This window comes from Brachyistius frenatus, unplaced genomic scaffold (assembly GCF_029030835.1).
Source record: "Brachyistius frenatus isolate BFR_SWC_R1_liver_20210118 unplaced genomic scaffold, ASM2903083v1 Contig_18, whole genome shotgun sequence".
NCBI lineage: Eukaryota > Metazoa > Chordata > Actinopteri > Embiotocidae > Brachyistius > Brachyistius frenatus.
The window spans coordinates 1,431,678-1,686,047 of NW_027210617.1; the positions used below are offsets into that span (position 1 = coordinate 1,431,678).

Genomic DNA, 254,370 nt, shown 5'->3' on the forward strand with positions numbered 1-254,370 from the left:
CATAGACTGCGTGACACAGGGCAACAGTTTACAAAGAAATCAGAGAAATGTGGGCAATTAACATGAACCAATATTTCTCCTGCAAATGAACAAGCCTCCAGCGCGATGAATCCTGCAGTGTGGGGATATGGACACAAAAAGGCTTGAAACAGATTGTTACAGAATATATGATACTGAGATGCGCGCAAATATGTTAAAGAGGCAACACACAAATAAAAAGAAAATATGTCACTGCCACCATATTTGTTTTAGGTGATTATGTAACATCGCCTAAATGTTTCTCTTAAGGTATTTATCAACAACTAACTAGAGATATATTCAATATCGGAGGTAAAATCTGATCTCAAAGCACATTTAAACTGTTTTAAACTGGAGCACTGTTAAAACCATTTACAGCAGCGGTTGATCTTGAATGGGAACAAAATGACAAATCATTTCTCTGCAGGAACATGTAAGCCTTCCGTCAAGGTTAATTATGTGCTTAAACATTTTTTCCTAAATCTTCGCCTGAAGTCAGCTCTGTAGAGTATCAAAAGCACGCCCTCAACACATTCAGAGCAGATACAAATTAAAAATAAATAAATAAACAATCCACGAAAATACCTGTCCTCTCCCATGTCGTATGCAGAGGAGATACAGACATAAAGCGAGACAGAAACCGCCACATGTGAACATGAGCCAGTGGTGCTCTTCCCACCTCCATGATCTTCAAAGTACTCCTCCTCAAATTTGGACTCCAGCTGCTTCTGTCTCCTCTTCTCTTCTTTCATCTCCTTCTCCTGCAGCTTACGAGCGATGGCCTACAAAACAAACAAACAAACAAACAAGGCCACAGTAAACATGCTGTCCCACACGAACCAAAAAGCCTCTGTTTGGGCCAATCTGGAACAAATATGTCATACATTTGTGACAGATTTATTCCTTGATGTTTTAGAAAAACCTGACAAGCAAGCGTTGCAGTTCCCTACTCAGGCCACCCAGTGTGTTTTTCACAGAACTATGGAGTACTGAGACCCATCACTCCACCAAGTTAGAGGCAAGAAATAAATCAGCAGCATCTGACATAGTTTGAGAGACAATATTTGTAATACCAGAAAAGTCAAAATATAACAGCAATGGATGGACAGAAGCTCTGATTTTTTTGTGTGTGTGTGTGTGTGTGTGTGTGTGGGGGGGGGGGGGCAGACGCTTATCTCTGACCTGTCCTGTTTATCAGGCTAAGTCACTGAGGTCATTGATGCACTACAACAATCAGGAAGTGCTAACGGGGAGATGATTCAAGTGCATTGACCCACCAATTACAGGACATTGATACTCGAAGTCAAGTCATTTATAAGTAGCTGTAACCAACATCCCTGAATGGGGCAGAAATGTGTGCGTTTCTTACCGCGTCTTTCTCTTCCTGCTGTCGCTGTTGTTCTGCCTGTCGGACCAGTTCTTCCTGAATCTCCTGGGCGATTTCATTATCCTGCCGCTCACTGAGGTCCCCAGGAGTTCAAGAGCGTTAATATGTAGATAAGGAGGGGTTGGACAACATTAATAACAGATACTTAAGGAAGGGATCTGGATAATAACAATGTCCAAGATTGTTATATTGATTTGAAATCCTGATCTGAATTTTTTTTTTTACAAAAAAACATTTCACATGTAGTTATTCTTCCTTCATATTTGTTACACATGTTGTTGAATATGTTCTAAGCACTTTCAGCTGATGCTCCTGTTGCTATTGTGATGTTATGTCACATTATTTTAGCACATTTCAAACTCTTATGTTGAAATAGTATTTGTCAGACCAGACTGACCCTTTTAAAAGGTTATAAAAATACACTTCAACAGTGCTACAATTGTACAGTTACTAGCCACTTTATGTTGATAACAATTAAATAAATGTTTAAGTAATCCTGTTACGTAAGGAAAGTGAACACAGCAGGAGCCCGGCTTTGAAGTTAGCATATTGTGAGAGATAGCGGCTGTGCTTCAAGCAGGAGCAGGAATATCCCCGCCTGTCGTGATGTTGATCTCAATATCTCGCCTTGGCTCACTCTCTTCTTTGACAACAACACCATCTGCCTGGAGGGCTGGTGTGCAGAGATACACGAGTGCAATGCTTAGCTGACAGCCGGAGAACAGCAGCAGCTTATCTACCGTGTTCTGTTCCTGTATTTGACCTGAGCGGCAACAGCTCAGGTGAACTTGAGCTGGGAAAAGTAAACAAAGTTTAGTACCTCACTATGCCTTCAACAGTATTTACTGAGAAGCAAGGGATGCTGTATTCCCCTGTGTGTGTATGTGTACATGAAGTGGCCCTGGCAGGGCCCTGGATGGCAGTGTGAGCTCCCAGCAAGAGGTGCAGCCCTGGCCTGCCTGCCTCGATGGTGGAGCATCTGGCCTCTCCCCAGGGGTGCAATCCTACTACTCGAGCACTCCGTGGCTGTGTGTGTGTTTGTAACCGTGACCTCGCTGAGCTGTGAGTCAGCAATTTAATGTTGATGAACAAGCTGCAGAGCAGCTAGAAGGACTCCACGTGACTTTATGCGTGCTTCTGTTGCAGCTCTCAGTCTGGACTGAGACAGAGGCAGCAGGACACTTTGCTATGTTTAGGAGCCGTCGCAGAGGCTGGATTTATGTTTCCGCACCAGGCCATTGTGGTTAGTACGCGTGGATGCTGCATAGCTTTGGACATGCAGCTGGAGCAAATCCAAACCCCTTCACTCACTTTGTATATGTGCATCTATAGATAGAATATAACAATATGCATGTTGTGATCAAATAAAGCCTTTACCAGCTTATACTGTATATTCTCTGCACAACTGTAGTTGCTCTTTATGACAAAGTGAGTGGAGCAAAGTTAAGTCAGTTATATATTTTGTGTAACGGCCATTTCAAAACCTTCATATCATCAGCAAAAATTAAAGAACCCGAACACACTTACTTCTAGTAATGAAACTAAGAAATGACCTACTAATTTACAACAATAAAAGGGTTAAACCTACACTGAGCGATGAATCAGTAGGAGTAAACTACAGGCAGAGGGCTGGATCACCTCACTGCTGAAGCAGAAATCTGTCTTCGGTCCAGGGTTTGAGAGTAATTACACTAATCCCAAACAGATGCCATCATCAAAGCAACAAATACTGTACACGGTAATTATTGAAGGGGATTCTGATGACTTTTAGACCTCTTTTTTGGCAACAGGCATTTCATTTCACAAATTAGAAGAAACTTAACCAATATAGATTCAATATTCTGCACTATGAAAGAAGCGCAATGAAGTAGTTCAGTCAATAACGTTAATGATTTAATTATTTCTTTAAATTATTAGTCAGCCATGTCTACAGTAAATCTTGCTCCTCCTACATCGATGTATCTTGTGTATGGGGTGTGAGTGTGTTGATATATTAAAAGACACCCACATGTCAACGTGTTGTTTCTGGCACTGGATCTTGGCCCTCTCATCCTCCTCCTCTTGCAGCTTTTTGGCGACCTGAAGGTCCTTCTGCACCAGACGGCTCTTATGGACGTTGGACGCTAAGTGGCTCTCAACTGTAGATACAAACACACACACAAGCACTGCTCTTAAAACTGTGTAGGTACAAACCGAGTAGGTCAGCTGGCTGGACCGCACCATTGATGAGGAATAAGATAAAATGATGAAGAGCAGGGTACTCTCTGCTTTTTGGATGTTTTCCTCTCTGAGGAGCAGAAGTGTTGTTTAGATGGTCTGCAGAGGACAAGATAAACGTTGAGGACACAGACGTTTCAGTCTCTGGTAATGAACAGAGCTCTCTTAGTCACTGAGAAATGAGTGTTCGCAGCTGAGGCGTCGTTCCAAGGTTGTGTGTCGGCACGTTGTGGGCCATAACAGATGATAAATCCTGCTTGCTGACGCACTTCGCAAGCATGGAGCGCATCACTCACTCGCTCAGCTCTGTTTCACCTGGCTATTGATCTGTTCCCTGCTCTCATGTGAAAAGGACTAAATTACATTTGGCAATTTAGTTGAGAAACTCCATAAAGTTTCTGCTTCTGACTGCTGCGCCAGCTTGTTAAAAAGTCAAGAGCTTGGAATTGATTTTTTGGGATGACGCTATGATCAACTGTTTATGACACCTCGCAAAAAATATTTGAAGGCATGACTTATGTCAAAACCCAAGATAAAGCTATCATTTATCCACTGCCATGTTTTTCCAACAGGAAAATGTATTCCTCTTTAAAAGTAAAAGAAAAAACATGACCAAACACTCGGACATTCGTTGATTCAATAAATTCACCCTTGACAAGGTCTCACGTCATTCAGGAAAAGGGGGAGTTAGGGTGAGGAAGCCAAACTATCTGAGCCTCAGACATATCAGTGGGGAGCTCTACTCAAATGGAGAAAACACATTCCAGAAACAAAAGACACCAAGTGCTGACACAGCCAGAAAGAAATGTTTTCCATGTAACATTTGGATGCTTCAGTGTTTTGCAGGCTCAAGAATTTGAATGAAAATAAAAGCCAGCTGTTACTCCACATCAACTTGAAATGAACGTGGTAAAAGGCCCCTTTTGGGATGGCCATCTGTTGGTGCGATGCAGGAAAACAAAAAGGGGACACTGCACATTTAGAGCACCATCAAGATCCATCAGCCAGCATTCTCCACGGTGACCTCCAGGGTCAAAGGTGAAACGAACATTTTTACAGCACAAACCAGATCAGTTATTGTGGCAGCAAAGGAGCAAAGGGAAATGAGCCTTGGTTATAGATCACAAAGGGTTAGTGACAACACAAGGGCAGGCCTAGCAAAACCAAATTAACTACAGCTAATCTGCACTTAGGGTATGGCTGGGTGACGTCCGGCTTTTGTTCTTGCAGATCTTGTTGCACACTTTACCCTTTTATTAAACAAAATAGTGTCCAGTGCAGTGAAGTAACATTGGTAATGTTTCCACTATAATCCCTCTGAACCAAAAGCTTTTCAAAGAAACCGGAACAGTAACCGACTGATTTTCTGCACAGCAGCCTCTTTCTTTTGATTTCGGTCATTTCCTTCTGAATGAGTGCAGACAAAGAATGAGAAGGTGTAGTAGTTGTTAGTCATCGGCAGATATTCGTTTTTTGGACGATAAAAAGAAGGCCTCGTTATGTCTGGGTCAGTGTTTTTCCACAGCCTCTTGGCAGAAAATGTCCTTTCAACCTAACTCAGCAGGAGACAACTGAACCTGCAGAAAAGAAAGCCTCTGATGAGATGGAAAAAAGATTTAAAGCAATAATCATCGTTATGAGATTTCAACATTTTGTCTTAATGCAATTGCTGTAAAAAAAAAAAAAAAAAAAAAAAAAAACTCCCACAGAGGAACACACCCTCTATAGTGAGTCTCCAAAGGGCCTTTTTAAATCATGTGAAAAAGATGCAGCCAATTACTCACACATGATCTCACATGAAAAAAAAGCAGCTAATGTGACAGGGCAGGTAGAGACAAACACAAAGCTAACTAAAAAATGTACACATCTAAAGATGCGCAAACACGCGCACACAAAGTTAGAGACAACCGTGTGTCTCACAGTGTGCTGCAGCTGCACCACCCAAACATTTTTATGTGATCCAGATAAATCTCATGCAGCAGTCCACTGTAGTCTCCCACTGCCCTGCCCTCACACAGTACTGTTGTGGCATCCTGCGCCATTCACTCAGTTAATTGTGTGGCTGAAGCAGGGTTTACACAGGCTTAATCAGGCTGCAGCCACCGACGCTGCAGTTTATCTTTAAACTTGACACATTTTCCAAAAGGCCACGGCGGAGCATTGTGAGCTGCATTAATGTTGCACTCTGAAAACATCTTTCACAGCTTCCTTCTTTTGCACAGTAAGCATTAAGTATTCCAGGAATGTAGCATGCCTGCTTGACAAAAACAATGACGCAACGGGCCTAATGTAGAAAAAATTACAACAGTAAAAATATTTAGACAGATTGTGGAGATAAAGGGAACAGACCCATCTGTATGAACTCGGATTCTTTTTCCCACTAAGGGCAGCTCAGTCTGACTCTCGTGCCACTGGCCGACCATTTAACTTGTTTTTTCTTCTGCCCTTTTCATTTCCCCAAATGCAAATGTTTCACCAAAACAAGTTTCCCCCTGACAGAAAGTGCACTGTTGCTGATTCCTCCCAAGATAATTGTGATTGGTTTGAAGAAATACAAACAATCCAAAGCGGGTTTCCCCCCCCATATAGCAGACTGATATGTGGGTGCAGCCAGAGCATTCAGCTTTTATCTGACTGAAAGCTGACCACAGGTCAGGCTGAAAAGCAAACATTACTGGTTTAAAGTAAATAGGAGTTATTCATCCTTTAATGTGAAATTATGGGGATTAGGAGGAAGAAATAACACACAGCTAAACTGTAGTCTCTTACTTTCTTGTTCCTGGAGGTTGTAGGCCAGGCAGCTGTCCTCTCGCACAGCAAAGTCCCGGCAAACTGGAAAGAGACAAAAAAAACAGAGGGCGGCTTGAATTGAAAATGAGTACTAAGAAAATCTTAATAAAAAGGTAACATTCAAAATGAGCTTCAATTGGATGCTTATTCACTGAAACCCTGAGCTAAGTAACTATTACAAGTCAAATTTAAGCCAGATGAAATGTCTAATCCTCACATATTTAACAACCAGCCCGCCTTCCTACGCAGTCTCCAGCGGTAAAATCCTTGATGAATAAAACACTGCAACAGATTATTCTTATAAAGATGAATACTATTCTCAGTTTACAATGTGATGTATGGATTCACCTTGAGCTCAAAGAAAAAAAAACCTGAAGCAAAATCAAAAGATGTGATCTAATCATTGCATTTGTCTGTACTTTTCACGGTGTCTCAACTAGGCCAAACAGCGTTTCTCAGTCTCATAAAGACTTCGGCCATCTATCATGGGTTAGGTTATTTTTGTCGGCATGACAGTGAAACTGTGAATGGGAAACCACCATTTGTTCTCAGATTAAAAAAAAGCCGCAGTAAATGAGTGACTAAAGATGTTGTAGAATTTGTGTTATTTCTTTAAATGTTATTCAGAAGGAAGAAGGTACCACAGATGTGAGAAATAGTCTTTTTTACTGACAAGCTTTTGCTTTAAATCTCTGAACTTGCTGACAAAATGCAAGAAAGTAAAGCTCTCCTTATGCAAACACAATGTGCTTCCATCACCATAGTACAGACAGAAAATGTGTTCATGTATATTCTAATCATGTATCTTGAATGTTGATGTAATAAAATAAAAATAAAAGGTTAATCAGCCACAAAAAAATGAATGCCTAACGAAAATACTACTAATTAGGCATCAGATCTAAAAATCCTCTGAACCAACATTATCTATTACTGACTCACATCAACAGCAGCTGAGTTTTTATGACAGAGACCTGATTATTTTTTTGGCCAAAGCTCAAGGACTAAAGCTCCATCATTCTAGCTACAGTCAGGATCTCAACAATCTGTATAAAAATGTGATCATTTTTGAGGGGAAAAATCAATATTCTACTTCTCATTTTGCTTCTTAAACAGACATCCTCATAGCAAATCTAAACCACAGCAGTCTTTCCATTTCTGGTTTCAATATTACTTGTGCTCTAAAAATGCTATGAACTTTCATCTGGAAAACAATTGTGCTGATTGTTGTAGGAGGAGAGCCAAAACCATCACCACATAGCCAACTGAACTCCAACATGCGGCAGAAAAGCTTTTCTCCCTTTGAATATTTGAGATCTACCAGTCTTCAAACGCAGAGTTTCCTGTTTAGGAGAGCTAAGGGGACCTTTCTCACAACCTCAGCTAATTATGGATGGACTACCAACCTGATTTACAGCAATACTGTAGAAATTCTACAGTAGGACTTTTTTCATCTTGTATAAAGATCACAGCCTCAAATATAGCGATACAAAAATAAGCCATGATTTCATCACACAGGAAGTCAAATACAAAAATAAGCCATGATTTCATCACACAGGAAGTCAAATACCGCTGACAGTAGATGTCTGAAGACTAAAAAAAAATATGCATAACAAGCTATCCCTGTTTCATGACATATGACATGAGATTTATTCAGACATGTCAATCCTAATCTTGTATTTAGAGCTCTCCACCTCCCAGCTTTCATTACATGCACTGAGTTACCGCACACTGCCAAGCTTACAGCTCATCATCTACTCTCACAAAGATTACTTCATCCACATAAGAAACTAATAACCAGTAACTGACACATTCAGCGGGCATTAGAGAAAGCTGTGAGGAAATTATTTGCTCGTATTAATGCCAAGCGCAAACGCACTGCTGATAGGTCCAGATGATTTGGTTGTAGTAGATGGCAGATGACTGGGTGAGGGGCCGGGACATATAGATGCTGAGAAGAGGAGGGTGAGACCTCCACAAAGCCCTGCACTGACCCAGGCCAGTTCAGGATCTAATTAAACATGAGAGCATTTTCCAACCACATGCTTTAATCTTCTTACCCAAGAAAACCTGAGATTAATTGTGGCTGGTGAAGCTTTCCGCATCACTAGTTTTAAGTCATCAAACTATTAGGGTTGGTGCGACAGTTGCTGTTTAGGGTTGTAAATAGCAACAATTTGCAAGATGCAGATTTACACCAAGCAACAAGTGACAGAAGGATTACAGCCGCAAGCGATTTTCTCACACCGTCATCCAGTCACTTGGGAGGAGAAAAAAAAAGGCCTAACGTGAAAGCACCGCACACAATGTCAACAATAGGCCAGTTTTTGGTGTTTTATATGCGGTGGGATAAGCAAAATAAAAGTTGTGGGTTAAAGGGCAGTAAAACTGGACCGCTCACAATATTTACGATTTTTTTTTTTTTTTAACTTGTCAGGGATGAGGCTTAAACTTTCCCAGCAGCACTCTCAGTCTCTCCCTCTGCAGACGAGACAAGCAGTGGAAATGCAGGTTTCTTCTCTCTCTGACCAGAATAACAAGCATCCTGCTGAGCAGCTGCTTCCCACTAACAGGACGGGGTCCTTCCCACCAGCACAGCATCCCAACCATAATCTGCTTCAGTGTAAAACCTCTGCTCCTTCGCAAACATCAGAGACAGCAGCAGGCGAAGTTTTGAATGTTTGTAAAAAAAAAAAAAAAAAAAAAAAGTTATGCGACAGGCGGCTGGTCTTTTATGATTATGTTTCAGAGCAGGAACAGATTTCCAAGTCTCACAGGATTACGACAAATACGACATGAAAAACTAACCTTGTCTTCAGAGCTCTGGCCCGAAAAACACACACACACACACACACACACACACACACACACACACACACACACACACACACACACACACACACATTAAAACAGGTAAACACATCCATGTGATCAACGCTAGAAGTCACCTGACTCCCCAAACACTGCTTCTTCTAATGCTGGTGCCAGATTAAAACGGAGCATATTTCCCCACAAAAACCATTTCACAGTAACTTAATTCAAACACGAACAGGAAAGAGGGACACGATCGTGTCAGCACACATAATACGCACACGTTCATATTTCCTTGACGGAAAACAAAAGATTTCTGGGGGGGGGGGGCTGGGACACAAAATCAGGCGCGACACCTTGCAGCCTTGTCTGAGAAGTGTAATCGCTCCCCGACTCCAGCCTTTTAGGTCGATTAATGGCAGCATCCACTAGCAGGCTGCGCTAAAGCCATCACAGCCGTAACGAGGGAGAGCGAACAGAAAACACCTGTGTTAGCTTTAGCCTCGCTACCGTCAACCTTTACCGGAGAAGCTCGCTTTCACATTTAGCCGGCAAAATACGTTTATGGACGTTACCCTCTTTCACTCCAGGTAGTTTTTTCTGGTCGATGCTAACGTTACATTCAGCCATGTTGTCACCGATAATAAGTCAACAACAACAACAACAACAAAATAAAAAAAATTAAAATGAAAAAAAAGAAGAAGCCGTTGACGTTGAATTACACTTCCGCGTTTCTTCCGAAGGTTAACGGCTTGTCTGATTGATCGCCTTCACTCATAAACCCGATTGATGGTTCAGGTGCTGGACGGCCCTTTTGATTAGTTTCGGTCGCCACCCTCTCTCGATACGTCGCTGCTGTAATTGCCTGACTTGCTGAAGCTTAGCGTGTCAGATTTTCTACGAGCGTCCCTCCCTCCCTCCCCGGACCTTCCTACAGTCAGAGGCCGCAAACACAAACACACACACACTTCCGGTCTACGAATGTCAAAATAAAAGACTTATATAAAATATATTATTGTAAAGTTAATGACAAACCGAACCAAAGAACATGGCAAATTGCATTATATGGCTTACATATATGTTTTTTTTTCTTCCTTGTGTGAGATAAGTTGGCTATAACGTAAAGTATAAGCTTGGACTATTGCACTTTTATTATCCAATCCACTACTGTCCACTATTACAGCTAACTTTAAAATCATAAACTGTGAAATAATCCAATAACTAATTAATGTCAGGAAACTAGTAGATGAAATTCGACCAAACTACGGAAACTCTGAAAGCAAGACGGAAACTGCCTGAAAGTTATCGCCACTTAACACGCAACGTGGTAGGCCTATAACAAGACAGACGTGACATCTTACATCTGTACATTGCAAATAAAAACTATTAAGAGAAGTTCATAATATTTTTGCACAAAATATTTGTGGGTTTAACGAAACACACAGCATCACTCGATTTAATAACATGCACAAAGTGCTGCAGTTTCTGAGACTTATTTTCACCGAAGGCTCAGGAGGCATCATGCAGCTTTAGCAGTATCAACAGCATACGAAATATCAAGTCTACAATCATAATTCAGATCATACAGCTGCCGCATTTAATCACACTACTGTAAAATCCAAGCGGACTAAAAACAATTATACAGCCCTTCAGCATTTAAGTTAGAAGGCTGAGTTACCAACTTCCGGTATAAATATAGCTCCGTCGGCTTAACTTGATCCTCGAGATTTGGTGACTGTAGACTTCTGCAGCTGCAGCTCCAGTCTGCACCCAGGAGTCAACCTGGGCCAAAACTATGGTCCAAATGAATAAAGATGCTTCTGGCACTGTATTGGTTCGATTTAGAGGAAATATCAAAAATAGTATAGGTAAACTGACACCTTTTTGTTTGTTTTTTTTACTGAAGAGGACACACATTATTATGTTGTTAGATGTTTTCTGTGTGATTTTCTTTTTCTCGTGATTCACAAGAATCAACGCTCATGTGTCATGTGATCTCACAGCAGTCTGATTTTGATAATGAGGTGTCAAAACGATTCAGCCAACTTCACTGCGCACCTGCTACACCTAAATACGCCTTCAAAAGTAAGCGTTTGCACCAAAAGACTGGTATGCGCGTACAGTCCTATACGTGTAACCGTGTACTTAGGCGAGCTGCAGCACAAAAAAAAAAAAAACACATCTACAATACAACACAGTTTCATAGATAATTTACAAGATAAATTCTAAGTTAGGCGTGTAGGCGTTTGCTGTAGCAATGACGTTACAGTTGCAAGCAGATGTGGTGTTTGTGTGCAATAAATCAGGTGTAGCGTAGGCCTGCGTTACGCGCATGCGCCCTATCAATTTATGTGGCCTAAAGCCCCAGCGCGACACATGCGAGTAACGCATTTGTCTCCATTATTGTTGGTAGTGAGGCGTTTGACTATAGTTGGCTGGATCGGTTGTGACCTTATAATGTTAATGTTACTGCTCCCTCTAGTGTTCAGCAGTTTAACTTGCAAGTAGGCTATCTGCCACACCTGCCTCATTATTTTCACTTAATGCAGTACATCAATTATAGCCTAATGAATCCATAGTATCGGTCCATTTACAGGCCAATCAATAACCCAATTAGTAGACCCAAACAGACTGTGTCCATGCTTAATGCTAGATTAGTCCTAATGTTTATTCTTCAATGAAGTGCTATGAAGTCAACATTACCCTGACCTCTTTCATTAGTGATGCAGTGGACTGGTTAGGAACAGAAGCAGGATTGATGGCTGCAGGGTTATGCTCACACATTACACTCATTTCTTACACCAACAAAAACCAAGAGCTGCATGTATTGTTTGAGTTTAGCATAGAGTAGCTATCCCTAAATTATAAAGCTATTTTAAGGCATTGTTATTGTCTTTGCTCATTTATCTGAATTTGAGACATAATTGTTTCAATTGCTCTAATTTATACATTTAAAACTACAAATTAATGATTGAACCCCCAAAACCCTCCGGCAGACATCTCCTGAGTCTTTCTGTTGTTCCACTTTGCCTCTTCACTGAGTCCTTGAGCTATTGTGTATCTAACAGTTGATTGACTAAAGGAATAGGTTTGAGAAAGGTTACTGGATGCGAGGCTCCTAAGTTACGTGGGAAGGGCCTTATCCCTCACCAGCCAAATTCAGCAGGTGCTAGGCAGCTCATTTCCATAACACCAGACACACACAGTGCCTACTCCTCTGCAGTGACCTGGGAGGTGTTATGTGTTTGGCTTGGTCTCAGTGATGGATGTTCGTTCAGCTCCAAATCAGTCCTGAAGCCAAGACTGAGGAGCTCATCTCTGGCTATGGTACACTTAGAGACTGAATCAATTTACTTCCGTCTCTTTCTCCAGGTCAACACACACCCATGCACCTATTTAAAGAAGGAGGCAATTAATGTAAAAGAAAAACACTTGCAAGTGCCAAGAACATCTAATACTGGTCTCTCATAACCAACGGGCAGATTGATAACTTCCTCTCTGTTTGATTTGCCCATGTCAGAGTGATGTAGGGTTACTGGCCAGCCCTGCTACGTCGGATCACCGTATTTCATTCAGACGCTTCATGGTCCAAGTAAAGGTGGCCTATTGACGAAGCCCACGATGACTTACTGTTGATTTAGTACCTAAGAGACTGGCCCCTCCTCCCAGCCTGTGAAAGTATAAATATATTGACGGGATGGACTCAAGGGAGTGGATTGCTTGCCTTGCTTGAAGGAGGGCTCTTAGTGCAGAGTTCACTTTGGACCTTACATTGAGTGCAATGGACAGGGTTACAGTTTTGAACTACTATTTAGGACTCCTGGGTTTGCTACTACTGCAGGGAGTGCTCAATGTAGAGGGGAGGAGCAAATTCAACCCTGGTGAGTGTGCAAAAGGAGTATTTATTTCAGTCTGTATGCAATAAAAATGCTTACTTATGTTGTCTACAGAATTTTGTGGATGCTGCATGCAATCAGTGCATCCTTTAAACACATGCTATTATTGGTACAGCTTCGCCAAAATGCAACAGGTTAAGACGTAATGCACGGATAAGATTACCTAATTTGATGTTTGTTTGTTGTACTTAAAGTTGTATTTTTATGTGTTGTGTACATGCAGGAAACCATGTTTTTAATCCCAAAGAAGACACAGATCCTGAGAACAAGATTCTAGCACTGTTACTGCACAAAAACTTAGTTCCTGTTGAAAAGGACGATCCTCTGGGTGAGATATAGAGACAACAACAAAAAAGAAGCTTAACCTATCATGAATAACCCAAATACAATTTTGATTATGTTAACTTGATTTCCTATTGGCAGGTGTTGAGATGGCCAATAAAGTAGCCGAGCTAAAGGAGGTAAGGCCTTTTTTTTTTTTAACTGATCTTGAAAAAACTTTGGAAAACATGTGAATTAGAAATCTTATCAATATATTTGTGTATAAATAGAACCTGGGCATCTTGTTTCAATTTCTAAAAAAATGTGTATCAATTAGAAGAAAACACAAGGAACTAAATGCGAACCTTTATCGATACATCATTAAAAAGACCTCAGAATAGTTGGTGCATTGATACTGATGAATGTCTTGATGTGTTTAATCACAATGATCTCTGTTTCTATAGCTGCGGGCGCTGAGGGAGGACCTGGAGCTGGAGAGGAAGATTACAGCTAATATGGCAGAGGGCATATCCATCACAAGGAAGCGGGGCGAACGTAAGTTGAATAAGAATTATAGCCACCGATTAATATTTGGATTTGATTATCATCATTGCACCATTAATATTCTCAATCAAAGATGTTAGTCTACAAATATTTTTCTCTGTTTGTCGACAGCCTGTTTCTGGAAGTACTGTGTCTGAGACAGATGCAAGAGGAGGAGGACCTCTAAAAAAAATCTTGCTGCAAAGCCCAACATAGCCTTAAAAACTCACAACACCAGTAATATAATCACACTGTATTTATTCCAGCAATATAAAGTTGTACCATAAGCAGTATCATCAATAAATGTTTTATTTCCTGTGCCCCGAGTTGCTGTCATGAGAGATCTAAGCACTGTGGCTGTACGTCTTGAACCTGTAAATAATCAGCTGATCACTGGAAATACTTGAGGATTAGATGTGACAAAATGTACTTGATTGCAAAGACGTGTAGTCTATTCTTACTTTACCAGAGATTTATTTTGCCTGCTTGCTTGTGTTTTTGTTGCTCTCGTGTGGCAGAATTGGGAATAACATGTTTTTATACCACTGCTGACGAATCATCTCATCTGTCACTGCTTTTAGAAATTCACCGCTGTTAATTTTGCTGTGTAAATAAAATTAAAATGTGAATCTGTACTTTTTGTTTTGTTTTGAATTTTTTTTTAAATATATCTAAAAAGAAAATGACAAGGGATGTCTTGATCACTGAGGAAACTTTTTTTCAGTGGTTTTAAAATGACAGCCTTTGCATTAGTTTCCAATCAAAAAAGGACATTGACTATAGCAATAAGATTATATCAAAATTCTTCATCTTTATAAGTGTACATTTATTCTACTCATGAAACGGTTGTCTCATATTGACTATGGTATTAAGCATGAAGGAATGTGGCACATTGTGCACATCTGCAGTGATGGGTGATTTGCTGTACAATGAAGTTGATTTGACTGGATCTTTTGGAGGAGGGTAACAAAGCTGAGTCATAAGCTTAGTCCAAACAAAAGCCGTGCTGCAGTGAAAAGGCATTTATCATACAGAGCACGATGAACACAGGAGGTTTCAGGGAAACCACTGAATATGACGCAGAGTTGCATTCACAGTTTAAAACAACAGCATCAAATAAAGTGATGACTTTTGCTTTGAATTAGCTGTGGTTCCAGATATTATTAGCCACATGCACACACATACACAAACACTAGATCTTGTTCAGTATTTATGCACACAATATACATAACGTCATGTAAATATCTTTGGTACAATGGAGATTTAAGAAGGCAGAATTTTGGAGGGTGCGGCCAGAGTAAATGTCCTCAAGTTTCTTCCTTAATTTTAATTATTGAAAGGAAAACACTTCTATAATACAATAAATCAAATAACTTTCCCTTTTTTTTTTTATGCTGTCATTCAATATGACCCGACATAGAGTAATCACTTAGCATTCCGGCTCTGGCACTGTGTCCTATCCAGTGGAACATGTTGTACTAAAAATGTCTAAATGTCTAAAATAATGTAAAATTCTTTTACTTGTAAAATTTCATATCAAATAATTATAACTGGCATTTAAGTACAAACTTATTGTTCCCATCACTATCAGCTCTCAGAACTTTAAAGTGGCAAAAGAAAACTTACAAGAAAATTCAGCATGATAAAACTAATCAGCAATCTGCTGCAATTTGTTTTAAGACTTTAAAAAGCTGTCCCAAGTTAAAAACAAAGGCAGATTGTTTTTGCACAATAATGATGTCATGTTTTATTTTTTGTTTAACGGGATTTATGTTGACCCTTAACGTGCATCATGCATCCATAACTTTGGACAACGTGATGAGGGACCCACCTTGTGACCAGTATTGTAAACCTGCTGGGATCGAAGAGTGTCTGTTGGTAAAAATAAGAAAGAAACACTACTTTAAGTGTGGCTGTCAGTGAAAGGCAGGAGAATCACAAGCGCCATAAAAACATGGTATCATTCTCAAAAGAAGAAATGCAAGTGGGCTAAATCCTTATGAATGTAAATATACAGTAAGTTTCTTTTCTACACTAACATGTATCAGAAACTAGGCAAATACAACCATCCAAGTGCTCTGTCACATTACAGTCATCAGGCACAAAACTCACTGACTCACTTCGGAAATGAGTAATCTGTTTCACTTCAGTCCATGAACTGGAAGTATAGGGCTGAGACCGTCCTGGCAAGATAAGTCCACAGGAAATGAGTCAGAATCCTCCACGTCACTCAAAACAGTGGTAAAACATAAAGCAATATGTCAATTATTTTTTTATAACATTACATACAATAGGCACTACAATGTCTGTATAGCTCATTTCCAGGATTAAGATGTGCAATAAAAATAAATCCTTGATATAAGCTTAATGAAATAAGTCATCTGACAAGTCATTATATTGTCACATTTTTGTAAATTGGGTTTAAGGATTAGTGTCAATGATTGGGAAGCATGCAGGATGTGTGTGATGGATGGCTTGTGGGCAGGAAAACTTGATAAACAGAGGGTGCCCATCTCTTCAAGACAGCACAAGAGAAAGGAGCAGCACAGAGAACAGCAGCAAACAACAATGGCATCTTACTTCAGAGGTTAGTAAAATAATTGTATTGTTTTGGGGTTTGCTGTGATTTATAAGAAAAAGTTATCCTGGTTTATTTTGTATAATTATTCTTTGGCTCCAAAATAAATGAATGCTAGATGTGCATTACTCATACTTACAAACGTGTATGTATTCTAACTGCACAGGCGCCTTGTGGATGATACTCATCCTCTTCACACTCCCTCACCTTACCTGCAAGATGTTGTGCCCCAGCGGCTGCCTGTGCAACTTTATCGGTGCTGTAAGATGCATTGGCTACAACATTACAGATATACCACAGCAGCTGCCTCTCCACACATACATGCTGCAGCTCAATGACACAAACATGAATGTCATAAATGAGCAGAGTCTGGTAAACCACAGTCTCCTGTTGCGTTTCAGTCTGACCCACAGCCATCTGCACACTATTCACCCCCGGGCCTTCCATACAGCTCCTCAGCTCATGTCGGTCAAGCTGTCGTCCAATAATCTCTCCATCCTTCCTGCTCGAGTGTTCAGTCCGCTCAACACTTTGGAGCAGCTGCACTTAGATGGGAACCAATTGGAGACCATTGCTGCAGATATGCTCCAGGGACTTGTTGGGTTGCAGGATCTGGACCTGAGCCGCAACAAACTCAGTAGCCCTGCTTCAGACGTTTTTGATGGACTGACCAACCTCACCTTTCTGAACCTCGGTAGGAACTCCATAAAGAAGCTTCCACCTACCATCTTTCACTCCTGTACTAAACTTCTCAAGCTCATGATCTACAACAACGAGCTAGAGGGGCTAGACGCTGGGATCTTTGATACGCTGGTCAACCTTGAGGAGCTAAAAATCCATCATAATCAAATTGCCAGCCTTCCACCTCAAATGTTCTGGTCACTGAGGAACCTGAAGATCCTGACCCTGTCCTCTAACCGACTTCATGCTGTCCCTGAAAAGAGCTTCTACAACATGCCCAAGCTGAACAAACTCACCCTTTACAACAACCCCCTATTATCGCTCCCAGACGAGCTGATGGGTCACATGCCAGACATGAGAGAATTTTATCTGTTTGCCACCAACCTCACCACTGTTCCTGGAAATTTGTTCGCTAATATGTCTGGGCTGATGAGGCTTAACTTCCATTTAAATGACAAGCTGAGGGAGCTGCCATCTGACCTTTTCTGCTGTGTCCCCAACCTTCAGAAGCTCTCGCTAAAATCCAACAACCTGCATTATCTACATCCTCAGCTGTTTTCCAAACTATCCACTCTGGACATACTGCTGCTCAATGACAATAAGTTAGAGAGCATACCAAAAAACATCTTTCAGGCTCTCGGGGAGCTTCTGGCCATTGATTTGAAGAATAACGACCTCAAGACTCTTCCAGGAGATATTTTCTTGTCAAATACAGATTTGAGGGCTCTTACTCTGAGTGGGAACCCCTGGGAGTGTACATGTCCTATCAGAGATATTGCAAGATGGATAAGAAATAATGAGCATGTTGTTTTTGACAGAGACGATGTGATGTGTCTGAGTCCAGTCCACCAGCTGCGCCGTACTCTTGGCTCTCTGCGCGATGAAGAGTTCAACTTTTGCAATGCTAGAAGAGTCACAAGTTATTCTCTGATAGATAATCACTCGCCAACACAACCATTCCACATCTTTTCTACCCGTAGACAAACATTACTTATACCTGCCACAACCAACCTACCCACAACAACATCAAGCACCACCCAGGAAATCACCCAATCAGTCACCTTCCTCACAACCACTCCATCTGGGAAATTAACCATCTCAGATGCTTCAACACTCTCAGCATACCTTCACACCGCAACCACTGCTCAACCGACGGAAGTTCATAACAGGTCGCCTGTTTTTTATGACAAATTGGTAATTGAACAGGTGCCTGACTTTGTTCACCACAACCTCCACAAAGGCTGGATGTACGTTTGGTTTCTGCCTTCGAATATCACCTTAACTGGGTTCCTCATGTTTTGTCACATCCTTCTCGTCGCTACAGGCTTGTTGCTCATTCTAGCTGCCATGTATTGTATGTATCGCTTCGACAAGACCATGGATAAGCTAAAGGCTGAGTCCGCACATAATGAGGGGTGACGCACTGTTATCAACCATGATGTACAAGAAGAAAAATGTTCCTTTTCCAGAGGTTTCATTTTCTAAAGGATTGCTGTTGTTTGTTCCTTTTCTCGATATTGTGTTGGGTTGTATTGTTAAATGTTTCTTTAGGAAGGTCAGACTTGTACAGGAGTCTAGGATTTAAAATACTACAACACATTTAAACCTGGGGGTATTTTAAGATTACAGAAAAACATGACAGTGAGATTATATATATTAAAAGCTGAGCTATATTGAGTTAAGTCATCACTTTTTACCAAATGTTTGTTTATAATTGGATATAATTCATGTAAAGCTGTATTGGTTGATTGGTAACTTAATTTGAAGAAAATTAATCAGCACGTCTTTGACAGTTGATCAATTAAATGTGAAGTTCTGATGTTTTTTTTGTCATATATAAAAGTAAGTTGAATATACTTGGATTTTGAACTAATTCTTTTGAAGATGGGGCAGTTGTGGGTTTTTGCTTTTTACTACTTTTGACATTTTGTCAACCAAGCAGTTAATTGATTAGTAAGGACAATATTTGGAAAATAATTATATTTTAAATACTCATTAATTGCAACCCTTTTTCTTTCTCCTTGTATTGAGGTTGCTTGCTAAAAATTCATACACACTAATATCTGTGGAGTATATGTACATTTAAAATTCTTTATTTAACTGCTTTTAGTTATGGCAGTAACACTTAGGAAGAGAGAAATGTTAAGCTTCATGAAGCAAATTCAAGCCACTGTAAATCATAACAAGTGATTTGTTTCCCTCTAGTGGTGGATACTTCCAACTGCATGATGAAACATCACAGCTTTCAAATATGTATCACTGTAATTGTTAAGTAATTAACTAATACATTTCTAAGTGAATCACATCATGTGTTGTTGTCTTTCTTTCACTATGTTTAAAGGATAGGTTTGTTTGTGAAGATTTGATTTCCTGCCATTTAGAAAAGTAAATGCCACCAAAAACATGTCATGCTAATGTCATTCCTGCCTCTCCCATCACTAACTATGTATGGGTTTAAAAAAAAAAAAAGTTTTTACATCTGTTATCTGTTTTCATCTGACTAGGGACACACTCTGAAACATTTAAATTGTAGTATTGACAACTAATTTTGTTATTATTTTATCATTCTGATTCAGACATATTCTCATATTCTACTTAGTACAATTACTTTATCAGAGTATATTTAATAAACCTGTCTAGTGAGAAGCCTGTTGCAGCAATGTTCTGTGTTTTCTAGCCCACTTCACAGCGAAATATTTGCGACAATAATGAAGACTTCTCCATAGGGCAGCGGATGGAGAACTGCTCCTAAAAACATCTGTCATTTCTTATCTAAAGAGATCTGGATTTCCTTGAACAAGAACAAAAGAGAAATGTGCTTTGTGAATGAATCACAAGGAATGTTGGAAAATAGACCGTTATCTTTGTGATATCCTTCAAAACATGGCATTTAGACATGGAACAAGTTCGGTGAGCAATATGCTTGTTTTGAGATGACACTTTTTTTTTTGCAAAACAGGCCCCTGTAATTTCACAAGCCTCCATTGTGAAACAAAACCACAACAATGTCCACATATATCCACCATAGTGATTACCAAAACATAACTAACAATATAACAGAGAAAAGGTATCTAAAAAGATACTGTTGATGTTGTAAATTAACACTTTGGAAAGGATAACTGGATGAAGTTCACACAAATAAAGCTACATTTGTAACTAACCGATAATCCCAATTCACATTGATTTTTGGAAGCAAAATGACAGAGAATGTTTGACTGCTGGTCAAAAGATCTATTAGACCTTTTAAACACTCACAAAATGATGGCAGATGCCACAAATTCCATGAGAAGTGATTAGACTTTAAAGCAAACACCAAACAAAAGAGGATGAATTAGTGAACAGCATCCAAGTTCATTGCTATGACAACAAGTGATTAGGCCTTTCCAGTACATTGAGCTCACACAACAGTGAGCTCACAACAGCACACACACACACACACACACACACACACACACACACACACACACACACACACACACACACACACACACACACACACACACACACACACACACACACACACACACACACACACACACACACACAGTGACAGAGGGTGAGCATGGGGAGACGAAATGCCTACTGCAGGGGCACAAGGAATACTTGACCACAGTAAAAAAAAAAAAACAAGTGGAAAGATATTTAAAAATAACTTTGAGTCATACATCTGAGATGAAAGCTTTATTTTTCTGTGATGAATTTACGGTAACCTGGTGTTCTGAGGGATTTTCCAAAGCACAAACTCCAAAGTAACTCTGGTCTTACCGGACTGTTGGCTGGGTACAATGATAATCCTCCAATCTGTTAAACAGCAGTTTTCATAATAATTACACCTGGTTCAGCCGAACATTTTGCCAGAGACAGCTACAATAACAACAATATTAATGTTTCTTTTGGTCTCCAATTGGCTCCAATCTAAATGTTTTCTCATAAAACCAGGTTTTAAGTTTAGTAATGCTAAATTCAGCTGTGTAAATATTCATCCCCAAATCCTTTGAAGGAAATACACACTCATTGCATCACCATGTCGGACTCCTGAACAGTTGTTACTGTAACTCAGGCTTTATTCTCTGCCAGCTCTGCAACAGTCTACTACTGTTGCCAACTTTTTTTGTGCGAGTCTGGTCTATCTAGTTGCAACACTTCTGCTGCACAGTTAGCATTTTTACGTATCAAAAACATAAAGGTACAGGTGAAATACAAAATTTCAAAAAGATACGTCAAAATATGAGCACAGATAATCCAAAAACTGTCATTTGTGACGGCGGTTTTGCTGTTAGACTAGGACACATCAAATAACGTGTAAAGCTCCAATAGGCGATAATAGAATCTAATAGAGAGAGAAATACAGTCCCACCTGTCATAATTTGATGGATGGTGACTTTTAACCTGATTCTACAGACATGAGGGGGGCCTAAGGATAATCATACACACCAACTTCCAGATCCCTGACACCTTTATTCTGGAAGTTAGTTAGAGACCATCACTTATGGTTAAGGTTAGGGTTAAGGTCAAAGGTCACCATACATAACATTTTGACAAGTGGTACTGCATTTCACTCTCTTCTAATGTTACCTGGTTGGACCGACAATTTATTAGCGAACACTTCACAGGCTAATGCAAAATGGAGCCAATGTAAAAATGACCACAAAACATGGCCAAACTCCCGCTCAACTCCTTTAATTTTTAGTCAACTAATAAAAACACAGAAGTTCCTCTAACTCTCAATCTACAGTTATGCTATCTCAAACATGTGCGAGGAGTTTTTGACATGACATGACCACATGTTTACTCAGGAAAGTGATGAAGCACTAAAACAGTTTTCTTTATCCTTAAATCTTTAACTGAAATAGTGTGAGGGTAACTTTATTTTTCCCTTGGCTTGGGGCCTTTCTGTGTTGGCATGTTTTCCCGATGCATGTGGATTTTAAAGATGCTGTAAAGTAGAAATGAAAATGAGTTTTAAGTTCATCACACCACAGAAGTATGGGTTGTTAACTACCCATCCAAATTTGAATGGAAAAAAAACACAGCCTAGTATGTTAAATTAGGCTTTGAAATAGTGAAAAAATCATCAGTCTTCTCTGCTTTGAGGGAAGGACCTGAAGGACCTGAAGGACCTGAAGCTCTGCCCACTCGGTGGAAGGTGTTCAGTGCTCTGTATGACAGTCCTGTGGCTGCAGTTCTTTTCCCCACTAAGTCTGACATCCAACCTCTCGGGTGACTTTATGCACGATGTCCCACTGGCACTCTGTCTCTCTGGAGGTTGGAGCAGCCTGCTTTGGGAAAACACAATAGAATTAGAATTTTTTTTGTCCAATGAGTGAAACATACAGATGCATATAAATGAAGCTTGTCCCCCTCAGCTGTAACACAGGAGTAAAACTGGACACCAGAGACAGCAGACAGCGAGCTCTCCGACTACTTCTAACGCACCTGCATTACAATAGTGGAGATAATAAGAGAGGACGAGTTGATTTAGTTCTGTAACGACTGCAACATGCACAACGCTGCATCACATCGCATCAATTCATTATATCACGTCAATTCAAACTTTGAACCTGCTCAGGTCGAGCCGAAAGTCTTTTCTCTTTCACTGATGTCCCTCCACCTCCTCCTCCACCTGCTCTCTGCAGCCTCCTGCACATGTAGGTGGGCTCGTTTATCAGGACCGGTATCGGTACATGTAACCGAGATTAATCGGGAGGACAAGATCTCCTCTGGTCCATGTTTACCATCACCCCGACATGTAAAATACAGAGTTACATATATTATAGTTCCTTATCGTAGCTATATTGAGACGCATAAAACAATCCGCGGTTATCGGAGCATTTTCCTCTGAACTCTGCTCTGCTACGAGCTCAATAGAAGCTAATGAGCACATTAGCTCCCATTTCATGAAAATAAAGTTATTCTACACCGAGTAAAATCACATTAGTGGTTTGCACCACGGGCTAAATATAGCAGAGTTACTGTGGAAAAGTTGTCTGGTATAATTATAACAAGTGCACAGAACTTACGCTGAGTGGTGAACTGCTGGCGGTAGCGGGGGACCCTGCCGGCGGTGGCGGCGGCGGCGGGGGACAAGGTCGGCGGCGGCGGCAGCGGGGGACAAGGTCGGCGGCGGCGGTGTCCACCGCTACTGGCGCCAGAAGTAAAGTTTCGACACTATGATGTGGAGAGTATAATTGGGATAAAGAGGTGGAAGGTTTAACTATAATGTGAATAGCAATTGAGTCAGATGATGATATTGTCTGTTGAATAGAAGTCCTGGTGGCTAAGGTAAATTTAGTCAATTATAAAACCATGGTATGACCATTGTAATTAGTTTAATCTACAGTATGTTTGCTGTCATGTCATGAAAACACCATGTTTCCAGAGTAGTTTTGTGCGCCGCAGCAACATCTGTCTATACGTTAACTCCACCCTCACTATCTGTTTTCCTGTGGTTTCCTGCAGAAGGGAGTTTCAATGTTATATGTTAAAAGCAGAATAACACTCACAACTCGACTTTAGTTTTCTGCTGATTTATCAGTGAACAAAACATGTTTTAGCACCAAAGCTAAATCACACTGAATTTACTTGAACACGTTAATAAAAACCAAACTGTCAAAAATCTTTCAGAAAGGATTCAGTCTGAACATTTATGTTTCAGTCAGGCTCATACTCTCACATAATGTATATTCACATATCTACACAAACCACAGCAGAGACAGCAGGAAAAGCCGCATTGAATAATTTAATCCAGAATTATACAATACTGAAAACTGTTCCTGATTGCATACGGGTTTATTGTGCACATAAGTGAGAGTGAACACAAGATTGCTGGCTGTGCAGTTGTGTTTGTTGGATCATCAGTAATCTGTAATCCCCTAAAAAGGTGATTTATAAACATGTCCAAGACAAGTGCAGATATCATCAGTTTACAAGCATACCAGGGATCTGATACCAAAGATTTATGCAGCTGATATTTTGGACACCCAAACAAGAAGGCCCATAGACACACACACACACACACACACACACACACACACACACACACACACACACACACACACACACACACACACACACACACACACACACACACACACACACATATACACATGCATACACACGCACACGACAGTATCAAAATCACAAAAACATCCCTTTTGTTTTTTTTTAACCAAATCAAATTGTCACCTTGCGACACAAACATACATATTTTTCCTGGAACAAGATGGAAAAAAACACGCAGAGACGTACTGAAAAAATAATGTGGTTCCCCTAAAATGAATCACAGATCACTCATCCTCTTATAAGCATTCAAATGACCACATAAACAAAAAAATCAGTTCAGGCACACAGTTGCACCATGGGGTGGGGCTTCCCTTGGCTTCATCCCCCTCCACCACATTTAGTAAAAAATGTGTGTGTGAGAGGGTGAGAGGCACAGAGGGGGCGGGAGGACAGCCGGGAAGCTGAACAGTGATACTGAAGCCTTTAAAAGAAAACCTACAATAGTAATAATAATTTAAAAAAAATGCTGATTAATGAGAAGAATCAAGAGATGACAAAGAGCAGGAAAATGTGATAGTGTGAGAGTTCAGACAGTGCTGGAAACTTTCAGAGGATTAGTGAAGCGGAGGAGGAAGGGAGGACGTACATAAAAGACAAGCCCACCAACTCACGTTGTTCACTAATCGTCAGCCACTACTGGAGGTAAGTTCTGCAAAACGGCACGCTGTCCTGGTTAACTGAGTGCTGACTGATATTTTTTTAAACAAGCTTATAAAGAAAAATGTGGCAGGAATATTGCAGAGGCCAAATTAATCAGAAAGAACATAAGATAAGGAAATAAGTTTGTGACAGGACTGTAAAGAAAATTATTTAGTGTAATCTATCGTATTTCTCTTAAAAGTATTACATTCTGTACACAATTCAGCTGTTTACTTTAATAAATAATGTGCCATTTAATGTGTAAACTACAATGCTGAAAACAGAATTTTTTTTATTTGACCCTTAATTGAGTTTCGTGAGTTTTCTGTTAAAAATATTGATTATTTTTGATACGTCGAGCACAACTACTACATCAGGTTAGGTGGTCATCAAAAACCTTTTCTATAAAACAGGAATTAACTTGTGGTTTGAGTACTGCTCTCAGGGAGGACAGTTTGCTGGTTCAGTCTTTTCATAGTGCTGATGGAAGGAGGAGAAAAAAATCCAAGCAATTATTGGTGAACTGGAAATGCTTTAGCCATTACACTGTGCTGAAGATCATTCCAAGTTGTTCCAGCAGAGAGCAGACAGTGGTTTTGGTTGGACTGCCATGATATATACCAGAGAGGACACATGGCTGTGTGGTCAGCTGAAAAGGAAGATTATTAAAGTAATACTTTAGAGGACTCACAAGAGGCTTAAGAGCAGCACTGTTCTCATTGATTTTGTAGCAAAGAGAAGTGACGCTATGTGTGTCATGTGTCTGAAAAAGGGGAAGTGTGTTCAGATAACATATTGCCAGTACTCCATGTGTATCTGACTTTTAGTTCTCTGGATGTTGGGGAAGTGGAAAACCGTCCCTGCCCTCAGTCTCAACTCTGACCTGGCACTGTCACTGCAGTAAGAAAATTGAAGTGTGGGTGGTAATATAACTATTGGGTGTTGAAATACAGGCTCTCAAATAAGGAAAGTTATAACTTCTAAGGATTCGGGTTATTGATGGTATATTAAAAGTAGGGAGTACTATTTTCTTTGCTTCCTTCTCACAGCAAAGACCCAGTACCCCACCCTTTGAATGAAAGCAGACAAGAGTACAAAATGTATAAAAAAAAAAAAAAAAAAAAAGAATGGGAACAGCTGTAATGCACCAGGATGGATTTTATGGCCTTCTATCATTGATGTGGAAAAAGAAGAAAGACCAACAGAAATGTGATACCTCTGTAGTTGAGCTCATTTGAGGGACACACTGGCCTCTTTAGAAAGTTACTTCCTTGGAAAGACTCTTTCTGCACCCTAATACAACTCAGACACTAAGAAACGACTCATGCTTGCCAACCTCAAGTTGCAGAACTTTAAATGGATTTGTATGGAGAAGCAGGTCATTACATTGGCACGCTTTGTGTTCGGAGCCTCCTTTGCCATTTAAAACAGTAAGAACAGCCTCTGCCTCGAACATGTGCAGGCAGTCTGTCATGGTGAAGTGTAGTCACAGGAATCCTACTGCTTGTGGCAGCAAACTAAACACCATTTTCACATGAAATAATGATACACTCTGCAGTTTAGAGAGACACATTTCTGCAGCAAATCTTTCAAGCATGTGTTTCAAATATGTGTGAGCTCCAAAACTACTGTTGAGCACAGATCCTGAGTAAATGGTCTTATTTATCAAAGGCCTGCAAAACATTAATTTAGTAGTCAATCCTGCTGGCAATGTTGGCAGTCAATGCTTCTTGCTACAGGAAACACTGGATCAATTCATGCCTCCTCCTCGGATAAAAGAAGAGTGCTGAGGCTGCAACATGAAGATACTGTTGCTAATTAGAGTTGCCTTCGGTATAACTGCTTATTATGGTGGTGATTTAATGTGCAGAGAATCCCTTTGTGGCAGAGAAGGGAGAAAAACAGACCACAGTTTTGTACTTTACTCTACTGGAAACTAACAACTATTGTGCCAATGTATTTAATCTCACAGTACTGTCCAATGAAAATGCTCCCCATCTCCCTAATGAAAGTTTGGAGCAGAGCAGTTCAGTTACCTTCATTAACAAAAAACAACAGTATATCAAACTTAAATAGGAATTACTTGTTTTTATGTTTCATTTGTTTTGTGTTCCTGTCAGTAAACCTGTGCAAAAGTTAGCACTGACTTGTGGGATACACCACAGATGTAGTATTGCACATAGAGATTTAAAAAAGAATGGACAAAACTAAAACATCTCAGGCCAACTAGCTGTCTAGTCACTAGTATGGGTCAAGCTCCAAAAATGCTGAACTTATCAGGATTGTTTGCTGTCCTTCCCTGCATGGTAAACACACACATCTTTCAAAGAGCACACCACAGTTTACAGTTAAAAACGTGGCACTTCAGTATCTTTCTTAGTTTTGACAAACACAACTGGGTCATATGAAAGTACTATCAGTGAGATGTTAATTGACTTTTAGGTGTAAAATGGGTGGACTGCCCATTTGAAGAGAAAACAGGATATCTGGTGGTTAATGACCATGACATATTCACAAAGTCATTTGTCATTTCTTGGATATAAATCTGACGCAAGACTCATTACCACCCCTTGCTGTAACATGTCTGTTCCTTCTTTCCTAAGGTAATAATGGATCTGCCACTGACCCTTCGTGTGCTCCTACTTCTCTGTTCCTTCACCGCGGTTGTTCGGGCGTGTCCAAATGGATGCAAATGTCTAGGAAACAGGGTCCACTGCACTGACCTCTCAGACTTCCCCACGGCTGTGCCCTCCTCTACCACATCCCTCTTCTTCTCTGTATGCAATTTCTACTCTCTGAAACCAGAGGACCTGACTGATTTTTCAAATGCCCTTAGCATCTTTGTGATTAAAGACACTGTTTTGAGGGAAGTGCGCCCTGGCACATTTGATTCCACTCCAAACATCGGTGCCTTGGGGTTTACTGGCACTGAACTGCAAGATCTCCCTGAGGCCTTGTTCCATAATCTTCAGAAACTCGAGTCTCTGACTCTGAAGATCAGCAAGCTCTTGGTACTCCGCCCTCAGTGGTTTTCCCAGCTGACAGATCTGAGACAACTTGACCTCAGTAAGAACCTTTTCACTTCTGTACCTGTGGAAACTTTTCACCCTCTGACTAAACTGCAGTACCTTTCACTTTCTGGAAACAATATCAGTCAACTATCCAGAGAGACATTCAAGGGTGTTTCTCAGATGAAAATCTTGCGCCTTAACAAGAACATGCTACTGGAACTTCCTGCTGGCAGTTTAGATGACCTTGTAAACCTGGAGGAACTGTCCCTACATGACAATCTTATCACTCACCTTCACCATGACCTGTTCTCCAACACTCTGAAACTCCAGAAGCTGTTCCTCTCCAACAACAGGCTCACATCTCTTCCAGAAGGGGTCTTCTTAAATCTGCCCCTCCTTTCTCATATGTCCCTGTATGAAAACCAGCTGAAGAGTCTGGGTCCTGGTGTGTTTGGGCCGATGGCCCTGCAGGAGTTGTGGCTGTATGACAACAAGCTGAGCCGTGTGGAAGATGACACATTCAGGAACCTGACTCAGTTACGTCTCCTGGTGCTGAGTCGGAACCAGATCAGCTATGTATCCACCGGTGCATTCAGAGGGTTGGAGCAGCTAGGAGAGGTCTCGCTGCACACCAATCTGCTCACAACTCTGCAAGTGGGGACTTTTCAAGGACTACCCAGTCTGGTCAACATTTCCTTGGAGCACAACTTTATCGACTCCCTTCCTGTGGGGTTCCTCCAGGGCTTGAGCCACCCAGGACAGATAGACCTGCGAAACAATTCGTTTCCAAACCTGCCACAGTCGAGTCTAGATGACCTCACTGCAGCAAAGGAAATACTCCTGCAGCAGAACCCCTGGAGGTGTGACAAGGATATTCTGCCTCTTCGGGGCTGGCTGAAACAGCACCCATCCAAGGTCAACCAAACCCTTGTGGTGTGTGAAACTCCTTTCAGTCAGAGTGGTGAGGTGATTGCTTCACTGAAAGATGAGAACCTGATGCCTCTCAGCTCTACTGAAGAGCCTGTGCTGACCTCAACAGAGAAGAGGAGGAAACCCCACACACCTCCAGCCAGAAGAAGCACTTCGTCACCTGCTGTCGAGACCACACACACCTCAGAGCACGATAGGGTCACCAGCAGTGGACAAAATGATAATGAAACGGTTTCTAATTATACTTCAGTCATCCTGATTGCCATCGCAGTGGTGTCCACTTTCATCATCAGCACTGTCATCATCAGCTGTGTGTGCTGGAGGAGGAACAGGAGTGGCAAGGGAAATATAGGTCGCAGAAATAAGAACTCTGTGTTGTAGACCAGACCAACCAACATCAGCAGGCCAAGAACTTCTAAAGCCAAGAGAAACTGCTTACTTATTACTGTGGTTTAGTTGGAAAATGTGGAGCATAGAGTTTATTGAAAAGCCTCAAAGGCAAAAGAAAGAACCACTGCAGCTCCATTCAGAAGTAACAAAGAAGGAAACAGATTTACTTTTGAATTCATTAGCTTTCAGTTTTAATGATCAGACTGACCAGTCAGTATTCCTCTTCAATTGTGCTGTAAAAAGAGAAAGTACATTTTCCACACTAACCGTAAAAAGTCATTCCTTACCATGTCTTGGCAAAGAGATGGTAACTTTACTGAAACAGCATATTTCTTTTAGCAGATCCAGTGTTTTTTCAAACTATTTTCTGTTTTTCAGTTTTAATTAATGCAGTTTGAAAATAACTTCTGTGCTAACAACAATACATTTAGCAAACAGCTTAACTTTGTTGCAAGAGGGCTATCCATACAAAATCAAAGATGTAATTTTGAGTACACTATGAATACAATTCAATGCATAATGCTTCTATACATTGAATAAATGCACAGCTTTTAGTTGGGCCAATCTTACATTGTGTTTATTATTGAACTTCACCCTTCATGGTATGAATGCAGACATGCAAACTTCACCCCCCTGTACCTGATAGAAAGTTATCCATTATGAAAACATTATAGAAGGTCTATATGCATGAGAAAATATTTTTTACCAACAAATTCACCTCATTACCTGAAGTATCTGTAGCCCAGGTAAAAAACAACAACAACAACAACAACAACAACAACAACAACAACAACATATAAATCCAGGGTTAATAAATAGTTTTAATTAATAAATAAATGAAAAGTTTATTAAAAAGTAAGGTTAAACTACATATTTCATTTGTGTGTGACAAAATGTAAGGTTCAAGGATAAGAATGTTAAAAGTGCATTGATATATTTTATGTTTTCCTTTTTTGATAGAAGCAGTTAATATTATTTCTGTCGCTAGAGGTGTATGTGGTCGCATGATTGTGCTGAGGTGTGTGGACATAAGGAGAGAGAGGAGGAGAGAGGGTTTAATGAGCAAAGCGGTGGCTTTTGCCAAAGTGGTAAGGAAAAGTATGGTATTTCCTTAAGTCGTGAATTAGCAGCAAGATAATTTGTAGGACCACCTGTTTGAGAAGTGTTGAGCAGTAAACTTCCACACGAAGTTTGATATGCTGCGACCTGATTCTGCTCGTTAAATCAGCGAGTGGCTAATTAGGAACGTGGACGGACTGTAGGCTGCTGCTGTTTAACCCAGCTCGACTCAGTGGCTTCGTCTGGACTGTTTGGGACGGTGAACCGAGAGAGGACCACCAGATAGCGCTCTGAGCTACCCGGGGATGATCACAGTTCCTCTGGCGACGCTGGATTACCACCCCGCTCCGTGAACATGCCCCCACCCCCTGCATCGTCCTGCTCCTGGACTGAGGCCTGTGGACCGGTAACCCTGTCTGCTGGACTGCATTACTTCAGAGGAAAGGTGCGGCTCAGTCATTTGTTTTTGCTCAGTTGAGTGAAGCGACCGTGACGTTTTTGGTTTCCACTATCCCGAGCATCGAACCAGGCCTGCAACGTTTGTTATTTAAAGGTTAATTTGCCTGCTTAGTTAAGTGTTTATTACCGGGGTGTGTATTTGTGTATCACAGTCATAGTGAACAGTGTGTAAAGAGAAAGTTATTTGGTTTAACGCTGCATGGTGTAACAAAAAGTCAAGAACACACTTATTTTCCTGTTTTTTTTTATTTTGATTAATTTGCGTTCGATTAAAGTGGGACACTATTGCAATTAATTTTAAAACGGTTTCTGGGTGTGTTTATTATTTTCAAAGGGGTTAGTACATGCATTTAGTAGTTACATTAGTATAGCAGTCTGTTAAGTTATATCTGTGAGGTACCAGGTTTCTTTATTGATCCAAGACTAATAATATAGAGATAATTAGTTATAAGAACACGATTGAATTAAATAAAGAACTCAGGGCCCTATCTACCGATTTGGATAGTAGACGGGCTACATATCAACATTTTTTAATTCATACATCATGTTATGACGTATGTTTTGTAGACTTTACATGCATTGTTATTACGTTTTCAAGTATGTGCCAATTCAATCTGTGAAAAATAAGAACAAAGATCCAGAGGTTTAAAAGTGCAAACATTCCATGAAAACAGGAAAAGGTAGAATAAACTCTTCCATTAGACTGCCATCTAATGGAAGGAAGTCAGAATAATGTCGAAAATATTTTTGTTTTAGAACAAAACCCCCACCCCAGCTTTGTCTGCAATTACAAAGACCGGACAAAAAAAACAAGTTTCAGATGTTTTCATATATGATGCCTGACAAAAACAATGTTGTAGAGAGGAATTAACCCTTTTAATGTATAGAGGTCACTACAGTAGACAGCTATTCAAATGTTGTTTTCTTGTATATGCATGGGTTTTGATGGCATAGTTGCACATCAGCCACTACAGTGAATGCTATTGCATCATCCCATATGAGGCTGATGTGCAACTATGCCATCAAAACCCATGCACATACAAGAAAACAACATTAATAGCTGTCCACTGTAGTGACCTCTATACATGAAAGGGTTAAAAGAAAAATTAAGTATATTTAAAGTTGTTTTTTGTTTCTGCTTATCCTTCGGTGGGAACAAGTGCACGCTATCAAAAGATAAAAATGTTTACATACCATAGATTTGTGAATGAATTATAAATACTCAAGCTTTAACTGTTTACACTACTGTCAGAGGTGCATAACTTAACATGTCTAACACATCAGGTGGTAGGCACAGTCGTCATTTCTATAGAGTCAGTGGTGAAAACTTAAACACCCATCCAGTTTAGGTTTAACATTTAATTCATGTAAATAATCCTTCACCACTTTATTAGGTACACCTATATTATAATGTAATACCTGACTGCATTATACTGAAACTCACTCAAAAATACTACTACACTATTTTGCAGCCCAGTTCAACGCCATTGCAAATTACAATAATAAACACATAACTAAAACAACCATTCTCTCTCATTTTAAAACTGAAATTTATTGGCTTTGTGAAAGCAGATTTTATCAGCTCGTATTAAATTGCATCAGACTTTATAGGTGTACCTAATAAAGTGGCCACTGAGTTTATGCAATGATGGAGGAAAACATTGTTTTGAAATCTAGGCTACTTTTAATTTACTTTTATAACTAGAATAATTTAGGAATACTTTGTGGGTGCTGTGAAATGTCAGTGAAGAAATAAGAAAAATTACATTATTTTGGAGCCATGCTGCAGAGGCGTGCAGTTACTATGAAACTTACATCCCCGCTCTTATCTCAAGCTGCAGAAGCTGCACCACGCCTCACATGGGATGCAACACACTCATGGCCTCCTGGACGATCTGATAAGAAGATAAGTAATGAGACGGCGTTTATTTGTATTTCCTTACGGCTTCATCCTGGAACAGGAAATAATCGGGTAGGCAAATGTTTTTTTGTTTTGCATTAAACAGCACAGAGATTTAATGATAACTTGACATTACAAAGCTTTTCATAATGTGGCTGATAACATTTTGTTATACATGATTGCAAAATTTGTTTTCTTTTTACAGTGAACAACAATGTCAAGAGGAGAAATCATCGTTCTTATTCTGTCTTCACTGCTGGAGTTTTCATTGACTCAAAACAAACCATGGTTACAGAAGACGGACTGCCCCGAGAACCAGATGGTTTTTAGTTCAACTACGACAGAAATCCCACGCATTCTGGGCACTGGTGTGACGCAAGTTTTTTTTGTGAAAAGCCAGATTAAAGAAATCCCAAAAGCAGCCTTTTCTGAAAACCCCCTGCTTGAAAAGGTGGAGTTCATAGACACTAAAACGAAATCTATTGAGCTAGGAGCTTTTGAAGGTTTGGCAGGCCTCAAGCATGTTGAGATCTCCAACACACCACTAGCATCAGTCCCAGTGGGAGTCTTTAAAGACTCCAGCAACCTGGAGATAATTATACTAAAGTTTAACAAGCTCCGTAGACTTGAAAAAGGCCTGTTTGAAGGCCTTACAAAATTGAGTGAGCTCCTGTTACATAAGAATGAGATCGAATCGATTGAAGACGAAACGTTTGATGGTCTTGACAACCTTTTAACTCTCAATTTAGGTCAAAATAATCTCTCCTCTGTATCAACTGACTGGTTCTCAAACCTAAATAAACTGCAGATACTACGGCTTCATGAAAATCAGCTGACCACCATCCCTGAGGACATTTTTCAAAATTTAACAAACTTGAAGGAAATTGGCTTGTATGGAAACAAAATAGCAGAATTATCACCTAATCTGTTTCCACATAAAGACAAACTAAGTAAACTGCTTTTAGAAAATAATCTTCTGACTACTTTCCCTCAAGAATATTTCGTTGGCTTCCCCCAGCTTAAAATGCTGACACTTAAGAAGAACAAGCTTTCAAGTCTGCCACCAGTGCTTTTTGGAGATATGCCTAAACTGACCGAGTTAAGCCTCAGTCAAAACAATCTATCCACTCTTCCTGAAGGAATATTCAGCCCTCTGAAGAAAGTCAAGAAGCTGGATCTGTCTAAAAACCAGTTGGTCTCCTTGTCCGCTGAGAACTTTAACGGCCCTGAAAAGCTCACACAGGTGAATCTACAGAACAACATGATAAATTCGCTGGATTCAGATGTGTTTGAGAAGCTACAATCTGTGACCACACTCATGCTCGCTCACAACAACCTCCAGACACTTCCAGGGGATATTTTTTTGCCATTAACAAAACTAAAAAAACTTGACCTCAGTGACAACCCATGGCTCTGTGACTGTTCTCTGATACATCTTTACATCTGGATGAGGGCGAACTCTGACAAGTTTCCGTCTCATGTGTTCTGTGAGCATCCAGACCATCTAAAAGGGAAGGAAATCATATCATTGACAGAGGATCAATTTATTTGTCCCACCCATCCTCCCACAACCACCCTCCTAACCACCACCACAACGCCCCCGACTACCACGACACTCCCAACGACAGAACCAACAACCACCATCCTTACGACCCCAACACCAACTACCACTGTGCCCACTACAAGCACCACTGTTGCCACCACACCTCAAGCCACAACAATACCAACAACCACAACCACTATGACCACCACTATGGCCACCACACCTGAAATCACTACGACAACAACTCTGCCCACAACCACCACAACTGCACCAACAACTACCGCAACAACAACTGCACCTACAACAACAACTGCTCCCACCACCACTATGACAACAGTTCCACCAACAACCACCACAACTGCACCAACAACTACCGCAACAACAACTGCACCTACAACAACAACTGCTCCCACCACCACTATGACAACAGTTCCACCAACAACCACCACAACTGCACCAACAACTACTGCAACAACAACTGCACCTACAACAACAACTGCTCCCACCACCACTATGACAACAGTTCCACCAACAACCACCACAACTACACCCACAACTACCGCAACAACAATTGCACCTACAACCACTATGACAACAATTCTACCCACCACAACAACAACTGCCCTAACAACCACTTTACTCACCACAACAACAGGCAGACCCACTACAACTAAAACGACAACTACAGCCAAGACCACCACACTCAGGACTACACGACCAACAACTGCCCAAACAATGACACCTCCTCCACCAACCACACCAGTGATCTTCAATTGTCCTTTTGGACCAGTACAACAGGAGCCACAAACTTCCTCCATGTATCAGGACAGAAATAAGATTCAGCAGTGCAAATCTCAGATAATGATTTACCTCACAGTGCTGGTGGTGATGATCATCTGCACACTGGCACTGGCTAAGTTAACCATGTCTCTTTACTGCCTGCTGCAGCACAGAGAAAGGATGTACCACAAGGTCAAACTCACCCGATTCTCCTACCGGAAAGAGGTCATCCTGAGGCCTGTACGAGAGGCAGAGATTCAAGGACTTTATACCACAACTTCGTTTCACTAAATTGGCCAGGGGAAGTCATTTGACCTGACTCTTTACTTTTTTACTGAGAAACCTGTAATAACATATTTTTGGCTGTTTGAGGGCAGTGGAAATACACACAAGTAGTGATTTGATTCGTTGTTAGTATTAAAGCATTGCGAACTCTAGCTTTAGACATTTTTTTTAATAAATGTTGTTCTATGCAGCCCTAATGAAATCATGCTGCTGACCATATGCATTGGGTTGTATATGCCCTGCAGAAATATTTTTGCACGCATAATAAATGTGATGAACATAATGCAATGTCCAGTGAGTAAAAAACATCTCCCTAAAAATCTGTTTACTCATTACTGAAATTTTATTTAACATACTTTTACAGCAGGGGGTGCCAAAGATTCACAATGAGACTTCCTCTTCTGTCTTGTTCATAGAAAATGAGATGAGTTAGGAAACATTATTTTAACACATTTTGCAACTGGCAAATTCATCTCTACCATTTGCCCTGTTTCATCTGCCGACACTACAGCTGTATTTTTCTATTATGCTTAGGGCTCCCATGTTAGAATGTACTAATCAAAAACAGGAATAAGAGCCCTTTTTCCACAAGGTTGAAATTGATTTTTACAGCAAAACAAATTAATACCACAGCTGATAAATTCATAAAGTGTCAGAGAGGAAAACACTGAGTACTAGTCTAAGACTAGGATTTGTGTTTGGTAGGTTTGTGTGCCTGACAGCTAAAGGTTAAATACATTAATTAAGCCTTGTATTGGACAGTAGCACTGGAACAGAGCAGTAGGTCAGATTCATCAACCCAGTCTGTGAACACGTGTGTAAATTTGTGCATGTGTGTGTGAGAAATCATTAATTCATCTTTGTACAAACCTTTTTTTCCACTGTCTGTTTCTATAATTAAGATTTAGATTTTTTTTCTGAGAAGATAGCAGAATAATTATCATGAAAATATAGTATCAAGTTAAATCTAATTAGAGAGTGTTTACGTTTACATCCAATCAACCACGTAAACCTTTTGTTCTTTTCATGAAACTCCCTAAAACTAAAAGGGAATATTAATTCCTTCACTGTCTACAACCCAACCCTAAAACTCAAAGCTAGCAGTTTAATCTCATAGTTACAAAACAGAACCAAAACATGAAAATCTTCTCTGTCCTTATACTTATGGACTGGACTGTGTATAAAAATGTATAAATAAATCAGTCATTTGATGTTGGAGACAATAAGTAACACCAAAACATCTACTGCAGAGCAGCTACTGTACAAATGTTAAACCAATCTATATGACTGTTTAAAAAATATGTGCAACAGCATGTGCATATTATCTATAACTGCCAAATGCTAAAGGAATCCAAGCAGGCTGTATCCACTGACATATTTACATGCATTAACAGCTACTGTGGCCGAGTCAAATTTCTCACATGCATAAATATATTTAGCCAAACAAAGTTTTTTTCTTTTTATCTGATCCTAATATCACAGTCTGTTTAACTTTAAGGTCATTTACCTAAAAACGTTCCTTTGTATTTTACTCACACCATAACCATTACTAACATTTACAGGATCTTTGTAGTGACTGATTCGGGCTTTGTTCAAGGAAGGAGAAATACATTTCATAGATTAATTATTGTATATTCGTATTGCTATGTTTTATTGTTATATACAGTAGTCTGTTTTTAAAATAAAAACATATAATTAAAATATTTATGGTCTTTGACTCTATCTTTTTGATTTATAATATTGTTTATTTTAATTTGTTTTAGGTGAAGTCACAAGTTTGTGTTTTTAAACTTCTTGTAAATCAATTATTTAACTACACATAGTATACAGTGTTGGCAAAAATGTTCTTCCCTACTAACTACCACTTGTCGGTCATGCACATAGTTTTCTATAAGTATTTTTCAGCAATATGGAGATGCAGTTATGGATCTATTCCACAAGAGAGCACTTCTGCATTGGCTAAAACAGAAAACACAAACACTACAACACTGCAGAAAATAATTAATTTATCTATTTTACTCCTTAAATTGTTCTCCGAGGTTATTCCCCCACAATTCAACCGCTGTATTGAATTACAGAGTAGATTCCCACTTGAAATCAAGCGACACAGACCAGAGATTCATGTAAAATAAAATGTCTTCATATTTAATCAGATGGGATCCAAACTAAAATTACTCCAAACACGGCAACTTACATAAATCCCTCTGGGGTTACACTAGACTCTTCTGTAAGGGGAAAAACATGTTATGAAGTTTTACCAGACAGCTTGAACAATGAATGAAAAGACTGAATGAGGGTAACATAACTTTGCTTTACCAGGTTTACCTCAAACTGTATGGAAAAACCAATACAGAGAGATGACTTTAATCCATCAGATGTGGGTGTTCTGATGATGAGGAAGATGATGAATAAGAGGCTATATCCCAACGGACATACAGTAATGTAAACTTAAATAAACAAAAATGAAATGCATGTGTTGATATGATTTCCTAATCATATAACAAGTCTTGATTAACTACTGCAAGGGTTAAGTGATAATTTCCCCCCAAACTGACTGGAAGACAGATGTCTGGTGCTTGTGAGACGCAAAACAACAAGAAACCCAAAGAGTTGTGTCTCTAAATATTTCATCCCTCTCGAAATTGCTTGTAAGTGTAATGCACAGTTAAGCTTTTGTTAAGTGCTCGCCTGTGATGTTGCATCACAAAGTTATTCTGGTCTCCACAGCAGCCTGATGTCTTCATTATTTATCGAGACTTGAGTGACTGGTGTATTTTGGTCCACTCTACACTTGCCTCCCTGTGTCTCTGTGATCGCAGATAAAGTAGCTGCAGCTTTGGGTCTTTTTGATTTGTCTGAAAATACCAACCAAACAAAACATAGTTGAAAGGTTCAAATATTTATTTATTTGTTGGCCTCAAGCAGTAGAGCATAAAAATACGAGAACATTCTGGACTTTCTGGTCCAAGTTAAACTGGTTAAATCTCACATCTCTAATTTCTTAGGTTAAGAACAGGTTTTGTCACAATATGGCATTCCACAAGGATTTGTCCTCAGCTTCACCCTATTCATTGAATGGCATTTTGTCTTTTCATTATAATTTTTCTTTTGGAACCTAACGAAACAAGAAAAGGAAAAGATAACTCTTTGTTTGAACTGCTCATAACTCATGTCCACACTAACCTGTACTGAGAGATCAAACGTAGCTTCATTTCAGGGATCACAAGCCAAAAAGTCTGAGAGCGTCGCTTCTCGGGAGACTTCAAAGGTATATGTTACAGTAATGGCACTGCCACATGAATGTAAATACATTACTATGAAGCTTTGGGGAGCATTGAATGCTGAGGATTTCCTCCCACACATGCTGCCTTTATTCCTTTGAGTGAATACTACTCCCTGCTGTTCTAATCTTCTCCCTTACCTCTGCTTTCAAAATCCCTGCATTCACTTTTTCAACATTTACATACCTGACCAGTGAAATTTCAGCCCAAATTCCTTGAGCCAGGATGCTGGATGCTGGATGCTGTTCTTTAAAATATCGTTGCAATTTTTTCTGCACAACCCACCCTATCATTAACATAAATGTTCAAGGAAATTCAACTGATGAGAGTTTCCATCAACCACCTGCTGACTTTGGGGGAATATCGTGTCCTGTCTCTTATCTTTACATGGGACAACGCTTAATGAAAATGTTTCACAATGGAGTCTAAACACTGAGGTCTTTTTGTGTTGCTAAAGTCAATAAACATCCTCATATGCCTCCAATTAATCTCTCCTTATTGAACTGGCTTTAGTGTAGCGGCAGCTCTAGTTGACATTTCAGTGCATCCTTAGAAATGCCCAACGTTACCTTCCAATGTAACAACTCATATCCTCAGGTCAAGCAATATCCTGGTCAGCCGTGCCCCCCTGGAAGAAGCTTATTATGAAATCCCAAACGACTTCAAATTTTAAAATATTCCTGTGGCACACCGTGATTTTCTTGCAATGATATAAAACGCAGGATTATTATTCCTATTACATTTCTTTCTCAAACCTCAAGTGCAAAAACAACACAGTTTACTTGTAAATTGTACAACACAGCTGACAATATAACATCAGTTATATCCAACACAATGACAGCGGACCTCGCCATTGGGCAATGTGACTGTAAAGACTAACTGGACCTGTTTGCTGACAATGGAGTTTTACGCACTGATCTAAAGGTTATCTGGGTTTAGATGTTTCTAAAGCAGTGCAATTTAGCCTTGACGACAAGCAGCTGATACTCATTTATCCATAGAAACGTATGAGGCAGAGGATTTGACTCTTAAACACAACCTGTTTGGGATTTATCTCACCACTTCTGAGTGATTTAGAATAAATATGGAGGAATCGGCAACAGAAATCTTTAAAGTTTGAGTAGCCAAATCGATAAAATGATCAAGTTAGCTGACAAACTCCCAAGTCAAACTCGCATTTATCTTGCTTCAGCGACCCTTTCTATTACCACACAGGTCCACCATGAAGACAAATTCAGCTAGCTTCAAGATCGCATTCTGAATAAAAGGGATTCTACATTTGTACAGTTTTAGATGAGCTAAACGGTCCTCTTCCAGAGAAAATTGTCATATCCCTTGAAGCGTCTGCTTTTAGGGAAGAATAAGCCTGCAAGGTCTGCTAATGAGCCTGAAAGGGAGTTGGGGAAGTAATTGCGTGTGAAAAGGGCAATGCGCTAAAGAATATAAGAGGCCATAAAATAAGGAGGAGCCCATTATAGACAAACTAAGATATTTCAACCGGAAAACAGTTTGCTGATAGCGGACAGATTTTCGGCTGGGATGGTACAGCTGATTACCTGGGGTTAATGACCAACACAGGCCTATTATGGAGTCTATGTGGAACATATGATAGAGATGTGGCTGACTGATTTTTGGGAACTCTAACTCCCATTCTTCACTGTATTTCCTTATTTTATGAAGCCATAAGAAAAGCTGAGGGAAAGCTCTTGAGAGGGATTCTGTTTTCGGTTGACAGAGAATAGAAATTAAAAGTTAATTTAAGGCTAGAATTAGTCTCATTAGTCAAATTGCAGTTTAGAACAGAAGCTCTATACAATCACCACAGTTTCAAGGTTGACACCCAAAGTTAGTGTAACCAGTTCAGTATCTGACCAAATGTGTTATGTGGTATGAGTGTCCCCTTCTTTTCCTGTCATGGCATACCTTTCATAAAAATGGGATGAACATGACATAACAGTGACCCTGAACCTTTTTCACCAAAATTTTAATCAGCTCATCCTTGAGTCCAAGTAAATATTGGTGCCACATTTGAAAAAGTTTCCTCAAGATGTTTCTAAGGCCATGGAGCTCGCAATAATGGGACGGATGAGAGGTCTCAGTGACCTTTGACCTTTGACAATCAAAATATAATTATTTAATCCTTGAGTCTCATGTGTGCCACAATTGAAGAAGATCCATCAAGGCATTCCTGAGATATCACATTCACGACAATGGGACAAATGAGAGGTCACTGAGACCTTTGACCATCCACTGAATTAGTTCATCCTTTGGACCAAGTGAACATTAGTGCCAAATTTGACAGAATTGCATCAAGGCGTTTTTGAAATATCGCATTTACGAGAATGGGTGGATGGACATAGAACTCCGAGACATAATGCCTCGGGCTATGGCTGTTGACGTAGCAGAGGCATAAAAACATTCACAGTGATAATTGTTCCTTCCTTTTGCTGTTAGTGGTTGTTCTTATATCCGCAGTATAGCAAAACTATCTTCCTGAGAGAATCCAAAGTAAAGATAAAGTCAAACAGTTTTATTGTAGACCACTGGTCTCCAACCATGTAGCTCTTGGACACTGTAACATTCACATAGTTGGGCTACACCAAAGAATAAGCTTTTTTATGTGCTCAAAAGTTTTTACAAGGCAATATGTTCACATCCACTGTAGTAGCTTTTCAAAAGATAAAAAAAAGTGTGTAAATGCTGGACTCACATTTTAAGGTTAGTGAGGTAGAGGACTTTCACAAGAAGCCCATGTTTGAAAACTGTTGAGGCCAATTCCATGAGTTTAACCTTGGAGTATAATTTAAACCCCAAAGTTATCGTTAACCACTACATCAAGTATAGGTACATAGATAATGCAATGGGGAGGTCAAACCTGCAAAGATTTTCTCTGCTGTTCACAAAAAACTATGGCTGCTTTGCATTAAAATGTTCCTTTTTCTATTTGCTGCAATCACTTAGTACATATTTTAGCAGATTAATTGTATTAACATTCCTGCCTTAAGCCTCCAGTGATTTATCTTTTGGTGTTTTTCATGTTCATTTTTGTTTTGAGGTAGATGTCTTCATACAGAGAATCAACAGTATGTATGCACAAGATGTCTCACACTTGCAGAAAATGCTGAGGGGCAGCCCCGGCCTCTGGCACTGGAAAACACAGCCACCTTGGCTCTGGTGTCTCACGCATCGCAATCCCCCCCAGCCCCCCAACCTCAGCCTCCCACCCGAGGAGTCTCCAGCAGTGCCAGCTGAGCCCAATCTCTGCCTGCCAGCTGCACCCCCGCCAGGCAGGCTGCAGCACCATGGAGCTGAGGTCACCATGACACCTTCTCATGCACTGCTAAAGAAGGAATCTGCCAGGTACCAAAACTCTGTAAGTGTTTTTAATAGCAGCTGTTTCAATGAAATGATTAGCCAAAGTCAATCTCCATAAATGCTGAAGTCCCTCTGGGAATGAGGGGATTATTAAATTGCTTCCAGAGATGTAGACTTTTACATCTACAGATTTCAGCACACAAGTCTTTTATATGAAAAATATCATGACGCATGGTTTACATACAAAAGTTTGATCAAGAAAATTAAATCTTGTACTTAATGATCATTGTGTTTGCAAACTTCACTGAAAATACAAGTCAGAGGACACCACCTGCAGCAAAAATCTAGAACTGATTAAACTTCCACAGTTTGGTTGCTCATTGGGCACAACAAAACATCTCACTGAGAAACAGACTACCAGATGGAAGGAAAAAAATCTTGAGCTACATTAACATGTTTTATTAATCAGGCACGATTACTGCTAAATAAGACAGATTGCTTTTCATAAACATATTGCCATTAATACAAAATAAGTATAAATAAAGAAGAGCTGAAATAATTATCATCGCATGTGTACATATGCATTTAAATCTCATTACTGACTCCTCAGATGTTTTCTTTACTCAGAGTCCAATATGCTGGAGTCAGTTACAAAAAAAGTGTCACCAAAGCTTCTTATTGACTTACTGACTAAAAAGTTGAGCTTTTTAGTGGTAAATGTTAGAGAGGCAAAAGAGTGGCAACATTTAGGGGAAGCCTGGAAATAAAAACACTATCTGGCTTGATATGTCAGTCAAAAATAATCAGCTTGTGACAGTATGGGGTAAACACAAAAAAACTGTGGTGGTGCTGTGATGCTCAAAAGTCTACATGTGTGTAATTATGTGGCAATCCAGCAGGATGCCAAATATATGCTCAGTCAACAGTCAGGATCTCTGCCTGTCCCTGTCTGTCATTCCATCTGTTTTCCCCTATCACCCTTTTCCTCATGTTTCTTGTCTTCTCTCCTGTTTATTTTGGTCTGTGTCTGGAGGGTGTGGATCCTATACCCGCCTCCAGTCACCTCCCACTACCACACCTCAATCAGCTGGCACAGCTGGTTCTCATTCCAGTAATCACCACCTGACAGTATATGAACCCTGGTCCTGCACTCCACCAATCCGTCTGATCATCTCACCTGGTACCACGCTGCAGTTCAGTAAGTCTGTTTGCTTGTTCATCAGTTCTGGTTCTGACCCCTGTCTGTCTCCTGCCTGCTACAGTCCTACCAGTGTGCCTGCCGTCCACTGTCGATCCACGAAGATCTCCTGCATAAAGAGACCATCCTGTGTCGGTTCACGGTAAACCACACAGTCGAACCTGCCCGCTGTCCTGCGTCAGACCACGGAGATCACCAGGTATCCTGCCCCCTGCTCAGCGTCGGTCCTCGGAGACCCCCTGTCAGCCGGCCTGTCGCCTGTCCCGGCCCTGCTGAGAATATGAGGACACCCTCACCTGCTTACACGGGTCTCGCTGACTCTCTCGCTTTCCGGACTAGCGCAAGTACCTGCCCCGACTCAGGGAGGATCCTGACTCAGGGAGGATCCTGACTCAGGGAGGATCCTGAGTCGGGAAAGAGGCGATTATTGGCTTTCAGCCATCCTGGACTATTTCTGCACTTTGTTTATTTTCCCCCTGCTCTATTGGAAAATAAAACTACCTGTTTTCAAGTCACCTGTTCTGTGTTTGCATTTGGGGCCATTCACCAATAAGTCAACCGTCTCTGAACAAATCAAGGTTTAAAAAAAGTGTGCCAGTGGTGCAGCAGTAATTAAAGGGCTGTCAATCTGCTTTCTCAGGCCCTGTTTTGTTGTGATTGTTGTAAATCAATGACAATGATAGGGTTCTCTTGCAAGAGGGATTATGGATCTCAAGAGGGATTCTGGTTAGAAAAATAAAATTGAGTAATATTCCCAATAAAGAGAGATAGGAAAATGAGCTTCTGTTGCCCCAAAGGCTGCTTCAGAAAGACAAACAGTGATATAGTAGTAGGAGCTTCAGGAGCCTGAACCACCAAGAATAATCCTGAGTTAAGAAAAATAATGAAAAGACAAACAGCTAATGGGTGATGTAAAATCATTGTATATAAACAATTAAGGTTACAAAAGGTTTAAATTTTCCCCCACAATGATGTCTGCTTTAGTAAGAACTACATATATTAATAGTACCTGAAGAAAAATCACAAAAGAAAAGAAGCGAACAATGTTCAAGGACGTGAGCTGATGAGAAGATGAATCTTGGATGATACTTTGAATAGCGATGCCAACGACCCAGCTGCCAAAACAAGAAGAAATAATGGCTTCAAATAATGACATGTCAGAATTTTTATGAAGAAATGAGATAGAAATAGCTCTGCTTGAATAATAATAAAAAAAAAAAGACGTGTCTATTTTTACCCTGTCCTCTTCTCCTTTGTCTAATTTTAGTTAAGAATTACTCTTGCTGGGTGTCCGTGTGGCAGCCTCATCCATCTGAACAAGGGTGTTACAAATATTACAGGAACAACTTTGAGAGTAGTTTCTCTGCCACCCACCTTTAAACAGCTGCACTCACGCAAAAATGCACAGTTCTCAAAGATGCATCGTTTGTTCATTTAGAGGTCGATTTGAGTCGTTAGATTAGAGGGAAGCTTTAGATATTTTGGGAGTGTTTGGACCGCCATTCTAAAACACACCAGAGATAATGGTGTCATTGACTTAATGAGATGTTTCACCTTCGCTATACCGCCAGTAGATAGTGAGGCGCTAGCTCAGCGTACAGGACACAAGAGAACGCTTCTGCCATTTCACCATTATGGGCAAAGCGTTTGGCTCTTAATTGGCCTTGTGCAATTAGAGCAAATCTTTTTGTTCGGTTGGCCGACCCCACAGGACTGCCCCGTGGGTCAAGAAATGAGTGAGGGTTTAAGGTTTAATTAGAAGAAAAGTAAGTATATTGCAGTTTTCAACTTGACCTACAGATATGCAGCCATTCAGCAAACCAATACAGTGTTTCACTCACACTGGCAGCAACTCACTTTTAATGATAAAGAATTAGCAGCTCAAAGAGTGGTGGGGCTCTTGGTATACAAATATGAAACTCAATGGAAAACTGATTGCAGTTTTTATTTTTATTTTGGTATATCGTTTTATTCATACTATTTGTGGTGTGAAATGATAAAGAGAAAAACTCAGCCATCGATATCTAAGTGTTTATTAATATATCTTTAAAAATGAATAGATACTGCATTAAACTCACAATTAATTCAATACATCTTACATTTTTAAATGTTCTTCTGTAGGACTATTTTAATTTTTAAAACTGCTATTTTAAGACAATTGCACAATCACTCTAACATTTCTTAACTACCAATTTCAAACCTGAACAATATGATGCTTGGATATTAGCTTTAAATTCTATGTGATAGAAGGTCTTCATAAAAAAATTATTTCTTTACAAAGGTTTTTACTTGATTTTAACTCACAGTTTTGATTTTACAGCTTCATTTGCTTTTCGGGTGTATCTGATGTGCTTTCAATTCCAAAACCAGCTTTGATGAAGTCATTCAAAAGCTACAGAGTGAATGATTTACACAGTGGTTAGTGGAGAGCAAAAGGACAAGTAGATATTGGACTTATATTGGTCAGGTGGACATACATAACTGAATGTTTTTCTGTCCCTTGGTGAAGAAAACACAGTTACTGCAGCTAAATTTGTGTGCTCTTGGTTGTAATTTGTGTCATTTTAATCAAAACAGGGATTGAAACTGCATGATTGTGAAAAAAAAAAACTATCTGGTCCATTGCAACTGATTTCTTCTTGCATTATTACAGTTGAACTATTTTACATAACCTAAATGGCCTTGAAAAAAAGGCTCATACTTTATTATATTTTAAGACAACAATGATATGACCGCATGTATTTTGGGATCGTTACACATCTTGTAGTGAGTTTATAGTCCTGTGAAGGTTTCCAGTGACACATCCAGCATTACACACATCATGAGTATTTTTATTAAGAGAGGCTCGAAGATCATACAAGTTTCTGCCTGCAGTGTAATGAATCACCCTGACAACCACACTGATGTTAGCCTATTAAATACAGTATCAGATAAATATGAGAGATGGTCACTAGATATATACATAATTATACATGCACAGATTTTAATATTTTCTTCTTAAAAAAAATAAATAATTCAGCTGTGATTTAGGAGAGGCTCCTAAAGTGATTAACACGCTCTCTCTGTTTTCCCCTATTTAACCTGCCTCACATTCAAACTGAGAGCTGGTTATTTTTAGATAAGAGTATCACCATTCTGTCAATTTAGACTCAAACATTAAGAGACAGCCAGTGAAATCTTCCAAACAATCCAACAACAAACTTATCGTCAGCTGAACTGCCTAGGATCGGACAGCCAGTGTAGCTGATTATATCCCAGAGATACAAACACATATACACACACGCACACGCACGCACAAACACACACACACACACACACACACACACACACACACACACACACACACACACACACACACACACACACACACACACACACACACACACACACACACACACACACACACACACACACACACACACACACACACACACACACACACACATTCCTTTCCAACTGAGGACCTATATTCGTCACCAGCCATGAGTGGACTAATTTTAATGGTCCACTCTTGTTTAAAGAAATAAAAAAGATTGTTATGCCTCTTCACTGTGAAAGCCACAGCCAGAGGAAACAGTTATGAGATTTTTTTAGCATCTTGCCTTTTTCACATGTTTAAGTATCCAATATAGTTTAACCCTGTACTCTGGACAAGCAGCCTTTTATAGCCAGTTAATAGTATCAGTGTGAGTAAGCTATTGGTTGAAATTTATCAACAATTAAAGGGTCCAAACACAGTAATGCCTTACTGCACGAAGAAGCTTCAGATGTTTGCTTATTTTTCTTTCAAAATAAAAATACATGACAATAGAGGAGTCATGACTTCATTTTCAACTGTAAAATGAAACAGCAAAGAAAATACTGAATCCTATTTGTTTGCAGGAACAAGAGGTTGTTACACTACTCAAAATGTAGCAAAATAAAACTCAACTCCACAGAGTGAATCACCTGTCACACCAACATGTTGCTGGTGATACTCTGACCTCTCTATGTCACAGTTCAACAAGAGATGGGACGCAAACCTTCGACACAGAGGAAGGAGGGGGAATCAACCTGTAAGTTTTACTTCTGAACTGTACCTAAATCCGACAAAACCTCAAAGAGCAGGGGAGAATCAGGAAAAAGCAATCCCCAAGGAAAAAGAACAAGAAACGAATTCAGCTAGAAAGCGAATAACTTTCAATGATGAACACAGAACAAAAGAGAACGCAGAGTCCCAAGTCCAGGCAGCGCTCCAAGAAGACTAGATGTTGGCAACGAAACAGCAGTCCAGGAAAACTGAAGCAAAGATTTGAGCAAAAAAAAAGTTGTGACAAAACCATTTCATGAAGACTTAAGACAAAGGCTTATTATCCGGAAACTAGTGGTGACAGACTGGAAGAAGATACAGTAATATATATGCTGCCTTAAAATAGGGTCATGTTTATAATTTTTATGAGTCGAGTCTAACGCTTCCGTCTTGTAGTATTCAGAGACTCAAAATATTCTATTTATCTATATCTATCTATTCTATTTAACTCAGGATTCGATGTGATATAATAAAATTACACGCTTCGTCAGACCAACATTTCAACACAAGATGGGAATCTCATTGATCTTCAATTCATCACTTAATTGACTGATCAGGTAATCCAACTCTCGCCATCTATATGAACAACTCAGAGCAAATATAATCTTGGATATACTGGACAAAAGTAAGGAGCAGTATAGACCTCGATGACACGGCAGCCTGGGTCACAACACTCTCACTGAGAATGCACCAGTGGAGATGTGTCACCTCGGCCTGAAATCAATTGCAATCTCCTGCCATTCTTCTCCCAGGAACTGGCTGTTCCTCTGCTCTGCAGCCCCACTCGCCCGGGCAGCACCGAGGATAATACCTGACACCTTGTAACTCCCCTCTAGAGCCTTTAGTGGTTCTCTGCCTGCATATAATATAATTTACTATGAATATTCATCACATAATATGATATCAAGGTACAGAGGCTTAACAGAAAGTTTTGCTGACAACACAACTATATCTACCGGACACACTTATGACTCTTGACAACTGATTGGCGGTGTGTAGCTCACAGAGCCACTCGGTCATTGTGAAGCAACGCTGCAGGGAGAGATGACACAGCGGGTGGTTTGGGCCACCATGATCAGACAGAATTACACTTTACACAATAACAGCAACCGCATGATTTGTTTCGACACACAAAATTGTCCTTCAAGGTCCTGATAAATCAAGTCCGATTGTCCGATTGTCTGAGCTCTGTCTGAGGAAAAAGTTGTTTCATTTCAGGCGTCATCTTAAAACTGAGAGCAATATTACAATTCTGCCAACTTTCAAGGTAACAAAACAACAAGCAGTATTAGTGTACTGTATTCGTTCTAGTGAGGGCCATCAAGGGCAATGCAGGACACCTCTTATTCAGTGAATTTATTGTATAACTAAAGACGTGTCAAAAAAGTGATGGTAAGTTTCTGGTCCTAGTTTCAGTACGTGGAAACATTTACTCAAATTGCAAAGAATCTGGCAAACTAACAAATGTTTCATTGCTCACTGACTTTTGGTGCCAAATGTCAGTTCCTCAGGAAACTGTGAAGATGTCTGATAATAAGTGTCACCGCTGATGTAATGTGCTTTGAGAACTTGTCCCCCTGAACTTGAAAACCTGAGAACAAACAGGAAAGAGCCTGAGCAGGAGTCTGTTGTTTTGGGTTTTTTAGATGCAGTTTCACGAGTTTGTTTAGTTCTCATACATTCAGTGAGTAACAATTAGATCAATAAGTATGATATTTATTGATTACTGGATATATTATGGTGTACAAGTATTTTGCTTCCTTTGACTTTGAAAAGAAAAACAGTGCGTTGTGTTTCTGATTTGATTAGAATTATAAATATAAGCAGTGGGCCTGTCCAAATGAGCATGTTCACTAAGTTTTCTGTTTTTGGTTTTATGAATGAAACTCCTGAGATTGTTGTTTCATGCAGTGGTGGAAAAACACCAGTTCCACATTTTAATCAACGAACTTTACCAACAAATAAAAATATATATTTTACCACCATGTCTACAAACATTACTCTGGTAAACAAACACTTCACAGCATCAAGAACCTTTAAAAACGTCATTTCATTACTGACTAATAATTTGTGTATCAATAACTTAGGATCAATAAATATGAGTTTCCAGTTTTGGTGGTGGAGGCAATTTTTTTTTCTACATTTATATTTTAATCTAGTTTGAATTTTACTCTATTTTATGACTTGCAGTTATTATGGCTTTCACATCTATTAAATATCATCTCTATTTTCTTGCATGCATTGGTCTCAAATACACGCAAAAAAAAATAAAAATTGAGGTGGTATGTAATGTTTTCATTGTTTTTCTCTGTGTTGTTTTTAGAGTCTACACCTGTCTGTTATTATGGGCCTCTCAATCATCTGTGAAGAACTTGGACCCACACTAACCTATATGAAAGGTGCTCTATAAATAATGCTTGATTGATTAATTACATTTATAGGGAAAAATGTGCAGTAATGTGTTGTTTTATGGGCTATACGTTTTATAAAGACAGTAACTATCATGTTGTAAAATTTGTGGGATTTTTATTGTCATTCTTCAGCTAAGTAGGAAGACAATAGTATACACCTCAGTGCAACAATAGGCACCATAAAGTCTGACATTTTAAGATCAACTGCCTTTCAGCATGGTTCCAAGAGTCACCTGTGTCAATAAACTACACATTAAATATGAAACTTTTACATCATTTCTCTCTTTGTCCACCTTTAAACACACACTCATGCTCACAGGCTCTTACCCTCTACTTGACTCGACCTTCTCACTGACATTCAGTTGACCCCCGAGGAGTCATCTGTGTACACATGTCAGCAGTGTTGGCCCAGCAAGGGGCCTGTCTGCTGTGTTAGGGTGCTCCCTGAGTTCACCTCACCATGGGCGACCGTGAGCATTAAGTAGCAATACAAATTGAAATTAGGCCTTCCAATGAAGAGAAGACGAAGTACAAGGAAACAATATATGTTTCCAGAAAAGTAATAATGATAAACATAACGTGGATATGACAGTCTGAATCAATTGTGTGTCGTGAGGGCCAAAGCCTCAGTGAATGTTTCATTTATTACTTGATTTATATGTCTGTTGTTAAAATCTATTCTATAATTCTGTGCTCCATCCACACTGAGTACGAGTGATAAATATTTTCCACCTGAAGTTGCTACAAACTCAAACATGCAACAGTAACTTACGGGCGCCTGGTAATAATGATTAGTTACATAAACAATTTCAATTTGGTCACAATTTCAATCAAAGTTTGTGAGAGAAAAAAAGGTTATTTTTAAATGCGTTGAATTAGATGTTCTTTTAACTGGATATCAGCAAAATATATAATTTAAACCTTCTTTAATCCTAAAATACCTGGAAAAGTGTTTGGGTTTATTCACTGACTGTCAAATGCAGACTAGGCTAGGTGAAGTCCAGTCACTTACAAAGTGACAGTTTAATGCTTATAGCTCCCATCAGTCAGGAATCTGTCAGGATCCGGGCTTTTATGAAAAAGTGAAGAGACCTAGAGACCAGGCAGAGAGGGAGAACAGCTTTAAATTTCTCAATCAACATAACAAAGCCATGATGTTTGGTTGAGTGGGTGGTAGCTGTCAATTGTTGTCTGTGTTTTTTTTTATCCAAACTGGAGGCTAGTGACGAATACAGTTTAACCCACAATCTGTGTGGATGTCTGTATAAATCCAGACTAAAGTTGTAATGTGTCTTTATTTGTTTCATTTCCATGTGTTTTATTTTTTTCTGTGATGTAAATCCATGGCAAAAGGGTTAATTTAAACAAAAATAAATAAATCTGATGTGTACTGAAGACACCGGTTTCAATGGCTTATTTTTTGAATGCATTCATTTTAACAACTCATATTTCTTTAAGAATCATTTGTCCCCTCTTACTGTTCATCATTTCCCAAGAAAATATAAATAAAAAGCTTTTGCGTCTATGAATGTTGTCATTTGGAATAATTTGCCTGAATATATTCCCTCGCTGTCTTCATTTATCTTTTTTTCTCAAAACATTTTATTCATTCATCTTAATGGAAATTGTGTTTCCTCAGGAATATTTTAACAACTGTTTCAATATAGTTTGATCAGTTTTCCTATGATGTTGATCCTGACATTACCAGTGTCTTTCATTTTTGTTATTCATCTTGTTTTATTGTTTACCTTTTATAGTGTTATGTGTCTTGTCTTGTTTTGTTTTCTGTTTGTTCTTGTGACTACATGATTCAGAACCCCCTTGAAACAAAGATAACAACTCATTTTAAGAGAGTTAAGTTTGTCTAAATAAAATAAATTAGACTTTTCAGAAATGTTATCAGTTGCTGATGACAGATGTTAGAGTTGCAGGAAATACTATAAAGGAGCTTTAATGGTGTTAAATGCAGATGAAGTTTTTCTGCTGGACTTTTTGTCAATATTAAGCGCATACATTTACCAGGATCAATAAACTGCCCTGGAAAAAAAGGGCATACGATTACATGATTTATGATAATGAGTGACCTTTTTTTGCCCCTGGGTGTGAATGTTTCATCCAGTGAAAGACTGCCGGCCTGCCAAGGTTGAAACTTGCCTCTCACCCAGTGTGTGCTAGAATATGCAGTAACCCTGTGTGACTCTCAGCTGGATAAAGCAGGCATAGAAAATGGATAGATGGATGTTTGCTGTTGTTTGTGGGTGAGGGAGCATGACTCAGAGGTCAGATACGGGGACTGGGACCGGCAGGTTAGAACAGACTGTTTTCTCGTAGCTCTCAAACATCACATAACAATCTCACATCTCCTGGACCTGTTACATTTCGTTTCATGTTAGTGTCTCAGACTGGGGTCAGACACCTCCTCCTCCTCCTCAATCAAAATAAAAGACTTGTACTTTCCAAGACAAGATACTTTGAACAATACGTAGCTGCAACAAATCTTTGCAGTTCAACAAAAGGAAACATGCAAATGCTGCTAGAGGATATATACAAAGAATTGATCGCAGCAAGACCCAGGGACAAGGCCAGAAGATAAACAGAGGCATATAAATAAAACGAGTGCGAATAGACTGAGAGGTTTACATCAAAATAAAGGAAATTGACGAACTGATGAAGTGACACTCATAACAAAAGTCCAGCACCAAAAGTAAACTGGTCATCATTTCACCTACTGAAACTCCACTCCATGATTGATAAATGATGGGGAAAAAAATAATACAGTGTATTAAAGACAATTAAATTCATGAGCACTCTGTTCTCTAGTGTGCCTCTGTGTTGACACAACACTTTTTGTTAGTTGTTGATGTATTGCAAGACTAATACATCTCCTCTACACTGACATATCGCAGTGCTGTCTTACTATATTAGAAACTTCATCAGCAAATAAACCTCTCCACCATACTCATACTATCTTTCCCCTTGCCACTTTCACTGACGATAATACTGATGTCATCAGAAAACATCTGGCCTGACTGTGAGGTGAGAACTAAAGGTGTAAAGAAAAGAGACCCGTAAAGTTACTTGATGACATCTGTTCAGCCATTCCTGGTGCATAAACATGAATTAAATCTTCAATTGCAAAGGTAGCAATAAGCCCATCAGGATCTGCAATCTCTCTGTTGTTTATATAAAACTCTGTGAAAAGAAGCAATTATGAAGCAGATTTTAGGTTGTAGCCACATGCTAGCTTTTCATTCTCCACCCTGCCCTCACTCATTTTTCCCACATGTCTGTTACATTTTTGTCTTAACAATTCCCCAGTGGGACTAATTACTCAAAATGATTAAACTACAGGCTGTTGTCAGCCTGCTCAGTAATAAGTTGCACAGTTGGCAGGGGAGTGATGCAAAAGTGACAGAGGAGTCTTAAACTGTTAGGTGAGAAGTATTTAAATTTTGATTTATGCTGATGCCGGAGACTACAGCAAAGAACAGCCTGACTGGATTAGAATTCAGTCTGAAACCCTCATACATTAAACTCAGTGTCCACCATCAACCTGCAACACAAGTTCTGTGGGTCGTGCTCATGATAAATTCATACAGAATACCAAACTTAACATTTGAAGCCACTTAATCGTAACTATTTTATAAGGGTCTCTGATTGAGACACTTGCATCGCAGCTTCACAAGTGTTCACAGTTTTTTATGGGGTTCTTTCATTTCGCAGAGGAAAGAAATTGTTAATGAAATGCAGGAAACATCTTGAGTCCTCTCAAGCATGGTCACACCTTCCAATGGCCTCCTAGAATTTCATGAAGTGAACACACAACTGATGCTTTAGCACTTCGTCACATGACCTCCTTTTTCTAACCTGCTCATCCATGAACCTTACACACCGAGGTGAGTCAAAATGTGACACTGGATCGTTATACTCTGGTGGACTGACGGGTGTATTACACATTGTGGCGGGAGACTCGGCTGGTATGGTATTGGCAATAATCAAAACCAGCCAGAGAGACAACTTCCCAACTACAGTTCATTGTGCTTTTTCATTTTTTCTTTCATAACTAGCCTCCTATTAGACACTAAGGCCTAAGGTCTATGCTCATCTTTTTAACATTTTATACATCTTGAAACGCCATGTCTGTTGTCTGTAAAATGTATCATATATGTGAATCCAGTGGCAGAAATGAGATCTGTTTGTGCCCATATCAACCATTTTTTATCTGCATAGTTGAGGATTTGTGACATGTTTGTTGTTGTTTACACTCAGGAGATTTGTTGGAAATGAAGAGAGAAGAACTGTGAACTCCCTTGGAGGCAATATAACGGTCTTGCCAGTGTTACGTAAGGCAACGATTGCTCCTTTTACAGACACTGGCACCTCTGTGCTTTTCTCAACTCCTGGCTCTGTTTTTCTATACTGGCAAAGATAGGATGTAATACAAGCTAAAATGTCAGCAGTTTGTCTCTCACTTGAAAATATTCTAAAACAATGGATGGAGTAAGCCAAATTTATCTCAGATTTTTCTCAGTTATTATAGAAAGAAGGACATTTGCTTTCAATCTCTAAGAGGCTTACCCCCCTTACTGTGAGAGGAAGTAATGTTTATAATCCCTACAGATACAAGTTTATCAAAGTTGTGGATGAACCATCCGATGAGTATCATTTCGTGACCTGCAAAATAAAACCATGCAAGCCTGACTCAGCCTGGCAGTGGAACTGTAGACTGTAATTACTGTTTGTGTCAGAGTACGTCACTGTTTGAACAATTCATTCAGGTGAACAGAAGCAGTACAGTCCTTGCTCATCTCATTACAGCCTGCAGATATTTGCAGAGGCATACTGCTGGTTGTTAATTTTGGTGTAAATAATTTAATTAGTCCCAAGCCTATTTGTCCTTCTGATACAATATAAAATATAGAACAAAACAAAAGAACAATATATGTAAAACAAATAAATTAAACAAAATTAAACCAATGAATTAAATATCTGCTACATCCATCGTGTTTATTCTCCGCCCTCAACAGGCCTAACACACCTGCTGCTCTTAATAAACTGCCTAAAGACTCAGACTCATAATTCATGTACAATAATAATGATTTATTTTCTTATTGCATTTTGCAGCAGCTTTCTGCACTACTTTTTCCTGTAGCTGTTATGGAACATAGTAGTAAAAAAGACAAATCCGATTTGTTCCTTTAAAAACTGAGGACATAAATATGAGAAAAAAGAACATCAACATCCTTTACTTGTCATATATCTGGTTCTCCGCTCTAACTCAACTGTACTGTTGACTGTAAGCTATTAAACAGAGTAGTTGGTTCACTGAATGTCAATGTAATTCAAGATAAAAAACAGCTACATTTTCATTTGTAATGACTCATTTAACTTACTGAAGCTACACAGAGGATTAAGCAATTTAAGTGTGAGACCGCCATACAATCTCTTAAAGCCTCACTTCATTGTGCGAGGCAAAGGGCAAAGTCTCTGTACTAAAGATTCCTCTGAAGTCAAGTTCAGAGGTCACTGAAGTTCACAAGTAATTGGTCACAAATGAATTAGGTGTTTTCAGACCGGCACAGGCACGACTAATCAACATGCAGTGTGTGTGTTTGGGCTTGCTCGAGGAAGCAATCTAATTTTCGGACTGTGCAACAGTGGAAGAAGATATTGTTCCTGACTTTGGTGGCATATTAATAAGCCCCTGAAATGGTGAGTCACCTGGGGGGCAGACAATACAATGAATAATGACTAAAACTCACACAAATATTGCCAGGCTATTGCTGAACACAAGATAATGTCCTAAAGGAACAGCTCACCGTAATTTGTGCATCTTGCATTTTGTGAGAAGAATGAATCTTTTAAGTATTGTCAGCTATTTAGTGGTCTGCCCAGTAAATGTGTTAGTGTTTGTAGCAGGAGGTTTCCACGCTTATGTTTGAGTCAGTGAAGAAGAAATAGAGAAGATGAAGTAAATATGACTATAAAACTGTGGGAGGAGAGAAAAATATGTCCCTTTCCCTTTTGACTGGCACCTCATATGTTCCCTAAAAGCAGTGAGCACAACAAATATTTATACCTGTATACCTTCTGCTTTTCCTTCTGCTCAGCTGTCATGATGGTGACAAGACTGGGCTCAGAGAGAAAGAGACAGCAGAGAGGATGAGCGTAATAGGCGGGGTGGAGGGGGGGGTTCTTTGCTGCATTGCCGGGTTTTTGCGCCATCATTTCTCCATCTCATTTAATTTATCAGATATAGCCTGGTGGAATCACCCAACCTTGGCAGTGATTATGCTCACCTTGTCAGTCATTCTCTTCTCCAGGATGTGTTTCAGGAATTATGACAGTTAAAGCAAAGCTAGGAGTGATACACTGCAGAGACACACAAACTGATCTACATAAAGTATTTTGGTTTGCTGTGGTGGGGGTTCATTTGCAGCTGAAAATGATAAAGTCAAAGTAATGTTTCAGAAAAAGAGCATTTTCTGCTGTTTTAAGTCAGGTGTTTCAGGGAATGAAAAGGTGAACAGTTACACAAACGTTTAGGTTAAACTGAGCAATTTTGTGTAATATGACTGCAAAGTAGTTCAGACAACCAAACATGTTCAGTTTTTAATTTTAAAAGAAGTTTAGTGAAGCAAAACAAGCCCATTTTACAGTAGAACTGCACACAAAAAAGAAAGACTGTTGATTAGCATTGCGTAATACTGTCATATTAATGTCATAATGGGTATCTTTACCGTTTCAAATACAACTCGTCCTCATCGAAATGACAAAACAGATCATTTGCCTAAACGATTCTGTATATGACTGTTGGACAGTACCAGCAAGAGCCGTATTGGACGTTTGTCTTCTTTTTTAGGGCCCGAGCACCGATGGTGCGAAAACCCTATTGTTATCCAAGCGATTATTATGATTCTCTGTAAACAACTGCATTTTTGGAGGCTTTATCATATTCAAAAACTCATGAAGGTTGGTACACCTGTCTCTCCCGGCGAAATCTTTTTTATTTTAGTGGAGTCGCGAGTGGGCGTGGCCAAATGGCTCGCTAGTGCCCTCTAAACAGATGCCCCGGCGGCTCCATTTACTAACATGCACGAAATTTGGTAGACATGTGTATCACACCTAGACGTATAAAAAAAAAGTTACATTGCACCATTATGTCAACTCAACAGAAAGTCTGGCATTTTGAATTTAGTCGCCATTTTTGGTGGACCGACTTGAAATTGAGTCTGTGCCCTCTTAACATGTTTGGAATTAAAAGTTATCAAAATAATTTGTTTTCGTCGATCGGTGCGCCCGTGGCATGGCGGCCAAAAAGTGACCCGAACGTCATGCTATTAGCATGTTCAAAAAATGGCGGGCATTTTCAAAATCAAAAATGCCTTTTTTTTTTTTAAAAAATATTTCAGACAACATGAGAAAAAGTCAGAAGATCATCAAAATCATTAGGCTCTAGGCTATCTAGGCACCAAAAAGGCCACATTTCCTTAGAACCCATTCAGTCATTAGTGATATTTCAGTCTGGAACAAAGGCATCAATCTATCAACAGACAAGCAGACCAACAGAATAACACTGCCCTCCATAAATCTTATAGTAAGACTGCATTAATAGGGCTGCACTATTCCAAAATACACCACACAGCCTGATGTATTATTTCAAAACATGTAAAAAATATATTCCTTCCTGACCGACCATTTAACTGTTGACATACCAGATGGTGATTAACACATGCTTACTTGAATGTTATAATCCCCATTGTCATTTGTAGCACAAAAAGCAACCAGCTGTTGTGGTGCGAGAGGTTAGCGCTGGATTGTCCTGACCTCACTTGATACCACACAGCTGCCAAAGGCTGCCTGAGTGGGCAACATAATGACACAGAGAGGATATCGTTTCCATCAGTGGCTATAATGTTAAGATGCCCTTGAGAAAATGTGAATTTCCCAGCAGACCTGCTCAACAGCCAGTGGCATTAGTGGATGGATGTGGACTATTTTGCAGTTCCCAGATGAGAACATCCATGAAACAGAGGACAGGGAGAAAACATGCTCTGCTGGAACAGGACCTCTACTGTGGTTAGGAGGGTGAAATATCCCAGTAAAATCATGTTTCATTTGTATACTGATACACATTCACAAGCACCCTGGTTTTCTGATTATGATGAGTGAAGTCAGTGTATGTGAGCACTGTAAGACTGACAAAAACAGACAATACTGTTGCATGTAAACCCAGTTTTCTAATTTATCTGCTATCAGCACAGGGACAACTTCAATTTAAGCAATGTGACCTTGAACAACAGAGCAATAGAGCAACAATAGAAATATCAAGCTTTTCACTTTTGAAGCAATGAAAAAAAAATAGTTTATTAAACCGGTAATGAAAAACACGATTCTCTTTTGCTTCAACTTAAGGTCATGGATGTGCATTTTTGTTGCTTAACAAGCAATAAAAATGAAGATTTTTTTATTTTTTTATCCATCCCTCTTTTCAGTCAGCCTACATCCATCTCTATTGCACTCTGAAATGATCCATTTCATGCCTTTGTTTTGTCTGCCTGTCTGTCGCTGTTTGTTTCTCTTCCTCTTAATGTGGGTGGGCAGTGACTGACTGCTGATTAAGCCAAACAAACCATCATCATCTCTCACCAGATATACTTGGTGGTTTTTAATCAGTGGCTGGCATTTTGCATCAGAGCCTGCATGAGAATTACACATTTTACTCACTGTGTGCTCAGCAAAATGCCTATGATTTAATTTTAGTTTTAAAACCTTATCAATATGGAAGTAGGTTTACAAATCTGTAATGTAATAATATCTGCAGACAACAGCTGAGTCTCAAGGTGCATGACAGCGGACAATGTTGCAAGGACTCTCTTTGTCCTTTCAGGACGTCTCAACATCATTACCCCTGCCTCTGAACACTTGTTCTATCTGTCCCATATTGACAAACAATGAGTAATGGAGTTTGAGGCCCATTGAGGTTTATTCTTATTTCTAAAAGGAAAAGTTCACTGAAGTCTATAGCTGTGCAAGTGGCTCTGTGAGCCTGCACTTGGTTATAGTGGTGTTCAGAGCTGAACACTAACAGCATGCTAACACACACACAATGACCAATATGCTGATGCAAAGAAGATATTATGTTTCCCACATTCACCATCTTACTTAAGCTTACATGCATGCTAATACAGCTGAGGCTTCTTGGAGTCTTTTGTGCAGGTATTTAGCCAAGATCGAACTCAAAGTGGAGCGAGCTCATGTGACTCGTGACCACTAAATGCAACTTGAGGAGGGATTCTTCTGTCAGCTACATAGATTCAATGTTTTTCTGCATGTCTTTTACTCACGAGCCACTTACGTCTTTCACATTTCAGGACCAAAGAAAAGCAGCTTGTTTTTATTTTGGCCGTCCTCTACTTCTGACATATCCAACGTATTCTGAAAGGCTTTCATTTAGTGAAAAGCAACATAAAATCCTTCCACTTAAGAAACATGAAACGGTGACATATTGAGTATTTCACACAGCAACATTATGCCCCCATGTCTTGTGTGTATCACGTTGAGTCGAGCCATCTGATTATACCATTTTGATGTTGTAGCTGGGAGGCCACAGAAGTGTTTTTGGCTGTCAGTGCGGCCAGGTGGACCTGAGAGATGATCACACCATCCCTGTGTCAGCCTGAAAGTCTAAATACACTGTACCCGGTCAAAACATACACCGGGCATGCAGCCAAGCCTGACGGGATTTACACAAGAGGAAGAAAACACTGCAGTCTAATCCTTTGTGAGCCAAATGTAATCATTTTCTGTGGTATAGATTGATTATGAAAATATCAGTGTCATACTTGGCACAAACATTACTGCTTTTTTGTTCAGATCTAAATCCTGTTGTGACTCTATATTTGTACAAGAGTTAGACAGGAAATGGAGTAAGTTATGGGGATTCCATAGCTAACAGCATTTTAGCCCATTTGGATTGCACCCAAACCATTTAGACATTGAGACACTCCAGTGGATGTGGTTTCATCTCGGTCACAAATTCATGTCATTCTCCATTTTTCTGTCTCCTATTATGAAGCCATGCTGTCTAGTTATGGGTATCCTGTTGTCACTCTGTGCTGCCCCACTATGCAGCAAGATAAATACCCATCCATAGTTGAGGTTTTCAACTGTGGAAGCAACTGTGAAACTGAAAACTATTGGGCAACAAATTCTGGGATAGTGATTACAAATCAGAAAACACTAAGATTCCATTAAAAAGTCTTTGCCATTTGCCCTCTGTTGCTTTAATGAAGGTCTCCCAAGGAGCGTGAGTTTGACTCCTATCAAACCTCTGTGTTTCTGTGTCATATTATATGTTTATACATATATTAAATGTTGCAGGTTTAACCTACTTTAAATTATTTGATTTATAACTACTATATTATTTTGAAGTTCCTGTTACAGTCTCACTGTTACGACATTGTTTTAACTTACTTAACTTGACCAAAGTTTTTACATTTTTCTTAACCTTTTGCCTTGTATTATTATCAGTATGCTGCAGTATGCTTCAGTATGCTTGAGTCTCGATGCTAAGAGAACATCTAATTAACATCGGTGTAAAACGTAAGTAGTTATCAACCGCCTAAGACAATTACGCACCCTCAGGATCCACACTCTGGATGCCTCCGTCTGACTCATCTCATCATATCTCCATCCCTTTGTGCTGAAGGTGTTAGGTTTCAATTCATCAGAACGAGCCAGCAAATGAGACAGAAAGGAGAAGGAGGGAGAGATCAGATACACAGATGACGAACTGCTTATCATTATGGACAGAGCGCTTGTTTGCATGGGAGCCAACTTGTTTGACACAGTGACACAAATCTGCTATGACAAGTTGTTAAACAGACCTCATGGTAGAACGTTTCATTCGACTACTGTCTGATTCATCATGACCATCATCCATGCACTCCTCATACAATGACATATGTAAATTGGAAGTCTGACTCATTTGTTTTTTTGTTTAGTTTTAGTTTTGTTTCTCTGCTGCTGTTGAATGAATGTGATTGTTAGTTTAGAAACCTCAGATAATACTTCTTTTTTTTTAATTACCAATAAAAATAACCTTTGTGTTTAACATGTGATTCATAGTCAAGTATAAATGCTTAATGTTCATATGGTGATGAAAATGTATTCAGAAGTTGCCTGTAAGTGATACATTGATTTAAGTAATGAGATGTCTGTAACCTATATAACGTAAGGTAACTTATTTGATGTATACAACGGTACCTAGGTTAAAATTACTGATTACCTATTTGGGTAAGGTTACCTAAAATTACATATGGATCGAAACCATGATCTTATTCTGAACTTAACGTTGTGGTTTTTGTTAACGTTGTTGTTTTTTATCTCTAGGCTACAAGCAGGCTGTGACAAAACGGCAGTATTTGACGTCCTGTGGTGAGAATGGGTTTTGAGTCAAGCTCTTAGTCAGTTTCCAGCCACTGAGAGTTCCTCTCTCACCTATGCACAGAGTGGCTGTGGAGGTTGGACCGGCAGGTTAAGAAAGTTACAGAAAATGCTAACTCAATACAACACACAACATGCTGCATAAGGGGATGGAGGTATTTGACCTTTTATTATAACATTGAGTATTACAAGCAGCAAATCCATTCATGTATAAAAAGCCAAGCTTTACCATTGACATACATGGTCAGAAAATTATATTCCCCATTACTAGTACCTATATACTTATCAGTGAGGGTGAAGACAAATCATTTTTTCTCGGTGGGTTTGTGTTTGCATTTGTTTGGGGTCGTAACTTTAGCACCTGTAACTACACCTTCTACAGTATGACTAGACCATCCTTTAGTTGCAGTTATCATGCAATTGTCAAGAAACTTCTTTTACAGGTGAATCACTCCCAAAGACGGATTGACCCTCAGTTGAAGCCATGAGTGGTGGTCAGAAATAATGGAGTTGTGTCGGGGGCTGACTGCAGACTTGGTGAGAGCAGTTCCTGTGTGTCAGCTGTGTTTTTCATGGTATGACAGTTTAACCATGGAAAAGAGAAAAAGATAGCTGTAACATGAGCAACAAGCACAAATGGTTCCATCCACCATGTCAGCTGTGTATAAGTGCAGCAGGTGAAATTAGACAATTAATAGCAGCACTGCTGCTGTTCCTGCCAACATGACGGTGTTTTGAAATGACTAAGGAATGCTGGGATTACATGACATCAACTATTGAAGCTCTATTGTACCACTCCATTGTTTGTGTACTCCATTGTTTCCTCATTGTAAACAGCTAATCGCATCCCAGGTCAAAAGGTGCTGGAGTTTATTCCAGTATGCACCAGGTGATAGACAGTCACACCCTGTACAGGCCACCAAACTACAGTATCACAGGACTGCCACACATGTAATGCTTTTGGATTCTGGGAAGAAAGGGAACTTGTCGATACAGGAAATAACTCAGACCAACATGAACATGACCTAACATACTGCTTATTGATCAGCACAATACACTGCAAATAAATAGAAAAAAGCACTTTGCCCTATCTCCTTTTATTCAAAACTACCAGTGCTACATGGTCTCCTGATTGTGTTTTCTGCCAAACTGTGACGAACAGAGTTCACCTTTGGCATTAGTCAAAGAGGATCTTTAATAAAATACAAATAATCTCTATTGCTGCAGTAATTGACCTTCCCACAAACAGTGAAGTGCACAGATAAAAGGGGAGGCACCGAGGGGTCAACATTGTTTGAAGGCACTCGCAGCTCAGCGGGCCTGTGAATGCAACCTGCTTTTATCGGCCACCAAACAACTACATGCAGCAAAAGCGGGCAGCTGTATTTGCATTCTAAACACTCTAACAATCAGTGGGTAGTGATATCAAAGCACTGCAGACCCCTTGATCTACTTTTGTGTTCATCAAGAAAATCCTGCATTTACTGATAAATACAAATACTTCTGCATATGAATATTCCTAGTTTGGTTAATCTGCAGCAGTTCAGATGACATACAAGTATGTGTTTGCATTGAGTGATTGGAGATGAATGGGATTTCTGTGTATGCCTCTACTCATCTGAGGGAATATTTGAGAAACATGAATTATGAATCCCATGCCGTGCACAGATAACCATGGTAATGAAACCGGCAGAACAACTGGATAGGGTACATATTTAAACAGGCTACTTCCTTTGTGGACATGTCATCTGGGCATTAAAGATTTAGACGTTGTGATAGCCCAACATTAGAGAGGACTGCAGGGTGAGTGAGCTGGAAATGAGAGCATTATCTAGTCAGCATTATGGGCCTGATGATGCTTGCAAGAAACCAGAGCTGCCAGGGCACGGCTGACAAGCCAGGACATGTAAGCTTTACTGTGACATGTCCATAATACCTCTGCGAACATTTAAAAAAAAAAAAAAAATCCTTAATTATTAACACTTAGAATGGTAATAATATTCACGTGCAGAAAATACACAAAAGCACTTATGTAAAGGAATTATTTATTGTTTCCGACTTCAAATTTGTAAGAAACAGAATTAAAAAATGCTCTTCCTAATCATACTGCAAGCCTTCTTTCAGGTGGCCTTAAACCCCCAAAATAACTCGCCAGTTTCTGTAAAACATAAATCTGTTAATAAGACAATGTGTATCTGAAAACCACTTCAGATACACATTTTTATCTGTGGTATGGTGCTTTTCTCAACAAACAAAAAAATTCTGCCTAAATAGGCATTCCCAGCAACACAGAGCAGCACCTCGGCCTCGACCTCTGCAACATTAGCCTCACTTGATCGTTATCCTGTCTTTGATACCAGGCTGCAGACGTTAATCAGGATATCATTTACCTGAGGACAGAACAAGGCCAACACAGTGTTAATCCTCCAATACATCATGGTTAACCAAGACCATTTGTTTAATCAAACTCGAGCTGGAGTCAGTTCACTGCAGACACTGATAAAGAAACAGTATACCTCTGAAAGGTCCTGACTGTCAAATAAAGCTTTCAAGGAGTATGTTGACCTGTGGCAGGGTGAGCTCTTAGATCCACTTAGTCCTGGGTGTCAAAATGCCTGGTAACAGCTTCACCTATTTGTGTTCAGTTCAGGTTATGATTAGTCTGCTTGAACTTTTCAGTAATTATACATAGTGACATCTAGATCCAGTTTGTGTCACTTGCGTATCACAGTTATGTCCCAGTCACAGAACTACGTATTTCTGTAAAAAAAATGTAAAACCAAGAAAGATATTTAATGACACTTGTTGTTTGTTCTGCGAATTCTCTGTAATCCTCAAACACTCAGCAGATACATTCAGAACAACAGCAAGTTTTCTGAAAATACTGAGTTGCTCTTTTGTGGTTCTTAGCCATGCAAGCAGCATGGCTCTACGGGGGGCAGCGTCAACCTTATGGCCAGTTCACCCTTAATATCCAGAATGTAATACGAGGGATGATCAAAAAGTTCTAAGACTGCTCCTGTTGCACGTGAACAGTAAGTGACACCGTGATGTGCACGGAGCAAGGGGAAGCTATAACCTTCATGAGTACATATTCCATCAGTACTCAGGTGCTGATGTGTGTCACTTGATGGACATCAGACCCTGAGTTGATTTAGTAACTCTAACCCTCACCCTTTCTTAGCCTATTACTATAATTGGTCACAACCTTATGTTCAGATAATCTCTATTGTACATCCACAGACATCGAATAGGAGTCCTTGTCAAACGTTGAGATATTGAACCCATTTTGCATGTAAATAGATGTAAAGTAACCTAGCCGAACATAAAAATATTAAGTCTGTGTTGCATATCCACAGACGTCCAAACAGGCAGGACCGTGTTTGAACGTTTAGATATTGAATCCATCTTAGATGTCCAAACAGGATCCTTTTCAGATTTTTGGATATCGAACCTGTATTGGACAGAAGTGGGTCTGGATCGATCGACGTGACATGATCTGAAAGTCTCCCTGACGTCACGTGTTTTTGATGGGCAGTGACGTTTTACCTCTTTTGAAACACAAATGTCACTAATTGTTTCATTGCCTTAAGCATTTTAAGGGTCTTCGTTGCCGAGTTCAACACAAAATTTGATGTGTGCCTTGTGCTCATGTCAGACGCACTGGAGCAGGGCTCACAAAAAGGTGTTGAACTCAGGTGCTGATGATGATCAAGTGGTGAAACTTGGAAGATTTACTCACGAAGGTTGCAGCTTCCCCCTGCTCCCTGCATGTCACGTGCTACTTACCATTCACACGCAACAGGAGCAGTCCCAGAAGTTTTTGATCATATTTCAACAATGGTCGAATAGTTTGCTGTGAAATTTCGTACAGATATTCATGGTTCCCAGAGGATGATTCAGTGGACACAGTAAAAATCTACTTATCATCAACATGCGTGCATTTTCACCGTCAACACGTTGGCATGCTAATACAATACATCTATTTCAAGTTCCGCATCAAAGATCCAGCCTATGTTCTTGTTCAAAGATTTCTGGGAAATATTTTTATTTTCCAGAAAAAAATTGCTTTGACTCAGTGACCTAATTGTACTGGTAATAACACACAAGTGCAATCATGTAAACACGTACTGTCGGAAATAGTGACCAGTCAATTAAAATGAACATACTCACTAATAATAGTAATTCTATTATACGGTACATTTAACAAAAAGGTGATGTATTCCTTAAGCCCAGACACAGCAGCGGCTCAAAGGAAACATGCTTGTTGGAGTGTAAACCTCTACAAAGTGTCTGCCACTCGAGATCATTTGACATCATTTGTTTGCTCTATTAGCTTTTTGTCATTCTCCTCTGCAGCTCTCCGGCTCACTGCTAATGACTTGTCCTCCAAACAGCAGATTAGGAGTTAGTGTGGTAGTTACACCATGTGCAAAATCAAAATAAATCACATTGTGTCTGAGGTGAGCTGATGGAGCGTGTACTTTTCCTGTGTCGGGTTTGCAACAGAAAATAAGGACAGATGTCAAAACTGCAATGTGACCAAACAGACGTACAAGTTCTCAGCTTCGTAATGCAAAATTAATTTGGACTGTCGACGAAGCAGAAAGATAGAACTTTCCTCTGAATATGTCAAATAATAACTGAAGTACCACATTTAGAACAAACAAACAGCCCTCATCTCCTCTAATACTTTTGTTTGTGAAAACTCACATGGAGATTGCAGGGTGACACTGACCGAGGGTCAGTTCCATCTCAAGCAAACCAAATCTGAAGCTGATGTCATTGCGTTCTATTGCAAGGCAGAAAAACAAACACACAGCAGACTGAGCAATAGCCAAGGACATAAGACTGCAATTTCTATTTCATCATGAATTGCGGAGCAGAATTGTTGTGAGTGACGCAGTCCAGACCTGTTGCTGTGTAACAATGGGCTATCTGGAAATCACTTGTGGAGAAATGACAGTTACAGGCTGAGCAGTGTCCTCAGTAAAAGAAATATGTGATTGAATTCATATAAGACACAACTCTGAAGATCCAACTGACAGGGTGTCTCTGCTATATGCTACACTATGTGGTGTTTAATGACAAGAACAGTGAGGTAGCTATCAAGCAGTGCCGCAGGGACTAGTTAATATTGATTCAGTTATAAACAAAACTTGACAATTCCTCATGTGCTTTGCCCATCTGTTCACATTCAGCTGTGGTAGTTACCATGAGCCTAAGGCTTACCTCACCTTCTATCAAACTGCTTGTGATGTCACTGATATAGCTGTTGGCAAATAGGTAATACATGAGGTAAAATGAAGATTTAAATTTTTTAACCACCACATTTGTCATTTGAATACTTGGTCTAGGCCTTATAACAGTAGGCTCACCAAATGTGCCAGCTGTCTTCTTCACTTTTCAATTAATTTATAATATTCATTCATTCATTGTAAAGCCAGAGATAAGTCTATTCTAACATATTCCTTAAAATTTTCATCATAGTTTTACTATATTTTTAGAATTCAATGTGCTGAAAAGCCATTTCAGTAATTGGTATTGCCACCTGTGGTCCAGCTTTGAATGCTGACAGGTAATGATTGAATTACAGTGTGGGATGAATATATGTGTCATGAATACATAAAAAGCACTGTGAAAAAAAAAAAATCCTGTTGTACTGCTCCAGATATGTTATTGCCCTGCTGCTGCTGCTGGTCAAAACAAGTGTCCCTTTTTTAAATGAATTCTCATAATTATCATGAACACTCATCTGAAGTGGCACTACGCGCTTCTCTTCAGGTGTGATCCTCTTATCAAAGTAATTAAAAGACGCAGTAGCGTCTCTTTGCAAAAGCACACACACACACACACACACACACACACACACACACACACACACACACACACACACACACACACACACACACGCACACACACACACACACGCACGCACAAGCACACACACACTCCTGCTTTCATCGCTGGTGGAGGAAACCCACACGTCCTTGCTGATTTTAACGTTTTAAGACCTGTTGATGGATAGCATGCTCCTCTGTAATGAGCTGTGAAAAAGCTTAAAAATAAGTGGGATAAGTAGGATAACCCCATACTGACATATTAGTTTCACTATTTAAACCCCTCAAAGTCAATGCAGAATGATATTTTCACACAACATATCTACATGATTTAACAAGCTCTTATGAATCACAATTAAAATCCTGCCATCAAATATAAAACAGGATCCTACAGTCTGCAGCCATGCAAGCAGCACGTACATATAGCAGTGTTTTCAGTCATGTTAACATCAGCATGCTGACATGATCACAATGATGTTAACATGAGGATATTTAGCCGGTATAATGTTCACCCTATTAGATTTTTGGCATCTTAGCATGCTAACATTAGCAAATTAACACAAAAACCCGGTGGGATGCCATTCGTTTTTGTATTTGGCCATAAACATTTATTGTATATACAAGTAGACGTAGCCTCTGGGTCTGAAAAATGAGGCCAATGCGGATGTGCCTTAAACTGCAGCTTGGCACTTTTATTGAAACCAAATTCAAACTTCCTCCATCAATAAGGTGAACACACCTTTATATATTTACTTAAAAAAAAAGAAGGGATTTTTGAGGGGTTTTTTTTAGAAAATGATTAATCCCATGTAGCAGATAATAAAAGTGCAATTTACGACCAACGATGGCAGTTATTGATTTTTTTTTTTTTTTCACTCAATTTCCTGCTCAGTATTCAGTGTCTTACATTTCCGGAGCAGATAAAACATTTCAATTTGACTGAAATAATTTGTCTGTCACAGAGCACAGGCTGTCTGGCTCCTTGTATACAGAAGTAATTTCCTCATCTGAACATTAATTATCGTGTGTCTGTCAACACAAGGAGATTGATGGCTCGGGGATGAAAAAAACACACAGTCCGATGATATCTATAAATAGATTCAGAGGTCAGCACGCACACATCTGTGCACATGTGAGCATGAATGTGTTGTCATTATTCATTGATAAAACACTTGCTAGAGAATATGAAAGAACGGAAATGTATTGGATTTCATATTTATGTCTGTGTACTATTGGGGGTAATCATGCTGATTTTCTTGCCTAGAGGCTTGATTTGTTTTCATCTGAGGCATCAAGAATATCAAAGCAGCGCAGATTGAAAGGACTACTACATTCCTGCTATGGTACAACACGTTACACTCAGTGTTTGAGGTTTGGGTCGTTGCTACGCAGGAACAGATTCAAATCATTAACAACAACAGTGTTAATTAATGCAGACAATGTTTTTTTCACTACTGGGAGCTAAAAAGGCTGTAAATGTGAAGGAAAAAAATGAAGTTTCATCTGCGGTAACAGATTTTTTTGGTAAAAATGGGCGACTTGGATATAAACTGTGTTTGCTTGCAAAATCTCTGTTGCCAAGGAAGGGACAGAGGCGACAGTTCTCTGCCCAAATAAGTGACAGATTAAAAATAAAGAGTTACATAGAACTAACTTCTTGACAGGCAACAGACAAGACCGTGCTGGGTGCATTTCACTCCTGTCACATAAGATTATTTCTGAGCAATGAGATTTTCAAAGAGTTACCCCTGGCTGCCATACTCGACCTGCCAGTGTGAGAAGTTGCCTCATGCAGCTTTAACGCTGACACCGTTCCGTTGTACAACTTTCAACCTGAGTACATGTCCAGATGGTGGTGCACCCCGGGTCAGTAGCAAAGAAGTCTTGAAGCATTGTGACCCTTTGCTTCTCAACTACATCTAATGAGCATCTACAATAAAACATATGGTCAGCTTGTGTTGCATTTCTCTCATTTAGAAGAGGTGTGTGACTCAATCGTTGTTATTCAGTGAACAGTGAAGACTCCACCTGAGGTTATTTCTTGTAAACATGCAGGCTTATATAATGTACATTATCACATGTTGGATATCAAAATGCTTGGACAACATGGAGTTACACTGAAGTGCAGTTCTATGTCTCCTCTATGTATCTGATATCATGTATTTCTGTATGAAACATTTACATATCCCAAACAAGATGGATTTTCATCCACATTGTCAGTAATAGGTGAACACCATTCATTAAAATTCAAAGAATAAAACACCTTTATAAGACTACTTCAAGCTATTCTGTATAAACATAAGGTCATCTGTGTTCTTGTTTTACTACATGATTACCCGGGAACTGTCCTGCAGATCTTTGGTTATATAATTGCTTCTTCCACTAATTGGGGATGAATGGGAACAACAATTACCTTGTTCATCACATGCTGATATGACACAGACATCGTTCGTTTTTACTGTTTAATTAGGAAGTTGTAAAATGAGTTGCATAATGTGCCTTGTGGCAGTTGAAACAGAAAATAAATTTGCAAATGTCGAGACACGTGACATATTAGATTTATAAATAAGAATATTTTAATGGCTTTTTATGTCTAAAATGACCTTGGGCACGACCAAAAGTTAAGCCTCTCCAGATGGAAAGATAAATCAATACTTGCAAAACATGCCCATGTGGATACTTGCTCTGAACATGTTCTGAGGTGACAGGCAAATGTGCTTGTATGCCTCCTTGTGGAGTACGTCAGCACCGGAGGAGGCACCAGAGGGCTGGGTTGCAGGGAGTAGTTGGCAAACAGGAGAGAGGAGCGCACTATAAGAAGAGAAATGAAGCCAGAGGACCGTCAAAACATTTCAACCACGGCCGAGAGAGGAGGGGAGAAGGAGAGACGCTGGGAAACAGCGGTGCACTCAGGATGACGACTTAAATCGCGGAGATATTTTTTTTTACCTTCAAGGACCGTAAGGTTACCTTTTACGAATCCCGAAACGGGACTTGGTAAATAATCTAGCGTCAGCAAACGGTGAGGAATCTGTGAGGGGAAAGAACCAAAAAAGTGCGGTCCGACGTCGCACTCCCTGTGCGCCTCGGTGTCACCGCGCAGAGAGTCCTGGATGAGCACAAAGTGTGAGCTTCAGCACCTGAGGAGAGGACAGCTCCGCTCTGTCTGCTCCTCCGGACCTCCTGTCCAGAAACTCCGCCGCGGCTTTTAAAAGCCGTCAACACTTCCAGTCTGACTCTCTGCCACTGCAAGTCTGGAAGAAGTGCCAAGATCCGCTGACGGAGAGATCCGCGACTGACTGTGTGCTCAATATGTACCAGGGGCATTTACAGGTAAGAAGGCAGCTGCTGTTCATTTAGCATGAGAACGAACTGTTGGGAAGGGGGGGGGGGGGTAAAGAACTGGTGTGAACAAGGCGTGCCACATGCAGCCTCGTTCATGTCAAGGACATTTATTTTTTTACACAAGGGATATCAGGTAATCACGAGGCATTTAGAGAATTCAGACTGCTGTTCAAATGTGTTCATCCTGACCTCAAATTTAACTGAGGAACGTTTGCTGTGATCTATTACAACTGAAAAGACTGCGGAGTGTCCGGTTCTGGCGGTATTGCTTCAATTGGTGGGCAGGAATGACCAAGGAAGTGTAAATGCACACTTAGTTGGTTGGAGCCTACATGATTTCCAATATTCACTGAGGACACAGGGAGAGTGAGAGAGCTGCTGGAGCGCGCCTGCTGCACGTGTAGGTGCATGACAAAGGTAAACAGGAGACGAGACTGTGCAGTTTGAGCAGGGCAGCCTTCAACACTGCAACAAACACTTACTTTCTTAAAGTGCTCGTTTATGCCCACGTGACGTCATGCAATCTGACGTACATTTTTCATACAGCAAAGTACATAACAAGCGTCTGTAGAAGTGTGTTACATCACGAGCAGGGGGCTGAAACTCAGCAGAGAGACAATTAAAAATGGGACAAGAGAGCACAAAACATGATAAAATAGCTGATAACGAGCAGCCGGATCAGCCTCAGCTAAGTTCCTTCAAAAGATATCAGAGGGGTACGCAATGTAACTGCTCCCCAGAGCTGTCACAACTGCATGTTTGATGTGCACAATAATCACACATTGTCAAGCAGATTCGCAATGCACAACAACAATGCCTCTTCAGTGGCTAATGATATCGTCTCCTCTGTTGCATTGAAATTAACACAGTTAGGTCACAGAGATACCCCAGCTCCCAGACAGTTGATTATGTAATGAAAGCCTGCTCCTGACTCAGTACTCAAGAGCATGAAAGACCAAAATTTAATATTTCATTATATACTACTCAAGCAGCAGTATTCATTGAAAATGCATGAAAAGGCGGTCAGCAGTTCTTGTCTGGATTACCACAGCTGTCTGGTAAGGGTCAATAAAAAAGCCTGAGTGATAATATATATATTTTTTTAAACACATATAATTAAAGATCCAACACATGTATATTCCCCTTTTAATCAAACATTTTCATGTTTCATCCATGTTTCAATGATCAGACACTTTATATGTTTCTCATCGCATGCATGCAAGTCATTACAACATGTGCAATGTTTAGATCATAACTGAAACACGAGAGCTCTTTCTCAGCCATTATGTGTGGCTAATTTAGCAGCAAATGTCCAGTAAATGTAAACCAGATAAACTATGTCGGGATTTTTTTTTTTTTTTTTCCCACGACACACACTTCCATAACTGATGCATTCATGTTGATGTTTACAACACTTTCTCCTTAAAGTCAAATGTGTGCGCTTGTGTGTGTGCACGTGGATTTTTGAGTAATGACGTCAGACCTTCGTCAGAAACAGACTGGAAATGATAGTGCTGCTTGTGGGGAATGGGTGGGGATTGTTGATTCGTGACGGAAAAATATGCTAAATTTGTAAAACTTTCTGGCAGCGATTGATCAACATGGAACTCTTTTAGTTCAGAGTAAAAGCTCCTTGAATTTCACAATGATTTCAATTCTACAGTGCAAAGTGTTTACTTTAGGCAGAGGAGCTTTTTGACCAGGAAACAGATCTCCAAGAATCCTGCATGCATTTTATGTAAGATACAATGCATGTAGATTTTGTCCACTAAAATCTTCATTTTGACATATTTAACAGCGTTGATGTGGTCTCTGAATGGAAGCTTGGGGCATAAATCATTGAGACTTGTGGGTCTCCATAGTTTGGCATTTTATATGAAACTCAATGTATTCTTCATGTAACACTGGTGCAGCATCAGCATCAGAGCTGTCTGATTTCCTTCACCAAAGTAACTACACTTGTAAGTCCTTCTTTATTGCACAATTGTCAGTCAAGTTATGAACATGGCAGCTCAGGAAGCAACTGGCAATGGGAACAAGACAGGGATTATTTCACATTTGATAACTATCTCCTTCTGTGACCTGGTGTATCTGTGCATATGGGTTAATGTGGTGGTTTAATCCATGGAGCGTAAGGTTTCTCCCATTAACGCAAACATGTTTTGCATGAGAGCTGTGGATCTGCACACAATGCTACAATATTGGGTGGATCAAATATCTTGGCATGAGCGAAGTTAATGAATGACGCCAAATGTTGTCCTCGTGGTTGGCTGGTGTGGCTCGGGCTCTGCATGGGTAATATCAGAGCTTGGCGTGATCGGTGCTGCTTGGCAGAAATACAATGCTGGACTCATGTTTTCTATTTTACTCTTTTTCTCCGAAATGTATCATAAACATGTGAAAAACGACAGCATCCTGTAATAGCTAGATTGTTTTGTGCATGCATGCATTTTGTGAGGAGAGCATCACTTTACAGTATCACATGTTGAAAAAGATTGATGCAGTTAAAGAAAAGCAGTTCAGAGGTGTGGATGTCAGCCTCCTTGCTCTTTCTGCAAAGGTGCAATTGAAGCTGCTGTGAAGCTTGCTGATTCAGCGCAGCTGCTTATCTTTATCAAACAAAAAGCCACAAGATGTATAGTTTCAGTTTCTATACTGTATATTTTATCTTTCATGGACTGGATTTAGAAGACACCTTGAAATTTACTCCACCCATAATCCTTCAGATGACATTTAACAGTATACACTGTAATTGTTGTAGTGGTTCCTCTGCTTCAGTATTCATGTTTACAGTGAATCTAATAACAGGAGTGCGTATAAAAGACATACTGGTTTAATGGAAGTGATGCTCCAAGGCCTTTGGATATTTGCTCTGTTAAGCACAACATGAATTACATAATTTGATTACCATATTTCTGGTCCCTCAGGGAAAATCTTGGATGGATGCTAACATTGATCAGAAATAGATTAAGTCTCTTAAGATCTCAGTCATTCACATCATTATTTAATTAGAGTCCTGATTTGTCAGTTTGATTTTTTTTTTTGCCTGAAAGATAGCTTGTTTAGAGTTTTCTGTCAGCCACTGATACAATATAAAAATCACTGAGTTTCTGCAGAATCAGCCTTCTTGATTTGCATTTCCTGTTTTGCGATCTGTGTCGGTGGTGTGGATATTTGTGGCAACCTGGTGCATCCTTTTGTGTTTACTGTTTGTTATTAATGATGCCATGATGTATCCAAAACATTCTCTTAAGACCGTATTGACACATTAAGATAAAATAAATCCGTAATTAGGTGTGTTTTATTGAATGCCATATAACAAGTCCTATTGATTTTAAATATTCCAACCAACACTCAAAGAAAGATTAAGCAAATCTGAGAGGATTAACTTCTTGAAGAGACGTAAGAATTTTAATGAACCAGCAGACTCAGTAAAAACAGAGCAGAGGGATCAGTCAAATCAATCAGCTGATATACAGGGGCGACATGGCATTACAACACCTGCAGGAGTCTATACATGCATGCACCTAACACCACAGTGCACAAGTGCATCAATCATAGCTGCACGGTCGATCAGGCCATCATTCGTCTAGCTCAAGTAAAGCTCCGGCTTTATTCACTCTTCCGTTGACGTAGCCGTGATGGTCAGTTTCAGGCACGACAAACGAGTCCTGGAAGCCTTTTCCACTATTTTAAAGTCTCCTTGATTTAATGAACTATGGTCTTGATTAAGAGCAATTTAATAGGCCTTACTATTTCAGGAGCCGGGATAATGAGTGAAATCAGGTGGCATCCGGCTGGAACGAAAGCTCCACAGACAGAGCTGCTCTCCTTGTTGGAGATGTGTGGCAGGGCCGGAAACTAAACGTCTGAGTCTAAAACTACCAGTCATTGTTTTTTCAGAGTGTGGTTTCAGGAAATTGTGAAAATTAGAAAATATGAATGCCATAACATACAATTTCCCCTTTTGTTTTCCTTTAAATGGCTATACGGCTGTAAAATCATCTAATTTCTTATGGACTGACAGAATCAGCTTTTTCTGACTCTTCAATAAGACTATAGGATAATTACAGAGAGAAATACTCAAACACACCTACTTCCTCTATTGGGAATGCTCCCACTGTCTGTTCTGGATTCAGCCCCAGATTGTGTGTTCTATAAGAACAGATCATCAAACGGAAATATTCAGCCTGATGCATCATTTTGAAATTCGAGTGCAGCTTTCAAATTATTTTGTTGATATTTTGTTTGCTTGTACGGTGGCACACTATAAGCACAGCTAAAGTTAAACTTTAGCTGTGCTTCACAGCAAATGTCCAATGGGATTCCTGTGCTGACAGGGGGTGTAAGTTATGATGGTATGAAGTTTACTGCAGAGGAGAAGGTTGAAAAAGTTCACTCAAATGAAGCTATGCACTGTAACTGCAATCCTACCAGGATTTGAGTAAAAAAAGAATCAAAGTACGTCAGAGCGGGACAGGGGATGGTATGGCTTACGTTCAGATGTAATCTATTGCATCCTGCATGGCTGCTTTGAACAATCATGTGCTCTACACTTTGTAAAGAACCTCAAGCCCAACTGTTTGGTCTTTACTGGTGTTATTTTACATCCACAAAATTTCACAACCATTTTACAAACATTGGAATTGTAGCTGACTCTCTTTTCTGACTCAGAAGAATTTAAAGCAGAATAAAATATAGAATAGAGAAACAAACACCAAAGACACAGTAGAACTTGCTGAAGACACCAGATAAACAACCCGAAGGATTTGCATTCTGCCACTGCTTACTGAGGTGGCTGGCATCCCGTCTGCAGTCACTGGTGACAGTAGGGGGGGATACTGGGAATCTCTCCTTCCCCTGGTTGGGTTAAGGCTCTATCGAGGCCCTGAGCAGCTTGTGGAGCTCGTAAAGCGGACTAGAAAGACTAAGAGGGACTCAAGCAAACATCAGCAGCTGTTGTTCTATAAGCTGATTGAGGAAAACGGGTTTGTTCTCCTTGCCCACATAGTATGGGAATTTTATCATTTTGTTATTCACTGTCATCTATGTTCTGTGCTCTTTGAACACCCACCCATCCACGCTACAAAATAACATAGAGGCCAGATGTGGGTGTGAGTGATGTGAGAGGTTAAGATGAGGGGGAGAAAAAAGGTTACAATGTATACACCGTCAGCCCCTTTAGTCAATATTTATGTTTTATTTGTACATTATAATCAAGCTTGTAATCTGCCACTGTGAGTCATAATTTCACTTAATGAGCACCTGCTGTCTGACTGAGAGGATGTGAGGGATTCATAACTTCCTGGGTCTTTGTCATACGTTGTGCTGCAGTTCATTACAGTCAGAGTTAAACAGCAGGAGTGTGTGGATGTGCACAGTATGTGTGTGAGATGTGGTGTAATTCACTCTTCACTGTTTGAGAATCTAATCCTTCTGGAATCTGGAGCCATGATGGGTTCAAAATTAAGAGATTAGGCATCTTGAGCATTCATGTCTGATCATTGTTCTCCTCACAAAGCAGACTGTCAGACATGTTAACTTGTCAGGGACTAACAAAGGTGCTTTCAGGTTACATCCACATTTTGAAATGAAGTATTCAAAATGAAAATGGGAACTGCCACAAACCAATTGAAAAATACCTTCCTTACTGCATGTATCGCAGCACTATAAAATACAGAATTAAATACAGAATACAGAAAAGCAAAGAGAACAAGGTCAGCAGTGCCTGAAATTCATTATCCATGTTGAATGAACCACTAGTATTCAAGGCTGGAGCTTTGAAGTAATTTGGGGTCAGCAGTGTCTTCAAAAATCTCGATTTAGATGTTCGAAACATCAGAGTAGGGTGGATGCCCGGTGAAAACAACAAAATGTATTACTTAAAAAAAAAAAAAGCTTTATTAGTGTTGAAGTAGCCTAAAAAAATAAAAAAATAAAAAATTATAATATAACCACATTTTTGTTGTTATAATGTTTGTCTTATCTTCAACATAAAAAAGGGATTATTTGACTAAAACTAATTATGATTGGGACTGATTATTAAACAGGTAAACTATGTTATTGAAGTTTCACTTGAAAGCCTTAGTCATAATCATACTGAGGCTTTGAAAGTATAAACAGACCACCTAAACCACAAATAAGGCACCATGTTAAATGGTATGTGTGTATATTAAAAAAAAAAAATTAAAACAAAAGTTCTCTGGTTTACCACTTTTTTAAAATTTTAAACACGCCTTGTTTTAAAATTAACCAGTTACAGGCAGCAGCAAGAGAAATCCCCGGTCTCTGAGGGAGGAAAGGTCACACTAACCACCCCTAACGGGCTGTTGTAAAGACTCGTTTTGCTTATTTCTTTACATGCAAATAGACACTTTTGATCGAAGGGGTGACAGTAGATAAGCGGTGCCTACACCATAGCAGAGTAGCAGCTCACGAACTTTGCACAACATCAGGAGCTTCAGGCGGAATGTCAAGGGACTGTCTTAGCCTGAACTAATGACACACGTACACACACACATGCCAAATGTCAACAAAGAAGCCTTCTCATACAAGAAGCCTATATCTGAGAAGAGACAGAATCAAACTGAAGCCCCCGAATTCACAGCTTCACAGCCCAACATCATCATCTCTGTTGCTAGATTTCCTCTGGGTGTCTTTCTGCTCCAAGTCTGTTAACACAGCAGCCCTCCCAGCCCTACGCAGAGAGTCCCCTGCGAGCTACTGTACAAAGCCACATTTTTCCTCCAACAAAAGTAGGACAAGGCCCAGCATCTTTGTCACTGAGAGCAGAGGGCTCCGCAGAAGAATGGCTAGCACATCCATCTCTCTCGCCCAACCCATTCATAACAGTCATTCTCCAACTGGGAATTCATTTGCTCCAGAAACCAGCCGTCTCAAGGCTGGAGTGCAGAGAGCATGTGTTCGGTCCTCAGGGGTGATATGAGCTATCGTGGATGAGAGCTGTTGATAAACAAATATGTACTTCACTGTGCCAGATGTGAGCAGGGCTTTCACCTCTGAGGGACTACCCAGTCATCAGTCAGTGCCAATGTTGTAAATTCACAAAATAAATGACCACAATTGTGTAAATCAAGAAGTTCTGAAGTATTAAATGATTTATCAGAGAGTGTAACTGTTATTTCAAACTACTTCCCTTGTTCCTCAAGTAAAAACAGTAATGAAAAATCTGAAAATGTAATCTGTTGTTTTTCCCTCTGAAACTATTGGAAAATGCATCTTACAGTTTAAATGAAGCCAAAGTAAAGTCTTGAAATTGCTATGAAATATCTCAACAGCTCCTGTATTGCATGGCAGGGAGAGAGTAAAAAGCAGAGACATGAGGCATGCATCAAGTCTAGAAACGCCACATATTGGATAATGCCTTATTTGGATGAACTGTTCACATATTTGAAAAATAAATGAGTACTGCTTTCCCAGATATAGATATGACTTAGAGAACCATGGGGCTCAAAGTTACAAATAAAATTGCACAGAATTTTGCAGTTTGCTCATTTTAAGTTCACATAAATACTGCATATTTTCTTGAATCTGCGTTAATGATTGCAAACGCAACATTGCAATTTTCTGGAATGACTGATAAGCATTTGTAGCATTTGTCTTTTTGCATGCGTTTTCCTTCTTTATATATTTTCATATATATTGCAGTTCTAGATTTCAAGTGGGTTTTCTTAATATTTGTCCTTTGACTCTTGTACATTATTTTGTCTTAGGGGTCACCCTATTGTGGACTCTTAGTCATCATAAATGACTGAAACAATTAATCTACTATCAATATTGTAGCTAATTATTTCTATAATAACTTATTGGCTAATCAGCTAATGATTTAAGCTTTAAATATAAATACCATGAGAAGTAGGATTACAAGCTAAACAAACCAGATTCAAAATAATGTCATTTTCTGAAGCCCATTCACTCCCATTTCTGAGACGTGGCACAATTCATTTTTCAAGGCTTGCACAGTTAAAGCAAACAGACAGACTCGTGCATGTTATCGTGCGTGTTATGTTATCTCTCTATATGCGTTTAAAGGATACAGAGGCTACAGGAGAATGCGATTGGATAGTAAGGATGGATTCAAGCATTAGTAGTGTGGTGTGTCCAGAGGCTGTTACTACACATGAACACATGAAACGCTGCTCTCCGCTTCATCATGGCTCACTCTCACGGCTGTTCTAATGTGAGATTCCATTTTTGCTCCTCGGGCAAGAGATACGCATCTTTTGATTTGCCGACTCCCAGCATCCTTCCTTTCCATTTGAACCCACAGTAACAACTCTTTCTTCACCCTCAGCCCTACACAATAGCTCTTCCTCTCTGAGCCAGTGATCTTGTCAGTTAATTACAGGCGAACACGCCACAAAAAACAAGGTCTGCATAGCGTCACAGCAATTAGCGTGTACCCACAAATATCAATTACATTCCTCTCATGATTACCATTAATGGCAATTTCATCACTCTGTCACGACCCTGTAATTACAACTGGGTACTACCTGGCCATTTATAGCAGGAAAAAGTTAAAACAATTAACATCAGAATAAAAAATAAATAAACTGAAGCTGCTCTAATTTCCTTTAAATTAATTTTCCAAGAGCTTCTTGCTACATGAACAAATGATTTGCCTCTGCAAATCTCTCTTGTGGAAGGCTTTAAGAGGAAACAGGAACCTTTGATGTTATTTGTACATGGTGAATGAAGGATGAAGTGTAGAGGAAAATGATAAAGCTGAAAAATGGGGCAATTTAACACAGTTTCAAAAGACATGTAGAAAATCTGTCAATATGTAACGTGTTTAGTGTTTTGTGGTGGATGAATTCACAGCAGTTATTCCTTTAAGTGAAAATGGGGAATAAAGGAAGTTAAAAGTTCATCATTTTAATGTTTTGCTTTAGTTGTGCACTAATTGTATCTCAAATCCATTCAATTCTGACTTCAGCTCCTCCATAACTTTCTCCATGAGTTTGTCTGTTGGAAGCAGGTGAAAGGGGAATTGCGTTGCATTTCTATAAATACCTATGAGACATGCAGTTAATGAATTCCTGGGTAGAAGTTGAGGCTGGGCAGCAGAGCGGAGCTCAGAGAGGAGCTGGGTGTACAGATGGGATGTGTGCAGGTTCAAGGGTAAACCAGCTGAGAGGTCTTAAGGCAGGAAGGCTTTTTAGCAGAGCAGGACCAACTGCTCACCTGGAGCACTCCCACATGCCACAATCTGACTCCAACTCCATATGCATCTTACTCCCTGCTTGTTCATGTGGAGGTAGTAGCTCCCGGTACGTGTTCATGTTTTTCCAGATTGCAGATGCGGTACCTGCATGCATTGTTGTGCATTTGTGCATCTGTATGCCCCTGAGCAGGCAAGCGTGTTCGCACAAGTGTAGATAATGAGGCAAGGCATGGATGTGTGATTCATATTTCTCCACATGACAGGAACTGCAGTGTGCCAGAGAAAAGGTCGAAAGACCCTGCTCCCCCGGCCTCTCTCCATACATGCAGGGAATGAACAATGTTGCTTGGCAGCAAAGTGAGTGATGATGTATGTATGTGGCGCTGGCCAAAACTGAATGAATGAATCCTTTCTAGGAATACATTTGAAAATTCAATACATATCAAATGTGCAAAATTTTACATATCAAAGGAACTGCCTGCTACATAAATGAAAGCATTAAAACCTTAAAAACAGTGTTAACAACTCACTTGTTTAGTGTGTTTTACGCAGTCCCGATGGCAATTGAGTGACTCCCCTCGTGGCTTGTAGCTGTTTGTACTGACTGTTGGTACAGTAAAAATTCAGTATGGGCATAAATTTATATAGCTAGCCGACTTGTCTCAACTTGTCTCGACACTGCTGATGCTGATAACAGCTCCAGTGCATCACAAAGTACTGCATGCATGTAGCACGCTGCTACAGTTCATTGATAGTTATAAGCTTTTAATTTTACATATTTAATCATCTTCACACAATTTCTTATTTCTGCTACAATCATGACACATAATATTAGATTTTTGTTTATTTATTATTAAAAAATACACATGAACATGAAGCAGCTTTAAAAAATAAATTAAAAAAACTTTTTCACACTTCACATATCTGTGAAGTCTGATTGGCTGGTCTTTGGTGAGAGGTCACACTGGGAATCTGTTGCAGAGAGTGACATCATCTGGCGCCAAAGACCAACCAATGGGAGAGAGCCACTGCAGTATTTTACCGGTAGGCGACAGGCCTACGAATTTGAGTGCAGCTTCTTTATATTCTTTATATGCCATACCTACACTGGTGTAATGAAGTATGTACCGGTTTGAGTAAGACATGAAGCACTGTGTGTGTGTGTGTGTGTGTGTGTGTGTGTGTGTGTGTGTGTGTGTGTGTGTGTGTGTGTGTGTGTGTGTGTGTGTGTGTGTGTGTGTGTGTGTGTGTGTGTGTGTGTGTGTGTGTGTGTGTGTGTGTGTGTGTGTGTGTGTGTGTGTGTGTGTGTGTGTGTGTGTGTGTGTGTGTGTGTGTGTGTGTCTCCAATTACAGAGAGTATTGCACGCATGGAAACTGATAACCTGAACCTCCAGAATATATCTACTGATGACCCAACAACCCCGACTCAACCTGACCCGGACTGAATGGTAGTTACTCCTTTTGTGAAGGAGACAATGATATACTGGCTCTAGGCACATGGAAGAACTTTCTGATTAATAAATATACAAAGTTTCAAGCTAAAAACCTTTTTATCACCGTTTGAAGGATTCTGACGGAATCATGAGATCAGTTTCTGGTTGATGTGTTTCAAGCCCATGTGCAGAGTGAGCTACTGCTATTGTAGAGAAAGACAGAAACAATCTGACTGTACTTTCAGTGGGAGCGACTACCTTAGATAAAGATAGGTATCTCAGTACAAAGTGGCATTTTTGTTATTTGGGAACAAGGAGGGAAGAGAGCAATTCAGACATAAAAGCAAAACAAAGGAACATCTCACTGTGTTCCTGGTTTAAGGGTACCTATTAATTTCTACTCTCCCCATCTGTTGTGACAGGACGAACATTGCTCCATTGTATCTTCCAATTCATTTCTCTCTCCGAGTAATCCATCACTGACAAAGGCAATGAGAGTGTAGATGTTTCTGTGAATCTGTGACACAGTCTGTATCCGAGGTGAGACACCTGTGTGGCTTGTTGGCAATGAAAATGTCTAGTTAAAGTAGGGTAGACATCAGACTTTGCTAATGTGTTTGGCTGTTGAAGCTTTCTGGGTGTGTCTCATATATTTGTGTCAAATCATCACATTCAACGATAAAGGTATTGGGCAGATTAAGGTGAACAGTCACTGTGGCTCCAATCCAACGTGCCTCCATGTTGAATTTATATTTGTAGATTCAGAGATACCTTTTACAGTAATAATGTCAAACCCTGGGTACCTGAGATTCTCAAGCTTCATTTCTCAGACTGAAAGAAAATGTCGCCTTTGACCAAGAGCTGAAAATAACAAAACCAATTCATGATTAGAGTTCCATTAAATATTGGATGAGAGGATATTTTCTTATAGGTTTACCAACCTACACTGACAGGATATATTACCACCTCATGAATTCCTGCCGTACTTCTGTTTACATACAGTAATTAAATCCTTTTAAATCAACTACAGAAATTGAAGTATCAGTGTGTGCCTGCTGGGGTGAATAAAAGACTTGCAGACCGAGGTGAAGAAGTGGGTTTAGGTTTCATTTTGTTTGAGGGATGAACTGGATTGTTGCAAAACATTAAAACCAAAGAGGTATTTGTGTGAACAAATGTGTGAGAAAAAACTGTAACATTTGTGCTGGTTTAGTTTCTGCAAATCTCAGTCCAGCCCTGATGCCAAAATGTGCTGAGACGTATGGCTTAATAAAACTGTTAATAAAAAGGAAGGAACAAGAGTTGCACCACTGTTCACATTCCCATCAGTTCAACTCCTCTTGCTCCAGTTCATATTGATTGAAGTGTGTGTGTGTGTGTGTGTGTGTGTGTGTGTGTGTGTGTGTGTGTGTGTGTGTGTGTGTGTGTGTGTGTGTGTGTGTGTGTGTGTGTGTGTGTGTGTGTGTGTGTGTGTGTGTGTGTGTGTGTGTGTGTATTGATGGTGTAGTCCTATGTAAAATGTATTCTTCTTTAAGAAAAAGGTAAAATCTCATCTAATGCGACGATTTTTACGCCTGAAGTTTACCTTTTTTCCTCCGCCACGCTTAATAAAGTAAATCACACAAATCTTCTGGCTGTCTCCTCTGTCTATGTATATGTTGTGAGCTCATTAATGGTATGTGTAATGACTGATCAGGCCTCGGTGTCACTGTGAGCTGTCTGGTTTCACTTTCATCAACAAAAACAACGAAACCATACATAACAACATTGCTCATTTCTTCCTTTGAAGCCAACATGAAAACTACATTAATGCAGTAAATTTCTGCTGTCAATCAGCCTGATGACGACAGTTTATCTGGCCGTTTGCCTCTTAGCTCCTCTGAGCTGTTCATTTTGTGGAAGGACACATCAAACAGAGTCAGTGTGGATCGGACCAAAACAAATGCTTCAGCAGCTTCCATGTTGCAGTGAGATAGAGCATCTTTAGCTTTCACAATGTGATGTATTTCTGCTGTCTTAGAACACGTAACTTTGATATTGCTTTGCTAGCTTCTATAATCAACAACCTAACCTGAGAGTGGTTTGACAAGATGGGCACAGTTGTAAAGTTTCTCCAAATAGTATTTGATTGATTAAATTATGTTTACAATCCTGGTTTCAAGATGAGTCACACCGAGCAGACAAAAGCACTTGGAAAGGAATTTTTTTTTTGCTTTGGCAAAATTCAGTTTTGTTTGAATCAAATGTTATGTAGGATTTGATGATACATATAAGACCAACTTTATACAGGCCAAAGTCCATCTATCAAGAGTACTGTAAATGCTATTGTGTTCTTAACAATAGGATAGCTTCTCTTTAAAAGTGGTTGTTTCAGCTCTTATTAAGGCTCTGTAGAGTAAGAAAGGGCCGAGCTCATTCATGTAGGCCTGGAAAAAAACACACCAATGCACACTAGGGGCTGCCCTTACTGGAAGTGTCTGGATGGATAGCTGGACAAATGGCTGGATGGAAATAAACCTCCAGTATAGATAATGAATCACCATCCACTTCTATTTACATACTTCTATTTCTGGTCTGCTGAAAATACCCCTGTGATTAATCTCTTGTGGACATTAACATCCTATACAGCTGGGTTATTTCTGAAAACCAACTGAATATGTTTTTTGAATTAACGCAAGAAAGCGTAGCAAGATTGATTGAATAAAGTTAATTTAGAGTTGAGACCTTATTTAAAATTACATATCTTGTTCCAGCTTGTAGATAAGCAAGCTCTTGAGATAAGAGTTGCATGTCTGAGGTACTTAAAGCATACCAGTACCCAGTGGATCATTTTTTTTCAGGCATGGCACTGTTGCTTTGTACCCAGCTGAATTCGGGAGAAATTTACAGAGTCCAGTGAAAAGGTCACAGAAAAGTCTCAATTGCGTGCAGTCAGGCGGAGAGACATGGTTCTGCTCAAGAAATTCAAATTGACTTTCCTAAATTGACTGTACAACAGCAAAGTGATTTTTAACCTGAAGCACTTCAGGTTTAATTTGAAAAGACTTTCTCTGCAACCTAATTTTAAAGTAAAAACAAAGACCACATGATTCTGTGGTGGTATTGCTGAGAAATGCTCCTTTCACATATTTGTCTTTTAAGCTCATGAGGAAACATTTCCAACCGTGAGCAAAAGCCTTCAATCTTTCTACTTGTAACATTTCTTTACCTCCTCCTCTCCGTCACCTCTCCCAACCTCAATAATGCTATCATGTCAATTAAAGCCTATCCTCCAGCTATCATATATCCCTGGGTAGTTGGACAGGCTGCCACAGAAAGGTCAGTGAAAGCCTTAACAATGGTGCAGAGCGAGATAAAGACAGAAAAAAGGAAGAGTTGTTGATGGGAGCGACAGGTAGGTAACGGACACAAAACAACAGCAGGTCAGATTATTACTTATTAAATATTTTTGCAAAATTGTGAAAGAAACTTGAATTACCACATCATGTTGTAGAGCTTTGCCAACCAGTTAAGTTTGGTTTATATCCAAATCTGTCCAGACTCACATATTACAAGTAGGGAAGTGTTTGAAGAAATGTGTTCACATGCTTTGCCAATAAAGCTGGCTGTAAACAATGCTTCAAATATGGATGTTGCTGGAAAGAAACACAATTCTAAAACAGATTCTTCACACACATCTTCAACCCAACAGCACAGAAGATCTAAACAATCACACCAGTTTCAATTAAATATGGTCACAATCTCCCCTTCTGTTCCTGATTTATGGTGTTAAATAATGGCCAGAAAAGATTTTTTTGCAGAAAGTTTTCATGTAACACTAAAGTTGACCTTTGACCTTTTGGAGATAAAGTGTCATCACTTCATCACTTTATCCTATTAGACATTTCTGTGAATTTTTTTTATCATATATACCACATGAACTCTAGAGTTAGGCAAAAAACATGTTTTGTGAGGTCACAGTGACCTTTGACCCCCTAGCACCTAATCAGGTCATCCTCGGGACCAACTGAAAGTTGGTGCCAAATTTGAAGAACTTCCATCGACCCATTTTTGAGATACTGTGTTTACGTAGGACGATGGATGGACGGATAACCCGAAAACATAATGCTTCCAGATCTGGCAATTGCCGTCAAGGAGGCATAAATATAAGAAATTAGCAGTATACAGCCTAACAGACTGAAATTGCTGACTGACCAATTTATTTATTGACTTATAATTTCACGTGTTGTTGGAGTTAAAGGGACTGTTATCACTCATCTGCCACCCTGACATCCTTCCTTTCTACTTTATTTCCAATGCATATTTCATTTCTTTATATTTTAGACAGGTCTTCAGATTTCTTAACTCCAACTCATCCGTCTAATACCAAAATCTTCAATTCGTGACAGACATTCTTGAATGTAAATTGTTAACATTAATTAACAACTCAGACGTTTTCAGAACAACTTCCAAAATATAAGTGAAAACAACAGCAAGTTTCAGCTTAATCAGCTCTGTTAATGTAACAATATAAAGTGTAATTTTCTTTTTTTATAAATGTAAATTTGTCTGCTGTGCACTACAAAGGAAGTGCTCGAGCTTTGAAGGGTGAGATAATGCGTGGTATTTTCTCTGCACTGTTGCTAGCCTCTTTTGTGGCCAACAGCTTTACCTTCAATAACAGACTGAGACTGTAAGAGAAAAATCATACATTGGAGCTATCAGAGAAGAGATGGTTGCCTCTTCACAGCATGTTCATTATTTCAGTTTGTTTCTCTCTGCATTCATTTGCTCAACAAACTTCTGAAAAAGCAGCCAGACGCAGCAGAGATGGAAACTCTCCAGTCTGGCTGAGGGTAAGAGATAGTACCAAAAAAAAAAACTGAGCCGTATGCCGTGATTACGTGTGCCTCACAGCCCCTTGTGTAATCAGCACCGCTGCCCACATCTAATCTTGTGTGAAGAGCAGGCTCCCCACCCCGCCACACCCCAGACACACACACACACACACACACACACACACACACACACACACACACACACACACACACACACACACACACACACACACACACACACACACACACACACACAAACTTCCATCCACCCATTCCACATGACCAGTAAAGAAAGTGCCCTTTGATGATGAACTCCTCAACTTGGTGATTTGCACCAGAAATCTGACATTTACATGACGAAAGCTCCAACAGCAGCATCCGCCCCCTCATCAGAAATAACCACTTGAGTCTACTTGAGTGACCCGACATGCGACAAACCTCTACATTTCATCTCTGCACTGATGAAGGCACCTCTTTACCACTGATTGGTTGGTCATATGATGGTTCCAGTCAAAAGTGTCACTGCATCAAAATGAAAATAATTGCTGTGGTCATCAGTTTTAAAAACAGAAACCTGAAGTGGCAACACACCTGGAAGCTATTGTGAAATCTGAGATCCCCCAATCGATGGTCGGGCACCAAGCCAGCTGCTGCTCTAAAGTTGTGTACGCTGTGCAGAGGGATCCCTTCACTGTGAACATCTGCTTTCATACAGAAAGCATGCTTCTCACTATGATATCATTCATGCAAGCAACCTATAATTACAGATAATACAAGTCAAGCCATGCGTTGGGTTAAAGAACATCTTTTGACAGACAATAACAACCCTTCTCCTGGCATGTTCCTGCTCTGTTTTAGCAACCGAAGAGGAAGGACTTGGAATGGCGAGCTGATGTTATCGCTTCCATATATGAGGCTATGATGCAGCTCAGTGAGACAGCACATCAATGTGATACTTTTAACAAGAGCTCTTGATTTTACTATAGAAGCACGTTTCATAATAATCTGGCATTGAAGGGCATCTGGTGAGGTGGAGCTGTATGCGTGTTTGCCAAAGGTTGAGATTATATTAGATTAGCCTAATTACATGTGATGCTAATGGACTGCTTTGCACTGGTTCATTGTTCGATGATGAATGACACAAGAGCTATCTTGGCTTGCTGATGTGACTGGCTGCTGCTTTTTTTTTTCTTTTTTTTTTTTAAAAGGAGGAAGCATGAAAAAGAGAGGTCCCAAGAGACGAGACAAAAACAGGCGCACTGAGTCTAAATCTGCTTTCAAAGCCATCAGGACAACAGCGAACGAAACCCAGTGAGCCAGAGAGCAGAGAATTTGAACTAACTGGCTATGAAGTTGCCGTCGGTATCTCACCTTGCACAGATGCTCTGCATGAATGGCAATGGTCTCCCGAAAATCTGTTTTTGTGATGTTTGGCTGAGCGCTAGCAGTCCTATCAGGACATCAGTTGTCTTCCGATAAAGGGCTCAGGGGAAAATCCAGCCTGGTTGGTATTTTGCCAAAGATAGAAGACGTAACTCTGGAACTGCTTTTCAATGCCTCCTTTACTTGTAATAAATGACGTCTGGCCACTCTGACCCTTGATCAGAGTTTGATTTACTGTCATGGATTTCAAAAAGGGATCACAGCTGATTTTAAGTTTAAGACCCTCGAAACATTTAATCTTAATAGTGGGGTACTCAGACCATGACATTTAACCTCTGCATGCTGATTAAATTTCCTGAAAGACAGAGATTCATGGCCACATACCACTCTGTGTGTTAGTCAGTGACGTCTTACAGTGTGGAGTCAGATGGCTTCCTGCCTCCATTGAGATCAGTGGTACCATGAGAGGGCATTTATCATCTGACGGATTTCTGGTGATTGTGGTGGATGGGTAATGAGCTGCCTGCATCTCTCTCTTTCTGTCATTGACACAATTTTTCTTTATCACACACACACACACACACACACACACACACACACACACACACACACACACACACACACACACACACACACACACACACACACACACACACACACACACAAAGGTACGCCAACACTAATCTGCCCACCTCCCCACCCTCACACACATGCACACACACTCAAACACACACAGACATATTGAAAGAGAAGCAATTCTTTCCCAATGTAAAGCTTTCTCACAATAGAGAACCATCTATAACAGCTGGCAGCTCCCATTTAAGGCGAGCTCCTCTCTATGGGTCATACTTCGTTTTGATAGATTTGTACTATTACAATGTGATGATCACAAGAGACCTATTAGATGGCTGACTGCACCCTTTCTTAAAATGAAATGACTTTGCATGCCTTGCAGATACTGCGTCATTGTAAGAAATTCCAGAAATTCATTCACTACATTGTGTCCACAGAAACTACCTACCAGTGACAAGCAGCTCTTCATTTTCAAAGTCCTGAAATGTTCCACTTTAAAGAAGATGTGAGGTCACCCACTTCACTCAGTTGAACAACTTCCATCGACTGGACTCACTGAACTTGTCCAGTAAATGCTTTTAAAACATCAGCAACCACAAATGATTTACTAAGTGCGCGATGGCTGCTTAATGGTCCCCATGGACGAGCTTTTATACCTTAAGTTTGCATAATGTTTGAGGGTTGGCTTCTTCTTGAAACTTTAGTAATTATAACTCTTCAAAGTTTCTAAACTGATAAACAGCAGTGATGTGCCTCTCTGAATCAAAGATATTTTAAGGGAAAGATCTCACATGTAAACTCATATTCAGCTCAGTTTGACACGCCTGGTGTCATCTAGACGTGAGAAGAACACGTGGTCACGTGACCGTGGTAAAGTCATGGACTTTTATCCAGGAGATAAGGGTTTTCTTTGAGAGTTTTTTACCATGTGATTTCTCCATAATTCTAAACAAAGTTTGTTTTGCCTAACCCTAACCACATGGGTTTCCACGTGCTTTTAGTTTCCTAAAGCATGTGACACTGATACGTCTCACGAGGTAGAGAAATCACATTGATACGCTTCCTTCCCTGTGGTGCTTTGACAGCCACTGCCAGTCCACATAACAAATTTTCAAACACAAAGCTCTCCGAAAAACAGAAACTGTCTTGCAGAGACGTTCAAAAACACCTAATCTATTGTTTATTTATTATTGGTTCTATATATATATCAAGTGTATTTCAGAAAGGTGTTCGTGTTTTAAGGGATTGTGTGTTACAGAAAAAATACAAGGAGGACGAAAAAGTAAAAAAAAAAAGAGAGAGATTAAGGGGTTGATGCTGGCAAGCTGTAGCTCTGCCTTGTTTTTCTAATAGCTTTTTAAAAAATGTGCTTAATCACTTGGATCTGTCTGAACACTGGGAGTCCAAAAAGCTTCCTGGCTTAGTTTCTACTGATAACAGTATCAGCCCAAAAAGGCGCAGGTCCAGATAGTGTTCTTTGGATGAAATGCCTGGTGGGACCAAACTGCCGCTTTGCTACAGAGTATAATTATTTACAATGCAAAAAAAAAAAAAAAACATCACCTGAAATTACAAAGGAATATTTTTAGCTCCAGCTTTTTTCTTGTCCATTTTGAACAATTAAAAAAAAATTATGCGAAAAATCTCATGATAACAAAAACACAACAAACAAATCCTACCATATTCATATCCTGAAAAAAGAATCCTCCATGAACTACTTAGAATTATTTCTTGACCATAATATTCTGAAGTAGCCAGACGGTTTTATTATATGCAAATTACTGTATCTAAAGAGCATTAATTTCCTCTCACAGCATGGGCGTGCATTCTCAAACAATAAGCCATTATTGGCAGCCTATCTTGTTTGCACAGCAGAACTCCAAACCATTCCAGAAAAGGAGCGGTGAACAAGAGGCAGGCTGGGTGACAGCAGGGAGGTGGGGTTGGGTGTCAGGACCTCCAGAGAGCCAGTGTGACACCATACAAATCAGGGTGGGGGTGGGCAAGTGTAACATCATTTTAGGGGACCTACACTTGACCTACAACCAGCCAGTTAATGATAGACACCTGACTCCAGCCTTATATTCATCAATATATTGACCACACAAACAATACATCCTACTTGACAGCCTGGTAGCCTTTTAGGTGGTTCGCACATATTAGATAACGGGAAATAGCTGCTTAGAAAGGATATCAATGGGATTTGGATCAGACCTGACTGGTATGTAAGAAAATGTATGAAAGGAGGACATGTTTAAGAATTGGTCCTGATCAGCAGGCTGGGAGGTTGTTGTGGTGCTGATGCTTGCACATAATGATCTTCCTCCTCTTCCTCCTCCCTGCAATTCTCTATTCCTGCAGCTGCTGTTTTCAAAGGCTTTAATTGGCCAAAGTCACTCAAGGTAACAAGGGCCTCATGGGCTGGTGTCTGGGCAACCTGATTACTGTCTCTCTCTCTCTCTCTCTCTCTCTCTCTCTCTCTCTCTCTGTGTGTGTGTGTGTGTGTGTGTGTGTGTGTGTGTGTGTGTGTGTGTGTGTGTGTGTGTGTGTGTGTGGGGTGTAAAGGTACCAACACAGGGGCATTCAAGTCAACAAGGATGACATGTAATTGCTGGTGGTAATAAAATGACTTAAATAAGACAATGCTTTGTTTTGATTCAAATTCAATCTCACTGCCAAAATTCTGGTGAACAACCTAACTGTGAGTTAAATCTTAGTCATAATACACAAAAAATTTACTGAATTATGTACAGATATTATGGAAGTGGGGGAAGGACCTGTGATCATGACCTTGACCGGCTGGCCTATCAATATACTAAGCTATAAAACAAATGGAGGTAACCACTAGAGAGTAAAGCCGTACAAATCAGATGATAATCACATGAAACAGTATTTTGTAGTTTGGGTTCTTCCTTGCAGATGGCAATATGAGTAGAGCAAAGATGTCTTACTCTGCAACGATAACAAATCTGAGGACTCACCTACAAGCTTGTATCCCAAAACCTGATGTATGCATTACCAAATATTGTACCTGTATTGCATTAGCATCTTAGCATTGTCATTGTGTTCTCCTTATCATGCTGACTTGAGCATTCAGCTAACTAAAACATTACAAAGCTGCTAACATGGCTGTAGATTCTTGGTCCTGTTTTTACTGAATGCCAGTGTCAGTCTCTTTAATCTCACTCTCACTCGCTCCCTCTCCATCTCCCTCTCCCTCTCTCTCACTCTCTCTCTCCCTCTCTCTCACTCTCTCTCTCCCTCTCTCTCTCACTCACTCTCACTCTGTCTCCATAAATAGCCCTGGGACTGTTTCAGTACCACAGACACTTGAGACAGAAAAAAACAAATGAGTGAGCCTACATTAAATTGCAGGTTTCCCAATGACAACATTTTCTGGTTAAAGTCGACTCATTAAAAGGTCACCCTGTGATTGGCTGTCGGCTGAAAAGTTGCACTCTATAATCAGTTTTCTTCCTAGTTCACATTTTAGCCACGCTGTACTCGAGAACATTTTAGTCATGGAACTGGAAGGCACCTGGACTTGCATCCCCCATCATAAATGGATGATTAAATCAAAACACATCTTGATGGACTGGAATAATGCATGAAGACGACAGAAAGCCACGTTTTACAATCAAAGCACCCGGGGGCTGCCGAGCAGCCATATGTATGACAGCTCCTTAAAAAGCACAATAATAAACTCATCTACAGAGAGAGAGAGACAGCAGGATCTAGGACAGTCAGAGGCTGGAAGTGAAAGAAGCGTCTGCAGCGAGAATGAAATGCTATTTTCCAGGCAGCCACTAGTAATCAGGTTACTGTACCCTCCTGCTCATTGCACAGAGGGGATCCTCCTCCTTTTACTCCCATCCCTCATCATTAGCAGCTGCAGACCAAGCTGCAAGTAGCGACACAGCTATAGTGTAAGTAATGACTGGAGCTGGCTCTGCATAAGAGGCTGAGTGTCCTCTTTCTCCACAGATTTTCTTAATGGGCAGGTAATGGGGAAAGAGGAAATTGGCCACTGGGGCCTTGAGAAGGCTTTTGTTCTGCCAGGATATGAGGAGTTATCAAAGGGAAAAGAGAGGGAGAGTTCAGGCTGAGGGTGAGTGCTACGCCCAGCTGCCTTTAAACTTCCCTCGTCCTTCAGTCCTGCTCTCTCCTCCTGTGGCCACACTAATCATCTCTCACAGTCTCAAAGATGTGATCCATAAATCATAAGAAATGAATCCAACGTGGAAGTTTCTGTTGGTTTATTTTGAGCATTTCAGCATGATTTTGACTTCTAGAGCAGATAAACTCTTGACATGAAATGGGATAAAACTGAGTGACGAACATGAAGGATCAACCCTGTTTTCCATAAATTAAAATTGTATACACTAATTTAAAACAGCAAATGTAGTTCAGTAGAGGACTAATGTTGCAGGAATTACATTTCATATCAACGTAATAACTTTTTTAATGAACATATTTTGTTTATGTGCCCTTCAACATCCACTCCCAGCAGCTATGACATAATTAAAATTCGTATGGTTATGTTTAAACACACAAAGGACTCGCTTAATGGTAATGAAAGGCTATTTGCATAAGCAGCATCTCAATAGGGACAGTGAGGTCCTACACAACACAACACAACACAACACAAATTTGAGCATTTTCTGTATCTGTTTTTTCTGAGCTCATGTCATTGGTTTGAAGTGGGGAAAAAAGTGATGACACTCATTTCTGGGCACTAATCAGGATGCAGCTATATTTGATTCAGTTTGTAGTGACAGTTGACGGGTTGGTTGTGTTGCTATGGTCACTGCCAATCAAAGCTGAAACTCTTGATTTTCATTGTTGCACATCTTGTAATGATTATTTAATTCTAAAGAGAAAGACCTAAGATTTAAAACCATGTTTAAACTTTAAGCTTTGGAAGAGATCATGGCCTTGGTTCTATGTTAAAAAAAAGGTCTAAAGTGCCTCAAAGCTTGAGACTTAAAGCGTGTTTACCTCATTAATATTTAACCAAACCATCCCCCTCAAAGACATCCCTTAATCTTGTACTTGGTTTAAAAACATGGCACTACCCTCACTAAAAACTGCCGCCTGTGAACATAATTAAGGCAGCTATTAAGTTGTGTATTTGGCAAACCAAGTACAAAAACATGATTTCAAGGGGATAAAGTTGCAAATAATAATGAAAGATGTAATAATAATTAAAAAATAATAATAAATAACTGATTGTCTTTACTTTTCCACTGTTGTGGTTCAGTGACTTTTCAGCATTGTTCTGCTCTCCCCTCACTCTTCTGCCTCATCGGTTTATTATAGAAAAAGATGCGCAGTAGCATTTCAGCAACAAAGAAGACAACGCTCTCTTACATGACTATATTATCACAGCTTCTTTTATTTCCCCCCAGCCGGTGGCTCTGCTGTTGTGGGAGGAATTATAACCCAGAGTTAAGCTTTAACTAAATCCCTGTAGGACTTGCACTGATGAGGGAAACCGGTGAGTTTGGGTCAAGGTAACAGCAGTCAGGGTCAAGCAGCTACGTTTATAATGAACAAGGTGAATTACAGAGAGCATGTGATGTTTTCTGATTACAAATGTGTCCCTTTGATTACACCTGCATGGGAGGACTCTAATATCTGGATGAATTAATCAAGTAGTATCTTATTCTCTTTCTGTCCATCAGGTACTTTGCTATCCAATCAGATGGATGATTTTCTTTTGTCTGGTTTCTGATTATTGGTAAATTTAATCCAATATCTACATTTAAAAGCAGATGAGGAAGACAAATAATCACAGCAAAGTTTATTATAAACCTGAACTCGTTTCCCTTTTTCAGTAATCAGTGTACCCTGTTCTAAATCAGGCAGGATTAGTGAAGGGAAAATTTGCTTTTAAACAGTTTTTTTCCTTAAATTTAAAAAGAAAAAGGCACCCTAAAAGCCACCAATACTACTGTAAACCACTGCTTAGCACCATATAATAAAATCCATACGCACCTGCTTTGTGAGCAGATTTTGTTGTTTAAAATAAAACAAGCCGACACTGCATCTCATTAGTCTTTACCGACAGAGTGCACTGAGGAGGAAATTCACAAGAGGAATTGCTGAGTTGCTGGTATTTCACAAGTTCACCACTTCCTTCAGTAGCTCGCAGATGGCTTATGTGTTTCTGAGTGCTGGTCTGTAGCTGCTATACAAAGAAGGAGTAGAAAACTGACTGACGGTTATTTGTTTCATAGCTAAAATTAAGACACTGCCCTTTTTTCTAACCCTGCCTCACATACTGTTATGACAAGCCTCTCTGCCAGGTCATTTGGGCTTATGAGCAATAAAGTCAATATAATAACTGTATTCCTGTTTTGTACGGGAGGAAATAAACATTTGATAAAAAGCTAATTTTGCTCCTACAATCTCATTGGTTGGGATACTTATGTCATTTACCAGGGGAATTTGTTTTGCCATATAAAATACTGTACATATATCATATACAAAATTCCTTTGCATTTCATGATCCACAGCAAGTTAGTGGCACAACATTTTTTACTTCCTTTCAACTGCTTAAAACTGGAATCAGGTCTTACAACAGAGTCCTAAGATTTTGTTATTCTACCTCAGTTGTCAGTTTTTGTATCTTTTTGTGGAAGATTAACCTCTAGTTTTCCTACTTTCTGGAAATATTTTGTTTGTCTTAGACTGGTGTCTTGATACTGTGTTCCTCAAAAAAACATCCCCATCATTCTTTGATAGCTTATTATGACCCACATTTATATCTTAAAACTGTCACTGTTCAGGGGTTGTATTAATATCAACAATCTGTTGTCTCAGACACCAGTGTAGTGATGGGTACTACCCTCAGTAATACCCCTCATTATTGAGGGTACACAGCTCCTGTTGTGTGGAAAGAGAGCACAGCATTGTGACATGCATGGAGCAGCTGAAAGCTATAAGCCTCGTGAGTAAATCCAAGTTTTATTGCTTAATTATAATCAACACCTGAGTTACACGTTTTTTTCTGGCACATGGCTCATGTCAAATTTTTTGTTGTTGCAGAGAATCAAATCCAGGGAGTAGTAGTTGTGAGGAGAGGATTGTGTTGTTTTGGGTGAGAAACCTATTTTAATTTTTTTTTTGTTTTTTTTGGAGAACCCAACTTCCATCACGCCAAAGTTCAGGTCAGACGCCTCAGAACATCACAGTAGAAGTTGGTGTTGACAGTCTGACCCTGGGAGAAGCATTCACGATGCACAATCCTGTGAATGAGAAAGTACAAACAGTAAGACAGTAAGACACTGTGTCTCATGTTTTACAGAGGTTTGACTCATGTCAGCAAGAAAGGAGGATTCCTCAAAGGTTAACCAAAGGGTCACATTACTATTACGACAATGAAAAGAACATGTGACTGTGACTGAGATCGTTTGCAAGACCCCAGGAATTTATTCAGCGGCTAATATACGCCTTGTCTGGCATCTGTTGGAACAAAATATTCTCCTCATTACATGCCCAACATTACAGCTCCATTGACGACCTGCCATTCTCTTAGATCGAAATTAATGAACGTGTCAAACAAAAAGAGCAGCAGTCCATATTTGGAAGCTGTCTGTAACATTTGGAGCTCTTTAAAAAAAAAATCACCCTTGGTATCGCAAGTGATGATGAAAAATAAGGTTATGAAATTAAAAACAGCAGTGACACAGTGAAGAGTTATTCATTTCTAAAGCTGACTGAAAATTCAGGATTTTAAGTCACCTATAGTATAGCCTCAATAATTATGGCTGACAACCAACCTTTCAAGGTTGATTTGCTTGAGGGTCGAATATGTGGTCATTACCGCACATATGAAAGACCGCTCCCTACCCTTAGACCTTATGGCTGACGTGACCATAAAGAACCACCGCTGGGTTTTCCCAAAACAGAAAGATCCATGCAGAGACGGACTTTACTGTAAATCTTTACAATTCAATCTCACTCTTCCATCCGTAGACGTGCGACGCAATTTAAAAAATTGAAAGGAAAAATCAATTTTCTGCTCAGAAAAGTGGAAGTCAAAACAAAGCCTATTATTTTGTGCTGTGGTACCTGATAGTGGAGCCGTCTCCAAGGAATACATGCAGCTTTAGGGGAGGATAGGAAAGAGGAGCATGTTGAGAGAAAGATAAACACAGCATCGGGCAACTTGCCATCCTGAGAGTGTGCAAGAATGCATTAAACAAGCTTGTAAATATGAATAAGATGACACCTATGCAAGCTTTACAATTAGTAAAAAAATTTAAAAAAAAATTAACTGAAGTGCACCGCAGAATCCATACTGATTCCAGAAATGTTCCTTATGTCAGAGATGTAATTATCATTAAATACTATATATGGATGATACTAGTTCCCCATTGGCCACTCTTTAAACGAGACATCAAGAGGGACAAAAATACACATTTATTGACAGTTTAATTCATTTTTAATCCTATTATCTTTTTCCATACTTGCCCTACATGTACTGTACCTTCAGCAAGATTGTTGATACTGTGCATGTGCTCTATATCAGTAGCCTGAGTTACACAATGTAAGAAATGTTAACGTATGCGGTTATAATGAGAAATGCCAATGCATTATCCACTGCTCAGAGTGCTCAACCAAGCACACCAGCAACCTCAACAAAATCCTTATGTTTTTCTCTGCCAAATCGGATTCTAGTTAATAAAATGTTCATCTGCCAAAGAATATCTCGTGTGAGTCCTCCAACTGGGAGGAGCCCAGAGCCATCTGTAATGAATACCACAGGCCAATTTTTACACGGATGCTGACACTTCCTGGGCTGCTTCTCTCATCAGTTCACAAGTGTTTTTTTGGGTTTTTTTTTAAGCGAAGTGGATACAGTGTCCACTGAGTGTGCATATTCATGAGTCCAACATACATCCTCTGGCGTAGGATGCCGGTTGCCCCGAGAGTCCAGTCCTTGTACAGCCAAACTTGAAATTGACATGCTTTTTACTTGCTCTGTGATCCAGTGTTAATGTTTTATGACCACCAGCCAGCATTTCATGTTCATGTTTCAATTTGAGCATACAGTATCCATGCATCGCTTCCCTCCAGGTTGGAAGGTTTACAGTGAGTATCATGTTGTGGTCTGTCAGCTGGTTGTTTTTTTAATGATGTGCACGCCCGTCTCAGTTCATGACACTGGGTGGGAGTTTGCCTTGCAAAGGATGTGATCTTCTTGCAGTGTCCTCCTGACCGCTGGACTACAGTGATATATTGACTGAAGACAAAGATGATCTTGCCTTTAAAATGTTAAACTACATTTATAGGATGCAAAAGTAATGTCAAAATCATTTTTAAGTTCCATGCATACTTTTTTTTGTCTTCCCGAAATGTGTTTGGCCAACCTGTTTAAATATTAAATATTTGAATATTAAGAATTTTGTTGAAAAGCATGAAAATAAGTTAAAACCTATTTAACATCTCTTATCTGTCATGTCAGCTTGAAATTTCAGGATTGAGCTGGTTCTGTTGAAGATAGAAGTTCAAAGTCTCTTTCAGACACTCTAAATGTATGTGTGTCTGTGTGTGTCTACTTTTATGACACTTGCTAATGGACTTTTATACTTTCACTGGATGCAAGGACACGGTCCAGTTACATTGTGAATACATTAATCTTATTGGCCTGAGGTGCTCTCCACACAGAACCGGTGCTGCCCAACACAGAGCCACAGATCTGCTACAATGGATTAAAATGTTAAATAAAACACACTGTGTAATTTATGGAGAAAAATCAATAGAGTGTGATTAATACTTAAAAGGGATTGATGGAGAGATTATTGCAGACAATGGGGTCATGAGACCTGCCTCTGGACTAATGGAGGAGGGTCTCATGACCACAGAGTGATTCTTTGTATTCATTTGTCATTATTAGTGCAGCGACTCAGCATTCAATCAGATCGTTTTTGGGCTCAGAAATTGGCTGGACTTCCTTATTTCTATCATGAAGCACGGTTTTGAATTTCTTGGCAGATTTAGCACAAAATTCAAAAAGAAAAGGAGGACGTGATATCAGATTTGTATATTTATTACATGTAATTCAGTTTTGATTACACTAATTAAGGCAAGATAAAGCTCAAGACAGCCATTTCTTGAAAATAAAAATAAATTTGAATTTTAAGGAATAATAAAAAGCATATATAGGAAACACATGAATAATTGGTTCACATTACATTTGAAGTGTGTTCATTCTTCATGGGCTCTGAGAAATGCTATATAACACATTTCAACATTTATTTTCAATTTGTTCTGCAATCACTTCACTAATGATTACCTAACAATCCCTGGGTTACTATTAAAAGCCTTTATGTTAGTGGGGGAAATCTTTAATACAACTATTTAACATTGACCACAAGGCATTTTTGACATTGAAAATCCCTTCTTTTTTTTTTCTAAGATAGTGGGACTTAAAAGGTCATATTTAATTTAAAAAAAAATTAGATATGATCATTACGAGCTACTAACTTATATACAAACAAACTGGACCATGGAGCAATGGAAGAAGGGGCCTGGTTTGATAAGTCACATTTCTGTTCTGTCACGTGGACGGCCAGGTGTATGTTCATCGTATATCTGGGGAAGAGATGGCAGGAGGATACACTATGGGAAGACAGCCAGCCGGCGAAGACAGAGTGATGCTCTGGGCAATGTTCTGCTGGGAAAGCTTTGATCTTGGCATTCATGTGGAGTGACACGTATCACATAACAACAGTCCTCTTGATGCTAGTGGCCTCTTTCAGCAGGACATTGCACACTGACACACTGCAGAAACTGTCCAAGAATGGATTGAGGAACATAAAGTTCAAGGTAGTGGCCTCCAAATTCTCCACATCTCAATCCGACAGAGCAACTTTGGTGTGTGCTGGAAAAACACGTCCAATCCATGGAGGCCCCACCTTGAAACATACAGCACACCTGTGCTCAAGTCCACGGGTCAGAACAGTTTTGGAGGGAACTTAAACAGTATTAGGCTGGTGCTTTTAAAGTTGTGGCTGAGTGGTGTATGTACTGTATGACAGTAAATGATAATAAAAAAAAAATCTCCTGGTGGGATTCTTCGACTCTTTGTTGTGTACAATATTTGAATTGTTTATTTCAATCAACTTCACAATCTATTTTGGATATTTTTGATGGACTACGTGATGTACTACGGTCGGAACACATCAAAGTCTGCTTGCTCTTGGCAGTGACATCACTTGAGGTAATTGAGGTAGATTCCTCGGTGTTTGTGGCCACAGTGGTCTGGCACACACTCAGCAGGCCTGATGCCTTTGCATTGATTTCTGTTTAAACTGCGTTTGCTCAGCTGTCCTCGGTAGCGGAAGTCTGTGAACCCTCAGGGATGTTTTTTCGTCATCTAGCCACATTATAAGGCATTACAGTCCTCTGTCTTTCTCTGAGTGTCACTTCAATTTTGTGAAAGCTCTGGCATGGCACATCCTCTCCATCATGAAATATATCCAGTTGTTGTGCTGCACTGAAATTAGGTTTCCAAGGAATCAGAGGAACGATGATTTTCCTGAGCGTAAATATAGTCGTTCACAAGTGTTGATGAAAGCAGAATAATTAAGTCCTATTTGATAAATTGAGGACCACATGTAACTTACAATAAACACTGTTGGATTCAAGTTTTTTGTTGTGTGCATGGTTAAAAACTTTTTACCATGCGCATAAAAGCAGCTCGTTTGTGGATTTTAGTTTTATGTTTGGTCCTATGAGCTCTATTAAAGCAAACCTGTGGAGTTTTTTTTTTTTTTTTTTTTTTTTACCTCTGATAGAAGTATGGAGCTGATTTTCTTTCACTGGGTCCTTTTTTAGTTTGTGTCATGCACATGTAATAGGACTCACGTGAGCACAAAGGTACACAGTCCTGCTAATGGTGTCACACTACACCACTGATGGTGGTAATGCGCCAACAAAGAAGAAAAGAAAGACTGTGTGCTCGTATACATTGATGTAAACAATACAGGATCCAAACTTTTCAGAAAAATTAGCTTTGCAAGTATTTTATAAGGAAGAAAGTTGAGTTAACTTAACTTAACTGTGTATAAGTTAAGTTATAAGAAAAATAAGAAAACTCCACAGGATATGCTTAAGCAGACTTTGCATAATCAATATTAACAGCAGAAAGAGATATTTCAACAAGCGGTACAAGGAAGTTGTGGTTTTCACATAAGTACAGTTCATATGATTTCATTTGTTTGACACAAACAAAAAAAACATCCAAAAGTTAGAACTCAACAGCAACTTCCATCCAATACACCTCTCCTCAATCTGATAAAATCCTTATTGAATGTACTGACATAAAATCGATCATTACAAGTAGCTCATCAAAGCCTTTTCAGTCATATTCATGTTGCTCGTGATGAAATGATTCTAACCACAACCACATTATGATAAAGATTATAGCTTTATGAAACTCTACCTCGACAATATTCAATCTGTCTCAACACCAATCTATTTAATTACTCAATTACTGCCATGAAGTTAAGTATTCTGAGTTAATAGGACAAAGTTCACAAAATGTAAATAAAGGTGATGAATAATGGAAAACAATAATTCATGTATGAATTCCTCTCAGATGCTCCCTATAGTGAGAATAAAGTCAGTAACCTGCCTGGAACATGTGACACCACAGATGTTGTATCCAATCAAATCAAAACAGCAAAAGTTTAATTGTCTAATTTCAGTTTTGCAGCTGCTTCATGTAGAGATTATAACGATATAATGCATTTAGGTGTTTCAATACTTCCTTTTGATCATCTCTCATGACTCCACTGGCCAGTCTCCCTTCCTATATACTGTATGACACCTGAGTAAACTAAAACCAACTCAACAAAGTATTTGCTTTGGCTCTGATTCCCAGCAGAAGTCTGACATGCCCTCCGGTAGTTAAATGCTGCAGGTGCAGAAATGCAGCCACAGGGTGGCTTTCAGCAAATCGCCTCAAACCTTCTTTGTTGACTGAGGGATTTAAAGCATCACCAAAGCTTAAATCCTTTCGGACTTGTGTGTCACAGTACTACGAGAGATATTACTGACAGGCCAACACTTTTACACCGGCTAAGCGCTGCCATTGAGGCCGTCTGTGGCTGAAAGTCCATGCAAACAGAAAAAGCTGAATCACTTTAAAACCACTAAAGGGTTGAAAGAAATAATTACTTTTTATTTCATTGAACATTTGTTATATTAATGTAAACTCGCTTTGAGGAGAGAAAAGGACTGACACCACACATGTCTGTATGGTAATCTTAAAGGTGAAGTCAGTTAGCATAGCTTAGCATAAAGTCTGGAAACAGGGAGAAATAGCTGTGAAAAGTGACAAAATCAGCACATGTAAAGCTTACAAATTAAAAGGTTATATCGTCATTGTTTCAAATGTACCAAAAGTGTAAAACAACATGATGTAGTTTTCTACAAGTTAAGTATCCGGGTAGCCATTTCTGCTAGTTTCTAAGCTAAAATAATTGGGTACAGCTTCATATTTAACAGTCAGATGCGAGAGTGGTTTGAATCTTCATCTCTAACACGTGCAAGAAAGTGAGCAAGTTTCTTTTCCATAACATCCTACGCTTCCATTCACCAAATGTAAACAGGGTTACATATTTTGACTCCGTCCCAGTCAGACTAACTCACTTCAGAAAACCAGCTTTCAGTGCTTCTGGGGACTGTGATAAATATTTTTCCATGCTGGATTATGCTGCAAGAGGGGACATTATAAACACACAAGAAACAATTAAAAAGAGACAACTTTGCAGCAGCCTGTGATGCTTCTAATTATTTCAATGGCCTGAACTGCACTGTTGTTATGGCAGAAATGAGGTAACCAAGAAATCAAAAAACTGATTAGAGAGAAGAAATGAATCCACCATTCTGTGTTTCAGGGTTATAATTAAGTATACATTTGAATAATTGCAATTAAATAATATAATTTTGCCACAGGCACCAACAGAACATTGCTTTACAGACCAAATGGTGTCTTGAATGTGAATACGCCTTTAAATGATTCCTGGCTGTGAGTTAGATCATGTCTTGAGCTGGGACATGTTTATTAGGCAACCAATGACTTAATATCATATTTTTCAAGTCTTTATAAACCACTCAGGGAACATGAGTGGGTACGAAATGTATTCTCGGCAGACGAGCCTTAGCATGGAGGGCAGAAACATAAATTTCCCTCAGCAACGGACTGTAATTCTGCCACCACCAACAAGGAAAGCTTCCGTCTTTGATTTGACGTGACAAAGACTCGCAGAGTACAGTCTGATAGTTTTTGACAGTGATGTATGAGCAGTTGTAAGCACAATAGGTTATTGAAATTATTTTTCAAGCACATCCTCTTGCAGTTTTCAGTGACATATTATGTTTGCTGCCAAAGTTTCCCATTCATTATCAGAACCAATTCCCATAAAGTGTATGAAAGCCAAAAAGCAGTGGCAGAAAATGTCACACTGATGGAAAATCTCCTCAGGAGCCACCTAAGTTGAAATGGCAGCAGTGAAATTGAAGGCCCATAGTAACATTTATAGGTATTAGCCGGCCTTATCCAGACTATCAGCACTATTGGAATTCGCTTATTGGCTTAAATGCTGTATCTGCAGTGTTCAGGATCTCATAACAACCTGAGTCCTCGGACCAGAGTGCACCACAGAGTGTATGTGTGTGTGTGCGTGTGCACATGTCCATTGTGATTAAATGCAATCTGACTCCTCATAATTCCCTCCTCCTTCCAAATGTTCTATGTGAGTGTGTTTGAGCAGGATAACACTGGCCTATAATTTCTCCCCTGAATATTCAGCAGACACTCAAAACACATTTGCCAATTTTCCCCATTTTTGCCCATTTTGCCCAGTGTGGCAAAACTGAGGCTGCCGTTAAGGAGGTCTGGTGGCACAGTTTGCCTTTGTTGCTCATTTTGGCATAAAATTGTCCTTGCTCAATAAATAGGAGTTAAAAAACCACACAGATTTGAGTCTCTTTATTACTTAATTACTTGTCTTAAAATATAAGAAAATAAAACTAAAAACAGTTATACATCTGACAACTGCAAAGTAATTAGTAAATGCTAAGCCATACCCTTTTCCATCAACCCTTCTCAAAATACAAAATCTATGAATGAGCTCCACTCATTATGATTTCATCCAAATGTATATCAGCTCACTGCAATCAGTAGAGGGCCAAATATTTCCCTCCAATGTCCACAGAGTGCTCGTCCGTGATCAATTTTCCATTTGCAGAGAGGCACCCAGCTATTGTTTGTGGCTCCTCTCTGAAGCCAAGAGCAAAACATGCAAGAGGGGAGAGAATAGAGGTCTGCCAGGAGCGCAGAGAGATGCTTCAAAAACTCACTGCGTTATCGCACGTGTCACGTGGCAAACATGAAGAGCAGGTTTCTTTGAACTACAATGAGGAACTGATGTTATTTCATTATTCACCTCATACCTGTATTTGAATAGTGTGAAATGAGATATACAAACATCTATTCCAGAGAAATATTTTTCCCACTTTTTTTTAGCTATCTTCAATCAGTGCTTTATTTTATACAGTAAGTGACTATTTTCCCCTTCTGGCTCTGAAATAGATAGAAAAGTATCTTCCTCCTTTTATTATGCAGGACTTTAATGTCATCAGTTTAACACTAGAAATGGATCAACAGAAAGGTCCCCTGAATTAGAGGTGTAACTATTCCCTCATGAAATCCATCTTTTACATAAACTGGATGCTAATATTTAAATAAGCACTTTACATTCCCACAAAAAAATACTCTAAAACCACCACTTTTTTGTATATATACAGCAAAAAGACTGCTTAAAGCAATGATTCATTTTCATCAAAGCTGATATTAACATTTAGTCTGAGTAAAATATTCATATCCAGGTAGAAAAGAGAAAAAAAAGGATTCATGTTCTTGTTTATATGGAACATGCTGTAGTTACATCTCAGGTCATTGCCAAGTGTACTGTGCCTGTATAAGAGATACTACAGATACTACCTGCTTTTTGTACTCCATCCTTCATCCAATCTTGCTTTGACACAAGAGAGTCAACATGGCTGACCCTCTGCGCAATCTTGTGCCTGGTATAACAATTCTGGACTTGAAAATAATATATTTTCTTTACTTAACCTTTACTCTACAGTTATATGTTTGATAGGGAAAAAAAACTGTGTGTCCTCTTCAATTATGAGTCCCTATATTAAAACCTAAGTCCAGGAGCAGGAACCTGTATTCGCTCTTATACCAAAAGTCGGCGAGGTTATAACCCCGCGCGCCATTTCAACGAACCACCAGAGTTAATTTATCTAAAATGGGACTATACAGTCCTTTCTAATCAGATAGAAATGCACCAGAGCACAGAGCTTCAAACAAAGAAAATATCTTGGAGCTTCGCGGTAGTTCAGGCAGGCATGGAGTCCATCACGGGCCCCTTTACCTTCCGATCATACAAAGACTTCAGTCTGCCCATCCCCATTTTTTGCACTTTAAAACCGTGCACCGTTCATTCATTCTGCCCGCTCTGTGCTCTCCACATCACTCTTCAACAACCCGCTATGGAACCGCTGCAACTCTCCCCAACCTCCTCCCACATACATTTTTTTTTGTCTCTGTTTATAATGTGTCCATTCATTCAAAAGTTGTGAATTTCAGGTTCTGCCGGGGGGTTGTGATCTCAGGAATGGTCCATGTCATGCTTGCTCAGACTGTTCTAGACCATCATTTGTGCAGTCACCGCCAAACAAAAATGTATGTATGCCTTTAATAAATGGATAAAATCTGACACAGTGTTCTGACTGAAATGCTTTTAAAAGATCACTACTAATACCTCCTCTCAAGATGTTTCATAACAAACTTGGGTAAAATGAAGGCACATGTAATTTGGTAGTGTCCTCTGAGTGCCACAGAAGATACAATATAGGAGGTCTGCTGAAAATTATAATTCTGCCGATCATTAGTCAGACTCACTTTGTCTTTGTTGTTTGAGAAGCTACCTGCCACTGTACAGCAATGCAAGTCATTTGTACACATCAATCAATGTAAACTCAATCAGGGTTCCTTTTCAATTTAAATGGGGAAGTAGACAATGAAAGAAGGAATATGCACATTTAATTATTAGTCATAGCCTTGTGTAATAAAATAAAAAAGTTTATTATTCTAACTCTTCAACTTGTGCCTTCAAAATATAACTGTTTTGTGGTGGGTATCATAGGTTTCATCAGATTTAGTTTCAAACAGTTCTACACAAGAAACAGGTTAAATGCTGGTAATTAAGGGCAACCTGATAGCCGAGTGGTCAGAGCGTATACCACATTGGCGCAAATGCCGTCAGCAGTGAGTCCCCGGTTGTCTTCCCAGGCGGCCAGACCTTTACTGCATGTCATTCTCTTGCTCTATGTCCCCACACTTCCCATCTGTCTCCACTGCTTCTATCAGATCCTATCAGACCCTTGCCAAAACTTGGTCAGGAGAGGTTGTGACCTGGGTCAGATCATGTTTCCACGCTGTGTATTTGCTCGCATGCTGCAGAGAATAGACTGACAGAACCCACTAATCACTTTAAAAATGTTCTAGTTTCTGAAGTTTGTCTACTGAGAATCTTCAAAGATGGATCTGAACTGCACTAAATTCACCACTTCCTGTGCCAAATAATCCCAACTGGGGGGAAAACAAAGTAATTTTGCAGAATATTTTGGACATAGCCACTCTTGCCAGAAATAGCAAATGTTCAGCACATTCCTGAAATGGTCCACTGAATGGACAGAGCAGACCATCATTAGGTTCAGCAGAAGGATGCATCATTATTATTTATAACTCAGTGTAGACAGGAACTTTGAAAACAGCTACTCAGGCAGAAAGAAGAAACCAATAGTCACTTAATGATAGTAGCTGTTGAGTCAGGCTAAAGCCACACTTCCTCCTTCTCCCAAAACTGTTTTTATTGCTCCAAAGTACATCACAAATCTTCTATGCCTCTGCAACAGCGACAGCCCGAGGGGTTGTCCAGCCATCCATCCTATTTCCATTAATAATTTTGTCAAACTCGGTGTAAACATTCACTTGGTCCCATGGATAAACTGATTCGATTTTGAGGGTCAAAGGTCAAGTTCACTGTCACATCATGTCCGGCCCATCCGTCTCTTCAATTCCTATGATAGCAATATCTGAAGAAAGTCTTTCAGAGAACTTCTGAAATGAGAAAAAGTTTGAGGGTCAAAGGTCAAGGTAAAGGTCACCTCAAATGTGTCCTATTCTTGTGAACATGATATCTCAAGAACACCTTAAGGGGCTTTCTTTGAATGTGGCACAAAAGTTCACTCGGACTCAATGATGAGATGACTAGATGTTCAAAGTCAAAGTCAATGATCAAGGTTATTGTGACCTCACATCTGTCCCATTCTTGGATGTGTGATCTTTCAGGAATGCCCAGAGATGCTTTCTCTACATTTCACACAAATGTTCACTTGTGCTTAATTCTGCTAATCTGAGTTTTATTCTTTTATTTGTCGTTTTATACATATCAAAACATTGTGTCCTTACATTATTATGGTTTTCCCCAAAATACCTTCAAAATTATTGCATGTGACAACAAATTCTATGAACTCAACAGACCTACATCACAACCATGAAATCCTCCAGTTGTTACTTTGCAACAAAGTTTTAAATGTTCTTTATTCCTGTTACCGAGTATGACTCTGCAGGAAATGCATCAGTTTAGAGTGATGACGACATTGTGGTGGCAAGGAGACTGCAAATGGATTTACTGTTTGTCCTGCACAACCAACAGTACCTAAGTATTTAATAACTACATAATTCTACAGTCAGTCTTATCTGCTGTGGATAATTTGTTGTTGATTTTATCTTCCACAACAGCAAAACGAAAATCTTAAGTCAGCTGCTGCTGTCTTAGCATTTTAACAATGGCAATAGAAATGTGTTAAAAGTTGTGCCATTCACTGAAATCTCATGGTCCTAGACAAAACAACAGATACTACTCCCATCTTAAATATTGTTGATTGTTTTCTGCCTTTGTCAGCACATTTAAAGAATAAAGGTCATTTTTCTTATTTGCAGCAAACTGAAACAGGAAAACAAAGTCGTAAACAAAACAGGGACTATCAAGTTTCTCACAAGCTGTCCACTGTGCAGTGGGCTGCCAAACATACAGTGCTGTACAACAGCCTGATTTAGATGGGCACAAGTAAAGAGAGAATGCTTTTAAAAAAGTAATGCCATGAAGAGTTTTAATGTGTCAGTTAAGCTAATACATACAGTTAATAGATAAATCCTAAATCATGTGGACCACCGTTTAAAACAGCACCAGTTCTCCGTGGAACACATGTGCACCGTTCTTCAAGGTGCTTAGCAGGTAGGGTATTTCAACCATGTTGGGGTACTTGCTTTAGTTGTCCTGTCGTTTTAGGCTGTCTCAGTGTTTCTGCATGTAACCCCAGACCAACTCCGTGATGTGGAGATGCGGGCTTTGTGGGGGCCATCCTATCTGTTGAAGGACTCTGTCCTCCTTATAACTGAAGATTTTTACAGTTGTTTGCGGGGTTTTTATAGCTCTGGTTAGGATGCAGGATGAATTTGTGACAGATCAGATACTTCCCTTAAATCTAAACACCGCTTAAATGCTAAAAACATTTGCACAGTACTGCACATGTAACAATTCCTTGAAAAGAGTAGTTTCCATCGAGCCAAAGTTTGCACCAAACAATACTGCAGGACTATAGCCAAGACTATAAGCCAGTACATACTAAGTTCCTGGTGGAAGATCGTGAAAAACTGTTGGCTCATGTAAAACATGCACATACGGCACAGAAGGTTGATTCAGCTCTTCTTAAAGTGCATCATCTGCCATTCAGACAAAACAACCAAAACAAATGTTTCGGCTTGTTCAGAGCTTTTCTTAATCATTTCTGGTCATGTGATTGCTGCTTGGCTCTTCGCAGCATGCTAGCGAGGGATGTTGTTCATTTATGCCGAGTAAGTCTAAGCTAGAGAGTGGGAGCAGATGGCTTTTGTGACTTTATTAAGAGCATTAGGTTTTCAAAAGAAGTCTCCCTCCTTGCTGAACACATGCAATTTGTGACACGATCAGTTGTGGAAATCAGCGGGAAAAAAAGCCTAATTCATTTTTCTGGCAAGTGGAAATGTGAAAAACCTAATAAGATCCAGCTAAAAGGCTTCTGGTGTGATTCATGCTCTGTCGGAACAGGCAGCTTCAACAAGTCTACACTATGTAGAGACTGAGTGATGAACAGCATTTTGTCTCTCTTTGTTCAGCAAATTTAATTCCAGGAGGATGAGCTGTATTCTCGGATGAAATGTGTAGCCTTTGTGAAGTGGTGATTCTGCAATATCTGTGAATCTTAAAATGATTAATGCCATACGTTATAATCTGTCTTCTGGCAGAAATGTGAAGTGAATGAGTGTCTGAGAGAGAGTCGATGGTTCCTGCACTCTGCCATAAAGTCGAGGTGAAAAGATGACAACAGCATAGCAAAATCGATTTGACCTCTTACATGATACATTTTTACTGTTATGTAATGTAGCCTTAGCAATTATCAGACAAAACTCTACACTGTTGTCTTCCTGCGAGTGTCTGTGGGTGGTATATGGAGGGTAGGACGGTTTATGCTCAAAGGGTAAGTTTTAGTGTAGCGAAGGGAATGTTGCAGCCTGGCTATAAGCTTGCCCTGTGATCTTATCACTGCAGAGTGAAACCTACCAAACAATCAACTGTTTCGGAAGTTGAGAAGCAAACTTCTGTGTCCTTCCTACCGAGTATGAGTTTGACTGATTCAAGCCCCAGTTATAAGATGCAAAGGTCCCTTTCAGAATCAAACCTTGTGATCATATGAGGTGCAATAAAAAAAAGTTCAAAGACTAATAGTGCTTAGTGGGTTTTTTTTTTATTGGTGGGTCGTGCATGGTGAATTCGTCCCCCAGGGTCACACTGTCAACACCAAGTTCCAATGCGACGTCCTGAGGCGTCCGAGGGAAAAGATTTGTCACAAACAACTTGGCGAAACTGTGGCGATTAGGTCCATGATGAAATCGCAAATATACACATACCGCTGGTCACAAATATGCCAAAGTAACTTTGTTGAAAGTTATTGCTTCCAACTGCTCCATGTGCATCATTGTGCTGTACTATTCATGCATAATAGTAACAGTCTCCGAACCCTTTGATCACAGCTCGCATTATATGGTATGCACCTCAACCATTAGGACACCAGACACCCAATCAGAAAATAAATTTCATTATCATTTATCATGTAAGTTAACTGGTAGAATGTTATTGTTCTGTGAAGATAAGTAGAAAACAAACAACATATTTTCTCCAAAATACTTACAGATGAGGGAAATCTGAATCAATCCTCCAAACTAGATTGTGTTTCTCTTTTATTCTCTCATAGTTTTTGTCGAATTGGTAATAAACCATAAAAATCTGCCTGTTTTGAAAAGACAAGCAAATTGTCAAATGAATCCTTACATAAGTACTGACAATTATTCTCTGAATCTATTAATCCATTGATTATTTTCTTGATTGACTGATTGTTTGGTCAATACATGTCAGAAAAGTGTGATGTCTGTCACCAGTTAGCAAACCATACAGTACCATCATAGAGGACCAGATAATATTCACATTTGAGAAGCTGGAATTTGAGATTATTTGTCCTTTTTTCCTGATCACCAGATATCACACTGTATGATTTGTTAGAACTAAAGTCTTTTACTTTTCAAAAACCTCTTGAGGTTCGCAAACATCCATATTACAATCAAAGCATTACAATCTGTTTAATGAGCTCTGCATAATATTGTGTCATCATAGTGTGGAACAGTACTGCTATGGACAGCCATGCTCATCTCCGTCAACAGTCAACCCTCTACATCGTGCAGTGACCCTCTCTTCATCGCCATAGTCTTGTGGAAATGTCTTGAGTTGATGTTTTTGTTGTTAGATAGCCCCACACATGTTAGTATTTCCATCATCATAAAATAAAGTCTGTTCTGTAAGATGCCCTGGACGGGGGCAAAAAGCTCTGAGTTGTCCAACTGTCCTGACACAAGTCGTTGTTGATCTCACTGTTGTAGGGGAAAGACTCTAGGGCTGCAGATAAGACTGTTGCCATGGTCCTGAAGGAGATACCAAGTAAGGCGTCACCAGAAGGGAAGCCCCTCCTCACAGTGACTACCAAGGTGGGCAGATCCATTTCAGAAACACCTCCTCCCCCTTCCCCCTGCCCTCACCCCCTGCCTTTAAGTGGAACGTCCTCCTGTGTTGGTCATACTGAACCACAAGCAAAGCTTTGAGTTTCCTACAAGTGACCTCCACTGTCTATTAACTCATTACTTAAGCCTTATGACTGTTGTACCTAACAAAGAGGCAACAATTATTTCATTTCCAGCTGCTCTATGAGGTATAAAACCCTCCTACTACATCACTTCATTTACACAAACAGTGAATAATGATCTTGTGATCTGTAGAACCAGGCTCAAATTGCTGCAATTATCCATGGGACTTTTTATCTTATCCAATTAGCCTCTACAAAACTCATAGTGCTCCTCTATTTAAAATGTATTGCATATTTCAAACTGTATGGGAGGATTAACGAGAGGGTCACCAGAAATGGCCCGTCCCATCCCTAATCAGGTCAGTAAAACTTCCTCATGAACTTTTTACACCTCATAAGCAGCTAATCCTCAGCACAAGCAGCGTGTGAATGCATTTCCAAAATGCTATGCCACACAGCATGGCATTGAGCTATTGATTGAGTTCTCTGTGTACTAAATACTGCAGCAAATTACTAAAGCCACTGCTGAGCTTTTCACTTATTTTTTGTTTTTTAAGTGTTATAGCTGGATGGCGTCGGTGCACCAGATGCCAATATGAGTTTTCTTGCTCTGTGCTTGATTGCTTCTGTACAGTATGTGTGCGTGCTACTGCTGTGTGTGTGTGTGTGTGTGTGTGTGTGTGTGTGTGTGTGTGTGTGTGTGTGTGTGTGTGTGTGTGTGTGTGTGTGTGTGTGTGTGTGTGTGTGTGTGTGTGTTCTTGTATATTTGTCTGTGTTTTAATAACCTGTGGCATGATTCATACTTGTTTTATTTTCTAAAACAATGTCTGGTTTGATAAGTTGTCATACCACCAAGATAATGCTCCCACTAAAGTGGAAGGGATGTAATAATAGCTCAGCAGTTTCCCCAACAGACAGAATCTGCTGAGTTCACACAAACAAGATGTGACTTTTATATTTTAAAACATTTGTATTTCAGCTCATTCTAATGTCTAAATCATTATTTGTCATTACTTAAGTGTAGAAGAGCAAGACTGAGTCAGCGAAAAAGAAGCCTTTATGTTCTCTGTCAGGACAACCGTTCAAGGCACTTCAACCTGTTCTTGTGAATTCAAAATTTATTTAAGACGCTGCAGTGTCACAGAAATCAATATTTTGGAAATGATAGGTCAATAGTTACCTCTTAATAACATTTTACCACCTGAAAATATCAATACTTTTCATCCTTACGCGAACACAGACACAGCAGTGAGAGATAAAACAGGAGCACAGACATAGTAAACCTGTTCAGTTTGCTTCACTGTCTGATTCTTACAGCATAATAATAATTGATCCATTGTCCTGAACATGAGATCCAGGTTTTTCATTAATATTTGAAAACCATGTCAATCTGAGGATTTTTACCCAAAAACCTCACAGAAATTACTGTAATGTGTTTCATGTTTACATGAAGACACAGGCAAAAAAATGATGTCCCTGGTACTTAACATAAGCAATGAAAACATAAAAAAGATGACCAGAGGAAATTAATTTGTAAAAGTCAAGCAAGAAAGACAAACACAAGTGAGTTGAAGGGCTCAACAAAAACTTTCTGAATGACTTAATGACTTGCCATCATACATAACACATTGTTTCATGAGGCACATTTTACATTTTTATTACCATAAGTGGAGCTGTCATAAATCAAATGCACTATGTTTTTTAACATTATGGATCTTATTTCTACCAACAGTTACTCATCTTGCGATTTTCCTTACATGATTATAAAGTTAGTTACATTAACCAATAAAATATAACCAGAAGCAAACAACAGCCAAGTAATTCTGTAATGAAGCAGAACAAACTTGTGTCACTGATAACCTTGACATTTGAACATTACATAATCTATATGTTTATTTCTTGCAGATTATTCATTGTTCCTTACTCGAACAGCAGAACAGACAATTTAAAAACATTTTCTCTCAAAGACTCTAAAGAAAGCCACCTTGTCCGATGACATTTCTGTCATTCCAAGTAAGCCTTCAAATATTTTCATGAGTTTAAACACTGGAGAATTACAGTAATCCTTCAATATACCTGAAAACATGACATTAAACAGCTGCTGCTGTCAGTTCGCAATTTTTTTTTAAAACTGCCAGCGACTGCTTAAGGCTGCAGAACAAATGAACAAAGCAATAAACTGAGCAAGCTACCGAAAGCAAAGAATCCTGAGAATGATCACTGTTCACCTGTTTTTGTATGTACTTCGCCACAAACTCTCTCATACGCAAGCTCACGTACAGGAGAAAGCAGCTGTTGCAAGTCAGCATTGTTTTGCAAAGTGAGGTTGCTGAGTAAAGGAAGATTGTTTGTTTTTCTTTCTTATGTGCAGAAATTTATTTTGATACAGAGACTGTTAAGTTCAGAAGTCATCTTTCATTGGATTTTTTTTTAATTTTTTTTTTATTGTTACTTTGTTAAAATAAACATCAAATTTGATGTAAATGTAAATTTGAACAAACATCAAATTGAAATGACAATTTGAACACTATGCGGTTTCCACGTGGGCGGACACAAGTCATGATTGAAGGGCTCTCCCGTGGCTGAGGCCGCAGTTCGAAAGGCATCGTGTCCCAGCTTGATGTCACTTAGCAAGTGACAGAGGCTAAGTCACAGGCTGTGACTCCTCACACCACATGTCAAGTCAAGTCTGTTTATAAAGCCCAATAACACATATGATGTCCCAACAGACTTCACAGTCAGAGGTCTCAGCCCGGGTTCTCCGAGAAGACACAACCAAACACATTATAAATGAAAGCAACACGAAATCAGACATCATATCCATCTGTTAATCTACAGCAACAACCTATAATTACTATATAGCAACAGTTCTTTCCATTCATGGGTCTTACTGAGGAAGAATGATGGATAGATGACTGTTGATTTAAACCTCAAATATCCTCAATTTAAAAGAGAGAATAGGCTGCTAATTGTGAAACACATTTCTTCATCTGTACAAAAATAAACCATACTTTACAACTGTTTGTACAACTCATTAGCTACTTAAAAGAGATAGACCAATGGTCTCCAACCAGTAGATCATGATATATTATGAGCTCTGAGGAGCTCTCAGAGAAAAAAAATGGTTAGAGACCACTGAAACAGACACATGTATGAGCCACACTTATCACTATTTAATTCCCAACTTTGCAGCCCTAGGTCAAATCATATAAACCCACTATAATGAGTCATGAAATACCCAACTAACTAAACTCCAGTGTGCAAGCATGTGGGAGTACATTGAACAGATTATTGCCACCCACAATAACAGCTCCAAAACAACTGTAATAAGTAAACAACCTGATGTACTGCAGAGAAGCTTTATACGCATTTATAAGAATCAAGAAAGCACAACTTTGCATTCAAAGCCAGATGCTGATGAGTTAAATGTGATATAATTCCTGACCACAATGTGCTTTACATGTGAACCTTAAGATCTTGGCTATAATTATGTTACCTGACAACCACCCCTCATATAGCCTCCAGGTTTTATCTGACAACTGCTTTGAGGTTTTTTTTTGTTTGTTTGTTTTTTACACCTTCCCCTTTATGTAGTGTTTTCCATCCTCTCCACCTCCTCCTATCCTTACCTCAACCTCCCCTTCAAGGCTCTGACAAGTTTTACTGGTACACAGTTCCCTTGACAGCAACATCTGAGAGATCTGTTGGAGTCAAGCCCAAGCGGCACAATTAGCTGAAGTTTTCCATTACATAATTTTCTAGATAACTGCTTCAAGCGCTTGTAAACAAAATGCCAAAGTGCTTTGCACAGGAGAGGAGCAAAAAGGTATAATGGGAGGGGAGTAATGGGGGGAAAAAAGGTAGCAAGGGAAAACAGTAACCTCCTCGTACCGAGAGTAATGGGCAAACAGCTCAGTAAGCTCCTCTCATGGGTTAAGAGTGAACCTATAATTAGTGTTTGCATGCTACCTGCTACGTGTATGACGCATCTCCCCAGATGAACAGTAGATCTTCTGTCCCCATTTTCTGGATGATTAGAAGAGGAAAATGAAGAGGTCTCATCATTTCCGAGCCAGGATTTATAACGGGGCCCCCACGGCAATCCGTCACAGTCTTCAGCCAATCTAGCAGCTGTGTGAGGCTGCACTTAGAAACAGTAGTGATTAATACTAATTCCTAATGTCATTAAGTATCATATCATATAAAAGCTAATTATTCACCGTTATATGATATCTAAATCTGAAAATGCAATCATGATATGTCAGGATATGTTTTCAAAACTATTAAAACAATGACAAATTACGCTTGTGCCCTGCTGAAGCTTCACATCTCAGCTGTGGTTCTGGTTCTCCCCCATGAATCTGTGGTCCCTGAGTGCTCCATTATGACTTGCTGTGTTAAATTTGAGCAAGTACATGTGTATGCCAGAGGATTACTGTTCCTCTTGAATGTGGACTGTGTTATGGAGTCATTGTATTTATAGAATGGCCTATGTTTTGTCTCTACTGAACTTTACTGCCATCAACTTGATTTTAAGATATGTAGCATTTTGCAGGGTCCTATCTCACAATGTTATTGAAAGTGAAAAATAGTTGGTGGATCAGACCCGTAATTTGTATCCGCTTTAATGGGGTATACCTGGCCCATGTCACACCCTTTCACCAAGTTTAATTCAAATCAGGCTGGTATTTTTTTTTTTTTATCTTGCTGACAGACAATTCAGCGGAGGTAGGGCTCAGTACCAAATTTTGATAAATTTATGGCACCGACCAAATTGGTTTGGTAGTAACTAGCATCAAAAGATGTCTTATCTTTTAACAACAAATTTCAATACCTACGCTACATCCACACCAACACATTTTGATGCTAAAACGTATCATTTCAGTGAGTCACAGCAGTTAACATACGTAGCCTCTCCTCTACAAATGTTTGGTCACGTATCTGGCGGAGTGGCATGGCGTCAAGCAATAACTTCCATGGGAGGCGTTTAAGAGACATCTGTTAATTGTACAACAGAAAACAACACTCTCCCCCCTCTAAAACGCATGAAAACTAAAGATGTGTAGCATTGGATGATGTAAAGGCGGAGGTAACAAATATCAGGCTCTAGAGCAACAGTGGTGGATCACCAAGGTCAATAGGCTTTAACAACATTTCTTGGGGGGGGAGACTGTATGACATGTGCTAAAATTAAATAAGCCAAGAAATGTATGACATTGTCGTAGACATAGTAAAGCAGAGGCTCGCTGTACCAGAGAACCTGTTTTTATAAAGTGAGTCAATTAAACACCAAGTTGGTTGCAGTTTATCACAGTAATGTTCCAAACACCATGTCCTATTTTCTGAGGATATGCCAACGCAGAATATGACTCAGCAGGGCTCCCATGATACTGTCAGCATCTCTCCTTATTTTCTAAAAATGTAAAAACCTCAAGACTATTTAATGAAATATTGAAGATTCTGGCTTTCTCTGAATGTTCTGCATGCAGCACCTTTGACGGAACTGCTGTTTAGTCAATTAGTAAATACAAAAACAAATTTAAAAAAATACAAAATAAATAACAGGACTAGAGAAACTCAAGATCATCTACCATACACAGAGAATTTAATAGTGAACCTCAATGCAGACAGTAACTCACAGTTGTGTCCAATAGACACTTTGCAGGCATCACAAAAATTGTTATTCACTGACAGATGTTTCTCTGGTTATCACCCGCTCAGCCTCTGCGAGCGTTGTGCATTTATGAATGTCATTTACATTGTGAAGAGATTCTGTGCCTCCAGTCCTTAAGTCTCCACCGAGTTTTTAAGGAGTACACTAGATTTACACTGCACAGCTGGAATTTAATGGATCAGTCAGCGAAGAAGCAGTTTGGATCCATTTGAAGCCTTAAATTCAAGAAAAACAAACATGTCTGATACAGAATCCCAAAGCAAAACAAGAGAGAAGGAAATTGTGTGATTTATTATCTATAATGTACAATATTAATAATGTATCACACTGTAGATTCTCATATTAAAACAATCATCATCAACATCATGCTATGCAGTAATGTAGCATAGCTTGCCTTTGATTTCACGATAAATGAATGCAATATACATTGACAGCTCTGCGCTTACTTTACATAGCACCTGAGGCAGTGCCCTGAGCGTTATAAAGAGGTGGTTTAATGTAATCAAAACTCAACACCCTGTGCATTCAAAAAGCAACACTGACATTAAAATCGACATAGATCTGTAGGAACTATAAGAACAACAGTATTGAAAAATTACTGATTAGTAATACAAACTTGTACACAGAGGTAGAATATTGGTTATAGTAAACATTTTGATAGATCCTAAAAGCACTAATTAGTATTCCATGACAATAACAAATGTTTTTTTCTTTAATCTAGCAAATATTTTTTCAATAAACCGATTAATTATTTGATCTCTAAAAGATGAGGTTTGCCAATGGCGGGGTCTTCAAATTTGTCCTTTCAACAATCTAAAACCCAACATATGGAATAACATGATGATATATAGCAGAGAAAAACATCAAATTGTCACAGTGGAGAAAAGAAAACCAGATAATGATTTTAAAAATTGATATCATTGCAGGTCAGTTCTCATAAATCAACTCATCTTCTCAGTTCCATCTAGAACAGGGGTCTCCAACCAGTAGCTCGCTGAGTTTGTGTGTGTTGAGTATCAATTTGTTTTTGTTCACAAAAAAATAAGCTTATTGAGCTGATTTGGTAGAGCTCAGCTATATGAATATATGTTAGAGTCCAAGGTTGGAAAACCCTGGTGTAAGGGGACAAATATCAGATCTCCCACAACACCTGCCCATCAACAAATTAAAGTAGGTTATGAACTATTTTAACATAATTTAAGTTGTTGAGTATTTTTTCAGAACTATATTTTGAAACATGATGGTTAAAATAGATAAAATTTGAGATGACTCATTTCTTCCATTAAGAGCTAACGCCTGAGTGGCTATTATTCCGTTTTCACAAAGTTCTGAAGCCCAGATGAAACAAAGCATGCAGTTCTTTCACATCACTAACTGTAACCGAGTCAGCAGTGGCCTCGCCTTCACTCAGACTCAATTACACTTTTTCCGAACAAGCACAGTCTGTAAATCATTTAATAAATTAGATCTTTAAAAACAAGTCCACCCTTATGTATTCTCATTCTGGGATTGCCGCTGTTGCCCACAGTCAGGCAGAAATAGCTGGGCTGGCAGCAGCAGAGGGTGAAACCAGGTTACTTCTGGAGGCTTCCCGTGAACAAAGTCTTTATTCTGACAAAAGGACAGCACAAACCCTCATGCACCCTAATTACCTGTGCTGGGTCAGCGTTCTTGCAGTACAGCACAAAAACTCACTCAACAAAGTAATGACCCTTCTCTGGATATTATTGATGTATTTTTTCAAAGGGTCGCTGTGTACTGAAAAAGTTGTGCTTCTTCCTATTGTGCAGCAAGGCTTAACTTCCTTCTGAACTACAGCAGATATCATCATTTCACTCATCCCTAGAATATATTTTTAATCCACTTAATAGCCATGCATGAAGCATAAAGCAAAATTCATATAATATCCACCTCATCACAAATTAGACCTTTCTATTTAATTGTGGTCTCACAGTAATGTGCCATTTGGTCCCCTGATAAAAACCAGACTTGAACTGATGGCATGTTTCATAACTCCATAAGAAAAAAATTATCTTCTACTGTAAAACACAGCTAATACAGGAGATTTGCATACGCTCCATATCACTTATTGGTAGTACTTTACACACAGCACATAGCTTCCAAATCAAATCCAAGCAGTCTAACAGCACTTCAGACCTCCCTGGGGTCCAGATGACCCCAATTAGAAGTAATGTCACCATGTGGGACAACACATCACACGTCTTTGTCTGTGAATGAGTTTTTGGCAAACTGTATAATGACACAGCTACTCAGGAAAGATGCACTACACGGTGCATATGTAACTGTGAGGGCAGTTTAGACATGCGATGAAAACCCCATTCAGCACTTTTCATCAAGCATATGGCAAGTTGTGTTCAGTCCATTTCATGCCTGGTAATTAAATTTTTAGCACCTTCATTAAAATTCTGCTTGCGAGCGGGGCCGGGAGAGCAACAACAGCAAATGTCATGTTTCCTCGCAGCCAGTATTATATCCACACTACACAGGCTAACAACAGTGGTGGTGGATTTACTCATTTTATGGAATAAAACTGCTTTTCACCTCTAAATGATGAAGCATTGGCCAGCAAATTGTGACCAGCTGCACCTAGAGTTTATTGAGGCTTCAGAGTGCCAATAATGAAGGGGATTTGACCTATTCTGCAGCTGCACTGGCAGGACTACAAATTGGTGCAACACAGGCAAAGTGATTAGCATTTTCATGGTTTAGAAGGTGAGATAAGCAGTAATGGTTAAGCAATTATTGTTTGGGGAAAATCCATTGAGTAGCTCTCAGTCCTGCTCATCTGGATCTCAATGGTGATTTTCACTCATTCAGAGATATTACATGCACTGCAGTAACCTGGTTTTCTTTATGTAGAAATCTGGTCTTTTTAAACATAATGTAAATTTGTTCTTTTTCCATGTGCAATGCAAAAACTGTGTTTTGTGTGTGCATGTAAATATAGTGATGTGATTATGTGATGAAGATTATTCTCCATCAACAAATCACCAAACGCCAGCTGTGTTTGGCCAAGATCAGATATCACGCACAAGTGCTAATCCCATATTAATCCAGCAATAAAACCACATGCAATTTGTTAACATCACTAACACAAGCATCAGGTTGCAAATAATAGCTTGGTGTTAGCACGACTTAAAATATACAGTACATACTTGACTGTATGTGGTCAAGAGACTGTAAATTCTCTGATATATGTTAAGATATTTAATTAAAATCAGGTACGATAAACTAAAAAAAAAAAAAATCTAAAAATTGTTTTAAACATCTCAAGAAATACCAATAAATGATTTGCTAAAAAGGATCATCAGTGCATTTTCCATTTAGACACACTGAGTTTCAGAAAAAGGCACTCTTTCATGACACAGGGATTTATCAGCACAGGATCACTACTGTCATGAGAATCATGACCAAAGGGCTGAACTTCACTTTATGTTTGCAAAGCAGGGGACTGTAGCAGGGATTTGATGGGAATTTTAAAAAGACATGCTGAGTGAGAGCCTGAACTGTCACATCTGTTTGTCCTTACAGCTGGTGAGCGAGCAACAAGAGAGCCGCCCGCTTCTGAGCCCTTCTATCGATGATTTCCTCTGCGAGACCAAGTGTGATGGGGTTTCCCGCCCAGTGACTTCCAACACAGCCGGTACAGACCATATTTTTCCAGTCTGCAGATTTGTTGATAACTCTTCAGGCTCTTCAGCATTCAATTTTTTTTTTAATTTGTTTCTTGGTACAAGTTTGTATTATAATTGTAAAGTGCATATTCATTAAACTTTTTAATTCTGCGAAGGACTGAAATTGAATGCTCCAACTTTAAAAGATGCTAAATGGGATCTTGGTTTTCTACATTCAGTCAGTGAGCTGTACCATTTGCAGAACCAGACGGTACAACTGACATGTGTCATCTCCAAACTGGCCACAGACCGCGTTGATTTAACCGAGAAAAAATATGGAGGACTGTTTTGTGGGAAAGTCTCAACCTTCTGTCTCCCCAAAAAAGCCTCCTGTTGCTTCTGATGTCAGTGGTATCTGCCTCAATGAATCGGTCATGAATCTCATAAAAAGTCCAAATTGATCAATTCTGTGTGAAATTCAGTTTATGGGCAAATATGGAGAAAGGTACAGGATATATAAAATTAGATGCAATTTATTTTCTTATGTCCTACTCATAAGCATGAAGTTTTAGATTATCTTTTGTAACCATCAAATCCTTATTAGCAAGTGGATAAGGGTGAGAAGCAGTGTGTTCAAGCTCTTGTGCACTCTGTGTACAGTCTTCTCCACATGTTTCACTCTGGTTCCCTCCTGCTGCTTTGACGTGCTCCCACAGTTAAAAACAAGCAGGTGAAGTATGTATTACCTTTGATTGCCTGTCAATCTGTTTTTCCTCCACACAGACGCTTCCAGAACTGAACAACACTGAAAAAAATCAATAATGAATGATAATTACAAGCTCAAGTATGTTAATCCACACGAGACCTGCATCATTGTGCGCCCTCTGTTGCACAGTTTTACTTTCATCAGATTTTAAGGTTGATGACTGTTTTTGCTCATTGGAATTTTAAAAACCCCAGCACTGATTATAAACTGGTGCCATGGGGATGTGGGGTTTAGAAACACACTCGTCAATAAAATATCTATTTGAATTTTTAATTTCAGTAAGAAAATTAAAACGAGAAAAATAATTCCTTGAAGAACGATACGGCTTTTGCATCTTCGGTGCTCGGGCCTTAACAAGTCTGAAGTTATAAAGTAACTTAATTTGCTGGTTGCCCCTGTTCGGAGGAGTTATTGCAGTGACAACAGTCCTCAACAGACCAGCGTCCTTCTCTCTGTGGTTTGGATATCCATCACTAGTTATCTACTGATGGAGGCTAAAACTCATTGAAAGGTTTCTACATCTATGAACATTCATAGATGTAGAAACTGTAGCTCATAGAAGGAAGAGTTTGGTGCAGCTGAAGTACTAAAACAATATGACCACCTCTGTCTAATATGCTGGTGGTCCTTCGCCTTCTGCTTGCACAAAAGACCTATAAGGTTATTTTTTTGGAGGAGGACAGTCTTCATCAAAATGTCAACAGCAGATGCTTTAAGTCATGCAAGTTGCAAGGCGGAGCTGTAGAGGATTGGACTTGTTTTAACACACCCTGCCGGCACTGATAGTTCATGATTTGTCCCTCATTAAGTCACTGTTGGTAGGGAAACACTTATGGTGACCACCCCATAAGCCTTGCTGTTTCAGAGATGTTCTGATCAAAGTTATTAGTTTCATCTATAAGTGGTCATAATGTTTTGGTTTTGTCATTGGTGTATTATAGATACTAAAATGCTCTATGGCAAAATTTATTTTCTCAATATCAATCCATTAGCCTCAACCCAGCAAGTGGTATACCAGCCTCGCTTTAAAATACCTACCTGATGAGGGAAAACTTGTTCGCTTGTGTAATATCTCTCTTCCCACTCTCATCATTTCAAGTATACTCGTAGTCACAAAACATTGCTGACATCAGTGACTTTTCATGAACAGCTTGTGTTTCTTTTTAATGCTAAAAACTCTGCAGGCAACTGTCCTTGCGAGCGTCTGCCTTGATTTGTAATTGTACCTGTCATCTAAAGAGCGCGAGGCATGGAAGACGAGCATACTCTCTAATTATGCAGAGATTTCAGTCAACAAACGTTCTCGGTTGATTGTCATGAAACAGCAGCGTGCCAATTACGCACTCATGTGCCTGTAGTTTGAAGCTCGCACTGCCTATAAGACACAGTCAGGGGTCCTCGGAGAGGAGCAAGATTACTTTGTAGTTTCCTCAAATAAAGAATTGGTAGAGACAATGTTTTACTGAGGGGGATGGATTTTTTTATTTGACCTGAACCTGACATTTTGGCAACAACACAGTGTTTTCCACTGACATGTTCAGATAAATTCCAAATTATTGCCAGAAGTGCTTCATGTACAAGAAGAGCATTACACTGATAATGTTAGGGAGATATGATAATGCTCCCCTTGGAGCAAGACATTAGCAAAAATACATTTCATGGAAATTTCCCATTACAGTGACATTAAAGTGTCGCTTCACTTTAAATCAGGAGCCTTTATGTGCTTTTCATTCCGTTTGATTCCGCATTATTTCAGTCAAGTATTCCCATGCAATGTGTATGACCACTGCCCTCATGCAGCATGGAAAGACAATAACTGAGAAAACAGGCTGAAAAGCCAGCAGCAGGACAAAAATGCTGACTTGACTCAAACGAACACAAATCAAACTGTAAACATAAAATTGTAAAAATAATTAAAAATCAATAAACACTGCGTGGCTGTAAAAAGTTGATCCCCTTGACGGGAGGCTCTGTCCTTCGCTGCTGCACTACCAACCTGAGATTGAATTACTTAATTGACCAAACCGGAGCTCCTCGAGGGTCTACCTTATCCTTATCAGACTGTGCAGTTGCCTGAAGTATATTTAGATCCTCTGAAAAGAGCAGCAGGACATTTTTTAGATGTCCACCCAAGGGGGAATAACTCCAGCGTAAGTACCCCTGACAACTCAACTCACCATGTCAAGAAACGTGAAGATCAAAATCAAAGCTTCATGCAGTACAATGACTGAAACCTGTCGTTCTTTCTTATTACAAAGAGAAAGCTAAAGTTCGCAATATGTGATACAAGCTTGATGCAATCTCAAACAGCACTTAGTAAAGAAAACAAGCGAGTCCCAGTCACTAAACTAAAGTTGGATTCATTTTATAACTCGCATAAAATAACAAGGTCACAGAAGAATGAAAGTATTTTTTTCCAGCATGAAAAGACACAATTCAGTTTTGCCACAGGAGCTTACTTAGAAATAAACATGTACATGTGAAATTAAACTCAAGTCACGTTGCTCTCATTTCTCTTCAATAATATTACCTATGAAGGTATCCTCTGTCTACTGCAGACAAAAAATATGAAGTGTACTTTTCCTGCTTTTTTATGAGCAGTGAAACAGTCCAAACTGCCCTTTACATTTTAAATAAACCCAACAAAAAAAAAGCTAAATTAGCAACACTCATATAAAACTGCTGTTGCAATTGACACTATATTTAGAAGTTAGTGGTGCCCTGTGGAGGTTTCTTGCAAACAAGCAAAAGTATGTTTACATTCAGTGTTAGTAGCCAAAAATACTTAACTAACAATTGTGCTTGAAGAATTTTCTTCATCATAACATATTAAAAGCTGTGGTATTTTAAATCCTTCAGTGTTCACATCCAGGTTTTCTAGTTTGCAGTCTTACCCGTCTTTGCTCAGGAAACGCTGCGTTTCTCGTCAGAACATCTGCAGATCGGTGGAACAGTGTGAGACCATCAATAGAAATATGAACTGCTTCCCCCTTTGTTACTGTTGAGACTCTCGGATCAGCATCACTTTGCCAAACAAAACCCTGCTCAGAAATATTTGGACTAAACAAATACATTTATGATAGCAACGATGTTAATCCGCTGTCATCTCCTCACAGTTCTGTCTTCAACACTGGACCTGTTAGATCTCAGTGAACCTGGAGAGAGGAGGCACAGCAAGGACAGGAAGAGTCCCCTGTCGTCCCGGGGAGACGGCCAGAAGAAAAACTCGCACAGGAAAAAGACAGATGAGACGGAGCTGATCCAGGTGGAAGTTGAACGGAGAAGACCAAGCATGCGAACCCCGGAGAGGGCATCACTAGACTCAGGTAGACTGCACAGCTAAGGTGTTTCACACTTCTATCAAAATTACTGAGTTCTCAGAGGGCTGACAATTACACAGAACGGAGGTATCATAAGGTCAATGCCAAAACTCTAAAAACGTGACAGTTCTAGTTTTTCCTGTGGTACAGTTGGTACCGTAGATGCTGTAGGCTCTGTAGATACAGGACAATAACACCATGTGAAATGGCAGCAGCAGGGGCAGATAGGGATGAATTTTTCTCACATCAATATCATTATGGGCTCTGCTTATAGTTTGATTCTGTATTGATTCACTTATCCGCTCCTGATCAACTTTTCTATGGAAGAAAATAAGCTTACATAGGTTTTCAGCATTAGTGTAGATGTTTTATTTCCGAGTCTGAACACAGTGTAGAATGCTACTTAATAACATTTAAATGTTCATGAATGTGACAAATAACAGGATATTTACCCGCAGGAAAGGACGTGGAGCAGCACTCGAGCGCAGAGTGTCAAATATATTGTATTCCTGGAATTTTGCTGTGTCGAAAGATGTTTCAACACATTGCTGGGGTTTCCACAAGACATTACAAAAGTCATCTTTCTGCATAAAATCAAATCACACTATGGATCGTCTCTTTCTCTGTGCCATGACTACGTATTTACATCGCACAACTGTCTGAAAAACTTGGCATCAATAAAAGGAATTGATCTTATCTAAAGCGTACAATTCCAATGGATCAGACAAATTAGAACTGCTACTCAAGTCAGACCTGGTGCAGCAGGTACAGCAACACCTCTGCTGCAATGTGTAGGAGAAATCACAGCAATAGTCAAGAAGGTCCATATTTTGTATTTGAGTGGAATGACCAGGGACAATTTATAAACAAAGAAAAGCCAATATGTCACCGAACATTTTAAACAGAAGTAGGAAACATTTCAAACTTATCTTAAGCCACTTACATCTGGATCTGTACAGTAAATTCAAAGTGAGCAAATCTCTGTTGGCTTTACATCCTAAATTATTACTGTTATAGTTTGTACATTGTAACAGCTGCATATTTTGTAGCTCCACAAACTAATGTCAACTGGGTGCTGCTCATGACAAGCAGGCTATCGTCATTACTGTACAGTCTGCCAAAATCTCTAGTGTTGACATATATATGTGTGTGTGTGTGTGTGTGTGTGTGTGTGTGTGTGTGTGTGTGTGTGTGTGTGTGTGTGTGTGTGTGTGTGTGTGTGTGTGTGTGCGTGCTAGCACACTTTTTAAAATAGAAGCTCAGGTTAAACTACTTTCAATTACTTGATCGTCTTTATTTGTGGTATCAAATATTATATTGAGAATCTTGGAAGTTCAACAGTATTGATACAAACATCTTGACATCCCTACTTGGTATGTACTCAAAATTGTTATAAAAGGGAGTGACCATAACCAGAGCTGTAGGTTAAGAGTTAAAAACACACTTGCATGACCTCAGTGTCCTCTAGTCGTTTATTTAAACTATTCTATTTACAAATAATGTCACGTGCACCTATAAAATGACCCCAAAAATCCCCTGTCCTGCCATATGCTGCCATCAAACACTCCACCCTGAAGCTCAAAAGCTATAAATATCTCACAACCCCAAAACTTCTGACATACAATCAACATCCATAACTCCCATCATCCCCTGTGGAACTCACATCACAAATGCCCGAGACAGGCTGTAGAAGGACCGAGCCAATTTACTATAATGAAAGGGATCATAATTAAAGACATTACGAGGAAACGGCCAATTACTTTTGTATATGCCAGCTGAAAAGGTTAAAGTCTTCTGTGTTAAGTAATTGTGCAGAGTGAGTGAAACTCCAGTGGTGTATAATTCATTGAGACTGATTAGAACCAGAGTCGTTTACAAGCTAAACTTCATGTCCTGCTTCTGTGGGCAGCTGTTTAGTTGATGTTTTTGTTTTTTTACGTCAGCAGAATTATTGTCTAAATTGTCTTTTTAGCTCAGTTTGTGCAATCAGGAGGATTTTATTAATGACTGAAAATCAGTGTTGAAAATTTCAATTAATGTAAAAAATGACTACTTCTTTTTTAATTTAGCATCAGTGCTTAATGACAAGTGAAATTGAAGTTATTTATTCCCTAATTCCCAAAGCTAAAACACATCAGCATTGGTCAAAAATAACCGATTTTCTTCAGGGCAACCGATATTTTACCATTTGTTTCATGATTTTATTTGTTTTCTTCTTTATTTCAACACTGTCACCAGTTACCATTGGCTCACTGGATAAATGGGAAGACCTGACTCCCAACCCTGAGAGAAATGGCAACAGAAAATGGAAGATGGAGAGACGGCGCTCCTCTAAAAATTCTTCCAATGAGTTTCTGTGGTAGGTCCTGACTTTTCTGATGTTCTGACCAGGAATTAATGGCACAGCAAAATTTGTATGACCAAATATCCAACAGAATTACACCACATGGGATTGGACTACTCTGTCGCTCACATTTAAGGCCAGTGCTATGATTTACTATTTATGGAGGATAAATGAGTTTGCGTCTTGTCACGCACCTGTAATTATAGATTACTTTTTTTTCTTTTTTTTTTTAATCTTTATATAAACAACTTAACTGCATATTTGTATGGGAAATGTTCTTTCTTCCTCTAATATCTGTCTCAGCCTCAGCTCATAGTTTTGGCTTTCACGCACACAGCTTGGTTGTTCTCACTCGGCATCAGTTTCAGCTGCAGCAGCCACCTGTTTTCTTCTAAAAAGCTAAAAAAAAAAAAAAAATACTGTACATTACAAACAAAACGCCAGACACGGGGACTAACTGCTGAACATGGTGGATCTCCATCAGGTGGATAGCAACAACGAGGAAAGTAAATAATCGACTTATGTTTGTCAGCTTGTTGTTCTATGCATAAATAAACAAAAAAAAATCTATTATTGCAGGTATAAACAAGTGCTGTATTTTGTATCCTTTTTCATGCTCTAACCAACATTTACCATGGAGTTTTCACGCATAGAAAATTTCAAAGATTACAAAAATATCAGTTCTTTTCTCGCAGTACAGTTGTTTTGGATCACAAATGTCCCCAGAAGTTTGAACCGTGCTTTGAAAATGTGTCAAACATGCCAAGGTGACATGGATTTTAAAGAGGAGAAATATTAATGCTTGTTTAGTACATGTGAAAAGCATCTCAAGAGGTCTCTTGCTTACAGGTTGTATCACTGATCCAACTTTTCTCTCCTCCCCTCCAGGTCCATAGACTGTAAAACCCACTTAGACTCATCAAATAAGAACACCTTGGAAGCAAATACCAAAGTCGAGCCAGAGTGTGCCCTCGCATCACAAGTAAGAGCTCAGTCTGACAGGAGCGGGCAGCAGTCATCATCAGTGTGCTCTGTGTGCACTTGAAGTCTACTGAGAAAGCTTCACACCTCTAAAACACACTGTTGTGACTGATGGTTAAGCCATTATATTAATATCATGAAATAATGAATTTAACTTTATTAAGCGACTGCATGTCGATGTTGTGTGAATATTAAAGTTTGTATCTAATCTGTTGCGTGATTGTTTACCCATCATTTTGTCCTAACACCTACAATTTTTCCATTTCAGCTCAACAGGCAGTATATTAGTGGAAGACATGTAAGACTCCCTTCGCATTCCTTTCATACAACATTGAAAGACTTATACATTTGCACCAGTAAAACAGCATCACATCATCTCATTAAATTAGACTTTAAACACCAAAGGGAAGGTGACTGTATTGAAGCTAAAAGGCACCTTTGAGGAAATCCACATATACTGTTGGCCTTGAGATTGTTCCTTTGTGGTGTTACGAGGTCCAAATGTCAAGCGCTTTCCTCCTTAGTTGATGTCTCTGTGTAGGGTCTGCATAAGGGGTCTTGTTTCCAGATGGCATTACTAGATTAATAGCCTATGAATTATTCAGCAGCCTTACTCTGAGCCCATTAGTGTTGATCCCACCGAGGCAGCTAAGCATACATCACCTTTTCAGCACTCTGATAAATAATAGATTTGGGATTAAAGATAGCTGTCCGTGATGGAGGGAAGTTATTGGCAAACAAACACAAAAATGTTTTCATTCAGGAATTACATGGCAGCTCGCTGACAGAGGTACTGTAAGGAGTGGTTTTAGTTTCCCGCTTGTCAGGTAGCACTCACTCACCACTCTCACACACACGCACACACACACACACACACACACACACACACAGAGACTGCATGCAAAGAGGAGACAAGTCTCGCATGAGATTTATATACTGAAATAATACGTATGTGGCTAAAAAAATTTGAGCTTAAAGGAAAAATCCACCCTGAATATTTTAGTGTTAGACCTCGGGACATCCGTTACTTTCCTGGAGTAATTGCATGGAATTAGATTTTTGGTATTATGTAACATGACAAAAGTGTCCTCAGTCGAGTTTCACACTCTCTCTGAGCTTTAAACTTCATCTATGAATTAAACTGTAACTTTTTCCAGAGACATGAAGTCTTAGCTTTTATTCATTTAGTATTATAACATGTATATGTACATTAGGTGCACATTTAAGGCCTCTACAAGATTCTCATTTTAAAACAACTCCGCTGGAAAAATTAGCAGTTGACATTTCAGCCGCCAAAAATCAATCGCCGCCAGCCAGAAATGAGAAGCTGCTTTGTCTGCCTCTGTGAATTCAAGGACTCATTGTTTCAAACATGACTAGGAATTTATTCTGTGGTAAATGTGTCACTGATCGCAGTGACATGCACAGAGCAAGAATCAGAGGCTTGACGGAGCACCGATAACTAAGGGGTTTTAACAGGGGGCGTTTAACAGTTTATGGTTTCCTCCATTTTCCACAATGCAATTCAACAAACCCAAGAGAATAAAGTGCACCTGATGCTTTAAATCAAATGTGAACATACAGATCCACCGTATGAACACTTGTTGACTGCTAACAGATGATCAAGGAAACACCTTCGATTCAAACCACAGCATCAGAGCTGCATTGCATTCTGGTCTATTGAGTCTTGTGTTCCAGAGAAACGGTGTCACTGCCTGTCCTACAGTAAATTTCCCTCGAAATGTTCCCTCTTTGTTTCTGAAAACTAGGAGCAGGGGTTGACATTAACTGCTGATATTATCCCGTGGTAGTTAAAAAATTGTTCTGTAATCAGATTATAGGGAAAATCTCAGAGCACCAAATCCTGCCAGATACCTGGGCGAACTAAACTAAACAGACAAAACCAGAACAACCAAAAAGTGTTATCTGAAACAGTTAATACCCGTTTTGAAAATAATGTTTGGGTGGATTTTTCCTTAAACAATCCCACTTTAGCGGGCTGCAGTTTCTTCACACGCCACTTGCAGAACATTGTAACTGTGGCAAGTTTTCTTTTGAACACTGCATGCCTGTTGTTATTCTAAATAAAAATGTGGTCATCTACAATAAATAGATGAGGGAATTTCTTTTGTCCATTAATAATAACATGTAGTAATCTTGTACAACGGAGATGGGAACTGTTACAGGTAATGACTGTCCTTACTATCAAGCAGGGGAAGTCACGGACTGCAGACACACGGAGCAGTCGCAGACTGTTTAATGGATTTGCTAACCCTGGGATACATATAGTCAACGCTATTTACATTAAATGTGGTGCTATATCTCATCTGAGCATGAAATGGTATCTCAAACTCATTTACCCGTCGCAGTTAAATGTGTAACATGGAATCATGTAAAGTATACCCTATTCTGATAATGCCAACCCACATGCGTGTAATTGGTCGATTTCCATTTTCGCAGCAGAGGAAGGCTTCATGTCCACATCTGTAACTGAGCATTTATCAGCATTTTTCTGAGTCTGATATTGCATGTGCTGGTACATGAGAGGGGGCCAGGCTGGGGTGGAGGGTGAAATTGAGAGATGCTAGCATGTTGTTGAGATGAGGAGCGGGACTGCGGGGGTGTGGGAAGGGAGGGGGAGCTGACAGAAGTAATTCTGCTGGCCTTCCCAAGCATGTCAGAGGCTTTGTTGAGGCAGGGATATTTACTCGTCCCTGAGAAAGCAGAGACGGCTGACCCTGCACACTCTCTCTGCCCGTCTCTGCCTCTGACTCCGGCTGCGTGTGCGTGATGTGAGGCGCTATGTGGATGTGTGTGCGTGAGTGGTTGTGACGTGCCGAGTGAAGGCGTATATTTCATGGATTTTATTTGTGCATATATGTTTATATTATGAATTATGTGCGTGCGTGTGCGTGTTTGTGTGCGCGCGCGTGTGTGTGTGTGTGTGTGTGTGTGTGTGTGTGTGTGTGTGTGTGTGTGTGTGTGTGTGTGTGTGTGTGTGTGTGTGTGTGTGTGTGTGTGTGTGTGTGTGTGTGTGTGTGTGACAGGCTCGCCTAACAAAGGAGCCGCGGTGGGGGAGTGCCCTCCTGTCCAGACATCAGTCCCTGGAGGAGGAGTTTGAGCGAGCCAAGGCTGCTGTTGAGGTAAGCAGAGTGCTGCTTAGTACACCTCACATCTGTCACTTGTCAACAGTGAGTCAACTCCATGGCTGACTTTTAATAAGACTTAACAGGAAGGACCAGGTTGGTTTTTCAAATACCAGCAGCTGACCTCTTTCTTCTGTGCACGGCTCATCGTAACATCATTTGCTTTTTGAGTATTAGTGTGGAGTCGTGGTGAGAGAAATTGATTAAAACAGACGAGTGGGCTACAGGCTTCTTTATCAAAACAAAACTGTCTATCAAACCTTTTTTTTTCATCTTTGTATGTTGCCCAGAGATACAAAAATAAAAGTGGTAATCAATCATAGAATCATAGAATCTTTGGCATACCATCCCAAAGAGCTCAAAAGGTCTTCCTCTGTAGCTTCTTCTAACTCCAGCTCAACCCAGTCTTAATCCTGAAAAGATATTTGTGAAAGAAATTGGTGGTATATTACTTATTAAGCCTTATTTTCTTTAGTAAAGATAACCTTTTCTCCAATAGAAACTGATATAACTCCAACTCTGCCCCGCACTTTATGAGAAAGAGGAATAAAATCCCATGAGTTCTTGTAGAAATATTAAAAAATAAAGAGATGCAATAAAGTGAGGATTCTGTGAACTTTAAGCCTTGGAAACTTTCTTCAATATCACATTTCCACCGCCATTGCCCATGTAGCCTCATAATCGCTCCTGCAGTTTGAATATCTACCTGAAGCCCCGTGGAGCTCATTTCCATTTGACTCTTTTAGTCCTTTCTATCTCTTTGTCAAATGATCCCGATTGTGCTTCCTGTGATGTATTCGCCCCTGTGGTGCTAGCTGCCAGTATAATAGCATGTGCTAGATCCACACACTCGAGTTCACTGGGTGGTTGACCCAGAAAAATATTCACGGCACGTAGCTAGCCAACAATAGGAAGGTAAACAGGTCAGTCATTTTTTAGTCAGACATATCAGATATCACAAGTGACAGTACATTAATTAGATATGGCTTAATTCATTTTAGGATTGTGTTTAGACACACTGAATGTGTTGAGTTTTTAAATATGCCTGACGTACTCGTGCTCTCAGGGACACAGTGAGGTTTGTCGTAATGACAAGATGGAAAATACCTTGAAAACTCGCTACATCTTCGAGGATGAAGCAGCTTTTGTTCTCTTTACTCTCTACTCAAAGCACTTTCATCATGTTTTACTCTTCAAAGTCTTTGTACATTAATTTGATCCAGTGATTAGATGGACAGAGTGAAATGAGATTTTCCATCCAGACTGAATTTTCTTTTTTTCCGGCTTTTACGGTAGGTTTGGACACTTGTGTGTGATATTTTTGGAAGGTTACGTCACACAGATACTCAAGCAACAAAAAAGCAGAGTTTCTGTACAGTACAGTTTAGATAAGAGATGTAGCCAGAAAAACTGTTTTTAATAAAAGCACTCAATGGACATTTCCCTTCCCAAGAAATGGAAGGGAACCCTGCACTATTGAGTTACTTCAGCTTTACTGAAGGTTACAATAGACTGTTGCACATTGAGCTATGTGTAATGGTCAATAAATAATAGAGCAGGCACTGGAAGATGTTGAGAAAGGTAGAGGAGCGGATCGGGCCGCTTGGGGATCCCGTCCCAAACTTAGCAATGATGTAATATCTTGTATAAGCCATGAAGCAGTATCCACCCAAATTATTGCACAGTTTGGGTACACACATCATCTGGAGAGTGGGTAAGAGATGGGATTCTGAGATGGCCCTCGACAAGAGTCTGAGCATGGAGCATCAATTGGTAACAGTATCTCCCAGCCTCGATCGAGCAGCCTGAGTGCTGGCCTCCTCTCGAGACGAGCTCTGAGGGCAAGTGATCAGCCATTTTGGCTTCAGTTGTCAATGTCAATGCCCTCAATCATGTAATTTCCATTTAGCTGTGCATATGCATGCTCTTTCATACTTATGAAGACATGGAGGTAGAGATGGCGCAGCTGGTAGAGAGAACATTAAATCAGCACACAGCCTTTCTTCAGATTCATTCAATTAGACAAAGCAGCCAAATGTAAGACAATTAGGACCCAGAGAGGGAGCAGTCAAGGAATTATTCCCTTAAATCTGATCCATTTTACAAAGCTAGCACTAATGAGAAACATCAGGTTTTATGCTTTTACACATAAAAAAAAATCTGTGAGAAGGGAGAATTAAACGGCTGTGATGAGATTTCAAATGAATTTACAAAGCAGCTGTTTGAGAAATATTTAACTTGGATGAGTGACTGCCCATGTCAAATGAGGACACCGTCAATTAATCTGAACTGATGACAATGTCATACTTTTATTAAAAAGAGAATCACTGGAACAGCTATAGGCTAAACTGTGACTTTGGGGAACAGTGTTTGGGCTGAGGGGCATGAGAAATCGCTCCCACAGTGGCGATACAGATGAGATGAAGGTGACTGTGTGGCCTCTTGTTTGATTAAAGCAGCAGCAGGACAAGTTCACTTTTATCTTGCAGAATATTGGTTTGAGGCAGTGTGGGTTCAGTTGGAGATTGCAGAGGCAGTGCAATTGTCTACAAGTTACAGATGCAGCCTTGTGATCAAAAGGTCAGTGGTTTTAATCCACAGTCCTCTCGGGGGAAAGGCGGATGGGTAAATGAGTAAATGAGTAATGCCGTCACCTACCACGACCACTTCCATCAGCATGCCCTCAAGCAGACCACTAAACTCCAAACTTTCCTTGTTGAGCTGCAAAGTTTCCATCATGAGCACAATGCATCTGCCAAAAACCCATCACGTTTAAATCCAAATCTAAAGAGGGAATTTCTTGGATCAAAGGTGCGTATAGGAGTGAATACAGTGCAGAAAAAGTAATGGCAATATTCCAAAGTGTTGACATAATGACATCATGTGATGTACGCTAAGTACACACAGCAACAACAAGTGGGTTTGACAGTGGCTATATTTTATTTTTTTTAAATCTGAACCGCTGAGTTATTGTTATTTTTTACAAAACTAAAAACAATATTTTTCTTAATATTTGAAGGCAAACTTATGTTTATGCTGACATATAAAACTATAACACTTTGTTTGTTGAAAATGAATGTTCCTGAAATTAATAAAATATTTGTCAGTATTTGGTCATATCTTCATGAATAATTTTTATCTCAGAAATACCCTGATACATTGTGATACTTTGGAGCAAATCACTTACTAAGGTGGGGCAAGTGACGATTTCTACAGTGAGCCATGAATCCTGTGTGATTCTGCGGAGCCTAGCTGAACTATACAGGAAGCATAGAGATTTACCTGTAAATCGAGCTGGTCGCTGTGAAACAGCTGTTGCTGTGTATGTTAAACATCTGACACACATCAGACCCACAGCTGTACAAGAACCCCCGCGCACTCGCTCAGTTCATTTTTCCAACGCAGCGCAGAGCCTGACCCTCTCAGCCTGTGCCTGAGCTGAAGTGAAGTGAAGTGATTGGGTTGAGCCTGAAAGTTAAGGTTGTGAATCACAAACTTGTTCAAACCGTAAAATACGTCACAAATTTCTGATAAACATGCCAACACAGGAAGAAGGTCCTGTGGAAGGATGGATGCTTCTTCCTAAAATAACAGGGAGGTACATTTGGTTGCTACTCCAGGTCAGACTTCAACTAATGTTGTCATGAATTCAAAGTTCAATGCAATTTTTGTGGCCATCAACTACACAAGAGTTCCTGTGCCCTGCACACAGTGGCTCTACGTGTTGTTATCAAAGACATCCATATAGAAGGTAATCTGCCAAAATGCATTCAAAGCACTGTCCACTGTAATGTATTTTATTCTTCTCTGATTGACATTATCAGGACTCCAGCTTCCTATTTTTGTCCCTCTGACCAAAGATTTGGTCTACGCAGCACAGTAGTGGGTGGCTCATTAACATTGAAAGACCAGGCTAGCCCTGCTCTGGAGATGAGAAGTGCTTTTCTTTTTTTTTGGAGTCTGCTGTGTCACTGGTAAATAATTAGACTTTTTGTAATGTAAGCCCCCTGGGCAAAGTGGATAAGTAACCCCTATTCATGAACTTGTTTTCCTCCAAAGACCAAGTCTCAAGTTAACAACTCATGCTGATGTAAACAGATAATGTTAGAGCACAAACACTTGAAAAATTGTCACACAAAGAGATTCAAGACAACTCCTTTTCTTCAGTGTGATGCTTAGCGAAGCTCAAATCAAGTCAGTTTCATTGTATTTATACAGCCCAAAATCAATCAATCACTCAATCAATCTTTTCATCTATAACATACTGATTATCAATGAGCCATTCTTCAATATAAATAAATCAAATAAAGTACTGCAACACACATCGACAAAATGATGAAAATTTAACTTGAGTTATCTGCAAATTGTTCGATTGTGTTTTGGGATTTAAACAGATTCCAGCTGTCACTCAGTCCCTCCAGGAATTTCACATTTTCTTAAAGCCATAATTATTGTAATTGAAACACCCCTGACTATCTAAGGAGGAGGAATGTTCAGCTATGGATTATTAACTATTCATTTCAGCAGTTCAATTACAGAGTAAGCGGATCATGAAAAATGTGTCACTTTATCACTTTACTGAAATAGCCTGTTTGATTGTTGCCAAAAGCCTCAAAACCTGTATGTCTAAATTTCCCTTAAGCCTCATTCATGTGCAAAATGAACTACAATTTTTATTTCAAGTCATCTGACTGACACACATCTGCATGTGTACAACATCCAAGAAAACACAGGATGAGGCATCATGTTGCAGTTTAAATACTGGCTGACTATCTGCTGGCCATATTTTACTATCCATGTAAAATAAGGTCTGAGGGAAAAATAATGTACCTTTCTTTTCATGTTCAAAGGTTTCAGTGTTTTACCTGACTTAGCTGAATTATCAGCTTCTACAAACTACCTTCTTGGCAGTGTATATTAATTTTCACTGTATATATTACCTCCATCCAGCTGACTAAGAAACACTCATTGGAATCTAGAAGCAAAATAGAAATACACCTTTGCTAAAAGTGGGTTGCACAAACAGCCGTCGGCATGTGCAAGCTGTGTAGCTGTTGTCATGATTATCCATGTTGTTGATAATGTATTCATGAAGTAACTAATGAAGCCCGACCCCACCTCCAACCCTCAGCTCATTTCCAGGCAGTGGTGCCGGGTTTGGCAGCGGGAAACTCGCCATCTCTTACACGTAACACTTCATCAGAGCTGCTGAAATTAAAGTCACAGCTATGGGCTCACTCCTGTGATACGCAGGATATAAATTACCTCGCTGTATCCTTGTTCCTTATAATTAAACTGCCAAAGCCAGTGCTGAAAAACATCCTTCTCAGCATTATTTAGAAATATGAATTTACTGTAAATTGAAAAAAGAATAGTCCCTATATTTGCTCTGTTTTAATACCGTGAGCAATTTGTAGTTACCCTGTGGTTCTATTAAAATAAGTCACACTCTAAATGGGGTTTCGCAGTTCAAACAAATGACTGTCTATGCGACGTAAATAGTGAGATGACGAACTAGGTCAAAGTGTCAATACAGGCCCACAACACGGTGAGAAATCATGGAAAACATTTAGGCTATATTATGCAAATTACCATAATGGCTTACGATTGAGAACCATTCACATGAGCATGAAGAAGAAGACTGCAGGCAGCCAGGAAGAGAAGTTGGGCTGTGCGGTGATTTTGCCATAAGACTAACAGTTCTGCGTTCCTATAATACCCCTTATAGTTTTACCAAACACATCCATCACAATCAAAACAGTGGTGGAGAGGTACTTGCATTAGTATGGGGTGGGTGACATGCTCCTAATATAATACGATATTTCATGGTATTTCTGCAATAATATTCTTGATAGTACAACAAAATACTGAAAAATGTTTTGACTATTAATTTCAAGAACAGACAATTGCAACAAAATAAGTGTTATAGTTATGTTAAGTTATATAAACATAGCTGTTTGCCCTCATATTTCTGTGGTTTGTTGTACATCTGATGTTTTATAACCAAACCACTTCCACACAACTGAAATTGCTCCCCTTTTTGGAACCAACTAGTTACGTACGTAACTACGTCTCACCGTTGCCTTGTGTAAAAGTTATGATGTCATTGCGTCAACAAATCGGAACATTTCCATTATCACAGCTAAGCTTAGTAGGGTTTTCCCTGCCATTAGTAGACTGATGCGCAGCACCCAAATGTTTCCTCACATTGTCTGAGTCAAATAAACGCAAAAACCTATCCGAGTGGAGCGAGAGTGCATGTGTGCGATGGTGAGGCCGACAACTGTACACCTGAGCAGAGTATGACGGTAGCAGTACAGCTGTGTGAACGTAGCAGTGCTGAGTGTGTATAGTTTTAAGCTGTTAACTCATCTACACCTGAGCCATTCTCCCCGGTCTAGCTCACCACCTGCTGATTAAAGTGAAGGGGGTTTAAGCCAGTAGTTAGTGACAATGTGATAGCTTAACTAACCCGAGAATGCTCACTTGGTCAGGTGGACTGACCTTTTATTCTCATGTTAGTGATGATCTCAACTGCTTGTAAACAAAGAATAGAGAAATGTCAGCCTGATGAGTTCGGCTAAGTTTGTAACATTTATTGTAACTAGTCAAACTCTTGTAAAGTTAGCTGCTGGCTTTGACAACAGACCCCCTCCCAAACCAGCCCCACCTCCCTCTGCCTCAGGTAGAGCAAGGCCAACCCGTCCACCCCGCCCCGGAAACCGCAGCACCTATGAGCCCTCCAGAGACTTAGATCTCATTTTTACATTGCAGCTTCTCTACTTTTAGTCACCACTTCAAAACAAGCAGCTGTAAGCATAAGAGGAACATTTCTTGAGTATCATATGCATAGCAAAATTATTCTTTGAATCATCACAGTATCCAAGATGTATCCCACAGCTACAAGAGTTGTATCATGACAATTTTCATGACTTTCAATAAAAAAAAATTGGACTGTCAAAAACTAAATATATGAAACTCCACCAAAAATTCTGCATTAAAACAACAACAAAAACACTGATATTCTGCGTATCACAGTACAATAAGAACTTGTAAAGAATCAGCATGGTTTCTCCATAAACAGTTACTCTTCAATCCTGCAACAAATACTGCCTCACCACCGCCACCCTCTGACACTGCGCTTCCTCCAAACACTGGAGTCTCACCTTCAGGCAATTTGTCTGAGAGACTGCAATTACCTGCCATCTCTCACCAGCAGGGGCCACGCTCTGGCCTCGATGTCAATCAAAAGGCTCATCTCATGTGGAGATGTAAACACAATTGACACAAACACGCACATCCTTACAGTAGATCTCTGACCCCGCTCCCCTCTACAGTATCACTACACACACACACACACTTACTGTACACAATGCTGTCATGTAGTAATAAGTCACAGGAGGCTGTTCTGCTCTGTTTGGCATTATTCTTGCCGGTTTGCACTGCCTGACAGGAAGACAGCCAAGAATCATGGAATCAGCCAGCTGGAGGAAAAAAAAAAAAAAAGCTGCAGCAACGCGTGCGAGTTATACATGAAAAATGGCCCTAACAATAAATGCCTCTATAGTGAAAATACTATACACACTCAGCAAGTACAGTCCGCACATTTGTACTACAATGCATGAATACAAAAGAGGACAGGAAAAATGTAAGTGTATGCAACATGACACGCAGCTGACTTTAAACTCCATCCAAAGATAACTCACATCTAACTCATATGTATGTCCGCATAACCAATAACAATTGTCATTTTGTAATACTTTACAGGGAAATACATCAGTATCAGACAGCATTTGCCATCTGATGTCTGGTCGTTGGAAGGATTGGTGGACCAAAAAAAACTAGGGGGGAGGGGAATCAACCTAACCCTAATGTTGGAATCCATTCATTAAGATATGATAGTTTGGCAAGTTAGAAAAACATATGAATGCAGTCATTTCTATGTATATTCAGAATCATACACAGTTTTAGAGAATGAGTACAATAAGTTCAAATATAGGCAAAGCATCATCACTTCATTGTCTATAAGAAACGGTTTACTCTTCAAATTTAAATTAAATAATATCCTGTGCTATCACAATTAAATTCAACAGAACAACTGTAAGTCTGATGATTATATTTCCTCGAGTTGTTCCTTCCTTGCCTTTTGACTGCATCCTCTCTGAACTGCTTCCAGGCCTGCCTAACTTAATTAGTTGTACCAACGACACACACAATCCTCACTTACAGCTAATCAAACACTGGGTTTCAGGCAAAGTTCAAATGAACAATTTCTTCCATGTTCTAAAGTTATGAAATGAGGCAGATTCCTCACTCGATGTGTGTAGGACAGTTAGCTGCACAGCGGGAGCATTTTCAGACACTGCTGCTGAAGTGTACAATCATTTATGACAACACTTTAATGTGGAAGTTGCACACTGTTTTCTTTTTAGAACGTTTTCATCTCTTCTCCTGACTTCTTCACTTCCACTGTTAAGCACATCATTGTTACTGAATCTATATGCTGTTACACACTTTAAACTTTCATTTTTTACTCCCAGAACCTAATTTTAGCTGAAAGATGGTCTTTTTACACAAGGGTTATTATTGATAAATCACAATTAAAGTACACAAACAATGCTAATTGTGAAAAGAAATTAAATGACTAATATAAGCTCATATTTAAGTTTTACTCTATGGGCTTTGGTTTTCAGACAGAAAATGAGAATCTATTGCAGGAAGTAAGTGAAATGGTATTATAAACTGACAGGTTTTCCATCCTCGATAACCTTCAAGGCTGTGGTTAGCTCATTGAAATACTAGCAAAAAACAGTTCAAATGTCAAATGGAGGCTTTAAAGTCCCAGTCTGACATTTTTTCATATGCACAATTAAGAAACTGTTTTCTAACTGATCATATTTGAAAATTCAGGCCACGTTCCAGAGATGTGTTTAAAAACACTGCTGGTGTAAAAACCTTTAACAGAATTATTGGGTTTATTGGGTTTGTATTAATTTCCATTTTAAATAACCTGGCAGTTCATTTAAATGTGAGATCAGGTTTCAATCTTGTGTATTGTTTAGTCGTTTGTATTTTTAGCACGTATTTTTCCATTAAACTCTGCCTTGACATGCAAATATGATGAGTCATCAGGAGTGTGCTGTACATACGTTACAGCCAGCCAGGGAGCCGGACAGATGTGACATTTCCAACAGTAGGATGATGGGAAATTACGAGAGCTGTTGTTCTACTGCGCTCTCATCGCTCATTCTCTCCTGTCCCCCTCCCCTCGTTCTCCTGTCTATCCACCCTCCTTTCCTCCATCGTGTTCCCTCTCTCTAATGTCTCTAGTCAGATACCGAGTTCTGGGATAAGATGCAGGCGGAGTGGGAGGAGCTGGCTCGACGAAACTGGCTGACAGAAAACGAGCAGGCGCAGATTCCCTCTTCTGTCTCTCCGCACGAGAAGGTCACTATCATTAAAAGGTTTCAATCAGCATGTACAGAAATTTGTCCTGATGACGCTGATGTAAAAATCCTGCCAGCCTCCATAAACAATGGATGCATGCCTACAATTTTACTGTTAAAATGAGTTAATGAGCAAATGGTATGTAAAGGAAGTCTATTATACTTTGACTTTGAGAATATTTTTGTGAAAATAAACCTGACTCATGCATGCTTATTTTGAAGTTCACTGATTAACATGTTATATCTCATTTGTTTTAGAGGCTGTGTCACAAATCATTTATTATGTGGTTGACTACATGTTGGACACTTTAATTGAGTGTTTAATTTAATTTATAGTGTTTAAAACCCTCTAAAATGTGATAATAGAATGAAAAAAGTAGTGTATATGGCATGTGCACTGCTATTTGCTAATAAATCCAAATTGCAATGCACCATATTTTGTGGATGTAAAAAATTACCACTGCACAACATGATTATAATTATGAAGGAGGGTTCAACATAATGAATGAGTGAGCAAGGGAGTGATTTCAGAAACAACTAGAGATTTAAAAACAAGTTACTGGAGACTTATTGTCACTGTGAGGTTGCCAGACAACCTTTGGGAACACTAAAGCTCCTTTTCCACTGCCAATACCGGGTCGGCTCGTCTCAACTCCACCTGTGTTTTTTCGTTTTCCATTGGGCAAAAGTTGGGGATAGTACCTGGTACTATTTTGGAATCACCAACAACAAAAAGGTAACTTGAAAAAGCTGTAGACCACTGATTGGTGCATGTGTGACAGGGAACATCCTGCACAAAACCTCTATTTTTAACTAGCCAAGCTACTATAGGGGCCGTGATTGTTTTTAGACAGTGGACAGTTCAAGTAATATAATCTCACAAAACCACACCATGAGTTTGTGTGTCATGTTGAAGATGATGTTATGGTAGTTTCATTCCGTGTAGCTAGAGTAACAACGCCGCATTTAGGGGCTACTATCGGCAGTGGAAAACAAAATCCGGAAAAGTAACTTGTACCAAAATCCAGTAGAGTAGAGTGGAGCCAGTAGCAGCAGTGAACAAGGGGCTTGAGGTCACTTTAACTTAAACAATCCACAACTTTCACATTTAAATTTTTGTATGGAATAAACAAATGATGCATAATGTCATGATTAGTTTATGCTAAACTAATCATTTTCGGGCTTTAGTTTTATACTTAATGCACAGAGAAAAGGGTGGTATTGATCTTCTCCTCTAACTTTTAGCAAATAGTCCAATCGAAATGTCAAACTATTCCTCTAAAGTTGTCGCTGCTCGTGGATCGTTACAAGAAAATTGGGAAAACCCAAGAGAAAAACAAGACAGAAAGCTTGCTCCAAAGAAAACAGAAGCTGCCAGCTTCAGCTGCCAGTGCTGTGCAGCTTTGAAGTTTACACAACAAATTTTTTTTTAAAACTAATTCAACAAATTGGTTAGATTTTACTTAAAATATATCAAATGATCAGATTTATGATAAAACAGATTTTCCTTAAATTAATACATACAAATAGCTTTATAGCACGATGTAATACAGCCTGCAGTCAATCTTATGTGTGTACAGCATCAGAGTGATATAAAGTAACATTTGCGAGTTTCACAGGGCAGGAGCACGAGTCGAGCGCTGTACTTCACACATCACCTGACCTTCTTATTAGGAAATCATGTGAGATCAGACTTCTGGGCTTTCTGATTGATCCCAGCGCAGTGCTAGTTCTTAAAGAAAAAAACTGTTTCAAAGTCATCAGGCTCACAAGCATGGAACACACCAGGGTAATCACAGTTTGAAAATGCAAAGTTTAACATTTAAAGAGAACAGACAAACCCCGGGGAGCTGAGCCCAGGTTTGATGTGAAGCAGAAAAGATCGATTCCTGCTGCAGGAGCTTTGCTTAAATATACAACTACACAGGACAGATGCCCTGGTTTGCATTTAAATATGGACGAGAGAAACTGACATTGCCACTGTCCCTGTTTTTGTTATTTTTTGCTGACAGGGTTACTACTTCCACACAGATAATCCTTATAAGGACTTGCCTAATGCGTTCGACGAGGGACGAAAGAAATCTCGGGAGGGAGACTTGCCAAACGCTGTGCTTTTGCTGGAAGCGGCCGTCTTGCAGGACCCTCATGATTCAGAGGTGAATTTATTCAGTACACACAAGCACACACACTTTGTGTTTTTTCCTTATTTAACCAGTCAAAGTAACCGTGGAGGCATTCATATTTAAAGATGGGTTGTGTTTTGAGAAAGGAGGTAGGTTAGCGTGCAGCAAAGATGGCAAATAAAACAACACCGGTCAATTACACAGGATCAGTCAGGTTTTTTTTTTTTTAGCACAAACCCAAGGTTCATGTTGTGAGTAGCTACAGAGGAAGAATGTCTCACTGACCACAGGCTATGTGAAGCAGATTTAGTGGGGAGCGCCCATAGGCTCGATGTTGATTGCCTGTAAAGGGCAAGGGATTTTTTTTTTTTTTTTTGGTAAAAGAGTTGTGTACTGTAGCAAAAACACTCAACTTTTCTCTTGATGAGAATTTCCATTTGGCCAGTGAGCTGAATAATAGCTCATTCTGCAGGTTTTTTTTTCTCCTTTTTGTGTTCTCCCCATTTCAAAAGAAGTGACCTCTCTGCAAGCTGAAAGAGCAAAGCCTTCATACGAAGTACTTTCGAAATCCCCTGGAATATACAGAAATGTGCCAGTTATTCCGAGGAGAGGATTATCCCGCGGTGTATGGAACTAATACGATTCCAGAATCCCTTCTAGGGCGCTTAGTGGCTTATTGCCCCACTGTAAGGACCTCTGAATCATTCAGAAATAATTTCGCCCCTCGTTTCAAAGGCTGGAACAAAAAGGCATCTGCAGAGATTAGCTTTAGAACAGGTTATTAAATGTGCCCTGCAGAGTAATCTGGTAATCTCACATTTTGGATTTTTGGTTATATCATTGTCTGGCCTCTCGTGTTGGCACACAGATCTGACCTGCCAGACCTCGAACACCCAAATTTAAAGTTTACAGAGAAAAAGCTCAACAGTATCCTTTAGAGTGGAAGTCATTAATTACTTAATGAATCTATTTGTCAAGCAACAGAAAATCTGCATAATAGCAATCCTCTGTGTTTAAAGCATCCATCCATTATCTATAACCACTTTATCCTGAACAGGGTCACGGGGGTGCTGGAGCCTATCCCAGCTGACTGATTCAGTTTCTGTGAACTGACTATTTCATAATAAAATATAAATTTAAGTAGGTTAGGAGTATCATTTCACTTTTCATAGCGATAAGGCATGCTTCATCGCATCATCCCTGGTAGCTTCTTTGAATAATAAATGGCTTTCTGTTGCTTGGATGATTTAGTGGAGTATCTCAGGACGACACGCCAGACTAAACACCTTGCCAGAGTTAATCATAAGTGTGTGCATGCTTGTTTTACCTCAGGAACGTTTTAATTACAGTGAAGTTGTGAATGTTTAAAAGCACTGCAGCTCTTCTGTTACGATCCGTCTGAAACACTAGCGTTGATCGTATTCAGCGTTCCTGCTGTGTTTCAGCCCTTTGAGGACCCAGGCTGCTGCGTCCAGGTTTCCACCCTGCTGTTTACCGTTACCTGTATTTTGTTTCCCTGCAGGCTTGGCAAGTGTTGGGGACCACCCAGGCTGAAAATGAGAACGAGCAGGCGGCGATTGTCTCCCTCCAGAGGTAATGAGAATCAACTGCATCTCATTCCCATTTAAATTCCAAAATAAAATCGCTCGCAGACGAGGAAGAACTGTCAGCTGTTACTGCTCAGAAACACCATATGTTTGCACAAGTGGGACGCTGCGGAAATGTTATGTTCAAAGATGGAGCCCGGCACGTGAAATTTGCTTGAAAAGTTGCAATGAACGTTTTAACAGCAGCATATTCAGCTAGAACAAAAACAAAGGCACAACTAAATGTGCTACATTACCAGCCCAAACAAAAATGACCTCACCATTTTTGTTTTCCTGTTATTCAAGTTTTTAAACTAGCAATTGGAGAGACAGTTTTGGCGATTTTGAGTCCTAAAATAGAGACACGCCACATGGATAGGGATCACACAGAGAGCCAGGTTAGGAACACAGTTCTCAATGGGAGGTGTCCCACTTTCATTCATAACACTGCTGAAGCCAGAAATTGCACCTATCTGGGAGTGTGAACACTGACAAGTCAAAGGAAAACACAAGAGAAAGCCATTCAACAGAAACCATCCCTCCACCTCAAGTGATGTGAAACACTAAAATATAATTTAACTGCTGTTTTAAATTAATGGATTACAAATGAAGCAAAAAAAAAAATCTGTTGCTGCAAGAATCTCAGTTATTCCAACACACTCGTGCATATTCCTTAAAGATGCCGTAAAGTAGAAATTAAAATGAGTTTTAAGTTCATCACACCACACAAGTATGGGTTGTTAACTACCCATCCCAATTTGAATGGAAAAAAAAAAACGCCGACAAGTATGTTAAATTAGGCTTTGAAATCGTGAGAAAATCATCAGTCTTCTCTGCTCTGAGACTGGGGGGGCGTGTCCCCTGGAGGACCTGAAGCTCCGCCCACTCGCTGGAAGGTGTTCAGTGCTCTGTATGACAGTCGTGTGGCTGCAGTTCTTTTCCCCGCTAAGCGGTCGGTCCGTCTGACATCCAACCTCTCGGGTGACTTTATGCACGATGTCCCACTGGCACTCTGTCTCTCCGGAGGTTGGAGCAGCCTGCTTTGGGAAAACACAATAGAATCCGAATGTATTTGTCCAATGAGTGAAACATACAGATGCATATAAATGAAGCTTGTCCCCCTCAGCTGTAACACAGGAGTAAAACTGGACACCAGAGACAGCAGACAGCGAGCTCTCCGACTACTTCTAACGCACCTGCATTACAATAGTGGAGATAATAAGAGCGGAGGAGTTGATTTAGTTCTGTAACGACTGCAACATGCACAACGCTGCATCACATCGCATCAATTCGTTATATCACGTCAATTCAAACTTTGAACCTGCTCAGGTCGAGCCGAAAGTCTTTCTCTTTCACTGATGTCCCTCCACCTCCACCTCCATTTTGTGAAAATACCGTTATTCTACACCGAGTAAAATCACGTTAGCGGTTTGCACCGCGGACTAGATACAGCAGAGTTACCTCTGGAAAAGTTATCGAGTGTAATTATAACAAGGACACAGAGCTTATGCTGAGTGGCGAACTGCTGGCGGTAGCGGACGGTGCCGGTGCGTCCGGAGAGTGAACAGCCAGGAGGGCGATGGTCGGTTATATAAACCGTCTGTGGGCCAGCTCGGTGACGTACTGAAGCTAGCTTTTAGCCCCGCCTAAAAAAAAGCTGACGATGGATGAGAAACTGTTTAACGGTCTGACTCCACATTTCGGTGCGACAAAGTTTTCAAACTTTGCATGCTTTCAGCAACTCATTTCCCACGTATATAATGTATTGAGAAGCAAATCTTGTAATTTGCTTTACGGCAACTTTAATACCATTTAAACCTCAGGTAGTTTGAATTGTGTTTGTTTTACTTAGTTTATTATGTAATCACTCCATCTGTGAGGGGAGTGTTTTGGTATGAAGTGAGATTAGATGCTTAGCTGGCATTAGTCCTGTTGTTGCTACACTGGCATCACTTCAGATGGCGAGCATCATGTTAAAATATTGCTGTATTCTGTTGGGTTTTTTTCAACACATAATTAAATAATGCCAGACAGATTTTCAAAGAAAAAGTTTATATAATATTGAAAATATCTTCTACGGAGAGTCGACAGAGTTGCTTCGTTCTGCTTTACCATGGTTATGTTTTACCACAGCTCTGTGAAAAACACTTTTTGGAGTGCTGTGAATAACTGAGGAGGCAAAAGTGTAAATGATTTATGGTTATTTTATGTTTATTAATGGACAGGCAGTCCTGTCTCTGGAAAACAAGGTTTTCTGATCACTCTAGACCTGAAAAGATCGGGATTCTTCTCAACCTGGTTTGAAGGGGAAATTTAACATTTTGTCCCAAAAATACATCCCTGTGGGTATACAGTGTATTTTAGGGGCCTCAATCAAAGATTATGTAATCTTCACCAATAGCACTTTTCAGTGGAAGACTGAAATGATTTGGTTTGTCTGAGATTATGATGGTTTTAAGGAAGTTGGCACAACAGCTGTAGCAAATCTGGCTTGAAAATTATCTTGATGAAAGCTGAATCTTGTTTTGGCCTCTCCTCTAGTCTTTTAACTAATCCAAGTCAAGACAGTTCTGTTCGTCTTCCCTTTTTTCAATTGCAAAGGCCAGCGTACATCTCAGTGGCAGTCGTCCACATTATATAACTGGTGATATAACTTCAGGACACACTGCAAACACACTCTCCGTCACTAGAACAATCACCGAGGGCGTTTTTGCCTAAATACAAAGCTTATTCAAATCATTCAACCCTGCATCTGTGGGCAGCATGAAAACCTGGTTCTCTGCAGTGGAGGCAGAGCAGGAGAAGTGCAGCTCATCCATCCTGACCCAGAAATCATTAGCCTCTGCCTGATGTTCTTCTGCTTTGGCCTGTCCCAATTAATATCCGTCAAATTGAGATTTCTCTTTGAAGTGCAAACCTTACACAATCTCTCCTCTCCAATGCCTGGATCCTGTCTCCATCCAGGTGTTTGGAGCTCCACCCAAACAACCTCCCGGCCCTCATGGCTCTGGCAGTGAGCCTGACCAACACCGGTATGCGCCATGATGCCTGCGAGGCCCTGCTCCGCTGGCTGAGACACAATCCCAAGTACAAGCACCGGCTGAAGGGCAAGACGCACCTGATGGGTTCCCCAAACTCCCAACGCAGGATGTCTCAAGCTCCCAACATGAGCAAATACGAAGGGTAGAGTATTTAAACTGTACACGTACTCCAGACCTTGTGAAAACTGAGACGTGCTTAACATCAGTGTTGTGTTTACAACGTCTTCAAAGTGTTCAAGTGCTGTACGAGCAACACGCTGATGGGCTCTGAACTTTTAATCAACTTTTACAAAAACTACTCGTTTCCACAATGACCACTGACCACATGCTTCTCCAATCTTCAGATCACAAAGTTAAGCCCCTGCAACAAGTGGAAATTTATTGTTAAGGAAGTGGAAAGAAATGTTTGGCTATCTTAATTCAAGCTTTCTTAAAAAAGTAGTAATGGTGACAATAAATATTTAAGAGCGCATTTTAGAAGACTTTAAGAATAGTTTTGTCTTTGCTAATAATACAGTGGTGATGGATGTTTGTGTATTTTCATGATCAATTAGTCTGCTGATTAGTTTAATAATTAAACAACTAATTATTTAATCTGTAAACCATAAACCACCATGGGTCGGGAAAATGCAGCGACTTCCTGTATGTTTAAATAATTTCACAGAAAATGTATTAAATCATGGTATATAGTGATACTGTGATGTAAAACTACACATGCAATGACAGGACCCACCTCTACATGAGAGCTGTAGCAAAGCTGGATTTAACTTCCAACAATGACAGTGTGAGTCGAGACACCCATGTAAAATCTAGTCAAGTAATTACTGCCTGAAAAGGTGAAGATGGTGATAAAGGTGTAGAAGGTAACAAAGACAAAATAAACAATCTGTAGTTAAAAGAGACATGAGAGTTTTGAATTTACATTAAAAAAAAAAAAAAAGCCTCAACAGAATTTAGGCCATTTCTAACAGCTTATTTTCAATGACCATTGGACAAACATTTGAAAGATCATGTGCATGCAGCACATAATCTTGTGCAGTTGCACACGCAATAACAAAATCTTTACCGGGACTTTCAAAGTCTCTTTTTTTTTTTTACTTAAACTGCTATTACTCTGTGACACAGATAAAAATATATTTCAAGGTGTCACATAAGTACAGCTGGTTTTGGTACAATTTCACTGGCGAGGCAGCCGACATGGAGCTACATGTATCTGTCAAACCTCTCTGATTGTTGTAGAAGGCCGCCTGACTGTGTGATGTTATGCCCGATGAATGAGGTTGTTACATATATCAGATTTAAAAGGCTCCCAACGTGAAGCAGCACTGAGTCAAATCATTAATCATCTAGTCTGTGGGAAGAGATACAAGTACCACCCAATCACTGTGGTCGCCCCATTAATCCATGCAATATCATCTTTTTCATTTGTGCTGCACTCTTCATCCCTCTCTTTCCAGCCTCATTGTCTCCTCACTGCACCCCTTTTCTCTCACTACTAACCTTGCTTTACTCTCCCCTTGTTATGCCCGACTCGGTGGAAACCGAGATGAACATGAAAGGCAACCCCTCTCTTTGCCCAAAAGCTAAGGACCAAATGACCACTGAGGCAGAAGAAGCTGTCAGACAGCAGTCATTTATTTCATTTTTATACTTTTAGGCAGTGCTTCTCAAACTGAGGCTGCAGAGCCGCTGCAAAATAAGACTATTTCACAGAGGATGTACTTGATTTACATAAACTAAACAAATCTCACTGCTTCAAAACTGCTAGTCCTTCTTTTACACAACCCTCTGCCCTTTTCTAACTTGTATTGCTCTTCTTCACTCCTTCACCTTCCTGTCATCCTCCTCCTTTCCTCCACTGCCTCTCATTTTCTTACACTCTACGAATAAAAGTTGACATGAAGTACAGTGCACATCAGAGCTCTGCATTCTCAAGAGTGCTCACTCAGCAGCCTTAAATCACTCTAATCCTTATCTGTGTGTGTGTGTGTGTGTGTGTGTGTGTGTGTGTGTGTGTGTGTGTGTGTGTGTGTGTGTGTGTGTGTGTGTGTGTGTGTGTGTGTGTGTGTGTGTGTGTGTGTGTGTGTGTGTGTGTGTGTGTGTGTGTGTGTGTGTGTGTGTGTGTGTGTGTGTGTGTATGTGTATGTGTGTGTGTGTCCATAGCTCCCTGCAAGCGGAGGTTAAGGAGCTCTTCCTGGAAGCAGTTCAGCACAACTCTGACATCATTGACCCAGATTTGCAGACAGGCCTCGGGGTGCTCTACAACCTCAGCGGAGAGTTCAACAAAGCTGTGGAGGCTTTCAACACGGCCCTGTCAGTTCGGCCCGAGGTAGGAAGCTTCACCATAATGTATATTCTGAGAAAAAAAAATTAAAATATATCTGATAATATCACAAAGATCTTAATAAATGGATGGACTCCACATGTCACAAATTGTGGGGTACACGACAATAAGTTCTCTTCAACACATTTGAGTAAAAATACTTAAGAGCACATGCTGCGCGACCTGTTATTCTCACTCAGCACAGAGTCTGTAAACAAACTTACACACCTTTATAAAACAAGGTTTGTAAATATTGTATCTATATTTTGACAATTCTGCCACCGATCGTGTTTCGAGTCGGCAGCGCAGCCGTTCAGAGCCACGGCTCTCAGGACGAGGCTGACGCGCCGGCTGTAAACTGTGGCTGTGAACACGTGGGGTGCTCTGGATTCCGTGCAGAGTCAACATGTCTGACAGCTGGTTGACTCCAGCTGGCATGGTATTATGCCAATGATGTAAACTGTGCCTTTCATGAAACGCTATTTATGGCTGATCAGAGGTTCATTCAGATACTCGCAGATGATACATATTGTTACTGTTTGTTTTTGGCCTTGTAGGAAGCCTGTGATGCTGGCTGTTTGCACATCCAAGCTGGTGGATGTTGACAGGCTGCTACATGTTACAGAGAGGCTTGTGGAGACATATTATCATTTCAGGGTGGTATTATATTGTCAGAGTTATTCTAGTATATTAAGTATCTTAAAGATAACTCCTTTGTCTGTGTTAGTTATGATTTACTGTAATAATGATGGTAATAAACTCTGAAACTACACAGTAGTTGTCTCCAAAAGTGGCATTACAAAAATCCCATTCCATCTGAATGAAAATTGAAATATATAATAATGATTTTGGCCCTGAGAAGGTCTGTCTATGTAATGTTCAGATAAACTACGTGTCTTTTGCAAATCTACAGAATAATATCCTATGCCACCGACTAAAGGTTCCCCTGGTCGATTTATAGCCGTCAGTCCAAGCCAATAGTCCAGGCCGAAGAAGAATATAAGAAGTAACATTGTGCTACATTACAAAGAAATACAAAATTGTAAGAGTCAGCCATTCAAATTTATTTTTACAAGACTTGACCACAAGCTGTGCTGCCTGTTAGCAACAATGCTAACGAGAAGTCATGATTCTGAATGTAACGGAGCGACCAGCAAGAGACAACATTTATAGCCGTAACCTGACTGCGCCGCAGGCCTGTCAATCAAACAGAGACAAAAAACGCCGCTTTTTGAAAATAATTTTATAATTAATGACGGGATTATTTTCACATGGACGGCCAGAAAACTAATGTGGAAGAGTTAAATTAGCAAATGACATCCAGAAAACGTGTGACTTTTTTATTGACTTGTGAGAGAAGTTGAATGGGAGTGTATAGAGGTGGAGGCTTTTTAGAGCCACTCAAAGTTTCAGGAACTTCCGTATCGGCCTCATCTTTCAGAGCCGGAAGAGACGAACACTTTTATATTCAGTCTATGGCTCCAACACAGTGTTTTACACTGCTGACAGTCAGGGCGGAAGAGGACCTGCACTCTGTGTGTGTGTGTGTGTGTGTGTGTGTGTGTGTGTGTGTGTGTGTGTGTGTGTGTGTGTGTGTGTGTGTGTGTGTGTGTGTGTGTGTGTGTGTGTGTGTGTGTGTGTGTGTGTGTGTGGGGAGGGGGGGGGAGGGGGTTTCCTGCAACTAAACAACTACTGAAAACCTGTTCATCGTTAGATGACGCTTAATGGACTATTCGTGGGGAAGCAATACACACATTTTGCACATCCTGAAAATCTGCGACCTGCCAAAGACCACATCTTCCCAGGCAAACACATACAGCAGACGTGAAGCCCTGAAGCATGTATACAAATATAACGAGGAGACACAAGTATCAAGGGAGAACTCATGCAAACAGACGCAGTGAGTCGTACCAAACTGTCACAGCAATATGCCAAATGTGGCCTTGTGAACTCTTGACTGGCATGCATACGCTCTCGCTCATGATCCAGCACAAGAGCAGAGCGAGATACACTGCACACGTACACATTTACACAGAAAAAAAAAACAAAAAAACAGGCTAACATGCAAATTTCCTACAAGCAGATAAAACAAATACAAACCAGCAACTTTTTTTCCATGCAAATCAGCCTCCGTCCTCCCAGGGCTGTCCCAGGCCGGCATGAATATTACTCCCTGTTAAATCCAACCTCCCACATTTGACTTGGTAATATGCGCTCCCCTGCTGGAAAAATAGCAGCTCTGAACACAAAGGGAGATAATTATATCCCGCTGCTAGGCTTAGCCAGAGATGAAGGACCCCTATACTGTAGCAGGCCATGACCTCTGTATGTGTCTGTCTACCTGCAGGTGGGAAACAACAGCAAGGACATCCTGTGTGATGTAACTCAGCTCTCCTTAAATTACCCTTGTTGGGCTACTTTATAGCAGGGAGCTGCGTCGTGATCTAAAACACCTCCTTGTTACTTGGGGCTCAAAAAAAAAAAAAAAATAGAGACGATTATAGCTTGCTGATCTAGCACTGTTTTGTCACGCTGTCACTACAGATACAAGGTTGAGTGTTGCAAATACGCCTCAATAATTCACCTCTACTTCCCTTGTACTTTTCTGTCAAAGACACTATTAGATACTTTTTCAGGTCTTTTAAAGGTGGAAACACTCAACAACTAAAGAATACTCTCAGAGATGATGCTCAGGACTATATATATATATATATATATATATATATATATATATATATATACAGAGGCATCTGACAGCTGTCATCACAGTCATCTTTACTAAAAACAAATCCTTCACTTGTCCCTCTGTTCGTCCTCCATTCAGGACTATTTGCTGTGGAACCGCCTCGGGGCCACACTGGCCAACGGGGACCGGAGTCAGGAGGCGGTGGAAGCTTACACACGAGCCCTGGAGCTGCAGCCGGGATTCATCAGGTCCCGCTACAACCTGGGGATCAGCTGTATTAACCTAGGGGCACACAGGTGAGTGACCTCGGGCTGCAGGAGAGCAAGCTGCTCCTGTCTGATGCAGTGCTACTTAGTGTAGCACCCAAAAGGAAAGGTCAAGAAGTTCAACAAGAGAAGGGGGACCGTGTACAGAGTTTAATATTTGGAATCAAGACGCTCTGACCTGATCTGGCCTCATTATGCATTACGAAGAAAAGTATCACATCTTTGCACTGAAGGCTGCAAAAACACTTGCTTGAAAAGTGACATAAACACTTTAGCGAGTATTAAACTTTCGGTTGGTTAAATTTCTGTAAATCGACTCATCATTGCAGCTCTAATTGAATTCACAAAATGTGTGACTTGGAGCACGCAATCTCTTGAATTATTTATCTGGTGTGGTGAGCAGATTTCTATCCATATGAATTCATCCCAGTCGTAGTGATATTTCCCAAATACCATAATGAGAGCAATCCTGATGCACCTGGCAGACAACATCCAAAAGGCAATGCGATTCTAGCCAACATCAAAAACCCTTCACATTTCAGCGATGCAAAAGTGCACACGGGGATTCAAAGCTGCAGGAATGTGAAGCAAGCCGAGACCGGGATGTGGTCAGGTCCGGCGGCCGCAGCAACCAAGCACACAGCAACTTTGCAAAACACATCATGAGAAGTTATCAAAACAAAGCAAAGCACTTACCCTGGAGAAGAGAAGCAGGGGGAGAGTTATTGATCATCATGGAAGAGTTGAGACAGCAAAGACGACAAGGAGGGAAATCTTCAGGGATGAAATGACGGTCAAGGCTAACGACTGACGTGACTAACTTTAAGTTGTTCCTTCACAAACTGTACTGAAGCACATGATGGACCGCTAGCTGCTACACTAGTTTATAGTTCATAAAGACCCATTAACGCCACAGCTGTAGCATTCAGTAGATGGTTTATTATTTATTAAAGGAGCCGGTACAGTAATAAGTGGCTCAGGTGTTACTGTGGATTAGATTTAGACTGATTATTGGAATTGGTTAGATAGCCTTATAGTTCTCAGGCTGTGTTAGGTGCAGTGTGGGGGACAAAAAAAATGTAGGTTACTAAATAAATAAATACGTTTTTGGTCATTTAAAAACGACATAATTGAATTAATATCTTGAATTTATTTATATATTTCCATGTGTCAACTTCTATTCAGGCTGTGTTTGTATTTCTACATTTATTTATTTATGTGTTTTTGTGTCCACATGTTAATTGGGTGGGTGGACCTGAAGTGACTCCCTCTTACATTATTAATAAATAAATGAAGAGATGTGGACATACATAAATAAATGAAGAAGTGTAGCAATACATAAATTAATAAACAAATGAATGAATGAGTAAATAAATATCAAAGTACAGAAACAGCCTGAATAGGAGTTGATGTATGGAAATGTAATTTCCTAAGATTTAGCTGTTTATATAGGCTCTGCTGAAGTCATTTTTCATCTTCCATGCTGCACAACTTTACTGCTGCCTTTACAGTATCCATCCATCAATCAATCTAACTTTATTTATATAGCACCTTTCACAGGTGTATGCAGCTCAAAGGGCTTCACTGATGATTGACAGGCTGATAATAAAGCAGACAGGTGTAGACTTCAAAAACAACACAAACAGAAAAAACAATAAAAAAAAATATGTGAAAACTATGTAAGACCAATGCAGGCAATAAAATAGAGATGATAAAATATCATGAAAAAGTAACAGATATGGAACAAACCAGGGGTTATTATTTAAAGAGTTGACTTACTCTAATTTAAAGTATAAAACGTTCAAACATCCTCACTGGTGGTATTTAGCCATGCATTTTGTCTCAGATTTCTGCTTTCATTGCAGTACAATGGGGGGGGGGGAGGGAATCCAATTTTGGTTGATTAGTCTGAGCTTAGTCTAATGGTAGAGTTCTGTTTGTATTTATGAGATCACCAAAGAAATAACAATTATGATGTGTTTTATTTGTCCCACCCAAACATGTACCAAAAGCTAGAGAGATAGAGAGGAAGATGAACTCCATGTAGACCTTGCAGGGTCACATCAGAACGTGGCACCTTAAAATTCATCTTTGCAAAACAGTGTTGCAAGCTCCATGACTACTCCGCTGGAGTAGTTGGTGTACTGCTATGCCTGGAAAGATAACACTTAACACACTGGGAACATTAAAGTGGCAGTCACGTTCGCCGTTTAAACTGGCTGGCTTGCAAATTAGCTTGGGCATTATTCAAGACACTTCTTCAGAGTCCTCACGTAACTGTCGTTGAGTCATGCATCTTCACCCTTTAAGCAAATTAACAGCATTTCTTGTTGCTTCCCCAGAGAGGCGGCCAGTAACTTCCTGACAGCCTTAAGTCTTCAGAGGAAAAGTCGGAGTCGCCAGCAGAACCACGAGGTGATGTCTGGGAACATCTGGGCTGCTTTAAGGATAGCTTTATCCATGATGGACCAGCCTGAACTCTTCCAGGCTGCAAACATTGGCGACCTGGATCAACTCATGCGGGCCTTCAACTTAGACATTTGATGAACGGGAGGCAGTCATGACAGCAACTCCTCCCTTCTCTCACGCTCTGATTTCTACCCAACAGCCAAAAGCCCAAAGTGCACACGTCAGAACGGACTGACGTATGTTCGAGACAATAGTGTGTGTTTTTTATGCACGTCAAAATTAACTACAGTTGTCAAAGCTGTTATATTTTTTGCCCAAGTACCTTGGAGCAGTTCATGGGGACAGGGTCTTCCAAGGGGTTTGAAGTGACTGCTTTGTGATGGATTGCACTGCAATTTGTGATTTCCCTGAAGACCACAAGGACGGGCAAAGATTGTATGAGCAATGCCTTAGAGAACACATCAATTAAAAACTGACTCATCCAGTGGAACAGAGCTGAGCCAGGAGAGACAGGCAGACAGACAGTTGAAAGAGTCTCACAGAGGAACCCGAACATGCCGTTTGCAGAAGGAAAAATTAGATTTTGGGAGAAAAACTAAACGTTTGACTCAAAATTGTCTCTCCCTCCTGAAGGATGGATTTAGTGACTGCACCATATAACCTGGAGCTCCAGAGTCTGTTCCTGGCTTGTTTTCATCCTCTTTCAATGGAGAATAATGATCCTGCATGAATAAGCATTTTCAGAAGTGGATTCTTGTGTAAAATTAACATACTTTTAGAACTTTTCCCTTTGCACTTCAGACAAACAGATAACTTCCTCAATCCAAGTGGAATGTGCAAGCCAGGTTGTAAAGCCTTACACCAATGCATGCGACCAACAATATTTATTTATACAATTTTTATGGCAACACAAAAACACTAAGCCATTTTCAGACTGATTTCGATTTCTTAAAATAACTGCTGTCTTCTGAACTTGAAAGCTTTCTGAGCCATTCATTTTTGTTTTGTTGGGTGGTTGGTTTTTGTTTTTGTTTTGTTTTGTTTTGGCTCCAAGTTTCTCTCTGTTCCCTTTATGCTGACTGGTTAGAGAAAAACACACAAAAGCTGGGCAACATCGATCTGTAAAACCTTCATTAGTGTTCTCAAACTTTCTCAATAAGAAACTATTGCTGCTGCCGGTCTAAAAATATCTCTTTCAACTTTTTCCGCTAACTTCTGGGATGACTTTAGAAGCCCTAACAATTGATGGACACAACATACCCAAATTTTTATTTTTGCTGACTGTATTCATTTCAGTGCAGAATAATAGCATTACAGGTAAAAGATGTGTAGTGGCAAGCCAAGAGCCAAGGCAGTAGCTCGGGGTATTTCCTAATGCAGTCATTTGTATCTTTGATGTGCCTCCACAGGCAGCAAAGCTCATACGTTTAATTAAATCAGTTTGCCTCAGCCATCATGCACGATTTAAATATTTATGTAAGCTTTGGCAGGGTGCCACACACATTTGAAGAGCATCATTTGTTTGTTTTACCACCTGCAAACTTCAATTGACATCACAATAATTTAAAACAGGAGATCATTATGCATCCACAGAACATATAATTGTATGAAATGCAGCGATTCTCCTCCTCCAGATAAAACTTTTGCAGAACAGAGCGAAGCAAACCTTTCTATTTCACATACTTTTTAGCTGACAGCTTCACTTGCGTCACTGTTGCGAGTTTGAAAGTCACTGTGTGAAGTGCGTGTTCCTTGCCTTGCAACAGAGTAAATGATAGATAATCTGCTGTACTGTATAGCTCAGCACACTTTGGTGTTTATCAGGTGTGTCCACAGCCTGGGCGCGCTGTAGAAAGTGTTTTTTATAGTCAGCTCCTATGCAAAAGGTCATGTTTTATGTTGCCATTGTAAATTTTCAGTGTGTCTCCGTCTGCCTCAGTGGACCAAAGGGAAGTGTGTATTCTGTGTTTTGAAAGACCACTATCAGGGAGAACCAGAGACCAGTACGAAAGCCATTCATCTTCCAAACTGCTCAGATGTCACGGTCTGTAGAAGAAGTATCTCATCAGGAAACTGGCAGAGAACAAAAACAAATAGTGTTCTTCAAGAGAGAGAAACGTGGTGGTCGTGATTCTGAAAAAATAGAAAACTAATCAACACACAAACAAACACCATCCACCTAAAGTGTAGCCTTCATGTTTTATAACTGTCTGGTGTGGCGATGTGTCTTTGACCTCAGTTGCACCGACTAAATTCACTGCCGTGCATCAATTTTTGCTTCAGTTGTGTGCACTTGTTCTGCCCTTTGAGAAGAAAACTCAAGTGTACAAAACTGTAAGTGTCGTCAAACCGCTGGCACTGGGACTTCACATAACAAATAAGATTAGATTTCAGGCTGAAAAAGACGAGCGCATACTGCAGCCAGATACTTAAAAAGATGTTGGCACAGCATCTATGTGGCCAACCATGATGTTTAATAGATCAAGGAGGCAGAGGAGCCCAGTAAGACACAGCACATATGTGCATGCCACAAACAATCTGCATCGGAAGGGGGCTGACAGTGGACTGTACAATGGCAAAGACAATGAGGGCAAAGTGGAGGTGGATGCACAGATTTATTCCCGCTGTGAGAGACTGGATGATGATAAAAGGAGACTTTGACAGTGTAGCTTTCTACTGAAAGAAAATGGGGATATCAGCACTTCACGCTATCTGGTTCAGTATTTGATTAAACCAGTGAGTTAGGATAGCCACACTTTTAGCATTTCTCTGTAGATGGTAAATGTTGGTCCTTTCTTCAACCCGACTGAAAATATGTCAACACATCCACTGAACAGGCTGACGTGAAATTTGCTTCAGACACACATGTCCCCCAAAAATATAAAGCTAATGGCATTATATTTGCTCATTATTAGCATGTCAGCATTGTCATTGTGTGCATGCCAGCAAGTTAACATTAGCATTCAGCTTCAAGTACCATGTACAGGCTTAAAGTCAGCTGTGTGGCTCTAGACCAGGGGTGTCAAACATACGGCCCGCGGGCCGGATCCGGCCCGCCAGGGGGTCCAGCTCGGCCCGCCGGATGACTTTGCTAAGTGTGAAAATTACAGAAAGACATAAATTGCATTTCTATGAGAATATGGAGGTTTATGAGTACAAACGTTTTGTAATTTTTTTTTTTTAATCGATCCAGTAATTGCTTCAAAAACAGCGTAAATGCGAAGTCTGCTCCGGAGGCAGCAGCGCTCGCTGTTAGGGAATCTGCATAGGACAGCCCAGGCAGATAAACAGTGGGCTGATGTCTGAGTTTTTGGTCTTTATGTTTCTAGTTTATTGTAAAAAGACCTTAAAGTAGGGTTTATCATCCAAAAACCTTCACCAATGATTTAAACATAGAGAAATATTGTCGTTATGTATGCGTTATTATACTATGATTTTACTGGTCTGGCCCACTTGAGATCAAAGTGGGCAGTATGTGGCCCCTTGACTAAAATGAGTTTGACACCCCTGCTCTAGACTGTCTCGTTTGCATCCGTTTCTGACAAGTTCTTGTTTCCGTTTACGTCCACCGCAGTCACTCGTGGTACATGTGCTAATGCCGCCAACTAGAGGCACGCAGGGCCGTCGTGCTAAATGAGCAGTGTACAATGGGGTGGCCCCTTCTTTCACAGGCAAGGTGGGCCTCCGTCACATTTCTTTCCTCGTAATAGCTCCCCGAGAGATTGTTGAGAGACGCGGGAGTTATTCTTCAGGCCAGTATTTCTCCATTTTTAAATATGAACACGTTCTCTGTTCCCCGCGCTCCCAGGTGTCTTCTGTGTCAACAGAACTGTAGAAAACATGATGTCTGGTAACGTGCGATTTCCAAAATCAACTCTAGTTTTCTTATGAGGTTGTAGGCCTTCGCTTTTTGCATTTCAAGATACTGTAGATGTGTTGAAAATGAAAACAACTTATTTTTGTAAAGAAACCTTAAATTGCTGGCTTCAAATCTAAACCTCTAAATGTGTACATTATTCTGTAGTGCATTGAGATAGGATGCCTGGTGACAGTTTTCTTTTTGTAGAACCTACTATACCTTCTCAGGTGAACTGACCTTGCTTAACGCATGCCCCTGAGGAACAGGTTGAGGCTGATCGCATGTTAGATCCTCTACATTTTTTTTTTTTTTTTTTAAATGCTATTTTCATTTGTATGCATGAAATACATTCAAGTGCTTTCTATTTCCCCCACTAATGTACAAAAAAGAATTATCATAAAGTTTCCTTGCAATATTTCTACAATGCACTTTTAAAATCTGCAACCTTGACAAAAAGTGATGTATATATTCAGTATGTATTCTACTCAAAATGCTTTTTCTGGCATAGAATGAGCAAGAGCGCAAGGCTCAAGCAGAGAAACGAGTGTAAAGCCTAACACACTGGATCTCTTCCAAACATACTGGAGCTCGAATACTAGTACATTGCTACAACTGGCTAATCATAGTTATAATCTGTAGAGATTTAGTAATTCTGATTTCTACAAATTATAAACACACTGGTAACCATTGCAATGACCCCAACCTATAAAGCTGTTCAACTACTGTTACACAATTCTTTAGTGTTGAAATTTCATTATCACTATTTTTCAATGGACACTTTCATAACCTGCTACTAACTATTCCCAGCTACCTAAGGTTTCAATGTTTGCAAGCATCACTACTTCATGAGTTATGTGATGTCATATAATTGATCAATTTAATTACAAAATGAAATAAGGAAAAAGGTCATATTTAATATCACTTTTACACAGCTGTGCTCATAATGCTTTACATGTGGAGACGCAAAGTGTTCGAAATCATGATTTATTATTCATTTATATATCATTCGCAACTTTGGTTCTGTGATGTTTGTCTGAACTGACAGAAGATTTTCGACAAAAATAAATCTTAAGCTTAATAAAAAAAATAGCACTGTCATTTTAAAAACATTATAAAGATCATTTTTATTTGATAGAATACAATTTTAAAAAGGCAATTAAATGGAAAGTGAGGCACAAAAAGAAGCAGGATAAGATAACATGTTGTAATAATGAGCTAAGTTTTCAAATTAAGTGCATTATTCTAACTTTATATATTTTTATTATATATTTTGTCATTCATGATATTTATATATGTAGATATATTTATTTCATGAGGTCTTTTTCAGGTTTGTGCACTTTGTGTCTCCGTATGTGGAAAGCATTTGTGCTTTGTGAATGTGCTAATAATAATTAATGTGTTTAGTTCTTATGCATTAAACATTGAGTTCTGAAACTCTATGAAGCATTAATAACATGTTTAGAACAGTTTCGTTGGTTGGGGCTCATGAAGGTTATCAGTACATGTTCTGTACATTTCTCACTCCTTTAATTCAATGTGTACAAAGATAGTTTGTTCTGGTTTATTTATCAATGCATCATGTATGAAGAAAATGATATTTTGATGGATGAATTTAGAAATTATATACTTTATATACAGCCATTATTTATTGAAACTCCTACTATAATGCATATTACTCTCCCTGTATAATCACAAGGAAAGCATTAGCACCTTTGGAACGTACAATATGAAATTAATTTTAAAATAAACTGTTGTTATATATTCTACGCCCTTGTGTCTTCATTTTTTTTCAAAAAGATTCTTGTTCATTATCAAAGAAGCCAAGTCTCAACAAAGGTGTCGTTTATTAAATTATCTAATCATAAGTAGACAGTGCCACTGGGTATACTGTACTGCCATGACTCCATTCACGTACACCTAAGCCATATTTGTATGAACACATACATACAAAAGTCAACTTAAAATAATCCCTTCAGGAAAACTATGTAATGAGAACTACAGAATTGGCACAAACTTGTTTGCAAAAAGGCAGCAGATTAAAAACAGGTGAATAACCTTTTTGACATTTAGTTAAATGAAAAAAGGAGAATAAAACTCACAAAAGTACAATCCAAATGACTAAATGTCAACGTCTAGTGCACATGCTGACAGTGAAAAAGCCTTCTTATGTGACAAATTGAACCATTAGATTAACATAGAGAAGAAGAATGGAAGAGACCGAGCTGTAGAGAAAGCTGAAACAACGGGACAGAAATACAAAGACGACCGAATAACCAGGAGGATGAGAGGAACAAAAGGGGCTGAGAAATAAAATGAACTGCACAGAATATCTGAATACGCTTACGACTAACCATCGTGAGGCAAGACGAAAAGCCTATCACCTATCTAATGATGATGAGGGGCAGAAACACAACACTTGCATAGAGACTTTTTGTATTTCCCACTGCATAGACATCAAATGCTGCAGCAGTTTATCAAGTAAGAATACGAGGTTGGGATTTGATAAAACTGAAGATATGCTCAGGGAAGTTGAGGCACAGTGTTGTTAAAGGGGAGCACTGCAGAAGTATAGACTTATTCTGTAAAAATGGATATTTATCTGAATGTTTTTTATGTCTACAGCCCTCAAGGAAAGACACTCCTATGACTTTTTCTGAGATCATTGAAAGACATCCTTAAGAACATTTATATTTCAGCCACTAACTTTCACAGTTTTTGATGTATTTCTTTCATTTCTCTTGAGAAATGCTAGTTTATTATCAGAGGAGTGTCTTCTCTTTGAATACAAAAGTTAATAAGTAAAAAAAAAAACAACTTCAAATGGTAATATTAAGCTCCGTTTAGGTTTTTTTTTTTCAGCAGGACTCCCCTTTAAGATATGCACCTATTCAGTGCATTACTGAATGAAAGACCTAATATCACCACATGCTCACGTCACCAAAATCAAATTAAGTGTTTGTACCACTGACAAAATGCCTTTTTTCAAAGATGCAACAAACAAAACCAGTTTAAGTCCAGTTCCATGTAGTTTTATAAGTCTTCTACTGTAATTAGAAAGAGGATATGAACCTAAATACTGAGCTGCTGTTGACAGTCAGAGGCTGCCAATTCATGAGCATCTGACAAACAAGCACATATTATCTATGTTAATCCATCCTGTACATTGTGAACAAACAGAGTAGATACATACAAAGTTGGTGGATCATCCAGCATGAGGTTATGATGATTGAATAGCAAACGGCCAGTTGTACGATCACTGAGTGGTTTCTGAGTATTAAAGCTGAAGAGATTTAGTTTGCAGTGAGCACCATAAAGTAATACATTCAGCACTGCACCGTGTCGGTGAGCACACGTATGTACATTTCAGATGAGATACAGGTCACTGTGCAGCTTCTATCATAGAGTAGGTTTGGTTGTAGTGCATATTGCTCTAGACATGGAACACATTAACTGACATGCAAAAAGTGTCAACAGGTGGAGGAGAACATTCTTTGAAGTTTTGGGTCACAGTCTAAATCTGTCAGAGTGATAAAGGAACCAAACTAAACCAGGTGCTGCTGACTGAAAGTTATGCCAAGTATGCAAATATTTTGCCATTTGGACAAAAAATAATGAATAAAAAATAAATAACGTTCTCTGAGGATTCTTGAATAACTTACATGTACGGTGAAGACTCGACAGCCATCTTTGAATAAACATCGGTTTGCTTAAATTAGGCATTGATTAAACACAGTACTGTGATCTCCTTTTTGAGTAATGGCCCTTCCAAGCATGAACAGGTTCAGCAGTACTGAAATTCAAATATCACATTCAGATGATTGTGGTTGGTGAATAGAAAGTCCACTTCTCCTGCATGAGGTGCAGCACGTGAACTTGTTTTAGTCAAAAAGTGCTTTCAGGGAAGGAACTAACACTATCTCGATAACTCAGCAAGTGTATCAGGGTGCAGAAGAAAGTTGCACATGGTTCTTCAAGTAAAACTGGGGCAGTATTGAGCCATTATTCAGACAGTAATGCTGCATAATTAACTACAATCGAGTTAACACCTATTTATGGCCTTCCCAGTGTTCTCCTTCATTCTGAAACTTGCGTACGGTACGCTGGTGATTTCTCTCAGTAAACAACCTTTTCCAGTTTCCACAGGATAAAAAACATTCCTTGTGTTTCAAAATAAAATGCAAAGCCACCAGCAGCACAGTAATTTCTTGTTTTCTGTTTGCAGTTTCAGAGCATTTCAGGGCTGGCAGCGAAGCACTGCCATTTCAACATACATTTATAAAATGTACCACTTTGAAAATACGGCACAGTTGCTGAAGGCAGAGAGGAGGAACAATGAGATTTGATATGTGACATTATTTCGCGTACAGAGCACTCCCGGAGTAGAAAACAGGCGACATAAACACTGAAATTTACATTTAAAGCATGACACAAATGCACAAAGAGCACATTGCTTTCCCTTTCAGACCAGAGTTCCTGGTTGCTCCTGAATGACATCAAGATAAGGCAAGCAGCTGGTCTGAGAGGTTATTTGAATCATTTCCACTGTGGCTGTTATTACAGTTGTCTGCCAGTCTTCTGGTTATTTAAAGGTTGCAGGGTGGAGGGGGTAGTTTAACTGCTCGACAGTCGATGGTAAAAGTAGATGTAGCCCAAGTCTTTTGGAGGCCTTTCTGACAAACACACTTTGTGGTCATTGTAGATCACCCACCTGCATGAAGGGGAGCATTTGAGGAAGGTACACATTAGTTTTGTCCTTGCTGTAAAATGCTTTTAAAGTGTCACTTCTGTCAAAACTGACTATGTAGGCAGAGGAAATAGTTTAATTTTTTTTTTTCCATTCAGATTTTGAATAATTTATTGTAACTTCTAATGCTAAAAACTAGTAAATTATTATAAAACTAATATTTTTTTTACATTCAATCTCATGAGATGAGTGATACGAAAGAAAACAACCATTTAGATCAGATTTTTTTGTGAAAGGCTGGAAGTCCTGGGTGCTTGTTAACACGATAAAAACTGAATTAATATAATTCAGTGACTCTGAGTTCAACTCACCTTCCTTCCTTTTTGATGTGACAAACATAATGTCCAGACATTGTGGATGCTCCCATGTGGCTGATGAAGGCAAAGAGCTCGTACCCTGAAAAAAAAAAAAAAAAAAAAAAAAAAGGTTAAAGTCACAAACAGAAGACGTGACAAGCGAATGCAGAACTGTTATACAATTTTCAATAAAGAAAGTCAATTCACACCTGCTAATTCTCAGCTGGACAATATCACATGAAGGAGAGAAAAATAACAGGATGTGTGCAACATTTTCAGGAAAATGCAGTTATGCAGATTAAGCACAGTACACAAAACTAATTAAAGTGATAATCATCCAATTCTAGTTATAATTTGTTTATTTTCAGTTTTACCAGATTTCAATAAAAAGTATCTGCTTTTTTGGTGTTTTCATTTCAAAAAGACTTCCAGTTTTGCATGGCTGATTTTTTAAATACAATACTAAAACAATCTCAAACACCTGTACTCACTTTATTAATACTGTTTCTGCCCAGTACAGTACCTAAGTGTGTAATAATGCACCTGCACTGTGCATCTTTGTTGTTGAGTGTTAAAAAAAAAAAAAGAGGAGTTCTTCTTGTATCATGTTTTTGATGCCACTGCACTTTAAGCTGGTCTGACAGAGCAAGTCAGTGCAGCAGCAGAGTACAACATGCATCATTGTCAGATATGATTTGGTGCTAAACTGGCCTGTGGACGTTCACAACATAGTAACATTTAAATTCAGGGCCTGAAAATGACCTTATCTTATGTTAATTTCTTGGAAATGAGGTCTGTGTATAAAAAAAAAAAAAATAACTCTGCTGGATCTCTGTGTGCCTTCTTTGTAATGTAAACTTTGTAATTCTTTTGCTCACCACCAAAGGCTCACAAAAGTCCACTTCTGATTACTTATTGTACCTTTAGACAAAGATCAATAACAGATAAAGTCAATGGCTGCTACTACAAGTGTAATCAGTCACGTGGAATCACTCACGTCCTGGTCCGTCTTTGACTCGGGGGCCCGTTGTGTCTCTATCTGGAGACAGCGTGGAGTCGCTATGCGAGTTGGCGTTGGAGAAGGCGTTGTCGTTGGGCTCTGTGTCAGCCATGTCTGAAAGGGCGTCACTCTCCTCCTCCTCCGGGTGGATGAAGATCCAATCGAGTGCTCGTTCAAGATTGTTGTTCTGAAAAATGTTAAAAGCACCCCAAATATTATAAGCTTACTGACATTCACCACCAAAACACCTACAATATCCCATAAATTACAATGTTCGTGTTTGCTATTTTGAAACATGTCAGTGGCCCAATTTTAAATTAACTTTTATTGTCAGTATTATAATCTATTATTTAAATCTGATATTTGGATGACCGATAAGAGTACAGTATATCCCTTTCCTGGAGAAAAAAAACCTTTGCTGTGCAGAAACTGGAGCATAAACACTATTGCAGCAGCACAAACGTGTGCCAGAGACGTAGTAGTAGCAGGAACTATCAGCACATAGAGGACATATGGCCAGCAGAGAGAAGCATATGAGGATACAATCAAAGCTGAGGATTCAAAATTTTGTGTTGTTCGTATGTTGAACAATTTAAACGGAGCCATTATTTATTGGGGAGGTGGAAAGCATCCATCTGCTCTAAATTCCCCCTCAGGATGGTTGGTTTGAATCCAAAATAGAGGTGTGATTCCTCGAGGATGTCTGTCTGAAGAGCACATGGCCAGCAGGTTTGGATGGTGATTGAAGCTACCTGATTTTTCTCAGTTCACTGAGAGTGAAAAGAAGTTTCTCATACTAATTGTTAGCTAATAATAAACCAGCCGTGAGACCCCCTCTCTGTTCCACACCTCCATCCCTCTGGAGGAATGTGTGATTGTTCACTTCAACTACATCACGGCTGGCAGGGAGCTTAGTAACATCAGTAATAATAAACAAGGAAGACTGCTGTGTATTTCTGTGTCTTACTAACAGTCTGCTCGGCTATTTCTGCTGAGGGGGCATTCTGAAATATGAAACATGAAATGTGAGATTCAGGGGCCTTTTCAAAACAGGGGAACCAATACATTTGCTGTAGCTGCATTCCCTTTGACTCATAAAAAGAAAAATCAATACTTTAGTACTATACGTTTTGTATCATTTGTGAGATGTGATGATAAACTGGCTCGAGGTGCCACTGAGGCATGTCCGGTTCCTAAACCTGAAAGATTGCATTAAGCGCTGGCATCCGTGAGCTGCTTGAACTATTTGTAAACACCATGTAGAGCAGACATCTTTAATCACTCTGACATGTACGACCTATTAAATTTTCAGTTTGGAAAGAGAAAAAGTGGGGCAGCCAAGCCCCTTTTTACGACTGACAGAGCTGGGTTTTCATCCTCTCGCCCTCTCTTTGCCCTCTTTCCGATCACCGCCTCACTTTGTGCCAACTTCCTGCTTCGTCAGGAACTCTTGACACTTTTATTTCTTTTGTGGTTCTTTTACGGGTGAGGAGGTGCAGCTTTTGTGTTATGTGTCTTCTTTTCATAATAAAATAAAATTCAAACAATGAATGGCTATTTTTCGGGACCATGTTTCTTTTTGTTGTTTGTCTAACAGTTGTGGTGCCAGGCAGTCATTTCCCAACACTTCTCATACACCAGTCTGTGTGGGTGGTTGTTTGTCCTCTAATTTCTCTCTCTCTCTCTCGTTTGTCTTTGCAACTATTAACTATTTTTATGTAAAACAGACTAGGAAATAAGCACCACCTACAAAATCCTTCTTTTCTTATATCAGCTGAGACACGGTGAACACCACTGCATTCAAGACTACTCACTGTTATCACTGCCTCAAACACTACAGCAGAGTAAAAGCCATTTTAGGCCAAAAGAGTTGGCAGCATAAAATTATATAGCTCATAAATTGTGCTAAATGAATGATAAAACTACTCATTTTTTAATTAATTCTAATTTAAGACTAAACTGAATAATCAATGACAGAAATGATTATTTGGAGAACAGAAATGTCTGGAAAAGCAGTGTCTGTGCCAGCAAGTGGAAAAAGTGCTAATATGAACAGAGTGGGCAGAGGACTGACCGTTGCTTTGAGTGCTTGGATGCTGTGAGCGCGGGGAAAGCCCATTGAAGTGAGGATGGCGATGCTCTCCTCAGGGGGCGAGTTGCCCAGCAGGGCGTCACCCATGGGGCTGTCGCTGGTGGATGGACCAGGATCCATCATGGAAGGCAGAGCGAGCGGTTCTGCAAAGTCTGACAAGAGAATAACAATGAAATGCTGTAGCTTTTTTCCTTAACCTAATCAACATCTGCCAACACCTTCTGTTCATCAACATGTACAACAAGGGAAGTTAAAATCTTAACACAGTAGTTTTATTTAAAAATTGCTGGACCGTTGTTCAACTAATTCAAACTAATAATTTAGACACAAACACAGAAAGCCAAACCATCATATAACATGTGAGTAGGAGACACCCCAGATACTTTTCATGTGCTGTAAACAGTATCTTCCATGAATGCACCCCGAGTCATGTTTGCGTCAAACTCAAGGTTGGTAATGTGAGTCCACAGATCTCTGCAGAAGATAGGTGTTTGTGGGTTTCGATTGTTATTCCGTACAATCATACCTACAGCTAACTGACGTCTATCCACACTTCTACATGTCTGAGTAAGTAAAACATTTCATTTCTCCTCTGTCTCCGGCTTTGTCCTATGTGTTATCAAAGAAGAACAAGTTTCAAGAGGAATATTATTGGCAGTTACATCATCTCAGGAAGCATGGTCTTCATTTTAACAATGAAAAACTAAAGGTCGCAGCCTCTTTAAAGCTTTATGTCTTTAACAAAGAAAAGAAATGCTAAGAATAAAGTGTCCCTGAGTAAATGGCACTTCTCTGTGCACTTTTAACAAATTAAAATAAAAGCAAAGTGACCCTCAACCCAGGAACAAGGACAGTCCCGCTGTAATTACTCTACTGTTGGCCATAAACAGAGCCTTCATTACTGTCCTTGCCATAAATTAAAATGTGTAACACTCATCTCCCACTACAGTCTCTACCTCAGCCTCCTTGTTATGCGTCCTTCTGAATGCTCATTACAAAGTTGCTTTCATGCCACAGGATGATGATGAAAAATAAAAGAGCTGAACAGCAGATGTTTGCATGTTGAGATAAGCTATTGTTAAATTGGTCGTTTATGTTAATTTTCTGTCATAAACTATGTCAGTTTCAATCTGTGTTTAAATGTCATCGGGGTCCAAGACATTTATGGTTTGATGGTATATGATCCTTGGTCCTATTCACTACAGCTCATTTTCAGCCATTTTACTATATTAATTTAAAAAATAATTATGACTTTGGCTGCACAGTGCTTTGAGAATACATCTTTGATACATGTTACAAGTTTCACTTCAGTCAAAGAGATATGTTAAGTGGCACCACTACTGCATCTAAAATGATAATGTGAATGGTTTAGTTGCGGAAAAAAAAAAAAAGTAGGTTGAAATGATGCTGAAGTAAGAAGAGGGAGTAACCTTCGCGCAGCACACATGGGCAGGCCATTTTACTGATGTTATCGAGCCTGAATGCAGCCCATTTTGCAGATGCATTAGGCCCCATTTCAAAACTAGCAGGCGGGGGGGCTGTTCTAATTTCCCTCCACTGTAGAGGCCCTTTAGAGCCGAGCGGGGACATAAAAGTGACACGAGCCGACACCTCAGGGGAGCGTCTCTACAGCTGAGAGGCTCTACAAGACACCGAGTCAGCTCTGACAAAGTTTCTGGTGATGATCTCACACACAGACACGCACACCTGCAGAACACGACGGGAGACAAAGTCAGACACTCTCTGTGTAATGGCAGAACGTGAGATGTGATGTGTCTCTCACTTTGAATTACCCTTGTGTTTAAAAAGGTCCCCAACAAATTAACTTGCCTTGTCTTTTTGTGTAAAGTATCCTGTCAGCATCATTGAGAAGAAGGCAGAATACTTAGTGCAGATATGGTTTTGGCTAATGTGTAGACGTAAAAATGTGACACGGTCTTCACATGTGAGCTGACTGGTGACTAAAATAGTAAAATTCTTGATCACCTCTTAAAGTCTGCTAACTCTGCTCTCTGAAATTGCTGCAGAATTGTGACCGTTTTCATTGCAGCTGTTCTGATTATTTCTCAGGTGTATTTTTGGGTTCTCTGGGTTACAGTTACACTTACTTAAAACACCACCCCACCTCTTATTCCTTCTCATGACTATTTTGTCCTGACTATTTTTGATGATTACATCCTTGCCATGCCAAGTTCTCAAGAAGTAATCACAGAGCTGGACAGTTCCAGACCATTTTGAAGGCAGAATATTTACCATCTTTTCACGTGCTAGCACATTTTCTTTCTTGGCATTTTTTTCTGAAAGTGCCCAAAATATTCTCGGTGAGAGTCGCTTCATAAATGGAGCCAGATATGATCGGGGCAATCAAAAAGTTCTAAGACTGCTCGTGTTGCTAGCAAAAGCAGTGCAGCACCGTGATGTACATGGACCAGGGGGAAACTATAACATGCTTTTGTGACCACTGGTCCGAGCATATCTGTGATTTCATCATGAACCTGAGCAGAGGGCACATAAAACTTCAAGTCAAACTCGGGAAATCTGCAACAGTGACGCTTGAAATGTTTCAGAAAGCCTACGGCAATGAAGCAATGAGCCGGAAGAGGTGTTTTGAGGGATATTTGCATTTGAAGAGAGGCAGAACGTCAGTATCCGAGAACAAAAAAAGTGCATCAGGTCAGGAGCAACCTAGTGGGTTTTCTTTGACATTCACGGGGTGGTTCACTATGAATTCATCCCCAAAGGTCAGACTGTCGACACAGAGCTATACTGTGGTGTTTTGAGGCGTCTGAGGGAAAACATTCCGTGCAAATGACATGAACTGTGGCGTGATGGCATTTTGGTTCTCCAACATGACAGCGCCCCTTCACCCAGTGTTAAAACGTGCAAGTTTCTCACCTGCAACAACACAATCATTGCTCCCCACCACCCCTACTAACAGGATTTGGCTCCATGCGAGTTCTTTCTGTTCCCCAAAAATTTTACACAAAATTTGATATACACCTTAGGCTCAAGTTTACTGTGTTTGGTGAAAACGTGTGCCCAAATCAGCGATGAGAAAAAAAATTGTAGCTAAGGTGTTGATGTGGATTAACCAACGAAAATATAATTACTTCCTCACAAAGATCAAAGCTTCCTTCTGCTCTGTGCATGTCACAGTGCTGCGCTCTATTCACGTGCAAGAGGGGCAGTCTTGGAACTTTTAATTGCCCCCCCCCTCCCCCCTCCCTATAGTAGGTACAGCCTTTTCAACACTAATGGCATCCAAGTTCATTTTATTGAACAGGAAAAGTCCCCAACACTCCACTCATACTCAGTAGTTGAAGGAAGTGAGGCTGTCCGTTAAATTATAGAAGCTCAGGTAATTGCTTCCTATCACACCTTCATCATGACTTTAATGCAAATGTACTATTTTAAGTGGTGTACTCACTATACGAACTTCAAATATACCCTCGATACCTCAATGCAATGCATCCATACTTTGAGTTGTGATGCTGCCTTACCTGGCTCCTCCATGTGGGCTATGATCCAGTTGAAGGCCATCTCGGGGCCCATGTTGCCTGTGTAGTATACTGCCTTCCTACAGGCCTCCAGTGGAAAGCCCATCTCCGCCAGCTGCATTACTGCCGCCTCGTCTATTTCTGGAGCTGGGAACATGACAAACCAACATCAATAACTAAAACATACAGTTGCTGATTCAACAGCAGCAGTAACCCTTCAGTTTAAGACAAGCAAACAGATTTGTGGAGATTCCCTCTTTGGGACTCATTAAACAAAGAGACCAGAGGAGAATCAGCCCTGCGGAGGCATCGTTATGGAGGGATGATTTATCAAGGAGAGAAATGAGTCTGGCTAAAAATAAGCAGAGCCACACAGAAAAGTAAAGTTAGTTTGGAGGTAGCGAGCAGCTGCACCACCTGCTCATGTTTACACAGTCAGAGATGCTCAGTAACAGTCATCACTCCTGCCGAGAGAGCAACACACAATTTCCATGATTATAACGTACATAAATATTAGAGATTCATCAACACAGTATGAGTGACAAGAGAAATTAAATACTCACAGTCTATGGAGCTCATGGAGTTATCTGAAAGAGGAGAAGAAATATTATTTCACTCAGTGAAATCTCACCATCACTGGTTTTGATTTGCGTTTGTTTGTATTTGTTTTTGTTTTTGAGTACTTTCACTTTTGAGTGTTTACAAAATTGACAAATAAATGCATTTTGGTCCAGAAAAGATCCTATAAAATCTGCTCAGCCCCATTAAATATTCCCAAACTAGTGTCTGTCACCACTAATGAGGATGACCATTGTGGTCTGTTGTCATGTTGATGCAGATTAAAGGATGGCTTTTTTGTCTTTTTGTCATTAATACTCTGCCTGATGGTTGCTTCATTTTATCTGGAGCTGTTTTTAGTGCATTAAATGCCCATTCTCATCTGTGCCTCCTCCCTCTTTTCCATATCTTCATTGAGTTAAGATATGAATAAACAGATGATGGTTAATTTTAAATTGTGGCTTAGGTTTAATTGAAAATGACTGAGTTTTTCAGTTTGAATGTTGAAGAGGACAATTTGATTAACAAAGAACCAAAACCACAAACCAGCTTTTTGTGCATTAAAATAGCAGAAATAAGGAAGCACAAACACAATTTTGTCTCCCATTTTCTCAATGGCCTGGAATAATTGAGTGAACAGATGATAAATAGACCAATGAGAAATGATGTGGTTCGAGCAGGAACATTTGTGTGGCACCATAAGAAGCACTGAAGCCTTCTGGAGACAGAAGGGTGACCAGTGATTAATCACTGCTGATGCTAGCCGGGGATAATGGGCCAGTGGTTCATTTGCAACTAACAAAACTCATCAAATACATGTGAAGTAAATAAATCTGGAAATAGGCTGAGCAAGTTATTTCCTCCGACCTCTTTTCATTTCACAGTCGTAACAGCACGATTTACACAGCGAAAGCTGCTCTAACCTCCTGTCTAAAGAAACAAAAGCTCTGAGGGGGGTCAACAGAGGACAAGTGCAGAACAGATATTCACTTTACTCAAACCTACAGCATATGAAAAACATTTACACATATTGTCATGCATCAAATTCACTGTGGCCTGTTTAGCTCGCTGCTGTGAGGTGCAGATATGCAAGACAGCCTATGCAAGGTAGTTTCAGCTCAAAGAAAGAGTCTTTTAATGTGCGACACTCTGAAGACTTTTAAGTAGATTCTGCACTCAGAGGCTAAGTCAGTGTTTGAAGGTCTGAGATAACAGGTACAGCACACGCTGTATGGTCCTGAAATATTAAGGCCTACTCAGGCAAACACCTTCAAACTTCCCTTTCTGTCCTCCTTGTTTCCTGTACGAAGATGTATCAGTTAAAAATATTTTGTAAATCTCTCCGGAAAAAAAGTCTCCCGAGTTTTTGGACGTGTGACGCAGAGCAAAGGCTGCTCTCAGATGTTACTGTGTCTATGCATCGCTCCTTCGACCCTGCGTTCGTGTTTGGAGTGTGAAACAGTTCAGGACACACTGTGCTTCACATCTGCTGAAATATTAAGGAGGACGCTGATAACTTAATGTAGCTGAACTTCCAATTCCAATTACAGAATTACAGAGGAGACAGATATGGAAAAACATACACAAAATATACACCTCCTTACCTTTGTTTGTTTTTCCATATCTGTATGTATATATCCAGAACCGTTGCTGTGTCAGGCTGTTGCGTTGGTGATATTTCCAATATATATATATATATATAGATATGAATGAATGTTGTTCACCAACATGTATACTTAATATGCATATTATTAACTTGATGAAATCTTCACTGTGACTTGCATTTCATTACTTTGTTTCTGTACAGTTTATATATATATATATATATGGATATATATATATATGGAAAACAAACAAAGGTAAGGAGGTGTATGACACAGCAAAGGTTCTGGAAAAGTGGCAATAATATTTCCTTCTACCCAAGGAAGTGCATTACAAGGGGATTTCATGAACTCATTATAACTATTAGGCTTAGCCACACTGTGAACACAACAACTCCCCAGTAATTGATTGAGCACGCTGTTCCTGTGGGATTCCATTTGATGAGAGAACTAGGGTGGCTTTGAGCAGAATATCATATTAGAGACAATTTCACAGATCATTTGACTCACAAAAACACCCTCCACCTGCTGAAAAGGATGCTGGGCAGCTGATCTCAACAACACGTCTAAGTTACAGAGTCAGATACTTACTGTCTCATATACTGAGTTGTTTCAAGTGTATAAGTGGAGTGAGCAAAGTGTGTTTGGCTATCTGGGTGAATAATACAACAAAAGGACAGGTGCTGAGGGGAAACAGTGACCTTTAAAATTCTTAACAGACCTGTGAAATCTAAATTGAAAGGCCAAAAATGACCCCAGTAGTTAAGAGTGGCATTTAAATTTTTTTTCCCAAGAATTCACAAATGACCACTAAAACTCCTGAGGGTCACTGTAGGTGAGTCATGGAGTACTATCTGACCTAAAACAATTTTTTTTTAAAGAACAATATATCTGAAGCAGAGCCAAATGTTGGTACTGATGCAGATTTACTAATATGCAACAAAAATTAATAAAGAGCAAAATATCAGAATAAAAAGGGGCTAAAAATAAAGTAACGCAAAGCTATGTTCTGTTAATTGCACTGATACATCATCGTAGGGATGGGACATTTAGAATAAATGATCAATAGTCGTTAAAATAAATATAAATATATATATATATATATATATATATATAAATAATAACAAATAATATACTATATACAAACTGTGTGGCGCCGTGAGATCAGATGTCAAGGTGTGGAGCGAAGCTAAAGTGTGCAAAATTGACTACAGCTGTCAAAAAAATTTCATAATATTTCTGCTTATAATACCGATCCTTGCTTCATAAGTGTACACATACACAGTGGTCAGTGGACATGCATGTCATACCTCTGGTGTCTTCGGGTAGCACGATGGGAGGCATGAGGTCAGGCAGCTCCTCTTCACCTGCCTGCAGTCCTGTGGCTCGGAGCCTGTTCAGATCCAGGAAGTCTGGAACATCAATGGCCAAGTCTACACAACAATACACAAATACAAAAGTCCACTAAGGATAGCGGCAACATGTCTGGTTATCCCCTAAATATCCTACCAAACATCATGATTTAACAATGGTTTAGACAAAAAATGTTCACTTGTAAAAACTGAGTTAAACGTTTTTAAAGCTGCTGACGCACACTCATGCATTTGACAGCATTTTCCAGATATTGACAGGATGAGAGATAGTTTATAACTCTGTGTCCAAAGTGTAGGTGAAGCCAGTCTCGAGTTGGATTTATTTATGGACAACAATTTCACAAGATGGTGGTGCCCTCTGCTGGGCATTAACGGCATTAAAAACACTTAAAATGAGTCACAACAGCACTGGCGGTCAATAAAAGACATTTTAAATCCCATCAGTCAGTGAAGTGTGACAGGCGGTTACCCAGTTTCTTTGGCACCCAATCAACCCCGAATGTGAACTTCTTGATCTGCACAATCAGATACTCAGGGAACGTGTTAAAACGGGAAGTTCTGCAGAGAAGAACAACAGTCATTATGAAAGAGAGAATTTAAAAGAAAGAATGCAAAGTTAATATAGAAATCCGGCTTTAATTCAAAGATATGAGCTCAATAAAATAACCATCAAGATGTATAGAAGTCCTTGCTTACTTGACTCCAGCTGACTTGGCCTGCAGTGCTGAGCTCCAGAAGTCCGGGACATTTTCCGGTTCTGTGAAGGCCTGAAGACAAGCGGTGAAAGGGATCCGCGCTCTCACTGGTTCAGGAGGAGCCCGCATGTTCTCCTCAGCTTCCCTCCGCTTGGTCTCATATGCCAGCAGCTCCTCTGATCAGATAAAAACAAAGACGTGATATCTCCATAATACTCAGCTTGTTAAAAAAAAATTAATGAGTTTTACAAGCTGTATTTTGATTGGAAAAAAAAAATCAGTGGAGGTGTAAAATATTGGAAACCCTTTACTAGCATCTACACAGCATCAGATAAAGACTATCATCTTCAACACATCTGTTTATTATAATAACTCAACATTATCAAATGTAATATGGTAATGTTACATTTATATTTGCTACCTTCAAACAGTACATAAGCCACATGCATCATGTCAAATCTTGAATGTGTAATAAAAGCCACATACGAGGCCATCAGCAGTCACTTTTAAAGGCAAGCATGTCCTCCCTCGTTCAAACTACACAGCTCTCGGTCTGACACGTCAGGACCATCTGCGTCCTTTCAGAGCAGGACCTGCTGGTTCTCCCACCTGACCTCAGAGTCGTGCAGCTGTACCATCCCGACCAGAGGCAGCTGTGGTCTCCTTCTGCAGCAGCACAGAGTGCGTGAGTGTGTGTGAGTTTGTGTGTGTGTGTGTGTGTGTGTGTGTGTGTGTGTGTGTGTGTGTGTGTGTGTGTGTGTGTGTGTGTGTGTGTGTGTGTGTGTGTGTGTGTGTGTGTGTGTGTGTGTGTGTGTGTGTGTGTGGTTCTTTACCTCTATTGGTGGCTGCCTCAATGGGAGCGGGCAGCTGGATGCAGTAGTCGACCCGCTGAGCGTAACGAACCCGACGACTCTGGCAGCACTGAACTCGCTCCTCCACCAGGAAGCGGAAGGTGTCACTTGGGTTCTCAGAGCTGGCGCTGTTCCTCTGCAGAAATGACAACATTTAGAGTCATGAGACGCACAACATCAAAAACAGAAGCAGAGTTTGAGTTTTGATCGTATAGCAGACTAATATTGGTAAATGCTAAGTGGACTGGCCATGTTGATATGGTTTTATTAAATGGCTGACTGGAGCAGTGATGTGGCTGAACAACGGTCTGCACCTACAATAAAATGATGTCTTCTTCGCACATACATTTCTGTATTATTTGAATTGAGTTCAATACAAATTTTATCAACAGCTGTGTCTCACCTTCCCTCCAGTTTTATTGTTCAGCACATAATGCTGTGCTCTAAAAACCTGATATAAACTTCTTTAATCTGGAAGGATTTGTGTTCTGTGGTCAAAATCCTATTTTGTTTTTTTAAGGTAAACCAAATATTTTTTGTCTCCATAAAAGATCAATTAAATCCTGAAAAGGATAACCTGAAACAAAGCTCTTTAAAATATGGTATCATTGTGGAGAGAGGAAGACGGAGGGTACATATATATCACACACATGACAGCCTGGAGTTTGAAATGCAGCTCTGCCTATAAGCTTGTCTGTACTGAGGTCTATTCCAGTCTCCTGGCATGGCTTCAGCACAACTGCTGTTTGACCCAGATCTCTTAATACAGCCATTCAAAAATGTCTTTAATTTAGGAACTGCCTCAATTAAACCATACCCTCCATTACTTAGAGAGATGCACCTTTCCAGAGCCATGGGTACATTGTTCATTATCACTGAGCGGCTTTGTGTCTTTTCACTGCTTTCGAACAGCAGGGGTCATCGAAGTTGACTATGTTTATTTGAAGACCGTGATGAAGGATGGCATTGCGGCTTCAAACACCAGTTTGCATGGCCACGGCCTTTCTGCAACCCAGCCCTTCTATTCCAAGTAGCTACAGAAATACATAAGTTAAGTTTACTCTGGCCAAGTATGTCGGGTGTCGTAGACTGCAGGAAATGTTGCTGGTGGTGGTGGCTTTAGTTAGGTTATCTATGTTTGGATACTAAATCAGTATGTAGTTTACAGACTGCTGTAGAAGGCAGCAAGGTGACTAAAGGAGGTGAGGAGTGTATGAACCTCTTCCGAACACACCAAGTTCGAGTGCAAGAGTTTCTATAGATAATCTGGAAAGTATGGAAAAATAATAGCAGTGAGAAACTGGTGTTTTGTTGACGTCCACCACACGAGGTGGAGGAAGGATCAGGTCCTGGTCAAGGCACGTATGTATGACTGAGGCAGCATAGGAAGCATTATCTGTCCACCCGTTGTAACTGATAGCAGAGAGCTATTTATATCCTGGTTGAGAAAGACATTTCAGAGCACCCCATGTGCATGTATCAACCAAGGATACGGTGTGCAGTTAAACACAGACCTCGCCCTCCCAACAAACGGTCTGTCCATGTGTGTCATAGGTCAGACAGAAGCCCCTTCACTTTGTGAATATGTTATGATTTCACAGTGGAAAACATTCTCATTTACAGGGTCATTTTTGTAAAAGGCAGCATTTCCGCAACTAATAATCTGCAACTATTTTAATATGAGGATGTGCTGCTTTTATTTGTAATGTAGGATTTTAAAATTAATATCTTTGGGTTTTGGACTGTTCATGAACAAAAGAAGATATAGAAAGATATTATATTGGTCAATTTGGGTGTTTTTACAGGTTTTTATTTTTAAATTTTTGAACCAAACAACTAATCCGAGAAACTCAATCTACGATAAATATTGTTGTTAATAGTATTCCTAAGAACATGCATGTTAACATTCACGTGTAGCTGGATGTCCCAACATACATATAAACCATCTAAATTTTAACGTTTGACATACCTTTGCAAATTAAATTGATATTTGTAATCTGAATTGTAGAATTTGCATCCATCAAAGTCACATTTACTCACGTCTGGAATGTGATATACATTAAGATAACGCCTGCTGTAGTTTCTGATACAATCCCCTACATGTGCACTTTTAACTCTTTGACCTACATAATAAATTGAGCTCCACTGACCTCCACCAGGTTGATAACGTGCAGGAGGAACTCGTGGGCATCCTGTTGTCTGATGGAGGAAAACTCTGGGTGTCCCCTGCTGACCAGGGACTTCAACATCCGGGGAGAGACACCCTTCTGCTGGTGCTGGAATGAAAAAATGTGGACGTCACAAACATTGACTGTGCACGGCCACTCAGCTGTCTCAGAGGGAAGAAGATCACCACTCAATTGTACAGATTTCTGAGGGAAACTGTGATCTTCATGCAATCTATACTCAGTCTGACATATAATCAATACAGCTCATTACATATGGTCAGATATATTCTAATTTTAAATGTACAGAGTATTAGAGAAGAGAAGAAGACAATCTTGACCTGCAGATTCTTAAAGGCCGGAGGAAGGAAATTTGTTATGGTCCAAGGTAAGCCAGTGGGAGAACAGAGACAGGCACATTATTGTACGAGTACACGGTGGAGAAATCCTTCCTTCTTTAGAAAATTATACTTATTCACTAACAGGTAGAGACAGAAGCTCCTGCTAGTGGTTGGTTAGCTTCACTATTAGCACTTGGAAACAGGAAACGGCTAGCCTTGCTCCTGTGGAAGCTAACAGAATTTACCCAACAGCACCACTAAAGTTCATCAGTCAACTAAGTTTTATCTAATTTGTCAAAACAGAAGACAAATCATTAAAAAAAAAATTTAAAAATAGAAAAGAAAAAAGAACAAAAAAACATTCATCAGTATTACTTGGCTTTACATCCTATTTCCTGGCTGGGAGCTGTATCCAGTGGATACTCAAGATCTTCCTGCCATCCTACTGCTCCATTGGAAGTGAATAAGTTTACTACTGCAATATCAAACTCAACAAATTTTCATTTTTTTCTTATAGCCAGCACACAAAGAAAGTTCTATGGAAAGCATATGACAGAATATTAATGACTGATTGATGATTAATCAATCCAGTGACATCATTCCTCCACACTATCAAAGGGCAGCCAACAGGTATCCCATACAATCTCTGGCAGGTAACTTAGATTTAAAAAGCCACTTTAAAAAGAATTTGTAATTGTAATGGGCAACACTGCCTCAGTACAAACTGACCACAGCATGCCAACACAATCCCTTCCCCCTCATATCTTCCCAGCTGTCAATACATTTTCAAACCTGACTCCACCATCACATGTGTAGGAAGTTCAGGATCACAGCACTGCCCTATCAATTACTGTGGCTGGTAAGGCTTAAAAGAAGCCCGGGGCTTACAGAACGAGTGCTGGGTCCCATTATGCTTTAATGGCTTTCCTCCTCTAATTTCCTGGCGGCTGTGTGCGGTGAGGTTGAAAAGGCGCTGATTTCATTTCATGTGCTTTCAAATCAGTAAAGCAAAACACATGAAAAAATATAAAATCCATTAAACTGTTGAAGAACTTTGGAGATTAAAGGAAGAGCAACACAGTAATCAAACGCAGCTAATATGTGTGACAAAGATAAGCAGTGATGTGGAGAATTAAAAGCAAAACGGTATCAGAACAATTTGAGTTGCACATGTGGGACCACAGCCAACAGCTATTTTCACACTAAACGAAAAGGTCATAGCACAACGAAACTTGACAATATATCCAAAAGTCCCATCATCCTTTCGCTTCAATCAACTCCTCCGACAAGCTAAAAAAAAAAGCTCAGGTATATAAAAAAAAACAAAAAAAAACAATACAGAACAAGTACTTTATGAAAAGCTTCATGTTTTGATTGGGAAAACTTCAACCTAAAACTAAACCTAAAGAGACTCATTTCACCACCACCTCTCATTAACATGCTTCTGTCAGTTAGGGACCCAGTTTGGGAGCTGGACATACCCAGTTTAATACCTTGTATTCTTCTTTCATCACCTGTTCAATGAGCTCAGATTTCATGGGTGGTTTGGAGTACTGGCCTGAAAGCAGTCCGTGTCCCAGTTTAGCCCTGCCGGAAGAAAACAGGCGTAAACATGAGGTGCAGTCAGTCGTCTTTTAAGTCTGGGTTATTTTTTTGGATGACACACCCTGAAGACCCATGAAGACCCTGAAGTGTCTTAACTCATCAGTAAAAAAAATTAATAAATTCAGACAGTGCTCCTGGGGACTGTCTCACAGAGCAGCTAACTCGTTAACCCCAGATTTTTAGTTTCACAAAGCTGGCTCATGTTCAACCAGTTGCCATGGTTACTAAGACTACCGACGTTAGCTGCAAGGAAGAGTTTTTGTTGAGGCTTACCACGAAATAAGTAATCATGTGTATATATCGTTTATTTTTTTACAAAATCTTTCCAATTCGTAATTGCTTCCCCTCACTAATTTTTGGTACAGAATTTACACTTCACCTTAAATGCTTTTTAGAGGGTCCATTATCATTACATCCAACCAAATAAACAAATGTTCTTTCTGAATATGCAGCCCAATCAAATCCTAACCGTGGCAGGTATAAACATGTTTATCTGGCTGCGATCTTCAGAGTATAAAACATCAACACAGCTGATATTCATTTCCTGCCTGGTTTAGACTCTACTTACCTTTCATCATGGCCACAGCATCTGACTGACCTCTTGCAACACACTGGCTTACATGATGAAATACACCTGATTATTTTTCCAGAACATGTGGAAAAACATATTTATCTGCAAAAATTCCTAAGCAAGATTTACTCCCGTTATAAAACTACAGTGTTATTTTATGGCAAGTTAGCTTCTAATAACATAACCTCAACTTGTTTTCAATCTTTTTCAGCCACAGAGACGGCAGCAGCTGGAAAACACCTGCTCTTGTTTGTTGTAACACTGCCTTATGTAACTCCGGAGTCACTTACATTTGTGTGGCGAAGTCCTGGGTGGGGTCAAGAGGTGAATAATCAAATATCCTCTGCAGATTACCCACATACCTAAGAGATCGAAATACATGTCACTTCAAATGGAGCACGTGGGGTGACACACGGACACAAGAAACATGGAGACGCACGAGGTTGTGAAAAGACACCTTTTGCTGGAGGTCATACCAATCAGTCAGTTTTTGAAATAAAGTAAGTTTTGTCTTACTGTGTTTTTACTTCCAGACCTAACCCCCAGATAATTAGAATAATCCTAAATTACTATCAATAATTACATGCAACCAAATACAGGAAGTTGACAGAAGCAAAACATGTAATTTTCACCAAATTACATTTTGAAACTGTTAAACCTTTTTTTTGTCTTTACAGTAGTTTGTCTACTTTCTGTTTATAAATGACTGAAAATCAAATATATGTGAAATGGAAAAAAATGATGACTGCTTGACATGAAAACATCAAAAGGCTATACAAAATATCACACTCAATGTTGAAGGTTGTCCTTCTCAGTAGCATTAAATATTGTGCAGAAAGAGAAGATATGTACTTACAGTTCAAAAATAAAATATTTGTATAAAACAAAAAGACAAAGTTATGACAGAACAACATACATCATTTTTTTTTTTTAAATCACTATAATGTTTTCTAATGTTGTCATCTCAGCGTAAAGTACTCACATCCTCTGGAAGTCTGGGATGCTGAAAAGGACCTGCATTACTGTGCCGAGGTAGCAGCTGTTCCCCAGGTTTTTGATGCCTGTGTAACCAGAACCGAAGACCGCCTTCAGCTTCATGCCCGACTCCTGGATCACCTCCCACTCGCTGACCCGCGGCCGGGAGTTATTGTCTGTGTGGTGCCCATTCTCTGTCTGAAAGGAGACAAGGCAGCTGTGGGTGAGGACTGTCCTGTGTGAGGGCTATCACAGACAGAAATGTCTCCGCCCTCAGTTTTAGTTTGATTTAAGTCGGTAGCATTTTGTTGAGAGGGAGATGGAGAGGACTTGAGTTGTTTTGGGTGAGATGATGTTGACACAAAAGATAATAGTGAAACTATCTATTTAACTTACCCTTTTCTGCATCTGTAGCATGTCTATTCCAAAGTGTGATAAGTGCTCTGATATGTGGGGGTCTAACACAGCTTCTTCCTCCTCAAATGAATAGACATCTGGAAACGAAGGGCCATTTAAATAAGCATAAATCTTAAAACAAGTTGGCAGAAAAGTATTAACATGTTAGAGATTTCTGGTCAGTCGGTTATTCTTACAATCCTTCATAAATGTAATATATAAAATCAAATTCATGTTTACATTTGCCCTTCAAAAATCCCAACAGTCACTGTACAGTTTACACTTCAGTACCACTCTGTTTTTTTTTTTAATGGTGGTGCTGTATTTACGTACATTAGTGGGATGAAACGTTACAATTACTTCTCTGCACAATGCAGTAGATTACATCACCATCACGTCAACGAAAGTCTGAAAATTAAGCTTCATGACAAATAACAGCAGGCTGCTGCATGGTTTTGCTTTAGATGGTACAAGGGAACCTGATAAAATGAGTCTGACTGCAAATGATTGTTAGTTTTGTTCAATACATGACAAATTGTAATGGCCATCCAAAAATCTGTATTAAAATAAAACATTATAAATTTAGATTTTAAAACAAATATTTAAAATTAAAAAAAATTGCATCATAAAAATGAAAACTACTTAAAGGGCTCTGATCACTAACATCGTGCAATAAATGAAATTCTGGATTCATGCAACAGTTGAGATCATCTTGTCTCTGACCTGCTCCATCTGGGGTGATGGTGTCCAGTTTGACAGCCAGCGGGTGGTTGGTCTCTCTGTAGTGCTCCAGGGCATGACCGTTACCTCCACTCCCATCAAAGAACCACTTCCCACAGAGCACCGCTCCATCAGTCAGGTTCAACCACAGGTTTTCTCTCATCTCGCACTTCTGACACTTCCAACCACTGACAGTAAAAGAAGAGAGACTCAGTGTTGTTCTGTTTTGGGTTTGTTTGTTTGTTTTTGAATCAAAGAGGCATGCTTGAACTCATGATGTGACAACTTTTGGTGAACAGAAAAGTGCTTTTTGCTCAGAAGCAGGGGTCAGATTTACATTATTTACATGTATTCTGTAATTCTTAACAGACTGGATATAAAAGTAAAGCAGGATGAAACTGCTATACAGACAAATTTGAAAAAACATACAAAAACTTACAAGCACAAGAAACGGATCAAACCAATTGAATTGTTAAAGACTAAATCTACAAAATATAAAGTCTTCTCTAATTTCAGTGTTTCTTTACCTAGAATCATTAACAAATAATAATTGGTTGCTAAGGACACAGTTCATGAGAGCTTTTCTGCTCCTCCTCGGCGGACTCATATTCTAAAGGAGATGTGGTACATATCAACAGCTGATTTCTTATAGTTGCTGCTGTCAAAATATATGGGTAAATATAATGGGAGAAAAGTTTCAGTATCCACATGTGCAGGTCCAGTGATCTGTTTTTTGTGTCCTGGACTTGTTTTCTATCTTCAAGACAGTGTGGTTTCAAAGTTTCTACCTAGTTCAGTCATTTCACTGCATAAAGTGTATGGGTACACAGTGTTTGCTCCGCTAAAGCAGCATGTGACATGAAAACATCAAGTGGTTTATTTTATTGTATTTCACCCAATTAAGCCACAAAATTGTCTAGAGACAGTCAGGCGATTAAGTTGTGGAAAAAAATTGTACGTTTATCACAATAACAATGTCACAGTCAACAGAAGAGCTGGTTTCACATTTTAGGATATGATACTTCAAAACATGTTGACTCCTCAAACACAGAGAGCAGCTAACTGAAAATAATTTCCCATTAATCAAAGCACTCTGTATAACTGCCACCATGTTGTAAGAATGTGTCGTGACGTCGGTCCTACCTGGGTGGGATCCGGACCCCGTTGTCCAGCTGTCTAAGGCTCCTGGCATGTTTGGACACCTGGATCTCCTCCTCCCAGGACTCCGGCTCCTGTTTCTTGTAGGCTGATGATGCGTTGAGAACTGCATCACAGGCGATGGTCACCTGGACATCAGCAGCAGGGAGTGGGTAAGGTCATGTTGAAAGTATATAATCTTCTTCTCAAAGATAAATTACAAATTCCCTTAAACAATTGTGCAAACATTTAAATTTCATAAATGAACATCAAACTGCACATGAACAGCACACAAAGTGGTCATGCAAGACTGAAGTGAGAGAATATAAAGCTGTGCTACATCATGAGACTGATCCAGCATAATAAAAAAAAAGCAGGAGGAACTCAGAAAAACAAATGTATTGCTGTAACAGCCCAAAAAAAATCAATGCAAAAGATTTCACCAGGTGGTCTCCAACAATGCACAATGATTATGCTGCACCGCAAACTCTAACCATAACCCATAATTATAAATTCTACATGCATAAAACAAACAAAAAACCAACAGTCATGCCATAGCCAAGCTATAAAGGCAACACACACACACACACACACACACACACACACACACACACACACACACACACACACACACACACACATAATTAACTTGAGAAAAGTAACTTCTGTATGCAACAAAACCCAGAAAACATTCAACAAATGATAAGAGCACTTTGTGGTTCCCTCATAATTTTTTAAATAAGATGAAAAGCCTCTGAAATGTCATCTAGACCAAATCCCTTCACCAAATTAAAACGTGGCGAGATAAAAGCTACAGAGATTATGTGGAGAGATTAACCTGCACACACTTGTGGATTCAGGGAAAACGGCAGCTCTTCCAGTCAGAGCGACCAGCCTGTGTTCAGGGAACCACTGAGTGCGCCTTCACCTTCCCCAGCCGCATGCATGGAAACACACAGAACTCATGCAGCACCGACTCACTGACCAGAGCGGGCAACTCCTCAATATTTGGTAAGGGGATCTCGAAGTGGTCTGGAAAAATGACGAGTTTGGCCTCGTCCTCATACTCATAGTCCTCCCCGTTAAAATCACGGTTTAGCTCTAAATCTTTGAGGGAGGAAGCAAACATTCAGTCAGCGGCAGGTAAACAGTGACTGCTGCTGAAGACACTGCTGACTGACATCTTATTATTATTTACAGTGTGATAGAGTTATATTTCATGTTCTGTTCTTGTTTGCTCGATTGTGAAGTGATGTTTCAGTGTGTCTTTGATTTGTTCCGTTAATCAACACCTTAACACTCTAATGAGAGTGCACACAGATGAATCCCGAGTGGCCTCTTGTTTTTACAACAGCGATGGTGACATGACTTCATACAACGCTGAGGACTCTTTTGCTCAGACACAAATTATGCAGAGCTATATTTAGGAACTTAGCACACCCTGTTATCACCAGCAATATATAAACTTACTACAGAGGTCTCAGAATACTTTGAAGGGCACCCTCATTTCATTATTGATCCCATAAAGAAATTATATTATCAACATTCGAGCAGCAATTCCTTATTGATTGGTTTTCAGGTTGTATTCGAGACCAACTGTGATATGTCAAATAGTACAAAATCCGTTTTTGTCCGAAGAACACCACAAAACCCAACTAAGTTTAGTTTACTAAAGAGCTGAAACGACTGGCTATTTATTGGGTTAGTCGATCAACAAAACCAAAACGGGTTTGATGAGTGATTAATGTGTCACTTTTAAAGCAAAAACAACAATCATTTACTGTTTTTGCTGTTTCGAAGCATTGTAATTGTAATGTCCTCTTTTAGAGGGGTTGTTTATCTGCAAAGTGCTCCATCTGAAGACACCACTCTGATCTCTAGGAACCTTGGATCACAATTTCTGACAGTTTTTTGACATATTTTTGGACCAACCAATAAGAAAATACCTTTCATATTAGTCAATATTGTAAACAATCACTACTTTAAGCCCTTGTACAATATCAAGTCAGAAAAAGAGAAGCAGTAAATGACTGACAATGATGAAGCTTCAAGAGCAAAATGTTTGTCTTTTTATCTGAATGTTAATATATTTAATTTGGAACAGCTGATTGATTAACCAGCAAATCATTTCATCTCTAATCAAAACAATATCAAACTGAATTCGAGCAGGAAAATATTCCTGGAACAACACACATCTATAGAGAAGCTCCTCTTCAATAACTCCCTGTATAGAGCTGTCTGTCCTTCACTGCAGCCTAAAGTCGTGTAATGACTCATGAGAAACAGGATCAGAGGTTATCCCTGATGTTTTTATTATGCTCACTGCTTTCATGGTAACGTGCGACGTTAGCAGCTAGCAGCTTGATTAGATCACTGGACTGGTATAGGGATGACGTTGGATACATAAATACCCGCTGTCACATCAAAGATCCTAAATGAATGACAGAGAAGGACTCCTTAAGAAAGGTCTAAGACATTTCTATTAGAGAGGAAGAGACTGATGTCAGATGGAAGGTTGATCTAATGTACAGCAGTCAGATATTGGAGGCAATAAACAGAAAAGCCGATCAAATAATATGAAAACAGGACCATCAATGGCTGAGAGCCTGAGTGGAAGGAATCCCTGCAGCAGTACGAGAGGGAGGGTGATGAAGAGGCAGAGAGACACCTGGTCCTCCGCGAGCAGCGTCACAGCCGCGGTAGAAGTGTGTCAACCTCAACAGGAGGTTGACAGGTGGTGGCAGCTGAGAGGCCAGCGACTGACAGGCCCCCACTGTAAAGCCACTACCCCCTACCCACCCCACTGAGGAGGAGGAGGTGGAAGGGAGCAGGCCCGGCTTTGATTTAGAACAGTTACCAACCACATACAGTATACAAATAAATGGGCTATGTTTAGAGAACAGGAGGAGGAGAGAGCTCATAGGAAATATCTGACACTTTGGGTAAAGACAGGCTGGAGGGGCAGCTGGTGGGTCACAACAGTGTAACAAAACAATACCACAAGCTTTTAATGGAGGGGGCTCTCTGAGCAGAGGTGTTTCTAACAACAGGAATGACATTAGCATCAACACAACAGCTCAGTGAAATAAATATAAAATGCATCCATTTCCCATTTGGACTTTTCACAGTATTTCATTTCAATAACTTTTAAAGGCCCCTAAGAGGCAAAACTCCGAAACTCTCAATTAATCTCTTCAAAAAAGCAAGAATGAAAGATACATATTTGTCAGCTAGAACAGCTTTTCTCCTTCTTTTTCCTCTATCAGTTGTCATAAATCCTCAGATTTATCTTGTCTAATGTGTTAAAGCAAAAAACTTCAAACAACTACAACAGTAAAATGTCTCTTATACTGTACATTAATATATCAGTATTCATCTAAAAATGTCATATATCTGAAAATAATTTGTCAGTCACAGCAGCCACTTATCAGCAAAATGAGTATTTAACTTTTGATACTGACAATACCTCTGTAGTTTTATTGAAGTAGATTTTTGAATGCAGAACTTTAACATTGTCGTATTGATGCTTTTGTTTAAGTAAAAGATGCAAGTGCTGCTCGCGCCGCTGCCTCTCACTTACCTAGAAACACTTTCCCGTTTCTTCGTCTGGGGATGGCTCCTCCAGCAGCTCCTGTGGCTTTCTGTAGGAAACAGGAAGGAAGAGAAATAAAACAGGATCAAAGAGCCTTCATCACATTAAAACATCTTTAAACACCTTGTGATAATTGTCTTTGTAAATTGTTTAAAAAAAAAAAAAAGCTTTCATGCTTTGCTATAGCAAATCCAGATGGTTGTCATTTTGTTAGAAATAGATGCTGGATGTTCCAGTTGCCAGGTGTCAGGTTACAGTGCAGGGGGAAAACCCTGACCAGTGCAGGGTCAGAATTAAAGAATGATTAATTGAACTGCTTGAGTTGCGGCGCTTGATTTGTACACTTGGACAGATACAATTTACAGTACATTTAATGCCATGTGTTCGGGCCTGTCCGTGCCTGTTGTGAGCGTCATCGTCTTTTTCTGCCTCCTATTTCTCTTCTCTCACCACCACTCACTGTCCACACAGCCTTAAACATTTCAGCCTTGATATATGGATAAATCGACAAATAAAAACCACTGAATCTACATAAAGACATGAATCTGCAAAATTCCTAACTGCCAGAGTTACAACACAGCGCCACCGACTGGTTTCCTTCTAATTCGATCAGGTTCAGTCGACTGCTCCCCGTCCACTCGCCGGGCAGACGGTGTAGAAAGACAGAGAATGCTGACACACTCAAGACCAAGTGGACTCATGAGGAAAAAAAACAGCAGACACAGGAGCCTGCAGAATGTAAGCAGCTGTTTCTGGCCAGATCCAGGCATGGAAATAGCAGCTCTTTACAAAGCAGAGCTGATCTAAGGGCAATTAAGGCTGGTGAGAAACCACAGCACCAGCTCAGGCCTTTGTTGTTCACCATCAACTTTTCAAAGAGGAGAAACTTGTTTGGATCCATGTGAAACTCTTTTTCCACCAAAAAAATAAGCAAGACTGTTCTGTTTTACTTTTTTATAAATTCAGCGATGGACAAAACAAACAGAAACACCTTACTATATAACGTAATCAAACACAAAACCCACGCAAACTTCACAAGTTACCACCGAGTTGAGTCATCAGTTTGAAACAAAATTAGAACATAATAATCTTGAACAATACTTGGAACTTCAGGGTTGTTGTTTTGGACTCCATATTATAAAATAAACAGATTCTGCTACTTGATTTTGTCATAGGTGTGTAATTTTAAGATAATTTTACCAATAATTTCCATGGCCATATTCTTAGAAAGAAATCTGTAAATAATCTTGAAAAAGAAAATCTCCATTTAAAACCAAATAAGTATTCATTCTTTCTTCAATTAATGTTGAAAACTTCTATTAAAACTTCTCTGAGTATGTTGAGCTGTGGGCATGTCCAGCTCACCTGCTGTGCACAGACTAAAAACACTTGGTTTTTCAGTTAAGAAGTGCCTTTAGTTACCACATAATTAGTGCCAAATAAATTTTGGGGGGAATTGACAGCAGTGTCAACTAAACCAATATCAAATATACAAAAATGTGTGAAAGGCTACAGAGAGAGATACAGAGATGGAAACATATCAAGTGTGACCCACAAACAGACAGCCTCAGTCTGAAGGTCAGTACTGCTTCAGGTGAAATGATACTGATTGTTTAGTTCCACCTTTGCAATTTGTCTGCATTACGAACTCTTCTTTGTATCCTTTAAATCAGGTTTTACATATCAAATTAAATCAAATTAAATGATTTTGACATCATTTCAATGCATTTGAAATCTGCATGAAGCTGAGGGGCTCAGTCTGGCAAAAAACAGTAGAATTAGTAAAAACTTCACATATTGTTGTTTTTATTGTCGTACTTATATGAGCATTTTACTTTTCTGTTCTATTCCTGTTATAATGTTTATTGTACTTATATCCTTCACTGATTTTTGTGTATTATGGTTTTATTGATTACAAAGTCCTTTATAAATGTGATTTGAAAAGTCTGATGTAAACCATGATTGTTAGTCTTTTTCTACTTCTACCTAATGCTGCTGCTTTCAGTGCTAGTTGAACTACTATTGCTGGGTTCAGTTGAAGATCAGTATCTAAACAAATACAGTGAGCAGGTGTATGACTTACCTCTTTGACATGCCGTTTCAGGTGCATGTAAACACTCTGTCCTGTTTTGCGATAATGTCTCTCCACATGTTCTCGTCCGAAGCCCAGGAATGTGTTCATACACACATACAGGCCTCCCTCCGACTCCTGCACACCAAAACAAACAGTTCCAATGAGCAGCAGCACGAAGTGACAAACAACTAAGCTGCAGTAAAAACCTTTTAAATAGCGGGTGACACGTACAGTTTACTCCACAGCGTTAAATGTTATATACTTAACATGATTTATGTTTTCTAGTTTCATAAATTCAGCAGCAGCTGGGAGAAAGGTTGTACTGCTAGTATGTAGAGATTTTTTTTTTCAATTTAAAACAAGGAGAAGTGACATATTAGCTTTACTAATTGAAGCTTATTACAGTAATAACAATAGCAAAAGTAAGACAAAAAATAACCATTTCAGTGGCAGCCTTGTCATTACAATAGAGACGCAACATATGAGCAAAATATCAGTCTCATGATATGTAATATATTGTAATCTATTTTTGATTAAACACTAAATGCATAGTGGATATCTAAGTAAGAGAGACGTGACAGTGATTCTGCAAGTGCACTTTCAAAGAGGCTTTCTTGCTCAAACATTCATCAATTGTGCATCTTACTAAACAGCCACAAAACTAAGAACCTTCAATGTAATCAAGAGCATATCTGCAACTGAAGAGCCTTGTTTTTAAACGGTAAAACCTCAAAATCACAGTCTTAAATCGATTCCGTTTCATTTATATAGCGACAAACAAAACAACAGTCATTTCAGGGGATTTAAATAGTAAGGTCATTCAACAACTCGCACATCAGCAGCACTAGAAGGAAAAACTCTGACTGGACCACAATCCTTTTACAAGTTATTTGTAAGTCAAAGAATATAAATAATTATTCTTTAGTTAAATGTTTTATACATGCGACTATTCTCATTTCTAATATAGAGATTGTATGCCCTTGTTTTTTGAACTAAAAAACATCCAGTTACAGACAGTTATATGGGAAATTCACATCACTGATAAAACCTTTTTGCTTTTAGGTCCTCAGGTTTTGCTCCAGTTTAAAAACATAGTAACTTTGGTTTATTGGTTTATTTATCTACTAGTGACTGGCTGTGGACTGAGGCCCACTCGTGTCATGTCTTAGACTGACAAACTGTATCTGCAGCGAGTTACAGGATACCACAGTTTGATCATTTTGTCACATTCAAAAGATCTCCCCGTGACTGGAAGCTCACATTTAAGGTGCTTTAAAATGAAGGATGACTTAGACCTCCCCATAGCTTTTAAGTTTTTATACAGAATCACTCTCCAGCACTTCACTTGTGCACTGTCACAGACCGAATACTTTGAAAACACCGCTTCAAAACTAACCTAAATCTGCAATCAGTGCAGGCCTTATAAACCCGCGTGATAAACCTTTAAGTGGCCCAGAGTGACATATGAGCCTCAACAGTGCAAGGATAAAAATAAACCAGTCCTCAGGCCAACGTGATGAACTCCAGACAGCTGAGTCACCTTTAAAAGCATTTTCAGTCGAGAATGTGTGTTTTCAGTGTGAGAAAGCATTTTTAACAAAAAAAAAAAAAAAAAAAAAAAAAGCAGAGTTCATATCAAGTGTTTACAAATACAGGAAAGACTAAACTCTGCATCACAGCCATATATTCTGACATTTAAAAGTTTGAATAAAACAAAGCAGTCAGTGTTTTGATGTTGTCACGATTGTCTTAATCAAAGGAGAAAAAAAGACCAAATAAATGCACCTAAAAGAAGTCATGATATTTTTCCATAATAAAAAACTGAAACAATTACATAAAAATACATTAAAGACTCACGTCTTCTGAGAATAAAACATAAATATGAGTAATTGAACACTGCCATTATCCACGTCAACTTTTGGTCACTCATTGTAAATTCACTATTTAACACAGTCGTGAATTGTCACTGCACTCCACACCATAAAGGCAATTAAAGGCCAAACAACACAATAAAGATGACATAAATAAATCACTGTAAATTCACCATTTTGCGCATATAAAGATAAATAGATCATAGTGATATTATTAACTTCCAGCTACCTAACACTGGAACACTCGAGTTACTTTTTTTTTTTTTTTTTTTTACACATTATAGACCTATTCTGTGGCATTAAACTCACTCCGGTCTAGCAGGGCTGCTGGAGGTTTTTATTCCATCAGATCTCCTGCAGGTGTGTGTGTCCGTTTACTGTCACTGAAGCCGAGTGTGGCCTGAACTGCACAAAGGAAACCCCCCCCCCCCTCCCCTCCTCCATCCCCCGCTCCTCAGATGTAAACAACATTTAATTATTTATTTCTCTTCAAGTTCACGGGGAATGGGCATGCATGGCCCCACACACACACACATTACAACAGATTCACGTGTTGTTCAGCCCAGCCAGAGCACACCTGCGACGCACATTCCCTCCCCAAACAAGCCGCTCCTGTCCCGGTGTGTGTTTGCGTGTGTTTGTGCGTGTTTGTGTGTGGCGGACACACTTACGGGAGAGTCGAAAGAAAAGGCACACTCGCTCTTGAAAACCCTGTCTCCTGTTTTGGGAACTCTGACGGTGGGCATGTATGGGACCAGCAGCTCTCCTAGGTCTGCAGCCATCTTCGCATTCCTGCTTCTCGCACCACAGTGCCGCGGAGCCTCCGGAGCAGCGCTGTCACAGCACAGGATGCTATTTTTAAAGCACGGGATGTGACGCTAAAAAACATAAAAATAAAATGACAGAGGGGTGGAGGCTGGCTGCTGCTGCACACAGGCGGCAGAGCGAAGGGCACGGAGGCTAAAGTTGTTCTGTTTTTCTTCTTGCATAAAAAAAAAAAAAAAAAAAGCTCGGACCTGCGCAGAAATTACATCGCTCAGGTGGTGACGCTGCTCGGCTGCTCATAGGGATGTTTTACCAGAAGGGCCCCTCCCACCTCCGACGGTGATTCATAAAGTCTCCTACACTTACTACAGCGTGTCGTCCCTTTCAGGACTCTGGAAACGCGTGATCATGAAGGGCGCTTTTGATTTTGAACAGCTGCCTACTGCGCAATTTAACGTGCACATCAAACGCTTTTTTTTTTCTTTTTTTTTTTTACCCTGCAGTCGATTTTACTGTTAGAGTTGTAAACACTGTAAAAAACAGGATGAGGATACTGTGCATTCCATTTCATTTCTCAGCAATCTTTATTTATTTATAATAGAATGTTGGGAGTCACACAGCAAAACGATCATTTCCTGCATCGCATCCAATATGTGACCTCCACATCTGAAAAACCGTCCATCTGTCAAGAGGCCCTTTGTCCTCCGTGCTCTGCCACCTGGTGGACGCTTCTGTTCATTGCAAAAAAATAGAAATTACAGCAACAGACATGCCAACTTCCTCCTGTACTGTTTACAGCAGGTCGTTTAACACCTACAGACGACAATCCACACCGCCATTTATACCTTTCTGATTTGGATACTCTTGCTCATCTTATTTGCATGGATCTGGACTATGAGAGGACCGAGGAGAACTCGGGTAATCCATTCAAGAGCATGCAAACTGAAGAGAGGTCCCAACCAGCCTGGTTGGTTTAAACTTGTTGTGATGTGACCTGCTCACCCCTGAACCACTGTACTGCCCAGCAATGTAACTGCACCCGTTCCGGGTTGAACACTTCTCCTGTACGAACCCACGAGAAACACGGAAAAACTCAACATTAGAGTACATATAGATACTTTATTTACGGAAGAAGGAAAATCTGTACAAACAGTGAGATTGATCGGCACGACGTGCTGATGACACACACATCCGGATTAATTGTCAGGCGATCCCTTGGGGCTATTGTCGATTAGCTCCTGGTTGAGAGTCGGCAACTGGAACCAGGGGCCATCTCCCTTCTGCCTCATCTGTCGACGCACCTCCAGCTTTGTCAGTCTGTTGACGACAAACGTGCAGTCAATTATAAAATGATGCTTTCCAAACAAGACCAAGTGGTGAATCCAGAGGGCTAAGGGTTAGATAAGAGACTAAGTAGAAGGACGTCTGCAGAGGGGGTCTGCATAGATCCTCGAGGACTTTGGCAGGTGACAAAATTAACGTCACGCATACCCACATCACGCATAAAGCACGATTTGATCAAAACACTCACCTCATGTCAGCCTTTTCCTTTTCTATTTGGATTGCAGCCATCATCTTTTCGTAGTCCTTCACTGGGGAATCATACAAGTTCCGTGTAATCCACCTGGTGATGGGGTGCTGCAACGACAGGACAAAAGTACTGTAAAGTATTTGATGCCAACAGTTTGAAGTAGTATATGAATACAGTAAGGAAGACATAGGTGTGAATAAAGATGGCTGCTTTCCACTTAGAGTATGTCTTACATTTGTGCATGCTGGTTCACAGTCACGTCTTATTGTGAAACGTAATGGAACTGAGCCATCATTAATTCCACCAGTGTTTTTTTTTTTTTCCGACTGTGACGAGTCAATTGAGTAATCTGCCATTAACTGATCGGCTAACACTGGAAATCCTGCCTCTAAATTTGATTTTATTCTTTAACATTTCTCTAAAAAATCTCCACATGCATGGAAAGGGAAACAGTAACAGAAGTCTGTGTTGGATCTGAAAATGTAAAAAAAACAGCCTGCCCATAAAACTTTCACCTGAGGCAAACACATTTGCACTGCAACAAGAGGGCAAAACAATGATTATGGTGTGGACATCGTTTCCTGAACCAGAGTTCAGAGCAGTGAGAACAAAAAACAACAACATTTGAGTAAGACCAAAGCCGTATACCTTGTAGTACTCCCAGTGCTCAGGTTCGTAGCCCTCGGGAATTTCCTCCAGCTCTGCCTCACCTTCACAACAGTTACACTCAAGGTCAATTCAAAAATAATGTATGTGGAATTATCTATTAAATCACATCTTGGACTGACAAAAATCAAACGATTCAAAAGATAAAGCTGACAAGAAATCCCGACAAAACCCAAAGACATACGCTTACTCACCGATGAAGATGTTCACACATGTGACAACAACAATCACGGGAATACCGGTCAGCAGGGTGTAATATTGCTGAGGGAAAAAGTGACATGACAAAATTAAATTCTGAAAATTCTGCTTTTGCTGAGCACCAGTCACATCCAGGACTGCAGGTATAACGGAGAAACCATGTCAGGAATCATTCATACATTTATACTCGATGAGTGGACATTTCACACCAAGCTTTTATTCAATTACCTCGCAGGTCTGTATCAAAACCACAAAAGCACAGAAGTAACTGTCTACATGTGGTAATCTTTGAGTTGGATGCTTGCATCACTATAAACCAAGTGTTTAAGCGTCTTCCAGGGCAGACCCAAATACCAGTCCTTCTGGATTAGTGCATTTTGAATGGAAATTTACATTAACATATACAAACATACCTTTTAAAAAAAAGCAATAATGTGCATGCTATTTAAAAGGGAGGACCGTTTGAGCAGTAATGAAAAAGAGGAAGACGACCATCAGGACTTCAGTATCCCATCCAAAGCAACTTCCAGAAAGAGAGGAGATTCACTACGGTTGCACTTCAGTGTCTTGGTTGTTTACACACTACTGTGTAAGATCACACAACAATAACACCGTTGTCTGTTTTTCTTGTTTGTTTAAATATTTAAACATATATATATATATATATATATATTAAAAAAAACCTTTGCACTATTCTTTAGTTAGTTTTAATTTAATTATTCTATTTTATTCTATATACTGTGCATTTTTATATTTAATATTTTTTACTGTTATTTTATTTCTTTCCTGTATCTATAAATGCTGCTGTGGCAAAAAAAATTCCCCTTGGGGATTAATAAAGTAACTATCTATCTATCTATCTATCTATCTATCTATCTACTGCTGATGTTGATTTTATAACCTGCAGCTCCCACATTTGAGCATAAACATGAGCTCAGTGAATGAGATGATGGTACAGGACTCACCAATAAACGCAGAAATCTCCGGTCATAGTAGTCAGAAGGTTTGACTACAAACAGTTTCTTTCCGTGCCCCCAACGTACGGCCACTGCAATACAGGGAATAAGCATGTATGTAATGACCAGGTTTTATACTGTACTGATATCATGAAGCTAGACGGAGTAAGATTCTGGTTGTTAATTGGTCGACACGTATACAGCTCCCTTTAACGGTCTACAAAGCACTTTACAATGTTCTCCATTCACACACACTCGCAGATTTTATTTCAGTAAAGCTCTGTAAAACCCGTCAAATTTAGTTATATGCACAATAAACATTTTGACAGGACTATCGCGTAAACTTAAGTAAATATCATAACACACTGATATCAGGATATTGCTGTGGAAATGTGAATTTAACGGGGCACTGATTGTTCAACATATTGCCTGACATTTTGTCAATGACAGTGGAGGCTGTGGCTCAGATGGGCCGTCTGGTTTCCCACTAGTCGTAAGGACGGCGGCTCAATCCCCAGTTTCTGTCCTTGACGACAGAGCCGGCAGACAAAGTCCTTGCTTGCCATCAGGAACAACTTGGGGTTTTAGTGCCATGCCCAAGGGCACTTCAGCAGGCGGACAGGAGGAACAGAAGTGAGCAGCCAACCAGCTCCACAATCTGAGCCACAGCTGCTGTTGTTGATTAAAAAAAAAAAAAAAAAAAAAAAAAAAGTATAATTATTACCACAGCTGTATCCTGATGTCAGTATGCTATTTATTTACAATTGTCTAAAAAATTTTTTTTTTAATGTGCATCCAATTGACTTGACTGAAAATGTGCTTCACTGTAATAAAATCTCATAATTTAAACTTTACACACATTTCCTAAGGGATTTACGAATTTCAAGCAAACTGCAAACCACAAAACTTTGAACATTTTGGGGCATTTTAACATGATAATGACAAAATGGTAAATCATCATTCAGTCACTTGGAAACCACCTAATGTACCGGTCACTAAATACGACCTGCTCTAATCGAAAGAAGTGCAATTAAAGCGCCACGTCAAATAAAATCTGCATAAACGTGTAACTACGAAGTTAATTCTCGTTTCCTTTCTGTTGACAGTAGGACAAACGTTAGCAGCTAGGTCCTGTTAGCACGCTAACAAGTCCCGGCGCAAGGTCACGAGAAAAGACGGCCACCTTTATGGCCAAAGCTCTCCCTCTTTCAACGGCCAGGACCTCCCTTACCTTTATCTGTCCGTGGGATTGTTCGAGTGAGCAAACTTGCCGCGTTATTTCCGGATTTCAGAGGACCCAGTCTGGCCGCAAAAGCAGCAGCAGACCTGAGAAAGCTCATTCCCACCATCGCTACTGAGGGACGACGGACCAACAACACGAGCTGTGATTGGTCGAAGCACGGAACGAAGCTGAGGGCCGCCATGTTTGATGAGGGCGTACACTCTGCTTTTTAAAAGCGAGTTTAAAAAGCATTATTATGTTGTAATTTTAATAACAACATAAATTATTTATGTATAAATCACTAGAATTTCTAACAATTACAATTTTGAAAAAGATTTAGCAAAAAAAAAAAAAAAAAAAAAAAAGGCATGAGAGAAATGCATGTTGGGTAAATGTGGAAAGTTAAAGATGGCGGCGTCTTCATCGTCAGGACGCGTCTTGACTCTTTGCAAGCAGTTTCAAAATGTGTGTAAGATATCTTCAGCAATAAATGCTCGACAGTGCGCTGGTAATTTGACCAAATGCCAGATTCATCTTTTCAGGTAAGAAAGTGTTTCACTGCTCAAAACGGGACATAAATCCACGCGCTCAGTGCTGTCGTTCACTCTACATGCAGGAATCCTCTGCGACGACTTGTGTCACCACGTCCGTGATTGTGTACAGTGAAGACATACTTCACGAATAAAACACAGCGTTGTCCCTCAAGTTAACATTGATATCAGAGCACGTGGAGTTTGGATATTGATGCAGTCAGCTGACATTGGATTTAGAGAGTGAACAGGTTCAGGATTATGTTTGGTTTGAATGAATCGAGATGATGTCTTCATGATGTTTTGTCCACACACGTGTACAAGTTGGGTTTTTTTTTTTTTTTAAATCTACTAATTGTGAGAACCGGAAACACAACAGGAACACAAACCTCAGTTTGAGAATGACGTTGACAGATCAAAGATGTATTTTAGGGCAGTTTCTGAAAGGAGACCTTGAATCTCCTTGATCTACTTCCTGTGTTGCTGGCAGGGATGGCTGGTCATATCAATCACAAAACACGCATGACTTACACAAAACAGAGGTAAACAAAAACAAATAAAACACCTCATTTCGTAATATATGTAGTGTATGTGATTGCGATTGTACCAGGTGGAATGATAGAATAAGAAGCCTTAGACTGAACACATGCTGCTGTCTGATCTGTCAGCTGTGCACCGGATGTGAAGTGTTGTCCATGAGATTAAGCAGCATCTTCTCTCAACAACAGTTTGTACAGTTTTATTGTCGCTGGCAATGAAAGCTGCTAAACTAGAGACCAACAAGCCCTTAAAATCAATGTGTTGAAGGAAAAGAGGAAACAAGTAAGTGAAGCAGAGTACACCTGACTCTGTGGCTGTCACTGAAGGAAAGAGTGGTAGAAATTCACAAATTCAAATCAGCTGCGTAATATTAAGGATGAAATCTGGAACAAAAAAAAAAGTGAGGGTGTGATATCCCTTTAAGTCTTGCTGTGTGATTTTCTTGAAACATTTGTTGAATTAATTTATTTTCTATTGCACTCGCCAGGGGGAAATCTCCACTCGTCGCCCCATCTTGGAGCAGTCCCATCAGCGCTGTGGGTCAGTACCGAGCGCTGCACACAACCATCAGCAGAAGAGGGCTGGAAGAGTTCTTTGACTTCCCTGAGAACTGGGGAGAGACCAACGTGAAGTCAGGTAAAATGTTACAGCTTTCAGAGAGCGCTGTGGCTGCACAATCTGTCAGTTTGCTAAAAAGATATTATTTGTCAATTTTATTCCGTGCCTAAATGTTGATCTGCATCAAAGTAGATGTAGTGAGAAACAGTCGCGCTGAAAGTTTGTAAAAAGATGCAAAATGTGAAGTGAGTCAGACTCATGACAACTGAGTTAGCTGAGCTTTATAAACCCAGTATGACTATTGTAATTACTTCTTTTCACCATACGAGAATGCCGCATTTAACACTATTTTGGTTTGTCATGACATCATAGGTGCACCGTGGACCGCCAAACAGCTGAGAACAAAGAGCCACGAGGATTTACACAAACTCTGGTGAGCAACGAGGAGATGACACTGGTACTGCTGCTTCTCAGCTGTGAGTGACGCTTTCATTCTGTCTCAGGTATGTGCTGCTGAAAGAAAGGAACCTGCTGCTCACACTTGGGCAGGAAGCCAGAAGGCAACGGGTTCAGATGCCGAGTCCAGAGAGACTTCGAAAGGTTGGTGTGATGCTCGACAGATAATGTGAATGATTTGGATTTGCAGGATTGTGGGTGTTGTTCACGGTGCAGGAGGAACTCTGGCTGAGCGAAATCCGTCTTTTCTCAGGTTGAGCGGTCGATGATCAGACTGGAGACGGTGGTGACCGAGAGAGAGACGGCGCTGCGCCTGCTGCAGACAGGACAGGAGAAAGGGCGGCCAGGAACCTGGAGGAGGAACATATTTGGATATGTCTACTGGTAAGGGCAGAGCCTTATTGTACATCATGTCATGCATACACGGATAGAAATACCACACTCCGAAGCTGCTTTTCCACTGCGTGCCGTGGCTCCGGTTTACTGTTGGAAAGCCACAGCATGACAGTGCCTGGTACTTGGTTTTGGTATCACGTTCATCAAGGTTCTGAGTGATGTTAAAACGCTGCAGACCACTCACTGCTCAGAGGGAACTGTTGCACCTTTACATGTGTGACCCGGCATCACTCCTACAGACATGTTTTCCCCCTGCAGGTATCGCTTCAAAGAGTATGCTATTCCTTGGTACATGAATAAAAGGTACAAGCGCAAGAGGTTCTTCACACCCAAGTTTGTCCAACCACATCTCAGGTAAGATATTCCACATGCGTACATATTCTTATCCTTAAGTGGATGTCATGTTCCCTTACATCAATCAATATGATTTGTTTTGCAGGCTGCGTCTGGAGAAGTACCTTCGGGAAAGGGCCAGGAAAGCAAACTTCAAGAAGCAAACTCTGGCCAAGCTAAAGGAGAAGTTTCCTGAAATCAAGGCTCCTTCATCATGAAATTTGAAGCTCTTATTTTGTTAACGAGTTTTTTCACTGTTTGGAAGCTCAACTGAGCTCGTGCGAAATAACTCCAAAAGTGATCTGAACCAGTTGTCCATGTAGAGTGTGTTTGTCCAGTTGTTATTCAATCCTAAAAGATAAATTATGATGCATCAACCCAACGTGTTGTTTCCTCTGTATTTATACTAGACCACAAGATAAATAAAGTTTGGAAAATACAGTAAACTTTCACATGAAGCAGTAGGCTAACACAATTAGTGACACAATTAAGAAATCATTTAACTTTATTTTTAAAAGACCATATGATAATGACAAACAAGAGTGAAAATTAAATACAGATTTATGAATTGACACACCAGTAAGCACAGGCGAGAACAAAGGGGCCTTTGCTTACAGTGAGTTCACACGCTACGCAGAAAAAGAAAGGCTTATGAACAAAAGACAACGTTCACCCCAACCCGAAAGGTTCTTCCTCAAAACACAGACCCCAATCAGACAGTTTACCTTGTTGGTATTCTGCAGAAATCTGGTCCAACTAAATTTGTATTTTATATGTAGTTTATTTTTCCCCCAGTGTGATCAGAAACTTGACTTTTTGCTGATGCGAGGTTTCGACCAAACACCCAACAAATTCACAGATAAGGCAACGGGACTGACTGTTCGAACATGAACAAAGGAACTTGATGTAGGTGTTTGATTTCTGTAATAAATCCCAAACAAGCATGATGGACAAACTCCATATTAAAAACAAATACAAAAGAAGACCGAGGTGTTCCTGATTCCAGGTCAGAGGTGAACGATTCATGATGCTGAGCTTGGAGCGGAGATGGTGATGATGAGGGTGAAGCTGGGGGTAACATTAAGGACACTTCCTGTCCACACACTGCTTTCCTCCCTCCTCATACTCCTGTTTGGAGATCCACATCTGCTGGAAGGTTCCCTGGAAGAAGAAGAAGAAGAAGAAGAAGAAAACGTGTTTTATTGGGCATTTAAAAAAAAGTTGTCAAGCATTCAGAGGATGTGTAATGTGATATGAAGAGAAAACAGGTCATTTCTATGTTCTTATTTGGCTTCCGCGTGTCCTTACAAGAGATGCCAGGATGGACCCTCCTATCCAGGCACTGAAGCGGCGCTCCACTGTAGTGTTGTTGGCGATCAGCTTCAGCCTCATACTCTACACATACAAATATACAAACATGTTCAACTCTGGCAGCAAACACGGGAGTGTTTTTACAATGTATTTAAAGATCAGACACAAATCAATTAACTAAACTGACCAGAAGCAGAACAACTATGTTTTGAATTTGAAGTGCACCGGTGACGAAAGTCTGAAATATTAATATTATTGATTGATCAAGTACTGGAGGCCCTGTCTGTTACTCACCGGAGGGGTTTTCTGGGAGAGTTCTCTGTTCAGTCGGTCAGTGAAGCCCTGAATGAGCGTGTTGCCTCCAGTCACCACTACGCTTCCGTACAGACCCTTAGATAAAAGGTCAAAGGTCAGCAGATGAGTTTGTTTGAAGATTCAGGCAGAAATCTGAGGTGCGTCATACAGGCACATACACTGGCTCTTATCAGACGGTGAAACAACGAATCTTTGTCAAACTCACAATTAAAAAATTGAATTGAGTGTTCAAAACATTTTCGGTTAAAATTGATTCTAATCAGGAGCATCAGCTTACTGGTTAAAATTCAAAGTGTCTGATAAGATCAGGAAACGTATTTTATCCACAATTAAAAAAAAGTGAAACAATGTTTAATAATACTCACTGGCCGAATGTCGATGTCACACATTCCCACACTGGTCGTCACCACGTGTCCGACTCCTAACATGGTGTTCCCTGACAGACCCTGAAGGTGATTAGGCCAAATAAACAAACATTGTATTCACACACAAAACGGATTCATAACACTGAAAAGCAGTTGAACACGGATAAACCTTACAGAACAGAGGACACTGTCATTTGAGGCAGTATTCAGTGAGAGGGAGTGCTCAGCCATTACAGCCGCTACCGATCTCTGAGATTACATTTGGGCTAACGGAGCATGTTAAGCAAACACGCACCTTGGCATTCGAAGGGTCAAACAGCCCCTCTGGGATCTTCAGCCTCTCAGCCCCGAAGTCGCAGTTGTAGCCGTTGGGCAGCTCGTAGTGCACTGTGGGCATTTGCGCAGCGACCCTGATGAAAGACAGATGGGTAACCTGTAAGTTCACTCTTTTACAATTAAACTGACAAGAAACATTCGTAGAAGATGATCAGTCTTTGCGTGCAAACCTCTGTAGAAGCTCTAGCATAAAGAATAAGGTATTTTGAAGTTGGTAATCCCTGCATAATAAACCATATCCCATGACCATGTCTATGTGAACCCCTCACACCCTACTTTGTGCTTCAAGTGGAAGCAATGTGGAGAAAAAGCTTTGGGAAGCACTGATCTGTGAACCCATGGCTCAAAAACTGGAGTAAAAACTATTCTCTAAATAATTAAGTTGCAAATAACTCTTACTGTTCATCATATGGCGAGTCGGACACCTGCAGCACAGATGCCTGGAAGTCCTGGATTACACACTGCAGAGAGTAAGACAAGATAAATTGGTACTCATTTAATACAAACCAACCAAAGACATGATCATTACAGTGCTGCAAAACAAATCCAGAGGAGTCGACGAGTTGCCTGCTTACATTACACATGTAGTTGTGCCAAGATCTGGTGACTTGAGGTAGTTTCTCCTTCTTCTTCCAGCTGGCTGGGGATCCTTCCCGCACTCCATCCTGTACAGACAAAAACACTGTGGCTGACACTGACTGGTCTGAAGGAAGATGACAAAAGGGAGCAATGCGGGTGGTGTTGGTATAATATAAAAAATTTAAAAAAGAGTAATTCCTGAGCAAAATGAACCATTTAAAATATACCAAATGAAACACAAGACATGAAAAACTCTCAAATGTGTAAGTAGCACTATCACAGATTTTACCTTTGATGCAATCATGTAGGGAGGAATTATTTCAACATTTAACTCTTGGAAAAGCTCCCTACACTGCATGCTCATAAAGTCTCCTGCCAGGGGCGATTTGACGATGCCTGTCAGAGAGAATAAATAAAATGTGTCAATTTATTAAAGAAACCTTAAAATCTTGAAAGCATATTTTCAAAAATTTAAATGTAAATCTTCATCAGTTTAAATATAACACACACAGTTTGTACTTGACCCTAAAGTGCCTTGAATGACAACCAAATTATCACGCTCTCCATTTTCTCTGATTCCCGGACCAGTGGAGTGTTTCCCTTTCCTCTAAATACAAATTTTATGTATTATGTAATATGTAAAATATTTTCCTTTTACATTTGATGACAACTTTTACTTAAATAAAAATGCTGCAGTAAGCTGAGGTCTAAAGGTCAAATAATCATCACTGCGGTGTTTGATATGTTGCCCCAAATTCCTTCTCTTGAACACATAGACAAGATTTAGAGGCAGGTATGATGTCAGACCTCGTACTTAGATTCTGGTAACATTTGACCTTTTTTGACTCATTCATTTAATAAATTATTGCTGCTCTACTACAAGACTTGGTTTCATCCTGAAAATGTATTGAAATGTTAGCACAGAGGGGTTGGGTTGGTGTGAAAATTAATCTGATTGAACAACAATATAAAAAAAAAAACATGTAATGGTAATGCAAAATTGGAATAACTGAAACTTTTGTTGGAGAAACTGGCTTGATTGTGGCAGGGCTGGAAAAATTGCGGCAACCAGCAGATGGCAACAAAATGTACAGACTGAACTGAAATGTAAAAGATGATATATTTCTATTCAATTTGACAAATAATTCCTTTCCTGGTTTATACGCTAACAAAAGTCAAATCTGCTGCCAATTTATTCAACGGGGAAGAATTCAGAGAAATAGTCACCTTGCTGCAGGACATAGCCATCATGTACTGGAATTGCTGTGGTGTGTGTGGCTCCACTGTCCAGGACCAAACCTGTAGACCGCCCATTGGCAAAGCTTTGATCGTCAAAGTAAAGGAAATAATGTGCAGCTCAACGTGCATCGGATGCCGTATCAGTTCAACAAATTTGTCATCAGGAAAATGAAGGTTTGGAGGCCATTATCAAACATTGGGGTGATGATTAAATTAACGATATGAACTCTGGCAGTTTGTCCTGGGTGAGGTGAAACAGTAAAGGATACGCAGACAGCACAGCTGATTTGCAGAGGAAGAAGGCAGGAATGTTGTAATGTTCAAACATCAGCTCTGTTAGCTTCTCTCGTTTTGCTCGAGTGTTCCACTGCAAACACAGAACAGAAGTTAGCCCTCTCATAACAAATCATTGTCAGCTGCACACAATCTAATACGTCTCTCCGTGTGGTGATGGAGGTCCAGCACGGGAAACTAACTCCTTGCTTCAAATCCTTTTCTCATCGGACTTTGATAACAACAAAAACACTTTAAATCCCTAACTTTCAGAGGACTCAAGTTTACCAGATGTTTTCTGTTGGATAGATAGTTTGCTGATGAACTTTGTGAATACTGTTTGGCCTTGACACAATACGTCGCCATCGTTGACTCCAGCTGAAACAAAGACTAACTCACCGATGCCTCTGACATGAGCACCGGATGCAGACTGGGCTCAGACTTGAAGTGCATCTTGTACGTGTGATCCAAAATGGCCTGGAAACTGTCCCAGTCCTCAACTATCAGCAGGGTAGAAGAAAGAAAACAAGCGCAAACCTTGTCAAACTTCTGATCTTAGTGAAATTACTTCTGAGTTCTGATTTTTAGGTAACAAAATACTATAACAGTTGAAAACAACTGGCAAACAAATTATCTGCGCATAACGTGAAACAGCCAAAATGATTCAAATTCCGCATCTAGTTTTGGGAAATGGTGTGCAGTTATTGGAGGAAATTTACATTTGTGGCTCTGAGTCCTGGGCACAAACGCAGACATATGTTGAGCACACAGCAGCAATGTTCTCATGGAATGTCTGTATTTTATTAATGGCTACGGAAGTCAGCGTCACAAAGAAAAAAAAAACGTTTATCGTTCATCTTGGCTGGGTCAGATGGTGGAGAAATTAGAGCGATGATGAGGTTTTTTTAGATAACAATTTGAGCAACAGGCACCAATGTTCCAGGTCAGCCCTCTGAGGGAGCCTGTGGTCCCACTGTGCTGTTCTGCTGCAATTAAGATTGGTGTCACACTCGTCTCTAAATAGCCTCACAGTCAAACTCCACTGGACCACATTCTGATGAGCATCATCAGCGAGGTCGGTGCAACAGTCTTTCATATCTGCCGTCGCTAATTCTTTAGAAGTCACTTTTGTGGCTTTAAATGCTTTGAACAGTGCAGAAATCTTTAGGATAGTACTTGAAGACATTCACTGACAACAGCTGCAACTAACAAGTATTTTCATTATTAATTAATCGGCTGCTTATATTCCTGATCAATCATTCAGTGCACAAAATGTCAAAGATATGTGGTGGGAAAAAAATAAATGCAGATTACAATTTAACAAAGTCTGATACGTTGACTTTAAATTGCTTGTTTCAGCACAGGACAAAATTTTGATCATTGATAAATGTCATTTAAAAAACATGGATTTCGGACTGTCGGACAAAACTGAGAAATTTTAATAGAGATTTAGGGCAAATTAATAATTGACTATTTTAATGATCAGATCAGTGGACGAAGTAAAGAACTATTTGTCGCAAATAGTTCATAGTTTTGAAATTGAAAACACAGAATGATTTAGATGAGTAATATTAAACAGATGTGAGAAATATGCCAGTACAATTACAGGAAATAGAAAACATCTGAGACTGCCATGAGTGAATGTGCTTATTCCAAATCACTGATCTCAAGACCAGAGCATGGGAAAGTACACCCAAGACTCAATGATGATGTTTTTTTTAGGGTAACAGCACTGGTTAGTAAAGGTTTAACTCTAGTTCAGCAGCAGGGACAGCTCTCAAAAATGTGACGTTTGAAAAACACACAATTTAAATGCAAACGTGGTAGGAAAGAAAGATACGACCACTCGCAGACATACCATACTTTGATGTACCAAAGATGGAAAGGGGCTTGGCTTCTATTGAGAGGACGCTAGATGGGAGAGCTCATGATAATGAGTCGCCTTGGGCTTCAAATAATGTCATTGATATTCATGATGAACAGTCGTCATCTATACGCCGGTCAAGGTTGTGACAAGTGCGTCTACAACGTCAGTTCCCAGACCAAAATGGTTTAATTATGGATATGAATCAAGCCAGCTGGATAATAAATATTCATTGCCGAGTTTGCGTCACGGACCATGACAAGATCCCCGGACTAATACACTTCCAAATGAACCGATGTACTGTATGTTTGTTGTACTAAACAGATACAGATCCTTTTCCAACACATACTGTACACGTCACAGTCAGTCCATTGTATTTGAAATATATCTGCTTCTATGCGATATTACTTCCCAATCATTATTGCTCACTCAAGGACATGCCAGTAAAATATGCAAAAACTACACATCAACTGAACACTCACTCATGCCATTCTTGAGCGGAGACATGACCTCCATGTTCTCTCTGGGTACCCTCAGCTGATTAGTATCGATGTAGTAGGTGGTGCCGCTCTGCTTGCTCTTGTCACCATCCGTCTCCATTGGCGTGCTGCCATCCTCCCGGTCAAGGGTCACACCGATCACTGTGGGGAAGTCCGCCTGAGCCGAGACAAATCGAAGCCAAAACACGAACAGGTCAAGACGCGTATAAAGACCTTCATCACAAAGTGCGTCACTGTCCCAAACATTTAATGAGTAGATTCATTCAAGTTTTTGTGAAATATCAAGGTGATGGAATGTGAAGCAATGTTGCTCTGACTTATGAAGACAAACATTACAACAGTTTGGAAACTCTAAAAAGTGCCTGATTTGATTTTCTAATATTTTGGCTCGTCTTGACCATTTCAGCATGCAAAAACAGTGTCTGCACAGCTGCGAGCATGTCAGCAGGGTTTCTCTATTACAGCAGCTCAGATCAAAACCACAGGGAAGCATTAAATATCACAATCATGTATTTTCTCTGGGAACCGATAAGCCTCAGGGATGGGAAATAACGTCACATGACTGAAAGTACACTATACGTGGTTGGGATTAAAGGAGGTGGGTTGGGAAAGACAAAAACTTCATATAGTGTGTCCTAAGGGTGGGCGATATGGCTCTAAATCACAATATCACTGGGTATTTCTGTGATAACGATATTGTTTTATGATCAAATATTGAAAAATACTTTATTATTCATTTTGAGAACATAAAATTGCAATACATTAAGTTATTGTTTTATATGTCAGTATAAATGTAACTGTTCAACTTCAAATCATCAGTGAAAACTATTATATTACTGTGGTTTGTTGGACAACTAATCTTTTGTAACTGAACCACTTCCATACTAATGAAGTTCCTCCCGCTTTTAGCCATGTTTGTTGTTGCTGTGCAGGTAACGTATGATATGGCTTTATGCTGTCAACAAGTTGGAATATTGAAATTATCACGATATAAATTATATTTATCCTATTAAAAAATATAACTATATTATTGTGCACAATACAATGTGGTACAACCCTAGTAGGTATGTCACAGCCAAACTGCAAAGGTTTGTTTGTCATTATGAAACTGACAAATGGTACCATTTCTATCTGAAGTCCAAATCAGTTAAGTAAGGATTCAGTTTGAACATGTGAGGAGTTCAGTCTGATGTAGAACGACACAGTGGGAGAAAAAAAACATAGTTTTAAATATCAACTTGACTATTTCATGTGTCATTTTGCATGTATTGTTGCATCAATACTGAAAAAAAAAAAGTTGATACCAATATTGTAATACCAATTTATACTCTTTGTGAACGTTGGGGCTCAATGCATATGATTGAAAGGATGCTGACATGTATGTCTAGCAACTAAGGTTATGTGTGGCAGTAACTCTGAAGGGACAGTAAAGTCTATCACCACGCCCCAGACAGCGTGCTCCTATAGTTACCAGTTACACACCACCAAGTAGGGTTTGTAATGGAAATGTTAACCCTGACAGTGTTGTACAGCGGTTCAAATTTCCATTACAGGTTGAAGTATACAAGCTAACAGAGGAGATTATACATGCCAGTGGTATGTGTAATGTATTGATTTATCTTTATTTTATTTGTTTTTGTGTCTATAGTCTCTGTATGTGTATCTATTCTTTTATTGCTCTTATTTTTTTCTAAAATTATTATTTTTGTATCTATCTTATTTCGTTTATTTCATACATATTTGTAAATGTGTTCATCCTGTGTACATGCTGCTGTGACGACTAAATTTCCCCACTGTGGGATTAATGAAGTCTAATCTAATCTAATAAAGACAACGCACACATACCACAGTTGAGCCCAGTGGACAAAGCATGGAAGTAGAAAGGTCTAGCATGGCAGTCTTGGACATCTATAATACTGTAGTATCTGCATAAAACCAAACCCCATAGACTAGTCTGCTGAGAGTCAATGTGTGTCCGTCTCTGACACTTTATCTTATTCACCTATTCATTCTTGACCTCCCCACCTATAGCACAGACAAATCAAAACTAAGGAAGTACTCCAGTGATCTGAACTCAATTTCTGCCGTCTGTCTCCAGGGTGACAGCCCTCTTTTCTTGACATTGGTGTGCCCCCAGAGGGAAGATGAAGATGCACAGAGGAAGAAAAGACACATAGTTAATCAGGTCATTTGAGTGATCCACTTACCTTGGGACAGTCTTCGCCTGCGTAGCCAGCTCTTACCGAATAAGAGCCAATGTCGAACACCAAAGCTCCCACCTCATCTGCAGAAATGAGAGAGGTGCTTTGAATTTGATGTAAATATAATTTGAACTTGTATTCGAATGAATATAGTGATAAATGATATATGGGGGAACTACTATTGGAAGTTTTTTCTCAAATAATAATGTATATACGTTGAAAGACTCTTATTTTCCCCAAGCTGTACACCGTCACAGAATTTTTTTTAAGTAGTACATTAGATATTTACTCATGAGCCAGGCTTTATAAGTATGCCATACAGAGCTAAAGTTGCATTATTTGAGTATTGTCCTTATTATTACATTTTGGCCCATTATGACATTTTTGCAGTGTTTTTAAAGAGTATCATTTTGCACTTAATAACAGGAAGGACATTCTCTCCAGAAACAAATGGTAGAGCAGTTTGAGCTGTTTCAGATGAATTTATAGTATTTGAAGGGATTATCTTTTTTCCACTGTTACACAAAGTAGGTTCACATAAGCATAAGTGCACAGCAGCAGGACAAATTAACAGGTTATTGATCAAAAGACAGCAAATCAATTGTGACTAATAACAAGTTGCAGTCATTTAACTCCCTTAACTCTCACCAATTTTCTGCACAGGTTGTTTTGGAAACGTCACATCTGGTAACTGTTCCAACATCATGAACTACTAATGTCAACTACCATGTTGCATAGTAAAATACTCCTTACCTGTGCACAATGATGCGACGTAATTGACTTTACAGTAAATTTGCATTCAGGATTATAGTTATTACTAGAGCAAGATATTATGTTAAGATATTAGAAGGTATCGTCTTAGATGTTGGATATAATAATATGGCATTAGTGTTGTCTTTTCCTGGTTATAAAGGAAGTGTGACAGTAAAGTAATGCAGCTTTTGCCTTTACCTACTTAGTCATTATTGATCAAAAACCTCAGTGTAAATATTTTTGTGAAAGCACCAATAGTCATCCCGAACTTATCGTCGCTATATCAGTATCACGGTATTTGGTGAAATATTTAAACACGATATTTGATTTGGTCCAAACCACCCCGCCCTGGTTGTTGCGAATAATAATAATAATAAATAAAAACAGCACAAATTACTTATTTAAATAATCAGAAAAGCCGATACACTTTAAAAATAAAATAAAAAAATAAAAACATTTGAGGAAAGCTTCCTTCGACACGTTACAGTCAGAAGGAAAGATAACAGTCGTAAAGGTAAATTAAATCTAGTTTAACGTTTCGTTGTTTTTCGTGACACCGACTGGATGTGTTCATGAGCTCGCCATGCCCACTTTCATTCATTTCCTTGCTAACCAGGCGGTGCCAATGGGGGTTGCTTTGCAATGACCGTCACAAGAGCAAAACTTTGACCACAAGACGAGGCCGCCTGAAGTGAACATATAAAAAACCCACGCGTGCTGAATCTCGTCGCGGTTATAAATGTTCGCAAGAACGTAGCTTCAAGTTTAGCGCGAAGCTAAACGTTAGCAGAGCTAGCTGGCTAAGTGCTACAGATCGGGACAAGGTGGACAAGTTGATTTAAATCACAAGAGCCCACTCACCGCCTCCGTACACTCCGCCACTCATCCTTTAAAGTATCGCAACAGGATATTTCCCAATAGAAATGATTATAGTAGAAACACAGCCGCTGACCGGTTAATCACAACAAAGGGAATTTGTTAGCATGGATCAATCTGACGAAGCGGGCGCCACACTGCGTTGAGCTCGCTGTCCAATCAGAACGCAGTATTCGATCAGTACTTCCGTTTCACTTGTGACGTTGTAATAACGTGACTGCAAGTACTTCCGTGCTCCGGAGTGAACGTGGCCCTGACGACTTGATATCAACGTGAGTTAAAACTGGTCATAAGTATCACGAAGTTACTTTTTAAGGTTAAAAACTAACGTACAAATAGCGCGAGAGCCGTCTTTGCAACGGCGGGGTTAAATTTAGTGAGCGTTTACTGCGGGACCTTGAGTCACGGTCGTTACAGCCAACAAGACCGATTTTGGGCGACCATGTCACGGCATGCTGCAAAAACCGTGACACTGACAAGTGCAAATTCTAAAATGCACACCTCGCATTATCCTTGTGGTTAACATTCAGTGATATTGGGGGGGTAATTACTTCCCTATCTCTATATAGGACATACGTTTCTGCAGCCTCGTGCGTCCTGGTTGTTCAAAGTTAGATTAATTGCGCAAAGCGCAGTTGGTGTTTATGATTTGGTAACTCGCCGAGTACGTTCACTCAGAGAAGAGGTATGGTTATATGAACTATGAAACTCGTACAACTCAAAAATGTGAATTATTATCATTTATAGTCCTAAGAATAAATGTAAGTTAAACTGGGGGGGGGAGAAAAAAAAATCATGTTTCTTTTCACGGCCCAACAATTGCTTGTTTTATTTAACTAACAATGAAAATGTAGATTTATCATCATAGAAGACGAAGAAAACCAACAAGTGAGTCACTTTTTTTTTTTTTTTTTTTTTTTTTTTTTTTAGCATTTTGGCTTAATAAAATGGCAAACAATTAATTGTTTTATTAAAATTGTCTGTGGTTAATTAGTTGGCTAATTGTTTTGGCTTTCATAATATTGTCTTGCGCTACGCTGTGTGCACAGTTTGACATTCACAGAGAAGAAGTTATAAGAAAAAGCTCCTGTTTTTGTGCGAGCATTCTCTGGTTAACACCTGTTGTCTGACATCATTCCCTGTTGCAAAGTTATTTATTTATTTTGAAAGTGAGTTCATTCTTGACTAAACTCAAGCTCATGATGAGTACATTAAATTATAGATTAATTGGCATAGAATTAATCAAGTATCACAATTCTATTTTATCAAGAGGAATGTCAATCATTCTGTATATCAGTCCTTTCAGGACTTTTATATAAGTTGAAACTGAAGATTTTCTTTTTTTTTTTTTTTACTGTTGGTTGGTCAGAAGAAGTCATATCTTTTGAGTTTAATCTTAGTTGTTGTGTTTGGCATTCTTCACAATTTTCTGCCTTTTTATCAATGAAACAATTACTTTGTAATTATCATTTAAAAAGTAATCAACAGATTAATACATTATGAAAGCAATCAATGGTTGACTGTTTTGGCCACAATTATTTCTGAATGTTCTTCAGACATGGAAGAATTAATTTTTAACTTGGTTTCTGTCCAGCACCCATGCAGCGCTGCCTCACTCTGACCCTTGCCTGGCACAGTAGGCTCCTCTTGAGAAATAAATTTGCATCAGTCCACTGCCAGCAGTCAGCAGCCATGTCAGGCCTCCTCATCAACCAGCCCAAATACTCCTGGCTGAAAGAGCTGGGTTTGTCAGAGGACAACCCCGGTGTTTACAACGGGAGCTGGGGAGGCAGCGGGGAGGTCATCACGTCGTACTGCCCCGCCAACAATGAGCCGATTGCCAGAGTTACCCAGGCTACTTTGGCGGAGTATGAAGAAACTGTCCAGAAGACAAAAGAAGCTTGGAAGATGTGGGCAGATATTCCAGCTCCAAAAAGAGGGGAGATTGTGAGGCAGATTGGTGATGCATTGAGAAAGAAGATCAAAGTCCTTGGAAGCCTGGTATCCCTCGAAATGGGCAAGATCTACGTTGAGGGAGTGGGTGAAGTTCAAGAGTACGTTGATGTCTGTGATTATGCTGTTGGTCTGTCTAGAATGATTGGCGGGCCCATCCTGCCTTCAGAAAGACCAGGCCATGCGCTGATCGAACAGTGGAACCCAGTTGGTCTTGTTGGCATCATCACTGCCTTTAACTTCCCGGTGGCTGTCTACGGCTGGAACAATGCCATCGCTCTGACCTGCGGCAACGTCTGCCTCTGGAAAGGCGCTCCAACCACCCCCCTCACAAGTGTTGCAGTTACCAAGATTGTAGCTGAGGTACTGGAGCGGAACAATCTGCCCGGTGCTATCTGCGCCATGACCTGTGGCGGCGCTGATATTGGCACAGCCATGGCAAAGGATGAGCGTGTAGACCTGCTGTCTTTCACTGGCAGCACCCATGTTGGCAAGATGGTGGCCATGATGGTGCAAGAAAGGTTCGGTCAGAAACTGCTGGAGCTCGGTGGAAACAATGCTATCATCGTGTTTGAAGACGCTGACCTGAATCTTGTGGTGCCCTCCGCTGTCTTCGCTTCTGTGGGAACTGCTGGCCAGCGCTGCACCACAACCAGGAGGCTGATGCTGCATGAGAGTGTTCATGACACAGTGGTTGAGAGGATCACAAAGGCCTACAAACAGGTCCGCATTGGAGACCCCTGGGACCCCAGCACCATGTATGGTCCTCTGCACACCAAACAAGCTATGGAGCAGTATCTTGCAGCTATTGAGAAGGCCAAGCATCAGGGTGGCACTCTTGTCTGTGGAGGAAAGGTGATGGACCGCCCTGGTAACTATGTGGAGCCCACCATCATTACAGGACTGGCTCACGATGCACCCATTGTCCACACCGAAACCTTTGTCCCCATCCTCTACGTCCTCAAGTTCAAGACAGAAGAGGAGGCTTTTGCCTGGAACAATGAGGTCAAGCAGGGCCTGTCCAGCAGCATCTTCACCAAAGATATGGGTCGGGTTTTCCGCTGGCTGGGGCCCAAAGGATCCGACTGTGGCATCGTGAATGTCAACATCCCCACAAGCGGAGCTGAGATTGGAGGAGCCTTTGGTGGGGAGAAACATACAGGAGGTGGAAGAGAGTCAGGCAGTGACTCTTGGAAGCAATACATGAGGCGTTCGACATGCACAATAAATTACAGCAAAGATCTTCCTCTGGCCCAGGGAATCAAGTTTGAGTGAAGCCTCCAGGTTGCTTGTTGTTTAAGCTTCAGGGAGCCCAAAGGACAAAACTAAATGTAAATGCAGAATGTTGCCAGACAAATATAAGACCTTTGTCTTTGCATTCAGAAAGGTCAGCCCAAATTCAACAAAGTTTTGGATCTGTATTAGTCATCTATCAAAACTGTATCTTTGGTTTTGATGTTGGATCTTGTATTTGGAACAGTTTCAGTAGTTTTGCGTTAAAGTTCCCTCAAATGTTTGTGTTCACTTTTCTATAAGCAGTTCAAAATCAAGTTTGAGTGCTACACAACTGTAACTGATAATTTATCAAAAATAAATTATAACTCCATTTTGGAGAGAAAAAAATTGCTGTAGACTTTATATCAATGTGTAGATTAAACCATTGTAGTGCACATAGCCTGTCAGCACAGATGGCATAACAATCTTATCAGACTTTCTATGATCATAAAAACTAACAACTGTAGGTTGTTAAGGTGTAGCAAATAAAAAGCTGGCTGTTTGCATTAATATACTGTGCTGTGCATGTAAAGCACTCAAAGAAACAAGAGAGTAAAAGAAACAATGTACTTTCCAGGCAATCAAACAACAATGAATAAAAGGCATTGTGTTGACATGTGGACTTTGTCAGCGTTTTCTTTCTAAACTTTTATAGAGAAGATCAGAAGAAGGAACAGTAGTTGTAAAACTTGAGGATGTGTCATGAACATCAACATGTCTCGGGTTTTTTTCTGCCTTTCCTCTGCAGCCTGTTCATTTTTATAATGCAGTGCTCTCTCGTATCACTTGTGTATTAGAGTCGCGTAAACACAATAAAGATGCAATAAAGAAATTGACAGATGAGGGAAAAATTAGATTTTGAGTCAGATCGTGTGTACAGCGTGGTATTTATTCCCATACATTTCTGATATGGCCCTGCTGTTTGGAAAAAAAAACACCTGAGGTCTTCTGAAAATTAGACTTAACCATAACGTTTTAAGATTAGAGCCAGTTAGTTTAGTGAGTGTTGTACACAATAATTATGTTGCAGGCAACTTCTCTGAAGTGACTAAAAAGACAACAACTATTTAGACATGCACTGCAGCAAGTCTGAAGTACATATTTATTGTATTTGAGTGAAACTTAAATAACAGAAATCCAAACAGGCTTATTTGGTATTTTCAAGGGGTAGTGCACTGTAACTTTCAGTACAGTCAACATCAACCACACTAAAAGCATAAATTAAAATGATATCTCAGATCCCAATCAGAAGTTTCACTTTTATGTTGCTAACCTCTGAAGCGCAACATTAGTTCTAAATCAAGTTCACAAGTAATTTTTATAAAGTTAGGGACAACATTTTTAAGTTGCCGATGTTTATTGTGCTGTTAAAGAAGGCTTAGTTTCTCCCCACAGTGCTTGCAGAGATGGAGATGACCTATTGATTCTGAGTCATTTTTGTTTAATGTAAGACATTCTTATTACAGAAAATGGAGCTTTGTCCATGTTTTGATAAGACAATTTAAATTAAATTAAATTGGCACATGGGAACAATAGTCAAACTATTGAGCCATCTTTACATATAGTACCCTACCATTTCTATAACTTATTCTGTACTATAGGATTGAAGAAATCAACTCTCTCCCTTTAATAGAAATACTACTCCATCTCCCATCCTCTGTGTCCCCCATATGCTCACCCTCCCACTCAGCAGCTCTCTACCTCATACTCCAGCTCTGCCTCTCTCTCCATTTGCTGCTCCTCCTAGCAGCATCTCCACTCACTGCTGAAAGGAAGAACTGAAACCACAGCGCTCTGTGCGACTCATAATCCATGCCATTTAGGACGTATGCAGAAAACGCCCTCTTCCTCTGCTACTCATCTGCACTGGAGAAAGGTAGAAAAGCTTTGATTATTTTTTCTAAATGTAGAGTTTTTGGTGCACACTACGGTGCATGTGGTTTCATTCATCTGCGATGTTCTACCACAGCTACATCAGCACTGTCATGGAAAAAGAAATTAGATAACTTTTTATAAAAGCACAAACTAGCACATTCCTGCTGTTAGGAATATTATTTTTCAATAGATCATCAGAGGAACTGTGTCTTCAGCTCTGAAGTCTGCACTACCACCATAATTGAAATTAAAACAGAGATGGGTGTGGTACCTAAACAAACCTTTCTGCTACAACTTCAGAATTAACAGAGGGAACAATGTTAACTGAAACAATGTTTTGATTGTGCTTGGTTTTCAGGGAGGCAGCTAGGAGGTAATACACTGTTCTTATCTCGCGTTCAGAACCTGTGGTGCACCAAAATGTCAAGTAATAATAAATGTTAGCTCATGGTAATAAATTAATAATCATCTGATGCCATAGTGTTGCAGGGTGGCATTAGAACACCAGGGTTGGTCCTCACTTCCTTTAATTTTTTTTTCCCATACATGACTTGTGCGATTGACTTCTTAGGAAACCCAACAGCATGTCAGTTAATGCTTTGTGTTGCTTATTCCACCCCTGATTTACAGAAGTGTCTGGGATTCCCCGGGACTCAAACACTCTCACTTCTTCTGTTTGCACATTTCCTCTACAGCTTCTCCCTGAAACAAAGGCTAAGCTTCAGGCCTACTCATTCTCCACTTAATGGACTCCTTCATTTAGATGTTAATTGTGAAACCAATGCTTTGACAGGATGCTTCAACAAGACACATTTCAGATGTTACATTTAAGGAACGTGGCTTTTCAGTGCTTGAATAGTCTTTTGGATATCAGATTCTTTGAACAATATTATGTAACAGGTAAGACTATTTTCCCTCCTATTGTGCAGTTAAGTTAAATTTGATTTAATTAAATTTGAAAAAGTTATACAAATACAAATTCATAATCATGACTTACTCTTAAATTTGTAGTGTCTTAGCAGTGTTACTCTGATAACTATAATAATGATTTTATCCATGTGTCCCACCCTGCACTCCAAAATGGACACCATGTAACTTCTCTATTGCATGTACGTGCTTTTGTCCCACTCTATCAATGTGGGTAGCAACAGTACTTGGCCTTTGCCTTCAGCAAACCTGAATCCACAATCGGTGTCCTGCTTGTCAATAGTGTGACTCCAACACAACATGAGAGGCATTATCACAGAAACGATGAGGGCTCTTGACCAAGCTGCCGCTGTGACCGTCTCTCATGGGCCAACAATAGCACCGAGATTAGACAAGAACCCGACACAGAGAAAGAGCAAACTGCTCATAGTTATGCTCGAGACTTAAGCGTAATCTGAAGGGATCATTTATGAGAACCTGAGCATGAATGTTGCTGTAGATCCTTGTTATGTGAGCAAGAAAGGACCTACTGGGGATGATGTCTGATGGGACAGATCTCTCTTTCTTTGGTTCAGGTGAAGTAAGATGCTTTGCAGGTGGCCACACATGATTTCAGTGCAGATAGATGGAGGTTTTTTTCAAATTATTTTTAATCAGGAAACTGCAGCACATACCCCAATTTAAATACTATAGCAAAAAAAAAGCATTACGTGTCCAATGAAGAAATCGTTCTTCAGCAGTGTTTGACTCAAGATGGATCATTTCACCATGCAGGACCAGTCAAGCCCAAGCTGTGCCAGTCAGCAAGTAAAACCCTAAAACTGTCAACATCTATTTTCCTCATCACAGATAGCGAGAGAAAGAGAAGTGGTGGCGAGCTCAGCAAGGCACGCATATTTTAAGTCACTTTGCACTCTTCAAGAGGGCCCTATTTTCAATAATCCATTATGCATAGCAGCTCTGGCTCTCCCTGGTATTTCTCCTACCTTCTTGACGTCAGTTGCCATTTGTGAGGGTTACCCTGGCAACGGCCAGCCTCCCCGGGAGATGTCTGGTGGATAAGACGGCCCCGATAAAGCCTTTTAAGGTTCTACTGTTGCTACACCTTTTAATTGCTTTTGATACAGTGGACGTACTACATGGAGGTTGTCGGGGCGTGTCGCCACATGTGGGTAAAAAAAAAACCTGAAAGGTGCAGATAAAAATTAAGGATTGAGAAACTGTTTCAGATTGACATCCCATTATCTCCATTTGATTTGATCACCCACACATTGGAATCATTTTTGAGCAGTCCTGTGAAACTGAATTGGATATGATAGATTTATTTTTGGCCACAGTTTGCTCTACTCTTCTGTTACACAAAAGACACATGTGTACTACCCATTTTAGTAATGAGACATTGTCGTGATGATATGATATGTTATCAATGTGATGCCTTTGACCAATTAATGCATGTTTTGATGAGATAATATGGAAAGATCAGATATTATCCAGATTATTCATGTAAACCTTTAAACCCTAAAATTTCCTTTTGACTTGGAAGCTTGTCCGTAGACACGAGATAATACATTCAAATTTAATATGGCACCATGTGGTCTTTTTACATTCATGCAAAACATCAGCTGACAACAGCACAAAGAAAACTGTGTCAATCTGTTAATAGTTTTGGGATGCTTTTTAGGCAGTAACAAAGGGACAGGTCAGCTCTTGTTGTTTCTCTGTAGCCTTAAAACCAACCTCATTCAAATTGTGTAAATCATCTTCATGACTGTTACTGTGCGTTATGTGCCCTACCCATACTGAATTTGCATCAATGCAAAAATGTCTTATTTGCTGGCAACAATACAGTTTGATACTGTACACGCTACCTGTTCCAGGCAGTAGGATGCTATTTATAGCCTCACCAACATGTGTGTCTTTCTTTTTTTTTTTCAGACACCAGGCTATTGATGTGCTATTTTTACAGTGTCATTTTGCTCCCTCCCTTCGCTTTTCGTTGCCAAGCAATGGGCCAAGGAACCTGATTGGCCAAGGATGTGCTTTTGGACACAGTGACTGTGATTCTCAGCTGGCTAATTAATTCTGTCTTTTTGCTCACTACAGGCACAGAGCACATGAGTTGACTCCTTCTTATGTAGTGTTTTATTTTTCCTTGTACAATAAACCTGTGGTCCAAAAGGTTCAAAAATAGTATGACTCGTTGAGTTGTAGCGACATTGCAGCGGCATGATATCTACCATGTGCAATTAGTGCATTTGTTGAGCAACCTCTGCATGATCTCACAAAAACTTTAGGGTGACCTAGGATTATGTCAGCTGTACAACACGCTGTGGCAAAGCAGCACAGTCAGAAGGTCAACAGTGAGCACATTGGTACAGTCAGAATGACTGAACCATACATTTAACAATAACAGTAAAAACATTCAGTCATTGTCATTAAATCCTGTTAAGACTATAGTATCCTCAATGGAGGCAGATTTGTGGTTATAGTTTGACATGTCTCATCCAACTTCTCTAAACTGTATATATAATAATTTACAGTCATATGCAGCGCTGATTGCATCGCAGTACATTGAAAAATAGTCCTTCTCTAAAAAACCAATCATCTCTGAATTTATGAATAACACATTGTATTTACAATACATTTTAATTTGATATTACCCTGTTTCCCTGTTGCACTAATGATCACTGTAAAAGGAAAAAAAACAATTCCCAGCTGCAGTAATGACAACATATGTCTCTGCTATCATGTTAATCCTAATCCTCATAATGTGTTTTGGGGGATGTTGGTCTGACACACCTAAACTACTGCTGTGTGCGTGAATTCAATTAGACTTAATCTGACCCCATGCCACTCCGAAAGGAAACCAAGGGCTGGGAAACTTTCATCTTCCCTACATTGATTATGGCTCGTGCAGAGATATGGAAAAGCCTATCCCACTGCTCCCTTTCATTGGCCCCATTAAAAATTCATCCTGTCCTAATGGTGAGAGATCCTTTTCAATGAGCGCGCTGCAGGCCAACCACGGTGTGCCGGGGTGAGACTTGGCACAGCTGTCTCCTGGCACAAACCAAACCAGAGAGATGTGACTTTTGATGTTTAAAAAAAAAAAAATACTAACTGATTAGTCTTCACTGTTTTGTCGTGTTACTAATTAAGCTATGTAAAAAATACATAGGCCTATTTCTTTAGTAAATTTCCGTGTCAGTTGTTTGTGCTATGAATATGTCATGAGCTCCACAAGCCTGTTATACAAACATTTCTTGTTTTGTCTAATCAATAGTTTAGATGTTCATATGTTCAAAAACTTTATTTAATGATGAAACTGATCGCTATTTGCAGCCCAGTCAATTCATTGTTTGGTGTAGACTATAAAATAATAAAAAAATGTCCATCACACTTTCACAGGGCCCAAGATAGCATCTTCAAAGTACCCAGAGATATTCAATTTACTATGACAGAAGAACGCTCACATTTAGAAAGCTAGAATTTGAGGAGATTTTGTGATAAAAGACTCAAATGATTAATCGTTTATCAAGATCTTTGCGGGTTAATTTCCCTAATTTTACTAAGTGACTCATCGGCTCATCATCTAAAGCAGATTTACAGTCTTAAACTTATTGAATAGCTGCAATATAACCACATTCGATTGAAATACTTTGTACTTATGGGGTATGCGAAACAAATATAAATAGAACACATATAGTCTTACACTAATGCTGAGAGGGGTCAAAGTACTGTCACAGCTGCCAATAGACGGTGATGGTTGTTGACAGACAGGCTAACATTAATTCACTAAAAAAATATGCTACTGTACTTTCCACACCTCCATCTTTAATACTTAAACTGTATAGTGTAGTCAGGGCTCTTCGGGATTATCAACTGTGTTGGAATTTGAAGGAACAAAAAAGTGGAGATTGGCTTTGCAAAACCGTGGTGATGTCCATTTGAATCACTTCTACTACTGTCACAGATTTTATAAGTCTAATATTTGTTTCCTGTATCCCACTCGGTTCCTTTTTGTAGAGGGGGCTGACAGACGGTACCATTTCGCTCATAGGGTACACAGCCCACTTTTCGATAATTCCCATGCTCATAGATATGTTATTACTGATTATTTTGGAGTATTACGTTAAATATAAATACATTTTGTAAGTTTTTTTTAAATATTTTACGAGTAATTTTTCTGGCTGAAATATGATATATCATTCTCTCTGACATCGCGCACCCCTCAGCGTAGGCTGTTGCCATGTTCCCACTTTCATGGGTGTGGTGATTAGCCTGCTTGGTGAAAATTTTTAGTCAAATCCGAACCGAGGAGCGCTCGCTTCTGACCATTTAAACCGATTAAATTGTCTTAAAATTAACACAGCTGCCTTTGCGATTCCCCCCACAGCTGTTGCCATGATTGTCGTGTGAAAACGGATCGGTGTGACTTGGACTGGAAGGACGGACAGAGCCGAAACGCCTGCTTTCAGGTAAGGACGTGGAGTCTTGTCTTGATATTTTGGTAGCTTTTAGGCTATTTCCTGCTTTGCTCATGGCGGTTTTGTTTTTGTTTTATATTGAGGGTGAAATGAAAAAAAAAAAAAAAATCCGTGAGTTTGACATATTAAAGGCACTCTAAGCAAGTAGTGTATCCGTTAAATGAACTGTTCCCAGGCTACTTATTGCCTCGGTGCTGTTTTTTGTTGTTGTTGTTGTTGTTGTTGTTGTTGTTGTTGTTGCTTTTCTCTCCCTGCAAAGCCAAAGCTTTCCACTGCTTTAAATTCACTGCGATCCAACCACGGCCTTTTTTACAGGCTGTTATAAACGAGTCCCAGGCGAAACTACAGGGGTTAAAACCTTTCACTTAGCAGGCATACAATCGTGTGTTCCCGCAGCACGATATCCTGGCGTAGACTTTTTTTTTTTTTTTTCTTGTATATTAAATATACATGACAGTCTGCCTTCATCCGAGCATCAACTGGTAGCGTGACGGGGGGGGGGGCGCCTCCTCCTGCAATGTGTTGCTCGTGTCAGGAATTTCTCTCCACCCGGAGACATTCAAGCTGATTGTTAATACACTGCTCGTTTCCTGTCTGCCGTTGGCAGATAGTATGTGTGTGAAGTGTGACGTAACGGAAATCATATCTATTATCAATCTGCTGATTTTAAAACTCACCTTCATTTTTTTTTTTTTTTTTTTAATTAATTTTTTTGGTGCGTCTCTAAAAATGTCGTGTTAATATCATTATAATGTGGAAGCCTTTTTTTCAACGGTAAATATAAAGTGGATATTATGTGCAGGCAGATCACATGAAATGTTCATTTTAAATAATTGAATAACGTTTTCTAATTTGACTGGTGTACAGTCTTTAAAGCCAAGGAAAGGCGCAACCACCGTTGTATCTGAAAACGTGTTAATAATTGAATAACCGTATAAGTCAGTGAATGTCTGGTTTCAGCTTGTCCAGGGTGAGGTTTTACTGCTTTTTATATCACTGTAAATTTAATTGTTTTGGACTGTTGCTTTGGGAAGTTGTCAGTGGCATATTGCAATATTTTATGAGGGTTTTATAGACTAAATGATTCATCCAAAAAAAATTAAAAAAATTTAAAGAATGAATTTAATCAACCAGTAATGAAAATAATCATGAGTTGCAGCCCTAAGCCTAAGGAAAGATATTTCGTAGTAATCCTATAATCAAGAGAGTATGTAGTCTTTGAAATATGAGAATTATCAATGCGCTGCAGAGCTGGGTAATGGTTTATTCACAATATTAATAGCATTAGGGCTGCAACAAAAATTAATTGGCAGCTGTTTTGATAATTGATATTTAAATGCTTAAAAAAAAATTTTTATTTGTTTAATTCCAGCTTCTTAAATTCAACCGAACCTAACCCTGACCGGTTAATTAAGAAAATGATAATCAACAGATTAATCGATAATGATAATAATTGTTATTTGCAGCCGTGAATATGATTATTTATTGACTTTCAGTTCAGTTGTGTTGTAGTGATGTGGCCATATTATAGGACCATGTTGCAAAATCCTGTTTTCAGATAATCGATTCTGAACAAATTGTAAATAAATACTGAGGAAATGCTGGTTGGACGGCAAAACAGTGGAGCACCGTAATTGTAATTACACTAATTGGAATATTATGTGAATCAGCAAAAACCTAATGCAGTCCAATACCGCAACAAAAAAATCCTAGCTTCATGAAGGTTGTAATGTTCATGAAATAGTTGTGTTGATTCACGTTCATATTGGAGGATGTAGTTTGTAGAGGTGTATCAGTAGTACCTCATTGATATAGATGTGTTGGTCAAAATAATAGAAACACCTGTCAGTATAATGTAATATAGTGCAATACAGTTAAAATTGTGATACTGACTTCAACTATTTTGCCCAGACCTAGTACACTGTTTGCTCAAACTCTATATTATCTGACTTCTGTGAGTCCAGCTGCATGCGACCTGTAGCACATTTTAGAACCTGTGTGGTAAAGGTAAAATGGTGAGGAAGTATTGGTGACTACATTGTGCGTAATTCTTGAACTGTCTGCTGTAGGTGGGGTGAAACCCTTCATCAAAATCGTTTATCCAGTCATCACACGTTCGTTCAGTGTTCCTGCTGCTTTGTTAACCAGTTCAGTGTTAAAATAGGCAAAATTATTACACAAATTCTATTCTTACGTTTTTAACCAAAAGACCTCTGTGTTGGTCCAAGCTAGTAGTGAGTCAGGTGATCTGTCCTCCATACCGCATATTCTCTAAGCCGTTTCTTATGAGCTCCTAAGTATTGACACATAAAGACCACAATGTGAGCATGCATCTGATGAGAACAAGGACATGTGGCCTCTCAACTTATGGGAATCTTGTCAGGTATTTCCTCCATTCTCCAGATGTTTGAACTAGTCAGCAGGTTACCAGAACAAGTTTACACCTGGTGGCGCTGCCCTGCTGCATTCTTCATTTTCACTCGCCAAACTTAAATGAGTTTCATTCAGAGTTGATGTAAACCAGGGGAAAATGCGAGTCATGAAATGAGTTTGAGTCACGCAAAAGAAGTTGTGTAAAATCCCTGCAAAAGGGAATACATGCTTCTAACTTACAGAAAATTATTTTAACGGTGATAAATATAAATATTTTACTGTTGGCACTGGTGTAAAGTGTTCAACAGCAGCCATGTTGCAAGAATTTGTCCAGACCTGGCCGTTCATAAGTTCCTTAACCTCCTGTTGTGGCTGCTGCTCTGATTATTCACAATTCGGGTAGATGTGTTTCTACTGTAAGTGACCAAGCGGACACTCCCACTACAATACATTTAGGTTTATTCAGAAATATGTCATGTTTGATGTGATGTCAATCTTCTGTGATCCTGTTTCTGGAGTTCCCTTGTTGCAGTCAGCAGTAACTAACACTGAATCAACAGTATCTCCCATCACAAATATATTGTGTTCAAGCTCCTCTATGAGAACGTGAGACCACACTGAGCTCTACTGTGAAGAAGTTAAGATCTCTCTTTCTTCGTCCCTGTTTGTGAGACAGGTTACGGTGTGAGATTGAAAATGAAAGTTTGAAAAATAGTGCTACGTGTGTTTGCCTCACCCATGATAAACGCACGCCCATTGTCAATCTTGATTAAAGTTTAATCATAAAAAGGTTCAATAGCAGCCAATAAATGTGGTCTGTAAAATGGTGAAGATGGTTTCAATTTTTTTCAAATCCAAAAATACTGTTTTAAAATCAGTGAAAGCTGAAAAACAGCCTAACAAAGGTAAAAGGTTTATCTTTTTTGATTACTCTTTGGTAATTTATACATTTTCTGTTGTTCAAATAATCATTCAGCAAATAATTTAGTTCTTCTTCTGGCCATACATCTGCCACATTTCTAGATTTTATATATTGTGGGCTCTATATTGTAATCTTTCTGGCCATTTTTATAATTTATTTTCTGCTCTGTTTATTTCATCGTTTATTGTGGAGCCCTTTGCGAACTGTTTCGATGAGTGCTCAAGTCGTCACTGATTACATTTTCAAGTTGATGATGATGGTATACATTACCTGCCAATCATGGCTGATTGATACATGAGTGATGAATTATTAAATTAAAGGCACTGGGGTTTTATAGTTAAGCAGAGCCACTTGTTTGCGCGTTGTCATTTTGATTTTTGCCAATGCAGCACAAACATGAAGTGAAATTGAAGCATGTCTTTGCTGCTCATTTTATTACCTGGTGATATTCATATTCCAACATTTATAAGAATGTATCCACGTCCATTTCAGGCTAACAAATGCCTGAGATTTACAGAAGATAAATATCACTATGTGGAGCATTTATAAAGTTGGTCAAAGACCTTAAGAGTGTGGCTATTTCTGCCTGTGTGTCTAGGACTTCCACAAATTTATGGATGGATGGAGGGCCAGGTGCTTGGATGTTGTCAGTAGGGCACAGCAGTAGCAACTTTGGCCTCCCATGGCAGTTGGGTCGCAGAGACCCAACTGTGGTGGTGCCAAGCAGCCCTATCTACTGTAGCTGGCAGCCACATACTAAACAATGGGCAGCTCCAGCACACAGCTCCGCCTTTGTCGCCCCTGATCCTGTGCCATGCTCTGGGCCTTTGTTGGCCCGGCTGGCTGGTTGCATGACTCAAGTCGCACAACTGGAGAAAAGCCACACAGTCGCTGAGGTTTATGACTATGAAACGTTAAAGGGCAACTTTATCTGGCCCTTTTCCAGGGGTCATATTTACCAGTATGGCTGTTTCTTTTGGCTGTCCATATGGTTGCTTACAATTCTTCTACTGAGGGTCCTGTTTTGGTTCCTAAATGACTTATGTTGAGTGTCAGAAAGCGAGCAGGTCTATCCATGTGGGACTACCATAAATCTGTGCCATGGATTGCCTAAAATAAATACAAATTGTCTAAAAATGATGAAGTGTCCAAATACAATATGTTTTTCAGCGTTATCCACCATCATTTGCATTACTTCCCACGCCATCTCTCTGGTGCTCCGTTGCATTTTATGACACAAGCTTTGGGCTGAAAACATTGATCGAAAATATTTAGCAGCGTGTTGAAGATCACATTGGTTGTTTTGGTGGTGGACAAGGCGCTCTGTGTGACGTGGCAGATATCAGATCGGACAGTATAATGGATCCCGGGCAGTCGCTGAGCAGTAGCTCATCACAGCCAAGCTGACGCTGAGAGCCTCTCTTCATGGGGGTTGCGTCAGCCAGAGGAGGGAGTGACGTCACTCCTAGGCAACTGAAAGCATTGCAATGCCTTGTTACTGTCAAAGACCCTACTTGGCTGAGACACGAGTCCATGATGAGCAGTCAAGGACATCCTCTCTTGTGTCAATGGAGCGGAGGCACAATGGCTAAAACTAACTGAACTGGGAAAGGGTAGCTCCGTAACCAGATAAATCTGCAGTCCTAAAAAAAAAAGGCAATCTGGGCAGCATGAATATTACATCACTGTCTTAGTTGTTGTTTGTAAAATAAGTTTTTTAATTTTTTTTTTTCAAATTACTTTTATGAAAGAAGTAATTCATTTCAGCTCATGGTTAAAGACTCTGCAAAAATGAAGCCCAAACATCCTCCTCCTGATGGTTTCCTATGAAGAGGAAGGGCTGAACTCAGTCTAATTGTTGAATTATAGAAAATGCAACTGAAAATTTAATCTGGGATGGTTCGACTTCTGAACAGCAGACTGTAAAACAGCCGGAAAATGAGGGGGCGGGGGGTGGGGGGTGGATGTGTGTGCATGTGGGGGGCGCCGACCAAACATTTCTGAGGAGACTCTTAAGTGCTCTGTGACCCACATTTACACTCCCCAAGGTAAAGGAAGTGGCAGCCTACACACACACACACACACACACACACACACACACACACACACACACACACACACACACACACACACACACACACACACACACACGCGTATGCATGTAGTGTACAAACAGATGCTTAATTTGACACTTAACCCAGACACGCATTCAGATAAATGCTGGCTCAATGTATACACTCACTAATAAATATATGCACTTTTGCTTTTTTTTTTCTCTCTCTCTCTCTCTCTCTCTCTCTCTCTCTCTCTCTCTCTCTCTCTCTCTCTCTCTCTCTCTCTCTCTCTCTCACTTGGACATATTGTCTAACAAACCATCCAGATCTGTACACACAGCAGGTTCACATTCAACACGCAGACACACACGGCTGCGGGCCGAGCAAACAGCGCAATGCAACCACACAAAAGGCTGATTGAGCGAGGAAAGGTCAGAGCCGGGCTCAGATGGCCTTTTGAACCACACCGAGGGTGTTTGAAGAGCCAGACCACCCTCCGAGCTGCCACCCCAGGCCCACCCGTCCCCACCCCTTGCAGCACCCTCCTCTCTGATCTGAACCCAAACAGGATACCCATGTTTGTCAGATGGAAGTGTTTCCATCCTTTGCTGTCCATCTGCCTGTTGAACTCATAGTATTTCTGTCTCTGTCTCGCAGGTGTCAGCTGCCAAAGCGCGCGTGTGTGTGGGTGAGCGTGTGTGCGTGAAGGCACGTGTGTGCTTCCTCAGCCCAGTCAGTATTCGGAGCGCAGTGTGTCCTGAACACATCACAGAGGGACAATGAGTGAGCTGGAACAGTTGCGGCAGGAAGCCGAGCAACTACGCAATCAGATCCGGGTACGGCAACATTTTGTCTGCACGTGTTTTGTTTTTGTTGTTGTGTGTGTGATTTGTGCACGTGTGTGTGCGTCGCATGTCTGCTCACTGCAAGCCGTGATTCGCACAGTTTCAGATGAGACGGTGACACGTATAACTCGTCAGTCAGCCATCCTCGTGCAGAAATTCGATTCTGGGAACTGACCTGTGAATGTTGGTTACTGCCGTGTTATTATTCTGTGACTGCTGACATATTCAGCTTCTGTCATTGGTAATGAATCATGGCACGTTCCAACGCTTGTAAAAGCACATTTTGCAGTGTTCATTTGCGTCACGGTTTGCAGTGCAGTGACTGTATATACTGTCCCTGGCAACATGATTATTATGGCTTTTGTTTTGTTTTGCAGGATGCCAGGAAAGCCTGCAGTGACTCCACTCTGTCACAGGTAAGACTTTTGTGTATGGGTTAAGTTTCTTTCCAGTTGTAAAATATCACATGATACTTTTTTTTCCCCCTGTGCGTTCATACAACTATGCTTGTATGCCATTGAGTTCGCAGTTCTAGGGCCAAACATGTCCGCAAAATACTTCTATGCATTGGTTAGTCTTTGACCCATTTACTAGTCCATTAATTAGTTTTCGTTGGTTTCCTAGTTTTAGCCACCTGTAACCAGATTCCAAGTCAAATGATAAAAAAAATATATATATGTACATATTTATAATAAATAATCAAATTAAGAGTTTCAAAATAGATAGTGTTCTTTAACTGCATATAGATATTTCACAAGCGTCATGATTATTCATCACTGATTATTGTTGAGTGACGTTGGCTGGTTTTCGCAGCCTCAGCTCGTGTCCAGTGGTAATAAATGTGTGCGTGGACCTTGAGCGTAGCTGCTGACGCTTCTTCCTGTGTTTTGGCAGATCACAGCTGGTCTGGACTCAGTGGGCCGGATACAGATGAGGACGCGACGCACTCTCAGGGGCCACCTGGCCAAGATCTATGCAATGCACTGGGGGAGTGACTCCAGGTAATGTAGATGTAGATGTAAAGAGCACAACTATTACTCGCGTTTTTTTCCCTCTTGGTCTGATTTTATTTTTTACAAATTTATTATAGGCTTGGCCATCATTTATCTTATTTGTGGTTATTTGTTTAATGCTTTTTTTGTATTTTTTCTTTATGTAAATTGACAAATAGCAGCAGAAAATGTTTACTTTAGTTTCTGGGAATGTTGGGAGTCCTTAAAGACGTGAAGGCTTTAGTTTCAAACACTTTTTTTTTCTTTTTTTTTTGCAGTAGTGGGTAAAGGTTTGGCGTTATCTTCTGTTTGTGTGTTGGTATTTTCTTCAGATTTCGCTTGTGTGCTCAGTTTAAATTCATGTCGTCTCCAAGTGTTTCTTATTTTGTCTAAGTAAAAAGCACAAAAATTTGAACAGTGCTGCTGGCATATGTTGAATTCTGCACTGTCAGTGACAGCATGGCAGCTGTTAACACCACAAGGTGTATGTCGGTGTAATGCGACTGGCAGCGGACCATCTACAGATTCAGCCAAACATAGACGCACCATTAGAATGCGCAAATTAAAAAGTAAAGTCACTGGCCACATACTGGTTTAATGTCTGCCCCCAAAAGTGGCCTTTAATTGTTTTAATTTCTTACATAGCTAATTATACAGAGAACCAGTTCTTTGTAGTCCATTACAAGTGGATTATTAGTATCTACACTATGCAGTGTAGCAAAAATACATACTGAAAGAATTGTGTACAACACAGAGGTTCACAATATCTTTTATCCCTGGTGTTAAAAGCTTTTATGTACGTGTTTAATATGTGTGTGTCACTCTTTACCTTTCTCTCTGTCCATCTGTCTCCCAATGCAATGCACTGGGGCAGTGACGGCAGTCCCAGGTGTGGGGCTATACTACTATCCGTACTACTATTACTACTGCCACCACTACTACTATTCTACTAATATGACTAATACCACCATAAATAACTCACTACCGCCACCTCCACTACTACTGTACATCTGTCTAATTGCCAGCACTGTTTCGCACACTCACTATGAGCACAGTAATAAATACTGCTAGACACAGAGACAGACAGCCACCACAGCATATGTCATATTTCCTTAAAGATGCGGTTTGTAAGCTATTTCTCCTGATTGGACTGCAGCTGTGGCTGCACGCATTCAATTCAAGCTCACAAACTGCTTTTTTAATTGTTTGCTGCAAGTATGAGCACCGAGAATCATCAGTCCAGATTGCACTTCCTCCTAACTATGCATGCAGTGCACTACTCAGTGCACTGGAAGATGAGGTAGTTAAAAAGGTGGTTCTGCTTCTGCAGGTAAAGTTTTGTAGATTTACGGAATACATAAATCATGCACATCTTTTTTTTCAAGCAAACCGTTTTCTCTATTTTCACCCCTCAAACCGGCTCTTAAGTGTAACGTGTGTTTTATTATATGGCTAAATACTGGTATTACCGGTAGCTGATGTTCAATCTGGATTTTTTTTTCTGGTGTGTGTGTGTGTGTGGGTGTACATGTGCGCATGGTTGTGCCCGGTACCCTCTGGGTGACCCTGCAGGAGGCCAGTGTTTATTTTGTATACAGCCAATGACATTTGAGCGCGATAGCTCTCCTTTTGATTGTAGCACTGCACCATCAAACCACTTCCTGTCCTTGGAGAGATGGAAACACCCAGTCAGGATGGGAGGGAGGGGTTCCAGCTGTTTCTGCATCTGCACCATCTACAACTCTCACTCCCGTCATCTCTGTTTCTAACTCGGCCTTCTCCCGTCTTCCTATTGTTGCTGTCCCCTCTCGCTGCCCCACCTCAGCTTCTCTCGAGTGCTTTCTCCAACCCGCGAGGCTTCCACCTCCCACTCGACAGTAGGGACTTTTACATAACCGGGGTAATGAATATTACATAGAGTCGGACATTTGAAAGCGGCTTCCCTGAATGAGGAGGCTTCCACCAGGAGAGGGAGGAAAAGGGAAAGTGCAGGGAAATGCGTACTGAGATGGAGAGAGAGAGCGAGAGAGAGAGGAGTAGGAAGCTCACGCTGAATGCTTTCTGACCGAGCACCTTGTAATCACTCAGGCTGACAGTACAGCACAGTAGTTTATAGGGTGGCTGCCTCTCATTGCTTTTAAAGAACCAGGTGCATGTAGCTTAGATTATGTGGGTTCTTCAACATACGAGTCTGGTGTCATGCTGCTCTTCTTAACTTGTTACCAGGTTACTTGTCAGTGCCTCGCAAGATGGAAAGCTAATCATCTGGGACAGCTACACAACAAATAAGGTGAGATTAATATTTTATTATGATGGATTTTTGTAAAGTGTGTACAAGCACAGCTGCAATAAAAAAAAAAATTCCACCCATTGTTGAGTAAATTTAAGAGTCAAACCTCTGCTGCTTCCATCCAGATTTTCACTGACTCTAGTCGCTGACTTTTGGATTAGAGAGATGTTTCGAAGCTGATATCAACTCTGCAGATGTTCCTTGCAAGCTATCATTTTTTGTTTTTGTTTTTTTATGGACTGGGTCTCGTAAGCAACAAATGCTTACAAATATATTCAGAAAAGAGACAAGTCACCAACATCATCCAATTTTGTTTATCACCCAAAAATAATTTACAAGTTACATTTACCTCTTGGCTTACTTTTTTGATACCATATGAACTTCTGTAGATAAAATGTAGAAAGATGCTGCTTGTCCCAAACACACACCACAGCTTGTACTGTCCTGTTGCACTGCATGTGAATGTTCTGTTGGTTTTCCATCATCTGTGCCATGGTGTTACTATATTACCACTTTTGCAACATTGCTACTTCCAGCTAACGGAAGAATGCACCCTTTCGTTTCTCCGATGTGCGGAGGAAGAGGCAGAATTCTGTCGGATGATCATTTTAAAAGTGATCACGCGGCCTTTCCGATTTACAGCCATTAATTGATCTCGTCCTCGAAGCCCTGTATAACCGAAAGCGCTATCCTTAACTTATTTATCGTATCAAATAAAGAAACGACTCCAACTGTCCTCGTACGCAGATGCATGCCATCCCCCTGCGCTCTTCCTGGGTGATGACGTGCGCCTACGCCCCCTCTGGGAACTATGTGGCCTGCGGAGGTCTGGACAACATCTGCTCCATATACAGCCTGAAGACCCGCGAAGGCAACGTGCGCGTCACCCGAGAGCTACCAGGACACACAGGTAGGCTCGGCGCCAGTAAAACAAAAAGAGCCACAACAGAACCACAGCATGTTTATTATGTTTTCTTTTTTTTTTTTTTTTAATCTAATTTGTTCCCATATGATACAGTAACTTGACGACTGCCCTCCAGCATGTTTGATTTGGCTAATACTGTAAATGGTACGCTTAATATTAACTCGCCGTACTTTCAAACCTGTTTCCTAGTTTCCAATGGATTTCATGACCTCTTGCAGTTTCTGGTGCGACCACCTGCCTTCTTACTTCTTTTTTTTTTTTTTTAATATGGTAAAAAAAAAAAAAAAAAAAAAAGGGCTTTAGAAAATTCAAAACTATATTTCAGAAATTACAGTGTCACTTGTCTTCTTGTGGAGAGAAAATATAGTTTTGTTCTTCTGTGTTGTTCATGCCTTTGGCATTGCTGTATTACAATACTAGTGGAGCCAAAGAGATTGAATGTCCCTTGTAGACCCGTGTTTGATAAACAGGCCTCTATTATCCTAAAAATACAGGCACATTTTTCAAAACCAGGCGTCCCCTCCCCCAGAAAAAAAAATGTGACTCCTCGTTAAAATTCCATCACGACGGGGCACAATTTGACACTCAGAAGGCATCGCAGCATCCTCCTTATCTGATGTGGAACCTCTGTTTATTTCCAGGTTATTTGTCCTGCTGTCGTTTCTTGGATGACAACCAGATACTAACCAGCTCCGGAGACACCACCTGGTGAGCAACCTCCATACCTAAAACCATTAAGCTCTCTACATGACGGAAGTATCCTATCGATACTGTTGTTTTCATGCAGCAACGTAAACTGGAGGTTCCCCTCCAAACTTTATAAAAATGTCAAGAGTTTATCTCTAATTTACATCCTCTTATCCTCACTGTCCTATTCTCACGTTGTCATCCAGTCACACAGCATCATGGTTTAGTACCTAATAATTGCACCAAAATTGCAATAGTCCACCGATTTGTTGATGCCGACTCGTCCCTAACCACTGCTTCCCTCTCTCTCTTACAGTGCATTGTGGGATATAGAGACAGGCCAGCAGGCCACCAACTTCACTGGCCACACAGGCGACGTGATGAGCTTGTCTCTAAGCCCGGACTACAAGACTTTTGTGTCAGGAGCCTGCGACGCCACTTCCAAGCTGTGGGACATCCGTGATGGAATGTGCAGGCAGTCGTTCACCGGCCACGTGTCCGACATCAACGCCGTCACTGTAAGTACTGGACCTTCTCCTTCCACTTTTAATGCTTCAAGTAGTAAACGGTAATCAACCATTACTCGAATGATATAAATTGGATTCAAATGTTGTTGTTGAGACCTTTTTGAGTTGAAAGGTTTTTATTTGACAGTAGTAATTTGTATAATCATGAGTTTCAGGGGACGTCAGTCTGGAAACTTAAAAAAAAATAAAAATAAAAAAAAATAAAAACCTGTTTGTGTTTGTTTTGTCGGGCAAACTAAAATTGCTTTCTTATCTTTTTATCGCGGTAAACACAATTAGGAGATGCGTGATAACATTAGTATACAGTATGTCATCTAACTACATGTTGGTCATCATCCGTCCTCTTCTACAAGTTTTACTAATGTCATTGTGTTCCTTTTAAATCAGGACAACCTTATTAGTTTCACGATCTTTTGTTGGCCCCGGACGGTCTGTAAAGATGTGTCGAAAATGAGAACATCTCGAGAGAAAGATTCTCCACAGAGACGCAACTCTTTATTTCAAAGGCACGATATGATCCAACAGCACTTTACTTGCGTCTGCCTGATGTAAATTCTTTCCCCTGCAGTTTTTCCCCAACGGGAATGCCTTTGGCACTGGCTCAGATGACGCCACCTGCAGGCTGTTTGACCTCCGTGCCGACCAGGAGTTGATGATGTACAGCCACGACAACATCATCTGTGGCATCACCTCTGTGGCGTTCTCCAAGAGCGGCCGCCTGCTCCTAGCCGGCTACGATGACTTCAACTGCAACGTCTGGGACACTCTGAAAGGCGAGCGTGCAGGTAACTGACGTCTTAAGTCCGGTTACGGGTTCTCTTAATTTTTAGGTGACGCATGAGGTAACTTTTCTTTTTTTTTTTTTTTTTTTTTGGTTTAAAGAATTATTTAGCCGGTGTAAATAACTGAGCAACGTCTCGTGTCAAAACAATGGACCAAAAAAACCCGGCAAATTCTGTCATTGGAAGCAGAGAATGTTTGACATTGCTGCTTGGAAAACTAAGGAATAAATGATTAGCCCGCTGGTTGCTGGTTGTTTTTCTGTTGCTCAACTAATAGATTCAGCTCCAACATATAACCAAAGCTGCATCCTAGAATAGAAATGACCAGTATGAGGGCCTGTGAAGTATTTGCTGATCGAAGTGATTTCTGAGTAATTCATGATCTTCTAAATCCTGGTTTTCAGTTATGCTTAAATGGCCCTCGACTTTGGGATGCAGATTTTCTTTTAACCAACACAAGACTCGGGGTTTGTTTTCTTTGCTCTGCAGGCGTGCTAGCAGGCCACGACAACAGAGTGAGCTGCTTAGGAGTGACAGAAGACGGCATGGCTGTTGCCACCGGCTCCTGGGACAGTTTCCTTCGGATCTGGAATTAAACAAACCTTTTGCTTGTTGTACTCGATCACTGCCCGCCAACTTCCCTCCTGCGACCCCGCCCTACGTATCCCAACTCATCTGCTGGACTGGACCCGAGGAGTGCACACTGTGTCAGCTGAAATCTCCTTAACACGCCCCCAGCTCTCATCTCTGCCGGTGACCTGCCCACCTGTGAGAAAGTACCAACTGTTTCTAACTAGAATTTTTTTTTTTTTTTTTTTTTTTTTTCACCCCAGCTATTACACAGCAACAAAAATAAGAACCTTTTTCGTAGATTTGTCCAATCGAAGATAAAAAAAAAAAAAAAATTAAAAAAAAGAAGGAAAAAAAAAAAGTTTTGAAAAACTTAAATATAAATAAATAGAAGATTTTGATCTTATACCAATTCTTTTGTAGGGGGCACTAAAGAGCGTCTTTTACCATGACTAACAGCAAACAGGGTTAGCGTCAGTGTGTAATATGTAAATGTATATATAATGGTATATATGTATAGCATTATGTGTGTATATATGCATCATATATGCATATATAATGTGTATGTATATATTTTTGTAGTTTATTTCCCAGCCTTGAATTTTTTTTTTGTTGTTTTTTTTTTTTTTCAATTTAGGGTGTTATATTTAATTTTAAATGGACACATTCATATTTCTACATAATGCAACAGAATCATTTATTTCATCCTGTGTGAGTACAAGATTGAATGTCAGACAATTTAGGCAAAGCAAATAATTTTACCTGAAAACTTTATAAAGTTTCCAAAATCTCTCGTACCTGCTTAATTAGTCAAACCCAAAATATCTAGGATATAGCATGTACACCAAACATGTAATTTGGCCCAACTAAACTCACATTCTTCATTTGTATGTGTTTTAGGGTTACAGGCATCCTGTACCTGTAAACGTTTCGTTTATGTGAAAGATGGCTGTGATTTTTATTTTGTATTTTTTTTTTTTTTAAACAGTATGACCCCGAGCATTCCTCACCGCAGTCATTTGTTTTGGACAGAAACTGTCAGATGTCTGTGGTTGTGATTTAGAGATAGAACTTCAAAACCAACAAGGAGTCATTGTACGTTTTTAGTCTGGATCTGGCTTTTACTCCGAAGTAGAAACTGGAGACTTTTTTAGGCTAAGAGAGAAAACTTGATTTTATTGGAGGCCCTGCCTTTGCCTCATACTCGAGTGGACTGTGGTTTCAAAACATCAGATGCTAAATATCTGAAGACCACATCCGTGCAAACCATCTGCAGTGTGATATAATTGGTAATGGTCCTGATCAGAGGTCATTATCTCCCCACCTCCTGTGGGCTAGAGAGTCTACATGAGGATCTCATGTTGCCCTGCAAATGACACTGATATAGAGAAGTGCACCACAAACAGACATCTTCACCCCAAGAAGAAGCCGTTCTCCACCTGCGAGCCAGTAACGGCACGAGGCCTGTGAAGACAAACGGAAAAGCGACGCCGGCCATTATGTGAGGATCTTTTTAAAGGAGCTCCTCATCAGGATCCCGAAGGACAACAGTGAGTCTGTCAGCAGTCTCTGATGACGGGAGAAAAGAGGAAGACGGAAAGAAAGATGTCTGTCAGAGCTCATGTCATTTTGATCTTTTTGCTTTCCAAATGAAGGATCACAGAGTCCTTTTTTTTATTTGTCAACAAGGTGTGAATTGAGTGACTGCATGGAACTGAAATCACGGTAGCCACTCCAGAATCACACCAGTGCCACCACAAGCCTGTTAAAAAACAACAACAACAACAACAACAACAAAAAAAGGAAGAAAACCAAGAAAAAAGTGTTTGTTTAAAAAAAAAAGAAAAAAAAAAGGGTTTAACCTGTTCAGCATTTTTTTTTTCCTCACCAAAAACATGTTATGAACTGTTAAATATTGCTAGTGAAGAAAGTACACTTAGTAGAGAGCTAGAAATGCACTCACATACTGTAGTACAAATGTAAACCATCGAGCACATGTGACTTATTTACCCATAGAAGTGGTATTTCTCATTTTGAGTATTTTCTGCGTCGTGCATCTTCCATTATTTTGGCTGCTCAGAAGGCTTCATTTTAAAAACAAAACACGCACGCAACGTGTGTGAGTTGGACCTATCCATCAGCTATCTCCGGTGCCTATCTCTAAATATAAATATTTGACCCACGGGGGGGAGGGGGGCTGGATAAAGGGAGGGTTTGTGCGCCTGTGAGATGTGGCACTATTGTGTCTCCATGCTGCCTTACGAAACCATTCATAATAGAAGGTAATACTAGCATTGACTGCAGTAATGTTTCTCTCTTACTATTCCTTTTTACACACTGATCAATAAGACAGATTGCCTGTTTTTTTGTTTTTGTTTTGCTTTTTCCCAATAGAAGCGCATTCTGATACTAGTGAACACTAAAAAAAAAAAAAAAGCATGCTTACAGAAACCCACCGCGACCACATGCAGCTCCATACTGCTTCTTAAAGCAAGTGTTTTACACCACTTTTTATACAACTCTGCTTTCTACTACTACTACTACCACCGTACAGTTTGTAGTATTTATTAAGTCTCAAACAGCTATCAATGAAAATCCCTCTTTGGCATAACGTAATTCTAGTGACCTATTTTTTTTTTTTTTTTTTTTTACGTTACAGCTGCTTTTCCTGCATTTGCATTAAATGAATCCATCTTGGGAGAATGTTAAAAATAACGGTTATTCTTTTTAGCCTGAGAATACCTTTTGAAGTGTGTAGAATGTGCTATGTATTGCATATCAGTGTTGAGGTGTGTGTGTGTGTGTGTGTGTGTGTGTGTGTGTGTGTGTGTGTGTGTGTGTGTGTGTGTGTGTGTGTGTGTGTGTCAGGGGAGGGGGTAAATTTGCTGATGTGTGTGGATAACCTATAGATCTAAGTGTTACTTCCTCATTTGTGCCAATGTTATCCACAGACCCTGAGCTGTGAACTGAAAACTAGTCGGTGTGACAAAAAAAAACAACACAAAACAAACACGTTCGCTCACTCGACTCGAGTGCCGGCCTTCTCCTTCTCCATCAGATGAAGTCACACCAGTACCTGATCTTTTTAAAGCCAGTGTGTTGTCTGATCAAACAGGTCGACTGCTGACATCTGACGGCCGGTTTTTTTTTGTATCCCGAAGTGTCGTTAAACTGACGCTGCTTATTAGACTCGAGTTTCCATTTCAGTCAGTGGACAGCGTATGTTCATGCGTCTGCGGATGAAGATGACAGAATGACGGACTTACAGTGCGCATTTAAAGGAACAGTCCGACATTTTGCCAAACGTTCACTTTCTGCTGGTCAGAGGAGATAAGTGGGGAATATTTGGCTGTGCGCGGTCATTTGTTGGCTTTGGACAAAGACCGGGAACTATTTAACACGTAACGTGTCGTTTTGTTGAACGGAAGCTGAAGTGTCAAGTTCTCAAGTTCACTCAACTCAAGTTCTCCTGATTGTTTCTTGGTAACCTGTTTGTGCTGCCCTGCAACTAGTCTGGTGTGCGCGATTGCTGGCAGGGTGCTGTTTTGCAGATGTTACTTTGGATAAGTTATGATTTGAAAATAACATGATTCAGTCTTTAAACCAGGTGGGAAAGAAAAAAAAAAAAAAAAGCTGAGGTGCCTGACAACAATTTGACGCCGTTCACTTTCGCGCAGTTTCCAGGCCCCGTTTCAGAAATTGTGACCTTCATCATAACGTGCTCCTGTACCCGGCAATTTAAAGTAATAATCTCAAAAGATTTAAGTCACTATCTGTTACCTAGTGAGGCATGGCAATGGTGATGGAGTGCATCTCCAGTATTACAAACGGTAACGAGCTGGACGTCCGTGGTGACGTCCCCGGGTCAAATCCTGAGCAGCGCGCAGTGAGTGACGCGTTTTTCACCCGTCAGCATTGGTCTATCCAACAGAGAATGTAGGCGGAGCCGACGCCACCGCCTCGCCCTGCAGCTCACTTGCGGTGTGAAGCAGCATACCTGCCAGCTGACTGACTTCTTGTTTGGATCTCTGGGAAGTGAAATCCAAAAACTGCAATTACCTCTTAAACGCCGCAGGAGTCGCCAAAGAGAACGCAACGTCAATGTACAGATTGTTTCGTTAGAAAGGGAAGAGGCTGCTTCCAGTAAGTCTTAGGTACCTGGCATTTGTCTCACCTTCCTTAAAGATTCAAATGGAAACAAGAAAAATGTTGAAGAGTTGGCAGAATCAAATCAAGAGTGTCAACATTTCAGGTCATCAGAAAACGTGCTCAAAAAACTGAACAAATATACGTAGCATCTAAATGTGGTCAGGTATTCTGCCTTTTTTTTTTTTTTTTTTTTCTTACCCGAGTGAATAACATTAACTACAACACCAACTAATTCAAAGTAACATCCTTGCTACAGCGCCACCTACAGTCGCATGTTGATAGCCACAGAATATTTTAACACTTGCAGCTAGCATTGTCCTCGTGTTATTAAACAGACCGATGTGAGAGGGGTATCTAGCTTCTCATCTGAAATGTCCCTGCCAGGAAGTGAATATCTCCCAAAATGTAGAACTATCCCATTAAATCTGCCACGTTTTCACTCTCATATTCCATCATGAGCTTTGTGAAATAAAAATCAAAACAAAACACCACAGCCCTTAACAGCTGGAAAAAAAAAAAAAAAAAAAAAAAAGGGGATTGTCCGTATTACTGACGGTGGTATTCAGAAGGCAGCCATTTTGTCCCTCTGTGTAATTCAGCAGTATTAGCAGCTGGAAACGAGAATAGTAACACTTATATGTGCCTGTGCAGTTCACTCATGCAAGTAGTGCCGTTAACTCATGAATCAAAAAAAAGGTGCTTGACTTCATTTAAGTTCACACTATTGTTGTATTTAGCGGAAGTCTTTTCTAGTTTAGCCCCTGAACTACACAACGTCCGATGCATTTAAGGTCGAAGAAGCAGAAACTTCAATCTGACTTGTGTTAATTAGCAGAGCAGTAACTTGTTGCAGTGTATGAGATGAGTAAATGTCACTGCTGCACAAGTCCAGGCAGTATTTTTTTGGTGACTGTATTTTTGCGTGAACCCTCCGGTTTAATTTGAACACCAAAAAAAAGTTGTCGTTTCTGATGAACACACAACAAAGGAGGGAAATCTATTGTGTGACACCCCCACCACTTGAGTTGGTTGCATCACATGACCACCACCACCACCACAGCACCATCACAAAGTAATGCACTGCCCTTTGACTCTGCAACCTACTGTTCTGACATTTTATTTCTTTCTGTTTGGTTTGATTTTATTTATTGTTTTATGTTCTAAGCCAGTAAAGACCAGGGACTTGGTGCCATGATAATTCTCTTACAGTGCTATTGTGTGAAATTATAATCACTTGTTATGGAATAATTTTTATAGTCTTTTTTCACACCAGACCTTTTTTTTGTATTTGTACAGTGGCTTGGTGATACTGATATGTTGCCATGAGTTATTGTAACCAATAAAAAAAAAAAAAAAAGCTTTTAACCAAGAATTCTGGTTGATCTTCTTTACTTATTTGCCAACACTTGTGCTGCATTCGATTTGTCCACTTGTCCACTAGATAGCACACCACCTCGCGAACAAGTGGACGATCTGAATGCAGCATCGCCTTTTAACTATTTGAGAAAATGGGCCCCTGCTTCTTTCACCTGAAACGATAAGCAAAGCTGGCAAAAACATGTCCGTGTTGTTCGCTTTGGCACTCTATATTGAAACTATGAACTCAATAAAGGTGTTCAGAAGAGCTAGCTTTGCACAAAGAGCTATTTTACAGTTAAGACATGCATGTTAAAATGTATTTACGAAAATAATGTTGAAAAACTCGCACTCTTGCGCGTCTGCACTCTGATCCAGCGGGTCCAGGCCGCCGGCTGCCCGACGTGCAGCACTCGAGGGTCTGCATGTTATTCCCCCTTGCAGTTTTTTTTTTTTTTTCTCGATCTTGTTCGTTATTTTTTTTTTTAAATTGCCTTTTTTTTTGGCGGCTTTAACACTCGTGAAAAACTCATGAAAGTTGGTGCCTGACGCAAGTTTCGCGAGGTTTGGAGCATCGTTTGACCTTAAACATCAACTTCCTGTGTCACGGCGAAACATCACACTCGGCCGCATCGCCCTGGCTATATACTACATACCAAAATGAATTTTGGGCCCCAATAAAACTCCACAGACTATGTCATTTTTTAGATCATTGCAGGTTTAATGCAATCTGACAAATCTAAACACATTCAAGGAAAAAGAAGACAACTCTACAAAGTGTAGACTGGTATAATCAACCTCATAAGTCGAATGGCTATAAATAAAATATGATAATATAAAATATAAAGTTTTTGTTTTTTTTCAAAGTCTTTAATCTGTACAGTTTGGATTGTTAGAAAATAGAACTCAAAACTACACATGCTTTCCCCTTTACTTGAATGATCCCTTTATTGAATTTAATGTGAAGATACAATCTCGGAAGATCTCCTGTTGTGTTCTCTTTGGCGGCACCTGCGGCGGTGAGCGGTAACTGCAGCTGTGTTTGGACATTCCCTTCCCACAGATCCAAACTGTGTGGCCTTGTGACGTAGGTCAGTTGGCAGGTAAAGAGCGGGTTGTAGAGCGAACCGGTTGCTTTAGCTCCGCCTACACCCTCCTTGCGTCGCTAAGGGCGCGCCGCTTTCCCCGGGAATGTCGCCACAGACGCAGCTCGTTCAGTTTGTAATACTGATCAGCGGACCGCAGGGCTCGCTGCATTCAGCGAAAAATCTTCGAGATTATTACTTTTGCTACTATCTTATAATTATGAAAAACAGAACGTTTCCTTCTACCATTAAATATATGTATTCTTTAATATACAGTAGCTCGCGTCTGAACAGATACGTGCGCAGTCGTATAGACGCACAAACTTCATTTGCTCCACAAAAGTTATTGAAAAAAAAAAAAAAAAGGCATATTCACAGTTAGTCAGCACGTTAGTGTGAAAATATAGCACCCGACCTTCAACTCGATCGAGATTATATCGCTGCCTAGTGGGGCGTCCACGTTTGTTTCACAGGCAGTTGTGTTTTACAGTTTATTCACTGGTGCTTCTCGAATACCTGAAGCACCTGCGTAGCTGAGAGGAGGACCGGGTCGGGTCTGATCCTTCCCTCCTCTCTGCCTGCTAATCATTATCAATCTTTTTTTTTTTTTGTAAATTTTGATTTAGCGGTAAGTCTGGCCTTTGAAGTAACCAAAAAAAAAAAAAAAAAAAAAAAAAAACCAACAAAAAAAACCCAACAACAACAAAACCAGAGAAAATATTACATTTTACAAATGAAACAAAAGGAACCAATCCTCATGTGTGAGAAGCTGGAGACGTTTGGGATTCTCGCAATTTCACTGATAATCAAAATGTTTATAGATTCTTCAAGTGATAGACTGATTAATGAACTAATCTTTACAGTCCACAGCCAGAGGTGATGGCGTAGAGGCGTCTTCAGACTGAGGGGCTCAATAAGAGCCAAACTGTGGAGCGATGAAGAGAAGCAGCTTCACTGCTGAGGCTGCAGATACTGGTTCGTGAACGCCTCTAGCTGTTTCTCCAGTGCAGTGGCTTTATGTCTGCAAATGAAACAAACAAACAAACATCAAAGTAAGACTAACTTAATCCAAACAACTTTTGAGTAAAGCTTCTTCACATTTCCAACTGCTCTGCTGACCATGTCGGATTTATTCCCTTTTTTTTTTTTAACATCCCGCGCCCGTCCACACGGGTGTTTTCTCTCAGTCGGATCGATTGGACCTCTGGGCAGGTTAAAGCTGCCTGTGTAGAAGCACATCGTCTGGGACTGAGCAGGTACCAACAGATCCAATCAGTATATATAAGCGACAACACCTGTGTGGGTGCTCGGTGCGCAGAGGAGTTTTAAAAATGTTGCACGTTTATTCACCGAATTCGGGGAGTTCGGTCGTTAGATCTCAAAACTGCAGAATACAAATTGCAGTCGCGTGTGTGTATCATGAATCAACGGTTGCCAAACACGTACAGTACGAGCAGCGACACCTTTTAGGAACAGGAAATAGCTAAATAACTTCAAATGTGACACGTGTACTGTATGCACACAGGACTCGACAGAAACGGCTGCCAGGTTGCCATTGGCAACAATTTAAGAGAAATTGAGAATGAATTATCAGTGGCCCCTGCAAATAAGAAATGGACTAAAAACAGCAAATCGTCCATCCTAAAATAAATGTTTTTATAATATTTGTTGCAGTAGGGATATTTAAATATTGCTGTTACAGTAGGAACCAGAACCAGACAATGCTGCGCCTACGTGAACACGGTTACTCGTGTGCAGTTTTAGAGGGAAACAAATGAAGTTGTTTAAATGCGGGGTGAAAAGTTCAAGAAACTTAATTTAAAGTATCGTAAGTACTAATAAGATATGGTGACTAAAAACGGCGGCCGTGTTTTCAGTTTCAGCAGCCAAAAGCTGATGCTTTGTTACCAGCCCGGCAGCCACTCTTAAAAGTTGGTGTTGAGCCCCGGCACACTTTTATTACTTAGGTCAGGTGTAGTAAGTCCGACTTAAATCTGGATGTAGAGTTTGATTTGTTCACCAGTCTTGAAATTCCCACTGTTCTTAATATTTTTACCAAGACATTTGTTTTCTTCCGACTAGATTTTGCTGAAACTCCCTGACAGACACCCCGTCTCTCCCCCCCCACTGAGTGAAGAAGCTGGACTGACCGCAGGCTCTTGGAGCGGGTCTGGACGGTCTCCAGCTGATCTATCGTGGCTGTCAGTTGACCGATTTCCGCCTCCAGCTCTCTCTGCGTCTGGTCCACCTGCTGACAGAGCCGAGCAAAGGTCGTAGCCATCTCCCTGGCAACACAGAGGGCACAGCGTCGCGCCGCTTATTTATTCAGCCCGGTTACAGAGGGGCAGAGGGGAGGGTGAGGGTGTGAGTAAATTAGGAATATTACGGCAAGTCAACGCTCGGGGAAACAAACACCATACGAAACATTACACGCTGAACGAACATGGCTACAATCTATGCAAACACGCATCAACAAAGAAAGAAAATGCCAGAAATGATCTCAAACCCCCCCCCCCAGTTCACACCCCCACAGCGCTGTCTGACCTGAGAGACATATTTACACGGTGTTTCAGATGCCTGTTCTACTACCAAATGCCAGAACCTACTGTTGGACCTGGTGGCTACAGCTCGCACTGGTAAAGCTCACGATGAGCTGCAGTTTCTCAGTAGCGTAGTCCACAAACTGCCGCTTCAGTGTGCGCTCCTTCGCCTTCGTGGTCCAGGTGAGTCTCTCGTACAGGTAGAGCAGGCCGTAGAGCGACGCCGACAAGGCAATCACTCTCCAGCCGATTGTTTTCCACACCTAGGAAACAAACAAACAAACAAAAAAACATCAGACAGAATTTGCGTTACCATACTTAGGATTTCAAAACAACTTCAGGGATGCTTGTCAGTGCAAAGTATTTGTATGCAATGACATAAAAAGGACAAGTCCATTAAGTCTTTCCTGATTTCCTCCGTTACAGTTTAATACCTGAAATTTATAAAACATAAACTTTCCTGTAACATGTTATTCATTGTGATAGATTAATCAGTCAGCAGGGTAAAATACTTCAAAAATCTTTTGTCAACTGTAATATAAGTTATACAAACATCATATACAGCATGCTGCAAGTACAAATACTTTTGGATCATACCACTCCTCCGACAACAATAACGCTCATTGAAGTGCGGGACGTGAGGGATGCCACGTTGGTTGCCATGGCTACCATCAGGTCCTCCTGGGTCATGAGGGCTGTCTCGCTGTTGGCCGGGGCCGCGATGGAGGGGGGTCCAGAGGAAGGTGTTTGGGCCAGAGGCAGCGCTGGTCGAGGCACCTGAGTAACCACAAGCAGAGGTATTCAAAATCGGATGTCGTTATGAGAAACAGGCCACATCACTAAAAAAAAAAAAAAAAAGAAAAAAAGATTAGTTCACGCCATTAAAGTTGGTCCTGCTATATAATCAGCTCTTTTCTCCAGCGTGTACCTGGAAGTTCTGGTCCACCAGTCTGAGGGCTTTCTGTGCATTCACAGATCCCAGGAAGCGGTGGACTACCGCGGTCCAGCCCAGCGAAAACTGAAACTCAATGTTCTCCTGGAAGTCGCTGCAGAGTATGGCGCAGTTTAGGTCGTAACTTAGGTCAAACTTCCTGCTGGGCACCAGCATGTGGACCTGGCTCTGGAGCGCCGAGGGAAGCAGGGGCTGCATGCTCTCTGCAGAGTGACAAGTACAAAATTAATCAACTGCAGTCTGCGGAACATTTGGAGCTTAGCTGGTGTTTCGCACAAACAGAAACAATGTTGAACTCGTGATGGACCGTTCTTTAAACTAAGTACTTTTACTTCAGCATTTTGATCATACAATTTCACAGAAACAACATGCAAACATTTTCAAAGTAGATCCGTTTAGTTTAAACATAACAGCCTTTTTCTTTAAAAAAAAAAAAAAAAAAAAAACAACAACAACAAAATACAAACATCACACCACGATTTCATAACAGCACCCGAAGCCTTTTCATCAGAGGGCACATTAACACCTTCCCAACATCGCTGTCACAGAGCACAGCTTGCATGCGCACCTGACACAGTGACGCATTTGTAGCATAATGGGGCATGGGATGATGGCATTCAGCAAGGACAGTAAATATAGCAGTGGTCTGGGTGTTAGAGAACACAGCCCGAGTGCCCAAAAGGTTCACCCTAGATTTAGTAACGCTCTAAATCAGTGGGGGGAAAAAAACAACAACGGAGGATATTTTAAAAAGGAAGGAAACATTTTGACAAAAGGAAAGTTTCTAATCATTAACTTTCAATCTTCACGATTCTTCCATCTGCTTGTTTGAGGGACTTTTTTTTTTTTTTAATATATCAACATTAATCAAGAATATAAAATATCATCCATTACCAGGTTTGAAGCGAGAGAAGAGGTAAATGATGTTAAATTAGATTCATTTATTATATTTTTCAGCCAAAATATGTTCTCCCGCTTGCTAAACCTACAGATTTGTTCCCGGTAAGCCCAGAAACAACTGAAAAACAAACAAAAAAAACTATTATGTTTGCAGTCAGTTACCCATCATGTATCTCTGGGAGGTCTGGACAGAGGCGTTGATGGCGTTGGAGCAGCGGAAGGCCAGGTTCTTTCCCATCCCCTCCTCCACATGAGCCAGCAGGTCCTGTCAACAACAACACAGGTCAGAGGTCAGACATTTACTCAGGCAGCCCCACCGCAGCGCTTGCACAGACTTTACATGTGTTAATGTGCTAAAACTGGCCTTTCTTTCAACGATTCTTCTTCTAATGCTACATTTTCATATCCCCATATCTGCACCAGCTTGTGTCAAAGCTAGTAGATAGCATGTAAACAGTGCGGGAGCTGCTATTGTAGGGCAGGGATCAGGGGTAAGACATTTTTAATCAAAAACAGTAACCTGGCGAATAAAAAAAACAGCAAAGTAAGAATGAGTACTTAAGCGCACCTTAAGTTACCTTTCACAAGGCGTTGTTTTAATTGTTCAAATGATCAGCTATGTTGCTGCTTTTCCCATCCTTTAGTTTACCACCACGGCGCCGCCTGAAAGCAGCGTCAGGACTCTTAAACACTATATCCAGTGCGGATGAGTCATGGATATAACTGTGAATTTTTATGCAAAAGGACACTGAATTTGTCAAATAAAGCACTTCAGAACTGAAACCCAATGAAGAAAATCATTTAAAGGTGCAGGATATTTATCATATACTTTATTAACCCTCCCGTTGTCCTCGGGTCAAAATGACCCGCAGCTGTGTTCAACCAAGTTCCATTTTATTTTCATGTTTTTTGGGGATCATTGGTGACAAGGAGGCTGTGAGGGTTTCTTTAAAGAATGATACCCAAAAATGTAAAAATATAGAAATAAAATAGAACTGTTTGAACACAGCTGCGGGTCATTTTGACCCGAGGACAAGAGGAGGGTTAAGTAATATAAGAAACATTAGTGTGTAATTGACCAGGTACTGTTGGGGAAAAGTATGAGCAGGCAGAGTTCATCTGGTTGGCGGCCTGATCTGTGTCTTCTAATATAGACAGCATAGCAATATAGACAACATCTATATGACCTCTATTTTATTTGATTATCTAAATCCTTAACTACCACTTTGTCTTAATTCTCCTATCATAATGCAGTTAGAAGAAGAGGTAGCATTACAGTTCTCATTGTTGTGCCTTTACTTACAGACTTGTAGATCTTGAGGACATGAGGCGAGGGGTGGAAGTCAGTGTGGAACTCGTCAACAATCACATGGAGCCGGCAGATTTCCTCTCCCATGGCGTTGGACACCTGGATGAAGCACAAGGTGGGTCGTCAGTCTCATGCTGCTGCATTAAACGACCATATGTTTCTAATGGAGCATCTCCTGGTGGCGGATTCTGTCCAGGTATTAATAGGTTTTTCCACCCTCAATATAGACTTTGATTAAGAACTGTAGAAAGCTGTCGTATCAGGAGTTTTAACGTAAAAGGCTGAAACGCTCATTTACAGTAGAGCTGAAACAATTAATCCCTTAATTGATTGACTAAAATTTGGTTAAAATTAATTAAATAATAATACAAAAAAAAATTAGAGGTTGATAAATTAACTATCTTTAGATTTGGGGGTCTCTAAAGACCTCGCCCACTATCTTCTGACACCCTATGCAAGCAACTAAACAAGAAATTGATGATAAGATTAGTCAATAATGAATCAATTTGTTATTTGCAGCCCCTCTTCAGATCTGTTGGTAAAAGCAGGCAGATCCCATGGAGACACTTCAGCGGGAGATGCAATATTTGTGTCACCACCTGTCAAGAGTTACCTTGGACTCCACATCCTCACTGATCGCTTTGATCTTCTTTTTTATGTCATCAATCAGCAGGTTGAGCTGATTCTTGACAAACTCCAGCCGGTCTATCTGGTACTCTCTGTCCTCCAGCGCAGCCACCCTGAAGGCCGACCCAACACACAGGAAACATCGTCACACATGCAAACTAACAGCTGAGCGATTCAGTCAAAGAGAATGAATATAACACACAGTAGAAAGACGTTATTGAAAGAAATCCACAGACACTTAAAGTACTGTATGTTTGACTTAATTCATGACTTACTGTACACCAACATATTTACTTTCTCAGATGTTTTATAGTCTATATCTATAAGCCATTCATGGCATTGACAAAAGAAGACAATATCAGTTTGACATGATCAGTAAAATTAGACTATAAAGAAAGAAACATGTGGCGATACTCACCTCTTCTCCGCCGCCTCAATGTTGATGGCGTCCATGATGGCCTGGACTTGTTCTGTGATCTGCTTGGCCCTGATAGTGTGCTGCTCAAACTTTGTTTTCACTGCTGACTGCGAGATACACTCCTGCGAGGCCATAACACACAAGTTACTGTGACAGTTCCAGAGGCTGCTGCTGGACAGCGTGCGGGGACATACACGCTGCCAGGGACCAACAGAAGACGAGACAGACACCTGCTGCTTTTGACTGAAGACAAGGGGAACGAAATGGAAACACAGGTGAGGAACTGACAGCAGCAGGGTGTGGATCTCGTGTCCCGCAGCCCACATTTGGTGAAGTCACAGTAGTGTGTTGGCGAAGCAAAACAATGAAATCATATTAAGTGAATACAAACATGGCAGCAACTGAAAGGAATAAAAAAAAAAAAAAAAAAATACAGTGACAAGTAAAAGTGGGAATATTGTGTCATTTTGGGGCTACATTAAACGATTTCATGTTTAAGGAATCAGACATCTTTAACTGATAGTAGCCGTGATTCTTTTTTAAGTGTTCAGGAGTGATGTCATGATTTCCTGGCATGACAGATTCACAGCCCTGACAGGCTCTTCTGCTGCTGTCGTCTTATTAAACACTTCTTAGCTGCTTATGATCAATATTATCAGTTGTCCGTCAATCACCTATAATACTCCTTAATCCATTACCACCCATTTTACTGTGAAGAACCCACAGGAAACTTTTAGCACCAACAATAATCCAAAATACATCTATCAAGCTAGACAGTGGCCATTTTCAGTATTTTTTTTTTTTTTTTTGTCAACAGATCAGTGAGTTGCAGGCAACAGTTATCTCCAACATCACAGTCAGGTAACCAAGTTGAGTTTTCTAACCATGTGCAACATGAAATCAGATTGTGGTTTATCATGACAGGAGGGTTTTTTTTTTTTTTTAGGTTTTTTTTTTTTAAACAACATAATTTGTTGTGGCTGAGTCTGTATTTGTTTGTTAGTTTCTATGCTGGATTTTGCACTTATTGTGTTCACAGTAACCACTTGTGTCACCAACTCAACCCCCACTGAAAACGTAAGGATTGCATCTTTAAGTGTTATAAGACATTTCTCCCCGGATGGACACATTTCAGCCCCCCCCCCCCCCCCCCAAGTAAAAAGCAAAACATCTAAATACGACGCAACAGAACACACAAATAGAAAATCAAAGTGGAATGAAAACAAACGGATGCCCTCACCTAAGTGAATCTAGATTTCAGCAATGAAGACGCAGGTTGATGAAAAGGCACAGTGATTGGTCTAGACAGCACTGGGAGTGCCGGCTTGAAATGATATGGCTGGTAGGGAAAACCTAACCGGTAAGTGAGGCTCGACTAGTCGACCGCTCAGGTTAGTTGTTACTGTTAGGAGAAGGATTTTCTTTCACATCATACACACACTGACAAGCATGCACACACAATTTCAAAAGGCAACTGACTTGCTCAAAACGCTGGAGGAGATTGTGTAAGTGAAACAATGACGTGAGCTCCGGTTCACAGGCTGATAAAGCAGCCACTGTTTGTATCTCCTGCTCTGAATGAAAGAGGAAACAACCTCAACTCTCACAATAGTAAGTTTCCTTATCTCTCCAGTTGTAACTCAGTCTCACTAACAGCAGCCACACAAAGTCAAAAAGATCTGCTTTGCTCTTTATGATACACCCAGTGCAGGATTTACTACCCGAGCCTGAGTGTCCATGTGACCGACGGTCTCTGGCTTTATTCAACCGTCTACTGGCTCAGTACCTGCTGAGATGTCTCTCTGGTAGTCAGTACATCAGTGTTCACTCTGCTTCATGAAACACACTCACACACCTCAAACCTCCTCTCAAAGCACTGGAACTCCTTCAGTCTCTCCTGGAAGCCTTCAGCCAGAGCGCCACCTGTTGGATGAAATGATCACAGCAGATCAGAAAATGAAGCGTACTGCAAAAACACGCCACATGCAGGTGTGATACACAAAACAGTTTTTCCATCTTTATTAAACCTTTGATTTTATATTGGTTTTATATTTGGTTTCATTTTTATTAGTTATCCCCACTTCCTGTTCTTTGTAACTTGTATGCTGTTTAATGGTTTTTTTTAAATTACTTTTCTAATAAGTGAAACAACATCCAGTTTAAAAAAGAAATTACAAGTAAAGCTAAAGTAAAGAGGAAAGCTCTATTCCAATTTGCAGAATGTGGGTGATTGCACATTTATTACAACCCGCCTCCATGTTCTCTGTGACCGTGTATCATATTCTGTTTCTCCAATCTGATCCTTCAACACAGAGATAACACCACCCACCTGTTTCCTGCATGCTCACCTGCTTCAGGCATGCCCTGTGCACGCTGCATGCGCGAGTTCAGCACCTCTTTTGCAGAGACGAAGAAAATGCGGTTGGGAGCCTGGTCACGGTCCACAACCTTCAGCTCCTCCACCAGGAAGTTCACACAGCGGTCTGTGTGCTGCTTCCTCACCTGGACAAGGACATGACAGAAAGTCCCAAATAAAAAGTCTTGAATGTGGATTCAAAGTTAAAATACAATTTTATTGAAAACACGGTAATTGTGTGTTCAGATAAACTAAATTACAAAATTCCGTTTTACTTAATACCTGTGGTATTTTGCCGAGCAGACAGTTTTACTTCAATGTATCAAATTTTCCATCTAATTTTCTATTATCTAATTTTCTATTTGCAAAAACCAGTATGTAGTGTTACCGTTTATGATGTTATACAAATGCTGCGGATGTTTTACTCACATCCTCCATGTATTCTGGTTCGTTTGCTGAGGCGTCCCAGCGGTTGTTGAGGATGAAGATGTTCGGTTTTGACAGACGCTCATTCACTTTGTGGAAAAAGTGCTTTTCCTTGATGGAAGAGAAAGACGAGGGGACGAGTCAGCAAAGGTAAATGTTGAACAGTGAAAAGGCTTCATTAATTATTTCACTTTTTCTCTCCAACAATCAAAAACTCCAAAAAAGCTTGTTTTAGTCCGTTTCATTTACAGACAGCAGCGTTGATGTGGATGGATAACAATGTTAATATTTTTGGCTCCCAGTTGGATATCAGGCTCTCACTGACACGTGACAACTTACCTTATTTACATTATGTCTAAGTTTATTGCCACTGAACAACCCGGAGGGTAACGTAAACTTGCTTTCCCTTTAAGAGCTGCAGCCGGGTTAAGGAGCTCTGTGATTGATTGTGTTCAGCTTCACATTGCATGAATGCCTGAGCAGACACAAACAAGAGTGGGGCCTCTCTGTGGCTCCACACAAACATGGGCAGCAGCACTCTAATCGGCTCAATGTAGGAAACATCCACACTGACCCCTTCAGTGCACGTCAGTGACTGGACAAAATAGAAACTTACTTTGCCTGCTATTGTGGAGTATTATTGTTTAAGCCATCAGATTACTGTAACAACGATCACTGAACAATTCAAGACCTCAAGAGGAATATTGGGTGATAATGAGCAATGGAAGCAGCCCCTGTACTATCTAATGATATGTATATACATGTATGCAACACAAATAAAATGGGATATATATATACCTGAAATCATTCAGTCTTTTAATTATATACACATCACAAAGGTTCCTGAAGGATTTGATTCTCTAAAGTAGAAGATCATTAAGTTATTGGTAAGACAAAATGGCTGACAAAATGACAGTGATGCTTTTGCCACTGTGCCCATGCTCAGTGAGGATACCAGTCTGAAACAGCTGACAGCGACAGATCTGAGCGCGAGACAATGAGGTGACGGAAAATCCTTAGATGAATCATAACTGACAGTTTTAGGTCAGTGATGCAGTTAAAAGTTTTTTTGTTTTTTTTTATCAAACTCCTAACACAAGTTATTCTGTAACTATGCATGAAGGCGCAGGTGCAGTTCATCCCGAATGCAGAGTGAATGAATAACTTCTATAGAATATTGGCCAAACATATAATCATTATGTGGGAGAGCTTTTTACCGTGTTCATGAGCGTGGACTCGGAGTTCGCCACCAGCACAAAGACATCAGCATCCAGGCAAAACTTGTCAATCCAGCTGTCCAGCTGTGACGTGACATCTGTCCCGGGGCTACGGAGAGGAAGAGAGGTCTACTGGTCAAATACGTCAAATCTACTAAATATATGAAATCATGTGCCCATTCTGGACTTAATTTTGTACACATTGCTGGACTTTTTACACAAGACTTAAAACAAAAAAACGGGAAATTGTCAACTTAGACCAATCCAAGTTTGTGCAGCTTTTCCAGATGTGATTAACCAATCCTTTTACCTGTCTACGAGCACCAGGTCGTCTCGGAGCAGAGCACACTTGGTTTTTGGCCAGAAGACACGGACGAGACAGCCGGCGTCCAGGCTTTCATCCATGTGAAGTGCGTGAGCTAGCTGGTTAACAGTCTGAAGAGGGGTTGTACATACACTCATGTTACGGCTGTCAATGTAATCACTTCTTTTTCATGTAAAAGCATTTGAAAGCCGTCAGTGTTACTGACGAGGTCATGAATTTACAATAAAATAAGCAATACCTGCCGTATGAATGCAAAAATGTAATCATGTTTTCCCCATCACTCAAGACTTTTCAAAAAAAATCTCAGTCCTTGGACGGTTGAGTCCAGGAGTAAACGGGTTTGAGACAGTTTATCAATTAGAAAAACATTATTTTTTATGTTTTTGTTGTTGTTGTGTATTTCACATTTTCATTATGAATATAGGGTTATCCTTTTAACTTTTCACACCAAGAGTAAAGCGTGCAATGCCATTGAAATAATAATTCAACAGGAAAGTGTGATTAGAAATTAGGAAAGCCACATTATTTCTGACACTCTGGGCAGTGCCATATAAAAGCATGGGACTGATTATTAAGAAGGCAAGAGAAACCCTCAGATAAAAGCTGATTAAGCTGCTCATTCACTCTGTTGAACCCGTGTCAACCTCTTTCTACGGTTTGAAGTGAAGAACAGAGTGAAGTCTCGCACATTGGGCTTTCATTTCAGACACCTGACACTGCAGTAAACTTCCTGTATTCTTGTTACATTTCACAAACAACTGCAGCTTCAGACATCCTTTGTCAAGTTCACACATTTTGGATTTGATCATGTTCTTTGTCCTGAACAGAGAAGGAAGATAATACGAGCTATCAGCCTAATAACGCACAAACTTCCTATCTGCATATCATTTTACTTGTTTCATGCACTCTCTTTTTATATAATTATAATTACTCTTTCATAACTATATTAAAAACTTGAAATGGGCCTTTTATGAATGAACTTTGATGAAGAAAAAAACACTAGTGCTTATTAAATGTAAGCTTAATGCTCTCTGTAGATAAGCAAAGGTACAAAAGATATGAGCTTTGTTATCAAGACTAGCAATAAACCTAATCAGCTTGTATCCTCAACCGTGTGACCGACTTGAGTAACACAATCCAAGAGAACAATAAAAACCTTTCAGGCCATCAGTCATATTTCCTGCCCTTCTAACTGCACTAACAACAAGGACTCAACAGATGACTGTGGGGAACCACAATGTAACCCCTTAGATTTTCCCAACATACCAGAGTTTTCCCTAAGTTTATTGAAGACGCAGGTGCAAATATCGGGTGGAGGGTTCGGTGGTACCCCCTCTAAAAAAAAATATACAATTGCACATCATCTTTGACCATTACTTTTACCATATCTATGTACAATTGTCCAAAAATGTGGGAAAAGCAGATAATAAATAAACACCACCCAAAAAAAACCTCAAAGACAAAACTTGACAAACAAGTCCGCAACTTAAGATCTGGGAAAACTCATTAAATTCGTATCGATGCTCTCCACAAATGCTTTTACATTCCCGAAACAACTTAAGTGCTGCACCTAAGCCTAACAGTGGTAGGGAAAACCCCACACACAGTATCTGTGTAATTGGGTGACAGCAAATTACAGGCAACGGGTGGGCTGACTAGTGTGAGTGTTTGTGTAAAACAAAGTCCACTGTCAGTCCGGCTGGAGGATAAGACAATTCAATGACCGCAAACAAGCTTCCCAAAGCTGCCCCCGGACATTAAAATGTGAAAATGTATGAACCAAAACAGATGAATAGTAGTAACCTAATCCTAATTGAAAAATGGTTACTGAAGTCACATCTACCTTGATGCTCTTCTCCTCCTCAGAGCCCTCTGTCTTGAGGTAGGCCCGGTCATCTTCGGTGCCCTCCACACTCAGGAAGCAGTTGGTGGTGTGGCCGATACCGCTGGGCAGCACGCGGTCCCTCAGCATGGCGTTAACCACCGTGCTTTTACCATTACTGGTCCTAAGAACAAAGAGACACAGATGAGTCATGGAGTCACATAATCTGCTTATGTCACATGGCTTTTTTTTTTTTCAACATGTAAACAAATGAACAGGCCTTCGGGTACCGTGTTCTTATTTGCCGTGACGGTTGAAGAAACACAACAGAGCAGAAACGTACAAAACGGCAGCTTTAATTAACATCAATTTGACAACAGAAGAAGGATGAGATGACTGAACAGTCACTTCGAGATCAACTGTCAGGTGTGAAAGAACATGAAAGTGAAAGCAAAACCGCCTACATTGCGGGGAGGGACAACTTGACCTTACACAACACAATAAGTGTGCATGTAAAAACTGCTTTTATGGAAAACACAGTTTGAGAATCACATCAGAAAGGTGTTCAGGACAATATTCTTTGAATAAGGATGAAAGGTTCAGGTATGTATAAGATGCAGTTACCTGCCAAAAAAGGCCACTTTCATGTGCCTGCGTGCGAGCACCTCCTTAATGACAGCAAGTTTGTCTGCATACGCCTGAATCTCCAGCTTCTGATCCGGACTCGCAATGTTCTCCAGAGCTTTATTCCCACTGATATCTGTCAGCACAGTAACACAACGTGGGATCAAAAACATACCTCTTTTATCAAACATCATGTCCACTCAATAATCTCCCAGAGAACTGCAGGTCTGCCACAACCCACAGTTCTTCTAAATCAAGGCTGAGTTCTTCTTTTTGAATTAAACAATTACTCATATCCGGGAAGAAAAAATAAAAATAATTTCTATCTTTATGCTTTTTTTTTTTTTTTTTTTTAATTCTATTCTCTTTCACTTCTTTTACATTTTGTCTTTTGCGTTTCATGTTGAAACCATTTGAATTGTTGGTGACAACGTGCTGTACCCATAAACAGCTGTTGCCTCGCCTCATGAATGGCGTGGTGCTTAAAAAAAACAAAAAACACGTCAGCTGACTGACAAACCGCAGACAGGTTCAGTAAATAAACCCTCTCTCACCTTCTACAAACTCTGAAGTCTCTTTCACGTAGCCGAGGAGCTGTTCAAACACATCGCTGATCTTCTTCTTGGCGACAACAAAGTGCTTGAGGGGAGAAAACTCCCCCCGAGCCGAGTCCGTCCGTCTGAATGGAGGAGCTGCAGCCATGGTGTCCGACCTGGAGCCGGAGAGAGGTCACGAAAGAGGGGGGGGAGGGTCACAAACACACTTATGTCGGTCCGTGATGACTGTTACTATTGAGGTCCAACTTGTGTTTCAGGTAGCTGATCAAAGACCGCGGGGAAGCTTAACTTTCCGCTTCGAGATTGTTTGCTGGCCAAGTTATCAAAAGTGTGTTTTGCGAAGTTGAGCAGGAGGATCGTCGTCGCACGTGACGCGCAAAAGCGCAGCGTGTTTACAAAAGGCGAGAAAAACACACGTTCAGGTTGTTGTTTTTTCTCAGCCGGTTGTAAAAGAGTTGTGAGTTATATTATTGGTTATGAGTTATGTTCCTTGAAAAAAACCTGGTGTTGAATGACCGGACGTACGCGAAGCTAACGTATTAAGCTAGCTCACGTTTCCAACGGTGGCACGCTAGCATGAGCGAATATGTGTGTGTGTGTGTGTGTGTGTGTGTTGTTGTTTTACCGGTCTTAAGAGGGCCACCGTCCACTTCTCATAACACAAACACGTATCGATCCGCGTGGACAACAACAAAAACAACAACAAAAAACAACCCCGTTCCTCGCTTAAAGATGACTTGCCTTCAGCCTTGCTAACCTTCTGTTTGTATCCCGTAATGTCACCGGTGCCAAGTTACTCGCGGGAAATGAGTCGGCTTCCGGAATAAATTTCAAAATAAAATAATTCATATTCATCGTTGTTCATTCAATTATTTCTCAGCATTGTTTTTTTTTTTTTTTTTTAAAGCTTTAAAGTTGCGCTACACATAACGCGTTTCATAAAGCAGCCCCTCTGGCTGACGTCCAATTATTATTTTACATAGTCCAGAGACCCTTCAATTATGGTGTGTTTTATTTTGTTATAAATACAAAACCTCCTGTTAGCAAATGTTGGCTTTAACCCGCGTCCCACAGGCTCAGGACAGGGGGCGGAGACAAGTGACGTAACGCCAGGCGGCTCGCAGCCAATCAATGAGCAGATGAATGCGTCCAACCCCGGAGATCTCCTTGTTTGTAGCTGAAACTCCAGCCTTGATAAATATGACTGATTATATACAGGACAGGTTCACTGCAGAGTAATAAACATATTAATAATGCACGTCATGATTATTACGTGCTGCAATTGTTGTTTTAACACACATGAGTCCTAAAAAATGTACAAGAATGAAGTAAAATGTAATAAAAGCAATTGTTTGGTCAGAGCAAAAAAAAAAAAAAAAAAAAAAAAAAAAGATGAAATTACTGTAATAGTTGCAGGTCACATGGAAACAATAATATGTTGTATTTCTTTTGAAAGACACACAATATAGCTGCATATAAGAAGTATAAAAGTAAAACTGAAATGACACTAAAATAATAATAATAATAAAAACTCGAGACCTGCTAAAAATGGTGTTAATAAATTGCCCTTTTCAGTAGCAATCAGAGTGTACTCTACAGACTTTGGTGTTCATCTGACTTCTCCTGAAACTTATTATGGCATGTTACAGATTCATTGTAAATTCCAGTAGGAACATTTATGAACATGCACATAGGCTACTTTACACTAACGTCCCCTTTACAAGCAGAGATCTGGCAGTATTTAAAACTGAAATGAGTCATATATATGTTGCCTTTCCAAACTCACAATAGCTTTTATTCAGGGGAGAGGATTGTGAATGGGACAAAAGCAGAGAGGAAAT

The 254,370-nt window shown here is 40.0% G+C and overlaps 12 protein-coding genes across 18 annotated transcripts in view; 7 read left to right on the top strand and 5 right to left on the bottom strand.

Moving 5' to 3' along the window:
- Window positions 1–10,120, bottom strand: part of ccdc50a (coiled-coil domain containing 50a) — an 18,770-nt gene extending 8,650 nt beyond the window's left edge. Inside the window, exons 1-5 of one of the 2 annotated variants that reach the window (XM_069694745.1) lie at window positions 9,796–10,120; window positions 6,392–6,454; window positions 3,414–3,543; window positions 1,388–1,478; window positions 698–800 (exon numbers count right to left, since the gene is read on the bottom strand). In XM_069694745.1, the coding sequence (XP_069550846.1) occupies window positions 698–800; window positions 1,388–1,478; window positions 3,414–3,543; window positions 6,392–6,454; window positions 9,796–9,850 (442 nt within the window). In that variant the 5' untranslated portion in view covers window positions 9,851–10,120. The remainder of the gene's footprint in view (window positions 1–697; window positions 801–1,387; window positions 1,479–3,413; window positions 3,544–6,391; window positions 6,455–9,795) is intronic. The other variant, XM_069694747.1, reaches the window with a different exon arrangement.
- A 2,881-nt stretch (window positions 10,121–13,001) lies between these two features.
- uts2d (urotensin 2 domain containing) lies at window positions 13,002–14,078 on the top strand. Its single transcript, XM_069694637.1, has 5 exons — window positions 13,002–13,101; window positions 13,340–13,444; window positions 13,540–13,577; window positions 13,842–13,932; window positions 14,053–14,078. The coding sequence occupies exons 1-5, from the start codon at window positions 13,002–13,004 to the stop codon at window positions 14,076–14,078; spliced, it is 360 nt and encodes a 119-aa protein (XP_069550738.1).
- A 2,394-nt stretch (window positions 14,079–16,472) lies between these two features.
- LOC138618723 (slit homolog 2 protein) lies at window positions 16,473–29,973 on the top strand. The gene is made up of 6 exons (XM_069694638.1): window positions 16,473–16,507; window positions 16,665–18,594; window positions 18,731–18,734; window positions 23,226–23,380; window positions 24,805–24,883; window positions 27,484–29,973. The coding sequence occupies exons 1-6, from the start codon at window positions 16,489–16,491 to the stop codon at window positions 29,200–29,202; spliced, it is 3,906 nt and encodes a 1,301-aa protein (XP_069550739.1). The 5' UTR covers window positions 16,473–16,488; the 3' UTR covers window positions 29,203–29,973.
- A 2,872-nt stretch (window positions 29,974–32,845) lies between these two features.
- Window positions 32,846–36,885, top strand: LOC138618776 (carboxypeptidase N subunit 2-like). The gene has a single exon (XM_069694749.1). It carries the CDS (start codon window positions 32,949–32,951, stop codon window positions 35,241–35,243), a length of 2,295 nt encoding a protein of 764 aa, XP_069550850.1. The 5' UTR covers window positions 32,846–32,948; the 3' UTR covers window positions 35,244–36,885.
- Window positions 36,886–69,639: 32,754 nt separating this feature from the next.
- pex5la (peroxisomal biogenesis factor 5-like a) lies at window positions 69,640–156,614 on the top strand. Of its 2 annotated transcripts, XM_069694750.1 has the most exons (15): window positions 69,640–70,132; window positions 109,661–109,765; window positions 119,087–119,198; window positions 123,052–123,261; window positions 125,494–125,614; window positions 126,488–126,581; window positions 126,849–126,878; window positions 129,628–129,723; window positions 139,057–139,173; window positions 141,185–141,328; window positions 142,818–142,888; window positions 145,846–146,064; window positions 148,086–148,251; window positions 151,070–151,227; window positions 153,540–156,614. In XM_069694750.1, exons 1-15 carry the CDS (start codon window positions 70,112–70,114, stop codon window positions 153,739–153,741), a joined length of 1,866 nt encoding a protein of 621 aa, XP_069550851.1. In that variant the 5' UTR covers window positions 69,640–70,111; the 3' UTR covers window positions 153,742–156,614. The 2 variants fall into 2 exon arrangements, with proteins under 2 accessions (XP_069550851.1, XP_069550852.1); XM_069694751.1 differs by lacking the exon at window positions 109,661–109,765.
- Window positions 156,615–159,290: 2,676 nt separating this feature from the next.
- usp13 (ubiquitin specific peptidase 13) lies at window positions 159,291–190,622 on the bottom strand. Of its 3 annotated transcripts, none has more exons than XM_069694760.1 (21): window positions 190,291–190,622; window positions 187,758–187,883; window positions 185,663–185,723; window positions 183,068–183,189; window positions 182,089–182,231; window positions 180,949–181,133; window positions 180,226–180,323; window positions 179,837–180,027; window positions 179,145–179,216; window positions 178,193–178,265; window positions 176,323–176,448; window positions 174,155–174,308; window positions 173,323–173,497; window positions 173,096–173,184; window positions 172,564–172,686; window positions 169,658–169,681; window positions 169,098–169,241; window positions 165,580–165,749; window positions 163,503–163,692; window positions 162,521–162,605; window positions 159,291–162,173 (listed from the first exon to the last, which is right to left on the bottom strand). In XM_069694760.1, the coding sequence occupies exons 1-21, from the start codon at window positions 190,399–190,401 to the stop codon at window positions 162,077–162,079; spliced, it is 2,559 nt and encodes an 852-aa protein (XP_069550861.1). In that variant the 5' UTR covers window positions 190,402–190,622; the 3' UTR covers window positions 159,291–162,076. The 3 variants fall into 3 exon arrangements, with proteins under 3 accessions (XP_069550861.1, XP_069550860.1, XP_069550858.1); XM_069694759.1 differs by having other exon boundaries at window positions 178,172–178,265; window positions 190,291–190,621; XM_069694757.1 differs by having other exon boundaries at window positions 178,160–178,265; window positions 190,291–190,621.
- An 861-nt stretch (window positions 190,623–191,483) lies between these two features.
- On the bottom strand, window positions 191,484–195,192 carry ndufb5 (NADH:ubiquinone oxidoreductase subunit B5). Its single transcript, XM_069694752.1, has 6 exons — window positions 194,967–195,192; window positions 193,745–193,827; window positions 192,776–192,842; window positions 192,564–192,625; window positions 191,916–192,022; window positions 191,484–191,701 (listed from the first exon to the last, which is right to left on the bottom strand). Exons 1-6 carry the CDS (start codon window positions 195,157–195,159, stop codon window positions 191,581–191,583), a joined length of 633 nt encoding a protein of 210 aa, XP_069550853.1. The 5' UTR covers window positions 195,160–195,192; the 3' UTR covers window positions 191,484–191,580.
- A 173-nt stretch (window positions 195,193–195,365) lies between these two features.
- Window positions 195,366–198,152, top strand: mrpl47 (mitochondrial ribosomal protein L47). Its single transcript, XM_069694756.1, has 7 exons — window positions 195,366–195,499; window positions 196,515–196,663; window positions 196,958–197,018; window positions 197,089–197,185; window positions 197,295–197,425; window positions 197,696–197,791; window positions 197,877–198,152. The coding sequence occupies exons 1-7, from the start codon at window positions 195,366–195,368 to the stop codon at window positions 197,986–197,988; spliced, it is 780 nt and encodes a 259-aa protein (XP_069550857.1). The 3' UTR covers window positions 197,989–198,152.
- Window positions 198,153–198,249: 97 nt separating this feature from the next.
- On the bottom strand, window positions 198,250–208,530 carry actl6a (actin-like 6A). Its single transcript, XM_069694755.1, has 14 exons — window positions 208,368–208,530; window positions 206,760–206,836; window positions 204,535–204,709; window positions 202,588–202,688; window positions 202,185–202,282; window positions 201,904–201,998; window positions 200,966–201,072; window positions 200,673–200,762; window positions 200,497–200,558; window positions 200,057–200,171; window positions 199,762–199,842; window positions 199,376–199,471; window positions 199,079–199,165; window positions 198,250–198,931 (listed from the first exon to the last, which is right to left on the bottom strand). The coding sequence occupies exons 1-14, from the start codon at window positions 208,390–208,392 to the stop codon at window positions 198,851–198,853; spliced, it is 1,290 nt and encodes a 429-aa protein (XP_069550856.1). The 5' UTR covers window positions 208,393–208,530; the 3' UTR covers window positions 198,250–198,850.
- Window positions 208,531–208,589: 59 nt separating this feature from the next.
- Window positions 208,590–212,228, top strand: aldh7a1 (aldehyde dehydrogenase 7 family, member A1). 2 transcript variants are annotated; one of them, XM_069694753.1, is made up of 3 exons: window positions 208,590–208,654; window positions 209,237–209,270; window positions 209,977–212,228. In XM_069694753.1, exon 3 carries the CDS (start codon window positions 209,982–209,984, stop codon window positions 211,608–211,610), a length of 1,629 nt encoding a protein of 542 aa, XP_069550854.1. In that variant the 5' UTR covers window positions 208,590–208,654; window positions 209,237–209,270; window positions 209,977–209,981; the 3' UTR covers window positions 211,611–212,228. The 2 variants fall into 2 exon arrangements, with proteins under 2 accessions (XP_069550854.1, XP_069550855.1); XM_069694754.1 differs by lacking the exon at window positions 209,237–209,270 and having other exon boundaries at window positions 208,596–208,654.
- Window positions 212,229–213,468: 1,240 nt separating this feature from the next.
- Window positions 213,469–234,879, top strand: LOC138618784 (guanine nucleotide-binding protein subunit beta-4). 2 transcript variants are annotated; one of them, XM_069694761.1, is made up of 12 exons: window positions 213,469–213,486; window positions 218,809–218,890; window positions 224,906–225,084; window positions 225,471–225,509; window positions 225,988–226,094; window positions 226,960–226,974; window positions 228,312–228,375; window positions 229,123–229,285; window positions 229,942–230,008; window positions 230,304–230,505; window positions 231,083–231,299; window positions 231,786–234,879. In XM_069694761.1, the coding sequence occupies exons 3-12, from the start codon at window positions 225,028–225,030 to the stop codon at window positions 231,890–231,892; spliced, it is 1,038 nt and encodes a 345-aa protein (XP_069550862.1). In that variant the 5' UTR covers window positions 213,469–213,486; window positions 218,809–218,890; window positions 224,906–225,027; the 3' UTR covers window positions 231,893–234,879. The 2 variants fall into 2 exon arrangements, with proteins under 2 accessions (XP_069550862.1, XP_069550863.1); XM_069694762.1 differs by lacking the exons at window positions 213,469–213,486; window positions 226,960–226,974 and having other exon boundaries at window positions 218,722–218,890.
- A 4,255-nt stretch (window positions 234,880–239,134) lies between these two features.
- mfn1b (mitofusin 1b) lies at window positions 239,135–253,320 on the bottom strand. Its single transcript, XM_069694779.1, has 18 exons — window positions 253,155–253,320; window positions 252,527–252,684; window positions 251,973–252,108; window positions 251,370–251,532; window positions 249,512–249,636; window positions 249,202–249,310; window positions 247,988–248,095; window positions 247,551–247,704; window positions 247,058–247,125; window positions 245,203–245,324; window positions 244,771–244,897; window positions 244,152–244,256; window positions 243,011–243,113; window positions 241,925–242,151; window positions 241,594–241,773; window positions 241,063–241,259; window positions 240,607–240,741; window positions 239,135–239,477 (listed from the first exon to the last, which is right to left on the bottom strand). Exons 2-18 carry the CDS (start codon window positions 252,672–252,674, stop codon window positions 239,408–239,410), a joined length of 2,277 nt encoding a protein of 758 aa, XP_069550880.1. The 5' UTR covers window positions 252,675–252,684; window positions 253,155–253,320; the 3' UTR covers window positions 239,135–239,407.
- Window positions 253,321–254,370: the final 1,050 nt, after the last annotated feature.

Coding starts and splice junctions, on each gene's coding strand:
- LOC138618723 (XM_069694638.1), top strand. Junction 23,381..24,804: donor AGTATAATTGGGATAAAGAG/GTGGAAGGTTTA, acceptor GGATTAGTGAAG/CGGAGGAGGAAGGGAGGACG. Junction 24,884..27,483: donor ATCGTCAGCCACTACTGGAG/GTAAGTTCTGCA, acceptor TTCTTTCCTAAG/GTAATAATGGATCTGCCACT.
- usp13 (XM_069694757.1), bottom strand. CDS start 190,401: ATGGCTGCAGACCTAGGAGAGCTGCTGGTCCCATACATGCCCACCGTC. Junction 181,134..182,088: donor GGGGTCCGGATCCCACCCAG/GTAGGACCGACG, acceptor TTTTACTGTCAG/TGGTTGGAAGTGTCAGAAGT. Junction 162,174..162,520: donor CACATCAAAAAGGAAGGAAG/GTGAGTTGAACT, acceptor CCCTTCATGCAG/GTGGGTGATCTACAATGACC.
- mfn1b (XM_069694779.1), bottom strand. CDS start 252,674: ATGGCTGCAGCTCCTCCATTCAGACGGACGGACTCGGCTCGGGGGGAG. Junction 249,311..249,511: donor GACCTGGTGCTCGTAGACAG/GTAAAAGGATTG, acceptor TCCTCTCCGTAG/CCCCGGGACAGATGTCACGT. Junction 240,742..241,062: donor TGTAGCCACCAGGTCCAACA/GTAGGTTCTGGC, acceptor CTGTGTTGCCAG/GGAGATGGCTACGACCTTTG.
- actl6a (XM_069694755.1), bottom strand. CDS start 208,392: ATGAGTGGCGGAGTGTACGGAGGCG. Junction 202,689..204,534: donor TCCGCTCAAGAATGGCATGA/GTGAGTGTTCAG, acceptor CCCTGCTGATAG/TTGAGGACTGGGACAGTTTC. Junction 201,999..202,184: donor AAATCAGCTGTGCTGTCTGC/GTATCCTTTACT, acceptor TGACGATCAAAG/CTTTGCCAATGGGCGGTCTA.
- LOC138618776 (XM_069694749.1), top strand. CDS start 32,949: ATGGTTTTTAGTTCAACTACGACAGAAATCCCACGCATTCTGGGCACT.
- pex5la (XM_069694750.1), top strand. CDS start 70,112: ATGTACCAGGGGCATTTACAG. Junction 119,199..123,051: donor AGTGACTTCCAACACAGCCG/GTACAGACCATA, acceptor ATCTCCTCACAG/TTCTGTCTTCAACACTGGAC. Junction 123,262..125,493: donor GAGGGCATCACTAGACTCAG/GTAGACTGCACA, acceptor CACTGTCACCAG/TTACCATTGGCTCACTGGAT.
- ndufb5 (XM_069694752.1), bottom strand. CDS start 195,159: ATGGCGGCCCTCAGCTTCGTTCCGTGCTTCGACCAATCACAGCTCGTG. Junction 193,828..194,966: donor AATCCCACGGACAGATAAAG/GTAAGGGAGGTC, acceptor CCTGTATTGCAG/TGGCCGTACGTTGGGGGCAC. Junction 192,626..192,775: donor ATGTGTGAACATCTTCATCG/GTGAGTAAGCGT, acceptor ACTGTTGTGAAG/GTGAGGCAGAGCTGGAGGAA.
- uts2d (XM_069694637.1), top strand. CDS start 13,002: ATGGACAGGGTTACAGTTTTGAACTACTATTTAGGACTCCTGGGTTTG. Junction 13,102..13,339: donor GAGGAGCAAATTCAACCCTG/GTGAGTGTGCAA, acceptor GTGTACATGCAG/GAAACCATGTTTTTAATCCC. Junction 13,445..13,539: donor TGAAAAGGACGATCCTCTGG/GTGAGATATAGA, acceptor TCCTATTGGCAG/GTGTTGAGATGGCCAATAAA.
- mrpl47 (XM_069694756.1), top strand. CDS start 195,366: ATGGCGGCGTCTTCATCGTCAGGACGCGTCTTGACTCTTTGCAAGCAG. Junction 196,664..196,957: donor AGAGACCAACGTGAAGTCAG/GTAAAATGTTAC, acceptor ATGACATCATAG/GTGCACCGTGGACCGCCAAA. Junction 197,186..197,294: donor GTCCAGAGAGACTTCGAAAG/GTTGGTGTGATG, acceptor GTCTTTTCTCAG/GTTGAGCGGTCGATGATCAG.
- aldh7a1 (XM_069694753.1), top strand. CDS start 209,982: ATGCAGCGCTGCCTCACTCTGACCCTTGCCTGGCACAGTAGGCTCCTC.
- LOC138618784 (XM_069694761.1), top strand. CDS start 225,028: ATGAGTGAGCTGGAACAGTTGCGGCAGGAAGCCGAGCAACTACGCAAT. Junction 228,376..229,122: donor ACAGCTACACAACAAATAAG/GTGAGATTAATA, acceptor CCTCGTACGCAG/ATGCATGCCATCCCCCTGCG. Junction 231,300..231,785: donor TCTGAAAGGCGAGCGTGCAG/GTAACTGACGTC, acceptor TTTGCTCTGCAG/GCGTGCTAGCAGGCCACGAC.